Source organism: Macrotis lagotis, chromosome 2, assembly GCF_037893015.1.
Source record: "Macrotis lagotis isolate mMagLag1 chromosome 2, bilby.v1.9.chrom.fasta, whole genome shotgun sequence".
In the NCBI taxonomy this organism is placed as follows: domain Eukaryota; kingdom Metazoa; phylum Chordata; class Mammalia; order Peramelemorphia; family Peramelidae; genus Macrotis; species Macrotis lagotis.
This window is the reverse complement of record NC_133659.1, coordinates 139462983-139751340: the sequence shown is the minus strand read 5'-3', so window position 1 is coordinate 139751340 and position 288358 is coordinate 139462983. Positions and strand designations below refer to the sequence as shown.

The window sequence follows — 288358 nt, the reverse complement described above, 5'->3', positions numbered from 1 at the left end:
TGTAGATAAAATCTTAGCATTTTTGTTAATGCATAGCTAAATCTCTAGACTATTTACTTTGGAAAACCATCTTTGATAATTATTAGTTAAAGGCAATAAATAAATTCCTTAATCTCACAGAGTCCCAATTTCCTCTGCTATAAAAATGAGAATAATATCTGTTTTGTCTGTCTCAAACAGGATCATTGTAAGGATTAAATAATGTCATGGGTTCAAAGCATTTTAGAACCTTAAAATGCTATGCCTTTTTTTATTTGTATTATCTAAAAAGTAATTATAAGAAATCATTTCCATAAGAAAATATGACAAATATCAGAAACAGTGAATTCAAAGCAATTTCCACAGTGAAGTCTGATTATAATGTGTAGTATTAAGAATATTGTAGCCTCAGATATGTTAATGAAATCAATAATCTATGCTATCAAGGGAAGTTGAGGTTGATGGGTTGCTTGAGATTGGGAGTTCTCAGTTACAATGAGTCATGGAGAACAAAGGAAGACACCAGGAGGAATGAGCCATTCCTGGTCAGAAATGGAGCAGGTCAAAGGCATTGCACTTCCAGGTTGGATGAAATAGGGAGAAGTAGTCTCAAAAAAATGCTACAACAAAATAATATAATTATTGACTGAATGGCTAGAATAGCATTATGAGGATCATGTCCATTTTAAAGTCATATCAACAACCTAGACTAAGAGAAGGGTACAATTCAATTCTCAGAGAGGTATATCTAGATAAGATCCTTTCATCAATCATTAATAATAAAATGGTTATTAATCCTTCTCAAGGAACCAGAGATCAATTTGTATATTGGCAAGGATGGATGGATGCTGGAAAAACCCTATAATCAGCAAATTTCTCTTTCTTGCTCCCATTGTCATGGCTAATTTTAGTTAGGACTATTTTCCTTGATATTGTTATCAATAAGAAAGCTTCCTAAATGTTTTTTTATTTATCAATTTGTAGTACACTTTGGAACTGATTTTAATTTCTTACTTGTGTATATATCTAGTTTCTTATTTGTTTGTACCATATATTCCTTCCTGTTTGAATACTATATCCCAAGTTTTTTTTCCACTTTCATTTTTTAGATGAGATTGTAAATTTGATTACTGAATTCTTTGTCATTAATATTAAATGGTTACTTGATTCTTCATCATTAATATTATGACCATAAGTAGCATAAAAGATGACAAAACTGAAAATATATTATAGAAGAGTTTATTGAAAGAACTGAGTTTATTTAATTTGGAGAAAATTTGAAGGGAAAATGAGAGCTGTCTTCAAGAGAATATTTGAAGGTTGTCATGCTGAAGATAGATTAGATTTGTTTGAACTTGTCACTGATGGAAGAGCTAGGAATGACAGGAAGTTAGAAAAGGTCATGTTTTGACTTAATGATGGTTAGAACATCAGTAGCTATATATATAAAAAAGTTACCTTGTCTAACAGTATTTAAAGGTATTTAATAATACTAAAGGTATTTAAACTGAAGCTCTGACCATCTTTTAGGGATACTATAGAGGAAATGTCTCTACTGATTAGACATTGGGCTCAAGTGAATTTATAACCCTTTCCGATTCTAAGATTCCATAAAAATACTATCATGCTTAGGTGTATTTGGTCAAGCATTTAGTTCACCTCTGTAGATATCCAAATGGCCCTTGGCAGAAAAAGGGTTCCCCACCCTTGGTCTAGGGGAAAGAAATGAGTGATATTTCAAGGATCCATAAGGTTTTTCCTTATCTTAAAGAAAAATGAGAGATGAGGAATCTTATTTGCTTTTGTCATCTCTTTCAGTGTACACTATTTTATTTGTTCCCTATTCCTTTCATCTAAAACTTTTTCAACTTACTTCTCCCATTATTTCTTGATTCTAAAAATCCTAAGCCAGAACTGACATGGTGGAGTTTTTTAATTACTATAGGATCCTCTTTACCTGTCCCCACTCTCTTAGTTTTTTTAAATTATATTTTAATACTGAAAGACCTACAATAAAATTTTCCTCCCCCTTTTACGATGTCTGAAATGCCTATCATTTATTTTATCTACATAAACATTATCTATACATATAAAATATATAGTTATATAACTATATATACATTATACCTGTGTGTAGATGTAATAACATGTATACATTGGTATATGTTTGCACACAGACTAAATCTATTTATGCATAGAATAAAGATTTGAAATAATAATTCTGTTTATAAGTTAAAAATCAACCATAAAAATTGCCCTAGAAATAAGCTCTAACTAATTAATTTTTCTTTTTTTAGATTTTCCTTTTGGTTTCCTTTCCTAAAATGATAAAAAGAAAATCTCCTGCCTTATCAAGGTATCTCAGAATGCTGGATCTCAGAGACCAGCTTGTTCAATGTATTCAACAGAATAAGTGAAAAAGATTCCCCTCTCTCATATCCTGCAAAAATTATCCTTCAACTTTTATTTGAAGAACTCTAATAAAAGAACACTCACTACCTCATAAACATCCACTTTCAGATAGTTCTAATTGCTGGAAATTTCCCTAAAAATGTTTCCATAAGACATAAATCCCCCCATTACTCAACTGAATCAAGTGAAATCCCTTTTCCATATGGCAGCCCTTAAAGCTAATAAAATTTAAAACCACTGAGTCTTTTGGGACACCTGTTATGTGATCATTTAAGAAAGTAGATTCTTTTCATTATTTTCTATAAAGTTGAACTTTGAAAAATATTTTTAAACAATCAGAAATTGAAAGAACACAAATCTAAAGAAACCAATGATTTCTAACTAACAATTAGAACTAACAGTTCTTCAAAGTCAGGTTGGGGCACATGTTAAGCATTCGAGGAAATGATTCTTGTAAGAATTGCTCCTAAGCTGATTTTAGAAGGAAGATAAAAACTCTTAAGAAAGGGAAGTGAGAAAGGTTGGTATACAAACCATGAGGGATGACCTGTGCAAAACTACCTCAAATCCATTACAATCCTTTCCATGTGGCCCTTCACCATTCTTAGTGCCTTTTTCTGGATTCTGTGCAGCTTAAAAGTGATCTTTCTAAAATGTGTCACGTAGAACTAAATATAATATTCCAATGTATTCTCATCAACATCACCAACTTCTTATTTATAGAGATTATACCTCTTTTAACGCAGTTCTGATTTTCATTATTTTTTCTGCTGTTGTTTCACATTACTGACTCACTCTGAGTTTACAGTATACTGACATTCCTGATCACTCTTCCCCTATTTTGTAGTTAAAATGTTATTTTTATTTTAAAACATGTATTTTAGATATTTTAACATAAATATTTTATATATTTATATACTTGATAAAATAACTAATAAATATTTTTAAAATAAAAATTAAATATAATAATATCAAATATTTATTAAATTACATCTTATGAGATAAAATCTTACAACATAAATTTTAGTCAATTAAGATCATTTTTGAATTGCTTATTTCTATAATTCAACAGACCTATAAACATGCCAATGAAAACTTAACCAAGTCATTAACAAATATATTAAACATTTGAAGACCAAAAATGGAATGCTGGGACATTGTACTAGAGAATTCCTTCCAAGTTGACATTGAATTACTGTCTACTTTTTGAGTACTTCAAACAGTACTGAATTTGTGCAGCTCTATCACCTGGCCCATAAATCTCCATTTTATCCACAAACATAACCTGAAAGACTTGGTCAAATCCTTTGATAAAGTCTAGAGAAGTATAACAACAGCATTATTCTGACCTACTGATCCAATAAACCTGCCCCCATCCTCAAAAGAGAAAACAAGATGTAGTCTCTTCTTGTGATCATTGCTTCATTTCTAGGTGTTCACTGACAAATACCTTTGATAATAAGATATTCTACAATTTTGCCAAGGATTGAAGTCAAGGTCACTTAAATACTCTACTCTTTTTCACCAATTTTGAAAACTCGTACATTTTCTCCTCACCACCAGAACATGAAATAAAGAAGTGGCACAGAACTAAAGGAGATGAATGTAGGCAATTATTGGTGAGTCTCCAGGACTTCCTTATGATCTATGCTCATTTAAAATGCAGTATTCCCTTACTATAGTATCTGTATGTCTTAAAGTTGGGAAACAAATTAGGTGTGGCAGGGGCTACCAATGACACAAATAAAATTACTAAATAATTAAGTAGAACAGTGGGCCTAGAATCAAGAAGACCTGAGTTCAAATCTAGTCTCAGTGACATACTCTCTGTGTGACCCTGGGTCAAGTCACTTGACCACTGCCTGTCTCAGTTTCACCAACCATAAAACGAGGATAATAACCACCTGCATTCTGGGTTGTTAAATATTTAGCAGAGTGTGTGGACATAGTTACTAATAAATGTTTGCCTTTCTTTTTTCTTCTAATAAGAAAGTAATATCTGTAATTTTTAGAAGGGTTGTTAAAACTTTAATTTAGAGGGTCAAGAGATCACAATTATGGTACTTAAAGAGTGCATGAGGGACAATAGTTAGAGAACCAGTTCTGGAATCAGGAGGACCTGAGTTCAAATCTAGACTTAGAAACTAGCTGTGTGATCTTGGGCAAGTCCATTACCTCACAAAAAATTTTTTAAAAAAGAATGCAACAACCACACTAGATTAGCTCATGGTCTCAGAGGAATTATATATGACATCTTCCATATGACTCTGAAGAGATGAAGCATAGAAACTAGTAAAAGGGACTATTGCACCACAGAGACCATAATATCAACAACTGTATTAAATCAAGTGGAAAGTAGAGAGGTCCAGTGTGGAGGACAAGAGATTGGAAGAACTAAGAACACCATTCAGTGGAAAGCAGATGAGATATGATACAAGAGCCACATCTGGCAGCACCTAGAACAGAACAGCCCATGGAGAAAAGTGTGATGACATCACCGAGAGATATAGACAGCTCTAAAGCATTGAATAAATAATCCTTATTTGGGTCGATGAGTCCAAATGATAATATAGGTGTGCCCCAAGTTTATTGGTAGGGACAGACTGGCTATTGCTACTTTTATTACTTTTACTTCATTAAATAATAGCTAACAATAATAATAATAATAATAATAATAATAATAATAGGTAACATTAATATAGTGCTTTCTTAATATGTGCAAAGCATACTACATACATTGTCTCATCAGATCTTCAAAATGCCTTTGCTTTGAACTAATTGAGTCTTCCTGCTGCTAGCAAAAGTAAACATATCTATGGGGACTCATGAGATATGGTGTTTAATGAAGATGGATTCACATAATACCTTGAAGGTAACTTGGGTGACTTTTTATACAGCTGCAAAAGGGATAGGAAGTTAGTTCAGATGCTCCAAATAAATAAATAAATAGAAAGATCCCACCTCCCTGGCTAAACTTCAAAATTTGAAGTACTCTTTAAATTTTTCTGATAAGATGTGTGCTGTAAACAAACATACATTTCTGAAAAATTATCTTGTAGTTTCATTCCTTCTCAAAAGTAAGTGGAGAGGGGGCGGAGCCAAGATGGCGACAAGAAGGGATCTAGTCTTAGGAGCTCTCTGATAAAACTCATAAGCTAAGGACTAAACTTTTGAGAGACAGAACCCACAAAGAGACCCAGTGAGGCAGTTCTCCTACTCAAGGTAACCTGGAAAAGAGCAGAAAGGCTCTGCTCCCCCGGGGTTGGAGGGGTGGCCCGCCGGAGGAGTGGCCCGCCAGAGCGAAAGAACTTCAGCCTCCTGGAGGCAGCCCCAGGGTGCTGGAAGCCGCAGCTCACAGAAGCGGGGGAGTCTCCTGAGCTGCACCCTGGGGAGCACCGGGAACAAAGTGGGGGAACAGCGGGGGGGCCTCTGCCAGAGAGAGCATGTGGAGACCAGCCCTCAGGGCACACAGTGAACAGCTTGGTCTTTCAGCAGCCCAGACCTGGAAATAGAAGCAGTTGGAGCCAGTAAGCAGGAGGTGAGGGAGGGGAGTGGAGAGAGAGAGAGACTGTGGAGCTCTGTCCTCTGCCCCTGGAACAGGACTCTGGGGCTCTGACCACATTCAGATCCTGATCCCAGTCTAGGCCCCCCCATAGAACAACAGGGCCCCCCCACCTCGGCCCCGTGGCAGAGGGGGGGCGCTTATGGTCATTCACAGACCAGGAGGGAGGACAGAGCCTCACACACTGAGACCCTTGTGAAAGTGTCCCAAAAGCTCAGGAAGCACCCCAAAACCAGGCCCAGGCTGGGAAAATAAGCAAACAGAGAAATAAGAGGAAGACTATTGAGAAATATTTTGCAAATGAGCCCAAGAAGGATCAACATATTCAGTCTGAAGATGAGGAAGCACAAGCTCCTGCATCTAAAGACTCCAAGAAAAACAGAAATTGGGCTCAGGCTATGACAGAGTTCAAAAAAGACTTTGAAAATCAAATGAGGGAGTTGGAAGAAAAACTGGGAAAAGAAAGGAGAGAGAGATGCAGGAAAAAAACATGAAAATGAAGTCAGCAGCTTGGTCAAGGAAATCCCTAAAAATGCTGAAGAAAATAGCATGCTAAAAACCAGCTTAGGTCAAATGGATAAAACAGTTCAAAAAGTTATTGAGAAGAATGCTTTAAAAAGCAAAATTGGCCAGATGGAAAAAGAGATAAGAAAACTCTCTGAGGAGACTAAATCCTTCAGACAAAGAATAGAACTCAGGGAGATTGATGAATTTACCATAAATCAGGAATCAATACTTCAAAAGCAAAAAAAAATGAAAAATTAGAAGAAAATGTGAAATATCTCATTGAAAAAACAACTGATCTGGAAAACAGACTTAGGAATGATAATTTGAAAATTATTGGAATACCTGAAAGTCATGATCAGGAAAAGAGCCTTGACATCATTTTCAAAGAATTACTACAGGAAAATTTCCCTGATATTCTAGAAACAGAGGGCAAAATAGAAATGGAGAGAATCCACTGATCCCCCCTGAGAAAGAGATCCCAAAAAACCAACCCCCAGGAATATTATAGCCAAGTTCCAGAACTCCCAAGTCAAAGAGAAAAAGACAAGCAGCCAGAAGGACACAGTTCAAATATCATGGAGCTGCAGTCAGGATCACACAGGACTTAGCAGCAACTACATTGGAAGCTCATAGGGCTTGGAATACATTATACCGGAAGGCAAAAGAGCTTAGAATGCAGCCAAGAATGAACTACCCAGCAAGGCTGAATGTCCTCTTCCAGGGAAAAAGATGGACTTTCAGTGAACCAGGAGAATTTCAAATGTTCCTTTTGGAATGACCAGAGCTGAACAGAAAGTTTGATCTTCAGATACAGGACTCAGGTGAAGCATGGAGATTGGAGGACATGGGGGAAATATGAGGGACTTACTGAGGATGAACTGCATGTATAGAAAAATGATACTTATAATATTCATATGAACCTTCTCAGTTAATAGAGCAGGTAGAGGGAGCTTTTATAGTTGAAGCACAGGAGAAAGCTGAATTCGAAGATAAAATATGGTGTAAAAATGGAGTCAATAGAAAAAAAGGGAAATGGAATGGGAGAAAGAAAAAGGAGAGGGGGAATAGTCCAAGATAGTTCACATAATAAGATTTTTTTATTACAATGAGCTATTGCAATGATATGGAAGTGGGGAGGCAAGGGGGAATGAGGGAACCTTTGCTCTCATCAGAAATGGCTAGGAGAGGAAACAGCAAATATACTCAATGGGGTATAGATATCTGGAGTAAGAAGGAGGGGGGATCAGGGGGAAGGGGTGGGGATGTGAATAAAGGAGGAGAGGATGGACCATGGGGGGAGAGTGGTCAGATATAACACATTTTCTTTTTTACTTCTTGCAAGGGGCTGGGATTGGAAGGCCTGTCCAGGACCATAGGGCCAGGTAGATTCTGGGCCTAAGGGGTGGTATGGGGGCTCAGGGCCTCTTGGCCCCAGGACCAGGGATCTGTCTGCTGCACTACTCAGCATCCCTTCAGCAGAGTCAGAGTGAAAGGAGAGAGAAAATATAGTACATGGTAGTGGAGAAATAAGAAAGGAGGGAGTTGTGATCAGCAATGGCAACGTTGGAAAAATATGGAAGTAACTTTTGTGATGGACTTATCATAAAGAATGTGATCCACCCATGACAGAGTTGTTGGTGTTGGAACAAAGACTGAAGCACATTTTTTTGTTATTATTATTTGGGGGCGGGTGCAGGGCAAGTGGGGCTGGGTGGCCTGCCTGGGGCCACATAGCAGGGTGATCTTTGGGTGTCTGGGGCCAGATTTGGACCCAGGTGCTCCTGGCTCAAGGGCCAATGCTCTGTCTGCCACCCAGCCACCCCTACTATTATTACTATTTTATTTTATTTTGGGTCTTTTTTTTTCTTCTTTTTGGTTTTTGCAGGGCAGGGGGATCAGGCGGCTTTCATGTCACATGGCTGGGTGATTGTTGGGTTTATGAGGCTGGATATGGACTCGGGTGCTCGTGGCTCCAGGGCTGGTGCTCCATTCATTGTGCCACCTGGCCATACCTACAGTTATTACTATTACTTTTTTTAATTTTAATTTTTTTCTCTCCCCTTTACTTTTTTCACCCAAGCAAGTCTATCTATATTCATGGGGGGGGGGGGTATTTTGTTTACTTGTAAAAAAGAATATTTTATTAATGTAAAAAACATTTGTACAAAATGAAAATAAAAAAAATTTTTAAAAAGAAAAAAAAGAATTTCCAGAGAAAGATAAAAAAAAAGTAAGTGGACCAGTATTTTGTATCAAAGCAGAACTTCTCTAAATAATCTTTAAAAATTTCCTTAAAACAGTAATTTTGAAATGTCAATTTCCCTAAATGAAAATTTAGGGAAAAGTTCCAATGCAAACATCATTTATCTTTTAAAATGTGCATTATCAGTTTTTGTATAGAAAATATTATAACTGAAAACAGTTTATTAGGAGTGCCAAGGTCAGAGTTATTATCATTTACATATATATATATATATATATATATATATGCAAAATTTCTTGCTGACAATACCTCCAGATTATCACAAAGGAAATTATACTACTCTGGTCCCTTCCACCATCCAGACATTTCTGCCAAAATATCTATTTCATTATTTCAGGATCATTAAATATAATTTTATGCCTATACACAAACCTCTTCTTAAGCACTCACTTATTCAAAATAGAAAGGCAAGTGATTCTTGATGTTTTGTTGATTATTTTTTTAAAAAATTACTAGCCCATCTATAGTACATGTTATAAGTATATTTGAATAATTTTTACTAATATATTTTCTTTTTCCTCACTTTAATTCCTCAATATATTCCTCCCTTATCCCCTACTCAGAGAACCATCTCTAGAAAAAAAGACTAAATAGAAAAAAGGATAGAGGAAATTTGTATATCATTAAAATTAAATGGTATGTTCTATGTTCAATGTCTATAGTACCCTGCCTCTGCAAAAAAAAAGTGAGGGAGGCACAATCTTATTTCTCTTCTTTTTTATTTCCAACTTAATCATTTCAATTACACAGCATTCAATTTTGTTTTTCTTTCCACTTAAATTGTTCTAATAATTTTTAAATTATTTTCCTGGTTCTATATGCATAAATACATATAAATCTTTCAATATTTCAGAACCTCCTAGTATTCTTTTTTTTTTATCAAGAGAATGGGATTAAGTAACTTGCCCAAGATCACACAGCTAGGTAATTATTAAGTGTCTGAGGTCAGATTTGAACCAGTGCTCTATTCCACTGTGCCATTTAGCGACCTGACCTCCCAGTATTTTTTATATACGTTGTTTCTTATAGTCTAGTAATATTTCATTACATCCATGTATCACAGTTTGTGTAACCATTACCCAATTGTTGGAAATATATTTTGTTTTTAGTTCTTTGCTGAAACAAAATATTCAAGTATTTTAGCATATGTGGTACCTTTCTTTCCATACTTAACATACTTGGAATATATGATTAACAATAGGAATTCTGTGTCAAAGGTACATACATTTCAATTATTTTCTTAGTATAATTACAAACTGATTTTCAGAGTGATTAAACCAATGTACAGCTTTCCCAACAGTGCCTGTCTTGTCAAACATTCAGCACTTACTATCCCCATATTTTATCATCTTTATCAAGGAGTTGCTTGGTATAAAGTGAAGCCCCAAAATTGTTATTAACATTTCCCTTTTATATGGTGAATAGTTTGAAATTTTTTGAGAACTTGATAAAAAGATGAGTTATCTTTTGATAATTTATGTGTTAAGGAATAATGTTTGGTTATATGTGTGTGTGTGTATGTGGACTTGTGTTAGTTCCCTATATAACTTCTACATCAGATCCTAATCAGTGATATTTGCTGCAATTATTTTTTTCTTATTCAACTTTTTCCTTATATTAGATGAATTGATTCTGCTAGTCCAAAAGTTGTTTACCTTTTGTAAACATTTCTATCATTTGGTATACAGTATAATCTAAACCTAGATTTTTACCAAACACTTTGCAATTTTCACAGCTATATTTGTCAAAAAAGAGAATTCTTCCTTAAGTTATTTGCATATTTAAATTCATTGAACATCAAACTATTAATTTCAATTATTTCTGAACTATCCTTATCTATTCTGATGATTACTACTTTATAATTTAATCAGAGATATGGAAGGATTGCATTGTATAGAAGAATAATACTATACTTGGTTTGAATCCTGATTCTGACAAATGACCCTAGGTATTATTTTATTCCTTTGAACCTTAATTCTTCCATCCGAAAAAATGAGAATTTTGCATATTCCAAAAGTAGATCCAAATTAACCACTAAAGCTTCTGGAGCAAAGAGAGATTTTTACCCCTTTCTCTCATTTCTTAAAAGCTCTTGGGGGCAGCTAGGTGGCGCAGTGGATAAAGCACTGGCCCTGGAGTCAGGAGTACCTGGGTTCAAATCCGGTCTCAGACACTTAATAATTACCTAGCTGTGTGACCTTGGGCAAGCCACTTAACCCCATTTGCCTTGCAAAAAAAAAAAAAAAACCTTAAATAAAAGCTCTTAACAGACTTTTACAAAATTATTATGGCATTTATGTCATAAATGAGCAATTGCTCTTGTTGATCACAGAGGTGATATTTTTGCTAGGAAAGAGAATTTGTTCCAAAGACCCATTCCATTGTCAGAAATGTCACTCTCACAGAGAAAATGGTATATGGAAAATAGTTTGGTACAGACTTTAACCTTTACTATGTATTTGTACTTACTGCATGTTACTTTACCCTTGGACCCAGTTTCTTCATCTGCAAAATAAGGAACTTGGCCTGGGATTCTATCTAGTTAAAAAATCTATGATCCTATTATATAGATTTAAGAACATATCTTGGGGGATGGATGTGACTTTGAGAGACTGTACCATTCATAAATAAGTGGCTCAGTAGATAGAACTTCAGTCTTGGAGTCAGGTGGACTTGAGTTCAAAACTTGCTTCAGACACTTGACAATGGCTGAGTGACCATGGATAAATTACTTAACTCTGATTGCCTCATATCCAGGGCTATCTCCACTTGTCCTAATCCATATCTGGCCACTGGACCCAGATGATTCTGGAGAAGAAAGTGAGGCTGGTGACAGCACAGCACTTCCTCACTCCAATCCAATTCTTGTGCTTGTCATGGCATCACCTTCCTGATGTCATGGTCTTCTTTGAGAACAAAGGACAAACAACAACAGAAGGAAGAGCCATCTTCTGGAGTTTTCACTACACAATTTTAAATGAAATCTCTACACAGGCATTAAAGCTTTTCAACTCTTGGCATTATGGACTCTCAGTGAAGGTCTGTCTCTTCAGGGATAAAGAAGTATAGCCAGTTGGGTGGTAAGGGGTGGGGAGAGGGTGTAAGAAAGTCAACAGGAGACTTCTAGCCACAGCACAATCCAGGCCCCAACTAGATAGCAGCCCAGTTCTTGGCAACTAGATAATAAGCCAGCATGGAAGGTCCCAACCTCAGACAAAATCTGAGCCCTGGGAACTCTGAGGCAACAGACAAGACTGGGTAGGGAACAAACCACTGCATAGGCAAAGCCTGGGACATAAAGGAAAAAAACAAATCTCTGCATGGGCAATGCCTGAGCTACACAGGCAACACCTGGGCAAGTAATAAGTCAGGGATAAAACTCCAACCCCAGCACAAAAACTTGGGATTATACTCCATCTACTCCAGGAGCAGTACTCAACTATCAAAATGAGCAAAACAACTAAAAGAATATTAAACATAGAAAGCTACTATTCAGATAGAGATGATAAAAATGCCATCTCAGAAGAAATCTACTTGGAAAATCCAAAAATATTTATAAAGTGGGTTCAAATTCAAAGTCTCATGGAAGAGTTTAAAAAAGACTTTAAAACTAAAAGAGAGGAAAAGGAAAAATGGAAAAAAGAAATTAAAGCCATGCAAGAGAATTATGAAAAATTGACTGAAAAAATCAACTCCTTTGAAAAGTAAAAACAATGGAAAAAGAACTTAACTCATCAGAAAAAATTGTCTGATTGGAAAAGGAAAATAATTTATTTAAAAGTAAAATTAACCAACTGGAAAAGGAAACACAAAAACTAACTAAAGACAATAGAAGCCTAAAAATTAGTATTGAAAAAAGAGGCTAGTAACTCCATGAGACACCAAAATCCCATCACACAAAATCAAAAGTTTGAAAAAATAGAAGAAAATATAAAAGTACTTTTTAGGAAAAACAATGACCTGGAAAATAGATCCAGCACAGATAATTTGTTATTTATTTATTTATCATTTAGAGCATTATTAATTTATTTATTTGTTATTAGATCAGAGGGGCTGCAATATGACATTCCAGAAGGCAAAAGACCCTGGATTACACCCAAGAATTAAGTAGCCTGAAAAATTTAGCAGTCTGTCAGTGGAAATGATGAATTTTCAATGAAATAGAGGACTTCCAAAATTTTCTGATAAAAAGACCAGAACTGAACCAAAATTTCAATCTTCAAATATAAGACATAAGAGATGCATAAAAAGTTAATCAGAAAGGATGAAAAAAATAGTCAAGAACATTAAAGTCTATCACTACAAGGGAAGATACTTGTACTTCTTGAGAATTGTCTTTCTTAGGATAGTTAAAGGATTGAATATAGTTAAAGGGATTGTACTTAGAGGATATGAGTATCAATGAGACATGAAGTGATGTTGATTACTAGAGTGTTATTTCCTTTTGAGACAGAAGGAAGGAAAGTACTTAGAGGATCTATACATAATTAAATCATGAAGTAACCTAACTTCACTAGATACTTTAGTTAAGGAGAGTTGTAGTATAATAGGGACAGAGGGTGGGAATGTAGTTAGAAGGGTTGTACATAAATAGATCAGGAAATGATCTTGCCTTATTCCAAACTTTAGTTAACAAGGATTATAGTGCTAGTACTATAGGGACAGAAGGAGAGAGTGTGTACAATATTTTAGTTAAGAAGGGTTGTCATGCTAAAAAGACAAAGGAAGAAACTCTATCCAACACTTTGGTTCAGGAGGGCAGAATTATTAGGGTTAGAAAGCTTTAGGGAGAGAGGAAGAAAATGCATCCAATTCTTTGGTTGGGGAGGGTTGTAGAGCTAGGCTTGGAGTGAGACAGAGAGTGAGAGAGAGAGAGAGAGAGAGAGAGAGAGAGAGAGAGAGAGAGAGAGAGTCTACTTAGACTCTTAGACTCTCTGAACATGAAAAGATCATGAAGCAATTTGCTTTGCTTGATAATTTGGTTATAATTGGAGGGAATATGCTTGGGATGGGAGTGGGGATCCGTGAAATGATTTTTCTTTACATGACTCTTTGGTTCATGAGGATTGTGAGTCCATTGAAGATATTTGAAAATAGGGGCGGTGGTATAAATTTACTGTTATTTGATTTATGACTCTTGAGAATTGTATTTCTAATGAATCAGAAGAGGGGAGTATAAGGAAATGCTGCTTATCAATCAAGCAAGGAAGTAAACAATAAAACAACCTTTGAAAAAGGTTTTCTATTAGTACAGATAAAAGGAGTATATTTTGACAGAGGGATTGTAAGTACAAGGAAGGATTAAAGCAAGACATAAAAAGGATTATATTGGAAGGCTAGGCATTAGGGGACAAATGATATCACATGAAAAGGCACAAAGATCTAGTATAGTAGAGGGAAAGAAGGGAGAGTGTGAACAATGAGTAAATTCTACTCTCAACAGATTTGGCCCAAAGGGGAATAACATCCATTCTCAATTGGGTTTAAAAATCTATCCTATCCTACATGGAAGCAGGAGAAAAAAGGGAAGAAAGGGGAAGAAGGGATTGATAAGAGGGAAAGTAAAAATAAAAGTAAAGTTTAAGATAAAATTTAAAATAAAAGTTAACGGTGAAAGGGAGGAAAGTATTGGTGGAGAGGGAGAAGGGGAAAGGAAAGAGAAAAGTGTAAATGAGGGAAAATATCATGGAGGAAAATGTAGAATTACTAATTTCAACTGTAAATGTAAATGGGATGAACTGTTCCCTAAAGAGGAAACAGATAGTAGAATGGATTTAAAAAAAAAGAATTCTACAATAAATTATTTATGAGAAATACATTTGAAGCAGAGAGAATGTGTAAAGTTAAAAGGCTAGAGCAAAATATATTATACTTCAGCAGAAGTAAAAAAATCAGGGATAGCAATCCTCATCTCAGACAAAATAAAAGCAAAAATGGATCTCATTAAAAGGAATAAGGAAGGAAACTAAATCTTCTTAAAAGGCACCAGAGGCAATGAAGTTTTATCATTATTAAACATATACGTACTAAGACGTATAGCATCCACATTCTTAGAGGACAAGCTGAACAAATTACAAGGAGGTATAGACAGAAAAACTAAAATGGTGGGGACCTCAACTTCCTTCTCTCAAAGTTAGTTCTAACATATAATTATAAATATGCAAGTGGATGAATGATTTAAGAATTCCATCACATGTTATTGGAAAAATAAAATAAAATATCAATTAAAGAAATCAGAACTGGACAAGTGAAAGCTAATGACTCTATAAGACATCAAGTATCCATCAAACAAAATCTGTAAAAATAGACTGCAAAAATGGGGAGGGGGGAATATAAAATACCTCACAGGAAAAACAATTGACCTGGAAAATAGATCCAAAAGAGTTAATTTAAGATTATTGGATTTCCTGAAAGCCATGATCAGAAATAGAACTCGAACAAAAATCTTTCAAGAAATCAAGGAAAACTAACCTAATATTGTAGAACCTGAGTGTAAAATAGTCCTTGAAAGAATCTACTGATTCATTGTTGAAATGCTAAAAAAAGATCCTGTTGAGGCTTGCTTCACTTTGGGGCCCATTCAGTGATGACCTCACTCCTGGAGGGGAGCTGAGAATAAGGAGTCAAGCCACACTGCCTTATGCCTCAAGCTCAAATTTATTTACTGCTTAGCTTCTAACATATATACTGTTAGGTCTTTAGGGGTGGAACAAAGAAAAATGAGGAAATGGGGGATTTGACAAGTGGGGTCTACATGCAGCACTTGTGTTACAGGATAAGGGGGTATGTTGTTGGGGGGGGAGGTGGTTAAACACAGCTGTGCTTCGTGCCCTTGGGCTGTGGGACTGAAAGACCAGCTCCTGAGAAGTGTGTCTAGGTGGCAGCTATTTAGAAATGACCTGGGTTATGGCCGTTAGAATAGCCTGTGTTCCCACAAGATCCCAACATTAAAACTTCAAGGAATATTGTAACCAAATTCTAGAATTATCAGTTCAAAGAGAAAATACTTTAGGAATCCAGAAACAATTCAAAGATGAAGGAGCCACAGTCAGAATTCAACAGGACTTAGCAGTTTCAACAGCAGAGAATCAGAAGAGATTGAATATCATATTAAGGAAGGCAAAGGAGTTTGTATTTCCACTGAAAAAAAAACTACCCAGCATAATTTAGCTTAATCTTTTGGGGGAAAAGATTAATCTTTGATGAAATAAGGAACTTCCAAATTTTCCTGATAAAAAAAAGAGAGCTGAATAGAAAATTAAATTTTCAAATATTAGACTCTAGAGATACATAAAAAGGTAAAATGGAAAGAAAAGAAAATAAGTTTTTCAATACAATTAAGCTGCTTAAATCCCTACATGGGAAGGTAATGCTTGTAACTTAAGAACTGTATTTCTGCTAGGACAGTAAGAAGGAGTATACTAAGACAGAGGGTGTGAATATAAATTGATTTTAATGTAATGGTATTTTTAAAAATTAAGGCATGTAAAAAAGAACTGTACAGAAAAAAGAAGGGTGAGACCATAGGGCAAACCATGAAAAAAGCACTAAGGACCTATTATAGTAAAAAAGGACCTATTATAGTAAAAAAGGGATGGATGAGAACTGATTGAATCTTACTCTCATGAATATGGTTCAAAGAGGGAATAATATACACTCCAAACTGGTTTTAGAATTTTTTCTTACCCTACAGGGAAATAGGAAGAAAAAGGGAAGGAAGGACTGATAGAAGAGGGGAAGAAGGGAAGACAAAATGGGTAAAGAGAGGAATTGATAGGAGAGAGTAGACTGAGGGAGGTGGTGATCAAAAGCAAAATACTGTGAGGAGGGTTGGGTAAAAGGAGAGAGAGAAAAGTGCATCTATGAGGGGATTAGATAGATGGAAATACAGAGTTAGAAATCAAACTGTGTGTGAATGAGATGAACCCCCCCCATAAAATGGAAGCGGATAGCAGAGTGGTTTGAAAACAAAAATCCTAAAATAGGTTACTTACAAGAAACACATTTGAAGCAGTGAAATATACACAGTAAAGATAAAAGGCTGGAACAGACTACATTATGCTTCCAGCTGAGGTAAAAAAAGCAGGGGTAGCAAACCTTATCTCAGACAAAGCAAAAGTAAAAATAGATAGAATTAAAAGAGACAAGGAAAGAAACTGCATCTTGCTAAAAGGTACCATACATAATGAAATAATATCAATATTAAACATATATGCAACAAATGGTTTAACAACCAAATTCTTAGAGAAGTTAAGTGACTTACACGAAGAAATAGCAAAACTATATTTTAGAGGTCCTCAATCTCCCTATCTAAATCTAACCACAAAAATAAACAAGAAAGAAGTTAGGGTAGTGAATAGAATTTTAGAAAAGTTAGCTATGATAGACTTCTGGAGAAAACTTAATAAGGATAGAAATGAATATCTTTTCCTCAGTGTCACATGACATCTACATAAAAATTGACCATATTTTAAGGAATAAAAACTTCACAATAAAAAACAGAAAGACAGAAATATTAAACATGTTTCTCAGATCATAATGCAAAAAGCTTATAATTAATAAAGGTCATGGAATGATAAACTAAAATTAATTGAAAAATAAGTATCTATCTAAAACCGTCAGCAAGCATTATTTGTAAGAGAGATAAGCTAAAAGGTAGGGATGAAACAAGGTTGCTCATTGTCACCATTATAATTCAGTATTGTACAAGAAATTCTACCTTTAGCAATGGAATCATAATAGGCACTGAGGAAACAAAACCCTCATTCTTGGTGGATGATATGATGGTATACTTAGAGAATCCTCAAGAATCAATTAAAAACCCTTTGGAACAATTAATGACTTCAGCAAAGTTGTAAAGCCCAAATAAATCATCAGCATTTCTGTTACCATTAAAGCCCAACACAAGAGATAGAAAAAGAAATTTCAATCACAATAATTATAGACAATGTAAAATATTTTGGAGTCTACCTACCAAGACAAACCCAGGATCTATATGAATACAATTATAAAACACTTTCACACAAGTCAAAATGTCAATTGCTCATGGGTAGGCCAAGGTAATATAATGTAAAATGACAATTCTACCTAAATTAAATTACTTATTCAGTGCCATAACAATCAAACTACCAAAAAATTATCTTATATAGCTAGAAACAATAATGACAAATCAATCTGGAAGAACAAAAGATCAAGAATATCAGAGGAATTAATGAAAAAATGCAAATGAAAGTGGCCTAACCACACCAAATCCAAAAACTATAAAGTGGAAATTAGCAAAACAATTTGATATTGGCTAAGAAATACAGTGGCGGATCAGCGAATAGATTAGCTATATAAGATAAAATAGTAAATCACTTTAATATTTTTATTTTTATTTTTTTTTGTTTTTTTAACTTTTTTTAGGTTTGTGCAAGGCAAATGGGGTTAAGTGGCTTGCCCAAGGCCACACAGCTAGGCTGGATTTGAACTCAGGTACTCCTGACTCCAGAGTCAGTACTCTATCCACTGAGCCACCTAGCCACCCCTGTTTTTGTTTTCTTTTTAAAGAAAGATTTTATTTATTTTGAGTTTTACAATTTTTCCCCTATTCTTGCTTCCCTCCCCCCACGCCCCCCACAGAAGGCATTCTGTTAGTGTTTACATTGGTTCCATGTTGAATGTGATGACAGAGAAATCATATCCTTAAGGAAGCAAAATAAAGTATGAGATAGCAAAATTACATAATAATATGCTTTTTTTCTAATTTGATGGTAATAGTCTTTGGTCTTTGTTCAAAGTCCATAATTCTTTCTCTGGATACAGATGGTATTCTCCATTGCAGATAGCTCAAAATTGTCCCTGGTTATTTCACTGAAGGGATGAGCAAGTCCATCACGGTTGATCATCACCCTCATGTTGCTGTTAGGGTATACAATGTTTTTCTGGTTCTGCTCATCTTGCTCAGCATCAGTTCATGCAAATCTTTCTAGGCTTCCCTGAATTCCCATTCCTCCTGGTTTCTAATAGAACAATAGTGTTCCATGACATACATATACAGTTTGCTAAGCCATTCCCCAATTGAAGGACATTCACTTAATTTCCAATCCTTTGCCACCACAAACAGGGCTGCTATAAATATTTTTATACAGGTGATGTTTTTACCCTTTTTTAAATCATCTGTTCAAGTTATAGACCCAGTAGTGGTATTGCTGGGTCCAAGGGTATGCACATTTTTTGTTGCCATTTGGGCATAATCCCAAATTACTCTCCAGAAAGGTTGAATGAGTTCACAGATCCATCAATAATGTATTAGTATCCCAGATTTCCCACAACCTTTCCAAAAATGATCATTGTCCTTTCTTGTCATATTGGTCAGTCTGAAATGTGTGAGGTGGTATCTCAGACATGCTTTAATTTGCATTTCTCTAATAAGTAATGAGTAAATCACTTTAATAATCCACTGTTTGATAAACTCAAAGACTCTATCTTCTGGAATGGGAATTCACTGTTTGACCAAAACTGCTGGAAAATTTGGAAAATAGTATAGCAGAAACTAGGAACAGACCACCATCTTACATGCTTTCTCAAGGTAAGCTGAAAAGGTACATAATTTAAGCATAAAGGAGGATACCATAAGCCAATTAAAAGAGAAGACCAAATGAAATAAAGAATATTATGAAATGCAAAATGAATATTTTTGATTTAATTAAATTGAAAAGTTTTGCACAAACTAAAGCAACCAAGATTAGAAGGAAAGAAGAAAGCTAAGAAACTATTTTTATAACTAGTGTTTCTGATAAAGACCTCAGTTTTCAAATAAATAGAGAACTGAATCAAAATTATAAGAATACAAGTCATTACCCAAATGAAAAAAATTGTCAAAGAATATGAATAAGCAGTTTTCAGATGAAAAAATTAGTTATCTATAAAAAATACTCTAAATTATTATTGATTAAAGAAATGCAAATTAAAACAACTCTGAGTTACCACCTTACATATATCATATTGACTATGACAGAAAAAGAAAATGATCAATGTTGAAGGTGATGTAGGAAAACTAGAACACTAATATACTGTTGGTGGAATTGTGAACTGATCCAACCATTCTGGACAGCAATTTGGAACTATGCCTAAAGGGCCTTAAGAGGGAAAAGGGGAAGAAAGGGGAAGAAAGAACTGATAAAAGTGAAAATGAAAGTAAAAGTAAAGTAAAAGTTCTATTTTAAAAGAAAAGTTAAAGGGGCGGCTAGGTGGTGTAGTGGATAAAGCACCGGCCCTGGAGTCAGGAGTACCTGGGTTCAAATCTGGTCTCAGACACTTAACAGTTACTAGCTGTGTGGCCTTGGGCAAGCCACTTAACCCCATCTGCCTTGCAAAAAAAAAACCTAAAACAAAAAACCTAAAACAAAAAAAAAAGAAAAGTTAAAGGGAAAGGGGAGCAAAACATTGGTGAGAAAAGATAAAGGGAAAGGAAAGAGGAAAGTATATAGGGGGAAGATGGCATGGAGGGAAATATAAAGTTAGTAATCTTAACTGTAATTGTAAATGATATAAACTCTTCCATATAATGGAAACAGATAGCAAAATGATTAATAACCAGAATTCTACAATATGTTGGTTATGAGAACACATTTGAAGCAGAGAAATACAAACAGGGTAAAGATAAAGTTGTTGTAAAATATTTTAATCTTCAGTGGAAGTAAAAAGCACAAGTCAGGGGCTGCCAATCCTTATCTCAGACAAAGTGAAAGCAAAATAGATCTCATTAAAAGGTATAAAGGCACCAGAGGCAATGAAGTTTTACAATTACTAAACATATATGTGCTGAGTGGTATAGCATCTAAAAGCTTAGAGGAAAAGTTAAACTACAGGGAGATATATATGTGTGTGTGTATATATATAGACAGAACAACTATTATAGTGGGGGGCCAAAACCTCCCTCTCTCAGAATTAGATAAATCTAATCACAAAATAAAAAATGAAGGATGTTAAGAAGGTGAACATAACTTTAGAAAATTTAGATATGATATATCTCTGGGGAAAACTGAATGAGAATAGAAAGAAATATACTTTTTCTTTGCTGTACATGATACCTAAACCAAAACTGACCATGTACTAGGACATAAAAAACCTTACAATCAAATGCAGAAAGGCAGAAATACTAAATAAATGCAAGCTTTTTCAGATCATGATGCAGTAAAATTACATATAATAAAGGGTCATGGAAAGCTAAATCAAAAATTAATTGGAAACTAAATAACCAAATTTTAAAGAATGAGCAGATCAAACAGCAAATCATAGAAATAATCGACTATTTCGTCCAAGAAAATGACAAGGTAACACAATACCAAATTTTATGGAATGCAGTCAAAACAGTTGTTAGGGGAAATTTGCAAGGGCTCAAAATTTTTTTATAGCATTTCTTTATGTGGTGAAAAGGAATTGGGAATTGATGGTATGCCTATGAACAAGTTAGGGTATATGAATGTTATGAAATACTGTTCTATAAGAATCCATGAATAGTCAAATTTTAGAGAAGCATGGAAAAAATACATGAATTCTTGCTGAGTAAATGGAGTGGAATCAAAAGAATATTATTCACATTAACAATAGCATTGTGAATTGATCAATTATGATAGATGCTGCTCCTCTTAGTAGTTCAGAGAATAAGGACAGCCCAGTAGACCTGATATGGACAAGGTCATCCACATCCAGAAAAAAAATCAATAAAGCCACAGAATCTGAATGTATACTGTGTTCATGGTTTTTAGGCATGGTTTTCCTTCCAATCTCATGACTTTCTTTCCTTTCTCTTAGTGTGCAAATGGATGAATGGTGAAAAACTACCAAAGCATGAAATTTAAAAAATAAAATATATTTTTATTTTTAAATAAATAAAAAATAAAAATAAAAATTATAAGTGATCTCTATTTCTAATTACTTTAATCAAATTGCTTAAAATCCAACAGATCTAGGAATAAGAGTTTTAGATTAAAGTAAAGGAAGCACCAGAGAAAGCATGAAGCAGGGAATTTTGATCTAAAATATTCATTTGCACTAATTCATGTATGCATTCTTATTGATTGTATTGCCAATCTGCCTCCTCTCTTTCCTGATTTCCTTCAAGACGTAGTTCAAAGTCTGTGTTCTGCTAGAGGCCTTTGCTTGGACTTCTTGTCTGTGAGTGTCTTCCCTCTGTGATTCAATTTATTTTCTTATATCCTATGTATACAAAGATATTTGCATCTTGTATCCCCTCATTAGGATGTGAGTTCCTTGAGGGTGGGGTCAAGCTGGGGATTTTTTAGTCTTTTTTTTTAGATCTCTATTATTTAACACAGTGAGCATTTTTAAATTGGTTATACCTGAATGTACAATCTCTTCTGAATAGACAAAGTTGAAATATTTCATCCTTATCTATCACTGCCAATAAAGATAGCTAGGTGACACAATGGATAAAATTCTGGGACTATACATAAAAATACCCAAGTTCAAATCCATTCTCAGTTACTTATTAGCTGTGTAACTTTGAGCAAGTCACTTAACCTCTGTTTGACTTACCTTTTTTCAACAATAGAAAATAAAATAAAAATAGTACCTACTTCCCAGGGTTGTTATGAGGATCAAATGAAATAATATTTATAAAACCCTTAGCACAGTACCTGAGTCATAATGAGCATGATATAAATGCTAGCTATTAATTATTAGTATTATTATTATTTTATTACCATCAGTATCATCATCTTAAATATGTTCCAGGAATTTTTGCACCAAAAATAATTTCTATGACTCATGCTAAGCTCATTAAATGTGACCAAAGAGCATTTTTGCTATTTTGAAAATTTTATTATTGAAAGTTACTTTTAAAAAGCTTTTGCATGAAATGTTGCTCCCTAATTTATCTATTTTGTTCCTTTTAAGAGACATGGTCAAATACTTTACTGAAGGACAAACATGCTATGCCTACCTCCTCCTGTTCTAACAGTTGGGCTGTCCCATTTAAAAAAAAAGTAAATGAGATTATCTTGGAATAACATTGTCTTTTACCACTTTAGACTGTTATATATCAGAGTAGTTTTAAGAACAGCTGGTTCTGAGGATCTGAATTCAAATCTAGACTATTCTACTTACCTTTTTTGTGAACTAAGACAAGATACAAAAAAAATCCCAGGCTTAAGTTTCTTCATTAGTATAATAAGAGGGCAGAACTGTACCACTTCTAAGGTCTTAACTAGTTCAAACCATAAATTTATGATTATTCAGCCTATGGGAAACAGCTATCTAATGAAGATGATAGTATCTGAGGATGGGTTTTGGATTTCCACATATAGCTTAAATTATAGACAGTTGGCCAGAGATAAAATAAAATGTACAGAATACTGTTAAGGATGTCTTTTCTTGAGGCATTGCATATCCAATTGTGATGGGTACCTGTTGCACACAAGACCTGATCAGCTTACTAAAATTTCTTCCACACAGAGAACACAATGACAGTTTTTGGGAAAATTGTGATTATGTATGAGTAAAATGAATGTTTGAATATTCTGGAACTGACTCTAATTAACCTACAATATGGTTGGGTGGAGCCTTTTTTGACTGCTATATAGACATTAGCATCTTCAAAAAACTTTAAGTCATCTCTTCACTGCATTTGTATTTGGGGGATGAGATGATTCCTTCACTCATAGAATCTAATAAAAGAATCATGCTAAAAGAACCAATGAAAAAAAAATTTCTCCCAACCAGATGGGAGGCTAACTGTAACAAGTTATAGGGTATCCAAGCATATACTTCCCTCACATATCATAACTATCTGAGAGGATCTGAATATGCACCAGACTCTTGCTATAATTCTGCCAGCAATTCTCCAGGCAAGGAGAAAATGATGACTATTTGCACAACTATAAAATTCTCATTACATAATCAAAAGGGCTTACAAATGAAAAGGAAGGAAGAAGAAAACTATAAACTATCTGTGTACATCCACCAAACTATAGGAGGAGAAATAACAGCTGAGACACCCAAAAGTCCAAAGAAAACAAAAATTCAGGATGAGAGTAATAAAATGGACTTAGACTTACATAAGTACAGAATATAGCTAACAAGTTAGGTGAATTAGAGATACTAATGGTAGAAAGCAAATTTGACAACATAAGTGTAGTAGCCTTTATGGTAAGAGAACTATTATTGTAATATAACCTTGGAAGATAATATTTTGTTCAAAAAAAAGAAAATAATTAAAAAGAAAAATGGTATTAATATCATATATATTAGAATACTATCTATTTTTTAATTTTTATGAACATATTTTGTTTTTATATTATAGACACATATAGATTATACCCACTTTATAAGTGGTTTTCTCTATTAAAGTAGGTTAAATAAAAACTGATGAGAGTGACATCATATGACAATCTATGCCACTTTTTACATTTGTAACACTTCCTACATACTTTTCAAAAGAGAAGATAAATTTATTTTCTCTCTCTTGCACTTCATTAGTTTTCTGGAATATAAAAGGTCATCATATCGATCTTAATTTTTACAATAATTTTTGGGTTTTTTAAATCATGTGATTATATAAATTGTTCTCTGACTCATTTCATTTTTCATCACTTTTAAAAGTCTTTAAACTTGTTCATTTTTATAATATTAATGCTATGACTTAAATTGTTCTTCTAGTTCTTCTTATTTCAGTCCACATCAGTTCATATAAGTATTTTCATGTTTTTTGAGGACCCACTATTTCCTCATTTTTATAGAATGTTAGTATTTAACCATATACTCATAGAACTTATTTGGCTGTTCCTCAATTGATGGGCATACCCTTAGTTTTTATTTTCATCCTTACCACCACAATAAAGAGCTGTTAAAATATTTTTATACATAAATGAAAATCAGAATGGAATAAATTATATCACAAGAAAAGGTACAAAAGAGTTATTACAGTGGAAGGGGGAAAGGTTGTGAGATAAGCATCTCTTGAACCATCCTCTCAACAGATTTGGCTCAAAGAGGGAATAACATTCACACTTAGATGGGTATAGAAGTCTATATTACTATATAAGGAAGTAGGAGGACAAGAAAAAGTAGGAAGGACTAATAGAAGGGAGGGCAGATTGAAGGAGGTAGTGATCCAAAGCAAAACACTGTTGAGGAAGGATAGGAGGAAGGGAGAGCAAGAGAAAAGGGTAAATGGAAGAAACTAGGATAGAGGGAAATATACAGTTAGTAATCATAACTGTGAATGTTAATTGGATAATTCATCCATAAAATGAAGCAGATAGAAGAGTGGATTAAAAAAACAGTATACTAAAATATCATATCTTCGAGATGTTAGAATAAAGGTAAATGACTGGAGCAATTTATATTATGCTTCAGCTTAAGTTAAAAAAACAGGAGTATGGGGAAGCTAGGTGGTATCAACTCCTCCAGTAAACTTCACTTAAACTATTAAAATACAACTGGAGCAGCTAGGTGGCACAGTGGATAGAGCACTGGCCCTGGAGTCAGGAGTACCTGAATTCAAATCAGGCCTCAGACACTTAATACTTAGCTGTGTGGCCTTGGGCAAGTCACTTAACCCCATTGCCTTGCAAAAACTGAAAAGAAAAACAGAGGAATAGAATAAAGATTGCCAGTGTAGCAGAATTCTTGGTATATCATAAGTACTTCATAAATGCTTTTTTTTCATTCCATTCCAAGGGAAACATACATGGCAGATGTGTTTAACAATGTAAAAGGGAAGTTCAACACAAAGTTTAAATATAAAAGGAATTTTATGCAGATGACAAAGCTGTCTCTTTAGTTGCTCCTAAATTTGGGTATCATTGTGCTGACTGCATCCATTACCAGAATGCTCCAAGACTTCCTAAGTTAGATTCTTAGTCACTCAAAAGAGTCCAACCTAACTACTTACATAAGAATAATTCAGTCTTAGTTGACACTGAACAGAAAATCCAGGACCACATAATTATTTTTCATTCAGAATTATCCATTAGGTTCATCATGAATCTGGATGTGAAGGCCATGATACTATGTTGAGGAGGAGGAGGAGATAGAACTATATAATACCTTTTCCTAATGATAATACAGTCACATCTAACCAATGATGCTCTACAAACCAGAGCATTCAGTGTTGAGAGTCCAGTATAATGTGATCCTATGTGGTTTTTGACCTGTCTCTAAATAGTAGAATGATTAAATTAGTTTTTGTCCTTTATCTGAAGACAAGATGTTTGCTTACTGCAGATTATATCTGCATGGGGTATGGGACTGCAGGGTCAGCTAACACTAGTACTGCTGCAGCCACTAACAAGGCCCTTACAGAGCACATCCTTTTTCTGTCTGGATTCCTTCAGCTATTGTCTCTAATGATACCATTTTACTGCAAAGCAAGTTCAAAATTGTGCCCAATAATACTGAATTCACTGTGTTTTTCCATCTCCCTTGGAGGTTGATATCCTGAAATGATGGAATAAACCCTAAAAGAAACAACTTCATCATCAAATTCCATATTATCAAGGATGAGGGTTTGTTTTTTAATAGGCTTAAATAAACTAAATGAAAACTACCCTCTAAAGAGTATATATCAAAACACTGCCCCCCCCAGGAATGGAGAGTACTCTCCACAATAATTATTTTTCAAATCTAACCTTCAGGAAGACTTGAATAACCAGGATGAACTACAATTTTAAAATTTTAACTTTTTTATTGATTTAGAATTTGGCACTAAAATCCAGACTACAGTCTCTTAAATTAGCTAATAGCATAGCACTAATTTTAAGCTGAAATTCAAGTATCTATCCCTATATGTGCATATGTTCTTTAATAATGCATTAAGAAAAGCAAATATTTGTACTTTTAAATTAATTCACTAAAATAATATTGAGTATTAACAAAAAAAGCTCAGTAAATGGTTAGAGAAAACAAGCAAAGAATTCTTTAACTGTACTGTTAGGACAGCATATCTTTTTAATTCAAAGAGAAGGTTTTGGATATCTACTTTTAGATATAATCACAATTGACATTCTTTCCCAATTCCTTCATTTGTTCAGGATTACTCCAGGTCTCACGAAACCTGCCTCTTTAGAAGGATCTAGGAAAAGCAGGGAAATGTTTTTAGTACCCACAATTTGACAGATTTCCTTTTCCCTGGGGAAGGTTTAGAAAGTTCTTTGCCAGGAAATTAAGATCGGGGAATGAAATATTTTGGGAGGAATTTTCTCTATAATCATAAAAGAAAAGCAAAATTCTATTTTTATAATCATGGTAATCTGGAATTTACTTGAATAAATGGTTGTCTTAAAAAATAGTGGTCAACTTAAATCCCTGGATGAATGAGAAAGGAAGTCATTATTCAACTCAATGAGAGAAGTCTTTTTTTTTTTTTTAGTTTTTTGTTATGTGTGTTTTTCTTTTGCCAGGCAATGGGGTTAAGTGGCTTGCCCAAGGCCACACAGCTAGGTAATTATTAAGTGTCTGAGGCCGGATTTGAACTCAGGTACTCCTGACTCCAGGGCTAGTGTTCTATCCACTGTGCCACCTAGCTGCCCCATAGAAGCCTTTTAAAGAGCAAAATATGATATCATTACCCTAATTCATGCTCCTAGAAAGAAGATTTTGTCGGGTAGACTAGGAAAATTCATTGAGTGAGTGAATCCCAGTATCAACTATATTAAAATCAACATGACTGAATTTGATTTATAACAAAATTACAAAAATGGTTCTTTGGATCATAGATTTAAAATTATAAAGTAACTCAGTGTAAATCTAGTCTAATGCCCTCCTTTTTACAAATGAAGAAAATGAATGAAGTTCTGGAAATTTTAATGTCTTGTCAAAGATCACAGGGGGAATAAATAGTCGTGGAGTAATTTGAACCTGATAAAATAACAAGATGATATCAATAGATAACAAAAAAATTAGAAAAAAAAATATTTCATTACATTTTGGCTAAAAATTCTTCAACAAGATAATAATAAAAGGAAATTTAAAGATATACTCCAATGTAGCAAAAACTAAGCATTAGCATAATGAGTAATGTAGAAATGTTAGAAGCTTTCTCAGTAAGAAATGGGGCAGAGCAAAGATGTCCACCTTCTTCATCTACTATTATTTGACAATCCTAGAAATGTTAGCTTGTGCAAGAAGACAAGAAAACAAATTAAGAGGATAACTGTGAAGCAAATTTATCTATGAGTAGATTGCATAATGGTTTACTTAAGACAACTCATTAAAATTAATGGAGACAATTATGCATCATCTCGAGAAAATCAGCATGATCCAAAATAAACAGCAAAATCATCACTATTCCTGTGTATTATTAACAAAACCCAATATGAAAATGTAGGGATAACAACTATTTAAAGTAGCCACAAAATTTAATTTAAATAACAGAATACATTAAGTATATGGAAGTTAACCTACCAGCACAAATAAAAGGCTTATACAAATACATTAAATAAAGATTTTATGGAAATAATCAGAAACCTAAAAATGGAAAAAGGCTTCATTTTTATAGTTCAAAATCATAAATAACTAAAATTATTATTTTATTATTTATTTATTATTATAATTAAAATCATCAATAATAAAACTATTCAGTTCAATATCAATATTATTCTAAATTAGTTCTAAACCAAATAACCAAAGGCAATGTTTTGATAGGGGAAATAAGGGTCACTTCATTCTGGGAGAAAATTTCATTGTGGAAATTCCCTTGAGTATCAAGAGATTAAATGAATTGCTCTGAGACTCCCAAAAAGTATATATCAGAGACTAGACTTGAACTTAAGTCTTCCTGACTTCAAAACTGGTCCTTTATTCACCATTCTATTCTGCCTTTCACCAAAGATTTGCTTTGTAGGATTAAACAAAACTCATTTTGAGGAATAAAAAGTGATGGATAGCCATGAAAAGAAGTAGGAAAAAGTGTATAGCACTACCATTTTTCAAACTATTTTTGATTCTACCTAATATTGGATAAAAAATAGAAAAATTGATTAATAGAATAGGATAAATGAGAAAGACTTAGAAAAAATGCAAACATCAGTTTAGTGTTTAATAGACCGAAGCACATATAACTAGGGAAGGAATTTCTTATTCAGTGATTTGTGAAATTTGGAATTTAGTTGTGAAAACTGGAAATTAATCTAGGGAAATATAAAATTATGTGAGCAACTTAAGCCACACTCTATAATAAATTCCAAATGGATAAGCAATCTAGGCATTAAGTTATGTGTATTTACACATACACACACACACACATATATATATATATATGCAAATCTAGGGGAGAGGGTACTTTGCAACTGTGGAAAGACTTAAGGAGGTGGTGATTTGCTAATTGAAAGTGGCCAGATGATCCCAGTCTATTTCAATATTCATGATATTCATGAACAATGATTGGTATAATGGTAATGGGAAAAGTTTAAAGATTTGTTTGGGGGATTTTTTCCACTCTAAGTCAAATAAAAGTTTAGACCAAAAAATTCTGAGCAACAGCAGAAGAGCAGTTCACGTGGTAAAAAAATACCTAAGAGGTTTTAATGGCAAACTGGCTAAGTTTAGGTCACTAGCATCAGCATCTCAGAAGAGATGACCACTTTGCTAGATTCTGATATCTTTATCCTGGAAGCAAAAAGGCACGTCACAACTAGAGGCCAGTAGGTGGTAGTACAGAGCAGCATCTCAGTTTCACAAAGTTGAGAATGGATGCCAGAGAACAAGACCATCACCATATCATTAGAGTGTATCAATAGCTCTGCAGCATCGCATCTGTGAGAATGTAAATTATGTTCATTTGTGTCTCTTGGTCATAAGAGGTCTTTGGTTTTCATTCGTTGTGTGTGTGTGTGTGTGTGTGTGTGTGTGTGTGTATTTTAGATGGATCTATTTTGCAGCTTATGCTATTTTAAATCTTTTCCCTTGAACTGATTTTTCCTTTGATTAGATTAATAAAGGAAAATATATTCCTAAGGACTCTGAGTGGATAATGTTGAAGAGATTCTAACCCTCAAAATCCCTTTAACCTGAAGTATCCTTCTTGGACAGGGAAGGAAAGAAGAAAGGAATTAGTCAGGAGAAAATAATAGAGAGAAATACAAAAGTCAAATGGACTTTTTCATTAAACAATATTTAAAAACAACAAAATTAGAAACACAAGAAAATATATGTGATGAAAAAACTCTCTATGTAAATATTTCTGCTTAAAGACTGAAATCTACAATCTATAAGAAATAAATACAAATGCAGAAAAGTAAGAAGCATCCCACAAAACAGTCAAAGGTTCTATTCAGTTTTCGAAAGGAGAAATGCAAACCATTAGCAACTACATGAAAACTTGTTTAGAGTTACAGAATTTGAAGACTAAAAGGATTCTCAGTACCCATCTAGTCCAACAATATTTGAAAGGAATTTCCACTATAATATAGATAGACAGATAGACAGATAGATGATAGATAAATAGATAGATAGATAGATAGATAGATAGATAGATAGATAGAACAATTAGTATGTTCCAGACACCATACTAAGCATTTGCAGTTAAAATACAAGCAAAAAAAAAGGTAGTCCATACCCTTGATGAATTCAGACTCCTAATTTCAAGGTGAAAAGTAGTGGAGAGGAGAACTTCATCTGGGCAAGCCTCCTGACAAGGACATAGAGAAGTCCAGAGAATAAGGAATGAAAATTGGAGTGAAACAAGCATGGGTTGTGGCTCTTCATGAAATGGTGACCCAGATCAGGGACTCTCCAATTAAAGGAGAAGGCCATAGGGCAGGAATATTGTCAGCTTGAGAAAATTTTTATTATAAAGGTGGAGAAGACGTATCTGATGAGCTATTGTCAAAATTCTGCGTGAAAACCTCCAAGGAAGAGGAACCCACCACCTATTCAGAAACTTCATTTCACTTTTGGGCAGTTGTCATTATTAGGAAGCTTTTTCTTAAAATCATAGTAAATTGTTCTCTTTTCATCTTTCATTGTTCCTGTTCAGCAAGGAAACCTTTTCTGGGATAATCTTAATCATCATTAACTCTGTTTTCAACTGAGGTTGTTCTTTTTTCAGGTAGTGGTGTTGGTGGTGGTACTTCTAACTTATAAGAATAATATTCCATGTATATAGTTCAGTTAATAGCCATTTTTTGGTAGGAATCAGGTCACCAGGCAAATAAGTTTAACCCTTGTTTGACATGATAGCCCTTTTAAATATTTGGAGATAAGCTGTTTTTCTTTATCACAAGGGTAGGTTCAATCTGTGAGGGATAACTGTGATGCAGACAAAAGGCATCAATAAAATAAACATTTTTAAATAATTAGGAATGAGTAAGATGCTTTTTTTCTTTATATTTTTAAAACTTTGTTATAAGAAATTACTTCCTTTATCTTGATGGAGGAAGGATATATCCAATATTTGAATTTACTACAAAAATGAAATAAATCAATAAAAAGAATACCAAGGAATTAAAACACTTAGACAATTATAAAACTCAGAACATCTATATCTTTCAGAGTCTCGACTTTTTTCCTTATTACTCAACCTAAGGTAACAGCTGGATCATAATATTGGGTCCTTATACTTCCTACCATCAGTATAATTGGGTCTCTCCTACTACTCATTTTATATATACATACATATATATATACATACATATATATATATATATAATGACTCTACTATCAATTCAGACATCCATTCAGAACATGGCCTTTTACATAAACTCTGACACTTATAGAGAGCTTTCATCAATATTAACCCCTACAAGCTATAGTCTTAAGACACAATGAATGATGCTGTTTTAGTTCCTTCATTTCAATGAGTCAGGAACCTAGTCTCTGACCATGCCAGCAATTCATTGCCAACATGGTATATTTCTGGAAGTGTATCTCTGGAACCCGTAGAACCCTTACTACCTCAAAATCTCTTCTCTGGATCCCAGCTTTCCTGTTTGAAGCCCTGGCTCCTAGCCCCCTGGTTTATGCTTTCTTAGGTCCCAGTTTGGATCCCAATTACCTCAGGAATAGGAATTTTTTTATCAGCTCCATTGTGGTTGCCCTGATCACTAGCATATGTTGGCCCCTGACAAGGAATATCAAATAACACAGTTGTCCTTCATTTCTTTATTAAAGAAAGAGGCCATATAATTTTCAGGATATGAAAAAGAGGAAGTCCTTCAGGCTCTGAAAATGGCATTCACAAAAATCTTGCTTTTACAATACACAGAAACAATCTGGGCTTTTTTTTGTCATTGACACCTGCTGCATCACAATTGTCATAGTATTAATATATACTTCAACATCAACAACAAAAAAAGACCTGGCAATCTGATTCCTACAAAAACAAGATTATTGACTGATATATATCCACAGAATATTATTCTCATAAATTGGAAGTACCAACAACCACCACTGCCTAAAAAAATAACAACACTATGTTGAAAACAGAGTTAGCGATGATTAAGATTATTCTAGGAAAGGTTTCATTGTATAAAGTATAAAAAAAAAAATCAGTTGCAAAACCTCGAAACTTGATTCAAGGTCAGACTCTGATAAGACACTGGTTGTGCAAAACTGAGTGGGTGCTTTATCCTTTCAAAGCCCCAAACAGCTCTCTGAGATTATGGATTTCAAAGCTATTCCTGATAAACATTGGTAAAGGGAGTTTCCTCATTCTACAACCTAATTAAAATTAGATTGAGATAAAGAGACAGAGACAGAGAGAGAGAGAGAGAGAGAGAGAGAGAGAGAGAGAGAGAGGTAAACACCCAGTTGCAACTTAGAGGAATACAATATCCAATTAAGCTTTAGAAGAAAAGTATTTGAAAAGGAGAACAAAATAACTAAAGGAACATTTTATATAAAAAAGAGTTTTTCTATGAAGAAATATATGACTTTAGGAAGAGATCACTTCTGGTGAAAATAAAGAGAAAAGACCTAAAAAGTCACTATAATGAGAAATGGTGCTGTACATCCATTAGTTGATAGATCAGTTAGAATCAGATCTTTAGTTTCTCATACTGATCAAAAATGTACCAAGAAGGGAAGATATGATAATGATAAAGAACTTTGGCTCTGCATACCTCTCCTAAGGCTTATGTTAAAAGTAGAGCAGCAGATACACTTAATAAGTTAAACATTCTGAAAGTGGAGAGAAAGCAATAAAGAGTTCAGTAGATCAGATGATCAATAAAGAAAAACTGGTTGCTGGGATAGAAGTGTCAGAACTATGGGAAGAAGGATCACATCATGCTAGAATTTGTCTTTGACAAGAAGGAGCATTCTGGTCATTATCTGCCTACTAATTTGGGAGTATAGATTTCAAAAAGGTCATAAAAAGGGTAATTACACTTGCATGACACAAGATTCTGAGCAGGAAGCAGCTGCAGAGGGAAGGGCAACTTAAGAATGAAATGATGTTAATACAAATACAAATGGATGATACTTCCAAGGGAGAAAATTAACTGAAATGTCTATTGATGTGTAGAATCCTTGTAAAACCCTCTTTGATTCAGCATCTCTTCTAGGTAAGACATTAAGCTGACCTCTGGCACTTCTGCTTTTTTCTTGAATCCATAGTCAACATTTTTCTGCTCTTTGAAGTTGCTTCCCTCCTGCAATTGGAGGAACAAAATAAAACACTTCTCCCTCCCCAAGTCCTATCCCTATATTCCTGCTTCCTAGTACATACATAAAAATCTTCTAAAACTGTTTCCAACACTCGACTCAAACCCCTTAGCTGATGGATGCTTTGTTGTTTTCTTTTTTAGTAGATAGGTCCAATGGCTATGACTGATTATCAAAGCCAATAAAACAATGATACAAAGGTCAGTTGCCAATAATACAAGCATCAGTTGCCTTTACTCGATTCTTTTTTTTTTAGGTTTTTTTGCAAGGCAAATGGTTAAGTGGCTTGCCCAAGGCCACACAGCTAGGTAATTATTAAGTGTCTGAGACCAGATTTGAACCCAGGTACTCCTGACTCCAGGGCCAGTGCTTTATCCACTACACCACCTAGCCACCCCTTTACTCAGTTCTTAAATCCATAAAATCACAAGCTGATTTTTAAAAATTTGCTTCAAAAATTGTTCTGAGGTTGCAGGTAAACTCCTGTTCTCCTTCTTTATGCTTTCTGATTACATTCCAGGACTTCTATAAATAAGTTAACTAAGAGGGAAAAGAAATGCCTCTTTCACATTTAGATATGGTTAGAGACAGAAAAAGAGCAGAGAGGAATCTAATTTGGGGGGGATAGGTGAAAAATGTTAATAGACTATAAAATAAAAGAATATCAGAGATGGAAGAAACCTGTTAATTTAACCAATTTAGAACAGGAATCCCCTCTATGACATCTTTGACAAGTAATCATCAGGGCTTTGATGATCTCCAGTGTGGGGCGGGGGGATGCATTCTTTAGGCAGTCAAATTAATTTTTTAGATAGCTTTTCTTTATATCAAGCTTAAATCTACCTCTCTTCATCATTCACTTGGAGGTCCTAATTATTCTATCTTCATCTTACAAAGCAAGCTGAATTTCTGTCCTTCGTGATATCCCTTCAAATACTAGGCTGTCATGGTTCCTGATCTTCAAATCTTTTCTTCTCTAGGCTAAATATCCCAATTCCAACAATTCAGTATGGTATTCATTCCTCTCATCTGAATCACTTTTCTCTGGATGTATTACAGCCTGTCACTGTCTCTTTCTTTACTAGGTGATGGTGGATAGAGCACTGGCCCTGGAGTCAGGAGGACCTGAGTTCAAAGTGCCCAGGATTATAGCATACATAAAATGATCAGGTCAGAGTATAGAAATATGATTTCCTCCATCAACTGAGAAATTGTTTCTCTTAATGAAGTCTAAGCTCATTCTGACTTTATTTTGGTTGCCATGTACTTAAATAAAATTTCTAGGCTTTTTTTAATTCCTGTCCTAAACATTGAATTTTTTAACCCAGGTGTAGAACTTTAAATTTAATTGGTCTAGGAATAATTTCAGATTTAGCCTTCTGTAGTAACCTATTGATATCTCTTTGGGTGCTGACTCTATAATCCAAGATGGCAGCTATGCTTCCTAGCCTTGGCATTTGCAATTTTCATAAGAATTCCATCATTCTTGTCATTGATTTTAAAAAAATGTTAAATATCATGTAGAACAAATTCATGATACATTCCACTATTGCTCTCGCTCTATGTTAGCATCATCCTGTAGTGATTACTTTGTGGATCTGATTATTCAGAATGTGAAAATTCATTGAAATATGTTAAATAAAGAAAGGTACAGAAGCAAATGAACATAATACCATAGTATTTGATGAACTAAATCACCCGAATTAATGCAGTAAAGATTCAACATTCAAAAAAACTCCTGGGAAAACTGGAAAGTAATCTGGCAGAATTGATGCTTAGACTAAAATCTTATCCAAATTAAGTGGAGATATATGTGTGTGTGTGTGTGTGTGTGTGTGTGTGTGTGTGTGTGTGTGTATGCCAACATGAGCCTTAAATGGATATATAACTTAGATATAAAAGACCACATAATAAACAATTTAGAAGAATGAGGAAGGAAATAAGTTTTGTCACTGACCTTAGATAAACAGTTCATAGCCAAACAAAAAGATGGGAAAGATTACAATAGATAAAATGAACTATTTTGATATTGTCAAAGTATATGAATTTTTTCTTTGAAAAATAAATTCAATCTGTTATCAGCTATTTGAAAAAATGATCCAATTAACAAAGAGAAATGCAATTTAAAGAAAATTTGAGATTCCAAATCATACTTCATAAGATTACTGATGATCAAAAAAAAGAAAATTAAAAATGATTGACAAGTGAGAAAACAGGTATATCAGTGCATTATTAGTGAAGCTATGAATTGATCTAATCATTCTGGAAAATAATTTAGAATTATGCCTAAAAAGTCATCACTTTGATCCCACTGAAAGCACTAGTATGTCTATAAACCCAAAAGTGAAGGAGGAAAAAAAAAGAACATTATAAATACAAAAATATTTATGGCAGCAATTTTTTATAATGACAAAGAACTGGAAACTAAATGTGTGCATAAATTAAGAAATTACTAAGTAAATTATGATAAGAATGCAATGGAATATTATTATGCCTTAAGTATAATATTGTATGAATTGATAAGATATTGTATAAACTGATAAGAATGAAATATATAGAATCAAGAGAACAAGTTATTATAACAACTTGTAAAACAAAAACTACTATGAAAGTTTTAAAAACTCATAAATATAATGGTCAATCAAAATTACAAAAGACTAATGATGAAGCATGCTACCCATATCTTCAAAAAGAGAGAGAAATGATGGTTTCATAAAACAGAAGTGAAACATAACTATTTTTGGATTTGATCAATGTAAGAATCTGTTTTGCTTAGCTACACATGTTTATTACAAAAATATCTGTTTTTTTTTTCCCAGTAGTGGGGGGGGGAGGTAGAAAGAGTGGTTAGAGACAGTATTCACAGTTTTTTTTAATAAAAGAAAAATAGAGGCCATTGATGAAATTAATTAAACACCCAGAAGAAAAGTGAAAAGGAATAATAAATATGAAAGTTATATGTTAAATTTACTGAATACTATAAAATAAAAACAAGTTTTATATGAAGAGAAACTTACCCTCTTCTTTTCTATTATGTTAATAGAAATCCTCATTTTATTTGGAATTTATTCAGAATTAGAAAAATTCTGAATTAAAGAAAAAATATTCAGAATTGGAAAACACTTTAAAATCTAGAAAATTTATTAAATGGTTGTGAGTTAAGTTTCCCAGGTACACTCACAATCTGTATAAATATAAGCTACCAAGAACTCTTGTAGAAATAAGGAAATAAATTATTAGAAATATTGGTTATAGAAGATATAATAAAAACTGATGTTATCTAAATTAATATACAGACTTCATATTAAAACAAAAATAACTAAATGAATACTTTATAGCAGTAAAAATTATAAATCAGAAAATAGAGAAAGTAAAGGATTCTTAGGGTAATAATGAAAAAATTACAGAGTGATGGAGACCTAGCCTTACCTGATGTCAAACTATTCTATAGGTTTATAATAATCAAAATGATTTATTACTGTTCAAAAAAAGTTGGAAAATTAAATTAGTAGAATAGACTAAAGAAGCAAAATATAAATATAAATGGACAGAGGGCTCTATAAGAGCACAAACTACTGAGGAAAGATTGCCCTTATTTGATTGTACCTACTATGAAAACTAGAAGGCAACAGGGGAAAAAAAAGTTGGAAGAACATCTTAAACCATATACCATAACAAACTATAAAAGATTATATGATATAAATATTAAAAAATGTGATGAAACATCTGATAAGGGGTAGCTAGGTGGCATGGTGGATAGAGAACTGGACCTGGAGTCAGGAGGACCTGAGTTCAAATCCGACCTCAGACACTTAATAATTACCTGGCTGTGTGATCTTGAGCAAGTTACTTAACACCATTGCCTTGCAAGAATCAAAAAAAAGAAACATCCAATGAAAATCTCAGTTTCATATACAGGATTTATATATATATTTGAAATAATTACACACCTGGAGAAATAAGTAAGTGGGTAGTTACAATGAATAATTTTTGAAAGAAAAATGCAATCAGCAACTATATATATAAGAAAATGCTACAAATCAATGAAAAGAAAATTTTTAATTTAAATAATTCTGAAATTTTACTTTCCACACAAAATATTAAGCAAGTATGATAAAACAGGTTAACATTGCATCTGAAATGGACATCAAGTTTTCTAATATACTATTTGCAAAGTTTTGGTAGAAAACAATTTTTAATTATTCAAAAAAGTTTAAATTATTCAAAACTTTTGACCTAGTAATCTCATTTTAATATTTGTACCCACAAAAATAATCAAAGGGGAAAAGGTTATACTTCAATGTATTTTAGAAGCACTTTTGTGTTATTCAATATTTGTGTTATTCAAATATTTTTGTGGTTTCCCATTGGACTATAAATTCCATGAGCTTAGGTACAGTTTCATTTCTTTTAGTATTCTTAGTGTATAGTACAGTTTCTGGGACACAGGTGTTTAGTAAATTCTTTTTTTTTTTTAGTTTTTTGCAAGGCAAATGGGGTTAAGTGGCTTATCCAAGGCCACACAGCTAGGTAATTATTAAGTGTCTGAGGTCAGATTTGAACTCGGGTACTACTGACTCCAGGGCCGGTGTTCTATCCACTACACCACTTAGCCACCCCATTTAGCAAATTCTTATTGACTAGAGAAGATCAATGAATTAGGTATGTGACTAAAAATGTTAGAAAAAGAACAAATTAAATGCCAAATTAGAAATTCTGAAAAATCAAGGGAGAGATTAATAAAACTGAAAGCAAGGAAAACATTGATCTCATAAATAAAACTAACAGTTGGTTTTATGAAAAAAGCCAATAAAAGATATAAACCTCTGGTTAATCTTGGTAAAAAAAAAAAGAAGATAACCAAATTACCAATATCAAAAGTGAAAAGGGTGAACTAACCACCAATGAGGAAGAAATTAAAGAGATAATTTGGATCTACTTTGCTGAACTGTGGGCTAATAAATTGGATTATCTGAGTGAAATGGATGAATATTTACAAAAATAAAAGTGTCCAGGTTAACAGAAGAGGAAGCAAATTATTTAAATAACCCCATTTCAGAAAAAAGAAATTGAAGAAACCGTTAATAAATTCCCTAAGAAAAAGTCTCCAAGCTCAGATGGATTTACAAGTAATTTCTACCAAACATTTAAGGAACAATTAATTCCTAGTCTACATAAATTATTTTTGAAAAATAGGAGAAGAAAGAGTTCTGTCAAACTCCTTTTATGACACCAACATGGTGCTGATACCTAAACCAGGAAGAAACTAAACAAAGAAAAGTATAGACCAATCTCCCTAATGAATATTAATGCAAAAAATGTTAAATAAAATTTTAGCAACGAGACTACAGCAAGTCATTACTAGAATAATACACCATGATTTATATATTTAGATTTAGATTTATATAAGGTATATAGAGATTGTTCAATATTAGGAAAATAGTAAACATAATTGAACATATCAATAGCAAAACCAATAGCAATAATATGATTATCTCAATAGATTCTGAAAAAGTCTTTGATAAAATACAACATCCAATCCTATTTAAAAAACACTAGAAGGTTTAGGAATAAATGGAGTTTTCCTTAAAATAATAAACTATCTAAAACATCAACAAATATTATATGTAATAGGAATAAACTCCAAGTATTTCCAATAAATTCAGAGGTGAAACAAGGATGCCTATCACCATTACTATTCAATAAAGTATTTGCTAACTGTAGCAATATGAGAAGAAAAAGAAATTGAAGGAATCAGAATTGACAATGAGAAAGCAAAGCTTTCACTCTTTGCAGATGATATGATGGTATATCTAGAAAACCCAAGAAAATTATCTAAAAAAACTTCTTGAAACAATTAACAAATTCAGCAAAGTAGCAGGATATAAAATACACACAAATCATCAATATTTCTATATATGAACCAAAAAACCCAAGAGCAAGAGACAGAAAGAGAAATTCCATTAAAAGTAACTATCTAAACTATCTAAAAGTAACTTGGGATCTATCTTATAAGACAAAGCCAGAAACTGTATGAACACAATTATAAACACTTCTCACCCAAATAAAGTCAGATCTAAATAATTGGGGAAAAGTGTCAATTGCTCATGTTTAGGTCAAGCTAATATAATCAAAATGACAATTCTACCCAAATTAAATTACTTATTCAGTGCCATACCAAACTATCAAATAACTACTTTATTGAGCTAGAAAAAAACAGTAACAAAATTCATCTGAAGCAACAAAGGGGCAAGAATAGCAAGGGAACTGATGAAAAAAAAATGTAAAGGAAGGTGGTCTAGCTCTACCAGACCTAAAACTAAACTATAAAGCAGCAATCATCAAAACTGCCTTGTACTGGTTGAGAAATAGAGTAATGGATCAGTGGATTATGATAGATTCAAAAGAAACCTCAAAAAATGACTACAGCAATCTTCTAATTAACAAACCCAAAGACATCAACTTCTGACATAAGAACATACTATTTGACAAAAATTTGGGGGGAAACTGGAAACTAGTATGGCAAAAGCTAGGTATTGATTCACATCTCACACCCTATACCAAAATAAGGTCAAAATGGGGACAGGATTTAGACATAAAGGGGAACACCATAGATAGACTGAGAAATACTCTATCAGATCTTTGGAAAGGAGATAAATATATGACCAAACAAGAATTAGAGAACATTATAAAATGGAAAATGAATGATTTTGACTATATTAAATTTAAAAATTTTTGCAATAATAAAATCAGTGCTGCCAAAATTATAAGAAAAACAGAAAGCTTGGAAACAATCTTCACAGTTAAGAATTCTGATATAGTTCTAAAATATATAGAGAATTGCATCAGATTTATAAGGTTACAAGTCATTCCTCAATTGATAAATAGTCAAAGGATATGCATAGACAGCTTTCAAATGAAATTAAAGATATACATAATTATATGAAAAAATGCTCCAAATCATTATTGATGACAGAAATGTAAAGTAAAACAACAATGAGATATCACCTCACACCTATCAGATTGTTCAAGATGAGAAAAGGGGGAAGATGATAAATGTTGGAGAGTTTGTGAGAGGATTGGGACATTTATGCATTGCTATTGGAGTTGTAAATGGATCCAACCATTCTGGAGAGCAATATGGAACTATGCTCAAAGAGCAATAAAACTGTTCCTATCCTTTGATCCAGCAATTCCAATTCTAGGTCTACATCCAGAAGAAATTATAAAAAATGGGAAAAGTTCTACATGTTCCAAAATATTCATAGCAGCTCTTTTTGTGGTGGAAAAGAATTGGAAATTGAGGAGATGCCCATCAATTGGGGAATGGCTAAACAAGTTATGGTACATGAATACTATTGAATATTATTGTTCCATAAGAAACTTATGTAAAGGATCAGACTTTAGAGAAGCATGGAATGAGCTACAGGATCTGATGCTATATGAAGGGAGTAGAACCAAGAGAACAATGTACATATTAACAACAACATTGTGAGATGAACAACCTTGATGGATGCAGCTCCTCCCAGTAGTTCAGAGAACTAGGACAGCTATATTAGACCAGCTATGGACAATGTTTTCCCCATCTAAAGGAAGAAAGACAAAGCAAAACAAAACAAAAAACAAACACTTCAGAATCTGATGAACACTTTATGAAAAATATCTCTATATATATATATATATATATATATATATATATATATATCTTTCCCTTAATCCTAATTCTACATACCAAAAATGACTAAACTGTAAATATTTTTATCAAAAATATGTATGTACAATGCTAACCTGATTGTTCACTGATGAGGGGAGGGGGGTAGGAAGGGAATGTGGAAGGAAATTTTGTAACTTAAAAATATACATGTGCATTTGGATGAAAATAAATAAATTTTTAAAAATTCTTATTGACTGACTAGTAACAATGAGCTGGAAACAAAGTAGATATTTATCAGTTGGATAATGGTTAAACCAATTATGGTATATGAATGTAATGGAATAGTAATATGTCATAAGTGACAAAGTAATCGTCAGAGAAATAAGGAAAGAAATCAGTGAAATGATGCAAAGAGAAGAAAATAGATCCAATTTAATGATAAAATATCAATGTACAACTGAACTCAAATTACATTGAATAATCAAAATTGATTGCATTGAATAATCAATATTGATTCCAAAGGACAGATGATTTAATATTCCTTTTTTTCTTAGGAAAAAAGCACGAATGGATGCAATTGGCATTTACTTCCTCTATTTTCCATAATTGGAAAAAGAAAAAAGAAAACTCTTAGAAATATGCAGAGTCAAGGAAAACAACTTCCTACATTGGGTATGTCCACTCTTCTTTGATATAGTTCCCCTGTCACTGTCATAGGAAGAAGGGAATTGATTCATCCTCCTTAAGCAAAAATCCTTTAGTTACACAGATGTATCACTAGAAGTGCAAGAGAGCTCGGAACAATTCCCCATATGCTCCATGGAATGATCCCTGAAAGTTTATGACCTCACATGGAACATGAGGTGTACTGAAAAACAGTCCCTAACAGATCATAGAATGAGAGATGGAAGAGACTTTCTAAATTAGATCTAATCCAACCCACTCATGTTTACATTTGTAGATTCTGAGTCTCTTGCCTAGGATAAAACAGGTTATATACGATAGAACGACAATTTGAACTCTGATTCTCTGACTTCAAATGTAGCACGTTGTACTGCAGCAATCTGCTTCCATTTCAACTGTCTTTGTTGCTTGCTGGTTGAGGCAGCCAGATGTTTTTGTTTTTTCTGTTTTTTGGGGGTTTTTTGCAAGGCAAATGGGGTTAAGTGGCTTGCCCAAGGCCACACAGCTAGGTAATTATTAAGTGTCTGAGGGTGCATTTGAACCCAGGTACTCCTGATTCCAGGGCCCGGACTTTATCCATTGCACCATCTAGCCGCCCCAATGTTTTTGTTTTTAAATAGAACTTGAATAATTTTTATCCTTATTTTTCATGCTATTTTAAGTCTTTTGTCTTAGGTTCTTTTCTAAAATCTTGGCAACCAAACTGAAAGAGTAAAATTTGAGTGTTAGAGTCTCTGAATATGTATTAGAAGAAATTCATATATCTACTAACATGCTCAATGACATGGAAAGACCTATATTATACTACAAAGTATTTTTCCTTTCACTTACATTTTTATCACATGACTTACTTATGACTGAATAATAATGGAACCGCCTTATGCAATATGACACATTCCTTCCCTTGGTATCTTCACATCACAGCTGTTTATTTTCATGAGTTAAAAACAACTCTTAGGACTGTTTTGAGCCAACCTTGCTATAGAAGAGTGAACTAGAATGGGATCTCTTCTACTTTATGTCATCTCAATAAAATTCTCTGGCTGTCTAATTTTTATCACCCTTGGGTAAGAATATGAGAATGTATTTTCAGCTCTCCCAAACATGCTTTGGCTAACTGCCCAAAATCCACATTTATAAATGGAAATCTTTAATAGAAGGGATGGGAGAGAGAGAGAGAGAGAGAGAGAGAGAGAGAGAGAGAGAGAGAGAGAGAGAGAGAGAGAGAGAAACAGAAAAGGGTTGATATCTGAGCTGAAACTGAATTTCCTAAGTCAGGGAAGAGAATTTTCTCTTCATCCACCTGTGGTGCCCGAAGACCTCAACCACTACTTTAATTCTGAATTTGGCTCAAAGTGAACTCTTACTACTGGCTTTCTTCTTCCCACAGATTTTTTTTAAACAGTCTAGTCTAAGATTTTTGCCTGTCTAAAGATACAAACAGTAGTAGTTTTATAAGCAAAACATTTCATATCATTTTAGTGTGATGGGAAGAGATGGATTATGTGCAACTCAAATTAAATACCTGTGACTCTGAAATAAGACACTGAAAAGAGATTTCTCAAAAGCTAACAAAGATTACACAGATAAATAAGGGATATACCTGCATGAAATATTTTTCTACCTATCTCTAATTTTCTATATACAATTATACGTTGGGGTTTGATGAAATGTTAGGAGGCAATTCACTATACGCACTCAACTTGATTTTCATCCAGATTGCCCTATAAGTGATCTTTATTTTAAAATGCTTTTACTCCATTTTAGAAGTAGAGGGTCAGTTTGAGAAGAGATGGGAATGAGTAGGAAAAAGATTTCCTATCTTTTGTAATCACATTCATATTTCATGTTTGAGGGTGTTCAAAATATTTGAAAAAAAACAATAAAGATGAAAATGACTAGAAATAGATTATATTCTAACCAATTCTCTGTTTTCCGTATTTACGATGTAGTCAAGAAGTAAATAAATGAGAACCTTAATATTTGTTGAATACCCCTAAAACTGCACTAAGGTACATATACTATGACATTATTTCAGCACATCCAAAAAAGCTATCCTCTAATCTTTGGGATACTGGTCTCAATTCTCCTTAGGTAATTATTCTACTTTTGAAACTCTTTTGGTAAATAAAAATAGTCAAAAAATCTCTTGCTTTCTTAAATTTTGGAATGGGGAGAGAACTTAATATATATATATATATATATATGTATACATATATATATACACACACACACACACACACACACACACACACACACACACACATGTGTGTGTTTAGTCAAGCAAAACCAATTCCAAAAATGTATGCCTCATTCATCATCTTGAGTCCACTTCCTCTCTGTCAGGAGGTTGATAGCATGATTCATCATAGAATCGTGATTGGTCATTGAACTGATCAAAATTATAAAGTCATTCAAAATATTTTATCTTTCATGTTCTTTTCATTCTCCTAATTCTACTTACCTCATTTTATAACACTTCATATAAGTCTTCTCATATTTCTCTAAAATTGTCTATCAATTTATTATGGCTCAAAAAGATTCCACTTTTTATTTATATTTACATATGCTTTATATATTTATATATAATATATTTATGATATTTATATATCATAATTTGATCAGCTTTTCTTCAGTTGATGGGCATCCCTTTAGTTTCCAAGTTTTTACATCTATAAAAAAGAACTTCCATAAATCTTTTGTATACATAGATCCTTTATATCTTTTAGTCAAAGATATAATATATAGCTTTTAATAGTAATATCTTTATTTCAAACTATATGCATATTTTAGTAACTTTGGAGGGAGGGAAGGGACAAAGTTCCAAATGATTTTCCAGAATGACTGGACCAATTCATAGCTCTGCCAACAGGGAGTTAATGTTCCTATTTTCCCAATGATAATTTCTCATTTTCCTTCTTTGGTCATTTTTTTCATATAATGATATTTTAGTTGAAATTTTAGAGTTGATTTCATTTATATTTCTCTACTTATTAATGTTTTGGGAACATTTTTTTCACATGGCTATTGATAGCTTGGATTCCATCTTTTGAAAACTGTTCATATCCTTTGACTGTTTATGGATTGGGAAAAAACTTTTACAAATTTAAATAAATTTCTTACATATCCTAGAAGTTACCTACTTCTTTTCTAATTTTAGCTATGTTGATTTTGATTGTGAAAAAAAGACTTAAATTTTATATAATCAAAATTGTCCATTTTGTTTTCTGTTTTCCTTTTTATGTTTTATTTAGTCATGAAATTTTTATGAAAAGTATTTTCTTGATTGCTCTTATGATTGGTTTATAATGTGACCTTCTAAATCTAACTCATATCAATTTTAAGTTTATTTTTTAGTATATCATGTGAGATTTTAGTCTAAACCTAAATGCTGCCAACCTTTTTTCCTATATTCCCAGCAGTTTTTGTCTAATAATACCCCAGATGTAGTCCTTGAATTTGCTAAATTCTATTCTACTTGACTCATTTGTGTTTGTATTTTGTGCATCTAATTGTTTTGTTGAAAAATAATTTTTAACTAGTAACAAGTAGTTCTAATGATTTTATAGAGATCTGGTATTGCTCAGACTTCTTCCTACATTAGTTATGATTTTCCTTGAGAATCTTAATGTTTTATTTCTAGAAATTAATTTCATTAGTTTTCTAGCTCTATAAAGAAATCCTTTGGTAAAGATTAAGTAAATGCATTTAGGTAATGTTATCATTTTATTTTATTGGCTTTGCCTACCCAGTAGTAATAAATATTTCTCTGATTATTTAGATACATATTTATCTAAAGAATGTTTTTTAGGTTTAGTTATGTATTTTGTATGTGTTTTCACAGGTATTTGTTTCTTCAATCTTAAGCATGAATATGATGTCATCTGTACTTTAAGTTTCATTGTTGTCCCGTTACAAGTTATTGTTCAAGATCTTTTGAGATATATTACTTAATCTAATCAAGTTTTTAGCTTGAATAAAAGACTGTGAATCAGCTTTTTAAGGATAGGAATTATTTTGCTTCAGTTTTCCCTGCCAAGAAAATTATATTTAGGGTGGAAACTATAAAACAACAACAAAAAATTAGCATGAAGTTAAAACCCAGAATAACTGAGGCAGAATGTATTTAATTGCCCTTAATGAAATCAAATTGCCTGTTCCTAATATGAGATATATATAGCCTTGGAGACTGAAAGAACTGACAATATGGCTGGTGAACGTTTTCAGTAACTTTGGCAAAACTATGAAGAATAAATGTGCCATGAGATAAAAGAAAGAAAAGTGTCCTGATTTTCAAAAAAAAAAAAGGTAAGAGAATGAGGCCTGAAAATTAATCATTCAGCAAGCATCCATTAAATGTTTACTATGTATCAGGCACCATTCTAGGTACCAGGAATAGAAAAATGGTAGTGAAACATTCCTTACACTCAGGGAGCTCACATTCTATCTGGAGAGATAACGGGCACATATGTGGTTGTCATGGAGGAAGGGGCTAGTCAAAGAGGAAATGTATAGGTATTCTCTGCCTGGCTTTAGTTCTTATAGCATAGAGAGATAGTCTCTATCTGCTTCTAATCCAAGCATGTAAAAACTTTGGGAAGCTAATTTCAAGTCATGATTACTTTTGAATTGGAACTGTGCTGACCAAACCCCCCCCAAAAAAACTTTCTAATTGACTGCAGAGCCAGAAGAACTAATGATTCAGGAGTTCCTGAGCTGAGACTGACTGTGAATACAAAAATTGTAATTTCTCCTATATCTCAGTTGCTTTCCTTGGAAGTTTCAAGTGAATAGGAGTGCTTTGAGCTACCAGGAAGGGGCAGTCAATTATATTTCCTGATCCATCCACCATGTATGCATTGCAGTGTGTTTCTCTTGTGTTTATTTTTTACTGACCACAAATTAATGAATATTTTGAGAAGGGACTGCCTCGATGACTCAATAAATTCAAGACACTGAGGATTCATAATATTCCCAATAAACAATGAGAATGAGTAGCTGAATCCATCAGAAGTGGGAGCCATATTTACAGAGATCTGGAGATAATTGAATAGCAACGTTGATATAAAGTTCCCAGGTAGTAACTTTGTGGGAATTACAAAATCTAAAGATACTGCAGCATAATAGTGAACTACAGCTAAGAGAGCTTCATGAGAACTCTGCAGAAAGAAAAATACTTTCAGGAAGTACCCTAAGCTACACATATGCTTTACTACCATTGTATATTATATTTGAGCTCACTCTTCCCATTTGTGTTCAATGGAATAATTCACCCTCATGGGGGTTTAGGGGAAGGGTGTTTTATACTAACTGTTCTTCCTAAACTGTCTCAATAAATCTCTTTTCTAAAACCAATGGAGTTAATTGACTGAAAATAGGGGGCAAACAGGTGAAGTTTCATAACTAACAATACTAGAAACCATAGCCATTTCCATTTCTCCCTTAGAATTCTGAGATTAGAAGTATTTAACAGCCCTTTAAGGATCCAGTTGCCAATATAAGTTGGAACTGGGGGAGTGACCCCTGAAGGGGTGCTTTATATATATACAAACAAAAAAAGATGATTTGAGTTGAAGAGGGCACTAGCTGATGGGAACGTCAAGAAAGACTTAATGCATAAGGTAATATTTGTACTTGGTTTTGAAATAAAAAAGATTTTAGGAGGGCAAAAAAGTGACTTTATTCCAGACACAATGGTCAGCAATGTACAAAGAATGGAGTTATTGGAGGGCTATACATGAGAAGCACTAATAAGGCCAGTTTGATTAGACCATGAGAAATGTGGAAAGAAATCATGGGGCATTAAAGCTGTAAATATTGTTTGGAGGCAGTTTGTAAAAGGACTTAAATGTCAAACAGAAGAAGCTATATTTATTCCTGTGGGTAATAGGGAGCCAATAGAGGTTATTGAAGAAGTGATATGGTTAGACCTATGCTTTAAGAAAATCAATCTATCATCTGTGTAAATAATTGATTGGAGAGAGTGAGACTTGAGGCAAGGAGGCCAATCAAGAAGATACCAGATATTCCAGGCCTCCTTATTCCTTGAGACACAATAATTCCCTGAAATTAATAGTCCTATGATTACCTTTAATTGTTTGATTGAAAGGAGGAGTAAATTGAGATAGCAAACTTCATTGCTGCCTTATTTTAAGAAAGGGTACAGACTCTCCTGGTAGAAAGAATGGAACAGTGTCATATGCTGAAGGTAAAAGTAAAGTAAAAATATGGAACTGAATATGTAGAGTGAATAAGAGTGAAGAGGCAATTATAAGTGCTTAGGTTGAGAACTGAAATGGTTGGAAGGTTAGGCTAAGCCAGGAGTCTTCCAAAGGACTAAAACTTAAAAATTAGTGTCCTATATTTGGTCAAATATTTAATAAATTTGTCCCTAAAGAGCTCCTAGATGTATTGAATTTTGAGTCCCATCTATTGCTGCTTTGGCAGTGCCGGACCATATGATTTTTCTTAAAAAGATTTTATTTATTTTGAGTTTTACAATTTTTCCCCCTAATCTTACTTCCCTCCCCCCACCCCCCACAGAAGGCAATTTTTCCAGTCTTTACATTGTTTCCGTGGTATACATTGATCCAAATCGAATGTGATGAGAGAGAAATCATATCCTTAAGGAAGAAACATAAAGTATAAGAGATAGCAAGATCAGACTATAAGATATCAGGTTTTTTTTTTCCTAAATTAAAGGTAATAGTCCTTGGTCTTTGTTCAAGCTCCACAGTTGTTTCTCTGGATACAGATGGTATTCTCCATTGCAGACAGCCCCAAATTGTACCTGATTGTTGCACTGATAGAATGAGCAAGTCCATCAAGGTTGATCATCATCCCCATGTTGCTGTTAGGGTGTACATTGTTTTTCTGGTTCTTTTCATCTTAGCATCAGTTCATGCAAATCCCTCCAGATTTCCCTGAATTCCCATCCCTCCTGGTTTCTAGTAGAACAATAGTGTTCCATGATATACATATACCACACTTTGCTAAGCCATTCCTCAATTGAAGGACATTTACTTGATTTCCAATTCTTCGCCACCCCAAACAGGGCCTCTATGAAATTTTTGTACAAATGATGTTTTTTACCCTTTTTCATCATCTCTTCAGGGTGTAGACCCAATAGCGGTATTGCTGGAACAAAGAGTATGCACATTTTTGTAGCCATTTGTGCATAATCCCAAAATTGCTCTCCAGAAAGGTTGGATGAGTTCATAGCTCCACCAACAATGTAATAGTCAGACCATATGATTTTGTGGGTCTTGTACAGCCCATGGGCTAGACATTCCCTGCCCCTGGTAAAGCTACCTTCAACAAAATTAAGAAGTGGGTAAAGTGGTGGGTTTTAGAGTGAAGGGGGAGATAATTTTGAATACAATGAGTTTGATGTCCAATGAGAAGTTGGTGACAAAGGATCAGAGCCCAGAAGAGAGATTAGAATTGAATATATGGATCTGAAAGTGAACAGCAGAGAAAAGATAACTAAACATATGGAAATTGTTAAAGTCATAAAGTGAGAATAGAAAGAAAAGAGAAGGGCATTGGGAACAAATCTTGGGCACACCCTGTTCAGTGAAAAAAACCTGGATGACAGACTTGAAAAGTGGGATGTGAAGGAACAATGAATTTGACACATTTCCCTAAGATTTAGAGGGTACTGTTCAAGGGAAATTTACTAAGCTGGTAGACTAGGAGGACACCAAGCATAGCTTCATTAAAAACCTCCTAAATTGGGGTGGCTAGGTAATGCAGTGGATAAAACACGTGCCCGGAATCAAGAGTACCTGAGTTCAAATCTGGCCTCAGACACTTCATAACTACCTAGCTGTGTGGCCTTGGGCAAGCCACTTAACCCCATTGCCTTGCAAAAACCTAAAAAAAAACAAACCCTAAATTAAACTACTTTTTGTAAAGAATTATTTGACTAGTAAATCATAAGAATGCTATAATTTTATCAATTAGCTTGCACAGAGATCTGAGGTCAAGTAGACCTGAGTTCAAATCTGACCTTAGACACCTATGAACTGTGTAATCTTAAGAAAGTCATTTAATCAACATTTGGGTCAGTTTCCTCATTTGTAAAATAATGATTAAAATAGCATCTACCTCTCAAGATTGTCATTAGGATTAAATGAGAGCATAGGCAAAGCATTTAGCCAGTCCTTATGCTAAGCCTATAACATAAGTACTTTATCAATGTATACAGTAATTGTAGTATAGGGCAGATAGTATGGCATGCCTCACAGATATTATAGATTAAGTTCCAGACTGTTACAATGAAGCAAATATTGCAATAAAGTAAGCCACAGACATTTTTGGTTCCCTGGGGCATATAGAAGTTATGCTTATACTTAACTGTTTTTTATTAAATGTGTAACAGTTTAGTCTAAAAATGTACATACTAAAATTTAAAAATAATTTATTGCTTTAAAAAAAGATGCTAGCCATCATCTGAATCTTCAGTGAGTCATAATCATTTTTACTACCAGAAGCTCTTGCCTCATTGTTAATAGAGTTAGTAGGGTAGCAGTTGCTATTTCTTAAAATAAGACAACAATGAAGTTTGCTATCTCAGTGGACTCCTTTCACTCAAACATTAAAGGTAATTGTAGGGTTATTAATTTCAATACTTTTGTGTCTCAGGGAATAAGAAATCTGAGGAGAAAGAGAGAAACTGAGAAATGATAGATGGCTGGTACAGGCAGAACAAACATAATATTTATCAACTGAATTTGTTATCTTATACGGAGTTCTAAAGAAATTATAATAGTAACATTAAAAATCACTGATCACAGGGGCAGCTAGGTGGCATAGTGGATAGAGCACCAGCCCTGGAGTCAGGAGTACCTGAGTTCAAATTCAACCTCAGACACTTAATAATTGCTTAGCTGTGTGAAATCACTTAACCCCATTGCCTTAAATAAAAAATCACTGATCACAAGATCACCATAAGAGATATAACAATAGTAATAATGATAAAGTTTGAAATACTGTGAGATTAACAAAATATGACACAGAGACACAATGTAAGCACAGGCTATTGGAAAAAAATGGTGCCTATAGATTTGTTTAATTTGGAGTTGCCACAAATCTTCAATTTATATTTTTAAAAAATGCAATATTAAGGACACTGAAGCCAAATAAGGTTTGTTTTGCTTAAGAACACAAAGCTGATGAAGGCAGAACCAGATTTGAAGCTGCATCCTCCAATTCCATATCAATACTCCCTCTATTACATAAGGATTCTTAGTCTAAAGCAAATAGTACATAAAGGGGAAGAGAACATACTAGAAGTCTTCAATTTTTCTTTTCTTTTTATTTGACTCTATAGGACAGAGCTAATAAATAGCATTGGGTGCAAATTACAAAGTTGTGAATTTTGTCCAAGTAAAAGAAAAAACTGTCAAACAATTAAAGTAAATGAAAGATGGAAGTCAGAAAGAAGGAAGGAGTGAGTTTTCCCTCCCTAAAGATTATTAGGCAATCTGGGATGTCCAACCCATGGTAGTTTTGATTCTTCATGAAAGGCAATGTAATTTTGCGGAAAGAGAACTTGGCGTTAAGAGATACCTGGCTTTGATCTTCCATGTCAATATTGTGAACAAATCACTTTAGTTTCTGAGCCTCAAGTTCTTCAAGTATACAATGAGAAAGGAAAAAATTCCTATAGTCATTGTATCATAAAATTTTTGTGAGACTTGTGAGATAATACATACAGGATATCTTAGGATAATTTTAATCTTTAATAGCTTAAAATTGAAAATGTAAGCTTTAATAGCTTAAAACCTATATAAATCCTACATAAATATCAGCTATCATTATTTGACAAGCATTTTTTAATTCTTTATCAAGTTTCAGGAAATGTCCTATGTGCTAGTATTATGAGGATAAAATGGGATGATATCTTATATAAGATATGCAAATCTTAAAGTGCTGCATAAATGCTAACTATTAGCTATTATTATTTTGTCTAATGCACACAATGGCTGACCTTTGATAGATCATCAGTGATCTTAATGGTAATGAGAGCAGTTCTACAAAATGGATTATCAAGCTTCTTTGCTTGATGTCCTTGAACCAAAATCCCAACTATGCAAGACTTTTTTCTTTAAAAGGATTTGTGGGGGGGCATGTAAGTGGCACAGTGGATAGAGCACTGGCCCTGGAGTCAGGAGTACCTGAGTTCAAATCTGACCTCAGATACTTAATAATTACCTAGCTGTGTGGCCTTGGGCAAGCCACTTAACCCCATTTACCTTGCAAAAACCTAAAAAAGAAAGGATTTGTGGCAAAATATTTATTGCTAATATTTAGGATGTGAATTTGAAATGCTATCTAGTGGCTGCTAGGATCAAAAGTTGCCCAATCAACAGAACAAAACTGAAAATGGGAAAAGGGCATAGCAGAAGTATTACAGAACTGAATATCTAAATTTTTAAGCTAGTTCAAATAATAGAAACTGAGTGAAAAGAGAGAAAGTTGGGACAGCCAAGGAATAAAGGTACAAGAAGAATAAATTCATGAACACCTAAATCTGACTGGGACTTGTAGCAAGGGGGTAAATTGAACAGGAAAGAATTTAGAATTACTTCAACATTTTACATGGGTTTATCAGTAACCAATTATGTTCATATAATTACATATGTTCAAAAACTTTCTAAAATATTAAAATATCATTTCTCAGTCATAAATTAGAATATTGTCATAGAGAAATTAACCATAGTAATCACATTTTGATAAATGATAACTGATGCAGAATTGGGTAAATGGTGTGAGAACAGTAGATATTGGTGATCATCCATCTCACACACTTCAGAAAGTGTCAAATGTAAGTTAGCACTAATCTGAAGTTACTGTCTACCAAAAGCTCCAGTTTTAGCAAGTCTCTCCTCTCCTTCAAAGCCTGTGGAAAGATTCTTAAAATAGACACCTAGTGAAATTGAGTTCTCTTTTCCATGGGTTTTTTCATCATTTTCATCATTTTTCATCATAATTATAATTTCTTTAGGGCTCCATGAATTGTGCCATGTACATACATACATACACACACACACACATATGCCATTTCATCATTTTTTCATCATCTGATCAACTTCATTTCAGCAACCTTTATTCTAGAACACTAAGCTCAGGTTAATTCAATCAATCAATATTTACAAAGTATATTTTCTAGGCACTTTGCTAAGGACTGTTCTGGCAGTTAGGGTGAATTTACTTAATTTTTTAATTGTTAATAAATTCTCAATAATGTTTATAAAGATGTAGCCTTCAAGTACAATTGAGTAACTTTAGTATTCCAAGAAACTACCTTTTCTGGAGAGACAGCTTTTTATGTATTATGATTTAAAAGTTTGGATGTCAAGCAAAAGAAGACTACTTCTTGGATTCTTGAAATATTTTAATGACCCCATGAGTCTACAAATTCATTCACTTTTTTTCCTGAGGAAAAATGTATTTATTTTTCCCCTACTCACTCCCCACCAACATTTCAGGATTATAAATTTTTTCTGACAATTATTAGAGTTCCCTTCCCTATAAGTGGTTGAAACTCTTAAGGAAATTTTTTAGAAGAATATGGGCAAAAGTCATACATGATAAACAGACACAAATGGGTTTCAAGATTTATTTGAGGGTGGTGGGGGAAGCTAGGTGGCATAGTGGATACAGCACCATCCCTGGAGTCAGAAGGACTTGAGTTCAAATCTGATTAGCTGTGTGACCTTGGCCAAGTCATGCAATCCCATTTCCTTACCAAAACAAAAAAAATGGTTTGAGGGAACCCCTGAATCTGTGAGATCATAGATTGATTTGAGCATTGAATATTAGAGTTAACTGTTTTATTGTTTGTTGACAAGGGTTACTGTGGTATAATGAATTGAAGTGTAAGTTTCACTTCATCTCAAAAGACCTACATAGATAAAAGTAACAAAAAGAAAAAGAAAAAAACTGAATTAGCTTCATTAATTCTGTGTTGATTTTTCTTTTTTATACATAGGTTTATACTCAGCCCCTCAGTATGCAGTTGCCTAAAGAGCTGCTATTTTAATTCCACTCACAGCATAAGCCACAGTGTACCAAGTTTATTAAAAACTGTCATTCTAAGAAATGAACAATCTAGAATGGGCTTTATATTACTACTCACATTTAATTATTTCTAAGATGCTGATCTACTTTCTAATCGCAATAAAATGCCTACCTTTGAAGGAAAGAGAAGGGGAAGGTTTTAGAGTAGTTATTCCAGGTCTTGTTTAGCTTAGGTTTCAAATCTAAGTATACAAGGTCTCAACTAATGTAGAACAGAATTGGAAGACACCTCAGAGATCCTTAAATCCAACTTCTTCCCAAAGCATGAATCATCTACATGTGTTAGTTAGCCTTGAACACTTCTAATGACCAACAGCTTGCTCTCTCTCAAGCTAATTTATACCATTTTATGACAGCTTAAATTATTAGGAAGTCGGGGTGGCTAGGTGGCGCAGTGGATAGTGCACCAGCCCTCAGGAGTTCCTGAGGTCAAATTCGACCTCAGACACTTAATGATTACTAGCTGTGCGGGCTTGGACAAGCCACTTAACCCCACTGCCTTGCAAAAACCTAAAAAAAAAATTATTAGGAAGTCTCCTCCTATACAGAACTGTAATTTCCACCCATTGGTCCTCGTTCTGCCAGCCAAGTCCAAGCAGAACCAAGTCTAAACTCTCTTCCATGAGACAACCTCAATAATTGATATCCTAAGTCCTATCTTCTTCAGGTTATAGAATTCAGTTCCTTTAAGAAAGCTTCAAATAACGTGGCTTTCATCTTATTATTCCTCTGTATTTGTATTTCTCTGGACATCAATCCATAACTAGCATGGGAAAGTAAAGTTTTGCCTCAGATGAAAAAATTTCTGGTTATATTTCTATTAGAGACATTCCCATTTGTTAATAACATTCTTAAAATGTTGGTACCTGAGAAGGAATATAATGCTTCCAGTAAGGTCTGAGTAAACAGTTCTTATGACTTCTGTGTTTGATTCATTCCAACTGGTTGCTACTTCCCTAAAAGGAATTGATCTGACAGTGATCTTTGAGTTCAATGTTTAGTGGCATTCAATATCTGTTTGTAAGAAACTAGAAAAATCATTTTTCCCCTAAAAAAAGAATTTTTTCCACTAATACCAGGAAAAAAAAGAGAATCCATTTAGATTTTTTTTTGTCATCAACGTTAAATGTCTGGCTCAGGCCTCCCTGCCAACAGGCTTGCTAATAAGGCAAACTCTTGAAACAGAAGCCAAATGCCCAGAAGGCATAGTGGGAATGAACTGTAGGTGGCAAAAATATCAACTCGAAAATGGAAAATCCTTTTTAAAATGGATGAAAAACATGAGGTAAAGAGATCTGATTTCTTGGCTGTCTTTCTTTGTAATAGAAACCCACAAAATTTTAAAAATACAGCTTTCAAGGAGCCTTATGTCTTAGCAACAGGAATGGTGGTACCCCAGCATGACATGACTTTTCATGTTCTCATTTCCCTATTATTGGAAATGCCTCTGTTATCCCTTTAATGACTCTGACTAATCATTAACCTTTCTACCCTCAGGGATCATCCGTAGGATGTCCTACAACATATGTAACAGAGTGTGGATCCCCAGGGTTGAAAGTGAAATACATTTTTCAAGCCACAGGTGAACTCAGTGATCCAACTTAATCCAGGTTCCTGAAGGATACAAAACCTTTTGACCTGAAACACTGAGTGATGACTCAGTGGGCAGCAATGTCTGTCTGAGCCAGTATTCTTCATTATTTACACAATCTCACCCGCCCTGTCCTGTAAGGTATTTGCTTTCCTGCAACCTTTCCTGCTCATGTGAATTAAGGTTTAATTATTTTTTTAACAAGGGAAGTGTCTATTTTAGCTTATTTTATTATAATACTGTGTCAGTCAACTGAGAAGAATTTCCATAGGAAACATATTGATAATTGCCTATTCAGACATTACTAATGTTGAGGGATAAAGAGAAGGACATAGATCCTTTATTAATGTTTCTCAACAAATAAGAGTCTCCCATTTCTCATGAGGATATTGTCCCTGCCATTACTGACTAACTGGAAAGTAAGTAGCACAGTGCTTGGCAAATATTGGGAACTCAATAAATGTTTGCCAATTGATTGCTTGGCAGAGGGTATGTACACTAAAAATAAGATATAAAAGGGGTTTAGCAGTAGGTTCAAGGGTCATGAGGAAAGAAAGAACTTATTAGAAAATGCAAATCTTCTTTACTGCTGAGTATGGAATCACCACCTCTGGAATTTTTCTATCAGATATAATATCTTTGTTCACCACAAAGAAGTCATTTAATGAAGCTCTTACCAAAGGAAAGAAAAGGGGAGGAGAAAGAACAATTACAAGGTCCTGATCCCCCCTGCTCTAACTCAAGTTTGTCCTTTACCCTTTTGTACTTTTCTTAGATCCAATCCTTAGAGATAGCTCCTATTCAATAAACTGAATCATTTGTTCCTTACAAACTTAAAAAGTTTCCCTAATTAGTTATCTTATGGAAATGTTGCTCATTACCATTGGACATTTTTTTGCTCATTACCATTTAACTAGGCATCTGGGGGGGGGGAGTATTGTGTAATAGAGAGATGACATTAATGATGTTGAGGAGGAAAAGAGGAAAAATGATAAGTAACAACTTCTAGGTTTACTCATTTAATAAAAATTTCTTGATGTATCTAGAAACTGGCAACTATATAAAGTAAATACTGAGGAAGACACCAAGAGGTCTTTGCCCTCAATAACAATATAATTTAATAGACAAAAATAAATGCAATAAAATATAGTACACTGTAATGAAAAGGGGGGAGCAGAATATAATGAAAGATTTCATAGGTATAAATTATATCATGGTTTTAATGCACTTATTTAGGGTGGCAAGAAATTTGTAAGGTTACTTAGAGATCAGTTTAGAGGGTATTTGGAATAGAAAATACCAAATGCTTGGGAAAATCTCAGTCCTAATTGATACCAAAAAAAAGTGACAGAGAAAGAACATCAACAACTATTGACAAAGTTTGTGCTTGTCATATATAGGACTTTTTAAAGAGGTAACCTACACAAACATTGAGGGCATCTTTGGATAAGGTAATAGTAGCAAACAGACAGACATTAAAAAGAGATATCCCATAGTAAAACAAAATTTTATCACACAGTCAACCAAAAGATATTTTGGTTATTGAATATTGAAGGACTAAATGATGGCTGTAAACTTGAAACATAAGAATTAAGAAGCTATGATGAATACAAGTAGTAATAATAATAGTTAATATTTATAGAGATCTCTAGGATTTAGAAAAGCACACACAGTATCTCATTTGATCTCACATGAAGTAGGTGCTATTTTTGTACATTTTTGCAGAAGAGCAAAGAGTAAGGCTAAGAGAGTTTAAATGACTTGCACAGTTGGAAAATGTCTGTAATCAAATTTGGACTCATCATCCTGACTCCAAATCTAAGTGCTCTATCATACCAGCTAGCATTTGGGAAATATAACATTGATAATTCACATTTCATATGGTGAGAATAAGAAATAAATGAGCAGCAAATAGCATCATAGATCTAGAGGTGGAAGGAAGCTTATAAAACATCTAGTCCAATATTTTACACATAAGGAAACTGAGGCCCAGAGAGATTAAGTATCTTTACTACTGTCCAGCTGGATTTTATACTTTTGGTTTTTAAAGTCTATTATAGAGAAAATTTCTAGCAACTGAAGGATTTAAGGGGATTAGCACAGCAAGTGGTCAATTGGGAGAATTGAATGAACTACACATAGACTGTTTTGTGACAGTTCTGGAACTAGCTTTGTTTCTATTCATTTATTGGCATTATCCAATTTCTGTCTTGTGAGAAAAGTTTATTCTAATGTGAGAAATGGAAGAAAACTTTATTGCATTGTTTGAAGCTAGTCCTGCATGGTTGGGAAATTGGACTTCTCACCTAAATTATGCTGAACAGAAATTCAGTCAGATCCAAAGATCAGTGCAAGGAATTTCATCACAATCATACATCTAAAGTAACCCAGATGTCTTATCTGAAAACTGGCTCTGCCCTCATCAATGAGTTATTGTATCCATGTCCCTTGATTGTTTATAGACACCAGGGGAATGGGATTTCTTTTCTGAAATCAGGGAATTGTACCTGTCTGTTCTCCTTCCAATTTGGAAAGTCCCTAATCTTTCATTCAAATAGAAATCAAAATACCTAATATTATATCATTACCTTTAAATCAATTGACCTTATTTGATTTATAGTTTTTATGTGTAAAAGTCTGTTTCTCACTGCATTCAGGGTCCAGGTCTAAACTGAGGAGGTGTAGTCCTTCATTGTTGGACAACAGGCATATATATTGCTTAATAAATCAATAAATTCAGACGATTGAACCTTTGTTGTCTAAAATCTCTACCTACCACTCAAATGCATCATAAATATTGTTCTGTGATAAAATCTGATAAACTTTAAATGCTTCACAAAATACTCCCTTCCAAAGAGTATGGGGAAAACCATTCCCAAAATACAGGAAGTGCTTACTTATAGAGATCAGTTTGTTTAATTGATTGACCATTTAGTTAATTGAGGGTTAATCACTCAAACTGCTCTGGTCTTTACAGGGAAAATGCAGAATCAAAGAGTGTTAAACTAGCAATAGAACAAGTCAAGGAACTTCACAGTTAATCTATTTTTCTTCCCTATTTGGGTGTAAAATATCATCAAATAAAATAAGCCTTATTGCATTTTCTGAACTGGTCTTAGCTAGCTTGGGGGAATACAAAAAAGAACCTTTCTGTTAGGGATTTTTTAATTTTGAAACTGACAAAATGTAAGAAGGAGCTCCCTTCCAGAGTTTTGTTTCTTTTTTAGTACCAGAAATGGCCAGAAGAGGGTAATTTAAAATAACACCTATCATATTTCCCCATGTATAAGACACTCCCATGTATAATATGTACCTTAATTTGCGGGCCCAAAATTTGAAAAAAATGTATTACATAAAATTATTGAACTCATTTTATTCATCATAAAATTCATGCAACTCCTCATCACTGTCAAAACTCCCATCCATTAACTTGTCCTCATCTGTGTTTGATGATGAATCATTGTCTCAGAAGAGGCTGTGATTGCTCTCCTGCCTGTGCTTTGGTCTATGTGACCACAAACACTCCCTGAACATGCCTGGTGCATGGACGCATGCTTAGTCCATTCCATTTCATGAACCTGAAGCACCATTTGTGTCCTCCTTTGAAATCAGTCCTTTTTCATCAGCAATTCTTCCTACCTCCTGCTGAACCATCTTTGTGAACACAAGAATTCCAAAGGCCCTTTGCTTTTCAATCCAGGTCTTCATTCCCTCTCTAACTCAGGTCATTTGGCTGACTTGCCTCTCATGGCCTTCATCATCATAATAATAATAATAAATAACAATAATAATAAATGTATGTACATATACATATATATATATATATATATATATATATATATATATATTAAGTAAATGGGGTTAAAATGCCTAGGTCACACAGCTAGGTGTCTGAGGTCATATTTAAACTCAGGTCCTCCTGACTCCAGGGTTGGTGCTCTAGCCACTGCTTCACCTAAATGCCCCTCGTGGCCTTCTTCTGTCTGGGTGTTTTCAGTCAGGATTCTTTTTCCTGGAGCCAGTCTCAGATTGTTTTCTCAGTTGGAGGAGGATCAAACTGATGCTCAACAGCATGATTTCCGTTCACTTTTGCAAACTGGATTGCTTTGAAATTGAATTCAGCACTGTATGAAAAACTTTCTGAGCCATTTCTGGGCAGATAGTGGCAAAATATAATCTAATATGCTGGTAACAAATGTGAAACAATGAGTGCAAAGACAACAAGAAGCACAAAAAAAGTGGAAAACGCCAGTAAAAAAATCTACAACCACTGTATAAGATGTTCCCAGTTTTTAGACCCAAAATATTTAGAGCCCAAAATATTTAGACACCAAATGTTTAGACACCAAATACTGAAAAATGGTATGTTTCCATTGAAATATTATGTAAGTAACCAAGAATACAGAGACAGTATCCAGAATAAATTATTAAAGACTGAAGAAGAAAAATATCTACCTAAATAAAAAATGTATAAATCTATCTGTAACAAGTCCTAGTCATGGTGATTTATGGTTGAAACCAAGGTTCTACAAAGCTACCTAAAACAGGAATTTGTGGTTGGTAAAAGAAGCTATCATTGTCACAGTTGACACAATTCAAATGTCATTAACCCAATCTTTGGACCCCAGACTAAAAATTCCTCCCAAAACAAATATATTATTATAATTGAGTTAGTTCTTCATTATTGGTGACTGGGGAGGTACAAAAGAGGAAAGAAAAGTTACTGACAGGATGAAGAGAGGCAGAGAAGTGGAGAAAGATGAAGAGAAAGAAAGGAGAAACTGTACACATAAAAAAATTATTTGCTCTCAGAATTTTCAAAGTGGACAGAATTTTTTCTCCTTCATATTTGCCTAAGTGCTAGGTAGACTAGTCAAATGAGATGGAACCTTGGTTTGCTTTTTGTTTTCTTTGGTTTTTTCCCAAGGTTAAATGACTTGGCCAAGGTAACACAGCTAGGTAATTATTAAGTATCTGATGTTGGATTTGAACTCAGGTCCTCCTGACTCCAGAGCCAGTGCTCTATCCACCTTGCCACCTAGCTGCCCCTAGAGATGGAATCTTAATGATATTCATTACATAGTTTTATAAACCTCTCAAATTGGCTCTGGGAGTTAAAACTATCAATGGCTTTCTGATAGGGAGGGGGGTACAGATTTCACAGATTGCCTTCCCCATTGTTTCTCACTTACCCCACTGCTCCACTCCACCCAAGCAGGGGCAGAGAAAGCAGTCTTCATACCTGGTAAGAGGGAAGTTTTGACAAAGCTGGTGATCCCAACATTTCAAGGGGAGGTAGTGAGTATCTGTTCCTTCTTGTAGTGGATCAGCAGGTGAATTTCTTTCACATTAAACAAATAACCTTTACAGAATACCTGCTGTGGAGGTGGTCATGGTACTGGTGATGCTGGTGCTGGTGATACTGATGATGCTGGTGCTGATGCTGGCAGTAATAAAGAACTTTACATAGCAATATTAAAGTTTCTTTTTTATTGTGAACTTAACAATCATCAACAAATATAAACATTGCATTATTTAAAGGATGAATAAGGATTATATAAGAAGCTGGAATTCGGATTCATACAGTTTTTAAGCTATGAATAATCTAACGGACAATAACAAGATTGCTATTTTCTACACTTCCTTTTGTTTTCTTCTGTACACTTAAAATTCTTTACTGATGATCTTTTTTATACAAGTATATCCCCTCCCCAAGTAGAAGTCCTCCATTGTAAATAAGGATGCATTGTAGAAAAGAAAGTTTAAATTAAAAAATGACCCAGTGAATATGCCTGAAGAATACATGTCTCATTCTCTACCAGTGGCTAGTTATCACTTCTCTGTCAAGAGGTAGGAGATTATGCCTGATTATCACTACTCTAGTCAGACTTATGAGATCTTTTAAAGTTGTTCCCCCTTAAATTTTTATGGTAGTGATTGCATGAATTGTTCTCCTGGTGTCTAGCACAGAGAAGGCACTTAAATGTTTATTGATTGACTCTCTGATTTTCCTTATTTCATTTACATCAATTCCTACAAGTCTATTCATATTTTTCTAATTCTCTCATATATATTATTTCATAGTATACCCTAATATTCATATATGATGATTTTTTTTCTGCCATTTCCCAAATGATCATGACCTATTTTGTTTCCATTTCATTACTATAATTAAAATTTCTATTATAGGTAATCTTATACGTATGGGTACTTTTTACCTGTTTTCCATTTCTGGTCAAAAGATCACTTTGTCAAAGGATTTGTACAAGAATTTGGTGACATGGGGGTAAGTAAGGGGTGGTCCTATAATTCATTTTTTCTCTTTCATCATCTTTCCTAATCACATGAGTATAAGGTACAACTTCAGATTTGTCTTGCTTAAATTTGCATTTGTTGCATCATTAGTGATAAGACTTTTCATATGGTTGTTCACAGCATGCATTTCTTCATTTGAGAACAATCTTTTTAATATTCTTTCATATATTGATATATATATATATAATCTCATTTGCTCATCCTTACAGTCTTGTAAAGTACAAACCACAGATATCATTAGCCCTATAAATGACAAATGAGGAAACTAACATTCTAAAGAGGTTATGGGATTTTCTAGGAAGTGCCAGAGATGTGATTTAAAGTCAAGTCACTGTGTATTTTTTTCATCCATATAGTATGTATTATTTATTTTTTCAATTATCAAGAATTTATATTTTTCTTCCTCCTACTCCACTTCCCTCTCTTGAAAAGAAAAAGAAAAACAAAACTCTTATGACAAATATGCTTAGTCAAGTAAGTCAAATTTCTCTAATATTACCTGTATCCATCACCTCTCTATTAGAAGGTAATAAGTAGTACATTTCAACATCATAATTCCTCTGAAATCATAAACCCAGGTCACTGATAATGTCATATTTTTATGTTTTCTGTTACCAAACACATCATCTCTCCTGCTTCAGAGTTCTGGCCCTTTCCTTCACTCACTGGTAAGCCTCTCTGATCAATCAATCCTGGACTTTGTAGGAAGTTGTTAAATGACTTTTGGTGCCTCCTATTCTTTTGTCAGAAGGTGATAGTAAAATGAATAACTCTTAGAAATAAATGTGACCATAAAAAAGAATATGGTACAATTTGGGAAACTCCAGATTAGTAAAGCACCACAACCAGATGGCACTTTGCTGAGGGATATGAAAGAAATCAAGTGAAATAAGGGAAGGGCTGACAAAGATGCATAATATTTCAATAGAAATAACAACTGTTTCCAGAGTTTAAAAAATCATCCACATAGTAACTATCTTTATGGATTGAGATTCTAGGAATTGGAAATTCCTGACCAGGGCACAATTATGAAATTAATAAAAATCTGTCTTCAATTGCACTGAAAGTGCCCCTAACCCCCTTTCCCATCTTCATGGTGGTTTCATGCTGTTGTAATCCTCCTTGCTTCATTCTTTGTTCATCCATTTAACTAGTGTTTACTATCTACTAACTAACTATCCAAAACTATAGTTTACTAACTATCCGTGAGAGGTTCTGAGGTCAATACTTCAAATACTGCAAGTCAAAACTTCAGTTAGGCCATGGAGTTAAGACAGACACCACTAATATAGATTGCACAATAAACATGGAACAACTATTGCATCTCAGGGAGAGTGTGCTGAGTTGCCCTTAATACTTGCAGGGAAACATCCTTACCTCTGAAGGATGTAGTATTTCTTACACATTCACTAGATCTTTGCAAAACTACACATTTTATAAGGTTCAAGGATGGAGTTCATCACCCACAGGAGAAGAGATTAGGATAGTCTCCATGGATAAGGTGGAATTTGCACTGAGCTTTAAAGAATGAGTAGGACAGAGAGTGGTGATCATCCTCTATAATCTATATTACTAAAGGAAGCTGAACAGAGAAAGAGACAAAGAGAGACAGAGATACAGAGAGAGAAAAATTGAGATAAAGGCACAAAAACAGAGAGAGAGAGAGAGAGAGAGAGAGAGAGAGAGAAATAGAGTCAGAGACAAAGAATCACACATCACATACAGGGACTGAGAGAGAACTAGGCGACAGGTCCTGTCTCTAGCTGCCTACTCAGCTCATCCTCCCCTCAGGTGTTGTTCCTAAAGAACAAATTTGACCATCTTCTATTAAATAAATTCCAGGGACTCTCCCTTGCCTCAAATAGAAAATCCTCTGTTGGAATTTAAAGACTTTCAGAATCTAATCTTTTTCCCCCTTCCCAATTCTCTTTTCCCCACTTTACAATCCAGTAATGCTAGTCTTTGACAAGACACCCCTAACTCTAGGCATCTTCACTGACTGTGCTTTCCCTCCTTACCTCTGCCTCCTGACTTCCCTGGCTTTCTTCATATCTCAGCTCAAATCATGCTTTCTGCAAGAGGCAATTGATTATATTGTCTTCCCTCCGAGATTGCCTCCAATTTGGCCTTACATCTTGTATATTTGTAATTTGCATCATCTCCCCCATTAGACCATGAGCTTTTTGAAGGTTATAGGACAATGCTTTTGCCTTCCTCTATTTCCCCATTGTTTGGCAAAGTTTCTGGCTCATAGAAAATACTTAAATATTTATCAGCTTGACTTGAAAAAGTTAAACCTCTCATTTTACATAGAAAGAAACTGAGGGAAGTGGACTCAGGGACCAGACCTCAAATACCTAGGCAACCCCTTCTAGTGATTTCTTTAGACCTACTATCTGACACAGTTTTTTTGTCTATGAAAATTCACCTTTTCTGCATGACATTTCACAAAATCTTGATAGATTGATTAATTTTATAAATCAGTCATGTCAAAATGTCAAAGTCTGATGCTAGCATAATGCATTACTTTTTTCAGATTATATTTCTTCATTATAAAAGGAGTTTTTAAGGACCTAATTGATAGGAGTGAATGAATGACAATAATTTCAGATAGCAACATTTCCTCTGTGGGGGCAAGGAGCATTTTGAATTCCTTCAAATTTATCTTGTGAATGGCCTATTAAACAGTTTTTAACCAATAGCTGAACCTTCACATCTGGTTTCTAATAAATTATGAAGTTTCTTCATAATTTCTTATGATATTTCAGTCCAGTTCCACATTCATTCTTTAGCTCCCTAGCTCTTGGTCAGAATATTGCCAATTTTGAGGGATTTTTTCCCTTCCTTGGTGAGGTAGAGGCAAGAGAGGAATTCTGGAAGTAGGTTATTTGATAAGTATTTCCATATTCTACTTTCTGAATATTCTACCTTTTATCTGGCAGACTGTACTCATTAAATGTTCTAATTTGGAAGGGGGTAATCAAGAATCTCCATAACCAAAAAAGAACAATTTTCTAAATGTGCAGAAGACTAAAAAGCCTGCATTCTGATTACAAAAGTAATTTTACAAAACTGTATCAAGTTTCCCTTGAGGAGAATATTTTACAAAGTCCACTGGTCATTCTACTATGCTTTTGAATTGTAATGCCTTTAATCAGGGTTATCAGAAAGAATTGTAAAATTTTCTGCTAAAAGAAATAGAATACTAATTAAAACTCCTAAAGCATACAGCAAACTTCACTGAATCTTTCACAATCTTCACTTAAATCTTTACTGCCCGATGGTGCTTCCTCCAATCTCTTGACACTGATATTCCAGAATTCTAGTGCTTCTTAGGGTTTAGTTACCTCTCCCTGTCCCTGCTTTGTCTCCTCTCTTATCCATTACTTTAACTTAAAATGCTTTATCCTTTTTTTGTTTTTATACCATTGTCTTCAGTACTCCATTCCCCAACTCTATCTGTAAAATGTCCTTTTTTAATTAACCAAGTAAAACTGATAAACATAACAAACCCATATAGAGATGGTGTCAGACAACATATGAAACCATGGTCTACCAGTGAGTACTGCTGAGAAGAGAGAAGACTGGGGGCGGGGGGAGGAGCAACTGGGGCTTGTTTGTTTTTTCCATGGGTTCACTCTCCCAGCTCAAACTCAGACTAGCAGGTAGGAGCCCCAGAGTTCAGCTACCACTTCTTCTCTCAGATCTAGGAATAATCCTAAGAGTTTTAGGGATTCTAATACTATTGCTCACAAGCTCCCACCAAGTCTGTGCTCCCCTACCATTTAACCAACTAATAGCTCCAATATCGATGAACATCAATTCACAAAGGGATGTTTACCAAGAAGTTATGAAAAAAGATTACATCTTCACAATCTAAGAAGCACATCTTTCCACTTGGTTCCTAGAGATAATATACTCAAACTTAAAATGATTGCTACAGACATCCTTAAGTTTCCCCAGAGTGTACTAACTGACCTGGAAAATCCTGTTCTCCCTGCCAAATTCACTTCTGGGTGTGGCATAGCTAATAGATAAGTCATTCTCTTACTCATTTGGGTTGTCTCTTTCCCCTGAACTGTAAAATAAGGGTAAAAATAGCACCTGCCTTCCAGGATTATTGTAATCGTACAAAGAGAAAAATATTTTTAAAATATTTAGCACAGTGTCTGACCCATAAAGGGAATCATATAAATAAATAGAAGAGGTAAGGCTACGTGGTGCAGTGAATAGATAGTCTCAAATATTTGTTATCTTGCCATTTCTGCCCCTACTCTATGGCCATTAGATTTATACTCAATTATTTTGGAGAAATTATTCATTATTGTAAAGCTTTAACTTTTAATGTCTGGAAGAGCATAGTCACAGCTTTCCTCTCCTTTATAATTGTAACTTCAAAGTCTTGTGTGATCTTAACTATGGTTCCTCAATATGAACCTGAATACATTTGAACTGCTTACAGTATTTTTTTTAAATCTGGAAGCTCTGAAATTGGACTTGACATCTTTAAATTTTCATTTAGTAGTTTCTACTAGAAGGTGACTAGTGGATTCTTTCAATCTTCACTTTGCCCTCTGGTTCCAATAAGTCTCAACAGCTTTCATATATAACTTCTTGAAATATATTATCAAGGCTTTTGAGCAGGCATAGGAGGAGGGGGAAGGTTTAAGTCATAGTTTCCATGTAACTCAATCATTCTAATATTGGATATCCCAAAAATCTTAGTAAAATTTTAAGCACAGTTTAGAATACATTGTATTATTTCTACTAAACTTGTTTTCTAGGTAAGTTATTTCTAGGTAAGATACCTCATATTTTCTTTTATTTTTTCCAGTCTTTCAATTTTGTTCTAATTTTTCTTATTGTCTGATGGAGTCATTGATTTCTGTTTGTTCAATTGAATTCTCAAATAGCCAGATACTTGGGTAACATTTTATATCTTTTGTAGTAAGGTAGTTTTTCCCCCTAACTCTTCCACAATTTTCATTTGATTTATGATACAATTTTTAAACTCAGTCACTTATATATAAAGCTATATTTTGTTTGAATTTTGACATGAAATTATTATTATTCTGAACTCATGTTTTGGGTGTCTCTGGATCCATAGTGTTACTTTATCCTTCTTTTCTCTTTGTTTTCTAGAGCTGTTTCATATTTTAGACCTTTTTATCAGGGTCAAGCTCCATGGAGCTAAAAGGAATTCTAAGACTTTGTTTAGTCCTAATCAGTATTGCATGGAATTCTTTCACTGTTTCTTCTATTTCCTGAGTGTGGTGCCCTTCAAGGATCTCAGAGGTGGCTCAAACCAGTAAACTAAGCTGTTATCTGATACCAGAAATTCCTGGTTCCACTCCTAGTCTGATCCCTGAAAACTTCTGACCTCCCAGTCTTAGTCAAGTTGGCACAACTGCAGGCCCTACACCTTACAGTTCCTATCTCCCTACCCAGTTACAGACTCCAGGTTTTCCAACTCATCTGGGTTCCTTCACTCAGAAGATTACTGCGTTCCAACCATCTTGGGCTAGGTTTTTCTAGCTGAACTTCTTTCCTAGTGCCCACAGGCTTCTTTCTATCTCTCAGCATGAAGCAAAACTAGAAAAATAAACTAGTTATGATTTTTCCTTAGATTTAATCAATAATTGAGCCTTTTTCATCCTTGCAGGGTCAGTTGTATGAGAAATCTGGTCTGTTCTCATTCACTCTGCCATCTTGGGGAGGTTGATCAGAAAAGATATTTCATCAACACAAGAAGTCTGAACTATTAGCAATCAAATGAAAGAAAACTCTCCAGATAACTCCAAATTAGAGAAATGAAAATTAAAACAATTATGAAGTTCCAACTCACAACTGATCAGATTGTCAAATATGACAAAAAGAAATAACAATTGATAAAAAGGCCACAGGAAAACAGACACATTCATGTATTGTTGCAGAGTTGTGAATGGTCCAGCTATTCAAGAAATCAGTTGGAAAATGCTCCCCAAAGTCACTAAAATGATGTGATTATCTTTGATTCACTACTAGAGTATACCCTCAAAGAAATCCAAGAAAGAGGAAAAGGACACATTTTATTCACAAATATTCTCAGAAGATCTTTCTATTATAGTAAAGAACTGGAAATTAAGGAGATGTCTATAAATTGGGAAATAGTTAAACATATAGTATATGAATGTAAGTGAATACAGAATAAGAAGTGGTGAAAGGAATAATTTATGAGAAAGGTGAGAAAGACTGAATAATGCAGAGTGAAATGAGCAAAAGGAGGAGAAAAATATATAACAACATTGTAAAAAATATTAAAAGACTTAAGAAAGCTAGTCAATGTACAATGACTATTCCATACTTTATAATAAAGTATGCTTTCCTCTCTTGTATAGAAGTAATGAATTAAAGGTATATAATGAGATATATTTTTCAAATTACCCTTGTAGGAATTGGTTTGGCTTGATAATATAGTTTTATTACAAGGGTTTTTGTTTTTGTTTTTCAGTCTTGGAAATGTGGAATTAGGAAGAATAAAAAGATGGCCAATGGGGGGATAAAACATGAAAAAGGTGACATTGAAGTATTTTTAATGGACAAAAAAGGACAGAAAGAAGGCCAGAAGGAAAAATAAACTGAACAGCTTTGTAAGTTATATGTGGAATTTATTATATATATATATATATATATGGGAAATAGCTGTGTAATATTCTACAGTTTCTTGCAAAAATCCTATTTATTATATTTTGTGTTTAAGTTCAGAATATATCAGAAAACTTACCTATAGTAAGGGGAAACCTGCTAGTTCATAAAGAAGTTTATTTCATTTTGTGATAGCTCAAGGGGGCAAGTATTTTGTCTTATATCATCCTAATTTCTGCATTTCCCAATTTCAATTCAAGTTTCCTGAGTCTGCCCTCTGAAACCAAGTGAAACAAATAGAATTTTTCTTCAAGTTTACCTTTCAAATACTAAAAGATAACTATCATTACCTTCCTAAGCCTAATCTTCCCCAAATGGAACATCCTCAACTTCTTCAGCTAGTCCTCATATAGCATGATCTCAAGGATCTACATTATCCTGTTTCTCCTCATCTGAGAGATGAAGGAAAACTCATGTCTGAATTGATAAGGATATATCTGGATTGATTTTCCATGTATTCTGAATTGAATGTCCAAAAAAATGGTAATGGACATATACTAACTAGGCCACACTCTAACTCAATCCTCCTGGTGACAAATGGTACATATTTATTAAATGGGCTCTTGGATTATTGAGGCAGATAGTGATCAAAGTACTGAAATATTGAGAAAGAGATTGACAAGTGTGGAAAGTAAAGTCACCATCATATACCTTAATATAGAAACACACATTTTTAAAACCTACAGTTTTAAATCATTCTAGTTATAGGTATACTATATGTCCCTTAGGTGCCATGAAACATCTAAGCCATCTATACTTCTTTTACATTGACATGAATAAAATATGAAAGGCAAAATAGATTTCCTTCCTCTTTATCTTTACTCACTCTACATCCTCCCCCTATTTTCCATCTTTGCTGGTTGAAATCTTCATCATCTTTTGAGGTCCAATTCAAAATCCAAGAAACTTTCCCTGGTCACCTTAGCCAGAAATTGTTTCTTTCTCTCACCTCCCCTTACCTTTACATACTTTTTTGGTCATTCTTACTACACTACCAATATGCTGCTTATATTATAATATTTTCTGCATCCATTTCTACTTCCCCTATTATATAATATACACATTGAGAACAGAGACCATCTTAACTATTCATTTCCTCCTCACATTACCTAGTCCATAATGGAAACACAATTAAGAGGGAGGGAAGAAAGGGGGAGGGATATGTGATAGCCATTACTAATATAGTTAACGCTTTCATCTGAATAGCTGGTAGATGAAAGTTTCCTTGTCAATTTGCTGAGGAGTAGAAATGTAAAAAATCACCAGTACTATAAATGCTTGTTAAATTCTATTGAATTAAATTCAAACTGGAAAAACTTTCACCTTGATACATAAGTATTTTGAGCTTCTAAAAAGGTAAATTGGTCACTCCCTTAGCTGTCTATCTGTAACAGTACCCACAGAAGTAATCATAATGCTTGTATAACTGTTTTCAAGTATTCTTGACAGGGGTCTGTAACTTGATCAAACTACCAGTTTTCCCTAGATCAGACAATCCACTCTAGACAAAAAAGCCTGGGTGCCTTTCACCATATATTTGTCTCTTTTAGACTCCTACATAGTGTTAGTTCATTATTGAACTGGACATATTAAATGACAAACCCAAAACCAAAACCAAAAACCTCCCTGATGATAGCACAATTGACAATAATAGTTTATATTTAGCTAGCATTTTTTATTTGATTTTTAAAGATTTTATTTATTTGAGTTTTACAATTTTTCCCCTAATCTTACTTCCCTCCCCCCCCAAAGAAAGCAATTTGACAGTCTTTACATTGTTTCCATGGTATACATTGATCCAAATTGAATGTGATGAGAGAGAAATCATCTCCTTAAGGAAAAAATATAAAGTATAAGAGATAGCAGGATCTGACAATAAGATATCAGGTTTTTTTTTCCTAAATTAAAGGTAATAGTACTTGGTCTTTGTTCAAACTCCACAGTTCTTTCCCTGGATACAGATGGTATTCTCCAATGCAGACAGTCGCAAATTGTCCCTTATTGTTGCACTGATGGAATGAGCAAGTTCATCAAGGTTAATCATCACTACCATGTTGCTGTTAGGGTGTACATTGTTTTTCTGGTTCTGCTCAATTCACTCAGCATAAGTTCATGCAAATCCCTCCGGGCTTCCCTGAATTCCCATCCTTCCTGTTTTCTAATAGAACAATAGTGTTCCATGACATACATATACCATGGTTTGCTAAGCCATTCCCCAATTGATGGAAATTTACTTGATTTCAAACTTTTGCCACCACAAACAGGGCTGCTATGAATATTTTTGTACAAGTGATGTTTTTACTCTTTTTCATCATCTCCTCAGGGTATAGACCCAGTAGTGGTATTGCTGGATCAAAGAGGATGCACATTTTTGTTGTCCTTTGGAGATAGTTCCAAATTTCTCTCCAGAAAGGTTGGATGAGTTCACAATTCTACCAACAATGTAATAGTGTCCCAGATTTCCCACAACCCTTCCAACAATGATCATTATCCTTTCTGGTCATATTGGCCAGTCTGAGAGGTGTGAGGTGGTACCTTAGAGAAGCTTTAATTTGCATTTCTCTAATAAGTAATGATTTAGAGCAATTTTTCATATGACTATGGATTGCTTTGGTCTCCTCAACTGTAAATTGTCTTTGCATATCCTTTGACCATTTGTCAATTGGGGAATGGCTTTTTTTAAAAAAAAATTGACTCAGTTCTCTGTGTATTTTAGAAATGAGACCTTTGTCAGAAACATTAGTTGTAAAGATTGTTTTCCAGTTTACTACACTTCTTTTTATCTTGGTTACAGTGGTTGTGTCTGTGTAAAAGCTTTTTAATTTAATGTAATCGAAATCATCTAGTTTGTTTTTAGTGATGTTCTCCATCTCTTCCTTAGTCATAAACTGCTTCCCTTCCCATAGATCTGACAGGTAAACTACTCCTTGATCTTCTAGTTTGCTTATTGTATTGTTTTTAATGCCTAAATCCTGTATCCATTTGGCTCTTATCTTGGTATAGGGTGTGAGGTGTTGGTCTAATCTAAGTTTCTTCCATGCTAATGTCCAGTTTTCCCATTTAGCTAGCATTTGAAGACTTATTTGATCCTTACAACAATCCTGCAGAGATAAGAAGTTCAAATATTAAGACTCCCATTTTACAGATGAATAAACAAGATTCATGATTGTCCATGAACAAATTTTACCAGATTTCCACCTTGGGAGGGGGTGGAGAAGGAAGGGTGGTAGAAAAATTGAGGAACTCATAAACTTGCAAATGGATGAATATTGAAAACTACCTTTGGATATAATTGAAAAAGTAAAATAAAATTTCAATTAAAAAGAAAAAAAAGAAAAACATGTTTCAAGGATAATAATGACTTACTCACAGTCAAGACTGGTTAATATTGGAGTCAGGTTTCCTAATTTCAATTCCAGGATTTGTTCTGTTTCACCATGCTTTCTCTATTTAAATTAAATCTGTAAATTTTCAAATGATTAAAGACCTTTTTATAAAATGTATTTCATATATTAACACTAGCTCGTAGAATCACTGGAAGTTAACAAGAATCACTCTGGAATAGGGTTGATTAAATTATTCAATTTAAAGATGAATATGGTTTAAAAAAATAGAGTAGAATCAAACACAACATCTGTTAATAAAAAACTTCACCATGCAGATTAAACAGGTCCATAGGAAGTCACTGATTGATGAGAAAGGTTGGCAATTTCCAAAACATTCCAGGTGATACAGGCAATTAAAATTAGTAATCAGGCATGAAGTTTTTTTAAAAAATTAATTATCTAAGAACTGCAGAGTACCCTAGCCTTGTTAAGAACTTCTAAATACTATTAAGCACTATTAAATTCTGTGACAGTTTCCTCTAGATCTCAGTTTGCAATTTGTTTTGCAACCATCTAAGAGAGGAAGAATAAGAAACTGCATGGCCCTGTAGTTTGGAAAATCCAGTCAAGTCCTGGCTTGTTTATATAATAGTAATGTGATGATAGGCAAATCACTTTACTTCCCAGTGCTCCAGAACTCTCTTGAGACTAAGTTAAAAAAGGAGGTGAGCTGCATTAATATAACAAATTTCCACACTAGAAACTCCCTCTATAGAAGAATTCACAGTTCTTTACAATAATAATAATAATAGTAATAAAATGTACACTTAGGAAAGTGGCTGGCACATACATAGTAGGTACTTAATAAATTTTAATGACTGTTTATGTCTTATCTCTATGTTAGGCAAAAACTGAGACTTGTCCAAGCCTTATATCTCTCTCTGGATGGACCTAACCTGAGCTTTTGACAATTACAGGAAGTTTTGTTGAATGAATAAATGGATAAAGGGATAAATGAATAATAATAATAAATGGATAAAAGGATACTTTGAAAACCTTAACTCACTATATACATATGATATACATGCAATATACAATTTTGAGGCTGCTGGTGTTGATGTTTTTTTCCCTTTTTTTTGATTTTTGCAAGTCATTGGGGCTAAGGGACTTGCTCAAAGTCACATAGCTAAGAAAGTAGCATGTGTCTGAGGCTGGATTTGAACTCAGGTCCTCCTGATTCCAAGGCTGGTACTCTATTCACTACACCACCCAGCTGTCCCTGGTGCTGATGTTCTTATTTTCTGTTGTTGTGACTACAAATGGTGACAGACTGGACCTAGGGTCCCAGACTGTTCCATATCAAGCTTCTATGTTGCACATAGGAAAGTTTGTCCAGTTGTTGCTTTTGCTTAGAGTTCTCTGTAGAGCCTGTCACTGACCACCTCTCTGATTTTTAAGCTATGTCTGTCCAACTGCCATACATTGAATGAAAAAGAAAACATTCAGGCAGGGATCCATTCTTTCTACTACATACTGTCATCTTGCTGATCAGTCATCTTCAGTGATATCAGATCCCATTTGGGAGTTTTCTTGGCAAAGAGTCTGGATTGGTTTGCCATTTCCTTCCATCAGTTCATTTTATAGAGGAGGACACTGAGGCAAAGAGGCTTACGTGACTTGTATAAGGTCACGTGACTAGTATGTATCTGAGACCAGATTTGAACTGAGGAGTCTTCTTGATTCCTGACACTCTATCCACTATACCCCACCTAGCTGCAAGTTGTCACCTTGATGTGTTGTCAATACATTGGCTCATTTATTGTCTGGGCTTCATATGTCTGGTCTGAAGTCTTTAACTAAAAAAGAACTTCTCTAGCCTGTGCTGGTTATATGTGTATACATATATGCATACATATGTCTATGCATTGTATCTTGCACGTACATTCTTAGGTAAGTCACTCAACCTCTTTTATTTGTTTCCTCATCTGTCAAATGGACAACAGTTCCTACCATATAGTGTCATTGTGAAGATTAAATGATATATGTAAAGTGCTTTGCAGTTCTTAAGGCACTATACAATTGCTAGCTAATATACCAAAGAATACACAGCTAATAAGTGTATGAGGCAGGTTTTGAATTCAGTTCTTCATTACTTCAAGAATCATTAACTATATGTCTTGGAGAAAAATGTATCCTTATTATACTCATTTAAGCCCATTTATATTTTTATCCTCGTGTACCTCCTCCTAGGGAGCCTTTACAGTCAGTGTACAGAGGACAGCTAGATGGCACAGTGATAGAGGACCAACCCTGGAGGCAGGAGGATCTGAGTTCAAATCTGTCCTCAAATACCTGATATTGACTAGCTATGTGAACTTTGGCAAGTCATTTAGCCCCATTGCCCAACAAAAAAGAAATAGTTTACAGAATCAGTTGATAAGCATTTATTAAGCCAACTTATGTATAAATATAAAAAAATATAAAAAGAAGAAAAAGATAGTCCCTGCCCTCAAAAAGTTCACATTCTAATGGACATTATTTATTTACAAGGCACCTAGTCCATGAATAGGACTTTTTCTACAAAATAACATTTCATTTTTGCTTGAAGATTTCCAGTGAAGTAGAAAGGCAAGAAGTCAACTCCTTTAGAAGCAGCCTACTTCACTTGTAGATAATTTGAATTATTCCTTACTTTAAGCCTCAACCTGCCTATCCATCATTCCTGTCTATTGTTACTTTTCTGGCTATCTCAAAACTGAGTAGGATTTAGATAATAGAGGCTAGAGGAAGGAGGAATTCTAGGACAGGGAAACAAGATGAATCAGCCTGTGGCTGGAATAAATATGTGGCCTAATACTTGTCTCTGAAATGGCAAAAATTAAAGTATTAGGGCAGCCTGGAATCAGGAAGGCCTGGATTCAATTCAGGGCTCCTTTCTTACTAACTTTGTGACCCTGGGAAGACCACAATCCTATTTGCCTCACTTTCCTCATTTGTAAGATAAGCTGCAAAAGGAAATGGCAAACCATTCCAGTATCTTTGCCAAGAAAATCTCAAATGGGGTCACAAAGAGTCAGACATGACTGAAATGAATGAGCAACAACAATCAATTAGGGAAATTCATTGTACTCATATCATAATTAATCATAGACTTCTTCAGCAATTTAATTCAACTCACTTTATTAAATAAACATCTGTGTTAGGCATTGAACATTTTTCTATTATTGTTTTGTAGTTTTTTCCTTTTTAAAAAAATTTCTACACTTAATATTTTAATATTTAAACCTCACATTAGATTTTATGAGCTGGTGAACAATGGCAAATTATGTCTCTCACAGAGCTATAATCACATAATTACCAAGAGAGTATAAATAATACACCATAATTTTATCAATTATGTAATAAAACAAATTATCACATATCCAAATATTACAAGTCACATAGCTCAAAAAGCATACAAAATACTGAAGTCTGCTCAATTCATATCAGTAACCCATTTATTTCCCCTTGAAGAGGGGAAGAAGAGAGTAAAAAGAAAATTCATTTTTGACAAAAACAATCTTGACAAAAGCAATAGCTACATTAAAACAATGTAATTGTGAATTTCTTAGCTATAAACAACAAAACATCTCTAACTTTTAAAAAATTACTTAAGTAACAAAATTGATTATGCACATACCAAGTAATGGCTACATGGGCCTTTTCTGCTAAGCTGTTGGTAAAGTACTGGAGATCTGGACAAATAGAACCTCACCCTCATAGAATGCACCATGTATTTTTACCTATGGCCAGTCCATGTGGAAGAAGTTGGGGAATTTGTTTCTGGGAAAACCTAGAAAATGTATAATGGAAAGAAAATAAGCATTTATTAATGTTACCACTATGCTCTGTATGCTCTGTGAATAAAGCTACCATATATCAGTCACTGTTAAAAGTATTTGCAAATTATGCTATTTGATACAATTCTGGGAGGTAGACACTATTAAAACTCCCCTGTTACAGTTGAGGAAACTGAAATAAGTTGAGGTTAAATGACTTCTCCAGGGTCACAGAGCTAGGTAGTATGAGATTGAATTTGAATGCTGGTCTTCTTGACTCCAGGACCAGTCACCCAACAAGTTGTCCTGATTCCCTGTTTAGAGTGTGAACAGATATTTTGTACCTTTTTACTTTTCCTGATCCCTAGTAAGAGCAGTGATGTGGTGTAGTGCTCCTAACAGATAGCCCAGAGTTCAAAAATCAAGCTTCAGACACTTCCTAGCTGTCTGTCCCTAGACAAGTCCCTTATATTCTGTCTTAGTTTCCTCATCTGTAAAATGGGAGCCCTATTTTACAGATGAGGAAACTGAGATGGACCTCCCAAATGTTATGAAGATCAAATGAGATAATAACTGTAGTGTCTGAACCACAATTAGCCTTATATAATGTTGATACCCATGTGATGAAGAAATGAATTATATTGACTGACTGCCAAGCTGCAACTGGATTGCAATCAAAAAGGTGCTTACTGGCCAAGGAAAGGCTTTCATTTATTTTTTTCAAGGCTGAGTTCAAATGAGGAAGTAACAACTGCCAAAAGTCCTCAAATGGGGTTAAGTGTCAGACCTTTAATTTCCTTCTTGGGCTGCTTTCATGTGACGTGTGAGCACATAATCCTGTAACTGTTTGTCTTTGTTTTGTCTTTTTTCCCCCCTGCTTTTAATTGAAGTACTGAAGATGACTATGACCTTGTGAGCTTCCAAAGGTTGAAATGATGAATCACCAGAGGCTGGGGAACCAGACTCCATTCCAGATTTTATGGCCATCCCTGAAAATAAAAGTGCCAAGCAACTTGTTTGAGTCAGCATGGACTGAAGGCAGCCAAGAGGATTGTGATTCATCCTGCATTTAGGCTTTATTTAGAAGTGAACTCAGTGGGATGAATGTTTGTAGCAGCTGGGTTAAGTTTAAGACACAGGTGTTAAAAGAGAAGAACATGCCCCACAGGTGTTGGGGAGGAAATCTTTGTACTCTGTTCTTGCTGTATCTTCACAGTAAATATCCCTTCATAAAAAAAAATCTCATTGATTTTAACTGGTTAAATGAAACTGAAGTACTAATCATTGGTAGTTTACATCTTTGGAGAACACACCAAAATACAGGGTTGAATCAAAAGCATTAAAAAAAAGATACACCTATATTCCCCCATTCTACAGGAAGGCCTCCAGAATCATAAGGGGAAAATGTATTCTTTGGGGGGTAATTTTACTAATAAGTAAGAACAGGGAGTAGGGAAGAGGAACCTCAGATTCCTACAGAAATAGATGTGTGCTCTCCTCCTGGGTTGGTCACTACAGTAATCAACATCCACACTGTCATACTTCTCACTTAAATCTGCTCAAAAACAAACAAACAAACAAAAAAACACCTCTCTGTTTTGGCTTGCATTTCACTCCTTTCTCACACTTGAAGATCTAGGAACTCAGACACAGGTACCCAAATCACTACCACAATGTTACTAAAGCTCCCTAGAGTCCTAAGGGTTCTCTTTGATGGGAAATAGAGTTCTATATACCATGGTAGCACTTGAGTCCTTATAAAATGCATTTTGATCTAAATAACCAGACACTTGCAAGATAAGACAACCATGCAGTGAATAGTTCTTGTTCAGTAATTTCAGTCATGTCCAACTCTTTGTGACACCATTTGGGTTCCTCTTAGCAAAGATACTGGAGTGATTTGCCATTTCCTTCTCAAGTTCATTTGACAGATGAGAAAAGTGAGGCAAACAGGGTTAAGAGACTTGTACAGGGTCACACAACTGGAGTAGAGGAATGTTGGGCAGAGAAATATATTCAAAATTGATCTGTTCCCTCTGCACTGACCATATATCTTACATTAAAGCTGACCCCAGTCCATTGTCTACCAGGTCTATGAAGTCTATGAATTTTTTAATAGTCCCTTGCAGGGACTAGGTAAATCCCTAAATAAGCCCCTAACAACACAACAATGCAATCTTGCCCTAACCTGAAGGAATTAAGTCTATGAGCTACTGTCCCTCATCTACATGCCTTTAAATACCTTATCTTTACTCCATGAGCTACACTCTTCATCTATACATCCCTCATTACCTCATTTCTGTTCTCTGAACTACTGCCCTCCCATCTACATGTATCTAATTCCCTCATCTTTCTGTCCTTTAAAAACTCATCCACTCAGTTGAATGTCTTCTTTTAGGAAACCAGCCTGCTCTTGGGGAGCTTCTATATCATTCCTTTCTGCTTATCCTCTCAAGACAACTGCTCTTGATGTTGCTGCTAATCATTCTTTCCTTTAGCTAGCCACAGCAATACCTTAATAAACTTTTTTGTGCCTAAATTCTTTTGGATCAGAGTCAATCTTTTAAGTGAATGCTTTCACATTTGCTTCAACCCCTGAAACTTCTAGCTGGACACATTTTCCAGCATCACAACTAGTAAGTGTCTGAAACTAGATTTGAATTGAGGAAGATAAGTCTTCTGATTCCAAGCTGCCAGTGAATAATTCAGTATGTTTCAAAAGTCTTAGTGTAGCTTTAAGCTATAAAATTATCCAGTTATTAAAGCTTAAGGTTGTACAAGAATTTTAGGGACACCCTTTATTTATATATCAACTTCTCACAATAACGACACTTTGGTGTCTTAAACATAGTCATTTACAAAGCACAAAAAATAAAATTACAAATACTAATATAATAAAGCAAATGTGAAAAATGAAAATGCATAAAAATACACATACAAAACCAGATGCCATTCTCCAGCAACTTTATCCACTATCTATATAAATCAATAGTGGGCATACATTTACAGGAATCTGTCCAGGAGCCTGGGAGGGAAACATATGTGGAAAGAAAGTTTACAAACTTAAGAGTAGCTCACTTATCTGGACTGCAGGGTTCAATACTATTGTTCCATTCTAGAATATCTGTACCACACTGCTCTCTGCTTGATTGTTAATCCTCAGAATTCTTCAATCTGCTTTGATATTGTTCTGAGTGACATAAAGAATAATTCTGAATCGATAAATAGAAATATATAGAGAATAATTTTCCACACATACCTTCACATATATACCTATTTGTATCTAATGGTATCCAAGCTAAGATAGCATGAGGAAATGATAGGAAAAATAGAAATTTATGTGATAATTTTTTGTATATTTGAAAAGATTAGTGAGGTGTGCATAGTAGATTTGCAGTTTCATGTGCATCATCATTTTTATTGTACTAGGTTATGAAATGCTTGTTTTAGACTATAAATATGTATTCAAGTATTTTAAAATGGGAAAAAAAGAATCAACTTGAGTATTCTATGAGATTTGTTCTGATTGGACAGCAATGTTTGTGGTTTTTGTCCTTCATTCTGGAAGATCATGCTAAGTTGCCAACCTCTTATTCTTCTCCAGAGCCATCTGGGTCCAGTAGCTAGATATGGATCAGAATGACTGGAGATGACTCTGGATCTGAGGCAATCAAGGTCCAGTGACTTGCCCAAGGTCACACAGCTAGTGTCAAGTGTCTGAGGCTGGATTCAAACTCCTGTCCACCTTTCTCCAAGGCCAGTGCTCTTTTCCATCTGCACCCAGGTGACTGAATAATTGTGCTAATTGAAAATAATATTTACAAGCTAATTTGTTAATTATCACCCTTAAATTTTGAAAGTATTACTTTTTAGAATGAATAATGCTTCTTTTTAATTTATAAAACTACAAAACTCACCAAAACATCTATCTCTGGACTATCCAAAATAACCTATCCAATTATTCATTCACCTGAATATTGTGCAGTACAATCAGAATGAAACTCAAAGAATTTTTGTCAGGTTGATTCTTTAAACTGCCTCACCAGGATACCAGAGCAGTTTCAGAGCCCCTTCCGCTTTTCCCTCTCCAGCAAATGTGGTAAAGCAACAAGTCATTAAGTAAAGCTTTAACCTTCCTCCAAATTTAGGTAGTGCTGAAAGGCAATACCTGCCATAGGTTCTCTTGACTTATGGGGTCTAATCCCTCACTGACCAATCAAAAGTCAATACACTGAAGCTTTCCATGGGCTACCTGTTTCTAACAGATAGCAACTTTGAAAAAGCATCTTTTCAACTCCCTTGCTGTTTCTTCCAGTTAGAGGTGGAGATGCTCCTCTATTCCTGGTTATCATCTTGTTTTTGTCTATTCTACCTCAATGACTCTTTATCTGTGATTTACCTTTCCCCTAAAAAGTCTTCAAATTTCTCCTTTGGAATCAATGATCCTTTAAAAATTATTCAGCAGTCTCTAAATGTTTATATTATTGTTTTAAAAAAAGTTTTACCCTTTTTTATATAAAACATCCCATGCTAATTAGCTAAGGTACCCATCATATTTACAACTCTGAAGTCTTCATTATGATCTTCTGTGTCTTTGGTCTCATTTAAACTGTTTCTCTATGCTCATATTTCTCTAGTTTTTAATAAATAAAAAAATCTTTTGCTGCTTCTTTATAAAATTAGACTGTTCTCACATGAACAAAACATCATTTGCAAAGATTCACAAAGAATCTTTATGTTTAACACCACAGGCCTTTTCCTCTCCAAAACTGTCTAAAACCCATTTGAAAGCTGTTTCTTCAAACATAAATATTAGCAGTGCATATTAAGAGGATATTATTTTTCTGATCCTACTGGGCATCAAAATGTTCACTGACAACAGTGGCAATTTCTCACATCCTCTGATGATATAAATCCCTTCCTTTCCAAAAAAAAATCTGTCTCATAACTACACTGCTCCATTTATTTAAAAAAAGACAGAGTACCTTTATACTATGAAACCTTCAATAGATTTGCTCATCAAGCCTACACATTGGTTAGTAAGAATAATTTTGTCCTAGATTCTTTCTTTAATTTCTGTTTCCAAGGCAATAATTTAGACAGTCCAGCTTTATTGAATGCAGCATGTCTTTCTGTGTCCTTGTGAATCTTAGAAGTATAGCAATATTTTATTAGGATACTTTTCCCAAATAAATAAATTGCTTGCTGGTAAAGGCTCTCAGATATTTTTGTCCTATGCCTTATACATTACATCTTTATACTCCATACTTCCTTTAATTAACACAAGGGCAATGACCCCTGAGTTGCCCAGGATCTTCAATATGATGAACAACAATGAAAAACTAGCTCCTTTTTAACATTTATTTTCCACTGTTTAACAAGTAATGAACTGACTGATTGGATTGTGGTGCTCCATCATCAAAAGGCCACTTTAGAACCTAGATGTTTTCTTTCTCCACAGAGGCTGTGTCCTAAGTAGCTTAACATAACTTTATCCTTTTTTTCTCTAAATTTGTTTAAGGTTGTACTGGTTGGACTATATATATTAAGGAAAAGTAGATAATTTCCACAGGAGTTGAGCAGTTCATTTAAGTGATGTCAATTCAAGTTTTTTCAAACCTTCAATATGGTTATTAAGGGCTTTAAAATTTTAATATAGAAATAACATTAAGAAATTGATTGTCTCTTTATTCAACTTGAAATTCTCAGTGCTTTAAGTATAAATGATAATAGGAAATATAATGAACTTCCTAACAAGCAGAAATTTTTCAATCCAGTAATACTGAGTCAAAAAAAGAAAGTCAGCTCATGAAAATTTACTCCCATCTAGTAAGACTTTTGTAAAATGTTTTTCCAGTTTCAGTTCAATATTACATGATTAGGTTAATGGGGGGGCTGTCGAATAGTAAGGGGTGGGGGTGGATAGGGAAGGAATGCCACGGGCATTTTGTCTTTTTTCATCTTTATCTACTCCAGGGCACAGATTATATCCTTATTCTTGATTCTGTCTCTACAGGACCTGGCAGAGTGCCTTATAAGCATTAGGTACTCAATAAGTATTTATTGGCAAAGCTAGACATTGAGTCAGAAAGATTAATTTTCCTGAATTCAAATCTGCCCTAAAACTTACTAGCTGTGTGATCCTAGATAAGTCACTTAACTATGTTTGCCTCAGTTTCCTCATCTGTAAAATAAACTGGTAAGTCACTCTAGTATCTTTGCCAAGAAAATCCTAAATGGGATCACAGAGTCAGACATGACTGAACAACAATGTAGTTTTTGAAAGTCTTTTAAGCAAATGTGAAAAAAGTGAGATTATTTTAGACCTTAATTTTGATACTTTTATCAACTTCATGATTTTCAACATCTGATACTTATGTAACATTAAAGGAACTGACAAACCTTTCAAAAGACTCATATGAAAATATTTTGTCATGATTCCACATGCATAAGCTGTGTCAAATTACTTACCATGTCAGGAAGGGGTAAGGAGATCGAAAGAGGAAAAGAAATTGGAACTTGAAAAGTAAAAGAGAATGGTAAAATTGTTTTCAAAATTAAAATTAAATATAAAGTCATGAGCCTAAAGGGATGTGGTTTTATATATAATTTTATATATAATTTTTTGCTTTGTTAATATGTTAAAATGTTAGTTTTATTTGGTGTTTGTTAAATTCAGGAATAAAAATAATTAATTCAAAAAAGTATTCCCATTCTTTAAATATCACTATCTCTTGTGAAAAACTAGGATACCTGTTGAAGAATATTTGCACTGGTACCACTTGGAATTATAAAAACAGCACAAGGGTAGGGTTGGCTGGGTGGCGCAGTGGATAGAGCACCGGCCTTGGAATCAGGAGTACCTGGGTTCAAATTCGACCTCAGACACTTAATAATTACCTAGCCATGTGGCCTTGGGCAAGCCACTTAATCCCATTGCCTTGAAAAATCTAAAAAAAAAACCAAACAAACAAAAAGACACAGCACAAGGTAGTACATAGGAATAAAAAAAACACTTTAGGATACAAAAGATTTATGACTTTAATAAGGCCTTCTGAATCCCAAGATTTAGAGCCAAACTGAGTTTTAGCAAACAGGGCCAGCTCCCAAAGCAAATTATTTAAAAGGGAGAAAATATCAAAACTTAATTCTTCAAAGAGTTTCCAGTTTTCTTGGGGGATACTAAATGATTTCTAGGTAAAATCAATTTCTCCTTTTGCCCCACTAGTATTATTAGATCATACTATTTGACAATGCCCAAGAAAAACATATGAATATTTTCTTCTACTTCTCTGATTTTCCCCATTCAAATAAGTTCTAAACTCCTTTACATCCTAGGATTCAGAGAATCAATTAACAAGCATTTATTAATTATTTATTCTGTGCTAGGAACTGTGTATAATGAATATACAAAGAAAATGCAAAAACAAAAACCAGTCTCTGCCCTAAAGGAGTTTCCATTCCATTAGAAGAAACAATAATAAGTCAGAGCAAAGAAGATGAGTAACCTTTATAGGGGATAACAGTAGCAGCTGAAGGGACAAGGGAAAGACTTCCTGAAAAAAAGCAACTATTAAACTGAATTTGAAAGAAAGTTAAGGACTCTAAGTTTAGAAATTGGTGGGGGAGAGCATTCAATGCATTGGGAATAGTTGGTGAAGTTCAGTGATAGGAGATAAACAGGAGGATGATGCTGAAGTCAGCTCAAACCAAAGTTCAATAATAAAATTTTCAGTGTAATTACCCCCTTAAAGTGCATCTCAGAAATCAGAAAAAGTTGTAAATCAAGGCTGGACATATTGTTTTGTTGTTTGTCCGGACTTAAGAAAGTGATGGAGAAAATATTAATAATGCAAATTAAATTTTAAAATGTGCTATGTATCCTTTTTTTCTTCTTCTTCAAAAGAGCCAGCTGTTAAATATTTGTCAGGGTATACTAGACAGAATGACAAAAAAAATTTCAAATATAATACCAAATGTTTTATGGACAACTTCCTTAAATGATCCTTAATGTCCTTACATTCCTACTTTTGAGATATTTATTCTTGATGCAGTTGAGCTGAACTATAGTTTAAGGTCCCCCCACCCAGAGATTTTTACCTTGTAAAAGAACCTACCTTCCTTGCCCCCTTCCATTGGAATTCATTACATGAAGGGTAAAACATTCAGAATGAAGTGCTTTCCCTTGTCCAGATTGCCAAGGGCCACTGGGGTTTCATGACCAGGCATTCATCCCTCTATACTATCTCCTCAAGGTATAAATAAGAAGCTTTTGAATGTGCCTTTTAATGAATTGGTAAATCCATTTTGCTCTGGACTCATAGGGCAGGCCTCAGGGTGGCAGGTTTGCTACTGTTATATCTCAATTAAAGATGCTTTCTTTCTCAGCTCATGACTTTTGATTCATTTCAGGACTTGACATTGTCATGAACAAAAAAAAATTAATGAAAGGGAGTAGAATATGAAAAAGAATAGAAAAGTAGGAAGAGCCTAGTGAAGTGTTTGAGAGAGAGAGAGAGAGAGAGAGAGAGAAAGGGAGACAGATATAGAGAGAAACACAGAGAGAGAGCCAGAGAGAAAAACAGAGAAATAGAGATAAAAATAGATAAAGACAAAGAGAGAAACAGAGATAGACACAGAGACAGAGACAGAGAAGACACAAAGATATGGAGACAGAGAGATAGAGGAGATAGTCAGAGAGAAATAGAGACAAGGAGATTGAGAGAGAGAGAGGAAGACAGAAGAAAGAAGGGAGAGAGAGAGAGAGAGAGAGAGAGAGAGAGAGACAGACAGACAGAGACAGACAGAGAGAGACAGAGAGACAGAGTGACAGACAGAGAGAGAGAGAGAGAGAGAGAGTTGACAAAGGTTTTCAAACTCCTGTGAACTATAGAGTAGTTTGGAATTTCCCAATGGTTTTATTGGCATAGGAGGATCATGTTGTTGCTCTATGGGAGTGGGGTAAAATGAATTAATCCATCGAGCTTTCATTAGAACTACAATGTAACTGAAATAAAAATGCAGGGACTCTCTCAGAACTGGACATGACCTTAGAGATCATTGTATATGGTTAACAACTGATCTTGGGGGGGGGCAGGGAATGTACCTATAACATACTTTTAAACTGAATCTGCATTATTAATATTTTCTCTGTAATGTTCTTAAGTCTAGACAATCAACAAAATGATAACACAAGTCCAAATTTGTAGTGTTTGCTATTTCTGAGATGAAAATTTAATAATCTGTACTCCACTTTGAGCTGGCTCCAACAGACCCTGACTGCAACATCCCAGACAAGTAGGCAGCTCTCCTGGTCAGGGTCATTTTCATGATATAGGATAGTGTCCATGGAAGAAACAATTATATACTCTTTATATTATTCACTCATTTACATTTCTGGTGTCCACTTCTGTTAGTATTGCCACTCAGTTCACCACTAAAAACTAGCTCAAGTAATGAGAAATCTAGAAGGTAGAGACTTGGGAAGGACTTCTACATATAAATGTTTAGGTCCTCTATCCCCACCACAAGGGGAAGAAAGTTCCAATAAAGAGAAGGCTAGAGCTTCAACCTTAGGTACTTCTGTGACCTTGAGGGAGGTCACACATTTGGGACTTTTTCTTTTTCTATAAAATAAATTGGTTTGATTAGATGACTCCTGATATCCTTTTTAATTTTAAATCTGGGCCCTTACTGTGTAGCAGTAAATTTTTATGTCCAAGAAAGGAATTTTGGCCAGGAAGGAAAACAATGACATTGCCCTCTTGGCTTAGTTTTTGGCCGTGTTCTTTAAGTTGTTTACCACTCCTGAGAGGATCTTGGAAACAAACTGGATTTCATTGCTTAGCTTTCACACAGCTCCTGTGGGTTAAATTTGTCTGAACTGCCTAAAATGGGTTTTGGAAGCATGGAATCTTCATGAGGAGTTAAATGGGAATGAAAAAAAATGTCTAATGCTAGGGCAGATAGTTGCCTGTGCCTAGACAAAGGCAGCTATAAGAATAGATTTAACATTAGACACTTTGCCTGTCTTTTGTTCTACATCCTTTGTTTATGATGGCTTATAGCCTCAGATATCATCAAAATAGTATCAGCCCAGGGCAGCTAGGTGGTGCAGTGGATACAGCACAGGCCCTGGAGTCAGAAGGACCTGAGTTCAATCCAACCTCAGGCACTTAATAATTGCCTAGCTGTGTGTCCTTGGGCGAGTCACTTAATCCCATTGTCTTAAATAAAAAATAAAATAAAATAGTATCAGTCCAACCTTGTCATTCAGAGACCTTTTAGTCACTATGTGAATCAAGATGATGAGCAAGTATCACAGAAACTAGTTGTTGAGAGAATAGTGAGGAACAGAGGGACAGAAGAGGAACAAAAAATGCAATTCTTAGGAAAGACAGAGGAGGATAATACCCAGCAAGAGGCAGGAATGATGGGGAAAGGGCCTGTGTGAGAAGAAAATGCTCTCCCCAGAAGATATCTGTGGCTGTCCAACACTAGATACAATTTGTCCTTCCGTGTGTATTCCGAGGACCTATAATCCCTGTTTGTCACCCCTATGTTAGTACCCTGACCACAAACATTAAATGTGAACCTTTAGGCACATGTGTCTTGATCTTTCTATGTATGTCCTTCCATGTATGTGTTGGCTTAACACAACCCATACATTTATCCTCCCTAGACCTGTCTATTCTTCCCTTCAGTATATGTATATTTGTGATAAAGAGTGCATTACATTTATGAGAAAGTGATTTATTGCTCCTTTCTTACTTATTTTTACTAAACCTTTGCTTTGAACTAATAATGTTCTCTGGATTATTAGTAAAAATAAGACTACCTATTATTAGATGGTATCCCAAGAGTTTTGTTTGTTTTGTTTCTGCTTGAATTTTTTAAGCTATGTGAAATTTCCCAGAGTCCTGCAGATATGGATTCATATCTGAGACAAATGAAGACAAGTACCTCAGTCATAATGAATTAAAGCTTACTTTAAAAGTAGCTGTGTTTTAAGGAAGAAGGCCAAATCAAGAGTCCTCCTTTGTTATTTTTAGACATAAGAAAGCTAGAGCCATCGTAGAGGTCCTACTAGACATATTTATCCTTGATGCTGTCACATCCATCCTCCCTGAGCCACCTTTTATCTGAGCCTGAGAAACCTTGTGGATTCTCTTTTCCTTGTTTGTCATTTGGTCCATGAATTGTGATACTCTGACATACTTTATGATTGCCCTTGATGATCCTGTGCTATTGAGACAGGTAAGAGGCACTTAGGTAGAATATTGAACCAAGATATTTAAAGGCCAGTGTTCAAATCCTGCTTCAAATACTTACTGTGTGACCTAGGCCAAAGCATTTAATCTCTCTCAATCTCAGTTTACTCATCTGTAAAATAAAGAAAACAACAGTACCTACTTCATGGGGCTGTTGGGAGGATTAAATGAAAAACCATATGCAAAATGCTTTCTAAACCTTAAAGTGCCAAATAAATGCCAGCTAATTAATAATAATAATAATAATAATAACAATAATAAACCTTGCTGACACTAACATTTACTACTATTTTAATCTGAATGCATTCAAACTTTCTGAATGCTATTGTATGTTCTTTAACACCACACCTGCTTCTAAGGCTCCTATTTGATCCATATGATATAAACAGGATGGGAATGGGGAAAGGGCTTTATTTCATCAGTGCTCCATTCCACACAGGCCCTTTTCTCATCATTCCTACCTCTTGCTGGGTATTATCCTCCTCTGTCCTTCCTAGGAATTGCACTTTTGTTCCTCTTTTGTTCCTCTGTTCCTCACTATTCTCTCAACAACTAGTTTCTGTGATATTTGCTCATCATCTTGATTCACATAGTGACTAAAAGGTCTCTGCATGAGAAGGTTGGGACAATACTAATTTTTTTATTTTTTATAAGGCAATGGGATTAAGTGACTTGCCCAAGGACACACAGCTAGACAATTATTAAGTGCCTGAGGATGGATTTGAACTCAGGTCCTTCTGACTCCAGGGCCTGTGCTATATCCACTGCACCACCTAGCTGCCCTGGCTGATACTATTTTGATGATATCTGAGTCTATAAGCCATCATACTCAACCAAAGGATATAAAACAAAAGGAAAACTGGAATCTCCACTCATACCCCCAGACATGTACACACACACACACACACACACACACACACACACACATTGTTACATCGGGTACACATGGATGTATACACACCTATATTACACAATGAACTGAAAGGAAAAACAAAATTATCATTCCTAAGCCTTGAAAAGAAGATTTTTCTATTACTTTTTTGACTGAAATATTTTAAAATTACAAAATTCCTTTTTTGATACAGTCTTCTGGGAGCTAAAATATGGAGTAAGCAGTAAAACACTCTCATATATTCACCTCCAAAAGACACAAAACAGTGTCTTTTTTTTATTTAGGTTTCTGCAAGGCAAATGGCGTTAAGTGGCTTACCCAAGGCCACACAGCTAGGTAATTATTAAGTGTCTGAGACCGGATTTGAACCCAGGTACTCCTGACTCCAAGGCCGGTGCTTTATCCACTATGCCACCTAGCCGCCCCAAAAAATATGGAACACTTCACGAATTTGCATGTCATCCCTGCACAGGGGCCATGCTAATCTTCTCTGTATCATTCCAATTTTAGTATAAGTGCTGCCAAAGCAAGCACCACAAAACAGTGTCTTGACAAAAATCTTGGAGCAGCAGAACCAGCAAAATGATGTGGTAGAACAATCCTTGAGACCAAAAAAAATTGCCAAGAAAATTCTGTCTCTCTCAGGTAAAAGGAGAATACAGTGTAGGACAGTAAGCATCCAATTAAGTGATAACAAATCCCACTTCAGCAAACCAAAGGAGATCCTGAGCCCCAGTGCAGTGGAGCAGACAAATGCCATCAACAGGACTGCACTCTTGTGCCTCAGCGGAGTGAGGAGAATAGTCAAACTCCAGCTCCAAGAACTGCCGTGTATTTCAGCAAAGTCCTGGGAAACACAGAAACTCCCCATCTACTTCAGCACCCAGAAGACATACACCCTAGGACCCTAGCTCAGGCCTTGGTAATGTTCCAGACCACCATGGCCTCTATCAGCACCAATTACCCTTGACCCTATAACCTCAGTTATAGGTGTCCCCCAGATACAAGCAACCCCATGAATCTAAGGGCAATATCAGCATAGTACCTAGTGAACAGCCAGGGTTTGCAATCCCTGGCACAAGAAGCTTGAGACAGTGCCCTGTCTACCCTGGGAGCAAGTTCAAATTTAAAAGAAAAGAAAAAGACCAAAAAAGGATGAGTAAAAAACTACAATAGAAGGCATCTCACTAGGGATGATCAAGACATAAATTCAGAAGAAGACAATAATGTCAAAACACCTATGGGCAAAATCCCAAAGAAAAATGAAAAGTGTTCTCAAGTCCAGAAAGACCTCATGGAAGAGCTCAAAAAGGAGCTTAAAATTTATATTTCAAAAAGGTAGAAGAAAAATTGGAAAAAGAAATGAGTGATTCAAGAAAATCAAAAATCAGCAGCTTGAAAAAGAAAACAAAGGTTTAAAAGTAAAATTGATAAAATGGGAAAAAGAAATACAAAAATCCAATGAAGAAAAACAATTCATTGAAAAGTACAATTAGTCAAATGGAAAAAGTACAAAAGCTAAGTGAGGAAAACAACTCCTAAAAGTTAGAAGTGTAAGCTAATGAATCCATGAGACATCAAAAATCAATCAAAATAATTCAAAATAATGAAAAATTCAGGACAAAATGTAAAATACCTCACAGAAAAACAACTGAACTTTTTTCAGGAGAGAAAATATCAGAATTATGGACTACTTGAAAGCTAAATTCAAAAGGAGAACCTGGGCAGCATCTTTCAACTGTCAAGGCAAAATGCCCTGATATCCTAGAATTAGATGAAAAAAATAATTGAAAGAATCCACTGATCACCTAAGGAATGAGATCCCAAAATAAAAATTTCAAGGAACTTTTTAATCGAATTATAGAACTATCAGGTCAAGGAAAAAATACTGCAAGTGTCCAGAAAGAAACAATTCAAATATCAGGGAGCTATAACCAGGATTACACAGGATTTAGCAGCTGCAATATTAAAGAAACTAGAGATCATGGAACATGATATTCTGGAAGGCAAAGGAATTGAGATTACAGTAAAGAATCATCACAAAATTAATCACAAAATTAAGCATAATACTTCAAGGGAAAAAAATAGTCATTCAGCGAAATAGAAAGATTTCAAGTTTTCATAAGTAAAAGGCAAAATTGAACAAAAAATTGGTCTCCAATATCAAGACTCAAAAGAAGCTTAAAAAATTAAAAATGGAAATGAAAACATAAGGTATCAGACTCATTTTCTCCTCTGAAGTCATTTGGGTCCAGTGGCCAGATGTGAATCAGGATGACTGGAGATGGCCTCAGATGTGAGACAATCAGAGTTAAGTGACTTGCCCAAGGTCACACAGCTAGTAAGTATCAAGTGTTTGAGGCTGGATTTGAACTCAGGTTCAAGAAGAGCACTGCACTGCCTAGTTGCCCTTCCACTAATAGCACAGATATGTACAACATACATAGACAAAGGGTACAAGTATAAGATGAATTTGAGGGAATGACATAAAAAATAATTAAGGGAAAAGAAAGAAGAGTTTACAAGGTGCAGAAAGAGAGAGGTAGAATGATGTAAATATATTTCACATGAGGAGGCAAAAAAATCTATTACAGATGGGAGTGTGGGCAAGGCACATAACCTGAATGTTACTTTCATCGGTATTGGTTCAAAGAGGGAATAATATTCGCAATAGATTGAATATAGAAATCTATTTTTACCTGACAGTGAAGTAGGAAGGGAAGAAATTAATTAAATGGTGGAAGCAGGCACAGGATGGGAAGGAAACTAACAGAAGGGAGGTGGTAGACAGAAACAAAAAACTAGCGAGTAGGGAAAGGATGAAAGAGAGGACAAGAAGGAAGAAAAATAGGATGGGGGGGGGGAACATCGTAATTGTGAATGTGAATGGGGTGAACTCTCCCATAAAAACAGAAGCATATAGCAGAGTGGTTCAAAAACCAGAATCCTACAATGCATTGTTTCACTTGGAGCAAAGAGTAAAAGTTAAGGAGCTGGAGAAGAATCTATTATGCTTTCAGTTGAAGTTTAAAAAAGAGCAGTGGTAGTACTACTGATCTCAAAAAAAAAGCAAAAATAGATCTAATTAAAAGATATAAGAAAGGAAAATCTATCTTGCTAAAAAGAGTCATAGAAAATGAAGTAACATAAATACAAACATATATATGCACCAAGTGGCACAGCATAGCATCCAAATTCTTTCTTTTTCTACCCTCTCCTCTATCACCCACATTCCCTCCCCTCCCCCCTTCACCTTCTCTCCTTTTTCCCTCTAGATTTCTATACCCTATTGAGTGTGTATGCTGTTTCCTCTCTGAACCATTTCCCATGAAAATGAAGGTCCCTCATTCCCCCTTGCCTTACCCCCTTCCATACCATTGCAAAAGCTACATGAAATATATTTTATATGAAATATCTTAGCCTATTCTACCTCCTTTCTCCTACTCCCAGTACATTTCCCTTTCACCCATTAACTCCATTTTTACAATATATTATATCTTCAAATTCAGCTCCCTCCTGTGCCTTGTCTACATAAGCTCCTTCTAACTGCTCTATTAAATGAGAAGGTTCATATAAGTATTGTCAGTATCATCTTTCCATGCAGGAATACATGCAGTTCATCATCAATAAGTCCCTCATAATTTACCCTTTCCATCCACCCTCTCTATGCTTCACCTGAGTCCTGTACTTGAAGATCAAACTTTTGGTTCAGCTCTGGTTGTTTCAACAGGAACATTTGAAATTCCAGAAAGTCAATCTTTTTTCCTGGAAGATGTTCAGTTTTGCTGGGTAGTTGATTCTCAGTTGTAAACCAAGATCTTTTGCTTTCTGGAATATCATATTCCAAGCCCTAGAAGCCCTTAATGTAGATGCTGCCAGATCCTATGCAATCCTGACTATAGAGCCATGGTAGTTGAATTGTTTGTTTCTGTCTGCTTATAATATTTTCTCTTTGACTTGGGAGTTCTGGAACGTGGCTATAATATTTCTGGGGATTGTTTTTTTTTGGATCTCTTTCCAGAGAAGACCAGTGATTCTCTCAATTTCTATTTTACTTCTGCTTCCAGGATATCAGGGCAATTTTCCTGTAGAAATTTTTTAAAAATGAGATCAAGGATCTTTTCCTGATCATGACTTTCAGGTAGCCCAATAATTTTTAAATTATCTTTTCTGGATCTGTTTTCCAGATCAGTTGTTTTTTTTTTTTTTTGATGAGATATTTCACATTTTCTTCTAGTTTTTCATTCTTTTGGTATTGAATTGTTATATCTTGATTTCTTGCAAAGTTATCAGCTTCCTTTAACTCCATTCTACATCTGAAGGATTTGTTTTCCTCAGAAAGATTTCTTATCTCCTTTTCCATCTGTCCAGTTCTGCTTTTTAAAGCATTCTTCTCCTCATTAAGTTTTGAACTGCTTTATCCATTTTACCTAAACTGATTTTTAACGTGTTATTTTCTTCAACATTTTTTTTTTGGATTTCCTTGACTAAGCTGCTGACTTTGTTTTCATGCTTTTTCCTGTATCTCTCTCATTTCTTTTCCAAATTTTTCTTTTACCTCCCTTACTTGATTTTTAAAATCTTTTTGAGCTCTGTCCTAGCCTGAGTCAAACTTCTATATTTCTTGGAATCTTTAGAGGCAAAAGTTTGGACTTTCTCATCTTCAGATTATGTGGTTTGGTCCTCCATGGGACCAAAGTAATTGTCTATGGTCAGGTTCTTTTTTAACTGTTTACTCATTTCCCCAGTCTGTGACTGGTTTTGTGGTGCTTCTTGAGCTTTTGAGCATTTTTGGGACCCCTCCTCCCCTCCAGGACCTCAGTATGTGTGGTTCTGTCTTCTTTCCTGGTCTGTTGAATGACCACAAGTTCACCCCTCTGGGACCCCAGACTGCAACCAGGGTCTGAATGTGGTAAACTCCCCAGAGTCCTGGCCCAGAGACAGAGGACAGACCTCAGCCATCTCCCTCCACTCCCTTACCTTCCAGGGGCTGAACGCTCAGGGAGCAGCTGCTGGGTGACTCCTGCTGGGTGGCTTCACAGGCCTGCTTCCATTTCCTGGGATCTGGGTTGTACTGAGGGTTGCAGCCACACTGAGGAGGGCCACTCTGGCCTGGACTTTGTGCTCGCTCTGGCAGAGGTCTCCCTGCTGATCTCCCAAGTTGTGCTTGGTGCTCCCTGGGGTACAGCTCAGGAAACTGCTTCTGCTGCTAGGGCCCCCCAGGCATCCTGGTGTTGGTCCCAGAAGGCTGAAGCTACTTTGCTCTGGCACACTGCCAAACCCTGTGGAACAGAGCCTTCCCACTATTTTCCAGGTTACCTTGGGCTGGAGAATTTCCTCACTGGATTTTTCTGTGAGTTTTGTCTCTTGAAAATTTAGTTAAAGTCATAATTTTAAGGTTATTGAAATATTTTGGAGAGAATACCTTAGAGAGGCTATACTCCTGACGCCATCTTAGCTCCACCATCAAGATTCTTAAGGAGAATTTAAGAGAGTTTCAGGTTCATGACCAAGCAAGAGATAGAGAGTATTACAAAATGTAAAATAGATAACTTAATTATATTAAATTAAAAACCAATGCAACCAATATTAGAAGGGAAGCAGAAAGCTAGGAAATAATCTTACAGTAAATGTCTCTGATAAAGACCTCATTCAGCTACCCTACAGCAGAGTCAGAGTAAAAGGAGAGAGAAAATATAGTACATGGTAGTGGAGAAATACGAAAGGAGGGAGGGAGTTGTGATCAGCAATGGCAATGGTGGAAAAATATGGAAGTAACTTTTGTGATGGACTTACCATAAAGAATGTGATCCACCCATGACAGAGTTGTTGGTGTTGGAACAAAGACTCAAGTACATTTATTATTATTATTTTTTTGGGGGGGGATGCAGGGCAAATGGGGTTGGGTGTCCTGCCTGGGGCCGCATAGCAGGGTGATCATGGGGTGTCTGAGGACAGATTTGGACCCAGGTGCTCCTGGCTCAAGGGCTAATGCTCTGTCTGCCACCCAGCCACCCCTACTATTATTACTATTTTATTTTATTTTGGGTCTTTTTTTTCCTATTTTTGGTTTTTGCTGGGCAGTGGGGTTTGGGTGGCTTGCATGTCACATGGCTGGGTGATTGTTGGGTGTATGGGGCTGGATGTGGGCTCAGGTGCTCATGGCTCCAGGGCTGGTGCTCCATCCATTGCACAACCTGGCCATACCTACAATTATTACTATTATTTTTTTAATTTTAATTTTTTTATCTTTTCTTTACTTTATCGCTCAAGCAAGTCTATATTTATGGGGGAAGGGGGTATTTCATTTATTCTTAAACAAGAATATTTTATTAATGTATATAAAAACATTATTTGTACAAAATGAGAATATTAAATAAAAAAGGGAAAAAAAGAAAAAGATAAAGACTTCATTTCTCAAATATAGAGAGAACTGAATTTATAAGAATATATGCCATTTCCTAACTGATAAATGATCAAAAAGATATGATTAGACAGTTTTCAGAAGAAGAAATCAAAACTATCTATGGCTTTCATATATCTATAGATATATGAAGTGCTCCAAATCAATTTTGATTAGAGAAATGCAAATTAAAATAATTCTGAGGTGTCCCCTCATACCTATCAGATTGGCTAGTATGATACAAAAGGAAGATTATAAATGTTGGAGAGGAGTGGGAAAATTGGGACACTAATAACTGTTGGGATTGTGAATGGCTACAACCATTCTGGAGAGTAATTTAGAACTCTACTCAAAAAAGCAAACAAATTGTGCACCCTTTGGTCCACTACTAGGTCTGTATCTCAAAGAGATCATAAAAAAGGAATGTTTTTGTATTTCCTTTTGTACATGTATAAAAATACTTACAGCAGCCCTTTGCATGGTGGCAAAATATTGGAAATTGAAAGGAATGCCCATCAACTAGGAAATGGCTGAATAATCTATGGTGTATGAAGGTAATGGAATACAACTGCTCAATAAGAAATGAACAGATTTCAGAAAAAAACCTGAAAAGATTTGTACAAACTGATGTAAAGCAAAATAACAAAACCAGGGAAACACTGTATACAGTATCAGCAACATTATCTGATAATTAACTATAATGACTCAACTCTTCTCAGAAACACAATGATCTATGAGAAGTACAAAGGATTTAACAAGGGAAAATTTGTCCCCATCCCCGCCCCATTAAAGAACTGATGGACTCTGAATGCAAATAGAAGAGTACTTTTTTTTTTACTTATTTTAATTCCTTTTCGTTTTTCCCTCTTCTTGATCTGTTTCTTCTTTCACAACTGTAACTGATATGAAAATGTTTTACATGATAGCACACATATATCAAATTGCCTACTATTTTCTGAAGAGAAGAGGGGAGAGAGACAATTTTGGAATTCAAAATCTTGTAAAAATGAATGCTAAAAATTGTATGTAATTAGGGAAAAAATAAAATTCTATGCAAATTATTTTCTTATAGTATCCCAGGTAAGTGAGTCCATAGATAAAAATGATTTTAATTTGTTACCCTCAATTTTCCTATTTGGATCTTTACATTCCTTATCCTCATTCCATGCAGGATTGTAGCATTTGTACAACGATGAATCTCAAAAATAATAATCAGCTGGGAAGTTTCTCTGAGTACTAATAGATGCAAGTAGCTCTAGCTATTTGAATAATACAATGTAGAACCTAAATGCCTTTGAAAGAACAATGATAGTTTTATTGAAACATTTTACAGCTAGAAATCATTATTATGTAAAACCGAATAACAATGTCCTTGAAGAAACATCTACAGCAAGTTAACAGTCCCTCTAGACAAGTGAAATTTTTCAGCAATCACAGCTGTCAGAATCATGAAACTAACAATGTGAAAACAATATCAAAATGCAATGCATTGGTTTATGAAAATAACTGTGATTTTAAGGTTGGTTGTATTCATTACATTTACATAAGGAGTTATTTAGATGAATGGTCTAATGATCTTAAGATCATGGCCCATGAGCTAATTTTGTAGAAAATAAACTTGAAAGAAAAAAATGCCACTAAGGGAAAGTTTAGAAAAAGGAGATAAGTGATATGTTCATATCTCCATGATCTGACCTGACCTATTAACATTATAGAAGCATGTAGAGTTGGACAGTAGGAGTTGGGGAGCTATATGAATGAGTAAGCAGATGGAGGATGTCAGAGCCTTTGCTAGTTTTCTCTCACCTCTAAGTATAATTCAAAAGCACACAAGTGAAATATTGAAATCAAGGTATCTTTAATTATGCTATTGTGAAATTTCCAAGTTGTGCCAGTGAATTAATTCCACCTTTTATTCCCTCTTCCATAGAAATATATACATGAGGGAAACTGGTCAGGATAGAAACCTTTAATTTGTTTTAATATACTGACTCATTTAATATACTGACCCTTGTCCTGGAAGAAAGACTGCATTTAGAGATGAGAGATGCCCAATGCAGAGAATCTGTCCTCAATAGATTGAAATGGGCAGAGGCAAGGATTGGAGTGGGTGTTCAAGCTAAGTCATGGCCACTACCCATTCCACTCCTATGGCTGAGTAGCTTGAAGCTTTCTGGTCAGACCAGTTAAGGCTTATTTTTTTTCATACAGGAGAAATAATATCAGACAATAATTTTTTTTGCCTCCCTTTTCAGGAGTTTATGTTATATCCAAAGGTTTCCTGTTCTTTTAAATTGTTTTGATTTCTGTTCAGTATCAGTATCAAAATCTAGCATAAGATAAAACTATGGTCTACTAAAGCAATTTCTGATTTATATTTCATTACTGGTAATGGAATATGAAGTAGTGGGTGCTGGCCAGCAGGTTACACAGAATGAAACAAAGAAAATAGGCTCAAGCAGAAATTGTCAAGATCTTATGTTTTATAATTTCACAAGTGAAGATTTAATGAATATAGTCCTATGGCATGAGGCAAAACAAGCCAAATAAGTAATCAATTTTTAATTGGGTGGAGGAAGTTTGTTGGATTTGGGGAAGCAAATTCTCTCAGATAGTGTTCTTAGACAAATTTTCTCTGCTCTCTTTATTCAAGTTGCTCATCTTTTGTTTTAAAGAGAACTGATGACATCATGGTGTGATATCTTGATTTCAGCATGAATTGGATTTAAGTGAGTAATTGCACAAGGTCATCAGTCTCACTCTCTTCCGGAGTCATCAAAGTCCAGTGGTATGAAGTATGTCTAGATGACTGATAATGACTCAAGATGCAGTGCATGACCTTGTGAAGCAGAGTGACTTTTCCAGGATCACATAACTAGAAGGATCTATTGCTGTTTGTCCTTTCTCAAAAGGATGAATTACATTAGAACCTACTTCATCACTACTAAACTGTGAATATTTGCAATGTCTGACCGAAGCACCCATTTCAGCCACCTTTGGAGCTGTTAACAACAATTTTTCTCATCTGCCCATTCATTCATCTGGGAGAAGTCTTCACATGCTTGTGGCTCCAAAGAGTTGTAGTAGGCACAGCAACCACACCCTGGTAAAACAACTGACAGATGGGTTAAACCATATGGAGGGCAACCAATAGGCTTCAAACTTATAGGTGAGTTAGGGGAATGACTACCCTAAGCATATGAAGGCTTCCCTTTATCCAGGTATATGCTCAAAGGAGCAAATTTGGATTAAAGCTGAGGACAGTTATTAGAAAGTCTCTTCCACAGGAGAGTTGGGACCTTGCTAGAGGGAGTTTCTAGTTTTCTTCTTCAGTTAACCATGTCTAATTATATCCTATGTAATCACCAAAGGATTGGAGAACCAAATCTTCTCTTACATCCCTCTCCCCTGCTACACTAGCAAAATAGTAAACCTGAGCTAATTTTCTTCCTAAATGGAGAAAAAACTGATCAAGATGTTTAAATGGAAGCTTGGGAGCCCTCGGCCTTGCTCCTTAGTCAAAGGGTCCAATCAGAGGAACAAAGGATACTGATGAGATGTGAGGATCAGGCAGACTCAATCTCTCAGGATAATGAAATTTCTCAATGATGAATTTCCTGGGGAAGGAAGATATTACTAGAGATGATCAAAGAAATCTAAAAGCAGAGTAGGTAATTGGTGGGGATGGGGGGTTAAAGGGGGGGGGAAGGTTAACTCAAATCTATCTTTTTGGCTTCATTCCACAATCACCATCACAAAATTCGATCTTCCAGACACCTGTATAATTACTTGTTCTCCAAAAATATCCTTATTCTCTCACAATTCATATAAAAAATGCCAATAATAAGTATAGTTGGGGAATCTGACCCTCTGGAAGGGTTACTAATATAAGTTCTCAAAGACAATCATTATGACAGTTTCCTATCAGTACTTTCATCAATTTAATTCTTAAGATGCTCAGGAGAAATTCAGAATCAGGGACAAGAAAGGAGTAGAGTTCACAAGGGACTACAAGTTATGAGAATTTCCAGTGTTACTAAGATCTAATCAAGAAGTGAGGAACTCAAAAGACAAAGAAGTGCTTAAAGAGGCAGCTAGGTGACAAGGAATAAGAAACCAGACCTAGTTAGGAAGTTATGACCAATATGGACCTCAGATTCTGAAGGAGGGTGAAGTTGATGACTGACAGCACTGCATCACTTAAATATTCACTTGTACAAGTCAAGGCATCATCATCATCATGTCATCAGTCCTTTTAAGAATGAAGGGCAAACAATAGATTCTTACTAGTTGTGTGACCCTTGGCATGTTGCTTACTGTGTTTTCACATCTGTAAAATGAGGATAACAGTACCTGCCTTACCACAATTATTGGGAGGATCAAATAAGGTAATCTTTATAAAGTACTTTGCAAATTTTAAAGCACTATATGAATACAAACTAGCATGATTGTTGTTAATAATAATAGATTTAGCCTTTTTCCTTTAACAAGGATCAATCACCAATACAATGTCATAAGGTGACTCCAGTGTATTTATCACGAAGCTACAATATGCTGAGTTTTAAGATCAAGCCACCTACAACCCTTGACAATTAACTGTCATTGTTAGTGTTGTAGGAACTAGCATGGCTGTTTAGAGTTCCTGAAAATTCTTTAACAACTATTTTACAACCCATGATGAATCTAAGTCATCCAGGGATCACACTGAGGAATTACACATGAGGAAAGGAAAGCTACCTCCCTTACACTTATACAGTAAAATTGTTTGGTGCTTATGCCAGATATCATTACTTAATTTTCGTTGTGCTAGCTCACTTCCTCTCATTTAATATGGTATTTTAAGAAAGTGAGTTAAAAAACCCACCTTAGCTAATAAGCAATTATAAATTAAAAAAACAAACTTTGCTTTGAAAAATGATAATGCTGAGATTTAATGGATTTGGAAAAGGGAGTGAGTATAAAGTCTCTGGAAGCAACTACAAATGACTGGAAACAATTTATTTTTAAAATGACTTTAATATCTAATTGGTGATTCAGTATTTAGGATTCAGATGAATTTTTCTCTCCTTTCCCTAAACCCTATGGAAGTTGGTTTTATGACTAAGTGTGATGTCATTATAATATTCTTAGGACAGAATCTTAATCTAGTGACTCAGAAGTTGCAAGGGGAAGAATTCCAAAAAAAATAAGACCAGTGGTATTTGAAATATTTTAATACTGAGAATTCCTCCTAAAAATAAGGACAAATGAATAAATTCACTGACTGATGAAATCCTTAGATCAAAACTACTATGGCATAGTACAGAACAAATTAGAATAATCTAACAAATCATCATGATTACTCATAATAATCTCAGCTTTTGCCAACCAATTCTTGTCAAAATACGTTGTTTCTTATGGGGTTCACACCCTCAATTTGTAAAATTACTTTCCAGAAATGCTCTAATATTGGCTAGGAAACAATAGATTTGGAGGCAAGAGAGAATTGAATTCAAATCCTGCCTCTAAACTTTTTCTTATGAAAAATTTTATTTATTTTTAGTTTTACAATTCCCCCCCATCCTTGCTCCCCTCCCCCCACTCCCCAAAGAAGGCAGTCTGTTAAGTCTTTACATTGTTTCCATGGTATACATTGATCTCAATTGAATATGATGAGAGAGAAATCATATCCTTAAAGAAGAAAAGTTAAGTATTAAGAGATAGCAAAATTACATAAGATAACGGGGTTCAAACTCCACAATTCTTTCTCTGGATACAGATGGCATTCTCCATTGCAGAGAGTCCCAAATTGTCCCTGATTGTTGCATTGATGGAATGAACAAGTCCATTAAGATTGATCATCACCCCCATGTTGCTGTTAGGGTATACAATGTGTTTTTGGTTCTGCTCATCTCACTCAGCATCAGTTCATGCAAATCCTTCCAGGCTTCCCTAAATTCACATCCCTTCTGGTTTCTGATAGAACAATTCTAATAGAATATTGTTCCATGACATACATATACCACAGTTTGTTAAGCCATTCCCCAACTAAAGGACATTCACTTAATTTCCAATTCTTTGCTACCACAAACAGGGCTGCTATGAATATTTTTTTACCTTTTTTCATAATCTCTTTGGAGTCAAGACCTAGTAGTGGTATTGCTGGATCAAAGGGTATGCACATTTTTGTTGCCCTTTGGGCATAATTCCAAATTGTTCTCCAGAAAGGTTGGATGAGTTCACAGGTCCACCAACAATGAATTAGTGTCTCAGATTTCCCACATCCCTTCCAACATTAATCGTTGTCCTTTCTGCTCATATTGGCCAATCTGCTGCCTCTAAGCACTTAACAAATCTGGGATCACAGGGGAAAAAAAAATCACATACGTCCTCAAATCTTCAGTTTCCTTATGTGAAGAAGGGACAATAATTTCTAAAATACTAAATTCAGAGGATTATTGTGAAGATCAAAGGAGACATGTATGCAAACCTCAAGACTAATAAATGTCACTTACCCAAAAGATTACTTTATGGAGAACTTGCACATGGTAAATGCTCACATGATGAGGAGAAGCAATATAAGCACAGCCTCAAGATATCTCTTTCTTTAGTTCTGACTGTGAGACATGAGAAATGTTGGCATAGGACTAGTCCAGCATGGCATGCTCATATCAAAGAACGTTCTGTACTCCACAAACAAAACAGAATTATAGAAACACAAAGGAAACATAAGCTGAGCAAAAGTAGCTATTACTATGCTAAATGTTCTAATGGACCACTATGTAGTACCTTCCAAACTCTTATTGGTCTTATCCATCCTAGCTGAACACACTGTACCTTGATTCCAACATTATGATGCCATTGGTCTTCTTCAAAAATAAAGGATTAACAGCTATATCCAGTCACTACAGCTAGAAGTCCTAGAGATAGGTCTCCAATCAAAATCCACAGAAGATAAACTTGGGTGTTTTAAACTTTGTAGAGGGGATTCTGTCACATTGTGAAATAAAGTATGGTTATTCATCTTTGTTTCTGGTGCATAATTCTTTTTTTTTTTAATTATTGCTATTTTTTTAGGTTTCCACTTGAATAGATTTATACAAAGGAACTATTCTACCACTTTTCTGGACTCAGGTCTACATTCCCCCTTTTCTGATGTCCATGTGTTTCTGGCTAATTGTGTATTTCTGGGGTGGAGAAGTCATTCAATTTTTCACTGGTTTTCTAGATAACTATTTGGCATGCTGTGAATTTCAGGTTTGTGCTCAACAGCTCTGTGGGAACTAGGCTGCCTATCTCCATTCATGCAGATATCATGGCTGGAAGTCTTAAGTCTCCAAGGTAGCAGATAGGCAGAAGAAAAGATTGTATATAAACAATGCTGTACTAAACTCCTTTTGAAAGTAGTGAAATTTGGCCAATTCAAATTGGCAAAAATCTGATCTGCCTTCCTAATTAAAAAAAAAAAGGAATCTTCAACACAGAAGCTACTGACATCTTAAAGCCTTAAGTCCTATTTCCTAAATTCAACATAATACAAAAATTCTCTTAATAAATCTCCTGGAAGGAAAAAAGACCACTATAGATAAACAACCACTACCAGGATATTGACAGATATTCAAAGGGGTGGGGCTTGGGGGAGAGGAAAGAGAAGAGAGAATATGTGTGCTGAGTAATGGTGACAGAAGGAAGGTCTGAAAGTGGCAAAAGGAAGGAAATAACATGTTTACTCAACTTTATGGTACAGTGTGTAGGAAAAGAATGAAAAGGATACATCTAGTCCTGGAGGAAGTAAGCAGGGATCCAATATTTTGTGGAATAAATGGTGATTTACAACTTTTTAAAGGGCTGCATATATTTTTTAAGGTCCCATAGTTATACAATTATAACTAGATATAAAGACAAATAATGGTCACAACAAGGAAAAGAGATTGCTAGAATTCTTTTTAAAATTCAACAGTTTATTTTTTTAACAAATGCTTATTTAATTAAATATATTACTTAGGGCCCAACATGTCCTTGGGTTTCACCCACTCATCAAACTGTTCTGCTGTGAGATAGCCAAGTTCAATGGCTGTTTCTTTCAACGTTGATCCATTTTTGTGTGCTGTCTTGGCAATCTTTGCAGCCTTGTCATATCCTGAAGGAAAAAATAAAGAGGTGTTTCCATAAATAAAATGCAGCTACAAGACATCATAAAAAAGGTCTATTTAAGAATGCAGCAAAATAAATCTAAAAGATGAACAAATTTAGGTTCATGGAAGTTTAATATACAGAGGATAAAAAATGGACTCAGGACTCAAATCCATACCTTCTTGGATAAGTAGTATCAAAAATCTGTTTTAAATTTGTTTCTGACTAAACTTCACAAGTTCCACCAGGGCTTTCACAAATAACATTAAAAGTCTCTTTAAACAATTCTTATCTTTTCAGTTTCTTGTAGTGACTGAGGAAGAAATAATACCTATACTATACAAATGATTCTCAAAACAGAAGAAAATAAGCACTATAATAAACTTTTTTTTTTCCAGGTTTTTGCAAGGAAAATGGGGTTAAGTGGCTTGCCCAAGGCCACACAGCTAGGTAATTATTAAGTGTCTGAGGCCAGATTTGAACTCAGGTACTCCTGATTCCAGGGCCAGTACTTTATCCACTGCACCACCTAGATGCCCCCCAAACTCTTTTAAAAGACAAATATAGTCCTCATACTCTAATTGAGGAAGGGCAAAGAAAACAAACACCAGTAGACATCTAATGAATAACCACTGGAAATTTTCAAAGAAAATCCAAGCAAAAAAGAATATAGCAACATTCTTCAGAGTAGCAAAAGTCATAAAATTGTAGAATGAAAAATACTGGGAAGTATGCAGGAGAACTGGCACTCTAGTGTACTATTGTGGCGAAGCAGTGAATTGGTCTGGCCATTCCAGAAAACAATTTGGAACTACACCTCAAAAGTTGTTAAACTGTGTATACCCTTTCATCTAACTATATTGCTACTAGGACTATACCTCCAAAGAAATCAAAAAAAGAGGAAAAGGACATAAATATGGAAAAAGATATTTGTAAGAACTCTTTTCTCCAAAAGAAGGGAATGTCTACCTATTGGGAAAGGCCGAATTTGGAACATGAATATAATGGAATATTTGCCACAAGAAATGACAAAATGGAAAATTACAGAAGACAATTATGAACTGATGAAGAATAAAGCAGAACTAGAAGTACAATTTATATAACAACACTGTAGTGAAAAACAACTTTTTTTTTAGGTTTTTGCAAGGCAAACGGGGTTAAGTGGCTTGCCCAAGGCCACACAGCTAGGTAATTATTAAGTGTCTGAGACCGGATTTGAACCCAGGTACTCCTGACTCCAGGGCTGGTGCTTTATCCACTTCGCAACCTAGCTGCCCCAAAAAACAACTTTAAGAGAATATAACCGATGTAATGATAAACCATGAGTCCAGCATGTAACTAAAAATTGAAGTATGCTACTCATTTCCTTTCATAATCGATGAATTTAAGCTTTAGAATTATATATCCACACAGTGGGGATAGCCACTGTGGGAATTTGTTTTGCTGTAGTATATACATTTATTACGAGGGTTTTATTTTTCATTCTAAAAATTGTTTAATTGGAGGGAACAGTGCAAGGGAGAGATAAACGCTAGTTAAAAAATCAGAGTACCTTTTAAAAAAAAACAAAGCAAAAACAACAAAAATTGCACTATGACTGTTAGATTATACCAAGGATGAAAGGATGGTTCGTTAGAAAATACAATTAGCATAATAAATCATTAAAATTTTTTAAAACCATCACATCACATGATTATATCAATAGATGTAGAAAGGTCTTTAATAAATTATTACATTTATTTATGCTAATCTCCCTAAAAACAAGTTAGCACTAGAAGTAAATACTAGAAGCCTTCCCAGTAAAATCAGAAGTCAAGGCCAACTCTTGACAGTCTTAGAAATGCTAATAAGAGGAAATATAACAAAAGAAAATACTTTGTAATTAGGCAAATTTAGGCACTCTGGATGAGAGCTGCTATATTCTTTTTTGCCAAGATTTTCTTTGAAAATTTCTAATGGATATTCATTTGTAAATAGGCAAAGGGAGACAAATCTCTTATTTGTTAAAGACTTAAGTTTATTTAGAAAATTCGAGGGATCAGCAAAGAAACTAAGGCAATCAATATAGCTTCAGAAAAGCTGGTGATTAGGAAATAAACTAACAAAATTAAAAGTATTATTATAAAATAGCAAAATTCACAGAGTGATAATAGAAAAATCAAATTCAAAATAACTACAAATTCAATAAAATATACGAAGTCAGTCTACCAAAGACTATTCAATCCCTATCTATTTTTTTAAAGGAATATTTTGTTGTATAAAGAATAAACTAAGTAAAAGGAAATTTAGTTATCTGGAAATAAAAAATCAACACCAAAATAATGAGAGGGTTATTTAATTGAGTCAGTGTTAAACCAATACAAATAAAAAAAGAATATTTTACAGAGCTATGCAAAACAAAATAAAAACCTATTTGAAGGTATCATTTCTAGAATATTAAAGGAAAACAGAGAGGAGAAATGATAACAAAGGAGGTAAGAATAACATTTCTGATCCTATTTGATAAAGCAGTAGTTATTAAAAATGCTTGGTATTTTGTAATAAATCAATAAAACAGGCAACAATGAAGAATTAAAAATAATTAAACTCAATAATTAAAGTGTTTGATAAACTTCAAAATTTAACTAGGAAAAAATTTAATTTGACAAGAAATGTTGCAAAAGTTGAAAAAGTTAAGATTAAAAAGTAGGTTTATATTAACACCATACCTGAGATACTCTACAATAAATTCAAAATGGATTCATACAGTAAAAATTATAACATGAACAAAATGAATTCAACTAGGTTGAGTTCAACTAGGGAAAAAAAATCTTTGAATCCAATCTCTCTCATAAGGATAGGCTATCTAAGATATATAGACAACTAATATAAATATATAAGACCAAAAGTCATTCCCCTAGTAGATGTGAAGATAGTTTTCATCCCTGGAGAACCTTTCTTTTATTGGCTGATTCCTTCTAGAACCCTTATTTTTAGGTTAAATGTTTTCATTCCTCTCTGGACTTTACTTCTGACTCTCTTTGGACTTTTCCTGCCAGGAGAAGATAATGGATTGAATCTTTTATATTTTGAGTTTGAAAATTCTAAGAGACATTCAAGAGATATTCAGCAGGAGGTAATCAAAGTGGGAATGGAGTGATCAGGAGATTAGGGCTACATTTGGGAATCACTTAAAAATTTGAAACCCTTGGATTCTAAAAGTCAAATGTGTAAAACAAACTAGGTTTTTGAAGAAACAAATGTTGAGACTTATAAAAATACAAAGTAGCTTCCAAAATGTCAAATTTTACAGATGATTGTGAGATCAAGAACATAATATTAATTGTTTGAGAATGTTAAAACTGACAAATCTCATTACTGTAACAGTGTTTAAATAATGGACAAGATTAGGTTGAGAAGCCTAACCCTAACCTATTTCTGCAAATTAGTTTTAAGTTGACATCAAATGAATATATAATCAGCTTAAGTTAATTCAATATTATAAAGATGAGAATATTTACAAGTAATCTAGATACAAATATTCAGAACAAAATGCTACAATTAGGTTCATTATTATGAAAAAAACTTCTAAATTCCCCCAGTCACAACACATCAGGGAGAAAACATTCTTTCTAGATACACAAAATTCATGAAAGTCAAAAATAGAAGTATCTGGTAAGACTTATATGGCTTGTCCATATATCATGTTTTACATATTTTATTACAGATAAGAAAAGAAGAAAGTATTTTAAAATTCAATTTCTGAAGAAATGACTGTAGACAAAAGCTAATATATTTTTAAAAAATCAAAATAAATATCAAACAAAAATACACATCGCCAATCATCTAGTTATTAATTAATGGAGAACAAGTGCCACCTAGTGACATTTCCAACCAGGCATTATTTGGAATTATCCTTCCACAAATGTTAGCCAAGTGAATTCCTCTATGATAAAATTAACATAAAAAGTTTATAACCAAGTTCAGTAAGCTGTTTCATTAAAAAAAAAATCTGATTGAAGTCTTAATAGAATTTTGACCAATAAATTTAGCATTTTCAAAATACCAGATTTAACTTAACAATCACTAGTTAAACACAAAATTTTGAGTGTTTAGTGAAGTATAATGTTCAAAAGTCATTTGCTATTTTGTTTCCTTTCTTTTTAAAATCATGACCTAAGAGTTATAATTGTACATTTTTTCCCCTCAATACTTACCTATATGAGGATTAAGAGCTGTCACCAACATCAAAGATTCTTTCATTAGTTTGTTGATCCTTTCTATGTTAGCCTGAATTCCAACCACACAGTTATCCGTGAAGGAAACTGATACATCCCCCAGAAGCCTTGCTGAATTCAAGACATTTTTAATCTGCAAAAATGAAAAAAAAATTAAATATCTAGGCCATATGCTTCATAAATAATATCTTATACATAAATTTTTTACAAATTTATATATAGGCATTATACATAATTTCCTACCAAGTGGACAAACTTATAGGAAGATGTGAAGAATGGATGGGTAAGACAGGGGTAGGTTGCAATCTGAACTGGGATCACAGATCTATTGCAGCAAAATGAATTAAAGCTCATCTTGGTCCATTTCCTCATAACTTCAGGCAAACAAAATAAACAGCAAACACATCAGGAGAAAGGAATCAAAGAAAAAATTTACTCTGGATTATTTGGGGGGGTGCACTTGATTGAATTATTGGGGGAGGAAGGGAACAAAAAGGTAAAAATCTTTTCTTTTCAATTATGTCTGGATGCTGCTAGTCCAAGTGTCAAGCTGTTAAACTTGACAGAATCTTTTGGGAATAATCAGGTTAAATACATCCAAGCCAGATATTCAAAACAGACCTACAACTCCGCTTACACAATGGTATCTTTCATGAATCTCTAGAGTTCTACTACAATCCCAGTTCATAGTATCAAAATAGCTCCAGCTTCTCAAATGCCATATCAGTGAAACATAAACCCTGGCAAGTACACCTAAGCTTTGGTCTTACTATATGTCCTATGATAGATTTATATTTATTGTTTAAGGCCCAAGGTGATAGTTTTGATTTCAAAAATTCAAGAAAATTGTCTGCTACATATGGAAGGATTGCAATGCATAATGGTAGAAGGAAAATGCAGAAGGATGAAACCAAAAATCCTTAAAATACTGAATTTCACAAAATATCTTGTTATGTTTTACAGAATAAAAGTAAACAGGTGAGGCATATCAATTATGGTCCTAAATAATCAAATATGGTCCTCAAACAAGATTTGAGATTTTGTCACCAGATTAAACTTAAAACTTACTATCAATGGTTTGAAAACATTCAATTCAAAATGTCCATTGCTGCCTCCAACTGTAACAGCAACATGATTTCCCATTACTTGTGCTGCAACCATGGTAACAGCCTCACATTGGGTAGGATTCACCTTTCCTTTGAAAAGAAAAGGAAAAATGCTATCAATGAAAGAGTAATTTTTAACATGACAATAATTATATTACTTGTTATCTTCTTTGCTATTCCCATTCTTATGCCTTTGCTCATGTTACATTCCTCCTTTATGTTTCAAAGAGGTTCCTTAACCTTTCTGTTGAAATCCCCTTCTTCATTCATAACTCAACTCAGATGCTACTACAACAGGAAAAGCCTTCCCTGAACCTTTTCCCTTAATATTTATTTTTAGGGGCAGTTAGGTGGCACAGTGGATAAAGCACCGGCCCAGGAGTCAAGAGTACCTGGGTTCAAATCTGATCTCAGACACTTACTAATTACCTAGCTGTGTGGCCTTAGGCAAGCCACTTAACCCCATTTGCCTTGCAAAAAACCTAAAAAAAATTTTTATTTTTAGCAACTTACCTAGTTCTACCTTCACACACAGATGAGGAAAGTGAGGCAAACAGGGTTAAATGACTTTCCCAGGGTCACATGGCTAATAAGTGTCTATGGTTAGATTTAAATTCAGGTCTTTCAGTCTCCACTTCTTGATGTGCATAGAACAACAATATCTTTCACCAGACAGGTTATCTGAAATTGGTTGTGAGAATTTTTTTTTCCAAGTCAAATAATTTAAAATGAAAAAAATTTAGATGTAATTCTAAAAGCTTCCAAATATATAATCAAGGGTCAGCTAGGTGGCACAGTGATAAGACATCAACCCTGGAGTCAGGAGGACCTGAGTTCAAATCTGGCCTCAGACACTTAATACTAACTTAGCTGTGTGACCTTGGGCAGGTCACTTAACCCCATTGCCTTGCAAAACTCCCAGGGGGGTGGGGGGTGGGGAGAAGAAATAAAATAAAATATATAATCAAGATGAGAGCTCATGTTAGTGTAGAATCAGTAACACAATCAAACATGGTCAGTGGCTTCAAACAGTATTTCCCCAAGGCAAAGGGCACAAGAGTGCTAGATTAAGGTGTTACTCAATGGCTAAGGGTCATAGTAGCTTATACATTTATTTACAAGGCAGTTTCCTGGCTTCCACAAATGTATGAAGATTGTTTCATTTTTGGTGTTGTAGAAATTTCAATAAATAATTTATATGGCATTTTGCTAAGTTTCACCATGATTCATTAGAAACTTTCAGCACTTTTAGGTCTTTCCCTAATATAATTAAGTAAATGAATAAAATGCTTTGAACAGTCTTTCTTCAAAGTGTCAAATCCTAACAATGGTCTAATAGAAACTTTAAGCATCTCTTCCCTCATCATATTTTGAATTACATGGTTACCACTTTAAATAATCTAAATCACTAAAAAGACAAATTAAAAAGCCAAACTACAATTTTGCCACTCATTTGTTACCTGGCATGATACTGCTTCCTGGTTCATTCTCAGGCAAGATCAATTCGCCTAGTCCTGAACGAGGACCAGAACCCAGAAAACGAATATCATTTGCTATCTTCATTAGGCTACAAGCAACAGTGTTCATGGCTCCACTGAGTTCAACAAGAGCATCATGAGCAGCCAATGCTTCAAATTTATTTGGAGCAGTAACAAAAGGCAAACCTAAGAAGGAAAAAAATAATGATTTAAGATGGAATATCCTTTTCATCAGCATGGACAAGATAAATCAAGATGTGATTTTTCTTTAAAAAGTCAAAAACTGACCAGAACAAAGATCTCAAAATTATTAGATAATCATCTCATTTCAAGCAGCTAAAGAAGTGATAGATGTTTCGGGGCAGCTAGTTGGCTAGCTCTAGAGTCAGGAGTACCTGGGTCCAAATCCGACCTCAGACATTTAGTAATTATCTAGCTGTGTGACTTTGGGCAAGCCACTTAACCCTATCACCTTAATAAAATAATAATAATAAAAAAAAAAGAATGCTTTGCTAGATGTTTCAACAAAACTGGTTATAGGCATTTTTCGGGTACTTGGTGACATCCAGGGTCCAGGGTTCACCTTGGAATTAATCCCTGTCAGTTAACCTGCTCTTCCCTCAAAACTGAACTGAAATAAATGTCCTTCCCTCAGAACACTACTAATATGATAAATGAATCTGTTATAAATAATAATAGGTTCATGAGTTATCATGCCCCACAGCTTCCCCAACCCATCAAATACTTCTTGCATTTTAAAACAAAATTTCTCTGGAGCTGCTTGGATGGACAAGCTAAGAAGAAGGGGCGTAAATATTATCTATAAAGTGGATTTTTCTACATTCCTAAAAATATATCATAAGGTTACTATTTATTCCTTTCATTTATGAGACTGGCTTTGATTTTAATGTTGCCTGTCACAGAATAGCATAGTAATAACAACAGAACACATAATTTTAAAGCGTAAATTCACAGAGTTCTTTGTTCTTTGATGGAAGATATAACACTCTAAAGGAAATTTAAAATATGAGATGAGAAAAGAGAAGAAACTAAGCAATTACTAACTAGTGTCTAAAACATTTGCAAAACAAATGGAACTCCAAATTACTCTATCAACGTGCCATTCTTTGAAACTTGGACAAAAAAAATCTGTATAAGAAATATAAATGAATCTTTCTAAGAGTTAATGTAGTTTCCACAAGTAGATGTTAATTAAATTTTCTAAATACTCATAAAAAGAAGAAAAAAAATTGAAGAGAATTCTCATTAATATTTTTCAGAGATGGTTAAAATATATCTTTAATATGTTAACAGTACTTGAAATTAGGAAGCAGTCAAGAAAAATGTTAAACATTGATAATACTCTAAGCAAAAACAATAACCACCCAGAATAATATAATATAAGCCAATATTCATTCCCACATTCATTCCCTCACCTGTAAGTGTGGCCACCTTTGCAGCCACCTTTTCTGCAAAGCCAATTCTAGTGTTTAGTCCTGTGCCAACTGCAGTGCCTCCAGCAGCTAACTCATATACTCTCGGCAAGGCTGCTTTGATTCTTGCCATTCCATATTTCACTTGTTGAACATAAGCACTAAATTCCTTTGAAGACAGAGAAATCAAGGCAAAAACAATATAATATAAATACCAAATATGCTTTGTGGTCAACCATAACAGGTGTGTGTGTGTGTGTGTGTGTGTGTGTGTGTGTGCATGTGTGTGGCGTGGGGGGGGGGGTGGTCAAACAAACTTTGTTGAATTTACCTACCCAAATACCCAAATCTTATTTAGTGTATTCTGGTTATTTCAATCAGTAAAGAATTTTTTCTTAATGAAGAAGAGAGCGAAGTCTAAGACTTCTTACATTGTGGAACAAATTCACTGCTAAAATTATTTTAAAATGTCATGGTACAGACAACAAAAATAAACTTGGCATAGGAAACTGAAAACAAAACAAATAACCTGATTGTCTGCAGGATTTTGAGCAGGAAAAAGGTTTTAGAAATCCTCTATTTAAACTCTTTCACTTTATAGATTAGGAAATTGAAGCACTGAAAACAAACTGAGGTCAACTAACTGCAAATCTAATATTCTTTCCACTAAATCATGATCATCTTCTTTATATCTACAAAATTAATTTTAATTTTAATTCAACTCTAAGTTAAACAAATCAATCAATAAGTAGCCAGCATTTAAGCACTTAGAATGTGTCAGGCTCTCTGCTAGACACAGGATAAATTAAAATCTTTAACTTCAAGGAGATTATACTTTCTTGGGGGAAACATACAAATATAAATACATATATAATAAGTTATCTGGGGCCAGAGAGTAGTATTAGCAGTTGGGGGGAGAGGGAAAGTAGGGAAATCAGGGAGGGTCTTATATTTGAGGAGGCCTTGAACTAAGCTTTAAATAAACTAGATTCTAAGCAGAGTACAGAGATATGGCCAGTGTCAATTTATTAAATATATATTAGTAAAAAGTAAGTGATGAGTCTGGACACATTTTTATAGTTGAAAGAGGCTTTAAAAATTAGGCCAAAGTCATAAACTGGTATTATAGGAAAAATATTTAGTTTGAATCTGCAATCTTTTTCTCTAACTACTAAAAGTTACCCCCATCATATTCCTTTCAAATATTTTGATCTTTGAACTAACACAGACAAGCATGAATACTCAATAAGTATTATAATTAACATATAAAATTTGACAAGGTTGTAGAATGAAGTTCCACATCTGTATGGAGATAGAAGCCATTTTAAACTCTCTCATCTTTGGTGCATATCTGCTAAATTCACTACAGTATTTCAAAAAATGCATATTGTTTTCACAAGCAATCATCTATAAAAAGACTGTTGAGAATAAGAATTCCAGCAAAGAAGACAGTAGTGGCAACCTTTAAACATGGATAATGATTATTGATAAAAAAGCATAATGGTCTAACAGACTAGGAGTTTTTAATGCAGGCATTTTCAATATCTGACACATAAGAAAAACATATTCTTCACAAGCCACTTGAATTAGATCTCACTTTAATCAAATTAAAGACAACTTCAAAATTTAAGGGATCCATAATTTCACTGGCATGGGTACATACTCTAACAATGTAGATTATAACCCTTTTAGAACTTAGAAGAAAATTTTTATAAGACCCTGCAGCTAAAACTTCACTACCTGGTGACCCACCTTCAGGTAATGAGCCTCTGTACAGTTAGCTAAGCTAGTCTTGGAGAGTAACAAACCTACCTACATTCAAAATCCTTCTGGTAGGTAGGACCTATCAGAACTTCTGTTCTGCTGGTGCACCAGTCAACAAGTATTCATTAAGTGATTACTATTTGCCATGCACATACCATGATTAAGAAAGAACTGGAATAACACCTTAGAGGTCTCTCTCTCATATATTACTGCTTAGCAGCATCTTGTTGGTGGGAAAAAGTCCTTTAAGAAACTTTCACAATTAATATGTATTCCTTTCATCCTATGAACTTCTGAAAGGTAGGTTATAATCCAGTTATTCATCTGATATATGCTATTATATGGTGAATTATATCTGTACATATCTAAATTTGTGTTCTCTCCCTAATTAGATTATAAGCCTTTTGAGAGTAGCAATTCAGAATCATAGAATCATGGAATATAGAGCAAGAAGACATCTTAGAGAGGTCATCTTATCAAGGCTTTTTATTTTACTGATGAGGAAACACAGGGGTAAAGCAGTTAAGTATCTTGTCCATCCAAATCAGGATTCTAACCTCTAAATTATTTTAAGCTTAAAAACTCATGCTTTATACTTTCGTATTGCTCACATTCAGCAGATATTCAAGTAAATATTTGAAGTTAAATGAAAATAACTGGCAAATCAGAAAGTAATTATACTTTCACAATTGGCCAGAATAGTACACAAACTAATTTACCTAGAGTAATCAAAATAAAATGTGTGCTTATTTTAAACTTATTCAGTGAAGGAAGAGATCATGGAAATGCATCAAATAGCAAATGGATTAATAGCTAAGAACTTCGTAAGAACAAGAATCAATTGTATAAAAACCAAGTCTCTGAAATAGTGTTAACTTAAATACAGTGATAACTTAGTAGTACAAAATAACTTAGTAATGCAATGCATTTGCAAATCTTAAGTTGTAAACATTTTTCGTTGTTGATAACTTCTTACCTGCCCAAGAGTAAGTGGAACAGCATCCTGTGTATGGGTACGGCCAATTTTAATTATTTGGGCAAATTCTTTAGACTTGGCATCTAAAGCATCATGAAGCTTTTGAAGTCCAGGTAATAAAACTTGGTGGACTTCTGTTGCAGCAGCAATATGCATTGCTGTGGGGAAACTGTCATTTGAGCTCTGTTTAAAAAAAAAATACATAAAGTATTGAGCTACTGAGGAAATACAATGTATAACTTTATAAATCTAAGCTGACCTAAAATTTTATCCACATTTAACATTAATCAGTGGTGGAAGTTCAACACATAAAGAATAATCTGGTGTTCCTCCTATTGTACTACTCACTAGTTATCAACTTTTTGAGTCACATGTTTCGATTTCTTTTAAAGTCTTTATCTAATTCAATTTAAGATTCATCTGTTCTACAATAAAGTCTAGAAACAAAAAGATCTGAAATGAGTTAACATTTAAGTATTTAACAGACCATATCAAAGAAACAAAGAGCAGTTGAAGTCTATGTATTAGTTTTATTTAAAAAGTACTAGATAAAAATCTTAAATTTTAAAAATTAGAGCTAATGTTTAATTTAAAAAAAGCTTCTTTTAAATATCCTAAGTTTATACAAACTAAATAATTTTTTTAAAAAAGATGTCTTTCTAGACCCACTCAATGCAAAACTGAGAAAAAGAGTGGGCTTTTCAATTTAATATACTTGATGTGCCCATTTTCATTCATCAAAAAATATGATAACTACAATTCATTCATCACTAAAGAAAAATCTTTCCAATCTGTATTGAAGTCTGTTTTTGAGCCAAAAAAACTTGTGCTGTTTAATATGCATGTATGGGTGAGGATGAGTAGTATATAAATGACTTAGTCATTTTATAACATTTCCATTTTAACTGGTATTCTATTTTAAAATCCCAGTAAATAATTTATCAATTTTATATCAGTAACAATAACACATAAAAGAAAAAAAATATACTCTGCTCCTAAAACATACTCAATTTACCAAAAATTGTGATTTCCTAGCCCATCAAAGCAAATGACAAGAGGAAGAGAGAAAATATTGAAATGGAAAGGGAAGGGAGAAGTATAGTATAACTTCTTCCTGTCCTCCCTCCATCTCTCCCACATCTCTTTCTAAATCTGTTCCAAAAGAAACACAGCAGCTTCCTTTGTAAAGTTCTAAAAAGTAAGGTATTTGAAAATAGTAACTAAATGACAACTGGAGCTATGATTGGATCTATGATTTCACTGACAAAGGAAACTCCTTCTTGCAATAGAGATTAGCACCTTTTCTTACAAAAGCAAAAAATACTAATTGATTAATAGAATCATATTAAAAGCAGGGGGAAAAGGCTAACTTCAATTAAAACCTTTCAGGTTTTTCTATCATCTTGACTGCCTCTGACTTAAAAAACATTATTTTTCAATGTTTTTAGAACTCCTTCAAGAAGTGGAATTTCTTAGCAAAATGTTTTATCTCCTCTCCCAAAAAAAAATGATTTCCAGGAAATCTGAGAAAAATACAATCAAGACTAATTTTTTAAAAGGTACTGATGAAATGTGTTCTTATTAAAAGAAATGAGTAATAAAACTTACTTGTTTTTAAAAAAGTTTAATTTTTATTTTCCAAGGAATTTGTCCCATTCTCTTCATTTTACAATAAAGGAAAAGAGTTAAACTATATACTAACCTGGCTTTTATTGACATGATCATTAGGATGCACGGGATCCTTGCTCCCCAGTTTTCCTCCTAATATTTCAATTGCTCTATTGCTAATAACTTCATTGACATTCATATTTGTCTGGGTTCCAGACCCAGTCTGCCATACCACAAGAGGAAAATGGTCATTTAATTTACCTTCTATGACCTGTTAAAAGATTTAAAAAAATTTTTAAAACAATATTAAATACAAAATATCATACTTATTTTTCATTCTAGGGTAGTTAACTACTATGTTTAATACTTTTTCTTATTTACTGTAGTCTTCCACCCAATCTACACAGATTAAAAAAAATCATTCAGAGTCTAGTATAGGTCTGATTATCAAAAGAAACATATTTAGCACCTCCTACCTCATCTGCTGCTTTTATAATTGCACCAGCAATCTTTGGATCAAGACCATAATCTTGATTTACTTCAGCAGCTGCCCGCTTAAAGATGCCAAAGGCTTTTATGACTGGGATCTGTAATTAAAGTTAGAATGTTTCTCAAAATACACATTATGTTTATTGGTTATGCAGGTTTAAAAACTGAGCTGGTAATAAAATTGATAGTAAAATAATCTCAAATGTATTTAGAAAATAAAGATTAAGTTAGTATAAAATCAGTGACAGGTCATCATAATGAGCTTATTTCCAGATTATGCAAAATATGATTGCCTTTTTAAAAAGATTTTAATATAAGAAAATTTCCTTCAAAAAGTTGTTCGTATACCTTAATAACTGATTTTATTAAAGTAATTATTCCCCACAAAAGTACAAAACTCAAGTCATCCTCATGATTCTTTTTTATGTCCTTCCAGAAATCCTTCAGAGAGCATATTCAACATACTGTAGGCCTTCTATTAGATCTTTTAATATTTTGAACATTTTAAGCTATCCATCTGTTACCCCTCTCTTATGACTTGACCCATTTCATTTCCTGATCATACATTTCCCAGATGACATCTTCTATGCAACTTTTTATGAACAAGTTCTTATTAGAAATATCCTATATCTTTTTGTGCCCACTGTGCATCTATCTCTATCGACCCACAGTTTTGATTTTGAAAATGGTGTTTTATTATTCCCTTGCACTATGATCCTTATCTCACCTCCCTTTTCATAGAAAGACTCCTTTAAAAAGCCATCTACATGTATTGTCTCTACTCTTGCATTTCCTATATAACTCAACAGTTTAAAATCTGGATTTTGATTTCACCTCTAATCTGGAACAGTTCTTTCTTAATTTTCTTAATTTCTAAATTTCTTAATTTTTAAATTTTCTGGTCTTCTCTTTAACCTTATCTTTCTTAATTTCTTGATAACTTCTGATGTTCTTGGCCTTAATCTTTTCTGGAGACTCTCTCCTTTTCAAGTTTTCATATATCACTTCCAGGAAGATTGATATTTAAAAGAGGAAGTTTATTTTGAGAAGACAATGGAAGAAACAGAGTAATGTTCCAAATGTAAGATTCCATTTCTTTTTCTCTTATTCAGTTCAGCCAAGTCAGTATTCATTTGCAATGCTTATCTGAGACAAAGATATTGATAAGCAAATTCAATAGACTCTGCTTCTTAATTCAATGTCATAGTATAGGTAATAGGTTTTCTTTATAACTCTACCAAGTTTGAATAGTAGTTAATTATTTGTGAGGTTCTATCAATTCTTGATATATTTGATGCATCAACCATAAGAGCAACTGAATGACCACCATTTATAGATCCTTTTTCCATTTAGCCTCCATTTAAGACAGTAATTTTAGAGTTAAACATCTCAAAAAATATATTTGTAGTATTTTATAATTTGATGATAGTCCAAAGGTCTTTGAACTGAGTTTCCTCTTTTCATCCCTATAATGGATTATTGATACTATTAAACATAAGCAAGAGATATTTTGCTGGAGAAGAGATACATTTTTCGTTGCTATTATTGATCAAGAAAAGTATCACATAGTAGGATTTTGTAACTTCTATTATATTTGCTAAATTTTGTGACTCAAGCAAGATTCAGTCTACCACAAAAAATTATTTATGAAGCCTGACTGTTCTCTTTCCACATGCTTTTCTTGATATGTCCGTGGTCATTCTCATAAAGATGTTATCAAGATAGGAAAACAGATATATGGGACAGAAGCCATTTTCTTGTTCACTGGGTTTTTTGAGTGGGGTGGTGTAAATCTGATTTTTCTTCACTTGTCCATTTATCAAGAATGTTGAAAATCATGTTTTCCACAGACTGTTGTTGTCAGAAGACATGTCTTCTAGCTAACTGGGGATATACCTTGTTCAGTCCAGGTGATCTTTATAATTTTTTTTCTAAATGTCATTTCTATTTCCTCATATCTGCCTTAGTTTCCTCATCTGTGAGATGTAGTTGATACTAGCTCTTAACTCTCAGGATTTTTGTGAGGAATTAGATAATATTTGTAAAGCACTTTGCAAACTCTACAGTGTTATATAAATATTAAGTATCATCATTATCATTATTACATGATATAACATGATTCAGGGCCTTGATAGGTCACCTTGTTTTGCTGAGTTTCCAGGTGGTTCTGGACAGCTCTCTATGGGGCTGCAGGCCTGGATGAGGATGCTATGCAGCTGCTACCTGTGCAAATGTCCAGAGACCCAGAACTACCTGAGAAAGAGTCTCTGTTCAGTGGTAACAATCTTTACTCATCTTCTGCAGCAACTTTAATATGAGATGATGAAAAGAATTTATGGGATACCTCATGATGCATCCCACACAGAAGCGGATGATGGCAGGATACTATATAATTTGATTGTCATTTGAAATTAGAAGCCAAAATATTCAGAGTTGCTAAAAACAAATCCAGAAGGAAAGAGGAAGTTGCTGCTTAAATGGATGGATGGCTCACTGGTATTTCTTGGCAAGGGGAAGAAAGGAATTGCCTGAACAGTTTTTAATCACTTGTCAGAAAGTAATAAGAAACATTATTTCATGGGACATTTGATCATCGCAAATTGGGAGTAGTAATGATGAGTACTAACAAAAAGATCACTATGACAATAATTATAATCTATACACCAATTCTGTTTATTGAGGATGAAGGGGGTAGAATTTCTCTAAGAAGAATTTGATACAATGCTACGAGTTAAATCAACATATATTCTTTGCAAGCTGACTTGTATGCAAAAGTGGAAAAAGTTGAGTCTGGGCAGAAATATAAAGTTAAGTATAGTTCAGGAAGAAAGAAATATAAATTCCAAGGGATTTTAGTTTGCAAATAAGTCTCATGGCTCTATTTCGGAAGGTTGTGGACACGACAAGCAGCAAATACCATAAAGTACCATAAAGAATAAAACAGATTATACAACAAAAGACAGGAAAACGAATGATAAAGTTTATTTTAAAAGATAACCAGGTGAGCATTCTTAAAACAAATGAAATCCTTGTGAATTTTAAGTATATACTAGCACAAATTAAATGCTGTGTGAATTGGGGGTGATAGACTGCATTTTTTCATTTTATTTTGGTTTTTTTGTTTGAATTTTTTCATTTTTTAGGTTTTTTGCAAGGCAAATGGGAAATAAATGTGCTATTTTACACGGAAAATGAATGAATGAATGGATGTATGAGTAAACAAATAAATAAATAAACAGAACTGCTGCTCCCTTGGCTGCTATATGTTTCTTCTCAAAGAAACTATTTGCTAGGGCAACTTGTTAGCTGCTTTATGCTCCCTGTTGTGATGATTGCTTTCTATCAGTTAAATTTCTGTAGGAAACAGTGATAAGCAGTGGCAAGCAATGTCTTTTCTTTATCTTCTTTCTCACTTTTTGATACTAATAGTTTTTTATTTAATAGATTGGATGAATAAATTTAAAAGCATTTACTAAGAGCTCGCTGTGTACCAGCCATCATAGTAAATGCTGGGATTAAAAGACAGAAAGGCAAGGTTATCTCTGACTTTAAGGAACTTGGACTTTAATAAGAAAGCCAGAATCTCTAGGGCATTGGTGGGCAGGGGAAAGAGATTCTGGTGGATAGGGATATAACAACAGTGAAGTAATCCATGGGAATCAATGAGCACAATCTTACATGACGCAAGGCTCAAAGTTGGAGATGTAAAGAAGGGGAGATGGAGACAAGGAGCACAGCAAGCCAGTCTGGGGACAGCTCAAAGGCCTGGTGCCACTGTATCTGTCCAGGTGTCTCTTTTCCTGTTTCAGCTTTCTCCTTATGCAGAGAGATGCTGATGTTTACTTTAATTAGTCATGGTTTGGCTTCATATTGACAAACATCAGAAACCAATTTCACTTTTAGTGGCTCTGTCATTTCATGGGCCAATTTCACTTTTAGTGGCTCTGTTTGGTGCTCACCCTGTCCAATGTTTTCCATTTCTATTCTAAAAGAGGGTAGTCATCATATATAGATTCAAGGCAACTGTAATATAATCTATTAGTTTTTAGTTTTTTTAAATTTCTTAATAATGAATATAACCTTCCAACATATTTTTCATGAATCTCTCCTAAAACCATCAAAATACACACTGAATATTAATATATATATTGACATGTTTGGGGCTTTTCTGAACCTCTCATCCCCTGCAAGAGACGTTCATACAAGCTTTGGGGTGGTCTTGTTATTTATGCTTATGATAAGTTTAAGTACCTCAGGAAATATTTTGCTAGGACACATGATGAGGCCAAATCTTCTAACTCTTTTACAGCCCTCTGCAAAGAGCAACTATAAGACATTCTTCCATTCAGCTGTAACTTCATTGTCTCCTTATTTCATTTATAATGTAGTTCACCATTTAAATTTTATATTAACTTCTTCACTTGGGTGAATTTTTTCTAGGGTTATAGAATTAGAGCTGGAAGGAACTGTGGAGGACATCTAGTTCAATGTTTATTTTAGAGAGATGAAGAAACTGAGGCCCAGAGCAGTTATCTTTCCAGACAGTTAAAGAGCAAACCTGAAATTTAAGCCCAATTTCTCTGACTCCAGAGCCAATGCTCCATCCATAGCACTTTGATGTCCCATGACAAAGAACTGATACCTTCCTCTAAATCTATCCCTTGTCTCAATTTTCCCTTTCCTGTGGAAGATGAGCTGATCCTTTCAGTGAAGTTTGCAACTTAGTTATTCTGATTTTTTTTTGCTTTTCTCAAATCAACTGTAAAGTCTCATCAATTTCATCTCCAAAGTAACTCTTACACCCATTCCCTCACACAGCTGCCAATCAAGGTCAAGACTTCAAAAAATTTCTCATAATATTCATTACTCCTTTAAATAATATTTTAGCCTCCTAATGGGTTCCCAGGCTTCCAGTTTCTTTCCTTCAATCCACTCTTCACAGTGCTAATAAAATTATATATTTATATTTCTGATTTCACCCCATCCCTTTCTTTAATCAAGTCTTTATATTGGTTACTTACTGTCTCTAGTATAAAATAAAATCTCCATTCACTTGATTCAGTTCTCATCTATTTATCCAGTCTTATTTTAACTTAATCTCCTCCTCCAATCATCTTCCATTTTATTTGTATCACCCTGGCAAGACTTTACTGTTGGGGCGGCTAGGTGGCGTAGTGGATAAAGCACCAGCCTTGGAGTCAGGAGTACTTGGGTTCAAATCCGGTCTCAGACACTTAATAATTACCTAGCTGTGTGGTCTTGGGCAAACCACTTAACCCCATTTGCCTTGCAAAAACCTAAAAAAAAAAAAAAAACTTTACTGTATACATTTCATTTTCTGACAACGTGCTTTTGCATAGATATGTCCAATGCTATGATGCATTCCCATCTCTAAGGGCCTGAGATTTCAATTCTGAAATTCTCTAATTCTTGACAACATTATGTATACGTAAAAAAAATCAAATTAATCCTTTTTTAATTACATATTTTATATACTTTCCAATTACATATAATGGTAGTTTCTACCAATCATTTATTTCAAAGTTTTAAGTTTTTACAATTTTTTTCTTCCTCCTTTGCCCCAAAAGAAGGTAATCTGATAGTCTTTACATCTGCATCCATGATATGCATATCAAAATTGAATATACATTGAAAGAAGAAACAGTTCCAAAAGGAAAAAAGAAAACATTAGAGATAGCAAAATTATGTAATACATAAGATGACTTTTAAAAATTGAAAATAAGTTTTTATTTTCATGTAAACTCCACAGTTCCTTCTCTGGATACAGATAATATTCTCCTTCACAAATCACCTAATGATTTCTTATAGAATAATGTTCCATCACATACATATACCACAATTTGTTCAGCCATCATAGTAATCTTTATAAAACTCCAAATTCTTTTATTTGAATGGGGAGAAGCAGATCTTAATCATCTTAAGTTTATTAATGCTAATAATTAGCATTATTAGCTTTATTATCTTTCAAATGATAAATTATGATAATAATCTTTCAAAAGTTACTTACTGGCATCCTTTCGGTTACACCTCCAATCTTAAAATTTAATGTAGATCTCACTGTCTGGGCACCATAATATTTATCACTTGGGACTTTGAGTTCACCAAAGGTGTCATATTCAATCCGGAATGAGTCCTGGCTTGCCTGAGGAACAAGATTATCAGATAAAGGGCTAAAACAAAATATCATATATAACAAAATCAACTGTTAAGAGTAAAGACATTACTTTTATAAGTCAGAAAAGGCTCACTGAAGTTACATTTAAATTCTGTAATGTTCTTTCTTACCTCTAGCCCACTATTTTGAGAATAATTTTGGAAGCATTTCTTATATTTTAAAGTTCAGATTAAAATAAAAGAAACAGGATGCATAAGCACATGAAAAAGATAAAAAAAATCAACTTTCTTTAAGCAGCTTGCCTATCAATTGTCCTTTGACCAATTAATGTTAGGAAGAAAATTGTCTCTCAATTTTTTTCAAAGAAACCTAAACAGGAAAAATTTCTAAGAATTTAAAGAAATTATACTTGTGGCCCATACCTGAAAGAGAAGTGTCATTATTATCCTCATTTGGAAGAAAGGAAGAAGGGAACAGACAACACTATCTCCCAGAGTAGGGAAAGGGATGTAATTTTCAAACATGGAGGAAAAAGAAGGGGGGGGGGGGGGGTGAGAGCAATGAGTATACCATGAACTAAACTTTTATCAGAACTGGATAAAAGAAGGTTGAATACCACCCCCCCCTCCTCTTCCCCATGTATAGACTGTGGTATAGATACAATAAACAGCAAGAAAATAAACAGGAAAGTGGGGTTAGGGAGGATAAAGAGAAAGGGAAGAATAGACAAGATAATAAGCAACACAAATTCCAAAGGAGTAAGGTGTGTGCATTAAAAGGAAAGGAAGAAAGAATATTCTCATTCCCATTTTACAAATGAAGTGACTGATGATGAGATCAATTAAGTAATTTGCCCAGAGTCACAAATGCATTAAGCATCTGAGATAGAATTTGAACTCAAGTCTTCCTGACTCCAAGTCCAGTACTATCTACTATGCTACCTCTCTTACTCCAGTTGCAAAATAAAAATCTACAATCTAGATATGATACTGATTTCCCTTCTAGGTAGGAGAGTTCAAAAAGCTATGTGAAACTCAGCAGCCAAAATGGTATTTCTAAAGCTCATTTTTTACCATGTATGGTCTATTGATCTACATGGCCTATTGACCATACAAGCAAACATAAAATCTTGTTTGGCTTTTAAAGCCCATAAATATTTGACTTGACAATACATGTCTAGAATTAATGTTTATAATCTGATATGATTCAGTGCTATATTAAAATAACTTTTACTATGAAAAAAATTTCACTCCTAGTCTTAAAATTTATGACATATTAAGACAGCAAATGAAGTCTGAAGTTATAAAATTATGAATTCAAATTTGACCCCAGATACTTACCAGTTATGTGACCCTGGGCACTTAACCCTGCTTGCCTTAGTTTTCTCATCTGTAAGGAGAGTTGGAGAAGGAAATAGAAAACCATTCCAATTTCTTTGCCATGAAAACCTCAAGTGAAGTCAAGAAGAGTCCACTATGACTAAAAAAACAACTGAACCATAACAACTCTTTTCCAACTATTTATCTAAGTCCAATTATTCATGGAGACTTCAAACAAAATAATATATTGCAGGGACTTCTGGGAGCAAGATGGCAAAGCTGTAGCACACCAAAACAAATCCTGGAATAGCAGAACCAGTAAAAATGATGGGATGAAGCAATCTTTTGTCCCAAGAAATTTCCCAAGAGCATCAGGAAATGTCTGTCTCATTCAAGTAAAAGGGGGAACAAAGTACAAAATAGTTAAGTGTCCCAGCAGAATACCCCACATGCCTCAGGAAAGGGCAGCTGAAACATCATGTGCTTTAGCATAACTCCAAGCAAACTTAAAAGAAAAAGAAAATGAAGAAATTAGAAGAGTCTGAGGGGGGGAAAAACTATCACTCTTTGCAGATGATATATAATAGTTTAGAGAACTTTAGAGTATCAACTAAAAAATGATATGAAAAGTTTTAAGATGTAAGATAAATCCACACAAACCATCAGCATTTTTTTATATGACCAACAAAGCCCAGCAGCAAGAGAGAGGGGAGAAACTCCATTTCAAATAACAGTTAACCATATAAAATTGTTGGGAATCTATCCACCAAGACAAACCCAAGAACTAGATGAACACAATTACAAAACGCTTTTCATATAAAGTCAGATTTAAACAACTGAAAAAGTATTCATTGCTCATGGGTCGGCCAAGCTAATATAATAAAAAGGATAATTCTACTAAATTAATTTATTTTTTAGTGTCATACTAATTAAACAACTGAAGAAAGTATTTTATACAACTAGAAATAATAATGACAAAATTCATTTGGAAGAATATCAAAGGAGTTAATTAAAAAAATACAAAGTAAGGTCACCTAAGCAATATCAGATCTCAAAAGATATTATAAAGTAGTAATCACCAAAACTTGCTGGTACTGGCTAAGAAATATAGTAGTGGGGGCAGCTAGGTGGCGTAGTGGATAAAGCACCAGCCTTGGAGTCAGGAGTACCTGGGTTCAAATCCAGTCTCAGACAATAATTAACTAGCTGTGTGGCCTTGGGCAAGCTACTTAACTCCATTTGACTTGCAAAAACCTAAAAACCTAAAAAATATATATAGTAGTGGAATAGACCAGGAACACAAGTAGCAAATGACCATACTAACCTGTGGTTTGATAAACCCAAAGACCTCAGTAAGAACTCACTTTGACTTATTTGTTAAGAATTTATTTGATAAAAAATTTCTAGGAAAACTGGAAAACAGGACAAAAACTAGGTATAGAGTAACATCTCTGGGCAGCTAGGTGGCGCAGCGCATAAAGAATTGGCCCTGGAGTCCGGAGGATCTGAGTTCAAATGAGTTGTCAGAAAGCTGGGAAACAATCTTTGTAGCAAGTATCTCTGATAAAGGCCTCATTTCTCAAAAAGTTGAAATCTATCTATCTATCTATCTATCTATCTATCTATCTATCTATATGAATCAAATATATAAGAATATAACCACTCCCAATTGATAAATGGTCAAAAGATATGAATAGGCACCTTTCAGATGAAGAAATCAAAGCCATTTACAGGCATATGAAGAAGTGCTACAAATCACTTGATTAGAGAAAAGCAAATTGGTATTATCTCACAACCATCAGATTAGCTAATATGACAAAAAAAGGAAAATGATAAGTATTAGAGAGATGATGGGAATACTGAGACACTAATGCACCTGTTGGTGGAATTATGAACTGATGTAACCATTCTGGAGAGCAATCTGGAACTATGTCCAAAAGGCAATAACTGTGTATAGCCTCTGATCTACTACTACTAGACTTGTGCTCAAAGAAATCATAAAAAAAGGGGAAAGGATCTAATATGTGCAAACATTTATAGAAGCCCTTTGAATGATGGCAAAATATTGGAAACTGAATGGATGCCCATCAATTAGGGAATGGTTGAAAAAGTTGTGGTATATGAATGCAAATATAATATTCCTCTGCAGTAAGAAATAAGGAACAGGCAGATTTCAGAAAAACCTGGAAAGACTTGTATGAATTAATGCAAAGTGAAATGAGGAGAATCAGGAAAACACTGTAAATAGTATTAGTAACATTGTGTGACTGATGATCAACTGACTCAGCTCTTCTCAGTAACACAAATATCCTGTCAGGATGGAAAAATCTATCTATATCCAGTAAAAGACTGATGGACTCTGAATGCAGATCGAAGCACACTTTTTCACTTCCTTTATTTTGTGTGTGTGTGTGTGTGTGTGTGTGTGTGTGTGTGTGTGTTTTCCCCTTTTGATCTGTTCTTTCTTTCACAATTGTGACTATTATGGAAATATGTTTTACATGGTAGCATATGTTGAACTTTTATCAAATTCCCTACTATTTTAGGAAGAAGGAGGGGAGAGAGGGAGAAATATCTGGATCTCAAAAATCTCGTAAAAATGCTAAAAATTGTCTTAATGTGTAATTAGAGGAAAAAATAAAATACTATTTATAACATTTTGCAACAGATTGAATGCTGAAATAGATATGAGAATCCAGCTGTTTTATATTAAGCTAGACAATTTGCAAAAATATATAAAACAACAGTCTTCTCATTAAATTTATCTGAAATACTTATTTTCCATAAATATATTTTATGTTAACATATGTTATATATATAATATAAAAATAAAGGGTTTATTATTTTAATGAATAAAATTTTAAATGATAGGTTTTATTTTCTATTAGAAAATATCAGTAGATATAAACCATACAAACAAAAGCTCTTTGGGTTCCTCAACAATTTTTAAAGTATAAAAGGGTCCTGAGATCAAAAGGTCTGACAATTGCTAGATTGGAATGTTGTTTTATTTGTAGTTTTGTATTGGTCCAAATTGAGTACTTTGGAGTTCAACAATATTCACAAATTTTATTGCAAAACAGGAAGTGGATAGATAGCACAATTCAAATACATCTATACATAAATATTCACATACATTTCTCAAATTCAAAATTAGGGAAATTTAGTGTTCTTTTAATACTTGAATACTCATAAAAATCCTAGATATATAAAATGTAATGAAGAAAGACATCAACTAAACAATTTCTAAGGTCCTTTCCAGCTCTATAAACTTCTGTTTCATAATGTCACTGTTACCAGAATTATTAGACATGGCCTTTCTGTAAAAAGAAATCTGTAAAAAAAGAATCTCAAAAAAATATGGCTGTGAATCCTAACAAAGGGAACCCTAGTAATGATAATTCATCTTTATGACAAGTAATGCTTTATAGTTTACAAAGTTCAAGTAATATCCTCATTTAACTAATGAAGAAACAAGAGTTCAGAGGTGAAAAAGGCTTATCTATGGGGACAGCTTCTAAGTGTAGTCATTAATAAATACAAGTAACACTTCTGTGCCTTAGGCATCATTGGTTTACCAAATAGTTAAACTCTTTATAAATTAGTACACAGAAAGGCAATGGGGTTTTTTCAAGGACAGTTATTAATAATACCACTCTTGATGATGATAATGATATCTGTCCTTCATTCTTAAAGAAGGTGATGCCATGACAAGTACATGAATTAGATGGGTCTCACTTGCTCCTCCAGAGTCATCTGGATTCAGACAGGGCCAGATATGAATCAGGGTGACTGGAAATGGCCCTGAAAGTGATTTGCCCAAAGTCACACAGCTACTAAGTGTCAAGTGTCAAGTATCAAGTGTCTAGTATCAAGTGTCTGAGGCTGTATTTGAACTCCTGTCCTCCTCTGAGTTGAGTCCAAGGCCAGTGCTCTATTCACTGCCATCCCTAGCTGCCCACTTAGGGAATAGTGAAGTCCTTAAATCTTTGCCTATGCCTTGCAAGGCAGATTCAAGTATTTAGCCAGGGAATCACCCTCTGGTACTACTCAAAATTAATAAGAAATGGGTCAAGAAGGATATTAAGAATATTAATTCTTAAGTCAGATATGTTGGGTTTGAATTGATTTCTATCAGTTATTAGCTGTGTGACTGGAAAAGTTGCAATCTTTCTGGGTTTCAGCCCCCCCCCCTTTTGTTTGCATTTTTTGTAAGGCAAATGGGGTTAAGTGGCTTGCCCAAGGCCACACAGCTAGGTAATTATTAAGTGTCTGAGGCCAGAATTGAACTCAGGTACTCCTGACTCCAGGGCCAGTGCTCTGAGATATCTACTGCACCATCTAGCCACCCCTTTCCTCAATTATTTAAAAAAAAAAGAGGATTAAACCATACAGATCAAGGTCTCTTCTTGCTTTAATTGTTCTAATCAAAAAATAGGTTTGAAAATCAAGCAAAAATGAAACTGTTAAGGATAGTTAGAAACAGCAGTCTAATACTTTGTATCACAAAGTGATGCCCACCAAGTTACAAAAAAAAAGCAATTTCAAAATAAAGTTTCTCACACAAATTTCTTGAATGAAACACCAGAGAAGACACAGAAACTGTTAATCAATAAGCACTTACCAAACCTCAAAGTTCCAAGAACTTTGCTATGTTTTGATACCAAGAAAGGTAAAATACAGTCCTTGCTCTCAGGGAGTAAATAAAATAAATTCTTTATGTACAATGATGATACAATCTTTCAATATTCTTTTGATAAATATTTTCTTTTTTAAAGGCTCTATCACCAAAATTTTAAACACATAAATGGAGAAATTAAAAATAAAAAGAAGTCATTCAAACAAATCAATCTGAGGTTGGAATTTTCCTCCAAATAGTAACAGCTTTGACATTTATATGAAACTTTATAATTATAAAACATTTGATATGATCTTATTTATCACTATCATGACATGACTACTATAAATTACAGTGTTTTTACAAGCAAGGAATCAAAACTAGGGTATTCAAGTCCCTTTAAATTCAATAATACAGTGAAAGTCTGAGAAAAACATACTGAGTAAAATAAAACTCATGATAAGTAATAGCTGGTATAGTATCAATAGGAACTAGCATTTAGATTGTACTTTACTAATATTCTACAAGTTAAGTTTCACAACAACCTTGGAAGGTAAGTGCTATTGTACCTAGTTTACAGATAAAGAGAACAAGGCGCAGAAATTAAGTGATTTGCCCGGGATCACACAGTTAATTAGTATCCAAATTTGAACTTAAGTCTTCCTGACTCCAAGTTCAGTGCTCTGGGTCACAAAATACTTTTTTTTATCCTATATATCCTGGGGTCTAAATCTAGATCCCAACATGATGGGATGGTGAAGCCCTTAGGTTTTAGTTTTAATTTTTTTAACCTCCTCCCTCAGATCAAAAAAAAAAGAGGGCACCAAACAGTATAAAATCATCACACACTTGCTCCTTTAGTTTTAGTTTTTTTAACCTCCTCCCTCAGATCAGAAAATAATAGGGCACCAAAACAGTTTAATAAAATCATCAAACACTTGTTCCTTTAGTTTTAGTTTTTTAACCTCCTCCCTCAGATCAGAAAAAAAAGAGGGCACCAAACAGTATAAAATCATCACACACTTGCTCCTTTAGTTTTAGTTTTTTTTAACCTCCTCCCTCAGATCAGAAAATAATAGGGCACCATAACAGTATAATAAAATCATCAAACACTTGTTCCTTTAGTTTTAGTTTTTTAACCTCCTCCCTCAAATCAGAAAAAAAAAAGAGGGTACCAAACAGCATAATAAAATCATTACACATTTGCTCCTTGAAGGACTCTTGTTACAATCCTCTCAGGCTCCCAGGTCTAGGATTTGGAAAGACACTTCCTGGCAGGTCACTTGGCAATCCTGGGCTGCACAAACCAGAACTCTAAGCACCATCACAATTTGCTGTGCATCTTCGAAACAGAACTTCCAAGTTTTTTAAGGAGAATGATAGGACGGGAAAGAGGAGAAAACCCAAGAGATATAAACGTCTAATATTTACATAGGAATGCAAAGGACTTTACAAATACATTATCTTATTTGATTCTCAGTATTATCATTATTATCATCATAATCATCATCGTCATTATTATTATCATTATAACAACATCCTCGTTTTACAGATGAGGAAATTAGGAAGGACAGAGCAGAGCAAGCCAGTCTGCGCAGACGCGCCCTATAAGCAGGGCCCGAAAAGGGCGCTATACGCCGGCGCATGCGCAGATACTCCTCCCTCCGAAGGCCTCTGGAATTATGGACCGGAAGGAGTCTGGGAAAATAATGACCCCTCACCCCAAGTCCGGGTCACAGCATGCAGAGAGAGCACCCTAACAACCTCCCCGAGCTCGCAGCCTCTATCCGGGGCCTCCGATATGCCCCGATCCGGCCGAGCCTAGCCTGGCTCGGCTCGGCTCGGCTCGGCTCGGCTCGGCTCGGCTCGGCTCGGCTCAGTCCACGGGTCTGGGGATGGGGTGAAGGTCATCGCGGCCTGACCCCAAGGGCGGCGGCAGACGAGCCTCACCATTCGAGCGGCGATCCGAGGCCTCTGCCGGGCGCAGGCGGCGCAAGCGGGGCCCAGAGGAGAGGGCTGCAGCAAGCGGCTCGGGAGGAAGAAGATTCCGAAGGAACGATACATGGTGCTCGCGCGTCGGGGGCAGATTTCGGGAGCCAGGACCACGCCTCTCTGGGGGCCGCCTGACCCCGCCCACGCCGCCTCTCTTTGTCTCCTCCAATAGGAAGTCCCCGTCCCACTGCTGTGAGGCGGGACTCATTCTTCTCGACCAATTACAAGACAGGAGGGCGTCTATTTCATTATTCTAATTTGCCAATGTTAGGAATTGTGGGAGTTGTAAAATGTAGCATTGGAAAAGGGAGGGGAGGGGCAGACTGAGGAACTTTCTAACCAGTGGTGGGTTCTAGAAGTGGTTCCTGTCAGGAAATTTGTTCAGCTGATTCTTTTTCTTATTGTATTTTATCTAAGCCTTCCCCCGCCCTTCTTAATTTTTCTCTTAAGAAAAAGACTTTTTTTTGTTTTTGGCAGGGGTGGGGGAGGGGCGGTGGGGTGGAAGACTGTCTTGACCTTTGTATCCTCTTAATGAAGGCTGATTGACAGGGAAGCTGATGAAAATACGTTCTTGTACTGAAAAATTTAAATGCTTATGGTGGTGGTTGGGGATGTTGGGAAACAGAAAGTCACCTACCTAAAATCTCCCTGTTGAAGAAAACTTTTTTGTCCTGACTCCTGATCATGCCTGACCTCTCTGAGGTCACTGGAGAAACCTCTTTTTATCTTCATAGTGTTTAAATGAGGCAGATGCTAAAAACAAACTCTCGGGGTACAGCACAGCTAAAATTCCAACTACTTCCAGAAGTACAGAGACTTTCCTTCCAACCCAGAAACCTCAGAATCATGTCTTTTGCCAATCCCACTCCCCAAAGCCCATTCAACAAGGATTCTTGGCTTACTCTCATACTCTCATTAACCTTTTAATGTTCTAGATAAGTCAGCAGAGAAGTGTGTAAGTGTGAAGTGAAGAGAGGGAGAGAGAGAATATATGGTTAAGACTAGGGTTATTTGTACACACACACACACACACACACACACACACACACACACACACACACACACACACTCTGTCTCTCTCTCTCTCTCTCTCTCTCTCTCTCTCTCTCTCTCTCTCTCTCCCTCCCTCCCTCCCTCCCTCCCTCTCTCCCTCTCCTACTTTTTTTGCCCCCTTTCTGGTCTTGCCTTTCTCCAAGTTATCTTAACTGGTTTAAATCTTGACCATTTCTATTACTTTGATGTTTCTGTAAGCTTCTTGGGCATAATTCCCTTTTGTTGATGTTCATTAGGTCTTGTTTATGTCTCAGCTCTAACAATTTTTCTCAGCAACATCTATTTCTTGACCAAAAGATGCTTGGAAAAAAAAAAAGACAAGGCTAGAAAATTTTAAAGAAAAGTCACATCTACCAAGATTGAATTCCAAAACTAACCTTGGGTCTGAGTCAATTGTTAATACTCCACTTTAACAACCTTTTTCCCCCCTGTTACTGACTTAAGATTGTTGAATTTAAAAGTTAGAAGGAATTTTAGAGTTGTGATCTCCCAAACTTTTTCAATCATATACCCCTAAGTTGTTTTTGAGTACATGACCCAGTGTATATACTACTCTACTAATAATTATTTACAATATGAAGCACATAAAAATGGAATTTAAAAGTATAAGAAATACTTTGAAAAGAATTTTTATTAGTGATTCAAAAACATTGCTTTCACTAAAATATTGTTTATGATATTAGTTAGTGAATACAGTGTGATAGAAAATGCTTTCCTTCTGCACTCTGACCCTTTAATCTACTCTTCCCTATACTTCCAGTGGTAGTGGGTCACTCCTGGGGGACAGACATCCTCCTGATGCCTAAACTCCTATGCTTTGTGAGTGGTCCAGTAGCTGCATCCATAAGACATTGTATCCTTTCCATCCTCCCTGCAGATGAACTCTCTTCCATGTGTGGTCTTCCCAAATAATTGTATGAGTTCCTTGAGAGCAGGAACTGCCTTTTTAAATTTGTAACCCTAATGCTTAGCAAAGTCCTTGATCCATAGTAAACACTTAATATATGCTTTTTAATCATTTTTTAAAATTTTGATTTAATGTTTTATGTTATAGCAATCCAAAGGTCTGATTAGAAGTTCAGTTTATTTTTATTTTTGATCAATAATATACCTTTATAAAGATACATAGATCTTTGGAATAAATGCACTTAGCAAATCATGATTTCATTTTCCATTCCATTATGTAAAGGTTTTTTGTATAAATTTGTGGTAAATTTCCTTCTTCCCTGATATCTATCAATTGTTCCTATAAAGTAAGTAGGTACTGCATTTTTATATTTTTAACAATAGGTTAAAATTCTTCATTTGGAAGATTATTAAATAGATTAAAATGTATATAAGTTCTATAAATGTGCAAATATGCATTATTACCTGTGACAAACTTAATATTGTTTTAAAGATTAAGAATCCAGGAAGAGAAGGTAGTAAATTGTCAGATGCTACCAAGAGGTCAAGAAGAATTAGGAGGAGAAAAGGCCTTGAGATTTGACAAGTAAGATGTCACTGTTAATTTGATGACTAGACACATCTACATATGTTTTGTAGGCTGAGGGAAGGAGCCAATAGACAGGAAAGACTGAAGATGCATGACGAGAGAGGATGCTTAATGGAGCAAGATCTTGGAAGCAGGAGGATCAAGAGTAATGTAAAAAGATTATCTTTGGCAAATAGTAGCAATAGAGTAGTAGAAAGAGTAGAAAATAGACTTTAAGACATTTTAAAATAATTAGGCAGAAACTGAAGGAACTTGACAAGATAGTCTCAAACTTCTCTGAATTAAGAAGCAAGATCATTTGCTGAAACCTGGGAGTGATGATCAACCTTAATGGACTTGCTTATTCCTTCAGTGCAACAACCAGGGACAATTTTGGACTATCTGAAATGGAGAATACCATCCGTTTCCAGAGAAAGAATTGTGGAGTTTGAACAAAAACCAAAGACTATTACCCTCAATTTAGGGGGAAAAAACTGTTATTATGTAAGTTTGTGGTCTCTTATACTTTATTTTTCTTCCATAAGGACATGATTTCTCTCTCATCACATTCAACTGAGATCAATGTATGCCATGGAAAATAATGTAAACACTAACAGAATACCTTCTGTGGGGGATGGGGCAGGGAAGCAAGACTGGGGGAAAATCTGTAAAACTCAAAATTAAAAAAGGCTTTTTAAAGGAAAAAAAGAAATTAAAAACAACTTAAAGATCATTTGCTGAGAGTATTCAAGGCAGGACTGTGATTGGAAGCATGAGGAAAGAAGAAAAGTTTAGAATGGTTGTTATCAGAAATGGAATTTTTTCAGCAAGTATTGCAAGTGGTCTGTAGTTTCTTCTTGTGCTTAGCATGTTTGTGGTGCTTGTTGTGGGGTAAAAGAAGGAGATTGTTTCAAAACTTATATTTTTCCACATTCAGACGAGGTAGTGCCCAATCATTTATCATAACTTAGAAAGAAAGAGGGAACACCACAATCTTAGCTGTGGAGATAAGACAGGATTGTTCGTGCTTTAGGGCCAAGCAAATGATCCTGGACATTGGACTGGTCAAGTGATATGAAGAGATAAATGAAAGCAGAAAATAGATTATTTTGGAATATGCTGTTTTAATGTCTATGCATGGACTGGCACCCTACTTTAAATATTTCAAATTAATGTAGTAACTATGCTTACTTTGATTGTCAGGTTGTTTTTTGCCCACAGAAGTGGATGAACTCCAGAGAACTTCAGAAATCTTGGTTGAAATAACTAGTACCATGGCCTTCTAGGAAGTTAGGAATTAGCTTACTACATTACAATATTGAGTCTTTTGACTTCACTAGTTGGCGTCATTCTTTAATGTTTAACAATTCTCTTGGAATGTTTTGAATCTAGTCAGACACAGCTCTCTTTTATTGACACGCAATATTGATTTTATCGACTCTTGCGGTTACTCCCCCACCTTTTTTTTTTTAAAGAAGCAAGACATTTTTTAAGATGATATATTGAAATGATCAATTGCATAAAAGATTTTGATGAATACATAAAGAATCTCATCCTATTTTAATTATAATGTAGGTATGGAATTTATAGCTCACTATTAACTCCTCTAGCTATCCTTTGCAGTAATCCTCTGGGACTCCAGTATTCATGTTGATATTACCTCTCTTGAAATTCCTTTATTTCAACTTGACTTCAATTCTTCTTTAATCTACTTGAGCCACATACTAGCATGGTCACACTTCATGTTTCACCCTCTCTTGGAACTGCATTACTTATAAAATCTATTCTTCAAAAAATAAAGGACCAACAACTTTGAAATTCTTATCTTTGCACCTTTTTTTACTACCTCACATTAAACTTGCTCTTTGCCAGTATTTTAACCTCTGATATAGTGAACTATCCCTGTTCTCCTAATCTTCTCTCCCACTCTGATTTTCTCCACATTTTCACTTGTCTTCATGATAAGTCATTTTAATATTTCAGTTGTGACTCCCCTAAAATTTGGAGAATCCTATTTGTTGAGAAACTTTTAACTCTCCACTTTACTGTTTTACACCCTCCATTCTTACCACAAAGCTACTAAACATTGCTGGAGAAAGTTATAAAATCAAAAGGAATTCATGTACTATAAATTTGTCTTTCCTTACCATATTTGAGCCATCATAATAATTAGCATTTATTTTTATAGCATATATTTATATATGTGTCAGACCTTGCATTATGCACTTTACTAATATGATCTCATTTGGTTCTTACAACCAGCAAGATAGGTTCTATTATCCCCTCCATTTTTCAGATGAAGAAGCTGAAGCAAATTTAAACGACTTGCCAGTATCTCAAAGCTATAATTATCTAAGGCCACATTTGAACTCACGTCTTCTGACTCTTTATACTGTATAATCTCATGTAGTTGCCTCCAAGATGCCTCTGTGACGATTGTTTCCTTATTGTTTACCTTATTGGCTTCTTATCTCAGTCACCACAATGACAGTTCCAAAACTTTTCTTTTCTCCTTTCACTGACACATGAATCACTCCCTCTTAAATATCATGCTAAAAGAACACTAGATTTGCCATCAGAAAATCTGTGTTAGATCCAGCTCTGAGGCTAGTTATTTCCTTCAGTTTTATTTTTCTTTTCTGTATGATGAGTAAACTAGATGGCCTCTAAATGCAATGTTAAATCTTTGACCCTATGATCTTTTGCTAATAGTTAATGCCCTATCCTAAAAAGAATAAGGACATCTCATGAATTTCCTTAGGCTCCTTTCTTCCAGTCTTTTATTATTTTTGTAAGGCAATAGGGTTAAGTGACTTGCCCAGGGTCACACTGCTAAGTAATTATTAAATGTCTGAGGTATGATTTGAACTCAGGTCCTCCTGAATCTAGGGTGCCACCTAGGTACCCCTCCTCCACTCTTTTTTTTTAGGTTTTTGCAAGGCAAACAGGGTTAAGTGGCTTGCCAAGGCCACACAGCTAGGTTAATTATTAAGTGTCTGAGGCTGGATTTGAACCCAGGTACTCCTGACTCCAGGGCCGGTGCTTTATCCACTACGCCATCTAGCTGCCCCATATACCACCTAGCCGCCCCCTCCATTCTTTAAAGTACAAAATCCCTCAATCAAGCACAGTCAGACTTTCATTCCCTGATTCCTGGAAAATACAGCTCTTATTGCATCCCAATATCACATTTGCTTTTTTAAAACGCATACTAAATTATATTATTCAATATGCTATGATATGTGCATTATGATATATAGCAAATATAATTTAGAATATTCTATGATTGTAAATTAAAATAAGATTCTATTCTATAATGATTAGAAAATATTCAAAATTATATTCTATAATAAAATTTATAGCTAGTATCTGTATAGTACTTTAATACTTCCAAAGGATTACATATATATATATATATACTCATTAAATTATCATAGCAGCCTTATAAAGTAAGAGCTTTTACTATCTCTATTTTATAGATGAGTAAACTGAAGAACTGAAGAACTTGCCCAGAATTTTATACCTAGTCAATGTCTGAGACAAAGTTTGAACTTAGTCTTCTTGACTCCAATTTCAGTTGTAGCAATTTTGTCACCAAAAAGTCTGTAGACTCATTGTGTTTGAAACCTATTAAATGTTCCTCTCCTTTTTCAGACAAATTTTTATGTAACCATTCCTTCTTCATCTTGTATTTGTAAATTGTAAAGCTTTACATTTATACCTAAATTGGATTCAATTCAATATTATCAACTTCAGAGCTCTTTTGGGATTCTGATATCAACCAGTGTGTTCCTTATCCTTCCTAGCTGTGTGTCATCTGACGGTTTAATAAGGAAGCTATCTCTGAATTTATCCAGATTATTGAATGTTTGATGGGATCAATTTAATTTCTATTATGTTGGCCCTACAAATTTATTGAATTTTCCAAGGTTATGCCAATGGTATGCAAGACAATGAGGAAAGGTGAGGGTATTCCAAGTTGGAAAAACTTTACATAAATTGTTTTTTGTTTGTTATTTTGTCTGTGGGGTGGAGAAGGAAACGAACATTTCAGGGCTGACTTTGTGACAAGTATTATCTCATTTGATCCTCACAACAACTCTAGGAGCTATTTTACAGTTTAGAAAATTAAAATGAATGACAGTTAAGTGACTCACCCATCTATTAAGCATCTGAGCTTGATTTGAACTGAGGCCTCCTGACTTCAGATCCAATACTTCCTACTGAGCCAGCTAGCTGCCTCTAAATAGAGTTTCTTGCTGAGGTATAGTGTGAACTAGATGGCTTCTGAGCTTCCTTCCAACTCCCAGATTTTGTGATTCTGCAACAGAGACTGCATGCCTGTCATTTTGAAGACCCTCTTATTTGATTTCATAAAGACTCATCCTGGGTTGGTAAGTGATTACTTATTTGTTTATTTATCTTTTTTAGCAACAGGAACTCTTGAAAAATGGTGCCTGAGTTTTAGAAGGGTGTGGTCGAGGGAGTACCTGCCCCAATTAAATTGGGATTCCTTCTCACTTTAGAATATCCCTCTACCAAGTTGGTACCCTTCTTCCATTGGTGAATTTCTCTTGGATACTCCTTTCTCTGGGTACTTGGAGAACCCAGGTCAGCAATCCTTCATTCCCTGTCCTTGTTACTATGCTCCTAACTCCTGAACTTCACACCATGGCCTCTGTACCAGGCACCTTCACCCTTCCCTGCGCTCTCCATCCTGAAGTACTGAAGAAGAAACTTTGGTATTTATTTTTTGGTCGAGGGTGGAAAGGATGTTGGGAAGTGGTTGTTAAGAGTGCTTCTTGCAGGAACTTGAAGAATGTTGGAATTAGTTAATCAATATGTGTTAAATATCCTCCATCCAGCTTCTTTTAGTATTGTCCCCCATTAGAATGTAAATTCTTTGAGAGCAGGAACTGTCTTTCTTCTTGCTTGTATTTATCTCCCCAGCTCTTACCACAATGCTTGGCATTTAATAGTAAGTGCTTAATATATATATTTTCTTTCTTGCTTCCTTCTTCCTCATTCTTCCTTTTTTTCCCCTCTTCCTTCTTCCTTTCTTTTCCTCTTTCCTCCCTCTCTTTATCCCTCCCATCCTGAAGTACTGAAGAAGCTTAGATATTTATTTTTTGTTGGGAAGAAGAAAGAATGCTGAAAGATGATGGTGGAGAATGTTTCTTATGGGAATTCTTAAGAATTTTTGCTAATCAATGAAACATGTCTTAAGTACTTAAAATCTGTAAGGTAATGTTGGGTAGAGAAAGATGTACAAGATGTTCGTCAATGAGTATATGATGTTAGCAGACAAGACTGTACTTTATATAATTAAATGCCAAATAAAGGATATGGACAGAAAGTACCAAAAGAGTTCAGAGACAAAACTGCCACTGAATTGAAGTGACCAAGAAAAAGCTTTATGAAAGAAATGAGACTCTAACTGGATATAGAAGGATAGTAGGATTTGAATTGGCAAATTAAAGGAAAGTATTCCAGGCTACTGAAACAATGTGATATGAAGGCATGAATGAGCTCCTATCATGAATGAGTAGTATAAGAGCTCAAATTAAGGCATATTAAAAGCTAAAATGGAAATGAAGGGTCTTAATTGACATGATAAATCCTACAGTGAGCTAAATCCTAATATAAAGACTCACACATAGTCTTAAAAAATTCAGGGCAAACTAAAGAACCAATGCAATATTTGGAAAACTAATTCTATCAAAAGTTCAAAGAGCAATTTTAGTATTATACAGTGTGTTGCTATAATAGGGAAAGAAAGCACCTTTCCAGTATCTTTCAGGTTTTTTTTTTTTTTTGGCAAGGCAAACGGGGTTAAGTGGCTTGCCCAAGGCCACACAGCTAAGTAATTATTAAATGTCTGAGACTGGATTTGAACCCAGGTACTCCTGACTCCAAGGCCTGTGCTTTATCCACTATGCCACCTAGCCGCCCCCTCCAATATCTTTCTATGATACAAAATTACCTATACCAGAAAGATATAAAACAGAGAATATAAATCAATGTCCTAATGAATATTGATGCAAAAAATTAAATATAGATTTGAAAATAAGCTATAAGAACATATTAAAAATAACAGAGGGAGATCCTATAGTTAGGAACATCAGTTCATCTCCCTAATCAAATCAGTTATAAAGTTCAGTAGTATGGTAAAGGAAGAACATTAGATTTAAAGTCAAAGGACAGGGGACAACTAGGTGATTGAGCACATTTTAGCTTTAATAGCAAGGTGGCATAGTAGAGCACCAGTCCTGGAGTCAAGAGGACCTGAGTTCAAATATGGCCTCAGACACTTAATGATTGTCTAGTTGTGTGACCTTAGACAAGTCACATAACCCCATTGCCTTAAATAAATAAAAACTTTTAAAAAAGTAAAGTCAAAGGACTTTGGTTAAAGCCTGACTTTACTAATGTAATCATAGGCAAGACACTTATCTCCTCTGGTAATCAATTTCTTTGTCAGAAGTTTCTCTGATCAGTATGAGCATAATTTCTTTCTGAGAAACTATTGAAATGTGGTTCAGTATCTTAAGGAAGTAATTGATAATTCCTGGTGGTTTCCAGTGATTGTTACTTCCCCCAAGGTCTAACTGAGACCCAGAAGCAGAGACTCTTTTTATAGGAACCACCCTTTGCACCTGCTTACATGGAAGAGCAGTATTCTGTTCAAGAATTTTCTCTTGCCCCCTCTCACAAGAACAACTGATGTTAACTTATGACCTAATCTATAGGATAGGTAGAAATATTCTTATATGTGATTTTCCCAGCTTAAGTGATGGCATCAATAGAAGCACATAGCAGAAAGAGTCAAATATTTCCATTCAGCCTACAAAGAAAGCTTATAGACAATATCCCTGATCAGGAACTTCTGTAGAGGGAGCATTTTGATGTCTTTGTTAGTGTCAACCTGGCATCTGGGTTCTTAGCCTGTATACAGAGAATTCCTGAGTAGTATGTTTTATTTTTCTTTTATTTTTTGGATAGGGGAAAGTTACAAGATAGTTTTATGACTCAAACTCCAAATTAGTAGGTCTAAATCCTGACCTCCTTGAGAGAGAAGAGGCTTTGTGCAGAAAAAAGAATACCCAGGAAGCACTTGGTAGTGAAGAGTACCCATAATTTGAAGAAGCAGAGGCCTTGGCCCTGGCTTTTGTTATCCCCTTCCCCATACTCCCCTTAAATAGTAAGGGATTTTGGACATACAAGTCTACTATGAAAGGGCATTTCTTCTTCAAGGCTCCAAATATGATGATTGCCTTGAGGCATTTATATATTTACAGGCTACTTGAGTGGTCTGTGTTTTCTGTATCTGCTCATGAGCTCCAGTGAGTCCTTTGTGTCTTTTGCATTTCTGCAGGAGGAGAGACTGTCCTATTCAATTTATCACCTTAAATGCCAGAAACTGTTTTTGCTCACATTGGGGAAAGCCTTAGCCCCACCTAAGCTATATCCAGAGATTTTCTCATGAAAATAAAACAAGACAAAAAGAGGAAATTACCTTTTTGAGTCAAACTCTATGTTTGCCCAGAGCTTTGGGGGGTGAAAATGACCTTTAGCCATGAATAACTATAAAAAAGAAAAATGAAGGCTCTATGACCTTTAAGATTAATTCTCAATAGATGATCCAATATATTTATTTCTTACTAAACATCCATTATCACTGTACCTACCCTACTTCAGGTCCTCATCCCATCATTCTAAGAATGCTGAGACAACTTTCTAACAGTTTCTTGGATTCTGATCACGCCTCCAAATTATCATATAACTTATATTTGTTCAGAGTTTTAAAACATATATATATAATATATGAATTTTTATGTATATAATATATATACACATATTCCTTATTTTATAATTCAATCTTCAAAACAACCATACGAGTTAGGTTTTAATTGGATAATTAACACCCTCCCTACTTCAGGCTTTCCAAGAACAATTCTGGGTTTTGGTCTAGTCAGAGGGTTCTCTGCAGCAAGGGGATATTTTAAAACTGGGACTCAACACACAAACATGAATCAGGTCTGGGACAGGTCTTTTCATTCCTGAACAGAAAAGGGAATGCTGAGTAAGGATCATGGAATGATTAGAACAGAAGCTAGTAACTTATCGCTATGTGAACCATTAGTTGAGAAGTTAATATTTAAGCTACATTGAGGCATTTGCAAGCAGGTTTTTTTAGGGTTACTAATTTACTTATTAACCTTTTCCATTTTATCTCCACTGAGCTTAATTCAGTTAGTGACAATCATGTATTTTCCACTAGTCTCTTTCTCTTCCTCTCTGAGACATTTTCCTTTTGACCAATTTGCTTCTGATGCTATTGCTCCAGAAGCCTTGAGCCTGCTGCTTGGGTAGGAAAGAGATGTCAGGTATTTTTTGCAATCACAGCAGGCTCTGTACCAAAGGAGAGAAGACAAACAGGAGGCAGCCTCATTCCAAGAACAGGCTTGCTGAGGAAGCTATAAGCTCACAACTTGCAGATGAGTGTGAGAAGAATGATGTCATCCAGTCTGACCCCCCCCCCCAAGACAACTCAGAATTATTCTTAAATTTTGAGACTGGGTTTAGCTTGGTGGCACACTGAATAGAGTATTAGTCTTGGAGTCAGGAGGACCTGAGTCCAAATTTGGTCTCAGACACTTAATATTTAGCTTTGTGACCTTGAGCAAGTCACTTAACATCTTTGCCTTGAAAAAATTAAAAATAAATTTGAGACTGATAAAAAAGGCTCTCCCTCCATCATAAATGCCCAAAAGCAGCACACCCCAAATCTCCATGTATGGGACTTGTAATCTTGCCTGAGCCTGCTCCAAGGGAATCCTAATCTAACAATTTGAAAGGCTGCTCACTACAGTAGAAAGCAGCTTGGATTTGGACTTGGTAGACCTGGGTTTGAAAAATGATTTTTACTTCTTGTGTGACTGTGGAATGAAAGGGAAGAAGGAAAGAAAGAATGAAAAAGGATGTGCCATGCATTGTGCTAGGGGCTTCACAAATGTTATTTGTTTGTCCTCACAACAGCCTTATGAAGTTGGTGCTCTTATTGCTCCAATTTTCCAGATGAAGAAACCGAGATAGACAGAGAGTACCTGGGGGTCACACAACTGGTAAGTATCCAAAACCAGACATACATATATATATATATGTATGTATGTATGTACATATATGTATTCTGAGCCTCAGTTTCCTCATCTGTAAAGTGTGGCTATAAAAACTGTGATATTTCCTTCACTATATTATTGATATCAAACATGATAATGTATGTAAAGTGCTTTACAAACTTGAAGGCTTTTTATAATTGTCAGCTACTATTAAGGTCATCCTAAAGTGGAACAAGTTGCCTGGGGAAAAATGATTTTCCCTTCTTCACTAGAGGTCTTCAAGTAAGGAAAACCAGAAGATGACTTTGATGTAGAGGAGATTCTCATTCAGGTAGAGAATGGACTGTGATTCCTTTTAACTCTTTGATTTTTTAAAAGTCACATCACATTTCCTTTCACTCCCACTGCCACTACCATAGTTCAATCCCTCATCAGCTTCTTGTTGAAGTCCTCCTAATGTAACCATCTACACTGAATATAATCCTTCCATAGAAACAAGCTGATTGTGGTATCTTATTGCCTACTAAGCCTGACCTTTAAGACAATCTACAATCTATCTGACTGTATCCAGGCTGATCTCATACTAATCTCATCCCTATACTCCTAATTATAGCCAAATTATATGGCTTGCCACCCCTCCAACTCTGATCTCCTTTGACCGGATGCTTTAGCTCATGCCATCATCTAGCCCTTGCACTTCCTTGACTACTCCCTTTCCTTGGCCATTCCCTTCTTCATCTTTATGTTTCTCTTTTTTTTAGACTCAATTCACATGACACTTCCTTCATAATGGTTTCTCTGATCTTCCCAGGTGAAAGTAGCTTCTCCTTCCTTGTTTCTTATATCCTTTATATTACACCCTTCCCATTTTTATGCAAGGTAGCTAAGTGGTAGAGTAGATAGAACACCAGACCTGGAGTCAGGAGAAGCTGAGTTTAAATTGGGCCTCAGACACTTATTTGCTCTGTGATCACGGGCAAGTCACTTGGCCCTATTTGCCTTAGTTTCCTTATCTGTAAAATGAACTGGAAAAGAAAAGGACAAACCACTTCAGTATCTCGGCCAAGAAAACCCCAAATGGGGTCACAAAGTGAGAAATGACTGAACAGCAAATACCATATAGTATAATTATTTCTGTGTAACTCCTTCACCCCAACAAGATTATAAGTTCCTTGAAAGCAAGATTTGCTTCATTTTATTTTAATATTCTCCAGGCACAAGCATAATTATTTGCTTAATATTGCCAAAAAAGGTACTTAATAAAAATCTGTTTACTTGAAGTAACATCTGAGCAGGTATTTTGAAATAGAATTCTTGGTGAGCTGGATGACCAAGCAGCCACAAGAGGGCACTATTGAATGACTTTCGGCTCAATCCTGAAAGTAAAAACAAGCTATTTTATATTCTCATTAAATCATTAATAATAGAAATAGTAATTTTAAAAATTAAACTACAGAACTTATCACTAAAGTCTCACTCTGAATGAATGTCTCATTGTGTCATGGCAGAGGCTGATAATTTTTTTAGCCACAGCAACTCTTTATCCATTTAGATATGGAGAAATTGAGGGCAGACTCAAAGTACAGCTTCTTCTTGAAGTACTGATTTCAAGAATGTCTTTTGCTTTTTGACTCTGGAATTCCCTTTTGATCTCCTTTTCACCAAATTGATGTCACGTTCATATGAATAATCTTGTCTCCCTAACTGAATTATGAAATTCCTAAGTGAAAAAGCTTTGAGTGATTATATTGTTTTTGCCAGCAATATCACTATTATCAATAATTACAGTAAGAGGTTAATTTCTATAATGAACCAGATAGTGGGTCAGGTGGTAGATATCCCTAATTTACAAGTGGAAAAAGTAAGGCTCAGAGAGGTAGCTGGATTTTATTAGGATCATAAAGTTAGTAACCTGGACTCTACCCCAAATTTTCTACTTCCAAAACAAGTATTCAAGAACACCTAGCACACCTGATAAAAATAGATTTAGGGTTTCTGGGAAAAAAGTAAATGTTTAATAAATACTTGCTCAGTTGATGATTGAGTGAAAGTACCTAGGATTCCATGATAGAAATGTTCTAAATCATGATTGATTAGAGAAATACAAATTATAAAACAACTCTGATATACCACCTCATACCTATCAGATTGGTTATAACATGATAGAAAAGGAAAATAACAAATGTTGGAAGGGATGTAGAAAAATTGGGACACTAATTTTTTGTGGAATTGCAAACTGATCCAAATATTTTGGAAAATAATTTGGGAACTTGTGCCCAAAGGGGGTATAAAATTGCCCATATTCTTTGACCTAGCAAAACTACTACTGGACCTATATCCCAAAGAGATCAAAGAAAAAGGAAAAAGGACCTATTTGCACAAGATAAATTTTAGAGAAACTCTTTTTGGTGGCAAAGAATTAAGGAGATGCCCATTAATTGGGAAATGACTAAACAAGCTGTGGAATATGATTGTGATGAAATGCTATTGTGTGTAATAGCAATATTGCATCAGAGATCAACTTGAAAGATTTAGGCATTTTCAGCAATAAAAGATCTGACAATTCTGAAAGACTTATGATAAAAAATGCTATCTACTTCCTTTGAGAGATTTGATGAGCTCTGAGTGAAGACTAAAACATACATTTTTTAACTTTCTTATTTTTCTTGTTTTTGCATATATATATGTTATCTTTTGCAACGTGGCTAATATGGAAATACACTTTGCATGACTCCATATGTATAATTGATAATTGCTTGTCTTAAAGATGGAACAGGGGTGGGAGGGAGAGAAAAAAATCTGGAGCTCAAAATTTTAAAAACTGAATGATAAATATAGTTTTTACATTTAATTGGAAACATTTCATTAAATAATATATATATGGAAGTAGAATATATATATATATATAATTTCTAGGATTCCTAGATACACTTACTTAGAGTTATAGAAGTACCTAAGGGGGCAGCTAGGTGGCACAGTGGATAGAACACTGGCTCTGGGGTCAGAAGTACCTGAGTTCAAATCTGGCTTCAGACACTTAATTACCTAGCTGTGTTGCCTATGACTCCTAAATATTCTATTTAGAGTTATAGAATTTTGAACTAGGAGACAGAGATGATATAGTCTAATACTCTTCAGTTTGCAAGTTAAGAATCTAAGACATTGAGAAGTTTGATGGCTTTCCAAAGATTATTTAACCAGCTGCCATCAGAAGTAGAATCTTTGCACTACTTTTTCTTTACCATTCTACTATAATTTCTTAATGTAAACCTTTTTTTGAAAAAGTCAGGGGCACAGGTAGGTGGCACAGTGAAAGAGCACTGGCCCTGGAATCAGGAGGATCTGAGTTCAAATGTGACCACAGATAACTTAATACTTACTTAACTGGGTGACCTTCTGATCTAAAGGAATAGTGATAACTTTTTTATACTGTCTGTTAATATATCAATTTTTTTTAGTATTATTCACCTTCAGATTCACTGATGCATTTGCCTTTGTGATTTATATTTTGTCTGTCTTTGTAGTTCTAAGATATTGGAGAGGATTATAATAATATCTAACATTTATATAGAATTTTAATATTTGAGAAGCAATTTATATGTCTTATCTCATTTAATCCTCACTATAAACCTGTGAGGCAGGTAATGTTGTTTTCATTTACTGGAAAAAAAAAAACAAGCCAACAGGTTAATAGGATCTAAATCCATACATATGAAGTAGAAAAAGTATTTTCAGCAATTTTTATTTACCTAAATCCTTATTTAAAAAGGATAGTACATGAAAATTTAATGAAGAAGAATACCACCATGTTGGACCCCCAGTGGAAGAAAATTGATTCACTGTTTAAATTTTTGCATGTTAAGCCTCATTTGAAAGTTCCTCAGTAAGTTAGAATGAGTAATCATGAATAAAAATGAAACTAAGACAGTTTACTTTTAGAAAAAACACTCATATGGTTCTATGTTGAAAGTATGTACATTTGAGATTTGTAAAGGAAGTCAAAATTTCATATAAGTCTGAAAATTTTGAGCTGTTGAGTTAGTAAAGCATTTCCTTGTCTCCTGAACTTGAGTGATTCTGGATGGGGAAATTATAGAGTTAAACACTATCAGATTAGTTCAAGGGACATTAGTGCCTGACAGGAAGCCAATTTAACCTGAGTTTAGAATTGCTGGTAAATGCTTCAAGGCTCTCATTAATATAAAGGCTTAAGAAACAAGTGACTAGGAAAACCAGTATCCCTGCTGAATGAAAAAGAGATTCTAGAAGAGCCACTATGAAAAATACATCTGAGATTATGGATTCAACTAACAGCAAAAAGAAAAAAGTAGTTGTCATTGGTGGTGGATTGGTAAGATTTTAAGTCTATTAATATATATATATATATATATATATATATATTACTTTTTATTGTCATCATCATCCTTATTAAACATTTATAGAAATTAATATTTTTCTGTGAGATGGTTTTATTTTATAGGTTTAAGTGATACTAGCTTTGATTTTGACCTACTAGGAAATAATATATTATTGTATAAAACTTTAATTTAAAGATGAACTCATTTTTTCCTTTATCTTTTTGACATTTTGGTTTAGAATTCCCTTAAGTCTTAAGCTCTGTTTCCTTTTGTTTTTGGCAGTTAATACTATAGGACATTTGATTTTTACTTTAAATTTTGTTTTCCATGTAGATTTAAGTTCTATGCATGTGTAGTCAATTTAAAACTAGAACTAACACCATAATAGTATCAATGCAAAGTTGTCAAATTGACCAGACTCAATCAACTAATAAATCATAACAGCTTTATTTTTAAAAATATAAAATTGGATGATTGTAAGACAGTTGTAAGACAATTAGCATATTCATTCCAAACACTTGAACTTCTTGTGTGTAAGAGATAGCCTATATGTTCTAAATTAATAAATTGACTCAAGCAACTCAGAATATTCAGTGGGAGCCAAAAAAGGGGGAAAAAAAAACTTTGGAAGTTTTTTTTTTAATTTGAAATAAGCTCTTGTGAAATAAGTTCATCCTCCTCTGAAGTCCTACTCTGATGCCTCATTGTGGCATGGAGGTGACCCTGGGTTCTCGAAGGCTATGCCAATGGAGCATAAGATCTGGTAGGTCCAACCAAGCTGGAAAGGCTTCAAGCGTGGGCTTGGCAGCAGACCATGTCTGTTGTCCAAGGACCAGCCTACCTAAATTCGGAGAGGCTTATCTCCAGATTGGCTGCAGGGTGATCTTTCAGCCATTGTAACTCTCATAGATCATCTGATAGATTGTAGAGAGATTGTAATCTGTATTTGTGGATGGAGTATGGGGTACCCCCACTGATGAAATTACAGATTCTCTAAGTATTTCTTACTCATTTCTCCCCAGGCAACTTGTTCCACTTTAGAATGGCCTTAATAGTAGCTGACAATTACAAAGCACTTTACATACATTATCATGTTTGATCTCAATAATATAGTGAAGGAAATATCACACTTTTTATATCCACACTTTACAGATGAGGAAACTGAGGCTCAGCCAGGCATCATTGGAAAGGAGTGGTCATGTGTGTGTGTGCGTGTGTGTGTGTGTGTGTGTGTGTGTGTGTGAGAGAGAGAGAGAGAGAGAGAGAGAGAGAGAGAGAGAGAGAGAATGATTGTGTGTGGAGATGAAAGTATGGTGCACAGTAAGAGTGAATAGCATTGTGAGAGCCAACCCTCAAAGCCAGGGAGACTTCAGACACGTATTAGCTAGGTGCCCCTGAACAAATCAATTAACTTCTGTGTTTGCTAGGTGGTTCTTTAAGACAATTTCTGAGAAAGTGTGAAATTGCTTTGGTAGCTGGAATTTTCTCACCCTTGAGTTTCTTTTTTTCTTTTCTTACGAGGCAATGGGGTTAAGTGACTTGCCCAGGTCACATGGCTAGGTAAATATTGAATGTCTGAGGTCAAATTTGAACTCAGGTCCTCCTGACTCCAGGGCTGGTGCTCTATCCACTGCCACACCTAGCTGCCCCTCACCCTTGAGTTTTTGAGAAACTGTATATGAATACTTCAGTAACAGAAACTGAAATATAAAATGAATATCACTTGAGGGAATGACTGAACAACTTGTGAGTGCAAATATGAATAAGAAACAATATGAAGAACTCAGGGGAACAAATGGACTAATGCAGAATGAAGGAAGCAGGACTGGGAAAATGATAGCTATGATACTGTAATGAACATTGAAACACCAGTTGGAAAAGTAGCCTGACTGTATAAGTGTAATGACATGAATACAAGATGCCCCTGGAGCTGTCAGACTCAGTCCCTCAGTATTGTTTGATTTTACTTACTTTGTTCTGTTAAAAGGGAGAAGATTAAATGAAGTGAGAATGGGGAATAGCTGTAAAAGGAAATGTAGCCAGAAAAGTGTTTTTTTACAAAGGAATTTATTAGGGCAGATTGAGTATTGGCATGAATCTGACAAAATAGGACAAGTTTTTACCCTAGGACAATGGTTCTACGCATTACTAACAGAAATTTTTCTGAGGACTTTGTTCAGCAGTGGATCTACTACTTTGTAGATCCATGGTTTGTTTTGTAGACCAACAAGCAGCTTGATATCTTTGAGTGCCATGGTCCTTGAGCTGTTAGCTGCTTGGCTACAATTCAGGAAGGTGCACAAAGACTGCTGGTGGTGGGATCCTATGATATCAGCGATTGAGACACTTGAAATGGCCTGCTCCTCCGAACACTGGAGGGCCATAGCAAAACCATTCTCTGCATGAAAGTGGTGAATGACCTTGTGTTCAGTGGCTCCAGTGATCAGTTTGTCTATGCCCACAATATTCATACTGGTGAGCTGGTACGAATCTATAAAGGTCATAACCATGCAGTGACTGTAATAAACATTCTGGGGAAGGTCATGGGTGACTGCCTGACTGGATAAGTTTGTTCGTGTCTATGAATTACAGTCTCACGACTGTTTGCAAGTTTATGGAGGACTGAAGGATATGATAATGCATATGATTATTCATAAGAGTATGATTTATACTGGCTGTTATGATGGTAGCATCCAGGCTGTAAAGCTCAATCTGATGCAGAATTTTCCCTGTTGGTGGCATGGTTACTCATTGATATTTGGGGTTTTTGATCACCTCAAACAACACTTGCTAACTGCCCACACCAACCCAAACTTTCAGACTTCGAAATGTCATTGGAAGAATTGTGATGTGTTCTTTACTGCTAGAAAAGGATCCAAGCAGGATGCAGCAGGCCATATTGAATGACATGCTGAAGATGACAGCAAAATTGATTCGTGAAGTTTTTGCCTCCCATTGGGAAGTTGTTTAAACTTATTATTGCCCATATCAACCCTCTATATGTACCACTCCTTCCAGCCTTCTCTTTTCCTTTTCCCTTTCCCCTCTCCTCTTTTCCCTCTTTTAAAAAAAAAAAGGCAGGAAGGGTAAAATAATTATTCTGCCAGGTTATAGATGCCATGAGCTTATAGAACTCTGTGGATATGTGGGTTAACCCTTTGAAGTCAAGCTGGAGGCTTGTTATTTAATAAGTGTTACAAATATTAAGAACATGCCCCTGGGAATGGTGCAGCGCAGATTCACAATGCCTTTCTGTAAGAGCTAGGTGGTCTGTGTACATTAATGTGCTTCAAGTATTTTAATAGATTCAGAATGTGTATCAGTCACACTCTTGGCAGACAATTTTTTTAAGTTATTGAAGTGATTTAAATACCAACCAAGATACCTGAGTGTTATATGCAGTCAGATTCTGCATTTCCAGGATTGAGTTTTAATTTCCTTTCTGCAAGTTACTGCCAGCTATTTTCATGTTAAATTGGAAGTAAATCATTTGCTTTATTTTTAAAAAAAGAAATAGGTTCATTCAACTAACATGTACACTGGAACTTCTCTTTCCAATATTAGTCAGAATTCCTATCACTGTGCTTTCCTCATAGTAGGTATTTACTAAATATTTTTGAATGAATCAGATTCTAGTTCTTAACAATTATCTCTTCTCTGGGTCTTTATCTCTAGTGCAGCTATCAAGTTTGAGGATTATAGTTATCAGAATTTGTCATGTATTCCTACTAGACTGTGGTATTTATATTTTACTTCATTTTTGTATTTGATGCCCCCCTTCCCCTACCTCATCTCCCAAAACAGGCCATTTTATACTATTGCTGTTATTCATTTGTGTCCTATACTGAATGACCCCCAAATGGAGTTTTCTTGGCAGAGATATTGCAGTGATTTGCCACTTACTTCTCCAGCAGATTAAGGCAAATGGTGGTTAATCGAGGGTCACACCATTAGTATGTGTCTGCAACCAGATTTTTAATTCAAGTCTTCCTGACTCCCACCCCAGCACTCTATCCACTGAGTCACCTAAATCTTTATTGAATGAGTGAATGAATAAATTATAGATGAAGGAAATATTATACTGTTATAATTATAAACTATTGAAGTTATAACAACTGTCAGGGTTCATAGTATGATTTATTGGGAGGCTCTTAGGAATACCTAGTAAAAATCTCTACCCTTTCCAAGTTTATATTTCACTCATGAATCAGTCTGTCTCATTTGCTTATTATAGTACTAGTTGGTTTCCCTGCCTCAAGTCTTTCCCCACTTCAGTCCAGATTCCACCGAGCTATCAAAGTTATCCTTCTAAAACACAAGCCTGACTGTGTTACCTGCTCTCCACCCCACACCATTCAGTCCACTCAAGTGTTTCTGTGGTCTCCAGGATGACTAAAAAAATCCTCTATTTGGTTTTAAAGTCTTTCCTCACCTAGGTCCTTTCTACCTTTCCTGTCTAATTATACCCTCCCATTTCCAGCTCCCCACTTTCCACTGTCCTCACGGTCCAGTGGTGCTGCCTCCTGGCTGTCCTTTGCACAGGATACTCCTTCTCTGGGCATTTTTCACTTATTGTTCCCATGCCTGGTACTCTTCCTCTCCTCATCTCCAATTCTTAGCTTTCTTGACTTCCTTTAAATCTCAGTTAATGTTCTATCTTCTGCAGATAGCCCTTTTAATTCTGGTGTTTCCCTGGTTATCGCCATCTGATTCTGATATCTTGTTGACATGTTGTCTGTTAGAGCGTATTAGACCATCACAGTGACTGGCACCTGGAAAGTGCTCAACCAATGTCAGCTGACTGACTGAACCAGGAGACAGAAAGATGGGAAAGGCCTTAATAGAAGTGGTAGCATGGTGGTAGATCAAATCATTAACTCGATGATCATAAATAATTGAAAAGAAATTAACATTGTTTGATGAAAAACAAAATCTATGAGAATAACACTAGACCTCAGAGAGAAATAGAAAGTTTCTGCTACTACAAATGATTATTGTCAGTATGAGAATCTGCTGAAAATATTGATCCATGATCAAGATCCAAAGTTTGACCTTTGAATCACAGTTATTTTGATGACTGTCTCATATCTGCAGGAAGCCCAACTCCGCTCAAAAATCCTTAGCACTCCCTTATCAGATGGACAGATCCACTTCTGCTTTTGTCTTTTGGAACAGTTTTTTTTTATTTTTATTTTTTACTTTTGCATTTTTCTCTCTCTGCTAGTTAAATATTATGCTCACTTCACTTTATCATCCTAGAGCTGCATGAAGTATCTTCCATTTCTCCAAACTTATTAAACTCAGCAGAATTGTTTCATAAGGAATATCACTTTATTACTTTATCTTGATCATGGATCGAACTTTTCAGCAGATTCTCATACTGGGAAGCTAACCCCCACCCTGATTTATGTTTCCCATATCAGAAAAATTGCAGAGTTTGCATGGTTCACAGTAATTAGTTCTCATTAACAGTATGATGTTAATGAGCATTATAATTAGATAAATACAGACCATGAATAATCACTACTCACTGCTCATGCTATTTTTTCCATATAATTAGCATACAATCTATGTTGCCAGCTATTGACATAAATGCTGCAAGTAAGTGTGCACACAGTTTTGTGGGGGGGCGGAATATTGTATGAACATTTGAATTAATGAATGAGAAAACAATTATTAAGTTCTTACTATGTGCTAGTTATATGCTGTGTTGAACACTAAGGGTTCAAATGCAAAATGAGACTGCCCTTGCCCTCAAAAAGCTAGCATTCTAACAGTATGATCATAGTAACTGTGTAAGGGTTGTTTTAGTCTGGGGAAGCTGGAATGTTGAATGGATGGATGGATGGATGGATGGATGGATGGATGGATGGATGGACAGATGGATGGATGGATGGATGGAGAATTTATTATGTGTTGATTTGAATATAACTTTTTGGATAAAAGGTAGAAAGGAATAGGAGTTGGGGGAGAGAAGGATGTTCATGGCCACAGCTATTTCAAAGCTGAGACTCTGGCCCTCAGAGACTTGGTCTCTGGGGGTCCAGTTTGGAAGTTTTTAGCAGCAGCAGTGGCAGGTTAGAAAATGGGCAGGACAAAATGGCATATAGTCCCAAGGAGATAAGGACTGGAGATATTAGCTGCTCCAAAGGCATAGATGATCCTTGAAGGTCTTGGAAGGAGAAGGAGCAGATGCTGCAGCAGTGCTCTTTTCTCCATCATTTGTAGTTCTCAATCTTGAGTGCCTCAGGTATATTTTTTATTTTTTTCCAGGAGTTAGTAGTGGTGGTGACAGTAATATATGACATTTATTTTATAGGCAGTAGTTCTTTAAGGTTTGTAAAGTGCTTTGCATTTTTTATCTCATTTGATCTCCACAAAAATCCTGTAGAGGAGAGGTAACAGATTTTTTACAGATGAGGAAACTGAGACTCAGAGAGGCTAAGTGACTTGCTGGTTGTTACATAATAAGTTTTTGAAGTGGGGTCAGTATTAACCTTACTATTTCTTTCCTTCAATTTACTTTCTCCACCTCCTTTTTTTTTTTAAAGCTAGCTGTGCTTTAAGCAAAAGTCTTGTGGGTTAATCTTTTAACCCACATAGTATATCCTTTACCATAAGAGATATTTCATAAGCTAAATTGAAATCTCTATGTTTTTAATAGAAAGTGAAAAGAGTAAATATTTAGCAACTTTTTAGACTTCTTGTGATGCTTCACCTTATCTTTCTTCCCACTCACCATCTCCCAACTTTGACAACTAAACCTATGAGCGTGGACTCCTTCATACTTTACCCTAAACTCTGGGAGGAATCCTAGTCCTAGAATGAGAGGATATAAGGAACAACATGGAAGTAGTTTTCTAACTTAGCATTTTGTAAGATTTGCTGCTTCCCCTTTTCTGATTTTGGTTCCCCAGTAATTGTATTCTTTCTTTGAATTGTACTTGTAAGATATGTATATGTCCTTGTAAAAGAAGTATCCATTTGAGTTGTCTAGATATAGCTCAGAGGTGATAGGTATAAATCTATGAAATGTGACCTATCCCTCTCTGAGAGAGACTATGGTTTCTGCCTTAAATGGGAAATGGGAGAAGGCTGTGGCTGACACTTGTGACTTTTCTCACCTATCTCCAAGAAGAGGAACTGAACTAGTCGTGTCTATTTGTGTGCCTAAGACATTTCTGGTCTGGGAGTACAGTAGGTTCAAAGAAAAGCCACTTCTATGATCACTCCTATGGTCACTTGAAAGGTAGAGTACTTATTAGCTTGGCTTCTTTCTACCCAATGCTAGTTGCATTCACAGTACCTAGTCCAAGAGGTAAATAGTGGGTGAGTCGATTTAACCAAACAAAAAACAAATAGAAATTGGAAAAATCATACCGACATAAATATACTAGAAGACAAACAAGAGTGAATTCTTTTTATGGAAGTAATATAAGATCTCATAAGATCTCAGCTCCAACCAAGAAATAGGGCCTATTCTTACCTAAGGGAAAGTTATCTTTCCATAGATTCAAAGAAGGCAAGTTGGATATCAGGGATATGCTGAGGAGTCACCTTTCCCCACATGTCTTCAGCTTTCAGAGTTTTTCCTTCTCTTCTCCTCTGTCCAAATGTATCCATCCTCAAGAGTCTTTGGAGCCACACATTTCTCCTCAAAGGTTTTAGAATTCCATACATACTTGGCATACTTTCTACCACATCAGAATCATTTCCCCTGGAAATGCAGCTGCATGCAAAATTCTCCAGGCTTGGTTGAAAGCCTAGTTACACACGTACACAAGACCTCCCTTTCCCTAAATTCTTGTGACTCACCTTGTTTTGACTATGACTGTTTTCTTGATATATGCATCTGGACTTCCCCAATATTGCCCATGCTGGACTTCCACTAGTTGGTTAAACTTCTCATCCATCCATTTCCTGCCCCTTCTTAGAATTTCTAATCTTTTTTGATCTTGGTGATCAGCTTTCCTTTAAAATAGTCTGGCATTCCCATGCATAGAATCTGAGAGTTAGAAGAGATCCTTGACATGATCTTTTTTTTCTCTTTTTTTTAAAGGTTTTTGCAAGGCAAATGGGGTTAAGTGGCTTGCCCAAGGCCACACAGCTAGGTAATTATTAAGTGTCTGAGGCTGGACTTGAACTCAGGTACTCCTGACTCCAGGGCCGGTGCTCCATCCACTGCGCCACCTAGCCACCCCCATCCTCGACATCATCAAAACAAATTGCCGCTTATTTTCAAAAACACTCAAATATCTCAAGGGATAGAGAACTCATTTTTATTTTAAAAATTATTGCTCCTTTGCATTCTTATAACTTCTAATTATTACTAACTCTGCCTTCTGAGGCCAAAAAGTGTTAAGCTAACCCTTCATCCATGAGAACACTCTTTGTATGTTTATAAGTGGTAATCATGGCATCTCTAAGTCTTCTCTAGGCTAGACATCTCCATTTCTTCTCATTTCCTCTCATAGAATATTGTTTCAAATTTCTTTATGATACTGGTCATCCTCTTCTAAATTAATTCTAGTGTCTAAGTGTCCTCCCTATAATATGTGAAAGCAAGCCCTGAATAAAATATTTAGGCCAGAATACAGAGAATACAGAGAAACTATCACCTCCCTTGTTCTCAGTGACAAATTAAGTTCCTTAGGACCCATTGTTTGCCACTTTTCAAAAATTATTAATACTATTTTATTTTTTACATAAAAAGAATATGTAAATTTATAAAGTCAAAATTGGATTTTAAAATTCCAAAGTTAAAGAGACATGAACTAGACCTTTGATTTAATTAACATAAGGAATTCTCCAGGGGTGGGGCAAACTTTCACTAAAGTAAGCCATCACCCCTTTTACAATTTATTATTCTAGAAAGTTACTTTTAGCTTTGAGAGGATAAAGGATCTGAGCAGAATAACACAACTGGCATATGTTAGAGGTAGAACTTGAACCCTAACCTTAACTTTGAGATCAGCTTTCTTTCCACTGGGCTATACTGCCTCTGACACAGTAAGGCAATATTGATTAGAGATTTAATGAAATGCATAATAAAGTAATGAGGGACTGGAAAGCTCCCTTAGAAGGGGTGACGGTAATAAAAAAAGCATTTATTAATAACCCATTATGTGTTTAGCACTAAACTAAATACCTTATATTCTATTATGTTATTTGATCCTCACGACACACTGTGAAGTAGATACTATTGTTATTATCTCCATTTTATAGTTGGGGTAACTGAGGCAGACAAATTAAGGAACTTGCCCAGAGTCACACATCTAGTTAGTTGTATGAGGCTAGATTTGAACTCAGGTCGTCCTGAATCCAGACTCAATACTCTATCCACTGTAGCACCTTTCAGCGTTCTAGTTAACCTTTCTAAAAAGCAAGTACAGAGTGATGCAACCCTCATCAATAATGTTCAATGAGTCGGTTTCCAAGCATGTGTAATATAGAGCCTTGTTCTCCCCTTTGGAAAGAGGTTCTATGACTATCTCATGCCTGTATACTTTTTGTAAAATGGGGTTTTTTGATTGGCTATAGTGCCAGAGTATGAATTAAAAAGGCTCCAGTGACTTTTGAGTAAGGAGTTTGAATTACTGTTCGTCTTCGGTTGGGAAAGGGACTTTGGACCCTTATTAGAACTGTACTTGTTGATAGTGAGCATATACTCTCCTGTGTAAAATCTGGTATGAATTTCTAATCTTTCAAGATCTCATAAGACCCTGTACCAGAAGAAAGAAGGTACAAAGAACTCAGAAAAAAGAAATTTGGAAGAGAGTAAATAGACATTGGATGAAATAAAAAATGTTTACAAAATAATATATTTTTTCAAATGAAATTAGAATAATATTCTCATAAATACATTCTCATAAAATATATGAATATATTTTCATAAAACTAGAAGAGAGAAAAAATAAGAAAGAAAGGAAAAGGAAAGGCAAATGTGGTATATAAATTACAACTCCCCTTAGCATTTTATAAAGTCATAACAAATCTGACTCCATTCATTTGTCATTATATAATGGCTGGTTCACATGAAATCATGATATTGAGCAATTTTTAAAAAAGCAACACTTTTTTTTGGTTTAGGATCTCTTTAATTATCAGAGACTAAAGAACACCTGGTGAAACACCAAAGTCTACAGAAATTAAATAATTGGTCAGAGTGGGTACTATCATTAGTAAGGAGGGGACACCAAAATAAATTGTAGTTGACATACAATATTAGGTACAGCAACCCAGATGACTTTAAGGTCCCTTTCAATTCTATGATTCAAAACTATTGTAAACATAGATCATTACAGAAATTTCTTGAAGTGAGTATGCTGATCTCAGATCAATAAATGGGATCAAGATCAGTGACACAAGGAATTTTCCAAGGAGGCTCAGGAAAAGAACAAAGAGTTTATATCATATATTTGACATACTTCAGACTTTTCCATGGCCTTCATCTGCTCTCACCATGTCCTGGACAATCTTTGAATTCATTCAGTGGGGTAGGATGACTGCAGCATATAAAATGATAATTTAAAATCTCCTCTGTACAGTAAGACTAACTAATTTTCATTTCTTCACAATCCCTTCTGAACTGTGTTAATCTATCTTGAGAATCCCTACGGTAAGTACTATATTACATAGCAATTGAATAATATCTCATTATATTTTTTAGTCATGTAGTATAAGATCACATTAAATTTTCTGATTAATTCATATTGAATTTGGGCTGACCATGTCATTGCTTTACTCTACCTAGGCAGCTAGGTAGTACAGTGGATGGAGTGTTGGGCCAGGAGTCAGGAAGCCATGTCTTCACATCTCAGACACTTACTGTGTATCCCTGGACAAATCACTTAAACTCAGTTTCATCAACTGTAAGATGGGGATAATAATAGCCTCCATCTCACAAGGCTGTTGTGAAGATCAAATGAGAGAATATCTTTAAAGTACTAAGCAGAGAATCTGGCCCATTGATGCTAAATCCCTCCCCCTCTCCCTAATCAAAAATTTTCAGTGGCTTCCAGTATTCCTTTAGAAGATCTAAATGCCTCGATTTGGCCTTCATAGTTTGGGTTCTTCATGCCTTGTCTGGTTCTTCATGACAACTTTTGGGATTTTCTTGGCAAGCATGCTGGGGAAAACTGAGTCAAACAGGGTTAAATGATTTTCACACACTAATAAGTGTCTAGGGCCAGATTTGTACTCTGAAAGATGAGTCTTCCAGACACCAGACCCATCTACCTGCTTTACAATTTGATTTAGTTCTACACCTTAGTGGAACAGTAGATGGAATGCCAGCCTTCGAGTCTAGAAGTTCAAATCTTGCCTTAGGTGCTTACTAGCTTTATAACCTTGAGCCTCTTCCTTAGTTTCCTTTTTCTATAAATTGGGGATAATAATAACACTTCCTTCATAGGTCTGTAAGAACCAAACAATATCCGTTATTTAAAGTACTTTGCAAACTTGAAAGCCCTATGTTAATGCTAGCTATTATTAGTTTTGGAGCTTTATGTTTCAGTCAAACTGGACTACTAATTGGTCTCTGGATCCATTTCTCCATTTCCTGCCTCCATGCATTCACAAAGGCAAATCTCTCCTATGATGCACCCTTTTCCTAACATCCAGCTCTTAGAATACTTGTCTTCTTTTAAGTGTCAGTTAAAGGGACATTTCAGGCAGCTAGGTGGCTCACTGGCCATGGAATCAGGAGGACAGGAGTTTGAATTCAGCCTCAGACACTTGCCACTTATTAGCTATGTGACCTTGGGGCAAGTCATTTAATCCTGATTGCCTCTTTGCATCCAGGGTCATCTCCATCTGGTTATTGGATCCAGATGGTTCTGGAGGAGCAAGTGAGGCTGGTGACCTAGCACAGCCTCCCCTGCCCCACTCAAATCCAATTCATGTGCTTGTCATGGCATCACATCTCTGATGTCATGATCTTCTTCAAGAATGAAGGACAAACAACAAAGGGACTCTTCCACTGGAAAGTCTCCTCTTCTATTACCTGTCATATTATTCATGTCTTTTTTCTCCTCAAATCATTTTCTTATATAATATATTTATCCCTTCTACACCATGGGAATTAGGGGTGCAGCAAATCCATAGAAAATTTTGAGTCTGACTTTTTTCTTTTGTGGAATGTTTGTTGTACCTTATTGTAAAATTTGGGTTAAGTGTTCGGTGACAGACTTCATGTTGTCTGTTGGTCTTTGAGTATTGTCTTTAGCTTTAGCAAAACTCCCCAAAATTCTCATTTAATTTCTTATGTTGACCTGTGATAATCAAAAGTCATGTTGTGAAAGGGCTAACTATATTCATTTTTGTACATGACTGTATCCTATCTTTCCCTTATTGCCCTGGGCTTTGCACAGAGAAATTCTTCCTTGACTTATGATCAGTGGTGAAGGTAATATCAATGTCCATAAGGTACAGGGCACTGACTTTGGAGTCAGGAAATAGGAGTTCAAATGTGGCCTCAGACATTTAGCTGTGTGAGCCTGGCCAAGTCACTTAATTTTGATTGCCTCATCCAGGATCATCTCTAGTTGTCCTAATTCATATGTCCCAATGCATAACCTCTAGGCCCAGATGGCATAGCACCCCTCACTGAAAACTAATTCATGTGCTTGTCATGGCATCACCTCCCCAATGTCATGGTCTTTGTCATCATCATTATAATTAATAATCTTAGAGAGTTGCCTAGGGCATTAAGGGCTTAAATGGCTTGTCCAGAGCCCCAAGGTCTATGTTTGAAAGAAGCAGGACTTCAGTCTAGGTCTTCTTAATTCCATGATCACCCTTGTATTCAGTACATCATAGTGACTCTCAGGCTATGTGCTTTGCACATACGATGCACTAAATAAATATTTGCTGAATTTGTTTATATTAAAATCCTCTTTAAAAACCTCTATCATTTTTGTATGAAATGTTCTCCAACTTATTCCTGTACAAATTTTTAATCCAAGAGCATACCTTTTTTAATTTTTCCTATTCCTTTCCTCTTATTAATTTATTTATATTAATTTTATATATTTATTTATCAGCAGATACATTATCTTTTCCATCTATAAATTAGGAATGGTGGCTTACATATATTCATATGTCATTGATGAAAATATAAAACAGAATCCAGTCAAGGACAGAGTCTTGTGCAAACCATTAGAGATCTCTTTCCAGGTCAACATCACATTTCTCACCTTTAATATATATATATATATATATATATATATATATATATATATATATATATATAATAATGTTTATACAACTTATCTCACAGGGTTCTTTTGAAATTCCTCCTTTTAAAAATGTTTACCTCCATTCTCGTGGCACATCTCTTGCATACCACAGTTCCTCAAATATCATGACAATAGTAATCGTCCCTGTAAATTCTTTCATTGACCTATTTCTCATTAAATATTCAGTATGAATATTTAATCTATTACAAATGGTTTGAATTCAAGCTATTACTGATTGTGTGTATCCTTGCACAAACAACATCTCTGGGCCTCAATTTCCTCATCTATATAAAAGGACTGAAGCTTTAAAATTCTTTACAACACTAAATCATATGATCTAATTTAATTTCTTTTTATCTTGTCCACATTTCTTCATCTCATTCACAAGTTGATTTCTAAGGTCAAAAAGATCAAAATTTGTGATCTGAAACAAGATGATTTAGTCAAATTCTTTTTTTTTAAATTTAGGATTTCTGTTATTCTGAGGTTGGACTTCATAACTAGTAAGACCCTTTTTTACTTCCCCTGATTTTGTGATTCTACTTTTGTTTATTATCTTCTGCAAGTCATTTGTGTTTATTGAGGTTTTTTTGTGGAGTAAAATAAAAGCTATGAGGACACTGATAGACTGGAGAGTGTCCAAAGGTAGGTAAACAGGATGATGAAAGACTGACCATAACTTCATGTCATATGAGGAAGAACTGGGAATATTTAACCTGGAACAAAAGACTCACAGTAAACATGGTATTATTTTTTCAAGTATTTGAAGCTGGATTAGACTTGTTTGACCCTAGGGTTCAGAAACAGGTGCAATGGGTGAAAGCTACACATAGACAAATTTAGGGTTTTTTTGTCAAACTTTTTTAAAGAATTTGAGCCATACACAGTGGACAGGTGGTCTTAAGAGATGTGGGAGGAGTTTCCCTATCCTTGGATGTCTGCACACAGAGGCAGGATGATCACTAGTCAAGTGGAGATTCTTTTCAAACATTTGTTGGACTAGATGAACTAAATGGGTCAACCTAGCATAAATTATTCCTGAAGAACCTACAGAGAGGCAAAGTTACATTTAGTAAGGATTGTGATGTGCCAGACCCTGTGCTTTACAACTATGACCTCATTTGATTTTCACAGCAACCCTGGGAGACAGGCACCATGTTTATACCCATTTTGCAGTTGAAGAAATTGAGATAGAAAGAGGTAAAGTGATTTACTCAGGGTCATACAGTTCATAAGTGTGAAACCAGATTTGAACCCAGGTCTTGCTAACATCAGACCTAACACTTAATCCTCTGTACCATGTAGCTGTCTGATGTAAAGAGTACTGGACCTTGAGGCAAGGAGGACATTTAGCTATGTCTCACATTTCTCACCTATAACATATAGATAATAATGTTTATACAATTTATTTCACAGGGTGGTTGTGAAAATGCTCCTTTAAAACATGTTTGCTCCTGTTCTTGTGGCACATCTCTTACTTTCCACTGTTTCTCAAATATCATAGCAGTGGTTTAGTGATCACCCCTATAAATTCTTTCATTGCCCTACTTCCCTGCCCTACTCTTTTATCATATCTCAGTTGCTATCATCTTTATGGAGGTAACTTCTGACTCTTTCCTCTGAGCTTCAGCCCCTCAATACCTGTTGGATATTTCAAACTCATTGTCCTAGGCATCTCAAAATATCCCAAACTGAGCTCATCTTCACAACCTCTGCCAATATTCTTTATTTCTTTGAAGGCCCAATTCCCCACTCCAAAGAAGAAGAAATGCAAGATGGTGGAACAGGAGGCCCTTTGTTTGAGTCAGATAAATTACACAAGCAATGAATGCTCCAAGGGCTTTTTGCTTATCATAGGGAAAAACAGTAGGAAGCAACTCAATAAAAACCCAGAATAAATACTGGAAAATCTTAATTCTACCTCTGACACCCCCCCTCCAGAGGTTTATTCCCCACTTGCAAAAGGAGGATAGTCATTGTATTCTCTACCTCACAAAGTTTCAACTGATAAAATAATATGTAAATATGATCTAACAATATGATAGCTTGGTGAGGGTAGGCAAAGTAGTCTTACAATAGGGAAAGAGGAAGTCAATGTACAATTAACTGAGCTGTTTGTATAAGAAGATCATCATAAGTCATATAGTTGTTTAGAAAAGTAATTAAATGTGAAAATTAAAGTTTACAAAAACCAAAATTGGTGGAGACTTATTTGCTTTGTAAACATACAGTGTTAACCACATTATTACATTAGTAATAATAATAATAATAATAATAATAATAGCAGCAAGACCTTACTCCTGGGGCAGGCCAACAGGAAAGCCTTGCACCCCCACTATAAGTCATCAAGGAATCTCCCCCTCCCTGTATTACTTCCTACTACCAATGCAAGCTAGCAGCAACTGAAAACTATCAGCAAGTCCCTAAGAAGCTTGGAATAGTACAGGAGCAGAGCCCAACTCTCAATAAAGTACAAAGTCACAGAAAATTGAGCAAAAAAAAGTAAACATATAGAACTTTGCTACAGAAAGTTATTATGGTGACAGGAAGGATCAAGGCACAAACTTAGGAAAGGACAGCAGTATCAAAATGATTATATGTAAAACCACAAAGAGACGTATAAATTGGTCTCAGGCTCCAAAAGAACTCTTGGAAAAGCCTAAAAAAGAATTTTAAAAAGCTATCTATAGTCATATAAAAATGCTCGAAATCAATATTGATTAGAGAAATACAAATTGAAACAACTCTGAGGTACTACCTCATACCTCTCAGGTTGGCTAATGTGACAAAAACGGAAAATGAAGGAGGGGATGTGGGGAAAACCAGAATAGTAATGCATTGTTGGTGGAGTTGTGAACTATCCAACCATTCTGGAAAGCAATTTAGAACTATGTCCAAAGGGCTAAAAACTACATGAACTTTGATCCTGTAATATCATTGTTAGATCTGTAGCCCAGAGAAGTTTTGTTTTGTTTTGTTTTTCCAAGAAGGGAAAAGAACATATTTGTACAAAAAAATATTTTAGGCACTCTTTTTTTTAGTGCCAAAGAATTGGAATTTGAGGGGATGCCTATCACTTGGGGAATGACCAAAAAGTTGTGATATGGAATATTATTATGCTGTAAGAAATGATGAGGTGATTTTAAAAAAAAACCTGTAAAGACTTACATGAACTGATTCAGTGAAGTGAGCAGAACTAGGAGAACATTTTACACACAGTAACAGCAATATTGTATAATAAAGAATTGTGAACAACATAGCTATTCTTAGCAATACAATTATCCAAAACAATCCCATGCTGACAAATGCTATTTACCTCCAGAGGAAATAAACTCATGTTCTTTGAATACAGACTGAAGAAGGGGGAAAGGAAGAAGGGAGACATAGAATTTTAAACTCAAAACTTAAAAAATGCCCAAGAGAAATGTTATAATTGCTTTTATAAATAATTGGGGGAAGATAATAATACATATACACATATATATGTGCCTCTGTGTGTATATACATATATATTTTGTAATTTGGAAATATTAAAAAAGATAACAATACAGAACATAATGTTAGTATATAGTTTACCAATTCAATATGTGACCCATGTCTATTTGAATTTGACATCATTAGCTTAAATATCACTAAATATCAGTATATGGATACAGATCTAGCAAAATCCCTACTATACAGTCAGAAGCTTTAGGAAAAAGAGTGTGCCTTTAATGTCTTTGTATACCTTGCAGAGGGATCAAAACTTACACTCTTTGAGGCAGAGCACCCATAGGTTATGGTATCATACCCTATGTATGGGGATGCTGATCAGATTGTTTGCTTAAGGAGCTTGCCTTAAACTCACATTACTCTAACTCTCATTGATTAGCCAACAGTAAGACCCAGACCAAGCCCCATTTGGCCATTTTTCAGTTCCTTATTGGCTAAGTGAATGTAAATAGCAGTTGTTCTGTTTTAGCCAGAAGCCCTGAGAGTCTTCCCCTCCTAGATTGTTGGTTTTTTGTTTGTTTTTGTTTTGGACTACGTAAATGAGTCTAATTTTTGATATATTTCTTACCTTTTCTTAATGAGAACCAGAATGATTTGGGACTTGTAAACCCCAGGTCTTTGGGTCAAGCACCAGCAGCTAAGAGAAGAAAAGGAAGAAGGAAAGGAAAGAAGGAAGGAAAGAATGGAAAGAATGGAAAGAAAGGAAAGAAGGAAGGAAGGAAGGAAGGAAGGAAGGAAGGAAGGAAGGAAGGAAGGAAGGAAGGAAGGGAGAGAGAGGAAGGGAGGGAGGGCTGGGAGGGAGGGAAGGAAATCTGAAGCTATTGGCCTCCCAGTTTGTTTTTGGACTAGGTAAAAGTGGTTATTCTTTACCTCTTTGTCCCATCTCTTTCTCATCTAGCCTTAATCTCTGAATTTGCCTTAAACTGAGATCTGTTAAAGACCTAGCTTAAAAAGACCAGGTCTCCTAGTGCATCCAGGTGCATTTCCAGTCCTCCTGATCTATATCTTGCCACTAGACCCAGAAGGCTCCAGAGGAGAAAGTGAGGTTGGTGATTTGTGCAGCATGTCGTGGCGTCACCTTCCTGATGTCATGGTCCTCTTCCACAACTAAGGACAAAACAACAGTAGCTTGTAGGACCTAGCACCATGCCTCACATATAAAGCTCAATAAATAATTGTTGAATGATCATTTTTCTATGTCTTATGAATATTTTAAACTCCAATTCTGAGGGAACTCATGCTATATAGTGACAGTGTTTAATTATGAATGTTATGATAATTAGAAAATTCTGCCAATGTATTTCTGTTAAACTGAGGTTGTCAATTGAGGGAGCTGAATGAGATGGCTCTGAGAAGGTAGAATAACTTAAACTCTGATCCATGTGTAAATTATTATGTCTCATGGATGATGAATAAGGCAATTTCAGTGATAAATACAGGTCACAAGATTGTCAAAATGGATCAGATACTCAACCAACAGACAATTTGGTCTTCACTATTTGGCAGACACTAACTATACTAAGTTCTGTGGATATAAAAAAAAAGGAAAAAATACAGTGCGAGCTCTGTGTGTATATATATATATATATGAGGAGGGTTTGGAATGAGTCTTGAAAAAAGCAGGATAAGGTGAAGAGGGAGTGCACCTCATACATAGGGGGTCAGCCAAGGAAAAGGTACTGAGTCAGGAAATGGAATGCCTTATGTAAAGACAAAGAAGACTAACCAGTATCAGTACTTTCTTCATTATATGCAGATGAGTGAAATGTGAGATAACTGGCAAAGGGAAAAAAGGTCCAGATTGTACAGGGTTTTAAAAGCCAATTGATGTGACTGATTAATTTTTATGATGTAAAATTCTTTTTCATGTCAAAAACCCATAGAATATGAAAAAATGTCTCTTTATTTTTAGGTGGGTTCATTAAATGCTTGCTTCCTTGCCAAGAGAGGTTTCCAAGTTGATGTCTATGAAGCCAGGGAAGGTAAACAAAAAAACCTTGACTCTGTGGTTTTGATTCTTGTTCTTGCTTATTTTCTTAAACTTCCTGAATGAAAGAAAAAAGAAACTATTTGGTGGACTTTTAAATTCCAAAAGTCTGCACAAAATTTATCATAGTAATTTCTTATTTAGAGAAATTATTGCTTTCAAAAATTTAGATGTGAGTTTTAAAGCTTTCCAAAAGACTTTTATACAGGGGCGGCTAGGTGGCATAGTGGATAAAGCTCCAGCCTTGGAATCAGGAGTACCTGGGTTCAAATCCGGTCTCAGACACTTAATAATTACCTAGCTGTGTGGCCTTGGGCAAGCCACTTAACCCCATTTGCCTTGCCAAAAACCTAAAAAAAAAAAAGACTTTTACATAACCTGAAATTGGCTTCTTGTATCTTAGATATTCGAGTTGCCAGATTTGCCCGTGGAAGAAGTATTAATTTGGCCCTTTCTCATAGAGGACGTCAGGCTCTTAAAGCTGTTGGTCTAGAAGATCAGGTTGGTTGTATTCTATTCTCTTGTCATTCTGGGGCAAATAGAGTATAATCCTCTACCAAAGGCCTCCCCTTTTGCCTCCTCCTGGAGTGGGAATGATCCCTGGATTCATTCTTATACCTACACCAGGCCAACACAGTATAAGATTTGCTGACTTCCGCTGACTAATTAATAATAATAAATAATAATAATAATAATAATAATAATAATAATAGACAACCTAGTATATAGCACTTTGAGAGCTACAAGATACTTTATGTGTGTTATGTCTTGGGAAAAAGCTGGAAAGACTTTGAGTACAGGACCAGTGGTGAACATTATGTCTATTGTCCAATGGGTAGCCTAACTAAATTGGCTCATCACCAGGATGGCCACTGGATGATTAATTTTTCAGCTGTAATTCTTGATGCATGTCATCTAAGTCCTGTAGAAGTTGCCATGGTTCCTGGGAGTAAGTAAAAAGTAGAATATAACAATTGGTTATCTTTCAATATCCCTGAATCCTATCTTCATAATGGTTTAGAAAACTGTATCTCACTCTTAGATGCCAAGTACTTCTTGCTTCAGTAGCTTAAAGAACTATGATTTGATTGATATACAATTGCATTTTTCTGATGGAGCCCTTAGCCTCAATATGTGGTCTTCATAAGTAACTGTCACAAAAAGAATTCATCTGCTCCCAGTCTACTTAAACAACTACTTTTCACATTACTCCATTTCCTGCACTCTGAAGCCCAGTCAAACTGACCTCCTTCCTGCACCTACGCCTTTGACTAATCCAGAAATCTCTTCTTTGCCTTTTAGGATCTCTAGCTTCCTGTCAGCTCAGCTGAGGTGCCAACTCCAAAGACAAGTTTTTCTTTTGTTCCCCTACTTGTTCATGCTTTCCTCCTTCAAATTATGTGTTCATTTTGATTGCCCCAGTAGAAGGTGAATTTCTTGAGGACAGAGAGTATCTTTAATTTTATCTTTGTATCCATAGTACCTAGCACTCTGCCTTACAAAAGTCACCATTTTATCAGTGATGAGTGAGTGAATAAACAGGTTTTGTTGACGTCATAGTCAAACATACAATCAATTGCTGTACCCATATTTAGTAACCTCTTTACTTTTTAGAACTTAACCAAACTCACATTCATTGACCTAGCATTTCAAAATACCTGTATACCTCAATGAATTATCATTGTGAAGCAATATCTAGGACCTCTCAGTAATAGCACAACAGAAGCATAGAGTAGCACAATCTCTGAGGTGGAAGAGATCTCAGAAGCCATTTAGTCTTACTTGCACAGAAAAGGAATCTTCTCTAAAATATCCCCAAGTAATAGAACTTGATGATTTCAGTTTTACTTACTGCCCTCTCTTACTATTATAAGATCTTGATATCAAAATGAGGTAATTTTATGACTAGGAGAAATATAATTGGTCTTAGACTCACATGGTTCCCTTCGACCACTATTACAATAACTAAACCCTAGTCAGAAAAATAACATTAAGGTAGATTCTCTCTGGCTTAATTTATATTTATATTTTTCTCTAGCTAATTCCTAGTTTGTTTATACCAGAAAACATTGGGTAAAAAATCATCAGGGTATGCTAATAAATAGGCATTAAGAAGGGAGGTTTGGGGAAAGAGTAGACCTTTCTTGGAACTTCTCTTGATCTGAGAGAAGATATATACAACTGGTAACCTCAGTTCAAGTCTTCTGTTCTTAGTTGCCTATGGGGTCCGTGGCTTCTTTCTTTTATTGGGTTACCCCTGAATTTTCCATTCTTTCTGGTCCTCTTTTTGATTTCCTCATTGCTTCTGTTTTGCTATCAAACTATCAAAATCCCTTTCTGGTTCTGAAATAGTTCCTGCTTTTCATATAAGCTCCTTCAGGCAAGACTGTTTTCTACCCATTCATTAAATAAGTTACCACTACTGTGCTATAAATCAATCAATCCTTTAAATTAGTTTTGTGAAAGAGATTTGAAAACTGTGATTTGAAATGTTTATTTGATAAATTTTATGATTTGAAGAATAATTTAGTCATTTCTGATTTTATAGATTGTATCCCAGGGAATTCCTATGAGAGCAAGAATGATTCATTCTCTTTCAGGAAAAAAATCTGCAATTCCTTATGGCACAAAAAATCAAGTAAGTTTTCCCTTCAGATACCTTCTTGCATGAGAGTTATAAAACCTAGAACTTATTAACTTTGACTTTTATCCTTCTAACTTTAGTATTGCCCAAAATATGACACTTATCTGAAAAACCATAGTTGTTCACAATAATAATAATAATAATCACAATAATAGTGATAATTAACAATAATAGTTTATTACAATAGTTCAAGGATTGTAAAATATATATATGTGTATATGTATATGTATTACTTTATTTGATACATATAACAAACTTATGAAGTAAATACTGCATGGCTGTTATTATAATACTCACTTTAAAAATGGAAAGGCTGAGGCTCAGAAAGATTGAATAACCTTCCCATGGTAAACAGCTAGTGTCAGAGCCATGATTTTAGTAAAAGATTTTCTTCAAAGCACTCACTTTGGGATAATGTATGCTTATTCCAAAAGTGTTGTCATTGTTCAAAATATTTTTGAAGTTGCTTTAAAGAATAAATCTAACTCTTTGTTTCTGTCTTATCTGTTTCTCTTTCATACACCCCCCACACACACACACAAAGGAGTCTCAAATTATAGCCACATATTTCCTTTTTTTAACTTCAAATGACATAGCCCTATTGAATTATCCACTTTATTCCTTAAATATCATTCTGAATGAATTTTAGCAATTTCCAAATATCATTTACACACAAAAAGAAAAAAAGATTTCTACCTCTCAGGATAATATATTATCATCTTTTAAAGATAATCCCAAAAGAGAAGTTAAAAATTCATTTGGGAAACAGCAACACCTTTGTAATAAGTTCAAAACAGTCATTTTGAAGGAGACACAATTCATTTTACCATATCCGTTTTGTTATTCCAAACTTATTTAAAAATCACTTACATTAGTTTATCTGCCTTGCATAATATAGACATACTTATATGTACATATATCCATATGTATGCTTATAGTTAGTTATATACATTAATATCTCTATTGAGTGCTATTTGTATAAGGTAAATACATTTTTCTGGGCTAAGATTCTCACTCCCTTTCTGTCTGGAATTCCCCTTTGGAATGTGGGCATCACCAATATTTTGAAACCATTACCCTTTTCCTCCTCCAATCTAAGTGTAACTTTCTATTCAGTCCTCTCAGCTGCATTTGGAGGAGGGAATTTCTTTGAATCCCAGATGGGAAGATCCCTGCAATCTCTAACATCAGAAAATGCATTTCCTAGTTCTCGAGCTTGCTCTCTGTTTCTCTCTGTCTCTGTTTCTGTCTGTCTCTCTGTCTCTCTGTCTCTGTCTCTCCCTCCCTCTCTCCTTCCCTCACATCTGAGACCCACTAAGAAACATGTATAAATTGGATATTGTTGTGGTTGACTTCTCCTTTATCTAATGCTTGCTTTCAACATTAATTGAACAGACATGTAACCAAGCTATAAAGAACTGATAAGGTTTGGAATTAACATGTTGTAGGAAAAGGGTAGGAAAACAAGCGCTAGTAAATCACTCTCTGGTGTCAGTCCTAAATGGAAAGCAAATTCAACAGCAATGATTGAACTTGACAGTGACATCCAGAAATGGCTGGCCCCAGTCTCGGGCCACTCTCCAGGTTGTGCTGAGCAGTTAGCAGTGGTGGCGGTGGATGAGTTCCAGGTGTATCAAAACCCCATCATCCTATCTGATTTCATGACCACTCCATACTCTCTCCAAAATACTCAAGTAGAAAGTGTTCCAGCTCATTTCATTGTCTGCACACATCTTTATTTCTCACCTCTCAGGACACTTCTCTTCTAGAGCAAGAGGAAGGCAAGGCTGTCTTTTTAAGTCATGATATCTCTTCAGTGGGTTAAAAATTAGGAAAAAGAAACCTGAATAATTCTGTGCCATCCTGCAAGTTTTAAATCAATTTCTTTAAATACTTTAGTACTTTGGCATAAATATGTTTTGTAGAGAAAAGTAGAAAAGGTAAGAAGCACCTTACACATTCAATGCTGATGAGCAAAAGCACTTCTAGTGAGCTAGTTTTTTTTCATGTTCCTTCAAAAATAAATTGGTTAGAATTGATTTGCATTTCAACTTTGAGAAATGGAGAAGAACCATTTCCCTCTTGTCTGCTACAGTTTCTAAAAGAGAAAACAACATCTGGATGTTACTATATAGTATTTAAAAAGAAAAATCAGATTTCTGATTTATATTTCTCCCTTTTTTGCTTGACTTTCATTTGGTTTTCTTCTTTTACTTCTTAATTTTAATGCAGTAGCATATTGAGCTCAACAGAAGGGTTTCCTTATCTAATAACACTTTATGAATTTGCTTCTTTGGGAAAGAAGGTATGTAAAATATCTTTCAGAAAATTAGAAATCCCAGTCATCATCTTGATTTTCCTGAACAGCTAAGTTCTTTTTTATTTTTCTAAGGACAACAGCAAAAGTTGGACCACCCTGCTTTCCCTCTGGTTCTGACTTTGTTAGACAGAGTTCTCTTATTTTTCCTTATTTTAGTCAACAGCTGTACCCTCAAGGAAGCAATATCTTTGGTTACATGTGATAATGAAATCCCCCCATAAAAATGAAACAAATTCAGATATTTAATATGATTCCCTCCCCCCAAATTCTCTATTATTCAATTGTATGTTTTTCCTCTATAGAATTCAATATTCATTTTGGCATCATATTGACACCTTCAAAGTAATAGGATATGGAGAGAGGAAGATCAACTAGTCTAGGTTTCAGATACTATATTTTAATCAATGATTTCTAATATTGGACTAATTGGATGTTTATTAGAAAGATAAAATATCTTTGTCTTTAGGGAACTCACTATCATATTCTGTGGAGTTATATGATTTCCACATATGAAATGATTTGAAAATGGACTCAAATATAATAAAACTTTCAATTAGGAAGTCCCAATGAGGATTACTATATTAAGGAAAATAAGAAAGCTGAAGCTGCCAGGGAAGGCTCTACAGAGGGCTTAGCCTCAAAAGTCCCATCTTGCTCTAAATCTATGATCCTTTAATACTGAGTTCTAGGTCTTTAATACAGGGTAGGAGTCAACTTGAGAGAGGAAAGTACATATTTCATACTGCAATGAGAAAAGTACTTAAAGGAATATATTTAGGTATATGTGGAGAGGGTGGAGGGTGGCTTGCAGGGCAGAATTAGAGGAAGTAACTGCTAAGTGCAGAAAGTGGGTTTCAGATTAAAAAAAGAATCCTCCCCTCAATATGGGTATTTTTAAATTATCTAAATTAGCTGAAATGGGGGCTCTAGGCAGGATTGTTAATTTTGTTTCATTATTCAATCTAGAATTGCTTGAAATCTTACCATTTTTTTCCATTGTTCCTTTCTGAATCTTGCACTATGTTTAGAAGTTGCTCCAATATAAATAACTTGAAAGCCAGAGTTAAACTTTGACTCTTGAAGTGATCCCATAGTAGATATTTTCTCTTGGATGATTAAAAAAAATCTTCAGATTAATCTATTGTTACTTTTTATTCATGGTACCACCATTATTTTATATTAGCATTAAGGAAATGAAACTTGAAGAATTTTATTTTATCTTTGGTTAATTTTAGTAAGGAAAGAATGAACCAACTTCTTTTACTTTTAGTTATATATAAAAGGTGGGGGAATGATCAATATAATCTGTTGGGATTCCTGAAAAACTTATGATTAATGAATATGAGAAGGTACCCAGCTGGATGTAAAAATCATCTGTATGTTCTCTGAACAGGAAGAAATATTTAAATTCTTTCCATTCATTAAAATTCTGTCTGATTGACTAAAATAACATTTCTGGGTTCTGTTATATTACAAAGATAAACAATTAGCATAGCAAAAATCTACGTACAATGCAGGGCAATAAAAATTGCCTTGATTTTATGAATTTTAGCAAGGTGATAAGAAATTTCTTTTTTATTTTATTCCCAGTGCAGCGGGACCAAGCTATTTGCAGACTAAGTTGTTAATTCAGATTTTTGCTTTATGATATTTCATGGACTTACTGATTAGTTATATTGGTATCTTTTAAAAGGTGTCAGATTCCTCTTAATTTGACATATTATGTACTTAGTGTAATCATTTTTGTTGAAATTTCTGATTCTGTCCTTCCAGTCTAGTGTAATCTCTCCAGTGAGTTGGTCAATGACCTGTGTAAATGTCTGTGTAGAAAACCACATCTCCCCACATTCACTTTCTATGCCCTGTTATTACTCAAAATGCTCAGTGCTCTCATTTTGCTCCCCAACTCTCCTGGATGCCCCACTTCATTCCCTAACCAGTATATCCCTATTCACATGAGGGGTGTCTTATACTCCTCCCACATGAAAATTATGACTCCCTTGGGATCTTAGCTCTCAGCTAGCTGTTTCAAAGGAGTGAGGATGGAAAGGGAAAGGAGTATTGGAGACATGAATCTAATCTTTAAGAAAGCCTTGTAATCTCTCCAGGGCTTAATATTTTGTAAAGTGAGGTAGTTAGATTAAGATGATCTCTAGAATGAATTCTAGCTCTAATTCTATGACATAATAATAAACAAGATCAGTTCAAAGTAAAAATGAAAAGGTTAACTATTTTAAAGATGGTACCTTGCACTAAATATATCTCAATCTAAATGAATTATTCTCTAATCATAGAATTGCAGGTATCTTTTTTTTGTCAGGCAGATGAAGAAGGGGTTGGGAGGACAGGATTGTAGTTGTTCTTTTTTTTTTTTTTACAATTCCTTTAATTCTGAATTCTACCTGTTCTATTTGTTTTGTATCAGTGCTACAAAATATGTCTGTGTTGGGGGTAGGAGGGTGGTCAGAAATTTTCTTAGCCCTTGTCTCAAGTTAATCACTTCTAAAATATTCTTTCTTCCTATTATCCAATTTTCACCTAATATTTTTAAAATTAACATATTCTAGGTGTAACATACATATGACCTATTCTATTTGAAGTATAACAATAAACTAATGTGACTTTTTGCTTTTAAAGTGTGTATTTGTGTGTGTGTGTGAATGTTGTCCCATTGAGAAGTTCTTGTGTTATATTTAATGCTGGCAAATTTTTGGCCTTTGAAGACAGATGCCACTTTTGGAAATAGGCAAAAGGCATTCCAAGATGAATCTGGTTTGATTGGGTTAGTGATCAAATTGGACTTTACCATTTTTGACTACAAACAAGCATGAGTATAAAAGAAAAATAGTACTAATTTTCTTACCTTGTTATCTCTGTTGCTGGAAGTGGAGTCAATGACAAAGAGGAGTTCCAAAGTTGTTTTTGAATAATAATGGTATGTTTGGAATGAGTAGAGGGAATCTCATTATCTGGTAGTTCCTTATACCAGTGCAATCACAGTTCCAGACCTGCTCCCCAAGTAGAATTGCATAGGGGGTATGTGGGAATTTGACAGATTTCCAAAGCAACTGAATAGGAGGATCTGATTTGGTTGAGTGCAGTAAACATTTATTGATTAGATCTACTTTGTGCAAGGAAAGACACCAGGCACTAAGTGAACCAGCACTAATTTTATGATCTTCTTATAGCCCCCATTTTTGTGGAAACACTGCTAAAATTTAAAAGAAAAGGGTTTGATTTTTTCAATCATAAATCTTAATAAAAATCACAAATAAGATAATAATAAAAACAATAAATTCGGTTGATATTTGAAAAAGAAATGATTCTATGCTTATTGATTATTGAACTACCTATGTAGTAGAAAAATTATCCTATAGTTCAGGTATATATTTGTGCATTTTGCCTAAATGAAGTTTTTGAATTCCATTTTTTTTCCCAGTATATTCTTTCTATAAGTAGAGAACATCTAAATAAGGACCTACTGACTGGTAAGTCTAACATCTTTATTTAACTAAACTCTAACTTTATTCACCTTTTTTACATTGTTGTGCTACTATGATGCTTGGAATTAATGGAGCAAACTTAATGTTTTCTTTGGTGTCTGTCTGGTTGCCTGATTCTTTGTAACTACAGCACTTATCACATTGTCTATCTGGTACATAGTGCTGGATAAATGCTTGGTGAATTAATTTTCTACTATATGCTGATTACCCAAATCAAAGAATATCTAAAAGATCAAGTTATATTACCTTGAATTTAAAGCCTTCCTAGCAATAGAGCTGTTCAAACAGATAGATGGACATATTAGTATTTGAGTAGTTACCATTGACTCACAAATGACTTAGTAACATGATCTAGCTGATCTTAATTTCCTAGTGTTCTGGTTATTTTAGTATATGAGATCTAAATGGGATTAGATTAAAAAAAATTTTAATATGGAAATAATCAGAAAGAAGACTAGTTTATACTTATTTAAAGTTGTAATGCAAGAATGATACTGGGAAATGATGTCAAATAGGAACAATGTTAAATCAATTAATTTGAATGTTGTCAATAAATCATTGTACCAGATTAAACCATAAATGGAACTTCAAATTCTCTTGAATTCAGTATAAAAGAGATTCTAAATTACATCTCCATGTGTTGTTTTTCTGTTTGTTCTCCAGCTGTTGAAAAATACCCCACTGCAAAGGTGCACTTTGGCCACAAGTTGTTGAATTGTAAACCTGAAGAAGGCATAATCACTCTCCTTGGGTAATTAATCACAGGCATCAGTCCTCAAAGAGACTAGAAAGAAAGGATTGGGAGGTGGAGAATTATTCTTTGATTAATAATTTTTAAAAGGTGTAAATAATTATTTTGGGAAATGTTCTTTGAAAATGTGTTTCCTTTTTTTGAGGTGAAATTTTAGAACTTAGAGGAATCATAGAGACTTTGGATGTACCTTTGAATCAGATGAAGTTTTCAGTCTCTGTCTTAATGTTCAATGTCATGTTTACACAATCTGAAATATATAATTGATTTAGCATGCACTTGAGATCCTCTGAGATAGGAACTAACTTTTTAAAAATAGCAATTGGGAAAAATATGTAAGGAGATTGGACACATTCGGCAATCTTTTTCTCCATCCATCATCTTCCTTGATCTTTCCATAGTGATCACCCAATCTTTCTTAAAATATTAATTGCCTCTGCCATGAAAATTTTGGACTCTGACAACAGAAACAACAACAATACTGAAGTGCTTTACACATATAACTTCATTTAACCTTGACAACAAACAAATATAGTAAGTAGGTACCATAAGTGGTATTGTCTGTATTTTACAATGAGGAAACTGGAGCTAAGTGAAATTGAGTAACCAATTAACTAAGTGCCGAAGCCTGAATCTGAACTCAGATTTTCTTTTTTCCAAATCCAACACTTTCTTTATTAGACAGTTTGGTTTTTCTTCCTTCTTGAGCAATTCTGTATCTTTTCTTCCCTGGTTCAATTTTTTTCCTCATCCTATCCTTTATGTGTAGTCTCATCCTTTACTCTGTCCTCTCTCCTCATAGTTAGTCAGTTAACAAATATGACCCAATCTTTCTTCTTTATATTTCTCCTTTTTGTCCCTTCATTTTTATTTCCACTGTCATTTTTCTAGTGCATATCCTTATAATTTCATATCTGGACTATAAAGTAAATCTCTTAATTGTTCTCCTAACCTCCAGTTTATCCCTTTTCCTATCCATCCTTTTTGATTTTGCCAGATTCATCTTCATAAAATCCATTTTGTCCATATACTGTTCACACCTACACTTTGATCAGGTGGATTTTCACTACATATAGTGTAAAGACCAAAGCCTATAGATTGGTATCTAAAGTTCTCCATGATCTAGCCCATACCTACCTCATCAACTTTATTTTCTACAATTTTGCTACATGATCTTTATCCTTTAGTCACATTGATCTAGTCATTGTTCCTTGACTTTATACAGTCCTACTTCCAAGTCTTTTTTTCTGTTGCCTTGACTGCTATCCCTGTAATTTTCCTTTATTATAAATTCTACCCGATTTAAAGACTTAACTTAAACCCCATCTCCTCCATGAAACTTCCAAACATCTTAGAGCCTCATCAGTTCTTCTGTCTTCTAAACTCCTGAATCTCAATGCAGTGCCTTGCACATAGTGGGCAGTCAGTAAATGTTGGTTGAGTATGAGGTGATCACTGGAGCATATCCAATGCTAGAGGTCTAGAGATTAAGGTGAGCTTGAGATCAGTAAGGTTGTTCTTACTTGAATTTAGATCCCTTCACTTCAAATGCATCATTCTTTCCAGTGAACAGCAATACAAATTACTTTTTTTATTTAAAAAATAATTATTGACATTTTTTGCATCACTTACATTCCTAATGTATTCTTTCCCCTCACCCCCTAAAGACATCTCTTATAACAAAGAATAAGAAAGAAAATAACTGCTAAGCAAAACTAAATGATGATATTATATGCAAAATTCCATATTCATTACCCATCTACCTCCCCTACAAAAATGAAAAGACCTTTGCATGTCTTTTCTTTGGGATCAAGCTTGGTCCTTCTAATTTTACATTGTTCTTTTTCATTTGTTTTAGGGTATCATTTCTTTTCATTTTTGTTATTGTAGTCATTTTGCATATTGTTTTCCTTGATCTGCTTATTTCACTTTGCATTGATTCACATACCCTCTCACACTTCTTCCTGTTCACCATATCTAACATTTCTTACAGGACCAGAATGTTTCCTTATATTCATGTACCATAATCATTTACTGATTCATCAGTTGGTATCTACTTTGTTCCCAGTTCTTTACTGCTACAAAAATGCTACCATCAATATTTGTGTGTATTGGAGGCCATTTTATTCAGCTTGACCTCACTAGGGTTTGTGCCCAGCATATAGTGTATATACCATGGTAAGAGTATTGACATTTATTCACCTTCTTTAGTGTAATTTCAAAATTCCACATGGCTTTCCAAAATAGTTTTACTAATTCACAACTCTATCAGCAATGCATTAGTGTCACTCCTAAGAATAATAAAAACAACAATAGCCTGCACTTATTTTAAGGTTTGAAAAGTGCTTTGCATAGTAATATACAATTTCATTTGATCCTCACAATAGAGGTGCTGTTATTATTCCAGTTTTAGAGTTGAAGAAACTAAATCAAAGAGAAGTCTCACACAGCTAGTATATGAGGCAGAATGTGACCTTTTCTTCCATACTCCAAGTTCAACACTCATGTCCTGTACCACATAGCTCTTTCACAATCTTTGAAGTAAGTCAGGATGTTTGTTTTGACAATATAAAATACAAAGAGATGAAAATCCATCACATAAAGATACTAGTACTAAATCTACTAGGGTAAATCCCAGTTACATTAAAGTGGTAAATGTCTCTGTTGTTACTATTGATGCTTACAAATTAACTCTTTATTTGATTTCATAGATCTAATCAGGTGCCTGTAGATGTTGCTTGTGACCTGATTGTAGGATGTGATGGAGCCTATTCAACAGTCAGAACACAATTTATGAAGCGGGCTCGCTTTAACTACAGTCAACAATATATTCCTCATGGGTACATGGAACTAACTATTCCACCTAAAAATGGAGAGGTAAGGAAATCTCCATTTTCCCCCCTCATTAAAATTTCTCATCTATCTTTTTTTAGTTACTTTTCATTAATTGTAGAGTGGTATCCATTACTTTAAGGAAATAATTGACACTCCTCATGAAAGAATGCCAGGTCAAAGTCCTTAACGTGACCCAGGCTGGTTTAAGCATTAAGTTAAAAAAGTAAGTAGCATGTTTGTGTTTCAAGGAATCTTCTCTTCCCTTCCTCCTCTTGGCTTAAGAAAATATTTTTAGCGTACAGGACTTATGTTGTCATAAGCAAAGGAAACCAGAAAGTTATAATGAAATAAATTCTAACAGATACTACAATAATGTTGTTTCCTAATTGAAAACAAGTAAATAGCATTGAAAAAAATAATGCATTTTACTAGAAATTTACAGGATGATTTACTAGAAATCACTCTTAACTATCTTCCAGTCAGATATTTGTTAGATCACAGTATCTTAGTTTTGAAACCAGATGGAACTTTGGAGTTCATCTAGTCTAATATTCTTATTTTACAGAGTAGGAAACTGATTCTTGTTTAAAATAAAACAAATTGCCCAAGATCTTATGAATAATAAATGTCATAGTCTTAGGATTCAAATCTAAGGCTTTTGACTAGATTTATTGATATTTCTTCCATGCTTTGAAGAGATGATATTACTATATATTAGTCAACAACCTTAGATAGTTATATCCAGAGCAGGACAAATTATCCACACATTCTGAACAACTTTGGAAAATTGTGAACTATTGTGCTCATGATATTGTCCAATCAGTGGCTTTCAGTCTTCACTGTGGTACATGCTTTTATCTATCAAGAGCTCATCATCTTCCTTGATGGTCTTCAAACAGAGACTGGATGTCCATCTGTTAAGATGTTATATTAAGAATTCCCTTTTTGCACCTCCCATCAACTGTGAACCAGAAAACATAATTAGCTTAAAGTGAAAGCATTTACTAAAATGGTAGAATAAGAACAGTAACTTTGAAACACTCCTCCTCATAACAAACACACATTAGTGAGAAGAATTCCTACAAATTTAGAGTACAATTGGAGTGAAGGTTGCACAACATCAGTGAGAAGAGTTCATTCAAATTTAGAGAACAATTAGAGTGAATATTGTACAAAAGAAAGATGCATGCCAAGAAACACATCATTCCGGTACTACAGAGACAACATACTTTAGGTTCTTTTGGAAACTGTAAGAAGTTTTCTGATGGGCCCAGTGGGTACCTGGGTACACTACCATAGTTATGTTATCAGGGAAATATTCATGCTATATGGAGAATTGATTTAATAGAGATGTTTTATTAATGTTTTAGTAAACATCTGTGCATTTTCCCTTACAGTATGCTATGGAACCCAATTATCTACACATTTGGCCAAGAAACACTTTCATGATGATTGCACTTCCTAACCAGGTAGGGGATACCCTGCCATTAATCATATCTGTGTATGTATTGTTCATTTATTTCTACATTTACTTTTGTATATTGTTTATTTTTTTAAAGCTTTTACTTATTTAATGAATGACTATTTTTTCCCCAAAAATGGAGTCTAGGAGAGAAAATTTGAAAGAATAAGAATTGGTTCATATGGAAGATTTTTTAAAAATATTCTTTTTAGTCTTTTATAGTAGAGGAGTCTTTTTAAAATTTTTTTCCTTTAGCTTTGGGTTGAGTGACACAGGTGACCAAGGTCACACAGCTAGGTAATTATTAAGTGTCTGAAGTTGGATTTGAACTCAGCCCTCCTTACTCTAGGGCTTGTTGTCTACCCACTGTGCCACATAACTGTTCCTAGAGAAGTCTTTTAAAGGAGGTCAGGAAAGCTAAGAGATGGTAGATAAGAGGAAGAACATACAAACATCAAGGATTGCCAGTACAAATATTTGTCCTTTTTATTTGTCCTTGCTCTATTTAGTCAAAGTATTCTTCAGGCCTATTACAATGTTTGAATATAATATTTTCTTAATAAATGTTTGTAAAAGTGAATTGAACACTTATGAGGATATTAAACTTTATGTAATAAATGAAAATGAAATGACATTATGGTCTTGAATGGTTTTTTTGTGGCATTACCAAAAAAAGACTGGGGAATTTCTTCCATTTGTCAATACTTTTCCTTTCTTCTACCTAAACTCAGGTAGTTAGACAGTTAACTCAGCAGTTAGACAAAGCATTCTTAAGCATTTACTATGTTCAAGGAAAAATAAAGCATAATAACTGATATTTATTATATAAATTATAAATTATATTTCATTGAGTTTATAAAATTATTCTCTGAATTAATTGCATCATTAAAATTTTACAGAGGAAGAAACAGGCTCATAGCGATTAAATGACTTGTACAAAGTTACATAAGAAATATTAGGGAGAAGTTTTAAACCTAGGTCTCTACTGATTCCAAATATAAGTCTTCACTATACCAACTCCCTCCCCTGCTGTTTTTTTTTATTGGCTTGTTAATTCCTTCCTAGATCACTGCCTTGTTAAGGTGGAGAGACTAGTACAGAGTTATCCAAGATGAACAGGTTATAGTGGAGAGTTCTGATAAAAGGTGATCCACTGGAGAAGGAAATGGATAATGACTCCAATATCTCTGCCAAGAAAACCTCCTGGACAGTGCTAAAATGATAAAAGAGATATTGGATAGAACACTACTGAAATCAGAAGGACTTGATTTCAAATCCAGCCTCAGCCACACCTACTAGATGTGTGACCTTGAGCAAGTAATTTAACCCCATTGCCCCACCAAAAAAAAAACAACAAAAAAGAAAAAATATTGGAAGATGAACCCCTCATGTTGGAAGGTATCTAATATGCTACTGGGGAAGACAACTACAAATAGACCCAGTACTAATCAAGTAACTTGGTGAAAACTGAGAGGAAACTCATCTCTAGATACATCTTGTGATAAAAGGAAAGTCCAATGTTATAAAGATCAGTATTATATAGGAACCTGGAATGTGAGATCTGTGAACCAGGTAAGCTGGATATTGTCAAACAGGAGATGGAAAGATTAAACATCAACTCTTTGGATGTCAGTGGACAAATTTGATTCAGGTAATCAATATATATATATATATATATGCTATTGTGGTCAAGAATCTCTTAGAAGAAATTGAGTAGCCTTCAATTAAATAAATAAAATAAGAATGATAAATGCAGTACTGGACTATAATCTCAAAAATAATAGAAGGAAATCTATTTTAGTCCAAGGCAAACTATTCAATAACACAGTAATACAAGCCTATGCTCCAACAACTGGTATCAGAGAAGTCAAAACTGATCATATCTTTGAAGACTACAACATCTTGTGGGATTCATCATAGGAGATTAGAATGCTAAAGTAGAAAATCAAAATATAATTGGAATAACAGGCAAATTTGACCTTGGAGTAAAAAAGATAAGCAGTTTAGAAACTAAATATAAGAATTTTATCAAGAAAACTTATTGATCAAAACTTATTGTTCAAAAACACCAGCTAGGGGCGGCTAGGGGGCGTAGTGGATAAAGCACCAGCCTTGGAGTCAGGAGTACCTGGGTTCAAATCTAATCTCAGACACTTAATAATTACCTAGCTGTGTGGCCTTGGGCAAGCCACTTAACCCCATTTGCCTTGCAAAACAAAAAACCTAAAAAAAAAAAAACAACAGCTAGTCAATATAGAAATCAAATTGATTATAGCTCTATAGAATAGGACCTAAACTGTCTGTGACTCAGATCATGTGCTTATTGCATATTCAGACTTAAATTGAAGGAAGTATAGAAAACCACCAGTCTATATTAAATGTATGAGCTAAATATGAATATGACTATGAAGTGGAAGTGAATGGATATCAGGGATTAAATCTGGGAGCTGATAAAACTATGGACAGAGGTTTGTAATATTTATAGGAGGCAGTAACAAAAAAAATTCCAAAGAAAAAGAAGAACAAGAAAGGAAAATAAGTATCTGATAAGACTTTAGAAATTGTTGAGGAAAGAAGGAAAGCAAAAGGGAAAGAAAAAAAAGGGAAAGATATTCATTCCCTGAATACAGAATTCCAAAGAATAGCAAGGAGAGATAATAAGATTTTCTTAAACAACAATGTGGAGAAATAGAAGAAAACAATAGAATGGAAAACAAGAGATCTCTTAAAGAAAATTAGAACTATCAAGGAAATATTCCATGCAAAAATAGGCATTATAAAAAAACAAAAAATAGTTGCTTGGTTCTTGTCCTTTTGTAATGAGAAAGAACAAAATGACAAGACTATGTTTGAGACAAATTACAGTATGTCCCAACTGTGTCTGGTCATCCCAACATGAACTCCAAATGCTCTATCACAAGTCAGGCTCAAATAGTCCAAATGAACACTGAAGTGGGTATTCTAAACTTATGTATGCCACATTTCCTTTGAGCTGCTTCAAATCTGCCCTTCTCCTAGAGCACAGCCCCCTCACTTATAAGGCCATGCCATGCTCTATGGTCCTGTACCAGTGTCTCTCATGCTGCACAATAAATTCCAAAGTTCTTAAGAGAGACCTTCAGGGTCCCAATATTGCTTCTTCTGACCCCCTTTTAAGGGCCTGTCCTGTATAAGTTCTCCATAGAATAGTCTTTTGGCAAGCATACGTCTGGCATTCTAACAACATGACCAACTCATCATAGTTGCATTCTCTAGTAATGTTGGAATGCTAGGCACTTTATCTCAAGAAAGTACCCCAGTATCTGGTGTCTTCTCCTGCCAGGTGATCTTCAGAATCTTCCTAAGATAATTTAAATGGAAGTGATTCAGTTTCCTGACATGGCACTGGTTGAATGTCCAGGTTTCACAGGCATATAGCAATGAGTTCAGCACAACAGCTCTGTAGACCTTCCGTTTTGTAGTCAGTCTAATACCTCTTCTCTCCCACACTTTCTTTCAGAGCCTCCCAAATACTGAGTTAGCTCTGGCAATGTGTGTATCAATCTCCAAAATAAATGAACTTATCTATAGTATTCAAAGCTCCCCCATTTGCTGTAATTGATGGTTCCACATATAGATGGTGTGGTGCTGACTGATGGAGCACCTGTATTTTCTTGGCATTAATTGTTAGGCCAAAATTAGCATAAGCAGCAGAGAATCAATCTATAATTTATTCCATCTCAGCTTTAGAGGCTACATTAAGTGCACAATCATCTACAAACAGAAGATCATGCACCAACATTCCTTCTACTTTGGTCTTGGCTTGAAGCCTTTTCAAGTTGAAGAATTTGCCATCAGTAGTATCTGACTTGTGTTCATCCTCAGGGAAGGCAGTTGATAACATGACTGAAAACATCATACTAAAAAGCAGGGGGAGCAAGGATACATCCTTGTTTCCATTTGTGACTGGGAAATCTCCAGAGCCTTGTCCACTCCCAGAATCCAGGCAAGCATGCCATCATGGAACTGACATACAATACTGATGAACTTCTCTGAGAGACCAAATTTTGACATAATTTTTCATAAATCCTCACGACTGATGGTACCAAAGGCCTTGATCAGATCTACAAATGTTGTATACAGACCTCTGTTCTATTCCTGTCATTTTTCCTGGAGTTGTTGGGCAGCAAATACCATATGGACTATTCCTCCACCCTTTCTGAAGCCACACTGGCTTTCAGGTAAAGGATCAACCTATCATGAAGGACTCTGACAAGAAACTTACCAGCAATAACTAAAAGAGAAATACCCCTGTGATTGTCACAGGATTCCCGTTACCTTTTTTAGAGATGGACAATAGAAGGATCCATGAATTCTTTGGTGACCACCTCTTCATGCCATATAACCTGGAAAATTTCAGTCAATTTTTTAATGAGCAATGTAAATCTGAGCTGGCACCAGGTGCTTTGCCACTTGAAAGGAGCCTAATGGCATTCAAAATCTCTTCTTGTTGAAGTTGGAACTTCAGCCGGGACTGATTGACTTTAACTTTAACAACTTCTACATTGATTAATGACACTATGTTAACACTATGGAAGTGTTCAACCCATCTCTCTAGGATCATTTCCCTATCATTGATCTATGTGGATCTATCAGCACTGAGTAGTTGAGATGTATGGTACATCTCTGGTCTATAATAGCCTTCCAGACATCATAAAAGGATTTTGGTTTATTACTGTCTGCATATAATTGAATTTCATCTGCCTTCTTACTAAGCCAGGAGCACTGCATCTCTCTAACTTTCACTTGTACTTTACTTTTGATGGAATTAATGCTGCTTTCTTAGAAATTAAAGAACTCTCCTGCTGGTAAACCTGATGGAGTTCTCATTTTTCCTTTAGCAGCTTCTGTATTTCTCCATCATTTTTATCAACTTGTCTAGGTGTTTGCAATTTTTCTGGCCTAGACAAGCAAATGCAGTGCTGTACACCAGATCTCTGAAAGCTTCCCACTCTTTTTCTGCTCCCCTATTGCCAACTGTGGTTTGGTTCAATTTTCCCTCTAAGTTAGCAACAAATATTCTGCTCAGAGAAACACACTAATCTCTTGACAATTTTTCTAGTAGTCATTTTGCCTTGGGGATGCTGCTTTGGCTGAACATAATTATTTAGCTTAGAGAGGATGAGTTTGATCAGTCCATCATTCTGCACCACACATTGCCTTTTTCACTCTTACATCCTGTCTGTCTCTTCTCCTTACAATCACATAGTCTAATAGATGCCAATGTTTTCTACAAGGGTGCATTCAGAAAGTTTTATAGCATTTAGGTAAACAGAAGACAGTGTTTATGATGAGATACATGAGTCTTCAGTAGAGGTTATCATTGCTGTTACTGCTTTCAATTCCATTCCTCCCAAGGACTCCCTTCCATTTCTAGTAATCTGAATATACTCTAGCATAATAAATTCAATCAGAATTATGAAGTTATCCTCTTTTGGTTCATTGATGAGAAGGTCTTCATAAAATTTTTCTTTAACTTCATAAGTGTTCATCATGGTGGGAGCAAAAGCAGTGATAATGTCATGAGCTTGCCATTCACTCCTTTTGGTAGGCATTCAAGAATGTTGACTCGATTAGTTTTGATTGTAAAACTTTCCCCAGCTTCACAGTATTCCCTTTTACTAAGACCACACCAGAAAAACGTGTATCCAACTCTGACTTCAGTAAGCTGGCCTTCATTTGCCAGCCTTGTTTCACTCAGGGCTTCTATTTAGATATGATACTTGCTGAGTTCTCTCACAACTAGAGCTGCTAATCTTTCAGGTCTATTGGATCTTGTGTTGTCTATGAATGTGCTCATGCTCTATGCACCGATGGTGAGACTTTCTTAAATGACAATGTGTAGAAATAAAAGAAAACAATAGAATAGAAAATGCAAGAGATAGCTTAAAGAGAATTAGAGATATCAAGGGAATGTTTCATGCAAAAATAAGCATGATAAAAGACAAAAATAATATGGATTTTACAGAAGCAGAAGAGATTAAGAATACACAAAAGAACCATGCAGGAAAGATTTTAACATCATTAATAAACATAATGGGTATAGTTACAGATCTTGAGTCAAACATCCCAGAAAATTAAGTCAAGTGGATATTAGGAATATTGCTAAACAGTAAGGTTAGCAGAAGTGATGGAATTCTAGTCAAGCTATTTAAAATCCTAAAAGATGATGCTGTTAAAGAAAGGGCTTTTCTAAATATGCTAGCAAGTTTGGAAAACTCAACAGTGACTTTTGGATTGGAAAAGATTAGTTTACATTCCAATCCTAAAGGAGAGCAATGCCAAGAAACATTCAAATTGTCAAAAAAAATTGCAATTATTTCCTACTCTAGCAAGCTACACTTAAGATTCTGCCAGCTAAGCTTTTAGCAATATATGAACTGACAATTACCAGGACAGTCTTGCTTTCAAAGAGGCAGAGGAGCTAGAGATCAAATCACCAACATTTGGTGGATTATGGAGAAAGTAAGGAAGTTCCAGAATAACATCACTTCAGCTTCATTGATTACATTAAAGTCTTTGACTGTGTGAATCACAACAAACTGTACCAAGTCCTCAAAGAGATGGGACTACAAGATTATTTTATTTGTCTCCTGAGGAACCTGTATGAGGGCAAAGAAAGAAGAATTAGAACCAAACATAGAGCAGCTGATTCTTTTAAGATTGGAAAAGGACAACAAGGCTGTATATCATCTTATTTATTTAACTAATGTGCACAGAACATCAAACAAAATAACAGGTTAGATGAATCAAAAGTCAAGATAAAGTTGGCCAGAGAAATATCAACAATCTCAGATATGCAGATGATACTATCCTGTTGATTGAAAATGAAAAGGAATTGTGAAACCTCCTGATGAGGGTGAAAGAGATAAGTATAAAAGTTGACTTAAAGCTTAACATTAAAAAAAAGCTTGGCAACTGGTCCCATCAATTCCTGGAAAAAGAGGGAGAAGAAATGGAAACAGTGTTATATTTTATCTTCTTGGGCTCAAAGCTCACTGCAGATGATGATTGCAGCCATGAAATTAAAACTTGCTCCATGAAAGGAGACTATGATAAATTTGGACAGCAAAATGAAAAGCAGAAACATCATCTTGCCAATAAAGATCCATAACATCAAAACTAAGTTATTTTTACCTATTAGTAATGTATGACTGTGGGAGCTGAGTTATAGAAAACCCAAACACTGCAGAACTGATGCTTTTTGAATTGTGGTGCTTTTGAGAGTCCCTTGGACATTGAAAAAGACCCTAATGTTTGACAAGATTGAAGGCAAAAGAAAATGGAAACAGCAGAAAATAGGGTCACGAAAACAATGAACATGCACAGACTTCAAGAGATAGTAGAGGATAGAATTACCTGGCATGCTAATGTATATTCTATGGGGTCATGAAGAGTAGTATAAGACTGAACAACTGAATATATGTGTATATATATATATATATATATATATATATATATATACATATATACATATGTATGTATGCATTTATTTCTTGTTAATATTCTCAGGAAAGAGAAGGGAGAAAGGATAAAGCACAAAGATGAGGAGATTCAAGTCAGCCCATGACTGTTACTTAGCATTCTGAGTAATCAGGTGCATATCTGGAATAAAATTACTGAGCATTCAGTTTTAAGAGACAGATCCCAACCTGTGGGAACAGTCCTGGGGTTTCCTATATACTTTTGGTATAGGAGGGACAATAAAGGGATGAGATTTCAGTTATCTGTCTATCTATGTATGTATGTATCTATCTATCCACTTATCATTTTCATTCATATGCACATTTATATTTTTAAGTTACAAAATTTCCTTCCACCCTTCCTTCCCAACCCCTTCCCTTCAGCAGCAAACACTCATGTACTTACATATTTTTGATAAACATGGTTACAGATTAGTTATTTTCAGTATGAGGAATTAGGATCTGAAGGGTTCGGTTTTTGTGTGTCTGTATATGTGTGTTTTGTTTTGTTTTGTTTTGGGGATAGCATTGTCCATAGCCAGTCTAATTCAGTTGTCCTAGCTTTCTGAACTGTTGAGATGAGTTGCTTCCATCAAGGATGTTCATCTTACAATGTTGTTGATGTGTACATTGTTCTCTTGGCTTTATTCCCTTCACTCATTCCATACTTCTCTAGAGTCCAACCATTTATGGTTTCTTATGATACAATAATATTTCGTAGTATTCATGTACCATAACTTGTTTATCCATTCCCCATTTGTTGGGTATCCCCTCAATTTCCCAATTCCTTGCCACTACCAAAGGAGAATGGAACATGTAGGACTTTCCCCCCTTTTTTTATATCTTCTGGATATAGACCTAGAATTGGAATTGCTGGGTCAAAGGGTATGATCAGTTTTATTGCTCTTTGGGCATAGTTCCAAACTGCTTTCCAGAATGGATCCATTCACAACTCCACCAGAAATGCATAAGTGTCTCAGTGATGGGTTTTTTTTAAGACAAATTATAAATATTAAGCTTTAAACAATATAACTTGAATTCTTCTCTGACATTAAGGTATTTAGCCAAGAGCACTGTGACTTGGTGCTTTCTCTTCAGTGATGATAATTTCCAGATCCCTGATTCCTTTGATAAGTGAGGTACCATTTTTCTTTTCACAGAACAGATCCTTTACCTGTACTCTGTTTATGCCCTTTGAAGATTTTGAAAAGCTCACCACAGGTAGTGATGTGCTGAATTTCTTCCAGAAGTACTTCCCAGATTCCATACCCCTAATGGGAGAGTAAGTTCATTATTCACAGTTTGTACATTCTGGTTCATGAACTTGAGTTGTATAAAATCAAGCAATTTTTAACTCTTTTATCTTTTGCTTTAGATCAGTTATACAGTCACATTAGAACATAAAATCTGATCAGATCTTTTCTTTTGATGAGAAATTTTATATAATTCCTAGATTCTTCTCTCAATCCCCAATCCACTCCCCAAAAAATTCTCTAGGAAAAATGTTCATTATGTTTTTTTTTAATTTGTCGATGATGAAGTTTAAATCCTAGTAGCACTAATTTAGAACTGGAAACATTCAGAGAAGCTGTCTAATTCAAACTTGTCATTTTACAAATGAGAAAACTGATGCCCAGAAGGATATACTATATTGCCCAAGGTTACATAGGTAATAAAAAGCAGAATCAGAATTTGAATCCAAATCCTCTGACTCTTAATTCAGTGCTTCTTCCATGATACCACACTATGTTTAGAAGGACTAGAAAGAAACTTAAACATCATCTAATCCAGTACCCTAATTTTATAAATGAGGAAACTCCTCATTTATAACTAACTCCCTTATAACTCATTTATTGCTCACTCCCTTAGTTCCAGGGAGATCAAAGGATTTTCCCAAAGTATTTTCTGCATCTTATTAGTGGCAAAGTTTACTGTAGATTTATTAATCTGATTCTAGGTCTGGTTACCATTCTACTATGAACTCATTTTTCTTCAGCTTTGATCCAAGAACTGTGTGCTGTGTGTGTGTTTGTCCAAGAGTGTGCATTTAGGCTTATATGTGTGGCACAGAAAGAGACAGAGATTGAGACAGCAACAGAGAGAGAAAAGAGAGCAGTGGAGAGTTTTACCTCTGAGATTGAAATAATATTTGATTGAAATTTAAGAAATTTTTTAACCTTGACTTTGAGGGCTTAAAAGTAATTATTTCTTATTGTCTATTATTCTTATTGTCAACTGAGTCCTGGGTACATAGGAAGTATGTATTTCTTGTTAACATTCTCAGGAAAGAGAAGGGAGAAAGGAGAAAGGTGAGGAGACTCAAGTCAGCCTGAGACTGTTACTTAGCATTCTGAATAATCAGATGCATACCTGGATAAAAATTACTGAATTTTCAGTTTTAAGAGACAGATCTGAGCCTGTGAGAATAGTCCTGGGATTTCCTACACACTTATTGATTGAATAGAATCAGTTCTGTTGATTAAATAGAATGTATATCAAATTCCTGAGGAATTGGAAATTTCTGCTAATGTTTAGGGTATTTTGTTTGAAATTGTTGCAAATGAACTGAATCATAGACATCTCTGGAGAAGCATTGGGGTAAAATGAGAAAATCACTACACTTGCAATCAAGGTGTCTGAATTTGAGCTAGGCTATTTAGGCAAATCACTTAACTTCTCTGAATCTCAGTTTCTTTATTTGTAAAATGTGAATAACAACATGTTCTCTATGACCTTGATGGACTTGTTATATTATTTGTAAACATCAAAGCTCTCTAAAAATGTAAGTTAATATTCTTCTTTCATAGAAATACCTAGATTGAATTTTTCCAAAAATATTAATGAATTTGAAAATTACATAAGAGGGAAATAGCTAGAACTTAATTTAATTTCTCAACATTAGCCTGAATAGTATTTGCATTGTAACCTACTTATTGTAGGTATTTAGGAACATAGACGCCAAGGATACCAGAATTGTACAGAACTTTAGTTGTTTGCCTTACCTATTTCTTCATTAACATACCTAAATATAGTTTAATGTGACAAAGTCTTTGGGCTTATAGTTATATGTTGAAGAAAGCTTCCCAAGGTTATATGTTGTAATTTTTGTTCTCTGGAAGGGAAGCACTGAAGCGAGATTACTTTCTGCTACCAGCCCAGCCTATGATAGCTGTCAAGTGCTCTACATTTCACATTGGTTCCCAGTGTGTACTCATGGGAGATGCAGCACATGCAATCGTGCCTTTTTTTGGTCAAGGAATGAATGCGGTAAGTTCCCTTTGCCAAACAAGTAACTTGAAGGCATCGTCTCAAATAAAATATCCCAAATACCCAATGTCAAAGACTGTGTTCACATAATCCCCCAAAACTAGTTAATTGATAAAAGAATCACTCAATCCAGTCATTTTACAGATCAGGCTAGACAAGTAAGTGAAGAGTTGAACTGATAGCCCCATGTAGACAAGGCTAAGAAGGTTAAGGTAGGGGGGATCACATCACAATTTTTGCTTTAATCAGAAAAAATGATGCACATATTAGAATTTTTAAATTGATCTTTTTAGAAACTCAAGGTCATTATGAATATGTATGTATATATACTCACCAATATAATATATATATTCACATATATTAGATTAGATCCATGTCTTGTATGACAACCCTAAGGAAAAAAGTGACTTCCTAAATGTCAGGGCTAAAACTTGAATTCTGAGTAATCAGGTGCATATCTGGAATAAAATTACATGCCTCCTATGAAAATTCAGTATTCTTGTTGGGAATGGTTTTCTGGAAATCTATATATTTCTAGAAAACCATATGTGTTTGTGAATATTATACATACATACATACATGAATGCATGCATACATACATACATGCACAGATATATATATATGTATATATATGTATCAGTTAAAATCTGAGAATGAATGAAATTTCTAAGAAAGAGCATAAAGAGAAGAACAGGAGCAAAGATATAACTTAGCGGAACATATGCTTTAAAGGTTGAGGTTAGGAAAAGAAACCTATGAAGGACACAGGGCTTTGCATTGTTTCTGTAGCCAAGGGAGGAGAGAATATTCAGAAAGAGAGAATAGCCCCAATGTATCACAGACTACAGAAAAGACCAAGGTGAAGGCTGAAAAAAAGGCTAAAGAATTTAGTGGTTACTAATGATCCTTGAAAGAGGAATTTCTGTTCTGTGGTAGAAAATAGATTGCAAGGAACTGAGAAAAGGTGAGTGCTGAGGAAGTAAAGACAACTTTTTCCAAGAAAATGAATAGTAAGAGGAAAAATGGAAGGTTAATTGTATGGCATAGAAAGATAGGTGGGATTTTTGTTTTATTTTTTATTTTTTAGGGATAACTTGATATAGTTGAAGGAAATACAGAAGGAAAGACCAAAGGGGCATGAGAGAGACAATATGGAGGCTGGAACAAGGGCCTAGAGGAGATGAATGGGAATGAAGTCAAGAACATAGAAGTCTTAGTAAGGAAGAATAGGAATATCCCTTCTTTTATGACTAGACGGAAAGAGGAATGAATGACTGCTGAGAAATTTGTAAATAGGTAAAGAAGATGGAAGATTACTTTAGTCTTCACAGTGGTGTAGGAGACTAAGAAGTAAAAAAAATGCTTAGTAATTGCTTAAAGATTAACACATATACGACTGGAATTTGCACATGAAAATATTCCAGATCTCTTGAAGTATACCAGGGGTATTTGGCTCATAGGTGAGAGCTATATTACATTAATTATACATTACATACAAAATGCAATTTATAATATAATTTAATAATTAATTATTAAAAGATATGGTAGATTAATAACTCTTTAACCCAACTCTATTTTTAATAGGAATTAGAACAGAAAGTACAGTAATTACAATGGTTTAGGATTTCTTTTCAAATTTTGACCTTATTTTAATAATTTTATGAGATATGTAAGAGATTGCTCTATGCAGTTTAATATTTAATTCATTTGTTTTAGTCGTATCTGACTCTTCATGACTTCATTTGAGGTTTTCATGGCAAAGATGCTAGAATGGTTTGCATTTCTTCTCCAGCTTATTTTCCAGATAAGGAAACTGCAGCAAAGATAGTTAAACTTACCCCAGGTTCACAAAGCCAATGGCTGAGGTCAGATTTGCATTCAGGAAGCTGAGAATTCTGTGCCTTCTAAAAGCCCCTAGCTAAAGATATGATTCATCAATCTAGATCATGTTTTCAAACTGGAAGAAGTTTCAGAAGTCATCTAGTCCTATCCTCTTTGGATGAAACTCAGAGAAGCTACATGGCTTACCCAAGGTTATAAATTAGTAGAGATAGGAACTGAATCAGGATCCTCAGATTTAGGGCTCTTTTCTAGGCAGTTGGTTAGCTTATCATAGGATCACTTGGAAGGGACCTTACCGGTCTAAATCCTTTATTTTGCATAGAAAAATACTGAAATAAAGAGAAAATGAAGCAACTTGTCAAGGGTCATATAATATTAAACAGAGGGAACACTGGAGGCATTTCTAATCACCTTCTGATAGCCAATTGTTAAATTTTCAGTGTAGCATTTACATATCAGACAGAAAGCTAGACTTGAGAAATAAGGGAGAAAATGTTAATAAGGCAACTTAAACTATAATTTTTTTCCTGGAAATCTAATTAAGCATTTGCCAGTACATTTTAGCTAAGTGTAATAGATTTCTTGACCTGGAATCAAGAAGACTTATCTTCTGAGTTCAAATCTAGTCTCAGACACCTGCTAGCTGTGTGACCATGGGCAAGTCACAATCCTATTTGCTTCAAATTTCTCATCTGGAAAAATGAGCTGGAAAAGGAAATTGTAAAACACTCCAATATTTTTTTTTGGAGGAAAACCTCAAAAGGGATCATGAAGTGTCAAACACAATTGAACAACAAACCAGCAATTAAATGTCTGGGGCCAAATTTGATTTCCCTTTCCAAATCCAGAGCCATACCTACTATATCCATCATTTAGTGTTTGAATAGTCTGCATTTTAAAAAAAAACCCAGCAGAGCAAGATGAAAAGGGGCATAATTATTCTTCCTTGACTAAGAAAATTTTTCTGTAATTTAAATTCATTTGTTAAAGAGGGTATGCATATTTAAGCATCTGTAGACTGATTATTGTCAGTTTACTATCTTGAATTTATCTCTTTCCAGGGCTTTGAAGACTGCTTGGTATTTGATGAGTTAATGAATAAATTCCATAATGATTTAAGTAAGTAATTCCTTTTTTTTTACAGGTTAGTGAGAGGGTAATCAAAACCCAAAACAATGTGGATGACTTTAGTGTGACTGGTTTCCTTCTGTGGCATCTCTTTCCCACAAAATTCAGCTAGCTGCTCAATTAACAAAGCATTAAGACATCTGAATAAGTATAATTTGTAGGAAAAAAGTCAGTAGAACCCATAGCTTTGTTTTTCTTTATTTAGATCTCTCATATTCTGACTTTGTGTACCACTGTGGATGTTCTTGGTTGGCAAAATTTAAAGATGGTGTGTTTCTTGGGTCTGCTAAGCATACCATTTTACTTCTTTTCCTAGTAGATTGATAATTAGATTTGAATTTTAGAATGTAGATATGGTACACACATAAAGAAATCTGACCATTTTAATTCAGTGATACCTACTAAAAGTGTATTAAAAAGTTTTAGATAAGTAACATTCATGGGTGACCTCCAACTTCATTTAGCTATCCATTTTCTCTTCCTCTATCAACAAATTTTTATAAATAGAAATTCTAAAAAAAAAAAGCAATTAATATGGACTACTACTCTTCCTATCCCTAAATGGTAAAACACTGTCCCCGAGAGAAATGATCAAGAAATTAGATTTTTTTCCCTGTGTAGCACCAGTATACAGAACCAGAATTATTGGATAGAAATTTCATCTGTGGCTCAATATGAAAGAGCTTTCTAGCAATTAGTTTTTTGTTGTTAATAGAATAGGCTATACTATAAAAATGAATTCCTCATTACCAGATGTATTCAAACAGAAACTAGAAGACTAACTGACAAGTGTGTCAAGGGGTTTTGATTGGTGGAGGCTGGGCTGAATGACCTTCAAAGTTTCTTCCTAGTATTTTATGATCCTGTGGAAAAATATGAGGTGAAAATAATCTGTTTCATGGATATAAAAACAAATAACTAGTCTCCCACTACATAACTATACTGGGCAGGAAACTCAGTGAGCAAAAGGATTAGTTACAGAATTCTGTAAGAATGACTAAAGAAATTCTAGGCACTAACATACTTAAATACTAAAGACCTGAATTGACAAGTTTAGAACCTGAAATCTCTGGAAACTTTTCTTTCTATAATCAAATGAAACACCAAAGGAAAGAAGAGGGAGACAGCATTTGGTTCAATATAAGGAAAATGGAATAAATATGAAGAGTTTTCTGAAAAGGTCCAGTTCATCCAAAGTATCTCCTACTACTCAGAATTTCAGTTTTATAGATTATAGTAGATTCACACCTTTGTTTCCCTTAAACCTTTCCATAAGTGAAATCTTGCATGAAACTTTTTTCTGATACTCTCAGCTGCTGGTCCCCCACCACCATTACCATTATCTTGTATTTATTTTGTAAAAGAGACAGCATGCCATCTACTCCCTGAGTTAGGAAGACCAGGGTTCAAGAGCTATCTCTAACACAATTGGCTTTGTGACCCTGGACAAATTACTTAACGTTTTAATTCTGTGGGGCAACTCTTTTAGAATGAGACACTCAAAAACTCTTTAAGACTTCTTGCAGAGAAGGCACTGACCTGAATTTGGTAAATGAACTTCCTCACATCGGAGGCCCCTAGCCCAGGGATATCACAGCTCCAGTCATTATCCCTTGTATTTTGTATGTACTTACTTAGGTTCATGTTGCCTCCCTATAGAATTCAGCCTCCATGAGGGCAGGTATTATTTCCTTTTTGTATTTGTATTTCAACCTCTTAGTATAAGATCTGAGCAATTTTTAAATTAGACTCTATGCTAAGCAAGGGTTGGGATTCAAAGAAAGGCAACAATCCAAACCCTGCTTTCTCACAGTCTAACAGAAGGAATGAACTCTTTGTAGGCAAGACCAACCATTGAAGAGTAAGACCCCCAACTTTTGTGGAGTAAGAAAGAGGGTGATAATTAAATTATAATTTAGGGAAATTCAGGGAAAAAATGGTCAATGAATGATATTTATAGATGCAGAATAACAAAGAGGGAATAGGGAAAAACAGAAAAGTCTGATTGAAAATTAATGTCAATTTATAGTCATGTCATATATATATATATATACACACACACACACACACACACATACACAGATATGTAGCATTAAAATTACACTAGATAACTGAGTTAAGTCTGATTTCAGGAGATTTGTATTCATACACTCAATCTTCCTAGTTCTTTATTTATGAAACATGTTCATCTGATTATGATCCTATGATCTAATATTTAGAACATTGATTCTGAAATGCTCCAAATAGTAGTACTGTTAACTTGCAGTATGCAGAGCCTTACATATTATAGGGGCTCATTTGGATAATATAATCGAATCATTTTACTTATTTTCTAGGTGCCTGTCTTCCAGAATTCTCAAGACTTAGAATCCCAGATGATCATGCTATTTCAGATTTGTCCATGTACAATTACATAGAGGTAAATGAGGAGGTTTGACTCCATCTTAACAGACTTGTAAATCTAGTTTCTAAGAAAAGTCTATCTTTAATTCTTCCTTTTTCTCCAAGTTCCTTTTTTTGACAAAACCACAAGTGTGTAAAAAGCACCTAGTAGTAGAGCACATATAGACAAAGGAGAAAAAAACTTCATTCCTCTGAGCATTCCTTAGACAATTGTAATAATAATTGCAAATATTTATACAAATTTAAAATTTGCTAAGAGCTTCACATATTTTCTCTCATTTAAGCCCCACAATCACTTCAAAAAAGTATTACAGGTATTATTATCCTCCTTTTCTAAAAGAGAAAAGTGAATATCAGACTGAGTGACCAGCGCCAGGATTTGAGCTCACGTCTTCCTATCTTCAAGTCAGGAACTTGAGCTTCTGTTACATATGCCAAATTTCTTTAGCTACTCTGTTACTTTGTGGACTCTGATCTAAGATCAGAATGGACAACATAGTACTTTGGTCCTGCTTCAAAAAATAGAAACAACCCTGAGATTTTGTCACAGATATATAGTATGTAAAAAACATGTCTAACATTTTCACTGTTTGTAACCTAAGATAATACTTACTCTTGTTTATGGCTCCAAAGATTTAGAATTGACAAGAATTAAAGTAATTAAATGATTTGAAAATTGATACTATAATGAAAAGTTTAAAAAATTCATTTTAAAAGGATGGTGATGGAGTTTTTCCCCTCCCCCATCTTTTCTGGAAAAAAAAAGACAAAATGAATTTAAAATGTAACAAAATAGATTTAAATAACATAGATTTCCCAAATTCTTGCTTCATGTTCAAGTCATCATATTAGCTATTATGCATACAAAGAAAGATTACAATGAACATCCTGTATTCAAGGAACTTAGAATTAATTTACAATTAATTTGGGGGGGTAGGTCAAATAAAATTAATCAATAATTATTTCTAAACATGCATTGTGCATGTCATGCATTGTGTTAGTCCTGGTAATATAAAGACAAAAAAAATTTTCACTTGGTAGAAATTTGCATTCTAATCAGGCAGTTATCAAGTGCATGTATAAGTGTATAAAGACTAAAAGAGAATAAATGCAAATTCATACAAAGTAATTAACTGCAAAGTAGTTTGGGACTGGCATTTGGGGGATCAGGAAAGGTTTCATGAAGATGATCCTGGAGGTAGAAGTGCATGGAAATGGGAGATGAAATGCTGGGTGTGAAGAAATGAGAAAGCCAATTTGGCTTCATTGTAGAGTTTAGGAAGGAGATTAAAGTGCAATGAAGATAGATTGGAGCTTGGTCATGAAGGAATTTACAATTTTCAAAAATTGTATAAAATAAACAAATACATTTACATTTTATTATAGAAGCAAAAGAGAGCTATTGGAATCTATTGCATAGAAGAATGACATGATTGGATCAGTAAATGAGGAAAGCCACTTTAGCAGCAGCTTATAGATAAATTAGGGTCAGAAGAGGTCTGAGACAGAGGACCACTTGGGATGTTGTTTTAATACTTTAGGTAAAAGGAGATGAGGGTCTGAAGTAAGATGACATTTGGGTGTGTAAAAAGGAAGGGCCTCATATAAAAGACTTTGTGGAGATAACAATAATGAGATTTAGCCACTGATTGGATATATGGAGAAGAGTGTCAATTAGCTTGATGTACTAGCCAATCAAAGACAGCTAGGTAGTTCAGTAGGCTAAAACATTGAGCCTGGTGTCAGATGCAGTGTCAGACTGTTTTCTGTGTGATGCTGGGCAAGTCACTTAATTTCTCTCTGCCTAATTACACTGGAAAAGGTAATCACAAACCACTCCAGTATCTTTACCAAGAAAATCCAATGGACAATATAGTTTACAAAGAATTGCAAACAAGAACAAACTCATCTAATTGGTGTTTAGAATCACAAGGTTGGAGGAGACAAACAAAAGACTTCCAAAACTAGAGGTATTTTTTGAAGTATAGAGAGGATCAGATGAGAAGCAGCAGCCCTCTGTTCCCACCAGTCTTGAAGTGATAAACCTCATTCATTATAACTGACTCTAAGCCTCAGCTTCCTCTAATATGAATTATGCTCCAGACCCCCAGTAGTGTAAGATATTTATGACAATAAGTCAAATGTTTTCAGGGGGTTGATCTGGCCCACTGCTTCTCTCAAAGATTTTCATACTCTTATTGGATGTCTGGATGGACAAATACAGTTTTGAGAGGTTTGACAAGGAATGAAAAAGGTTTAAGAAAATGACTGTAATAAGTGGGAAAGTAAATAGATAAAGGTATTGTAAAATGCCTGCCTTGCTGCAGTGAGAGCTTAATTGAGATTATGTAACATTAGCTTGCAGAGGACCCAGTCAGTAGGTATTACAATATTAATACATAGAAGTCTATGTGCCTAGCAGATAATAGGCTCTTAATAAATGCTTGTTGATTAACAGAAATATTTTACTGAAGGAAGTTACACGATATTTTATTTGTATTTTTTCAAGAACAGGACAAACATAGCACAAAAAACATAAAGAACACCTTGGACTATTCTCTGAACTGCCTCTTAACTCTTTGTGATGAATGGTTGCTTCAAGCAAACTGTGTAATACCATAAGCACTGATTTCCCTATCCTGTTTTCCTAACCTAAAGAATGCCTCAAGAAACAAGAAGAATGACTGAAGCCTTCTTGACACTCATATTCTTGCTGGTTAAGGTTCAGTTAATCCTATATGAAGGGGGTCATCTATTTTGATCCTTCAAAGGACCAAACATTGAATAATGAATGTTCATTCACTATTTTTGTGTTATCTTCATGGTATCATGGAAAACACTCTGGACCTAAAGTTTGGAGTCAAAATTAGTCCCAACTCTTTCTTCTGACTAATTAGCTATGTGACCTTGGGTAAATCAGATAAATTCTTCAAATTTTAGTTTTCTCTACTACTAACATAGGAATACTTGTATTATCTGTGTAAGATTGTTGTTGTAGACCATAGAGCAATCAGTGGTGTAGTGGATAGAGAGAAGACTGTTGTCAGGAAGACTCCTTCTTAAGTTCAAATCCAGCCTTAGACACCTACTAGCTCACTTAATCATGTTTACCTTAGATTCCTCATCTGTAAATGAAGTCGAGAAGGAAATGGAGAACCACTCCAGTATCTTTGTCTAGAATACCCCAAATGGGGTCAGATAGAGTTGGATATAACTGCAAAAGACTGAGCAATAGCAATAAAGAAACACACTTTACAAAGTGTGATGATATATGAATGTTGGCTCTTAGAGAGTACCGGAAGGCACACTGAAGAAAGGAAGATCTCAGTTCAAATTCTAAATTAGATACTTACTACTTATGAGAGCCTGAGCAAGTCATTTGATCTCTGTCTTAGCCTCAGTTTCTGTGAAATGGGGATTATTCATTTAATTGTTCATTTCTCCATGGACAATAAAAGCATGTCATTTCTGTCTGTTGGGGGTTTTTTTTGGCAAAGATATTGGAGTGGTTTGCCATTTCCTTCCCCAATGGATTAAGGCAAACAGAAGTTTGAGTGTCTGAGGCTGGATTTGAATTCAGTTCTTCCTGACTTTATGCTCATCACTTTATCTACTGAGCCTCTTAGCCCCTAGAGTTGTTGTAAGGATTAGTGAGATAGGATATGTACATCAATTTGCAAACATTAAAGTGCCATGTAAATGCTAGCTACAATTATTATGATTATCTATTTTGTTGAGAGCTGTGTAGGATAGGAGCACAGACCTACCTCTGGCCTGAGGGTCATATATGACAAGGCAACCTTAGGCAGGACTTGAAATTCAATAAATCTACTAGTTTTTAGGAGTGAATTAATTAAATGTTTGGCCAACTATAGCCAAGAATGTTTTAATATCTAAATGACACTTGGCAAAAAAAAGGTTCCCCACCCACTGTGTAGTACATTCCTGAATTTCTTTTCCATTATGATCAAAGGAAAAGGACATCTAAACTGATGAATGAAGGATCCAATAGGCAAATGAATGGGATTCTCAGCAGTGGTCAGAGGAAGAGAGATGAGATCCTGATTTGTGTCCCTTCTCTTCCACAGATTTCTGAAACCACTCCTGCTCCTTAGGGCCTCATCTTTTTCTTTTAAAAAAGTCATTTTGTCTTCAGATTACAAGGATTTGGAGCTGCAAGGTGGATCATCTACTAAAATCCCCTCATTTTAGACATGAGGAAACAGAAGCCCAGACAGATGAAATAACTGGCCTAAGTTTGCACAGGGGGTCAGTGGCCAAGCCAGAATTCCTCTCCAGGTCTCTTACTTCCAAACCCAGTGTTCTTTGGCAACAATATTGCTTTTGAAGCTCAAGTTAGCTTTACATCCAAGTTTGTCAAATTATTGAAACAAAGTATTTCCTAATGTTGGCAGTAATATCATCAATCTATCAATATTTAAGTGAGAAAGACATGCCCAATGTCATGTTATTTAGTGATAATGGCTTGAAACAATTACTTTAGAACCAAGAGTAAGAAAAAACAGGTTGTGGTAGTAACAAGAAGCAGTGTCACAGAAGGATTCTCACATTTGTTTCAGATGCGAGCACATGTCAATTCAAGGTGGTTTATCTTCCAAAAGAACATTGAAAAATGTCTTCATACAGTTATGCCATCTACTTTTATTCCACTCTACACCATGGTAAGAGCTGATCTAGAGAACATTAGTTTGTTTATATTTTTAAGGGAGAAAAATACCTTAAGACATTCTTAATATTTGCTTACAGGTCACTTTTTCCAGAATACGATACCATGAAGCAGTTCTGCGGTGGAATTGGCAGAAAAAGGTCAGAACAACTTCCTATTTTCACTGTTCCAAACTAGCTTTATTGTTTCAGAGAGGTGCTATGGCATGATGAAATGCTAGACTGTGAATCAAGAAAACATAGATTCAATTCCCACCTCTGACAAACTCAGAATGGTGTGACCCATGAGCAAGCCACTTAACTACATAGTTTTAGTGAAGCTCTTCACCAATATATTATTATTGCTTGAAAAATGCCTTTAGTAATGTCATTTTCAAAAGAAAGAAATAAAAGCATTTAAATTCTGATTATTGGCCATTCCCTCTTAAAATTGAATTGTGTGTGTCTTGTAAATTGAAATGATCTTGGCTATGAAGGCACCTTGATTAATGGGACAAATAAAAGAGGAAAGATGATGAGAGTTTGAAGCAAGAAGTAATAAAAGACAAAAGCGCACTGAATTATACCTCTTTATTTTTGTAAGTTGAGCCAGACCTGTGATTAGTATCATATAAGTATTTTTATTGGCATAATGAGCTTATAGTTCAAATCACTATACTCCAGGGTTAAAAAGTATCCAAACTCTTTTGTAATGTCATTAAAAGAAAGCATTTTCCCCCTAAATATATATGGTGTGCCAGAAGTCTTGTTGGAATTTTAAATTTTAGTAGCTTAAATAGAAATCCTATTCACCCATCTAGTTTTGGAGGCAATGAAGGTGTCTAAAGCATCAGTGTTTTATTTTTCCTGATTTGATTTTTTTTTATAATTTCAAATTCAATTCAGTAAATCTTGAAGTATCAACTTTAAAAAGTACTAAAACAAACAAAAACATCTCTAACAATTCTGTATCACTTTAACACTGAGTTACAACCATATCCTGGAGGTAGATAGATAGATAAATGTATGATTGTATATATATATATATATATGTGTGGCAATTAGCAGCTAGTGTTCAGACCTAAAGTCAGGAAGACTCCTTTTCTTATGTTCAAATATGGCCTTGAATACTTATTAGCTAGTCACTTAACCTTGCATCAGTTTCCTCATCCATAAAATGAGCTGGAGAAGAAAATGGCAAACCACTCCAGGATCTTTGCCTAGAAAACCCCAAATGAGGTCATTAAGAGTCAGACTTGACTAACAACAACACATAAATCTATGTATCTCCATTTCTATAACTCTTATTTGTCTCTCTCTAGAAAGGTATGTCTAAAATGTCAAGACACCTTTTTCTATTACTCTGTTTCCAAACCAATACAATGTACCAGAATCACTCAAAAAGAGCTTTGGGAATGGATGTGCAAAATTGTGTTTCCCAACTTTCCCAGTCATACGAATCTGATAGGAATAATCAGTCTTTGTCATCCATCCAATTTGGGATACAAATTAAACATTAATACCATATTAGGGCTGCAGTAAATCTTTCCAATCTACTTTCAACTTTATTTGGTCAAAAGAAAATGCTCAGCCTTTAAAAAACTTGGTTTGAATGACTATCAAGAACTATCATGAGCTGCTAACCTTGTGACTTCAAGGAAATGAAAGGCTTGACTTGAAATTTTGTTGTATCTTTACTTCAAAAGATCTGTGATTTCATTGCCATGAGTACCTTCTGCTAATGAAGCTCCTTGCACTTACCTAGATTGATTCTCAGAGGACATAGGTATAGTCCATTGCTGGGTAGGGCCAGTTTAGTTAGGATCTGCCAGCCTTGGAGAAATCAAGGCAAGCTGATTGTTACAATGAGACACTAAAGGTGTACCTTAGTGTAAATTCAGATTTAAATCAGTTAGGAAATTCAGGATTCAATATCATTATATTGAATTACTTGGTGAAAGTACACAGATAAAAAAAACTGTTTGGGTTGTTGAGTGTTTTTTTTTAATAAAGGCCTTTGAGGGGCGGCTAGGTGGCATAGTAGATAAAGCACTGGCCCTGGAGTCAGGAGTACCTGGGTTCAAATCCGGTCTCAGACACTTAATAATTACCTAGCTGTGTGGCCTTGGGCAAGCCACTTAACCCCATTTACCTTGCAAAAAAACAAAAACAAAAAAAAAAAGGCCTTTGATAAGGGTCCTTTTGTTGAGAGTGAGTTTGTCATGTTAACCCAGAATTGGAATTCAGAATAGTTAATGTTTAAGCAGCCACAGAATATTCCTTCAATATTTTACTACTTCTCTACAGGCCTAGGAAGTAAGTTAATTTACCTTTCTCACAATATGGTCTTTGATACTGATTAAGCCCCAGTTTTTACTTAGGTGACATGATAATTTCTTTTTGATTCTTGAACATCAGCAAAATAAGTATACTTAATTGTATATGAGCCTGTATCCACATCCATGCTGGCCCAGTTAAATCAGTAGGGGTCATGTCAGACCAGGTCTGACCATACTGATACAAGAACACAATGCTAGGGGCAAAAGTGATACTTGCTCGCTTGAATACCACTGTAATGAACAATCCTATGCTTGCTTCTGGGTCAGGACAATACTACAGATTGTAGGGTGGCTAGGTGGCACAGTGGATAAAGCACCAGCCTTGGAGTCAGGAGTACCTGGGTTCAAATCCGGTCTCAGACACTTAATAATTGCCTAGCTGTGTGGCCTTGGGCAAGCCGCTTAACCCCATTTGCTTTGCAAAAACCTAAAAAACAAGAAACAAAAAAAAATACTAGATTGTAGACTTTCTTTACTCTTTATGCTCAAATAATCTATGTATCTTATTTTTCAAAGTCATGCTTTCTACTACTCAGCAAGTGTAGTCAATTGTATAAAATTATCCTATTAAAGTGTTAAACAGATAACATACTGATTTTCCAGCCAGCATATTTTCTTAATCCTTGGCAGTATTGCATAGTGGCAAGAGTCCTAGACTTGGCTGAAAGAGCTGTTAATTAATGATGTGATCTTGGGGAAATCACTTCATTCCTGAAACTTCCATTTACTCTTTACCAAAGGGGTCTGAATTGGATGATCTCTGTTATCTCTGTGAATGAATCTCTGTTTATAGAAAAGGCCTATGTGGAGTGAATCTATTGGTAGGATTATCAGACAACCAGAGCAGTCCAGTTAGGGGGAGAATTATTGTTTCAAGTAGATATTTTGAAATCCTTCAAATAATGTTCCACACCTGTTGGGTTGACTTTACATTTCCTCTCTTTTTCCCTTGAGATTTTTCTTATCAGAACTCACCATTCACCTTTAGCCCCAGGCCCTTAGATCTCCCAAACATGATTATAAAGCTCAAGGGGAAAAAAGGCCATCAATTCAGATTTTGCCTGAATTTCCCAAACCATTATCAGGATTCAATCTTTCTGAGTCATTAGCAGCTCTGATCAGAAGTTACAGTTACTCATAGAGTAACTAATATGGGATATATACCTAGTAAAGACCAAGGGAAGCTAAATGACTGAACACTGGGCCTTGAGTCAGGAAGACTCCTCTTCCTGAGTTCAAATTTGGTGTCAGACACTTAGTAACTATGTGACCCTACACAAGTCTATTTGCATCAATTTTCTCATCTGTAAAATGAACGTAGAAGAAAAGGACAATTCACTCTGGGATTTCTGCAAATAAAACCCTAAATGGGGTCACAGAGTTAGCTATGACTTACTCAAAAGTAAAAGTTATAACTTGATTAGGTCATAGGTCCAAATGATTAAAATGCAACTGTCTGAGAATTGGAAAAATTCAGCCAATTGGTTAAATATTCCATAATCCTCTCCCTCTTCCACCCCATGACAAGTTTGAACAATTTTTCTGCTGTAGTGATTCTTATTTCTAATAAGGCATATTGAATTGACAATGGACCATTTTGTACCTGAGAACACTATTTTACCAGCATAAGACAATGTGTTTATTTGCAAAACTCTAGTTTGGGGAATGGAATGCATCCTATGTTACAATGAAGTTCTAGGTCTTTCTGTCTTGTCCTGCAATTTTCTACAACCAGGAATAGCTGTCAATAAATTAATGTAGGCGTATATCTTTAGTCTCCCCAAGGGCAGAGCTAAAATTCCATTTTCTAATTTCTGTTTGTGGTTGAGTTGGTTGTATATAAAAAGAAGTTGGTTCCTAACCAAGCCTTCTGGAGATTGTGTGGTTGCTTTGAGTTAGTGATACTTCCTCACTTGAATACCACTGTAATGAACAGATGGGAATTGCTCATGTAAAATGCACGCAAAGTATCTATACAAAACTGTTTACATGCTAGGCCTTAGAATTTTACCAATTTACATTAAAAAAAATTTGCCATGCATCTGTAAGGCAGTGGCTAAGCCCTGGAGAAAGCCCAAACTAAATGTTCTCCACCATTCCTTCCAACTTTAATATTGTACGATTTTATGAATCAAAGATATGATCTCAGATCTTTGGTAGGAAGTGAAAAGGCAAATACAAAGAAAAATTTAATGACTATTAGAGATGTGTCTGAGAAGTAAAGCTTGGCAGATTGTGGGAAATCTTGAACCAAAATACTGTACTTCAATGCCTCATATACAGAGCTTAATACATGTTTGAGGATTTGAATTCTTTAAAGAAACCGTACAAGCAAAAGCCTTAGGAACATTGTCTTCTCATCAGATTTCCCATCAACTGAAACCATAACAACAAATTCTTTCCTTCCAGGTTATAAACAAAGGACTCTTTTTCTTTGGAATAGCAACAGCTCTAAGTGGTACCTTCTTATTTATAACTTACATGTCACCAATGGTCCAACTAAAGATGCTATGGAACTGGATCACTTCCTTCAGGGGAACTGAAAACCTCTCTTTGAAACTTCCATGGAATTAAAAGAAAAAATTCTAGATTGTGATATTGACTGTTGTGAGTGAAAGTTATCTAATGGTAAATTATTGGATTCTTGGAAAAGACATCAGACATTCACAAACATATGTTGATCTTCATATTCCAATTCACTATTAGAAGATGGTCTTCAAATGGTAATGCCATTTTGAATTATTCTTTAGGGTTATTAAAATTTTTTGAACATATTCTACTTTTTTAAATTGAGAACATTGGAATGAGGGTTCAAAATCCTTCAGGAATTTCAGAATTTAAAATTTTGATTGAATTTCAATAGATATCATATGAAAGCACTAAATTAGATCATATGTCTAAATGATTAAGATGAAATTGCCAGTGAATTGTAAAAATTCAGTCAATTGGCTAGCTATCCCATAATCCTCTTCCTCCTCCACCCCATGACAAGTTTGAACAATTTTCCTGTTATAATGATTCTTTTTTTTCTTCTTAAGGCACACTGAATTAACACTGGACCATTTTTACCTGAGAACACTATTTTATCAGCATAAGACAATGTGTTTATTTGCAAAAATCTAGTTTGCCCTGGTGTATTGCCATCCTCATATGGGAAGTATGGTCTATAATATTTTCTGTTAGCCTCAATATTAAATACAGCATTTCCCCCCATTAATACTATTTCTGGATTACTGTTATGTAAATTAAAAGGCAATAGTGCAAATGCCCGATTCCTTCTGAAATGTAGAAAGTCCTTTTCTCAGCTGCTTTTATGAGTACCTATCTCTTTGTTAAATGAATTGGAATATCTTATATATTACTTGAATAGCTATGTTCACATTGTGAACAAAAAGGTGAAAAGTTAATATTATTTTGCGTCAGTACCATAATTTTTAAAAAGGTCACTTGTGTTGTCCCATATGAAGTTAGTTAAGGGACAGATTCACATTTTGCTCAGTGTTAATAGAGCTTTCTGATATCTCATAATTTGTTCTAAGGCTAGGGCTCAGATATAAAAAGAAGCCATCTGATTTAATGGAAAGAACCTCTAACAACCATAAGATCTTGGGCAAGTGATTTTAGCTCTCTCTAGTTTCCTTTTAGACAAATGGACTAAGTAGTCTCAGAGATAGTTTTCAGATTTATCAGAAAAAAATCTATCATTCTGAGTCTCCAGTAATCACAGAGAACTCTAAGGATATGGAAAATGGAAATACTATTTTTCCCAATTTTAGGAAGGCCATGACATGACATGGCTCAGTGAATAATTTTATTTAAAATTTTAAACAATTAAATTTCTGTACAAAAATAGAAAAATGCTATTTTCAAATATAGGCAGAGATCCTTTATTAGAAATATGAAACAATGTTTTATTTCATTTTAGACCTTCAATGGCAATTTAACCAACTAGATTTTTTAGCTTTAAGCTGTGCTTGGGTTAAACTATGACTTTCAAAAGCACTTTTTGTGAAAACTTTTTCTTTGGTTCTTCTCTCCTCAATATACCAAGATAGTCACTCTGAAATTCATGAAACAAACAAAATGTTATCCAAGCAGGTCAAACAATTATCCCAATAATAAAAATTAAGCAATAAAAATTAAATAATGACAGACAGAACAAATATTTTTTCCTTCTAAGTTCAGGAAAGAAGCTGGTATAGTAGAAAGACCAGGATCTTCAACTCATAAGGCTAGGGTTGAAGTTCTGACTTTAATATTAATTGGTGTGAACTTGGAAAAATCACTTAATCTCTCTGAGCATATATTAAATGAAAAGCTCAGAGTAGATGAACTCTAAGGTTTATTGTAATTCTAACATTCTTAAATTCTCTGTAGCACTCTCGAAGCTGTGTCAAGTCATGATTTCAAAACAATCTTTTTTCAGTTGTATACTTATCTGGAGAGAATAGCCTTTTCTCCAAGTTCTTACCTTTGTCTAATACACTGTTGGTGCTTAGTTGATATGATCTTTCTCCATATGTTCAGCTAGCACATATGCTTGACAGATGCATATAAAAAATATTAAATTATTAACAAATCCCATATCATATTTTCATCACATGTATGTGATGACTCTCTCCAGGTTAATACCCTCTACACCATATACATTTTCTGGTGATGCAGAATTCTATATTTTAGGCACCAGAAAATATATTTATTAGTATCATCTTAGAGTACAAGATTATTTTTTTTCAAAATGATCTTCTTTCCTCCAGCACTAACATGTTCTAGATTGTGCTCAGCAGCACATCTGTATTACTCTGGTATTTGGTTATCATTGGTACATGTCATATTAAAATCCTCTGACAACATTAAATTTCCATTTATTGCAAACTGGAGCGATGCCTATAATTTTCATTTTAGAACTGGCTAGTCATGATATTACATTAGAAGTAAAAAAGTTGAACAAAGGACAACACTAGTTACAATTGGTAACAGTTTTCCTATCCATTTTATGCATATATATTTATATATATATATATATATATATATATATATATATATATATATGATGTAGATATTTTGAAAGCCATATTCAAAACGGAAGGAGAAAACATCACAAGCACTAGAAAGTACAGCATTAGAAACATTTGGAATGAAGATATTCATCATATTTGGAAATTGATGATTCCTGACTCTCTAACAAGTTGTTGTATAACAAGCTTATTGGGCCCTAGTTTAATCACCTGTAAAAATAAAGAGATGGAACCAGGAGGTCTTTAAGATCCCTTCCAGCCCAAAATAATCCTCTAATCTTCTTATGTTATAAAGTTATATTTTAGTAAATGGAGCACCCAGCTACCAAAATCATTACTCAGATTATTTTCTGAAGCCAGTGAACATGACTGGAGTTCAACTGTGTCAACTCGATTTTATCATATCACAATGGAACAGAAATCCTTTGGGGAATTCCATCACAGACTTCAAAATTAAAGATTAGAAGCTGTGGAGCAGAATCTTGTCTATTACTGTCCCCCTCCTTCTCTAGAGAGGTCGAACTTGAATCACATTCACTTTTGTCCCATTGTTTTTGTCATCATCAACACTCATTTGTGTCTCATCACTAGTAATAATGAAGATGATAGAGGAGGAGCTAAAAGTCACTTTCTTCTTTGGTCTGTCTCCAGCTTTCTGGGACACCACTATAGGTCTTATCTGCTTTTCAGTCCTGATGACAGGTCTGTCTTTCTTGGGCTGCTGGAATTTCAACTGTCTGAAACACAGGAGTTGTAAAAGACATCTTCGAAACTGCAGAGAAAAAGAATTATGACAGTATAATGCCAAGTTAAAGGTCTTACATCTGAAATGCCATTCAAGAAAATGATATGAAGATTATTCTGAGACTTGAGCATGTCTTGGGGGAAGGGGAAGTAAATTCCCTAAATGTGAATATTACCCTGAGCCCTGTGTCTTCTATCTGAATAACTCACAACACTAAACTTTGGGTTGAAGCCAGAATCACATGTTCAGTCCCTTTACAGATCCCATTAACTTTGCAAAAGTGGGGCAAAACAGAGACTTATGTTCAGCCAGTCACATAAGCATAAAGGAGACTGAGAAAAGATATGAATGATGTGTTCATCAGTCACAACCTCTCTAAAAACATATTCATGTTACAAAGGACATTTGTCATGATGAGGATGTCTTTATTTCCATATTAGCTAGGTGATCCTGGACAAAGTCACTTCAAACTCTCAGTGTTCTAGGAAAATCTCAAAGACTATAAATTGTGGAGATTCTAACCTGCCTCAGCAAAGGGGATTTCCTCCTTTGGAAAAAAACAGGTTTTCTCTTTACAACTCATGTTTTCTAAGTGATTTTTCCTCTCTGGAGAATGTAAGCTAATTAAAATCTCTTTGAATCCTCAGTACCATAATGTCTCACAGACAATGTACATTTGAGTTGAATGAAATTATCCTACATGTTATAATCAGCAACGTGTTAATCACTGAAAAATACTTATTAAATTATGGTCAGAAGCAGATAAAACATCCTCTTTCTGTACTTGTACCCTCACTTCTACTCTACATTTTACAGATAGAAAATTAAATTGGAGGAAAGGTTAAAAGCTTTTCTTAGATTTTGGTTTACATCTGGGATAAAATGATAATAAAGGTCAGATTAAAAATATTCTTTTTTGTTTTGATGTATAATATTTAAATTTTAGCATTGGTTGTAGTCATAGATGAATCAAATCAAGGAAAAAATTGTTTGAAATGAATAGGAAGATTGTTGGGCTGCTTAAAATTGCTCAAAGAATATAAATAATCATGCAATTCTAAACCACATGATTCTATTTTACAATTAGACCCACTTGTTTTATATTTTATAAAGCATATTTCAGATATACACACAGACACACACACACACACACATATATACATATACATATTTGTCTATATCAATTATATATATGTATATCTATCTATCTATATAAAATCTTTAAGAGGCCAGCTACATATTTTACTGAATCTGATGCTATGTTCTTTCACATTTCAGATTGGGAAACTTTTTTTTCTATCCCTATCAAGGGTTATTGAACCACTGGGTTTAATTTGAGACCACACAATCTCAGAATGAATAGTGATCTCAGAGGAATATGATATCCAAATAGGAATCCCTCATGGAGGAGTTTGATTCCCACCTGAAAAGCAATTTCTATATTTGGAGCTACAAAAAAAAGTTTTACTAGTTTTCAAATTCAAAACAGGGAATATAAATTCTATTTTTAAAAAGATAAAAAATTGGAGGCAGATCATTTTGTCTAGATAGCTCAAGGGTGGTTTGAGTATAGAGATAGTTTCTCTGCCCAAGGGTGACCTGATGTCACTCTCATTCCCTCATTTTAATATAGCTCACCTCCTATTGTATTAATCAATAAGAGTTGAAAGCCCTTCCTCTTCCAAAAGAACATATAAGCTGAGTCCATCCCCATGATTATCTTTGGTCTAAGAGAACAAACCAAATGACCATGATTAAATTTTCCAGAAACTTTGTATCATAGAACCTTTTTTTAATTGTCACACCTTTTATCCTAATATTCCCCCCCCCCTCAAATATTTCCTCCTCAATGACTCCCTATTTTCTATGGGATAAGATACAAAATCTTTAGCCTGCATTCAAGAACTTTTCTAATCTTATTCAATTTATCACTTCAGCCTTATCTCCTGCTACTCCTTGCCTTTAGCCAAACAGTCTTCTTATTGTTCCCAAAACAAACATTCCCTACAATTTCTTTTCTAGGATCTGTACTCTCCAATCATCTCTGTTCATCTTAATCCTATATTTCCTTTGAGTTGCACTCAAACTAAGAACACCATTTTTCTTTCCCTAAAAACTAGCTCATATTTTTCTTTTCTGAACTCTTTTAGCCCTTCAATGCAATTTATTAACCTTGCATTCATGGTTAATCTTTTCATCTGTATGTGTTGTGTTGCCTTACCTACACAGTAGGGGCAGAAACTGGTTTGGTTTCTTATCTCTATATTCTTTGTTGTTTCTAACTCCTGACCCTTACACATGGCAAACATGCAATTTAGCTGACTGAGTAAACAAATTTAAAATTGACCTATTGGGTCTATAGTCAAAGTCAGTAAAGTTAAAAGTTTCACAGAAAATTTATACATATCCTGAATTTATTTCATGGTCTATCTTCCTCCAGTTAATCTTTAGTTTAAAGAATTATCCCTATTGTTGCTGAAATACCCCCCCCAAACTGAAGAATAAAAGCATTGTTTGTTGTCTAGCATACCTTTCTGCTCATGAAGATGTAGATAATTGGATTATAGACAGTACTGGATTTGGCAAAAAGAGATGGTATGATAGCCACAGTTGGTGTGACCAGGCTGCCATAGCCATTTGCTACCAACAGACAGACCACTGCATAAGGCATCCAACAGAACAAGAATGTTGCTATCATTATAAAACACATTTTTGCCACTTTCTTTTCATATCTCAGGATTTTGATCACTTGGATGGTTTGAAGTTCTTCAACACAGCGAAGCTAGACAGAAACAAAAGAGAGAAAGTTGTAATAAAAATGAAAGATAATTGAAAGAAAATAATAACTTTCATTGGTATAGCATTAATTTATGTCTTACAAAGTCTCAGCACATCCATTATCTGATTTCATCTTTATAACAGTCATATAGAGGTGTTAAAAAAAAACTTTCTAAGTGATGCAATGGATAGAGTAATAAACCTGGAGTGAGAAAGATCTGAATTCAAATCCAGCCCCAGACACTAACTTGCTGTGTGACACTGAGCAAGTAACTTAACCTCTATCAACTTCAATTGCCCTTACTGTAAAATGCAAATAATAATAGTCCCCACTTCCCAGGGTTGTTGAAAGGATCAAATGAAATAATATTAGCAAAGCACTTTGCAAAACTTAAAGTGCTGTCTAAATGCTAGTTATTATTATAAGGCAAGTATTATGATCAATATTTTACAAAGGAATGAGGTAAGTTCAGAGAAGTTGAGCAGCTTGCCCATTGTCAAAAAGTTAGTAAGAGAGTTGAAATGCTAAAAGTGGTTTATTTTTAAAACTTATTTGTGCTTTTTCCTAATTGAAAAAAGGGTGATGAGGTAGTTTTCTCCTATATCAGAAAGATTATAGACTTTAAGTGGGAGAGAAGACTCTTGTTTTCTCATAAGGGAATTTTTCTAACTCCTTAGATGGGAATAATAAGAGTTATTTTTCAATTTCTTTGTTCATCTGAAAGGTTTTGAGATCTAGTGGTAAACTATACTGATAAATAAGGCAACTAGGTGGCACAGGGGATAGAGTGCCAGGCCTAGAATTAGGAAGACTCATCTTCCTGAGTTAAAATCTAGTTATCAGCTCTGTGACCTTAGGAAAGTCCTTTAACAATTTTTATTTTAGCTTCCTCATCTGTAAAATAAGCTGGAAAAGGAAATGACCAACCACTTCAGTATCCTTGCCGAGAAAATTCCAAATAAGGTCATGAAAGAGTCAGATACTGTTGCCAGAATATGTATCCAAATAAAGGTTTCAGAGGTTTGAGGAAAAGTGAAAGAATTCACCTAAAAGATTGACTCTTGGGGCAGCTAGGATAGAAATCGTCCCTGGAGACAAGAAGCTATGAATTCAAATCCAGCCTCAGACACTTGATATTTATTAGCTATGTGATGTCAGACAAGTTACTTAAACCCACTGCCTTGCAAAAGCTAAAAAAAAAAAAAAAAAAAAAAGGAAAAAGAAAAGGAGTAACTCCTTACTCAGAAGAATTTGGGAAAAAAGAAAAAAAATTTATGCATTTCTGTGGATAAGTAACAAGGAAATTGAACAGTATCATGGACTAATATTTCATAGGTGAGCCATTACAGTTCCCTAAGAAAGTTGCAATGCTAACAGAGAAATTAAGGACATTATTGCAATTGGGCTGATAACAGCATCTAGCAGTGATAAGACAAGAATATAGGTTGAATTTTGAGAAAGGGGTAAGGGAGGTGATAGTGATGCAGAGAATTATGAATATAGGAAATTTATAACTAGAAACAAATTCTGAAATCTTTTATGTTGTTAAATTTTGTTAGTTGTGGGAGACTGTTTGCTCCTGAGAGCCAACTGACCCCTATTGTTTCCTGTTAAATGTAAAATTTGTACCCTTTCCTTATTCCCCCTTCACCCAGCTTCTGGTTTAGCTTAGAGGGGCACCTTAGGACAGGAAGAACCAGTACATTGCTTGCCATTGGAGGATACCTGGTCCAGGTTTTAGACCACTACTGAAGCACCAACCCACTACAGAAGTGCATTTAAGAAGTGCAGCCCCTTCTGAGCAATCTGACTCGCTTGGATACTATCTGCAAGGATGTTTTCTCTCTTTCTGCCCTAGGTCATGTGCTCCCAAATGGGCCAGCCCCCATTGCTATGTGACCAGGGCTCGCTCTCTCTCTCTCTCTCTCTCCTCCTCCTCTCTCAGACTTCACCTAGCCTATCCTCAAGGTGCTTACTGCTTTTCTAAGAGTTTTAACCTGTCTATTTTATAATAATTTGTAATAAATCCTGAGCAGTTTTAAAAATCCCAGGGAGCATAAAAATTCCTTCATTTTTCAGTAACCTTAGATCTTCTATCTTTAATTGGTGACCCTCAAATCTCATTGATAATAATAGAAACTAATAAAGGAGTGTTTAACATAGATTGTGTTGCATGTCCTATACTCACATGTCCTAACTGGCATGTTCTAGTCAATTTAATGTCTTCATGTGGTATCTCTAGGGAGTAGGTGTTCGAAGACTGAGTTCCATTAGGCTATGGAAGAAACTTGCTTAATCTTTGCCAAGGGACAAAGTACTTCACTGAAGTTCATTTACCTCATCAGCAAGGTACTTTACTGAAGTTCATTCACCTCATCAATATGACTGAAAAATAACTGAATTAGTAAACCAGTAGAGTTTAAAGGAAAGTAGAACAGGGGAACTCTGGGCAGACAGATTTTGTCATCTTTTTTTTTTCTTTCTATATTAGAGACAAAAATTGTAATTCAGACATGTTATAATCTTTTTTTTTTCCTTCCAAACAAAACTCAATAAGCAAGGAATGTACTAGCAAACAGATAGTTAAAATAGTTAATCTTTTGAAACTGTTAAACCTTCTCTATTCTTTGTAATGACGCTCTACTTAATCTTCCATCTAAATTTGTTTCTCCACATAATTTCACCAGGTCCTCCTAGTAATCCATCATAAATTCTTTGAGGCTACCTTGTGTTAAAGTCTAACTCCCAGTCAAATTGATACTTTCGGTAAACATGTTATAAATTCTTAACCTTAATTTAAGAACATATGTTCTTAATCTATATTTCTATCTTAATCTTAATCCATATTAGTCTATAATTCTTTTTCAGACATGAGCAGGAACACAATCTTATATCATGCATCATCACTCCTTAGATCCTCCTGATAACTTCTTAACCCCTCCCCTAACTCTTCCCTACACAGGAGGTAGGCTACATTCTCTTTACTCTCTTTAAAAGTTCTGTTTCCTCTCCAAACCACTAAATTCAGTTGATCCAACTGACTGATCCAGCTGTTTACTTACAGCTGTATTCCTTTTCTTTATGTCACTTCGCTTCTCTTCTGCTACTCATGACTGCTGTTACTGCTGTTCCTTCTGTTCTTTAATTCCATTATTTCCATTAAAGCTCATTTTTTTTGCTGCCTTCTTAAAGAACTGTGAATTAACTTGTAATTTTGTTTTGCAGTAGTTTGTGAATTAAAATTTATGAATTTTTCTTACACTCTCTTAAGTCACAGAGCCTTGTGATTTCTAAACTGATAAAGAAACCTCCACCCATCCTTACAAGCCCCCTCCCTCTAGCAATTCTCCCTGCTACAAAAGAATTGGAGAAAAGAAACCAGTAATCATTGTTTATAATCTCTAACTGTTCCCTTGACTCTCAGAATGGTGGTATGATATTAAATAATCAGTATCTTTACTATGCCAATGCCAAAGATGAGTGATAGAAGCTCCCTGTAATGGGAACTAAGTTACCATTTCCCTAGACTTCAGTTTCCTTATCAGAAAAATAAAGGGTTTGGATTAGATGGTTACTTAAGTCTTTTTCCATATCTTTATAATTCCAAAGATTCTCACACAAAAGGAGTTTCAGGGGCACTTCATATTATTGATCCTACCAACATTTTACTTTTGTAAAACCAAAGATTTACATTTATATAGCAGTTGGAAGCTTGCTAATTATTTTACTTACTATAGTTATGTGAAATAAGCATTGCAAATATTATCTAAATTTGACAAAGAAGATTAGGATTCTAAGAGTTAAGTGACTTGTCCAGGATCACACATTTACTAAATATCTGATGGAGGATTTGAAAGCAGATTTCATGATTCTACATCTGGTATACCATAACACCATAATTCCAGAACCATATAGAATATATTATTTCATTGATTGGGGTAATTGTGCCTAATTGTAGAAACAAACACCTTACCAAGAACTCAGAACTGCCATTAGTGAAGCAAAGAGGATCCTTTATTGAAACTTCTTAAGAATGGGTGTCCCAAACAGAAAAGGGCACACCTTAGGGCATGAAATCATAGCCTTTTGTCTTCTTTCTAGAAACACAAGTCCCTCTTGAGTGGAATATTCCATCTTAAGAGTTAATATTCCTATTGAAGTCCTCTCAGGGTTGAAAATCATTAAAACAAAGACAGACTATTACCCTTGGACTATTCTTAGAAGGGGGAGAGAGGCCTTGCATCCCCTTCTGATTCTGTTAGGGAGTGAAACAGTGGAATACTTCCAGAAAAGAGACCTTGCAGTCTTAGTTAGCCACCTGTTTGATACTGGACTGTGAGAACAGTAGCCTGTCTTTTCTTATTTGATAGGTGCTAGTAGAGTCCCTTAGAAGACCTTGCATATTCAGACATTAACAGAAGGTCATTAGAAATCTTTTGATACCTTTGCCATCTGGATGGTGAGGTGATATTTTGATTCTTCTCTTTGTTGCTGGGTAGATTTTTCACGTAAAGATTGTAACTCTGAAAACCTTACCCAATCAGGTTGGAGGAAAGGGGGTATCATGCTAGGCAATATAATCTTGCTTAACTGTCACCTCGGGGCAGCTCCTTAATGTACACTACCTTTCCAAGACTTGGGGGTCCCCTTTTCTTGAGAAAAGCCAAAATAAACTTTCTTTTTGCTAAGACGAGTCTCTATATTTGTCAAAGGCCTATCCAAAGTACCCAATACTTTCCCCATGTGGGTCCTAAATCCTCATAACCTCCTCTTTCCCACAATTTGGGAATCAGGCCCTTAAGAGGTATAACACAGACATGTGAATCGGATACTTAGACTGGTGCCAGTTTATTTACTAATTCACTCATCATTCTAATTCTATTATCTCTTGCTTTCCTTTTGCAAGTTTATCTTTTTTCTCTATAGAGTTCCCAGCACTGTTCCCAGTAATATGCAAATTAACTTGATTTACATCCTGTAAGCCTACATTCCTCATATATGGCCTCTGATTCTACATTGCTCCACTTTACTTTTTTTTTCTTCTCCCTAGTAGTTTTTCTATAAGACATAGACTCTTTCCCTCAGTTTTCAAAACTAATGTAGAAATGAAACTAATCACTTATTACACTAACATCATGAAAAATCCAGCAGTTTGTGATCCTACTTCTGTTGATTTGCCTCTCTAATTCAAAAATGTATTTCAAGAACAGAAGTTCTGGTGGGAATGGGAGGTAGATTAGCATTGAAGGGGATCATCAGAAGGAAGATGGAGTTTGAAGAAAAGCAAATATCAGTTTGCCTGGATTGTAGTAAAGCAGAGGTGTCAAACACAACCTGCAGGAAGCAGTGAACCTTCAACGTTCCTGAGAGTATCCAAACCAGATTAAAATGATTTAGAAACTATTTAACAAAAAAAATAAAAATATAGTCAAATTAAACATTTTAAAATGAAGTCAACCTGTGACCTAAATGGTAGTTGTCCTTGAAGAAGACCATAACATCAAGAAGATGCTTGAGTTCTAATGAATCCTATTTTTAATTGAGTTTGGCAATAAATCATTAAAGGGAATGATGAATAATCTGCCTAGAATGCTTGACCTGAATTCTCTTTTCGACTCTGCTATTTACTAGCCATGTGAACCTGGGAAAGTCATTTAATCTTGGTGAGTCTCAATTTCTTCTGCTAAATGGGGAGATATTTGGTTTTCAGATGAAAAATACTTTTAATGATTGCATATTTTTACCTATAATAAATTGCTTATGGTCTTAGGGAGAGAGAAAGGGAGAAAGGAAGTGAGAAAATTTGGAACTCAAAATTAAAAAAAAATTAATGTTAAAAATTGTCTTTACCTATAATTTAATAAAAAACAAAATACTATTTAAATAAGAAAGAAAAGATATAAGATAACAATACACAAGTTTATGTTTATACTAAAATAAATAAATACAATTAGAACACTACCTAAAAAAATGTAAGTTTTTAAGTTTTGGAAATTGCCAATTATCATCAATTGGGTGAATGGGGAAGTGAATGAAGAAGTTGGAGCCCTGCTTTTCAGCTCTTAACTATTATCTTCAATTCTAAGAACCTGTACCATCATTAATATTGTACATTATAACTCTGCTTTCCAAATGCAACCTTTTCTTTTGACTAATCTAATAAATAATTCACCTGGGGGGCAGCTAGTGGCACAATGGGTAGAGCATGAGCTCTGGAGTCAGGAGCATGTGAGTTCAAATCCTGCCTTAGACACTTAATATTTACTTAGTTGTGTGCCCTTGGACAAATCACTTAACCTCCTTGCCTTGCAAAAAAAAATCCCTAATAATCCATCTAAAGATGGAGTATCAGTATTTCTTATACCTCAAAGCATAGAAGGAAAATTAATGCAACCTAGTCTCATTTTGTTATCTGGCCTTTATCCATCTAAGCTTCTTGTTTATTCTTTGTTGTTCAAACTACTTTACAGGAGAGATGTCCAATCTTATCAGCAAGTTTATTATCCTGGAATTATGTACACACTTTGGAAATGTCATCTTTACCACCCTGTAGGTTGAGCTTCTCCAGTATTTTTATTAAAAGAATATCCAAATAAAAAGTCACTTGATTCTTCCTCCATATGTAAAGGTGCTAACCCACAGGTATGGCTACCACCTTATAGCTGCTAAGTATCCTGGGAGCCTGAAGAGATCCCAGCCATATAGATGAACTGGCAACTCCTTATCTATTATCTATTACCTATCTGTGTTATCTATCCACTTATCTGTGGTTAACAATGAATGAGGAAATCCATTTGAAAAGGTTTTCCTGGGAGGAGTGTTCCCCAAATTTATAGTTATGCTTCTAGAGGCCAAGATATAAAATGGAACTCAAAAGAAGATAGAGTCGGGGAAGGGATAGTGTTTACATGATACTTCTAATGAGAATTTTCATGGAAAGTCTTTCTCTTCTACATAGATATCACTATTGCACAGAATTTCTATAGTAAACACTTTATAGTATATTTATTTAGGAAATGTGGGAAATTCCCAGCACCATTTCCAAATGATGTTCAGAACATTAAATTTTACTAGTTATCTAAAAATGTCAGTCCAAAAGCATTTATTAAGAATTTTCAATGTCAAAAATTATAAAAAAGATTCATGCCCTCAAGGAGCTTTCATACTTTTTTTCCAGGTTTTTTACAAGGCAATGGGGTTAAGTGGCTTATCCAAGGCCACACAGATAGGTAATTATTAAGTATCTGAGGCCGGATTTGAGCTCAGGTACCCCTGACTCCAGGGCTGGTGCTCTATCCACTGTACCACCTAGTCACCCCAGGAGCTTTCATTCTAACAGGGGAGAAAACATGCAAATAATTGCATCCATTAAAAAAATGCTACTTATACAGTGAAAATGGAAAGTAATTTCAGAGGGAAGGCACTAGTTTTAGGGGAAATGGAAAGGACTTCTTACAGAACCTGAGATTAAAGCTGAATCTTAAAGGAAGCCAAAAGTAAGGAGGGAAAACATTCGAGATTGAAGAGATAAGAAATGAAGAGCTTGTGTGTGAGACCTAGCAAAGCAGGCCAGTGTAGCTAGCCAGATGACGAGAATATGGGGAGGAGAAATGTGAAGGTAGAAAGAGTAAAACCTGGCAGCTAATTGGATATGTGTGGTGAGGAGTGAGGATGAAACTGGGCTGGTGTCTGGCCGACTAGAGGTAACCTAGACATAAACAAGAAAGTCAGGATGAGAGAAGGCTTAGTGGGGGAATGAGAACAAGCTCTGTTTTGAACATTTTGAATTTGAAATTCCTGAGACATCTCAATAGTACATGTGAACTGATGAAACCAATTAAGTCGAAGTTTGAGAACCAGCTCTGACACTAGCCTTGTACTCACAGATAAATAGCAACTTTTTGTAGCTACAGTTTTTACTTCTTTAAAACAGGGTTAACAATACTTTCATTACCTTCTCTATGGAGTTGTGAGAAAATTACATTGTAAACCAGAGAGTGCTATAATCATTGCTATTGATACTAATTATCTTCTAAAACTCTATCACAATATTTCATCATGGCATGAAAATGGCTAGGATAAGTTAGGAGACTGTAAACTGTTGGCCATCTAGTGACAGGATTTTTTTTTGTCATTGCTTCATGAAAAATTAAGTTTATATTTATATAGACATAGCTATATATTATCCTATGTACTTAAACATAGGATAATATATCTATATCCTCATATTATCTTCACAATAATGCTATGAGATATTTAGTACAAATATCATTTTCTCCATTTTACAGATAAAAAACTGAATTTCAAATAGCTTATTAAGTGACTGAGTCAGCACCTAAAGTTAGGTCTTCTAACAAATGCATCTTATATTATACTGTCAAGTTTTATTTAAAATACTCATGATACAAATATAAGGTCCATTTATCTCATAATCCCTTAATAGATATTTGGGAAGTATCAATTAGAATTTTTTAAATCAAGAAAATATAAGATTTTTAAATATACTTAGTATGATTAAATCTTTGTTGTCTGAATTTCTCTCTTTCTCTCTTCCTGTCTCTCTCTCTCTCTCACCCATATTCTAGACCCTTACTTTAGAGTAAGGTTTCTTCTAGGAGAAAATTCCCTAGATTCCCTGTATGATAAGACATTGCAATAATTATGTACCATAATAATAATTTTGGTAATGATAGGTTTGGGAATTTAGAGGTTCCAACTTTCCAACTCACCATTCGGATGGCATACAAAATGTGTCCATAGCAATAGGCCATGACACCAACAGGCAACACCAAGCAGCCAAGGAATAAAAAAAGCACAAAGGAAGAATCATTGGGGTCTTTGGATTTCCAGTCCACCGAGCAGCCTAGTCCATGGATTTCCAGAGTGTATCTATTCCAGCCTAGAAGAGGAGCTCCAGTCCATACCAATGAGTAAAGCCAGATGTAGGTTATAGCCCTCCAGGCCCAGGAAAAATTAATCACTTTGGCATGGACAATGCGATTGTAGCGTTCATAGGCAAGGACAGTGAGGGTCATGATAGAAACAATCCCTGAAAAAAAAGAGGAAATGGGAAAAACACAAAGAGGCCCAAGTTAATAATGGAAATTACATAGTCTTCAAAGAGAAATTCTTAGAGTATACAGAATAAATAGAAGTAAAAAAGAAAATGTGTTATATCTGACCACTCTCCCCTACTGTCCACCCTCTCCTCCATCACTCACATCCCCTCCTTCCCCCATCCCTCTTCTCTCCTTCTTATTCTAGATGTCTATACCCCATTGAGTAGATATGCTGTTTCCTCTCCTAGCCACCTCTGATGACAGCGAAGATTCCCTCATTCCCCCTTGCCTTGCCCCCATTCCATATCATTGAAATAGGTCATTGTAATAAAAAAATCTTATTATAGGAAATATCTTAGCCTATCCCACCTCTCCTCTTATTCCCATTGCATTTCACTTTTAGCCATTGACTCCATTTTTACAATATTATATCTTCAAATTCAGCTCCCTCCTGTGTTTCATCTACAAAAGCTCCGTCCATTTGCTCTATTAAATGAGAAGTTTCTTATGAGTGTTATCAGTATCATTTTTCTATGCAGGAATACATGTAGCTCATCATCATTAAATCCCTCATATTTTACCCTTCTCCTCCACTCTTTTTTTTTGGGGGGGGGTTGGATCTGATAAGTTTATTTTTTAAATTTAAAAAATTTTTAATTTAATATTTTTTCTCATTTTATACAAATGTTTTTTATACATTAATAAAATATTCTTGTTTAAAAGTAAATGAAATACCCCTCCCCCCCATAAATATAGACTTGTTTGAGCAATAAAGTAAAGGGGAGAGAAAAAATTAAAATTAAAAAAAATAATAGTAATAATTGCAGGTATGGCCAGGTGGCACAATGGACAGAGCACCAGTCCTGAATCCATGAGCACCTGAGCCCACACCTGGCCCCATACACTCAACAATCACCCAGTTGTGTGGCATGCAAGCCACCTGAACCCCACTGCCCTGCAAAAACAAAAAGGAAAAAAGACCCAAAATAAAATAAAATAGTAATAATAGTAGGGGTGGCTGGGTGGCTGACAGAGCATCAGCCCCTGAGTCAGGAGCACCCCAGTCCAAATATGGCCTCAAGACAACCAACGATCACCCCGCTATGCGGCCCTAGGCAGGCCACCCAGCCCCATTTGCCCTGCACCACCCCAAAATAATAATAATAAAAAATGTGCTTCAGTCTGTGTTCCAACACCACCAACTCTGTCACAGTTGGATCACATTCTTTATGATAAGTCCATCATATAAGTTACTTTCATATTTTTTCCACAGTTGTAATTGCTGATCGCAACTCCCTCCTTTTGTATTTCTCCACTACCATGTACTATATTTTCTTTCTCCTTTCACTCTGATTCTGCTGTAGGGTAGCTGAGTGGCAAAGCAGACAGATCCTTAGCTCTGGGGCCAAGAGGCCCTGAGCACCCATACCACCCCTTAGGCTCAGCATCCACCTGGCCCTATGGTCCCGGACAGGCCATCCAATCCCAGCCCCTTGAAAGAAGTAGAAAAGAAAATGTTATATCTGACCACTCTCCCCCTGGTCCATCCTCTCCTTCTTCATTCACATCCCCACCCCTTCCCCTTGTCTCCCCCCCCTCCTTTTTACTCCAGATGTCTATACCCCATTGAGTATATATGCTGTTTCCTTTCCTAGCCACCTCTGATGACAGCGAAGATTCCCTCATTCCCCCTATTCCATATCATTGCAATAGCTCATTGTAATAAAGAAAAATCTTATTATATGAAATATCTTGGCCTATTCCCCCTCTCCCTTTTCTTTCTCCCATTACATTTCCCTTTTTTTTATTGACTCCATTTTTACACCATATTTTATCTTCAAATTCGGCTTTCTCCTGTGCTTCAACTATAAAAGCTCCCTCTACCTGCTCTATTAACTGAGAAGGTTCATATGAGTATTATCAGTGTCATTTTTCTATACAGGAATACATGCAGTTCATCATCAAGTCCTTCATATTTTCCTCCCTCTCCTCCAATCTCCATGCTTCACCTGAGTCCTGTATCTGATGATCAAACCTTCTGTTCAGCTCTGGCCATTCCAACAGGAACATTTGAAATTCCCCTGATTCATTGAAAGTCCATCTTTTTCCCTGGAAGAGGACATTCAGCCTTGCTAGGTAGTTAATCCTTGGCTGCTTCTAAGCTCTTTTGCCTTACGGTATATTATATTCCAAGCCCTATGAGCTTCCAATGTAATTGCTGCTAAGTCCTGTGTGATCCTGACTGCAGTTCCACCATATTTGAACTGTGTCCTTCTGGCTGCTTGTAATATTTTCTCTTTGACCTGGTAGTTCTGGAATTTGGTTATAATATTCTTTTGGGATGGTTTTTTGGGATTTCTTTCTTGGAGGGACTGGTGGATTCTGTCAATTTCTATTTTGCCCTCTGCTTCTAGAATATCAGGGCAATTTTCCTGTAGTAATTCTTTGAAAATGATGTCAAGGCTCTTTTCCTGATCATGACTTTCAGGTATTCCAATAATTTTTAAATTATCTTTCCTAAGTATGTTTTCCATATCAGTTGTTTTTTCAATGAGATGTTTCACATTTTCTTCTAATTTTTCATTTTTTTGGTTTTGAAGTATTGATTCCTGGTTTCTCTTAAATTCATCAATCTCCCTGAGTTCTATTCTTTGTCTGAATCCTCAGAGTTTTCTTATCTCTTTTTTCCATCTGGCCAATTTTGCTTTTTAAAGCATTCTTCTCCTCAATAACTTTTTGAACTGTTTTATCCATTTGACCTAAGCTGGTTTTTAGCATGCTATTTTCTTCAGCATTTTTTTGGATTTCCTTGACTAAGCTGCTGACTTCATTTTCATGTTTTTTCTGCATCTCTCTCCTTTCTTTTCCCAGTTTTTCTTCCAACTCCCTCAATTGATTTTCAAAGTCTTTTTTGAGCTCTGTCATAGCCTGATCCCAATTTCTGTTTTTCTTGGAGTCTTTAGATGTAGGAGCTTGTGCTTCCTCATCTTCAGACTGAGTATTTTGATCCTTCTTGGGCTTATATGCAAAATATTTCTCAATGGTGTTCCTCTTTTATCTCTGCTTGCTCATTTTCCCAGCCTGAACCTATTTTGGGGGTTCTTCCTGAGCTTTTGGGACACTCCCACAAGGGTCTCAGTGTGTGAGGCTCTGTCGTCCCTCCTGGTCTATGAATGACCATATGCGCCCCACTCTGCCATGGGACTGAGGTGGAGGGGCCCCCTGCTGTTCTATGGGGGCCCTAGACTGCGATCAGGATCTGAATGTGGTCAGAGCCCCAGATTCCTGTTCCAGGGGCAGAGGATAGAGCTCTGCAATCTCTCTTCACTCCCCTCCCTAGGTTCAATGGGCTCATGCCCTGGGGGCTCCTGCTTAAGGGCTCAGCCTGCTTCTGTTCTGGGATCTAGGCTGCTGAAAGACCACTTGCTCTCTGTGTGCCCTGAGGGCTGGGTTTTTCTTCTATCTCCCTCACTTGATTTTCAAAATCTTTTTTGAGCTCTGTCATAGTCTGAACCCAATTTCCATTTTTCTTGCAGTCTTTAAATGCAGGAGCTTGTACTTCCTCATCTTCTGATTGAGTATTTTAATCCTTTTTGGGATCATAGACAATGTATTTCTCAATGGTGTTCCTCTTTTTTTCTCTATTTACACATTTCTCCAGCCTGCACCTGGTTTTGAGGTGCTTCCTGAGCTTTTGAGTATTATTGGGACACAACCCCCCACAAGGATCTCTGTGTGTGAGACTCTGTCTTCCCCCTTGGTCTGTGAATAATCACAAGAACATCTCTCTGCTACAGGGCTGAGGTGGGGGGGGGGGCGCTGCTGTTCTATGAGGCTCCTAGACTGTGATAAGGATCTGAATTGATCAGAGCCCAAGAATCCTGTTCTAAGTACAGAGGACAGACCTCTGAAGTCTCTTTCCATTCCCCTACCTTCAGTGGCCTTAACACTCAAGACTCAGTTGTCTAGGGGCTCCTCCTTACTGGTTCTTGCCTGCTTCTGTTTCCTGGATCTGGGTTGCTGCCCCTAACCCCATGGAGTGGGACCTTTCCATGATTTTCCAGGTTACCTTGGGCTGGAGAACTGCCTTACTGGATCCCTCTGTGGATTCTGTCTCTTGAAAATTTAGAGTCCTTATTTTATGAGTTTTGAAATATTAGAGAGCACCAAAGAGAGGCTCTTCTTCTGTCACCATCTTGGCTATGCCCTGGGAAAACACTTCTAAAAGGCTTTTATACTTATAATAATTATGGACATATATGCAGGTTAATTGTGGAAATGATATAGAAGGATTTACATGAAGAAATCCTAGTTCCAGAATTTCTCATTATCACCTCATATGAAGACTCAGGATGTTATCCTTCTGAGACTTATCTAACCCAGATTCTCACCTTCAAGGCTTATTTTTGTAGGTCAATAGGTATATAAATTATTATATATGTTTATATAATTTCCTATTTAGGAAACTTGTTTTTGCATAGAGGATGTGAATATAGAACATCTTTCTTTTCTGAGGAACATTTAAACAGGAGACTATCTCAGCTTTCACTGAAATAGGGGCTGATAGCAGGTGTTTCAGTTTTAAGACATCATCTAGAAGCCTCATCATATCTGGATGAAGGGCAGAGACTGGGGAACCAATACTATGAGGTTAGATGCATCTGTTTGATCCCATCTTCCTTCCTTTTTCCTTTCTCACTAATGGCTTTCCTTTCCCCAAAAATTCCGATCCCAATTCAAAAAGAAATCACCAAACTGATGATCCCTAGGGCCTAGTCTTTTTGGCCAAATGTGGAGTTTAAAATGTCCTTGGAAATGCTCTTCTGGTAGAGCTGAAAAGTCAAGGAGTTATAGTATGTTAATTGTTGGTATGAAACTATGAAATAAGTTAAGGAATCAGGTAAGAAGTCATTTCCACAGATAAAATTAAAGAGGCTTCAAGAAATCTAAACTAAGAGAGGAGTTCAAATATATATAAATGTGTGTGTGTGTGTGTGTGTGTGTTTGTGTGTGTGTGTGTGTACAGGTTGATCTTTTAAAATATTTTTGAATGAATGAACCAGTGTGGGCTTCCTTCTAGTCCAACCATTAAAGCTATGCAGCAATGTGACAAACCCAGTGAACAAAGGGACAACCATCCCTACATCCTGCCAATCAACTGGTACCCTCAAGGAAGACCAGCCAGGCTAACTGAAGCAGTAGGGCTCCCTGAAGGAGAGACGGGAGACGGGAGACAGAGCGTACCAAGAGAGTAACACCACCACCACATTGACTGCCATCTCTCTTTATATCCTAATGGAAACAAACCAAGAGCCTTAGAAACAGAGCTCTCCTCCCCTCCCTGAGCCCTTCCTACTGCATATCTTCTCTGGATCTGTTTCCAACCTGGCCCTCTCATTCATCATTGAGAGGAAAAATGATTGTGGAAAAGGAATCCGTCTATTACCTCCATTTACAAATGCTGGCCAACTACCACCATTACTACTGAAAATGCAGATCATAGTAAATAATTACTAGGTCTATGTCTGAGACAAACTGATGTGCCCAGGATCATTCAACTAGTAACCTCATTATTGAGTATAGTTGAGTATTCAGTGGTATAATTGCAAGAAAATTTGTTAAAACATTGTCTGTAGCTTATTAGTTTAATTTCATTTACATTTATCAACATTAAGTTTTCCATCCGAGAACAAAAAATTAGTGTGATTGAACACACCTGCCTTACAAATTAGCATTTATTTCTCATGTGTAGGAAGTTAAGGAAAAAGGCTCTTAAGATTAGAGGAAAGAGAAAATGCAGTTTCACCTTTAGTGTTTTATTCTTGTTTTTCTTTTTTAATAAAAAAATAGAATTTTGAAAAGCAGAAGGTATCAAACTATTGAAAATGGTGACAAAATTATCCATTATGGTTAGTTACCATAAGTCTATTAAGATGAGTCTGTTTTTCATTCCTTATGCTATTATAGATAAACTCTTTTGAACCAACCTCATTTTGTCATACTCACATATATGGATTTGGTCTGTATTACCTTAGCCAAAGTACATGTCAGCCCCTACCAAAATATTTTCTAGGTCTAAATAACCTGAGATAATTTTATTTTTAAAATTACAATATGAAATATGTGGCACACTTTAATTATTTTCTTCCTTTTTTCCTTCCTTCCTTTCTACCATTCATACCCACATAATCTTGGGCAATGAGGATGGGCTAGATTAGGTAGGTTGTTTCCAGCTCTAGTCTTAAGATCCTATGATTTTAGGGCTAAATCAATTGCATGTTTTTGTATTATTTTAAAATAAATCCTTGAGCTAATATTGAACCTACTCCTTCAGGTATGGGCTGATATATACATATATCTTGTATGTATACTGGTTGAGCCATATCTTTTTACCATTCCCATAGGTTTCAAAGATGTTTATCCATATCCTTAAATATTTTTAAGGGACAAGTTGATGCCCTTGGCATTTCTGATAATATTTATTATGTCAATCAACAGCATAGTAGTTTGAATGCCCATATGTCTAGATCTTGGTTATGTACAATGGGAGTTACAGGAGGCACAGGACATGGTCTTTGTCTTCAAGGGAGCTTCCACTCAGAAATAAATGGCTAGTACACAAGGTACAAATAAAAAATAATACGTGAAAGAATATAACAACACTGTGTGGGGTGAGGTACTTTAGGGTAGAAATACACTTTGAAGGATATATCCTAGAGGAAGGGGGACCTGGGATGAACCTTGGAGATTGTTTATGATTTTGATAGGTAGAAAGGAAAACTGAGAACATGCAAAATTTGAGTTGCAAGAAAGCAAAAGCTAAAAAACAGAACTTGAAACCTAGGGTTAACCTGTAGCTTTGAAGAGTGCCACTGGCCCTGGAAAGGAGTAGCCTTTCTGCCCTCCTAGTTGAAGGACTCTCCAAAATTGAACATACTATGAATAAAGTGAATTTGGATGTTTGAGAAGCATAATGACCATACTGAAAAAAGATAATAGTTGCATTGTACTCTGCCTTACTCAATCACAGCTGGACTTAGCTCTAGGTACCCCATTAGGGAAGATACTAAAATTCAGAGAACATTCCAGGGGAGGATAACTATTGTTATTGAGGGACTGAAGATGACACCATATAAGGATCAATTGAAGAAATTGTGAATGTTTAGTTTGAAGAAGATCAGCCATATAGAAAAGGGACTAGATTTCTTCTGCTTAATTCAATGTTGAAAAACTCAAGGAGAGTGGTAAAAGTTGCAGGAAGAAAGATATTAGCTCCAAGAGAGGAAAACATTTGAAACAAAGCTGGGCAAAAGTGCTATGGACTGCTTCAGGAAGGAGTGAGATCTCGCAATATTGTGGATGGAAATCTCTGTCAGGTATGAATCGGACTAGATGGTCCATGATGTTCCTTCCCATCCTAAGATTTCATGCACAAATTTCTTGATTTTTATCTCCCATTTTTTAAAAGATTTATCAAGTCAGTCATATTAGGCACTATATATATATATATATATATATATATATATATATATATATATATATATATATATATATATATGGAGAGAGAGATGCATATATATATCACTGCAAGAATAAGGAAGACCTACACTGCTACAGGGAGTTCTCAATACTAATGAAATTACAGGTCTATTCCCTCCTATCCCTCATCACATCAGCTGGATAAAGACTGTAGCAACAACAGAGGTCAAAGAATAATTGATAATAACATTAATTGATAAGAGATCTGTTGAAGGGATTCTTGTTTTGGTATGGGTTGAACAACCAACAAATTTGGGAATTGGAAGGAACCACAATGTCCTTTCAATATAGTACATATTAAAAAATAATCCCAAATCTAGAAAAATCTAACATGAGATCATCCAATCTCTATTTGAAGATCTCTAAGAGGAGGAACACATCACCTCTTGAGAATTCCATTCCACTTTTGAACATCTCTAATTTTTAGAAAGTTCTTCCTTACATCAAATCTAAATTTGTCTCTTTGTAACTTTTGTTCATTGCTAATGATTCTTTCCTGTGAGGTCAAAAAGAAAAAATTAAATCCTTCTTCCATTTGACAATCTTTCAAAAATTTAAATATAAGCTACTTTCTGCTCTACCTCATCATCTTTACTTCTGTTCTCTAGGATAAATAACTTCAGTTTCATAAAGTCATCTTCATAGGACATGGAGCACTGGATACTGGGTCAAGAATGCTTCCTCAGAAACTTACTAGCTGTGGTCACCTCATGCAAATAATTTAATCTTTCTGAATTTCAGTTTTCTCATCTGCAAAATAGAATTTATGGCCTCTCAGGTCTCTTTCAGCTCTAAATTCATCCTCTTATGACCCTATGGTTGCTTCATGTTCATTGTCCCCCAGGACACTTTTACTGATGACATTCTATGAACAAGTAAGTATTTTACAATCCTTGGACTGTTAGACACTTGGTTATTTATAAAATTAATTTGTTCATAAATTATCACTTGGAATATATTCAAAGTTAAAAATTCTGTAATTCCCATTTTTACTGTGAAGCACTTAGCACTGAAAATTAAGATTATAACAACCTAGTAATTCTAGACCATTTTTAGTTCAATATAGAATCAGAAATGCACATAGTAATCACCTTAATTAAAATTACACACTCATTTTATAATTTACACAGAGGAGGGTCATAAGAATTATCCCATATATTTTCCACTAAGCATTTTGTCCAGGAAGATAATGAATGCAAATGCTTATCTTCACATGATTATTGGGGGATTGTATGTGCTTTTGATTTAACTTGCTGATAATTATGGCCACAGTACTATTCCAGTGTACTAAATATGAAATTTCCTATATCATTATGTTTATTCTTATGGAATGTATGAATTACAGATTTGAATTTGAAGAAACTTCAGAGATCATATAGTCTAGTCTCCTTATGTAACAGGTAAAGAAACTGAGACTCAGGGAAGATATTTTACTTGCATCAAAACAAACCATTATATGATAGAGGTAGGATTGAATCCTGATCTGCTGACTCCAGAGTCAATGCTCTTTCCATTATACTACTCATACCATTGAGGGGTATTTGGTGAAAGAAAGCATAATGTAGTGAAAAGATCCCTATACTTGGGACTTAGAAAACCTGGGTTCAAGTCCTGATTCTAACATTTACTAGCCATATGTCCTTGAACAAGATAGTTGATCCTCATCAGTAAAGGAAAGAAAGAAATAAACATTTATTAATCATCTGTGACATGCTAGGTATCCATTTTATAAGTAATATGACATTTAAACTTTATAACAACCCTGAGAAATAATGCTATTATTTTCTCATTTACAGTTGGGAGAAGTGAAGCAGATAGAGATTAATTGACCTGCCCAGGTGATACAACTAATACATATCCAAACTTGATTTGAACTCACACTTTTCTGATTCCAATTCTAGCACTCAATTCACTTCTTCACCTAACTGTAAAATGAAGATAACCAATAACCATGCCTTCTTCATAACTCAATTGTAAAGATTAAATGAGATGATGTGCTTTACAAATAGAATTTAGAGCATCATATAAATATAAGTAATAATTATAAGGACAGTGATCTGAAACAGAATTGCCTTGGTTAGTATTTGGGATTAAAGGGACATGGGCTGAAGAAAAAATTGGTAATAGAGTCTTACATATTCATAATAAGGCAACCAAAAATAAACTAGACTTTATTTTGCTCTTTTCTCAAGGAATATTCATTTCCCCTTCATCCCGCTAGATGGCAATATTGAATAATTTACCTTCAATAAAATGATACCGTGGTCTCAGCAGCATATCCAAAAGAATTTGACCACAGAACATTTATTTATAGGTTGAAAATACACAGATGCAACTAAAAAAATGTTGGCCTTGTGGGGTTAGAGTGTGCAAATATTTTCATTATATAGGAAATTCCATATTTAGTATTCTAAAGATGAAGATGCCATTTATGCTTTCTCATGAAATCCCAAATCACATTGTACAGAATATACCAGGATTCTATAGAACATAGCTTGGATTAGAGTTAATAGGGAAGATTTCTAGTAATCCTTGGATGATCAGGCTCTTGGGAAATATGAAGAGAAATTATCCTGAGGACAATAGAAACATTTCATTTGAAACTTTTGGGTTTAACCATTGAATGGGAAGTAGGAAAATAGATTAGGAAACCCACTTGACACCTGCACTTCCCATCCATACCAGCGAGCACCAAGTTATGTTCACACAGGCCTTTGAGAACTGCCAAATAGTTTTACCTTTAGCAAACATACATCTGATTAAAGGGCCTAGATACTTAAATTTCTCCCTGTAGTGGTGCCACCAAGGCAACGATTTGTTAATTTTTAATTTTTATGAATTCAAAATTTAAAGAATAAGAAACCTGAATTGAAAAAGTAGTGTGGATTTTATAATTTGCTTCATCTCTGAAAAGTCAGGTCATTTTGCAGTTTCTGAGTAAATAATAAACTTGCTTGACTTGCTTATAGAGCAAAAACATACTTCCTTAGACTAGATTGGAGAAACTCTTAAATAATTGAAAAAATCTTCACATATTTTTCATATCTATAATGTATTTTAAGAAATGCAGATGTATTATACTTAGGTATATGCTGTCATTGGAGTTAGGCTAAATTAAGTGAGATCAAATCAGTTCTGAATATGATGGGGAAGGAAGCATAGCATGGTGGATGGGGGCTAATAAAGTATCTGACAAGTGTCTCGCAAATCTAATCAAAAGAACTTCAGTGAATGATGGGGGAAGAGAAATACTACTTACATATATCTCCAAAGTTAGATATCATAGAGAATTGCTAAATTAAGAAAGAATAGCAAGTACTACATTCCAAACTTATCAGGAAATCAACTCCAAGAAAGCAGTCATTAATAAAATAGTTCATGTCAAATATTTATACATAAATATCCAAAATTTTACCACAAAAGAGGGACTTAAGATCATAATACAAGGAGGGAAATTTTACCTCAAAGTAAATCACTGAATCATGATGATTACTGCATCATAAGATTATACACAGAAAACAGAAGAAAGACCACAAGATTAGAGAAATGAAGATTAAACCCATACCTTATTCAAAAGGAATGCGGGGGGAAGGTAAAAGATAAATTTTGGTAGTATTGTATATTAAGAAAGCATATTCACAAAAAAAAAACAGGAACTAGAAGAGGAAAACATTTGATTATAGTTAGGGGAGAGAGAAATAAAAGACATTTCTCCCCCCACTCCATGCCATTGGAATATACTTTAAACCACTCAGACAGAAAGATGACATAGATGAAGAGTTTGGGAAGAATATCACAAGCCTGGCACAGAGACATAATATAGTAATAATGACAATTTTAAATATACAGACATCTGCTGGAATGCATTTCTAAAAACAGAGAAGCAAATAACTTTTTGACATGCCTTAATGATAATTCCATCCTTCATAATTTGGAGGAATCAACAATTCTAGCACAGGGCCTTACACATAATAAACTTACTTTTATTAACTTACTAGTCTGAATCTGATTCTAAAAACAGGGTTTTTAGGACTAGAAATAATGAGAACATTGCAGTAAAGTGTCTATTATTTCTTAGAGTTTGTGATACAGAAAAAAGGAAATTTGGGCATACTCTGACAACCACACTAGATTTGGGGGAAATAAATTTCAAAGAGTTCAAAAGAAAGATGGAAATGTATAGAAGATGCAAACAAGACCAGATTAAAAAAAAGTACGTCACAATCCTGGAAATTAGTATCAGGTTTGATAAGTGTATAGTAGAGGTTGTTGAGGGAGGTTAGCAGCAATTTAAAAACTATATTGGGCAAAGTGGGAATCAAAAAAGGGATAGGCTTTTTGTTTGATGTGATTGGGATAATGATAGCTAAGAATAGAGAGCAGACAAAACAAAATTCTTATTTTGCTTCTGTTTTCTCTGATAAGGAGAATGATATTTTCACTAAAAGTGAAAAAAAACAATAAAAAAGTTAATACGATGCTGATAACTAATATAAATAAGGAGAGACCATAAGAGGGAAGCTAATTATTTTTATTAGGCACCTAAGCCTAATATAATACATCCTCAAGTATAGATGATTGCAGGAATATTTGAAAGATTATACATGGAAAACATAAGAGAAGCCACAAGATTAATGTCCTAAAGGTAAGTGTGATTGACTTCAATTCCTACAAAAATTCTAAAAACAGATATTTAACGAGATGGTTGGTGATCTAGAAATTGCCAGGAAATGACGATTACAAAGAACCAGAATGGTTTCATCAAGAATAAGTCATGCTAGACTAAGCCTCATTTCCTTTTTCAAAAGGATTACTGATAGATGAAGGGAATGCTATAGAATTCCTAATATTTAGGTTGCTAATGATTTTGTGTCAACTTGGCAAGAGATCTCCAATCTCTTACCAAGGATTTGTATTTGGCTCTGTGCTCCTGTGTGAACTTATCAATCATTAAAGTAGTGACTGATTGAAAGAAGGTTCATTCATCAAATCTGCAAAGGATTTTAAAGTGGGTGGGATAACTAACATTACCTGGATAACCAAGTTAGGATCCAAAATGATCTTGAGGGTAGAGCACTGTGCTGAATCTACTGAGATGAAATGAAATCTGGATAAATTTAGTCTTACAAATAAGTAATAAAAAAGTATTCAACTTAACTATACAAGATGATAGAGCCATGACTTAGATAACAGTTTGAAAAAAGAACTGAGAATTAGGGCATTAAGCCAATCTTATCTTGTCCTACATTGAGATAAGCATAACTTCTTGGAATGAGGAGATGATTTGTCTCACTATAATACATTCAGTTCTGGATCTCCACAGTTTAAGAAAGTCATTAATAAGTTGGAGAGTGTCCAAAGGAAACCAACTAGAATCATGAAGGGCCTTAAGATCATACTATAAGATTCCTTGAAGGAAATGAGATATTTAGCCTTGCTAAGAGAAGCCTTTGGGGTGGAAGGGAATTGGGGGAAGGAAACTTGATGGTTATCCTCAAGTATTTTAGGGTTTTTGAATAGTGGTGAGATTAGACTTGTTCAAGATGGCCCCAGAGGGCAGAATCAGATGCAATGTGTACAAATTTCAGAGGCATATTTAACTTTGATATCATGAAAAACTTCCTAACATTTTAGAATGTAATGCCTTGAAAGGTATTGGGTTTCTCCTCCTTGAAAGTGATACCATCAGAGGCTGGATTAATACATACATATAGATATATATATATATATATATATATATTATATATATGAAATAGTGGGGATTGCTTTTATCTCCATAATTAGCTCATTTTTCTTCCTGTATTTCTTTTCAAACAACCTAGTAATTCATTTAAAGGTAGAGATAAAAATATCATCTGTAAAATCTTTGTTTTAATTTGTTTTGTTTTGGCAGGGCAATGGGATTAAGTGATTTGCTCAAGGTCATTCAATTAAGTAATTATTAAGTGTCTGAGACTGGATTTGAACTCAGGTCCTTCTAACTCCAGGGCTGGTGCTCTATTCACTGAGTTATCTGGCTGCCCTTATTCATACAGTCTTTAACCTGGGTCTGCAGTGTCTCTAAAAAGATACCTCAGATTTCTTCTAATAATAATAATAATCATTTGTATTTAGATAAAAATTTAAGGTGTATAAAACATCCTCCAATAAGTTTGAAAAGTATTACAAATATTATCATTTTTGTCTTACAAAAGAGAAAAACTGAAACTTATAAAAGTTTTGACTTGCTCAAGTTCATACTAATTGCTTCAAGAAAGATTTAAATTCATTTCCTGATTCTAGATCCAAAACTCTTAAAAATATTAATTAAATATATATGCACATATATAATATATATTATATATTATATATATATTAGACATTTGTTTGTTATTCCATTAATAGATGTTCAGTTCAAGTTAAGTGTACTTTCAGAACTTTATCTTCTTTATCTTCCCTGCCCTGGTACATAATTCTCCTTGACACTGGCCAGGCCTCTAGCAACTTGTTTTTTGGGAACTCCCCCTACAGAAGCAAGATGAACTTGGTATTCTTCTATACCTCATTTTCTTTTGGGTCTTCTTTGCAGGTCTAATACTCTTTCAGTAAGGAATATAAGAGTTAATACTGGACTTACAGTCAGGAGAATCAGGGTTTGAATCCTACATCTTACATAAATTTGCTATGTGGCTTTCTACAAGTCATTTAACTTCTCTGGGCCTCAGTTTTCTCATCTGCAAAACGGTATTGATGATAGATAGATAGATAGATAGATAGATAGATAGATAGATAGATAGATAGATAGAGAGAGAGAGAGAGAGAGAGATAGATGGATAGATAGATAGATAGATCTAAAGAATCCGATAGGCTAAGAAGAAAATGAGATAGTATATGCAAAGCATTTACATACATTAAAGTGTTATATAATGTTAACTATCATTATTGTTGTTGTTGTTGTTGAGAAATAGTTGGTGGAGAGATGGCCGTAGAGCCAGAAAGACCTGTGTTGCAGGTAAGTCCCCTCTGAGTACTTGAGACAAGATTTTAAGTTTATGAGAAAGTTGTTGAGGCATTTCAGTTGTGCCTAACTTGTTATGACCAAAAACTAAGACAAATAGGGTATGTGATTTGTCTAGGGTCACCAAGTTAGTAACAACTAAGGTCAGATTTGAATTCAGGAAGATGAGTCTTTCTTAATCCAGGTTCAGTACTCTTCCACTGTGCTACCTAGCTGTCCCACAATGAAAAGTTATGGACTTGTATAGATAGGCATATCCCCCATCCTCTATATTTATCAAAATAATCTATTCTTTTTATTGTTGTTATAATACCATTACAACAAAGTAGGCAATAGATAATAGTGGTCAGGCTTTTATATCACGTTGAACACATATAATTTAGGAGGATAGTTTTTTATGTATAATTAGATACCTCTAATATTCTTGAAGAGAATTCTAGTGGATTAATATTGTCCTATAAAGTTTGTACACCATTTCTTTGCTTAGTAGATTTCTTAATTCTAATTATACTAGGGAAGATAAATTTTACATTAGCCTGTATATAAATTATAGGAATTTCCAAGGTAATGAAGGTGAATTAATAAGATTTTCCTCTGCATAAAAATATTATGATGTTCATTTTTCTTTCTGAAATAATCTTCTTTATGAGTTTATTCTCCCACCCCCCCAAAAAAACACTTGATTGACCCCTTCTTGTATATAGAATCAATCCTCTAATTGGAAAATGCCAACTAAGTCATTTTTCAATACAGCATTTTTCATTGGATTTGATTTATCAAAATTTTATCCAAGTAATAGCTTCCATTTCCAGTTCATGATGTGTCCTTATGCCTTTTTCTCCTTCTTTCTTAGCTATTTCCTCTAGAAATCATCTTAATTTCTTGGATATTTAATACATAAGGGAATTCATCATAGCCTGAAAATTAAAACTCTTTGCATGGAATCAAAAATGTACTTTCAGGTAAGAAACTTAAAGAGAGAGAGAGATCTATTTTTGGAAACCAGGTGGAAATGCAGCCAACTTCATTTCTACAGCAGTCTTTATGTTTCAATAACTAAAAGCTCCTGACATATCAGGGAAAATATATTCCAAATCAGAATGATTCAGTAAGGTCATAAATCACAGGGAATAACCGTAAGAATTCTTAGGTACCATCTACATTTTACAAATGAAGAGGCTAAAATCTAGAGATGTTAGATGACACAGTGGATAGGCCTGAAGTCAGGAAGATTCATTTCCTGAGTTTAAATCTGGCCTCAGACCTTAATAGTTGGGTGACCCTGCACAACTCACTTAACCCTGCTTGCCTCAATTCCTCATCTGTACAATAAGCTGGAGAAAAAAACCGCTCCAGTTTCTTTACCATGAAAAACTTCAAATGGAGTCACAAAGAGTTAGGTACTACTGAAAAAAAATGACTGAATAAGTTTACATAAGAAGTAAGTGGCAAAGCTTCGAGCAGATTGCCTCAGACCAAAGAAAACAGACAAAATTTTCATTGTCTAATCTTAGAAGATGGTAGGTAGCATTACTTGGAATCAAGAAGACTAAAATCTGATTCCCACCTCAGACAATTCCTGGTTTTGTCACCCTGAGCAAGATATGAAACTAGTCAGCTATGGTTTGTATTTTAATCAATAAAATGAAGATAATAGTGTCATGTAGCTCATAGGTTTGTTGTGAGGCTCAAATGAGAGATATAATGCACATAGCAAACCTTGAAATATTATGTAAGTGTAAGCTGTTATTAATAACTATTAAACTTCACCTTATTCAATTTATCCCAATATTTTTAATCTGTAGAGATTCTTTCGGATCCTGACTTTGTTATACAATATGTTAGCTATCTTTCCTTACTCTGAAAATTTGAAAAGTATTGAAAAGTATGTCTCTGTCCTGGTGATTGATAAAAATGGTAATACTGGACCAAGCACCAGATCTATCAAACTGATATTAACCCATTAAAAAGATTGGGTCTGGCTATTTAACCAGCTGAGTTTACATCTATTGTCCACATCTCTCTACAATTTTTACAGGAAGAGCAATGCAATCTTTTCCCATTTTTGTTGTTAGTTAAAATCTAGATAAACTATGCCTACAGCAGATTTAGCAGTTTAGCAAATCTGCCCTCCCAAAAACAAATGAGTCAGGCATGACTTGCTTTTGATGTTGTGATGAGTTCTTTGTTGTCACTATTTCATTTCCTAAATGTTCCCCGTCTCTTTTTTAATAATGTTATAGAATTATTCCAGAATGGAAATTAAGCTCAGAGGATCTATAATTTGCCATTTTCATTATCTTCTCAACTTTTGAAAATTAGTTGTCCTCCTATCCCATGGAAGTATTTCCAGAGTAATTCATATTAGCATAGCAATACTAAAGTCCATAACCAATATCTACAATAAATATATCTTTATTTTTTTATTTCACTCTGAAAGACAGATTGGTATAAAGGAAATGATTTTTAAAGATCCACGGAACTCAATTTAATTTGCTTTAAAACTAGGATGCAGACTTTTGTTTGAAGTGTCTCCATATCCATTCTTTCTCCAAAGGCAGGGTGTCATAATGACCAGTGACCTGGATTTGGAATCAGGAGACTTTTGGGATCAGACTGTTTAATGATTCCAATTCAATTCTTATTAGTTGTGTGTCTGAAGACAAATTCACTTAACTTGAGCTTCTTCATTTATAAGATGGGAATAATGATGCTTGTTACTATCTACTCTACAGAATTATGAGCAAAATATATACTCTACAGAATTGTGAACAAAATGTTCTTTTTAAATATTACATTGCTCTCTAAATAAGAACTATTAATTCCTCTGGGTTAGACTCTCTTTGATTTTTCCTTGTATTATGATGATTATGTCTAATCCACCTCCTTCTAGTCTCTCCCTAACAGAAACCATGCTGTATAAAGATGTGAAATTAATTAGAAAGAGGATAGGTCAAGAATATCAAGGGAATAAATGAAAAAAATGCAAGGGAAGGTGGTCTAGCCATACCCCATCTAAAATTATATTATAAAATATCAGTCATCAAAACTGTTTGGGGGGCGGCTAGGTGATGCAGTGGATAGAACACCAGCCCTGGAGTCAGGAGTACCTGAGTTCAAATCTGGCCTCAAACAATTAATAATTACCTAGCTGTGTGGTCTTGGGCAAACCACTTAACCCCAATGCCTTGCAAAAAGAAAAAAAAAGTTTGATACTAGCTAAGAAATAGAATGGTGGATCAATGGAATAGACTGGGTGCAAAAGAAACAGTAGTAAATGACTATAGTAATCTGCTGTTTGATAAACTCAAAGATTCCTGCTTCTAGAATAAGAACTCATTCTTTGATAAAAACTTCTGGGAAAACTGGAAGATAATATGGCAGAAACTAGGTATAGACCATCTCACACCCTATGCCAAGATAAGGTTGAAATGGGCACAGGATTTAGACATAAAAGGTCATTATCATAAATCAGTTAGGAGAATAAGAAATAGTTTATTTGTCAGCTCTATGGAAAGGAAAGCATTTGTGACTAAAGAAGAGATACAGAATTTTATAAAAGACAAAATGGATAATTTGATTACATTAAATGAAATAAAACCAATGCAACCAAGATTAAAAGTAATGCAATAAGTTGGGAAATAATTTTTACAACTAGTGTTTCTGATAAAGGACTAATTTCTAAAATATATAGAGAGCTGAGTCAAATTTATAAGAATAAAAGTCATTCCCCAATTGATAAATGGTCAAAGGATATGAAAAAACAATTCTTGGATGAAGAAATTAAGGCTATCTATAATCAAATGAAATTATGCTCTAAATCATTATTAATTAGAGAAATGTGCATTAAAATAACTATCTCACACCTATCAGTTTGGCCAATATGATTAAAATGGAAAATGATTAATGTTAAAAGACATGTGAGAAAACTGGGACACTAATATATTGTTGGTGGAGCTGTGAACTGATTCAACCTTTCTGGAGAGCAATTTGGAATTATGCCCAAAAGGCAATAAAACTGTATATACCCTTTGATCCAGCAATACCACTACTAGGTCTGAATCCCAAAGAGATCACAAAAAAGGGAAAAAACCTACATGAACAAAAATTTTATAGCAGCTCTTTTTTTATAGTGTCAAAGAATTGGAAATTGAGGGGATGCCCATCAATTAGAGAATGGTTGAACAAATTATGGTATAAGGTTGTGATGGAACACTCCTGTTTATATTGTATTATAAGAAATTATGAAAGACAGGACTCCAAAATAGACTAGAAAGACTTGCATGAACTGATGTGTAGTGAAGTGAATAGAACCAGAAAAACATTATACACAGTAATAGCAACATTGGGTGATGAGCAACTATGATGAACTTGTTCATGTCAGCAGTACAAAAATCAAAGATGATTCAAAAAGATATAATGAAAAATACCATCCACATGCAGAGAAGGAACTTTGTAGTTTAAATGGAGATCAAAGTTTACTATCTTTAATTTTAAAAAAAGTTTTATGATGATATTTTTTTTCTCTCAAATATTCTTTTCCATTTGGAATTGATTTTTTTTCACAATATGGATCTATGTTTAGCATGGTTATACATGTAGAGCTATATAGATTTCTTTCTGTCAATGGGAGGGGGAAGTGAAGAGAGAGAGAAATGTAACACTCAAAACCTCACAAAAATGATTTTTGAAAACTACTATTGCACGTAGTTGGAAAAGTAAATAAAATATTTAAATTAAAAAAAAAAGAAAAGAGGGAGTGGGGACTGGATCTGTGATTTCATTAATGCTGAGAATTTCTGAATGAGGAAACTTCCTGTACTAATGCATATTGGAATTTTCTATGCAACTTCTAATTTTAGAGAGTTGCCTAAGAGCTCTAAGTAAGTAATATGCCCAGGATCACATGGCAAGTCTGTCTGGGATGGAACTTGAATCAGGTCTTCCTAGTTTCAAGCTCAACTCTCTATGTGCTATGTCATATTGCTTCTCATTAATTATTCTGCTAAAATATTGTTCAGGCATTTTGCCTGATTTCATACCTAGTCTGTTATCCCAAGTCTTGTTAAAGAAGGTCCAACCTCCTCTTCTAGTCTATCATACTTCTATCAATTAACTCCAGCACCAGGAATTCAGTCTTTTCTCTCCTTACCTTTTAACTCTAATCCTCAAGCAAGCTAACCTCATTACTAACCTCATTGTTTTATTGTTCTGACCTTGTTCATATTGTTCACTGCTCATATTTATTTTGGGTTTGTAGCTTGGCATAGCATATAGTGTGTTGAAGTACCATTCAAATTTCATGACTAATACTTTAATAATTCTTTGACCATGGACTAATCATCACACTTTTCTGACATTTGGGTAACTCCCTAAAACTTATTTCCAAAATGCTAGATAGTTGCCTCCTATGTTGATAGAGAGAATTCCTACAGCTACAAATCATACATTGAGATTTGTCTCCTCTCCCCAACAGATTATAAGCTGAGGGTGAAGACCATATCTGGTCCTGTTTTGTGTTCCTCTTCTCCCCTCTCCATAAGATCTAAAATGGAAGATGTCTGTTTAATAGGTGTTGATGATGAAAGTTTATTACACAGTTATCATACATTTTCTATTTCCAAAAGGAAAATGAATATTATGAAATGAGGGGAATAGTCCACTTTTGTGGTTAGCACAGTGGTTTCCCATTAAGGAGACTGTAGAATAAATACACATTCAAATCATTAGAAAAATTAAGTCCCTATAATTGGACTCATTTAGATTCAGTATTAAAAGTTCATTTCCAGTCTTTGATCCAATTTAGATCTGCAAATTACCCCTTTAGTTGATTAACAGTTTTTGCCCTTGACTCTGATTCTGAATTTAGATCACACTGCTATTTTGCTAACAAAAGTTTCACTATGGCCTATAGATATCTTTTTTTGCTTTGACCCTTTTGCACTCTGCTTTGACTGCCCCCATTGCTGCTCTCTTCACTAAAATCAAGATTCTGCCTTTGTCTTAATCACTGCTGATGGAATGGCCCCATATCCCAAGGTATCTTGTGCCATTATGCCCCAGATAGCATCTTGGATATCTCATACCTCACCTTGAAAGCCCTGACTCTAGCAGGTATGCATTTCATTTTGAAATTAATATATATTCTAATTTGTGTAAATTATTTATTCCTCAATGAATAAATCAACAAGCATTTAATAAGAGCTTACCATGTGCATGTACAAGGTATTGGGAATGAGAGAAAGAGAGAGTCCTTGCATGGGCTATTTGGAAAAGAAGTTTATTTAAGGGACTCTTTTCCTGGATGTATTGCTTTCCTCTTTAATAAGCTGACTGAATCATCCCTGGAGTAATCTTGCAAAACTGGCAAGTTGAGAACCAAAGATGAGTTAGTTTCCCTTCCTTAACTCTACTCCATATCAGGAATGGGTTGAGTCTTCTATAGTTCTAGGATATTTTCATTCTCCAAGTGTTTTATTCATTTCTTTCATCATAGGCTTATAAAATCTTTGCACTGCAGAGGAAAAGGAAAGGCATGATACACTATTTCCCTTCAAACAAACTCTTTTGTTTTGTCCTCTCTCACTTTTGTTCATGCCATTCCAAATTTCTGGAATAGACAGTCATCTTCCCATCTTTTGTTATTGTTCAGTTTTTCAGTTATGTCCAGCTCTTCATAACCCCATTTGTAGTTTTCCTGACAAAGGTACTGGGATAGTTTGCCATTTTCTTTTTCCAGTTAGAGAAATATGAGGCTAACACAGTTAAGTGACTTGCCCAGGGTCAGAGAGTTAGTAAGTATTAGAAGCCAAATTTGAACTCAGGAAAATGAGTCTTCCTAACTAGGGGCTTGGCATTTTCATTGTACCAACTATGTACTCCTCTAAATCTCTTTATTTTGAAATACTTCCCTTCCTTCTATACCCAACTCAGTGACAGCTTGACTTCTTCCTAGGTCTATTCTCCAAGCTGAAAGTGGAGAATTTTTCACTCAGATTTCTCATAGCAGTTTTCCTGGAACTTCTATCCATTCCAATTACTTTCTCTCTGATATCACAGTTATTTGTATGTTTTCTTTTTTTTCCTCCTTCTCTGTTTTCCCCATACATTAGACCATAATGAGGATCTATCTATCTTTGTAGACATAATATCAAGAACTATAAACAATAGATTGTGAGCCCTTTGGGGGTAGAAACCATTTTATTTTTATTTTATAACCCCAGTACCTAGCACAGTGATTGGCATATAACAAATCCTTAATAAATGCTTTTTTGATCGATTAATAAATGATTTTGAATTAAATGTTTTAAAAATCTAAGGCAATCCAGAGGCTCTAAATTGTCTTCATCATTACAGTAAAGACCTCTTCGGAGTTTATGGTTTCAGATTACCTTTCTGTTTTATCCAACGCAGCACTTGTCTATCCTTTGAATATTTTACAGCACTCTCATCAGAAACGGCCCCTTGGAAGTTAGATCACATGGCAGTTAGTAACTTTCTTGTTGAATTTTCGATAATTTTCTATTATTGTGTTGCTGACTCAACCCAAGAGTATCAAAACACAGCCAGAAGGTTTGGTGTCAGTTTTCTCTGAGGGCAGAGTACAACTCTCAGCTAAATAATTCTTTAAAAGTAACTAGTCAGCTGGAAAGTGAACTACAATGACTCCAAGCCATAGAAGGAAAACTGTGAGAACAGAGTAAGCAACTTCTCTAAGACGGTGGTAAACAGAAAGGGCAAAGCTTTAGAAAGGAGCAAATGTGCCAAGATTTGAGCAGTAAAACCTGAATTGGTTATTGTTGGAGGATGCATAGGGTAAAGCAGAAATTGACATTTTCTTGAAACTTTTACATATTCCAAATCAGTGATGTTAAATTCAAATAAATACTGAAATCACTTAACAGTATATAAGGATCTCTGCCAACTGCATATTGACTTGATTTTAAAATGCAGTATTATTCATGCCTAGTTGTATTTTTATTTATTTTGTTAAATATTTCCCAGTTACATTTCAGTATGATTTGGGCCACATTCAGGAGCATGGTGGGTCACATACAGCCCATGTGTTTGAACCTTTTGTTCCAAATCTCCAACAATAAAATTATTACAGTTCTAAGGTTTTACACTTCATTCTGGGAAAATCTATGAAAATTTAATTCTGTGAAAAAGGTCAAAAAGGTATGTCAATAATTGATGCTAGAGGGGCTATGAAAAGACAGGCTCCCTGATGGATTTTGGTGGACTTGTGAAGCAGTACTGATGCTCTGGATTTCAACTGGGATTTATGCAAGAAAATGGCTACTCAGATTTTTCTGACTCCTAGTCCTTTGCTATTCCATTGGATCATCTAATTGCACATTTATGTCAGGAACAACTAAATCAGAGGTCCAAAATAAACCAAAATATTCAAAGCAATACTCTTTTTGGTAGCTGAGAACTGGAAACAAAATGGATTCAAATTGCTTGGGGAATGGTTGAAAAACCTGTGGTAATTAGTATAATGAAGTATCATTGTATGGTTAGAAAGGACAAATATAGGGATTTAGAGAAAAATGGAAAGGTTTATAAGATATGACACCACTTAATAAACAGAACCAAGAGAACAATACACACAAAATACACACACACACACACACACACACACACACAAAATGACAACAATGAAATAAATAAATGAAAAGATAACTAAAAAGAAAGTGCTCTATCCCTACCCCAGTTCTAAACCTTGTGAGCTTTCTAAGCCATGATACCTGCTGATGTTAACACATCTCTTCCCCACTTAAGAGCCTTCAGTGACTTCTGTCTCTTACACTGGATGCATCCTCTTTTTTTTTAAGTTCCATTTTATGTGCTGTATTTCACAGAAGAAAAAGAAGGAAGAGATTTCAAATGACAAAATTAAAACCATGCACCAGGAATATATATGAGAGGAAAGAGATATTTGAACAAAGTACATATTTGAATCATCCTTCTTTTTCCCAATGCAGTTGAACTGAGGAGGACAGAGCCTCAAACAAGATTTCTTATAAGCCCAGCACAGCTGGTACTTTATACTCAATATTTGTTAATCAGATTATCTTTATGAGACATTTTATGCTATGGAATATAAGTGGCTATTTTCTCTTTACATATAAAGAAAAAGTTGTTTCTATTTGGTAAGCTGCAGCTCAAGGCTGTATTGACACAAAAATCATGTTTTTGAACTAATGGTCAAAATTTCAGGCCCAAAAAGAGATCTTCTGTGGTTTGAATTATCTAAATAGTTCAGGTTTTGCTAGCATAGTAGAAAGTACATTTGATTTGAAGTCAGGAAATAAGGATTTTTCTGCAAGTTCTGACAGTGACTAGATGTATAATCAAAGAACAAGTCACAATACCACTGCAAATCTCGATTTCATAAACTGCAAATTAATAGTAAATTTAATAGAATTATCCTGAGAGATGTGTTTTATAAACTTTCAATCCCTATAGATATATAATTAATAATGAATTATTAACAATAATTAATATTACTAGTAACAAGTCTATGTATTGACTTTGCAGCGTAGACACCATCAGCACATTCTACCTGAAGTACTTCATTTTGTCATGGGGGATATTTAACTAATAAATAAAATAAATAAAATAAGACCATTTGTCTAAGCATGATTTTGTTTATTAATAGGGGTATGTGGGGCAGCTAGATGATAGAGAGAATTGGTCCTGGAGTCAGGAGGGCCTGAGTCCAAATCCAACTTCAGACTCTTGATATTTACTAGATGTGTGACCTTGGGCAAGTCACTTAACCCACTGCTTTGCAAAAACAAACAAACAAATAAATAAACAAAAATAGGTGCAAGCAATCTTTTAATAAAGAACATGTCAGTAATGTGTCTCCATTTGTATCAAAGACCCAGAATGAGTTTTTCTGACATCAGGCCAGTACTCTATCCATTTGTCACTTGGTTGCCCAGAAGCTCTGAGTTCAAATCCAGCCTCCAACTTTTATTAGCTGTATAATCCTGGGCAAAGCCATTTAACCACTGACTGTCTCAGTTTTTCCATCTGTAAAACAGGAATAGTAATAGTATCTACCTTGAAAAATTGCTATGAGGATAAAAATGAGATCATATTATGTTCTGTGAAAATTTTAAAATGCTGCATAAATGCTAGGTGTTGTTCCAAAGTTATATTTTGAGTCCATGCAATTAGAAGACATTGAGGAAGTGAACACAATGAAAATAACTATACCATTGCCTATGTCAATAATATATTTTAATATATTTTCCAAATTATTTACATAGCAATTTAGTCTAATTGCATATAGTCTTAGTTATATCAACAAAATTATACCCCATCTGCCCATAGACAAGTCAATACAGAATTAGATAAACCATCTATAATTGGATAGTATCCACAATTACATTTGTTGGTAGTTCACACATCAGTGAGAGAGGCCAGCTGCACATTTTTTTTTGCATGAGATATTGTACAGATGGATGTTAATTGAAGAAACTATCTAATAAAAATTGACCAAAAAAAATTCTCAATGTAGTTGAGGGAAATTAATATTATACTATTATATTAATAACCAGTAATTTATTTGTGATCCATTTTTTTCATCCCAATTTCCCGAAAAAGGCAAGGCAGTCACTGAAGAACTGACCAATTAATGTCATCACTCCTAGAACCTAAGGTATCTCTTTCTTAGCTAGTTTGTGCCAGGCTGGGGGTGGCATGGTCTACAAAGAGGAGAATGAGTGAGTGAAAACCTGATTGAGATGGCTAATGATTTTTTGGTTAAGATTGCTAGCAACTTGGAGAGAGAGGCTTGATCAGTCACAACTGATGCCCAGCCCACTTTTTCCAACTCTTTTCCATACCCCTCCTCTCAAAGATGAAATAATAGGAAGGAGCTGAGACCTCTTAGTCCATCTTCTCATTAAAATGTTCATCAGTTGGGAATTGCTGGGGTAGCTCTTGATGATGTATCATCAGATTAATTGGGTAGCTAGGTGACACTGGCCTTGGACTCAGGAGGACAGGAGTTCAAATCCAGCCTCAAACACTTGCCACTTACTAGCTGTGTGACCTTGGGCAAGTCTCTAAACCCTGGCTATCTCACATTCAGGGTCCTCTTCAGTCAATGTAATTCATATTTGGCCACTGGACTCTGATGGCTCTGGAGAAGGTGAGGCTGCTGACAGCACAGCATCCCCTCACTCAAATCCAATTCATGTGCTCATCATGGCATCACTTTCCCTGATATCATGGTCTTCTTCAAGAATGAAGAATAAACATCATCAGGCCAATCAAAATGAAAAAAAATAGTAGGTATAAAAGAAGACCCTCCAGAGCTCACTCTGTGTCTTTCATCCAAATGGAAGCACATCATTGACGTGTCCTTTATTAATAGATTGCATGCACCTTTTAAAATTTTTTTGGCTTTTGCAAAACAATGCAGTTAAGTGACTTGCCCAAGGTCACACAAAGAGTAAATATAAAGTGTCTGATGCTGGATTTGAACTCAAGTCCTCCTGACTCCAGGACCAGTGTTCTGTCAACTAGCTGCCTCATATGCCCCTATTAATAAACAATATCATGCTTAGATAAATGCATTTGAGTTCAAACTTAATCTCAGACACTTACTAGATATCACTTTGGGTAAGTCACTAAATTCTATTTGCCTTAGTTTCCCCATCTGGAAAATGAACTGGACAAGGAAATGGCAAATCACTCTGGTGTCTTTACCAGGAAAATCCAAATTGATCACAAAAAGTTGGAGGTGACTGAAACTAGTTAGCAAAAAGAAAAAGAAAAATTTCTAACTCTAGGTCAGTCAAGCACCCTGGTCATAGGATCCTCTAGCTGCTTATTAAAAGAAACTCATAGAACTATAAATCGGCATCTGATGATTAGATCAAGCAAAAATAATCTATTTAATTATTTTTTGGGGATCTTGAGGGGATTCAATTCAATATTGCATAGAACTATGGAATCTGAAAGGGACTTCAGACATAATTTAATAAAATGCATTCCTTCATTTTACAATGAAGAAAATATGGCTGATCAAAGTAAATGGAGTTACATAAAACCACACAGCTTTCCCTTCTACACTGCTTCCTGTATGAGTTCTTTTCATGTGAAACAAGTTCAGTTCTCAGAATTATATTAAACCATAAAGAAATTCAAACTTCACAACCATATATAAACACCTACTATGTACCAAATATTGGAGATATAAAAATAATGTAAGAATCCTTGAAGAGTAAAGACTGAAAGCCTCATATCTATCACCTATCTATCTACCTATCTATATCTATATATCATTAAAGCTTTTAAAAAATTGGAAGGAACTGATCATTTTAAATAGCATCATATACACATAAAAATAAATTTATTACAGTTGAATAGACAGGAAATAAACTCATATGGGAATATGAAAATAATTCTTGAATCTACAGTATGTCTATAGACAGCCCAACAATTTAGAATCAAGATACAAATTTATGCAAAGTTAGAAGACTAAAAAATTAATAAAAATATCCCAAGTAATTTAAATAACTTTCACTTGACATACTTGAATAAATTATAGATGGAAGAAAAGAAAACAACTAGAGCAGGATTCTAAATATAACATGTAACATCATAAATAAGCACAAGATAAATTCTAAAGAGCAAATACTAATAATTAGTTGAAGTTTAGTGAGGTCTAATGCAGAAATGAAAACTGAACTATTCTTTGAAGGAAGCAAGGGCTTTTATGAGGCAGGAATGATAAGGAGATACATTTCTGGCATGAGGAAACCACTGTTTCAAAGAATTTTAGCCCAGAAATAAATTATAAACTATATTAAATTTGGCCATCTGCAAAATTAAAGTCTTCTTTTACTAACAAAATGATATAGTTTTACCCATCCTTCTAATTTAAAAAATTGGGGAATGTTACCTCAAATTCTAATAGACAAAAGATCAAAGGAGAGAAAAGTGGAATGAAAAAATCTTCACCTAAGTCTGTTGATATATTATTGATTCAAGATTTACTCTCATATTCCCATGAGTTTATTTCCTGTCTATTCAACTGTAATAAAATTCTTTTCATGTGTGTATGATATTATTTAAGATGATCAGTTCCTTCCAATTTTTAAAATGTTTTAATGATATATAGATATGAGACATTCATTCCTTACTCTTCAACTATATTTTCCACTTTGTTTCCCCCCATCCTCACTTAGTTCCAGTTTTAAATTGAAGTCACCAATTCTCAAAGCTATGTCAATTTAATTTGGAGAGTCTTATTTTCAAAGGATCTCTCTCTCTCTCTCTCTCTCTCTCTCTCTCTCTCTCTCTCTGTGTGTGTGTGTGTGTGATTCTGTCTCTAAATAACAACAATAATTTTATATTATGGTATTGAGTTACCCAAGACTCCACCATCTAGGAAAGAACAGAGTTCGTATCTAGAACTTTGTCTCCAGATCCAGTATTCTATTATACTTTCTGTCTTTGTCTCTGTCTCTGTCTCTCTGTCTCTCTCTGTATATATTGTCTAATTACATGAGTTGCAATTATTTTTGTAGTGATCTTCTTGCAAATATTTTTCATGAGCTCTATAAAATGAGCTGAATAAACATCTCATGAAATGATTATCTCTTTGTCTTTGGGTATACAATAAAGCCAACTCTTACCCATTCCTATGTTTGCTTCTCTAAAGAGAATCTGATGTATTTTTTTTCCATTTAAATGCAACTTCCTTTTGTCTTTCTGGTTTTGTTTATAGAAAGAATATCATGACTTATGTCCACCAGGAGTGTGACTATTCATCAGACAAAAATCTCAAATGTAAAGTACCATCAGCTAAATATTTAGGAAGTCTAAAAAGTGATTCTTAGTACCCTCTGTCCTCCTTTTTTTGCCACTCTTAACATAAACAATGTAATTATGGAAAAGGGGGAGGAGTGGTACAAAAGAATAAAGCTTTTGCATTTTTCTTTGCTTCCTGTATTGCAATATATTTTTTATATTAGAATTTTTTAAAAAAAGAATAATACTAAATATGAGAGGTGTAATCAAGGGTCAAATAAATTAAAAAGTCAAGCATAAACAGAAATGTAACTCCCAAGAACAATTGTCTATTTTTAAAAGTCTCTATTGAAATATCTATCAATGTCTTCTCTGCATTCATGTGTCTTTTCAAACATCTAAAAGTTTATCCTCTTTCTTCCTACAAAGAGGCAAGACTACTTTATCATGCTACAGTTCTAAATAATTTTCCAGCAAAGAGATTCAGTCTCAAAGTCCGCCTTTGACATATGCTTATTTTTAATTTTTGCTACTAGGTATTTAGTGTGCAGTTAATGGCTAAATAATATTTAGTGGCTGAAAAATGCCAGACATTTATGACCTTGGGAAGCTAAATCACAGACAGTGGAAACTAATATGAAGAATGACTAATCAGTCATTTTTTTTAAAATAACTAAGCACACAAACATATGAGGCATACACATATATGTAAATATTACATATATAAAGGTTATAGAAATGTTTCTATTCAGATATGAAAATAAGCAAAAATGAGATATCAATTGAAAATGTTTCCACTTAATATCTCTCCTTATTGGCATTTTCATTTTTTCATAATGCCTTATATACTATTTAAGATTTTATTTACACAATAAAATTTTAGGTTATTTTCTTAATATATATTTCATTGTTTCAGAAGATAAGACTCCTTAAATGTTTATATCATAAGGTACTTGTAGTAGAATGGAAAGAATATGGGACTTAGAGTCAGAGTTAAAGTATTAGCTCTATTCTTTACTAGTTGTTGGTCCCTAAGTAACTAATAAATAATAATAATAATAATAATAATAATAATAATAATAATATTTATGTAGCACTTTAAGTTTTACAAGTCTTTTTATGTATTATCTCATTTCACCTTCACAACAATCATGAGAGATAGGTTCTATTATTATCCCCAGACACCAAGAGAGGCTAAGTGACTTGCTCAGAGTTACACCTCTTATTATCTGAAGCAGGATTCTAACTCAGGTCTTTTTGAATCCAAGTCCAATACTCAATCTGTCACCTTTCCTGAACCACAGAATACTATTTATTATGAAGAATGATACACATTAAATGCAATGCTTAGTGGCAAATTTATGGGAGGTAAAGGATCTATGTTCAAGGCTCAAATTCTGCCAGTTCTGGCTGTGTGACTGGGCTAGGCATTTAACTTCTCTCAATATCATTTTCCTCACCTGTAAAATGAAGGTGTCAGACTAAATGACCTGTAAGTTTCCTTCCCTATGGCATGGACAAAAGTTGCAAAAAAATGGACAAGCATGGATAGATTTCAATCTTTTCTACTGGATCTACATTAATAAAACCATGGATCAATTTGAGAATTAGTTATGAGGTTTCCATAAGGGATATAAATCCCTTAAAATATTGCCAAACTTTAGTAAGCTTACTATGATAACCATGGAAAACTTTCAGCTGAATCCATTAGATGCAGTTCTGCCGCATGACAGTCCAAGCTGGGAACCTTGTAAGTAGAGATGCCATCAATCAATCATGTCCCGCAAAAGAGAAATTACTTCTATGTGTGTAGGCAGAAAAAAAGGGATAAAAGTGAAAAATAAAGTGATACCCTCAATTAACATACCATCTGGGAAATAATCTGTTGCATAATAGAACAGCTTTCTCTATCATACATAACTTTGTAATAAAATAGCAACACCGAAACAAACAAAAGATTTGTTTGTCTTCGTTTACTCTCAAGTATTGAACATGACTGACTTTATTAACATGACAGAAAACACTTTGAAAGGTAGCTTCTATTTGTCTCTGGTAAATAGTGCTGACCCTGAACAAAATTATAAAGCTCTGAAGCTTATCTTCACTGTTTACTGACATTTTCTTTGCTGTTCCTCCTTCCCTCCTCCCTCCCCCCCCATTCTTCTCCTTGCTTCAGACAGTGCCTACAACTTTGTCATGGCTCCTTCATTCCCATCAAGAGTAGGATTTGATTTAATTTGATTTGATTTACATTCGTTGATTGATTGTCTGATAACATTCTAGTGTGAATGAATATCAAATATCCATCCTTGTATTAATTTAACCAACATTTCCCACTAACAAGGAACTGGTAATACTTAGTTTGAAGAAAATAAGATTGGGTGCCCTCCCTATCCTTTATCTATCATTAAATATTTGAAAAACTATTTGAAGGAAGAAGGATCAGATTAACTCTCTTTAATCCCAAAGATGGGGACTAATGGTCATAAATTACACAGAAAACAGATTTTGACTTAATAGAAAGAACTTTGAACCATTAGACAGAAACTGGATTCCAATGGCTGACCCTTTGTTGGAGATGCTATATGACTAAAACATGCTTCAGGCAAGGGCCAGACTAGATTACTTTTAAGGACCCTTTCAACCTTTCTTGAATTTTTGCAATTTAAGTCTCATCTCTAATTATTTAATGAAAAGCATCAACTCCAATTCAAGGAGTTTCAGGTACTAGGAATCCAAGAGGCAATATGCAATAGTGGATAAAAAACTAAGATAAGCTTGGAGTTAAGAACACCACAGGTTTGAATTGTACCTCAAACACTTGCTAGCTATGTGATTTGCAAAGTAAATCATTTGACTTCTCTGAAATTCAATTTCACATCTGTAAAATGGGTATCTAGGTCAATTGTGAGGATAAAATGAGATAATACATGTAAAGATCGTAAAAAAATTGTAAATATGAAGGAGTCATCTAAATGTGAGCTAAAGAAAAATATTTGGTTGACAGATGGTCAAATTTAATGGATTGACATGTATATTTAGAACTCAGTTCCTAAAAATACAAATAAATAAATAAATAAACATTTGACCACTTAAACCCAAACTAAGGAGGCAAACCTATTTAGAGACTCATAGAATGCCCACTTTGAAATGTCTTGACATTGTCTTTAGAATGATGAAGGCAGGGGCAAGATGTCACTCATATGCCTTTTTAGCCTCCATATACCTCAGATCCTTCTGAGTACCAGACCCCTGGGTAAGCCACCTCCCTCTAAACTTTTCCTTTCTTCTATGATCCTCATTTCTATCCACCCTGCTTGACCACCAGTTGGGCTACTATGTGCATTTCTCCTAAAACCATACATTCTATCCCCTTCCATTTACCTCATTGCTTCCACATCATACAAATTATACATTTTCTGATATCATTTGGTTAATAGCTACTGATAATTTTCTATGATAGCCCCTCCATCATCTGAGATTTTTGAAACATTTCTATTTTCTCTATAGTATTCCTACCACTGTTAGTTGGACATTAAACTTGGAATGAGAAGAAATGAGTTCCAGTTTCAACCAAGTCATTAATTAGCTATGCGATTCTGGGCAAATCATTTAACTACTCTGGACTTTAGTTTCTTCATCAGCAAAATGGAAATCATTGATCTTCAGAGTTGGAAAGAGTCTAACTATTGTCCAGTCTAACAAGTACCTGAATAGGAATCCTTTTTAAAATATCCCTAACAATTGTTCATCTGAACTCAGTTTCAAGATATCCAGTGATGAATCTCACTTCACAAAATTAGGAGGATCTCTTTCCTCTGTGTGGAATGGTCACTCTGAAACAGCTCTCCTTTAAAGGGAAACATTTATTTTGATTCCATGTTACAGTTCTGAACTCTGTAGTGACATTATCTCACTTCTGCTCTTCCTCCTCTTCTGAACTTTTCTTTAGAGAAAATTTCTGCAGTAAATGGCTAGATGTCAAGCACCCTTCCGAGTTTTCCTTTCAAATGAATTTCTAAATTAGCATATTTTTTGAGCTGCTTAAGGTAACTGACCTTTTTTATAATGGAAACCATTCTTTTTTTTAAGTTTTTCAAGGCAATGGGGTTAAGTGGCTTGCCCAAAGCCACACAGCTAGATAATTATTAAGTGTCTGTGGCCGGATTTGAACTCAGGTACTCCTGAGTCCAGGACCGGTGCTCTATCCACTGTGCCACCTAGCTGCCCCTAATGGAAACCACTCTTAACAAGTTCAACTCATTTCATTTAACTCCTACCTTTCAAGTGATGAATAATTTTGTATAGTTCCAGGCTTAATATGACACAGAATAAGATGTATATATGAAATCATTTGAACAATCATATTTATTATATTTTTAAATTTCCTATTTTTCACTATTTAGATTTTATTTCTTATTTTAACAATAAGATTTCTTATTTTTATAAATACATTTCTTCACTTAGACTTCACTGCATCTACATGAATCCAAAAAAAGTCAATCAATAAAGTCATTTGATGAAAAAGTTATTATAAGGGGGGTCGGAGCCAAGATGGCGATAAGAAGGGATCCCATCTTAGGCGTTCTCTGATAAAACTCATCAGCTAAGGACTCTAACTAAACTTTCGAGAGACAGAACCCACAGAGGAACCCAGTGAGGCAGTTCTCCTGCTCAAGGTAACCTGGAAAAGAGCAGAAAGGCTCTGCTCCCCGGGGTTGGAGGGGAAGCCCGAAGAGGGGTGGCCCACCAGAGCGAAAGAACTTCAGCCTCCCAGAGGCAGCCCCAGGGCGCTGGGAGCCACAGCAACAGGGGAGTCTTCTGAGCTGCACCCCAGGGAGCACCGAGCACAAATTGGGGGGAACAACAGGGACCTCTGCCAGAGCGAGCACTTGGAGCCCAGCCCTCAGAGCACACAGCGAGCAGCATGGTCTTTCGGCAGCCTAGACCCGGAAACAGAAGCGACCCGGTAAGCAGGAGCCCCCAAGGGCATGAGCCCATTGAGCTGAGGGAGGGGAGTGAAGAGAGAGAGAGAGACTGCCCAGCTCTGTCCTCTGGCCCTGGAACAGGAATCTAGGGCTCTGACAACATTCAGATCCTGATCGCAGTCTAGGCCCCCCCATAGAACAGCAGGGGCCCCCCCCACCTGAGCCCCGTGGCAGAGGGAGGCGCTTATGGTCATTCACAGACCAGGAGGGAGGACAGAGCCTCACACACTGAGACCCTTGTGGGAGTGTCCCAAAAGCTCAGGAAGCACCCCCAAAACAGGCTCAGGCTGGGAAAATGAGCAAGCAGAGAAACAAGAGGAACACCATTGAGAAATATTTTGCAAATGAGCTCAAGAAGGATCAAAATACTCAGTCTGAAGATGAGGAAGCACAAGATCCTGCATCTAAAGACTCCAAGAAAAACAGAAATTGGGCTCAGGCTATGACAGAGCTCAAAAAAGACTTTGAAAATCAAATGAGGGAGTTAGAAGAAAAACTGGGAAAAGAAAGAAGAGAGATGCAGGAAAAACATGAAAATGAAGTCAGCAGCCTAGTCAAGGAAATACAAAAAAATGCTGAAGAAAATAGCATGCTAAAACCAGCTTAGGTCAAATGGATAAAACAGTGCAAAAAGTTATTGAGGAGAAGAATGCTTTAAAAAGCAAAATTGGCCAGATGGAAAAAGAGATAAGAAAACTCTCTAAGGAGAACAAATCCTTCAGACAAAGAATATAATTCAGGGAGATTGATGAATTTACCAGAAATCAGGAATCAATACTTCAAAACAAAAAAAATGAAAAATTAGAAGAAAACGTGAAATATCTCATTGAAAAAAACAATTGATATGGAAAACAGACTTAGGAAAGATAATTTAAAAATTATTGGAATACCTGAAAGTCATGATCATCATTCTAAAATTCAAAGAATTACTACAGAAAAATTGCCCTGATATTCTAGAAGCAGAGGGCAGAATAGAAATGGAGAGAATCCACTGATCCCTCCAAGAAAGAGATCCCAAAAAAACAACCCCTAGGAATATTACAGCCAAGTTCCAGAACTCCCAAGTCAACAAGAAAATATTACAAGCAGCCAAAAGGACACAGTTCAAATAGGATGTAGCAGCAACTACACTGGAAGCTCGTAGGGCTTGGAATATAATATACCGGAAGGCAAAAGAGCTTAGAATGCAGCCAAGAATCAACTACCCAGCAAGGTTGAATGTCCTCTTCCAGGGAAAAAGATGGACTTTCAATGAACTAGGGGAATTTCAAATGTTCCTGTTGGAATGGCCAGAGCTGAACAGAAGGTTTGATCATCAGATACAGGACTCAGGTGAAGCATAGAGATTGGAGGAGAGGGGGGAAATATGAGGGACTTAATGAGGATGAACGGCATGTATTCCTGTATAGAAAAATGACATTGATAATACTCATATGAACCTACTCAGTTAATAGAGCAGGTAGAGGGAGCTTTTATAGTTGAAGCACAGGAGAAAGTGGAATTCGAAGATAAAATATGGTATAAAAATGGAGTCAATAGAAAAAAAGGGAAATGTAATGGGAAAAAGAAAAAGGAGAGGGGGGAATAGGCCAAGATATTTCATATAATAAGATTTTTCTTTATTACAATGAGCTATTGCAATGATATAGAAGGAGGGAAGGCAAGGGGGAATGAGGGAATCTTCATTCTCATCAGAGGTGGCTAGGAGAGGAAACAGCATATATACTCAATGGGGTATAGGCATCTGGAGTAAGAAGGAGGGGGGGGACAGGGGGAAGGGGGAGATATGAATGATGGAGGAGAGGATGGACCATGGGGGAGAGCGGCCAGTTATAACACATTTTCTTTTTTTACTTCTTGCAAGGGGCTGGGATTGGATGGCCTGTCCAGGTCCATAGGGCCAGGTGGATGCTAGGCCTAGGGGGTGGTATGGGGGCTTGGGGCCTCTTGGCCCCAGAGCTGGGGATCTGTCTGCTGCACCACTCAGCTACCCTACAGCAGAGTCAGAGTGAAAGGAGAGAGAAAATATAGTACATGGCAGTGGAGAAATACAAAAGGAGGGAGTTGCAATCAGCAATGGCAATGGTGGAAAAATATGGAAGTAACTTTTGCAATGGATTTATCATAAAGAATGTGATCCACCCGCAACAGAGTTGTTGGTGTTGGAACAAAGCTTGAAGTACATTTTTTTATTATTATTATTGGGGGGGGGGGTGCAGGGCAAATGGGGCTGGGTGGCCTGCCTGGGGCTGCATAGCAGGGTGATCATTGGGTGTCTGAGGCAGGATTTGGACCCGGGTGCTCCTGGCTCAAGGGCCAATGCTCTGTCTGCCACCCAGCGACCCCTGCTATTATTACTATTTTATTTTATTTTGGGTCTTTTTTTTCTTTTTTTTTTGGTTTTTTTCAGGGCAGTGGGATTCGGGTGGCTTGCATGTCACATGGCTGGGTGATTGTTGGGTGTACAGGGCCAGATATGGACTCGGGTGCTCATGGCACCAGGGCTGGTGCTCTGTCCATTGCACCACCTGGCCATACCTACAATTATTACTATTATTTTTTTATTTTAATTTTTTTTCTCTCCCCTTTACTTTATTGCTCAAGCAAGTCTATATTTATGGGAGGGAGGGGGGTATTTCATTTATTCTTAAACAAGAATATTTTATTAATGTAAAAAAACATTATTTGTACAAAATGAGAATATTAAATAAAATAAATAAATTTTAAAAAGTTATTATATTAGTTATATTATAAAACAAAAAGAGATGATCTACTGATTTCCTTTCCCCTTCCATTTTTTTAATTCATATTTTCATCAATTTGGGGGGCAAAGGTGAATGGTTCATATAGATCCAGTCTCAAAGAATCCAGAAAATTTAAGAAGGCATTATTGCTAATCATAGGTATAAAGGTCTAGAAAATAATCTTAGCTTTTTATCAAGTTCTTAATAGCCTCTGAGCAAAATCAGTACTAAATTCATAAATCATTATCTTTTTGTGATCTGAGATCCTAATTATAGGGCCTTCATTCAATTTCATTTCAATCAACAAGGAAGCTAAGAATTTTAAAAGAGAGAAGAGCGAAAGAGAGAATATTTCAAGCATAGGGTACATACAATCTGTACAAAGATAAGGAGGGAGGAGATGAATGTTATATATGGTGAAAAAAAAGTAGGTCAGTTTAGTTAGAACACCAGTAGCATGGGGGAAGGGGGAAGAGTAATGTGAAATCAGACTAGAAAGATAGGTTGGAACAAGATTATGAAGGGCAATAAATGTCAAATATAAGACTATGTATTTGACTCCTGAGTTCCCGGGAGTCTACTAAGGCTTCTTGAGAAAGGAATAATTAAATATGCAACAATAAAATTAAACTCATGGAATCAAGAAAAATGGGTCATGTTTAATGTTATTTTTTGTAACAGATTGTGTGTCCATTTTCAACAAAGTTTCAACATAGTAAATGGACATCCTAAAGAGAATAATAAAATCTAATTAATTAGATAAGTGTTAAAACTACAAAATGTTTCTCTTCCCTTTGTAGAGAATATTTATAATTTAAAAATAAAAAACAAAAATTAGTCAACAGTTTCCAAAAGGAACTGAAGATCCTACAATGCTCCTAAGGTGAAAGGAGGAGATAGGTGGGATGAATCAGAAAGTCAACAATAAATTAAGAAGATCAGTAAAGTGAAATTCAAGAATGTCAGGATGTCATTGTTCACTACAGATGGTACAAGGTATGTCAATGAAATGAAGCTTCTTTAATATGCCCCAAAACTTATGTCTGGTATTATTATGACTCCAAATGGTGCAATAGGTTCTATGGGTCACCCATATGACTTGGTGACTGATGATACCTGGGGTAGAGTTGCAAAGGATATGGTACTTTGTACAGAAAATTTGTTTTCATAAAGAGAAGAGGATGCAGGATAAATTGGAAGTTAGAGGGAAGCCCCAAAATCAAGGAGAGAGACTATGTAGCTAGGTCTTTCAATAGATTAGGTGCCTAGAACAGAAGAAAGGGGTTACTCAGGATGTTTTTTAACTGAGTCTTGGGGAGATTAAATTAAAGTAAAATGGTATTGAACTGAGATTGTGAGATTTTAATCTATAGTCCAGGAAGGAAAGAGCCTGACTGGCTTCTTCAGTGAAAAGCCAAGAGAAAAGAAGCACTAGTTGGACCTGGCTTTGGAAGCAGCATTTATTAAATGTCTACGATGTGCTAAGAATTATGCTAGGCAGGGTATACAGAGACAAAAAATGAAATAATCACTGTACTTGCAGAGCTTGCAGTCCAGCTGGGGGAGATAATATATGTAAATCAGTATGTACAAAATTGATGAAAAAGTACAAAGTAATTTTGGATGCAGTTGAGAATGGGGGGGGAGGATAAAGAGGAGCTTCTTTCAGAAAATGGCTTTTAAACTGAACCTAGAAGGAAATTAGAGATTCTGAAAGGCCGGTCTGAGAAAGGAGAACATTCCAGGTATGGAGGACTGGCAATTAATATTTCAATCAATAAACAATTTTTAAGCACCTACTATATATACCAGGCTCTGTATTAAGCACAAACGAATGGAGACGGGGATTAGAGTATTGTGTATGAGGAACAGCCAAGAAGGCCAGTTTGCTGGATAATTATGAAGTGGGCTAATGCAGAATAAGGCTAAAAAAAAAAAGTAGGTTATTGCTAGGTTGTGAGAAGTTTTAAATGTCAAAGGAGTTTTCATTTAATCTCTGAAGTCACAAGGAGCCCCTGGAATATTTTGAGTAGGGGAGTGACATCATAAGATCTATGATTTTTAGGAATGTCACTTTGAGTTGTAGATGAACTGAACTGGGGTGATACCTGAGACAAGGAAAACAATATCTTAATATTTCAACAATCCAAGAAAGCAGGAAGCTTGTATTAAAATGGTGGTTATGTGAGTGGAGAGAGGGGAACTGATGGGAGAGACATTGTATAGCTAGAAAACAAAAGATTTGGGCTATCCATTAGGTGTCAGTGAGAGTGAGGAGTCAGTTTATAAACCTGAATGACTGGAGGAAATAGAAATGGGAGAGTTCAGAAGTAGGGGGAGTTCAGAGGGAGAGACAATGAGTTCTGTTTTGGACTTGTTAAATCTGAGATTACTTGAAGTTGTTCAGTTCAAAAATGTCAAAGGGCAGCGTAAGAAAAAGGGGGGAAAGTTCTGGGTAGTACCACTGTCATTGCAAAAGAAGGAAGGTGAGAAAAAAGATTTTTTTTTCTTATTTTTAATAACAAACTAAAGTTTGAGGATCCAGCCTTGTTGTTTTTTTCACTTTCTACCTCTTCATTCTTTACTATGGCAAAGCAGTCACTGAAGGACAGGGCTGATAATGAGATTGGGTTAACAATTTCTTTAGTCTTGATGTTGGCCCCACCCAACTGGTGCATAAAGTGGCTTGGGTGGAGTCAGATCCCTTTGTCTAGACTGCCCCAGGTGGAGGTGGTCTATATAGAAATGAGTAAAAGTGACATAATCAAAGTCACCACCTCAGGCCCGAATTAAAACATGTTCTCCTTCATTATAACATTCATTCTCTCATTAATTTTTAACCAATAAGAGTTGATTTCTGTCTATTGGGAACCACCACTCTTTCCAGGGCACTTATACTCTCAGCAGACCCCTAAAGTTTGTCTTTCATTTATGAGAGAAAAAACAATGACCATTACTTTATTATTTGCTAACTATAATTAATAAATTGATATCATCCATCTGGAAAAAGGAAGGAAACATTAGATATCTATCACATGTCAGACCCTATGCTAAGTACTTCACAAATATTATTTCATTCAATCCTCATAATAATTCTGGAGCTAAGTGTTATAATATCATCCCTGTTTTATAGCAGAGAAAACAGACTAGCAGAGGTTAAGTAATTTTGCCTGGGGTTACACATCTAATAAATGACAGAGATCACATATGAACTAGTCTTCCTGATTCCAGGTTCACTGATCTATCCACTATGACACCTAGGTGCCTCTATGGCATAAAGAATACAATACCTCTCTATCATACAGAGCAGTACACTACATACTAGAGAGAGATTCAAAGTTTAAATAATAAATTTTCTAGTCCTTAAACAATTGACAGCCTAGAAATGAGAAAACACCAACCTAGATAACTTCTTCAATATTTAAGGAATCTGTAATCTCATCAGTGTAGACACTCCTGTCAATAACAGTTAGCAATTCCTTCCCACCTTGGTAGATAATCTTTGAAAATGCCTGTGATTAAAAGATATATCACAGCCGAGCACTCACTGGTGATGAGCTTATTGTCTATCACTAGGCCTTTACTTGAAAGCTTTCCAGCTTGGAACTGTCAGTATCTGAGTTTTGCTTACATAGGTTTCAAGATTTGGGAGACCCCTCTATGATTTTTGTGGATAGATAGTCTAGTTAGAGAATAAAATACCAAAACACCAACCTAGAAAGCTACTATCATTTACAATGTGAGGGAAGCACATTGGGAAGTAAGTCTGAATGGGTAAAGTCACCCCCAATTGGAGGCATAATTGGGGGGCCCTTGGAAGAGGTAAGATTTGCATTTGGCTTTAGAATCTTGGTAGGAATTTAATGGGTAAAAAAAGAGGATGAAGCTCATTTGGCTATAGGAACCAATGTCAACAAAGGAATTGTAGATAGAAAAGAAAGGACAAAAGGTTTGTTTTAAAACTAGGGAGAAAAGAACATGTTTACAGGCAAATAGAAAAGTGTCAGTGGCAAGGGAAACATCAAAGCTACATGCATGAGAGGGATGGAAACAAGGTCCCAAAGAAGGCCAAAGGAACAGGAGGAAGGAATAGTTAGAGGAATTAACCTGAGAGAGTAAGTAGATTTATCTTCTTCAGTACCTGGAGGAAAGGAAGGAACCAAGTAGAAATGAGGGGAATTCATGAAGGATGCTCTTAATCTAAGCAGTGAAGTAGCAGATTGCACAATCAATTGTAGGTAGAGCTATGAGCTACAAGTTGTAGTCAAGGCAGCAACACGATCCAAATTGAGATTGGCTTATGAAGAATGAAATCAATTTAGTTTATCACTTTCTTCAGTAACACTCAGCAACCCTGATACTAGAATGGAGAAATTGGATGGTGGGTGTTATCCAGGGACTAGAATTTATAAATTGAGAACAGAGAGAGATAAGATATTTTAGGGCACAAGCTAGTAAAATATTGAAGTCTCATGGCATTCAAGTTAAGTATACATTTAAGTTAAGCCAGTGGAGGTCATGAAGATGACCTGGGAAGGAAGAGATAGGTCAGTGGACCAAAAATACTATAAGGATGAGAAATAACTTTAGTACAAATGAGAGAGGGAAAAGGTAGAGATTGTATTTGGAAAGTAGAATTCAAAAGATCCAGATCTTGGAGGAACAAAATTTCTGAGAGCAGTCAAGTCTAATGTCCATTTCAGTGTATATCTGAAGTATGGTAGTGAGATAGAAGTCTTTGAAATTAAAAAAGGTTGAGGAATTTGTGGTTGGTTTGTCAGAGGGTTACCAAAATGACTTGAAATTGCTAAGGATGATGGGATGGGATGGAGTAGAGGAAATCAGGTATTAAAGTTATCATAAAAACTAGGAAGATGATCTGGAGGATGATGGATGGCAATCACAAAGATGAGGAGGAAGAGAGCATAAACAGAATAGACATCAAAGGAGAAAAAGATATCGAATGATAATGGTAGAAAAGAGGTCTAAAAAAACAAAATAGGAAACAAGAGTTGTGCTCAAAACTCCTCTATAATTGGTCTTTGGAGGCATCCAGTATAGAAGGGATGACCACAACTAGAAATAGATGCATATAACTATGTGATCAAATGGGAAAATCATGAAAGCAAAAAAGGTATAAAAAATATTAGTTGAAAATGTCAAAGATATACAGGAATTTGTTAACAATAATAGAATCAGCATAGGCTTACTGATAAGCAAGCATAGTTGGAATAGGGAGGAAAAGGGGTGATGCAAAATAGTGGTGAGAGATAAGGAAGAGGTTAAGTCAATAGTTGTGTCTTCATAACTGGAATTAGAGAGTCAGTATAACAGGAGGTAGATTAGTGTGACATGCCCTAGCTCATGATGACTAAGGTGGCTCAGTGGATAAAGTGCTGACCTTGGAGTGAGGAGTGCCTAAATTCAAACTCCCTTTTCTGGCTATTAATCCCCAATTTGAATTATCTCCCCCATTTAGAATATAATGGCAGCTGGTGGCAGGATAGACTAACTAGGCTAGAGTGCCTGGCCTAGAATCAGGAAGACATTTTACTGAGTTCAAATGACACTTAGAAGCTGTGTGATCCTGGGCAAGTCCCCTGTTTGCCTTTTTTTTCCTCATCTGTAAAATTATTTGGAGTGGTAAATGGCAAACCTCTTCAGTATCTTTTCCAAGAAGACTCCAAGTGGGATCACAAAGAGTCAGTTATGATCAATCAACTATGCAAAGACAATAGATGGTTCACCCCAGAGTTTAAAATAGAATTCAAGATGCTGGTGTTTTGGTATGAATCCATGAAATTTCTCCTGAGGTATACTTTTAACCTTGTCCTTCTAGTGTCAGGAAGTATGGAAATATTATATATATATATATATATATATATATATATATATATATATATACCTAGGACTTGATAGAAGTGGAGCCTGATTGTAATAAACCCTACCCTTCTGCTATTAAATCTGATCCTAACATTATCTGAGCCACAGTGTCTAGCTTACCAACCATTACCCTTTTGTAATAGGATTTTGTTTTTATGGGTCAGTAGCACAAAACATGATAGAATACCTCTAATCACATTAAGAAATACAAAAACTGGACTGTTTTTCATTTCTGTGTTTCATCATAGTAGTAAATGTAATAATGTATTATCCCTGTTTGTGACTGGAACTCCTCTCTGGAAGAAAATTCAAGAGTGAATGCAATTGCAAATAATTATAAGTGTAAGAGACAGTGATTTCATACAACAGCATTTTCTAGTTTGTTGGAACATGACTTGATCATTAGATGCAGACCTTTGCTAAAATCAGTCACTATGACTCTTTTTACATTTTTTCTAATTGCTTGGAAATAAGAGAAAACTAGATGACATAAGGGATTTAACATGTGAAGACTCCTAAGTAATAGAAAGACTGCAATCTGCAGTTGTGGAAAGAGTTCTCACATCAAATTATAGTTTCTTAGCCATGGAAATATACTCATCCACAAATACAATGACATCTGTTTTGCCTTAGGGAAAGAAGGCATGGTATCTGTATATTGAATTTTTTAAAAGAAGTTCTTAGACTGCTATACTTTTGGGTCTATCTTACCTCAGAGCAAGGTAGTAGACCAAACTATGTCTCCTGATCTTTTTCAGCTTTATGAAAACCATGAATGTGTTATTTCATATGAACAATTTAATGCGACTGGTTATTTTATTTTAAAAAAAGATCTCCCAAGGTTTACTCATTTCAACAACCAGTTCCTGCAAATATCTTGCAGCAAAAAGCTATAAAATCATAGAAGCAAATACTAAAGTGCCAGTAAGACCGAATAGCATACTCACATAGAATTCACTAGAGCATCCTTCACAGCAGTCATTATTTTTTTACTTTAACATAGGTATATTCAAGATAATAGGGAAGACCTCAGAAGGCATTGTCAGGGATTTTAACTATTGATGACTTTGTGACTCAATGTTATCACCTCTCAACTCTTTGGTGTATCCTGTGCCTTAAGGTCTTCAGAAGTTACAGTATAGCCCACTGCTTCAGTCTCCAAACAGCATCACCCAATACACAGTGGAACGTAGACAAATGTGTGAGTGAGAAGACTTCCTGGGGCCATACTGCCCTTTCAAACAAAGGACCCTGGTTCTATTACTCTACCTCCTGGCAACAAAGTGGGCTGTACCATATGTGGGGCAATTTAGAAGCAGTGGACCTGAAATCTGACAAGCTTGCATTTAGAAACTGGCTAAGGACAGCTTCAGAGAGGAAGAGAGAGAGAGAAGTGCTCTCATCAGGGATACTGGCAACAGCTGCTGCCTTCCTGCCTAGTTCTGTTGATTGCTCAAACAATTGCTTCCCACATCTGTTCATGGGCCTTGCCCTAAGTACATTAGACCCAGATAGGAGTTCCCTTTTTTGTTCACAATAAAAAAATAATATTAGAGTAGCTATCGGAGTCTCCCTTTCAATCAACATCAACATTACTGAAGTAGGTAAAAACAAGGCACTTCCATATACACTCAGACAAGTGTTCCCCAATTCAGTCAATCATTTCAACTGGGGTTTATACTGAATTGACTGGCTCTTGGGGGAAAAATTGAATAGTCAATTTAGTTAAAATGATCAATTTAATCATCTCACCTAAAACAATAATAATAAATCTCACTCATGAAGCATTTGAAACATGCCAAAAATGTATTGCTCACAACAGCCATGTAAGCATATGTATATATATGTGCGTGTTATTATTATTCAGGCTATAGGATATGTATTTTATACATGAATGAATAAATAAATAAGTGTACAAATACTGAGTCCAGACTGCTTTAGTCTAATCCAGAAAATCTAAGACCACCTTCAGGGTTCCTAAAACAAAATATTTCAATTCTGGTCTTAACTTTAAATTAGAAGCTATAGACACATACATAACATACACATATTTATGTATATTTATTTTATTCTTATTTATATTATATAATAGATATTATACATTTATGTATATAATTATATATATTATATACTCATATTATATACACATATACACATACTCTGTGTGTGTGAATGTGCACATCTTCTAGTTTGGGGTTATGACCAGAACTGAAATATTTTGGTTTGGGAACACAGAAGCTGGTAATAGATCTTCTGGATCAGAATGAAGCAGTCTGGAATTAATATTTCTGAACTTATTTATTTATTCATTCATTCATGTATTAATTGTTTATCCTTCTGCTTGAATAATATTGTATCAGCATTGCATTAAGGAATATAAATTTAATGCTGGGAGAGACTTTAGGGATCACCTAATCCAACTCCCTCATTTCATAGATAAGGAAATTCCTGACTTACCCTGACTCTCTCTTCAGTGCTTTTTGTGCTGCACCATGCTACAGAGACCAGAAAACTGACTTTTGGAGTCAAGAAGTTCTGAGTTCAAATTCAGTCTGACACTAGTTGTGTGACTCTGAGCACATCTCCTAACTTCAATTTGTTTCAGTTTCCTCAGCTGTAAAATGACTACCCAATATGGCATCTATCTTCTAAGGTTGTGAGGGTAAAATAAGATCATATTTGTAAAATACTTTGCATAAACATTAAAGCATTTTGTAAAGGCTGCTGCTGCTGTTGCACTTGTTCAATTCCACTTCTAGCTTTAGTCTTGCCTCTAACAATGATTGTACCATAGCACAAGACTGTCAATACTGTAGCTATCCCATGTTCTCCTTCCTTCCCCTACCCACTGCTCTTGGATTTTGTTCCAAAGACAGAACTCTTGAGCACCACTACCAATGACTTGTCTTTACTTCCTTGCGTCAATCTCCCTCTTCTTCACTCTTGCCCCATTTAAATTTGTACTAAGGTAACAGTGAAAAGCTCTTAAAAACAGGGTATGCTGAAGGTAAAGCTATGCCCTGCATTTTCAACCTGATTCTAATTCTGAGGTGGTCATCTGGGAGAAGGTGAGAGTAAGAAAGAAAGAAATGTGGGAGTTCTAGGAGAGATTAATAATAATGATAATGATCCTTAACATTTATGTAAATTTTTCTATGGATTAGGCATTATGCTAAATGCTTTACAATTATTGTGTCACTTGATCCTTATAGCATCCCTTGGAGTTAGGTGCTGTTACTATCCTCACTTTACAGATGAGAAAACTGAGGCAAACAGGATACGTGTTTTGTCCAGGGAATATCAACTAGTGTCTGAGTTCATATTTGAACAGATTTGCTCCAGGAGTGCCACCATGGTGCCTTAGGAAGAAAATAAAGAAGGGCAGTTGATGATGCTCAATGAAGCCCTCCAATAATGGCCCCTTGTTCACTTGATTCTAATCACAGAATTGGGGCCAGAAATGAACCAGAAATGTATATGAAACTTCCATTGCAGTTAAAAATGATGATGGCTCTGAAGCACCCATTTTGACAGCCTTCACTCTTGGTGCTCTGAAGGGGAAGCTGCATCATTATTTCCTAAAAGACTAAAGACAGCCACAAAGTTATTTTGAATTACTCTAAAGAAGAGAAAAAGACAAACATACGGGAATTTGTCTACAAACTATCAATCTCTCAAGTTCCAATTATCTGTATAAATTAAATTGCTCAGTATTTATTAAAAATTATACAGCCATTAATGATATTATAACAGTATGCTTGAAGTCAATTTTATGCTTAAAGATTCTAAGATATTTCTTCAGTTTTAAAAATAAAAGTATAACTAACAGTGGCTAAGTACTAAAATTACTGTATATATCTGAGCATTGCATGATAGTGTAATAGCATATAGTATATAAGAAAATAAGTTTTCCCTTGTTGGAAATTCCTAAATTGACAAAGGCAGTAGTGAATTATCAGCACTACTTTAGAATATTAACACCTATTCTGTAAGATAGGAAAAAGGACTATAAAACCTGGAAATGCATATTTACGCTTCTTTCATCACACAAAAATACAATTTCCTTTCCAGCATTAGAGAAATGATGCCTTCATTCATTCAAAAAGAAATTCAACGGATCTTTTTTTTCCTTTCTTTAAGGTTCAGGTGTTTAAGGAAATATTCCATTAATAGTCAAGTTTTCCTTCAAAGAAATCCACTGTTTTCACAGAACTGTTACTTGCACATCAGCTTTGGAATCTTCGCCTAATTACTTTATAATTTCACTTTAATGCAATTGATACGGAAAAAATAGAGCAAGAGAAGTCTCCGATGCAGCCAGCAACAAGAGATCTGAGTTTGTGTCTGATTCCTAAAGAACCAATTGGAGATTTTATAACTGTTCTAAAAAAAAAGGCAAAATGAATCCATCACCCGCTATTTCAGTAATTCACCTCTAATTCTATGCAAATTCACAAGTTAAAAAAAATCTCTTCCCTATTCACATGCTTCCATTTATTTTAGAGATGGAAAACTGATAACTATATTAGAGAAGAGCCTTCAGGGATTGTTTGTTATCTTTGAATCAGAGTTGGGGATGGATGGAATATTGCTGCCGAGGTTGAGGACCCTGGGTGGGGGGGGGGGGGGTATGAACAAGGTCACGGTCAACCGGAGCGTGGAAAGTGAAGACCTGGGTGGGATAAGGGCGAACCGTTTGTGGTCAGGAGGCCTGAGGGCGGATAGGTGGGAAATGCGAGGCTGAGGGACCCCGAGAGGGCTGATGTGCCGCTAGGCAGGTGAAGGAACTAGACAGGTCTGACAGGTAGGGACGAGGAGATGGTCCAGGAGGAGGGAGAGCGAAGTTTGCCACGGAAAAGCGGCGAGTGCGCCCCGCCCGCCCGGCCGCCCGGCTCACCGAAGAGGCTGTGGCTGAAGCCGTCCCAGGCGCAGCCCAGCGAGTCCCAGACCCAGCGGCTCCGGAGGCAGGACACGAAGGTGAAGGCGGCTCCGAGGAGCGAGCGCAGCAGGTCGCTGAGGCTGATGTTCAGCAGGAGGAGCTGCGTCGGGCTGCGGAGCCGCCGGAACCTGGAGTAGAGGACCAGCACCAGCACGTTGTTGCACAAGCCCAGCAGCCCGATGGCCGCCGTCCCCAGCGCCAGCAGCTCGTAGGTGCCGGGGCTGAAGAGGGGCGCGGGCCGGGGGCTCCCCTCGGGACCGGGACCCCCCGGCCCCCCGGCGCCCCAGGAGCCGCCGCCGCCGCCGCTGCTGTTGCCCGAGTACATGACCGGGAAGGGAGCGAGTGCCCGGAGCCGGAGCTCAGCGACCCGCGCCTCCAGCTGCGGCCGGAGCCCCGGCCCCGGCCCCCGCGGCGGCCGCCCAGCGCGCTGGGGCCAGGGCCAAGGAGAGCCGCCGCCGCCGCCGCTCCCACGGGAGGCGCCAATGAGAGCGGGCGCAGAGGCGGCGGCGCGCCCGGCCCGGCCCGGCCCGGCCCGGCTGCCGGCCGCCCCCCGGCCCCGCCCGGCCCCTCGCTGTGCGCGTGTCTGCGTGGCCGTGCATGCGGGGCGCGCGCCAGAAAACGGTATTCCCAAACCGTGGCAGGCACATCCCCTCGCACGCTTTCTTGCTTCCTAAGGAAGCGTGCTTGTCTCCGTCTGTCTGTCTGTCTCTTTGTCTCTCCTCTCTGTCTCTGTCTTTGTCTCCATCTCTGTCTCTCTGTTTTCGTCTCTCTCTATCTCTGTCTTTCTCTGTCTCTCATTTTTATCTCTCTGTTTCTCTTTCTGGGTCTCTTTTTCTCTCATATTTCTCTTGTCATCTATCATTTCTTTCTATCTTGATCCATCATCTATATCCTTTAATAATCATCTGTTTCCAAATCCTTATCTATCTGTCTGATCTATCTATCTATGTATCACCCTTATGCTTTCCTTTTAATGAGACTCATCTGAACTTTTGCAGGCTGCTTTAAGTAACCAGTTTTCTTCCTGCATCTTAGCCACCATTATTCAAACAAACAAATAAGGAGAAAATCGATGGTACCAATTTACCATTTACAAATACTAAGAGTAAGGGGGGAAAAGTCATGTTATAAGGACCATTGTGGCCATCTCTGATGCCATCACTAATAAAGTGAGGGTTTTCACAATTCACTTTACTCATATGTATTATCAAATAATTGGAATAGACGACTAACCTCTAAGGGGCCTTTTGGCTTAGACTGCCTAAGATCCCACATCCCCTCCCTCTCAAGTAAAAGCATATTCTGAACTCCTAAGAAAAATCATATCTTCTGAAATGCTTTAAATTCTCAGCTGTCATCTTTTATTGTTGGACTGTAATACAACACAAGGATAAGATAAATGTTTCTGGTCTGTGTGCCAAGGATTCACAGTCTCAATCTGCCAGGTATACCAGAGTTACTTACTTAATTTAGGACACATATTGTCACTGTCTGTCTTCCCCCTGCCCCCAGAAGCAATTTTGAGGGAAAAAAATAGAGTAAGAGACAAATATAGGTTGTGACAAGGCTCTGCAGGAGTTGATTCTGTCCTGTACAGAGCTGATGCAGCACAGCTATATGTTCTGTCATATTGGGTCACCCTCTACATCTCCTCAGCAGGATTCTTTTTTTCATGGCAGTAGCAACAAACAATTTGTAGGAAAGCATAATACCTTGCTTATTCCTCGCTTCCCTGCTGAAGTTCATTATAGATCTATCCTTTAAAAACAAAGGGCATTTATTAAGTTCTAAGATAGTCCAGGTCCAATGCTAGATGCTGAGAGTACAAAAACAAAAGCAAAAAAAAAATTAGTCCCTGGCCTCATGAAACATTTATTCTGGAGGAAAATGATGTAATATATAACAGATATGTACACAGATATGTAATACAAAATAATTGTGGGGAAAGATACTAGCAATTTGGAGTGTAGGGATTGGGTAAAATTATTGAATTTAGGTGATTACTTCTATAATTTATTTTACTATGCTCTCATGGTTTAACAAGATCCCTTTGTTTATTGCATATCTGCATAAAGAAATATTTATTCCTATTCTCCTCCTCAACTACATTACCTCTTTCAAGATTCAAGGAATGTCTCCTAAAATAGAATAGTATGCTAAAGGGTAGGAGATAGGAGACATGGATTAACTAATTCATTCTGTTATCCTGAGTAAGTCACATAACCTCTCTGGTCTTCTTTACCTCCAAAATGGAGAAAGGAAGGAGGCACATGATCATAGAATTGTAGATTCTTAGCTCGAAGTAGTCTTAGAGGCAATAAATCAATTTCTTTCATTTTATAGCTTAGGAAACTGAAACTCAGAGCAATCACATAGGAGGATCTGAGCCCCAGGATTCTGATTCCAAATCTATTGAACCACACAGACCTAAATGATCTCTTAGGCTTCCTCTAAAGTGAAATGATTCTATGATCTTTGCTATTATTCAATTAGTTATATTTCAGGCTCAGTATTACCAGAACTCTGAACTTGAGGCATTTTCTCTGGCTGTTCCTCATGTCAAAAACCTCCTCCACTCATCCTACAGACCTCCCTAACTTCCATTAAATCCCAACTGCTATCTCTTTCTTTATTGGAATTCTCTAATCCTTTTTAATTCAAAAGCTTTATCTCTTTAATTACTTCTTATTTGACTTTATATTTGTATATAAGTTGCTATGTATATATATTTGTTTGTAGGTTGTCTCACTCATTAGATTGTAAACTTTGGCTTGAGGGTTTCTTTTTCTTTTGCCTCTTTTTCTATCTGGCAAACAACTATGCTTAAAACAATATTTATTAATTGGTTAACTAATAATTCTATAGACTTTTTTTTAACATCACCAATGTTTAAAATCCTCAGTAGACTTCAAATAGTTTGGTATTTGTTTGCTTTTCATACTCTTATAAAATTCATTAGGATGCCACCCTATTAGTGTGTGGATGTTCTGCAGATTAACATCAATAGCCAAATGAGAAACCACTTTAACCAGATCAGACTGACAACTCTTATAATGCAGAGTCAATTAGCTTCACTTATGTCATAAAAGGAAAGATGGCAAAATCTTCATTACATAATGGTGTTTCAACATTGAAATAGTAGGAGGACTTTGTGGGATTGAGATAAATCAGTTATCTTCACTCATTCACTCATGCATTTAACAAATATCTAGAATGTTAACATCAGTAATAGATACTGGATAAGTTTTAGAATACTGCAGTAAGTATATAAACTTCAAGGATATAGTCTCATCTAAAATATAGGATGACATCAATAAATAATCAATTAATCATGAAGTATTTATTAAGTATTTACTGTTCACCAGTCAGGACAGGTTGCAGGTTTAATGGATTCAGGCTGGATTCAAATGCAGCCTCAGACAGTTACTAACTTTTTGATCGTGGACAAGTCACTTAACCTTTTTCACCTTAGTTTCCTCATCTATTAGATGACTGGAGAAGGAAATGGCAAACTACTCCAAGAAAACCCAAATGGAGTCACAAAGAGTCTATTGGGTCTGAAACTCAACAAGATGCACCAGTCAGTTTTGCTAAGGACTGGAGATATGAAGACAAAATCTGAACATCCTTCACTCTCAAGGAGTTTATAATCTGAAGGAGAGTCAATTATATATATACAGATATATAAAATGAATTCAAGGTAAACTTGCAGGGGATGGTGCTAGCAGCTAGAGGTTCAGGCAATGCCTCCTAGTGAAGGTGGTGATGGAACTGAATCTTGAAGGAATTCAGAGATTTCATGAGGCAAAGATGGGGAGATGGATTGGAGATTGGGGTGAATGAGGACTGCTGATGCAAAGACAAGAAGACAAGAGAAGCAGTATCATTTTTTTTAAAGATTTTATTTGAGTTTTACAATTTTTCTCCCAATCTTACCTCCCTCCCCCTAACCCCCCCACAGAAAGCAATCTGTCAGTCTTTATTTTGTTTCCATGTTATACATTGATCCAAATTGAGTGTGTTGAGAGAGAAATCATATTGTAGGGTTCTGGTTTTTAATCCACTCTGCTATTCACTTACGTTTTAAGGGAGAGTTCATCCCATTCACATTCAAAGTTATGATTACTAATTCTTTATTGCCCTTCATGCTATCTTCCCTCTGTTTGTATTTTCCCCCTTCCCCCCCTTTATCCATATTCCCCAATATTTTGTTACTGAATATCACCCCCCCCTCAATGTGTTTGCCTTCCTATATCACTCTGTCCCCTTTCTTTTCCCTTACCCTTTTTCCCTTTTCCCTTCCATTCCTTTTGTTAGTTCCCCCTATTTCCCCTCCCCCTCCCTTTCTCCATCCCCACTCCCCTTTTCCCCTTTTAATACTTGAAAGGTTAGATGTTTTTTAAGTTAACTCAGTATGTGTAGGTTGACTTTAAGCCAAGTCTGATGAGAAGAAGATTCAGGTGTTTCTTCTCTGCTCCCTTCTTCCCCTCTATTACCATAGGTTTTTTTGTACCTCTTAGTGTAATGAGATTTATCCCATTCAATCCCCTCCCTCCTCCAGTCTCTTTCCTGTCCCCCTTTTTAAGGAGATAGTGTTTTTGAGATCATTCTAAGTCATAGAAAATTCTGAGTGTCTGTCCCTTCTAGTTCAGTATATTCTATGGAATAGAGTCAAAATTCCTAAGAGTTATTAGAGTCTTTCTCCAAAGTGGGGTTAAAGCCAGTTACATCCCATTAGATAGCAGTCTCATGGATAGGTCAAGAATGTCCATCATTTCTGGCTAGGTGTATTCTCTCTGTTAGAGTTACAATTCTCAAGATTTATGAGAATATCCCCCCCCCCCCCATGCTGGAATATAGCCAGTTTCAACTTACTGGATTGCATTTTTTTTCCTTTTACCACACCTTTTTTTTTTTTACCTTTTCATGTGTCTCTTGAACCTCCTGTTTGATGTCCAAATTTTCTGTTTAGCTCTGGTCTTTTCATCAGAAATTTTTGGAATTCTTCCATTTCGTTAAATATCCATCTTTTTCCCTGGAAGGGAAGGTTCAACTTTGCAGGAAGATAGATTCTTGGCTGCATTCCAAGCTCCCTTGCTCTTCGAAATATCTTGTTCCAGGCCCTCCAATCCCTTAATGTTGATGCAGCCAGGTCCTGAGTGATCCTTACTGTGGCTCCTTGATATTTAAATTGTTTCTTTCTCGCTGCTTGCAGGATTTTCTCTTTTATCTGATAGTTCTGGAGTTTGGCCACAACATTCTTTGGTGTTTTCATTTTAGGATCTTTTTCTGGTGGGGATCGATGTATTCCTTCAATAACTACTTTGCCCTCTGATTCCATGATATCAAGGCAGTTTTCCATCACTAGATCCTGTAATATTAAGTACAGGCTTTTTTTTTCTCCTCTGTGTTTTCAGGAAGTCCTATAATTTTCAGGTTGCCCCTCCTCAATCTATTCTTGAGGTCAGTGTTTTTATTGATGAGGTATTTTACATTTTCTTCTATTTTTTCTATTTTTTTATTTTGTTTGACAGGCTCTTGCTGTCTCATGAAGTCATTAGTTTCTGTAGACTCCATTCTTTTTTTTTTTTAGGGAGGAGTTTTCTTCATTAACCTTTTGCAATTTCTTTTCCAATTGGTCAATTCTACTTTTGAAAGAGCTTTCCATTTGACCAATTGAGGTTTTGAGAGAATTATTTTCTTTTTGCATTTGCCCAATTGAGGATTTGGGAGATTTATTCTCATTTTGTATTTGTCCAATTGTATTTTCTAAGGATTTGTTTTCTTGTTGCAAGGTATTACTCTTCTCTTGGGTTTCTTTTGCCAAATTTTCCAAATGATTTTTAAACTCCTTTATTTCTTCAAGGGAGTCTTTCTGTACTGGAGACCAGATCATATTCTCCTCAAAGGTTCTAGGTCTCTCTGAGTTAGGGTCTTTTCCTTCCAAGAATTTTTCTATGGATCCACCTTTCTGCTGACCCTTCTTCATTCTGCTAAGACTTTGAGTTGGGGAGGGGCTGGTTCACAGGGGTTTGGTGTTGGGATTGCTAGAGGCTTTACTCACTGAGTGCAATTTCTCTGACTGGCCAGGAGGAGGTGTTGGTTGCTTTCTCTGGAATGTCTGTGACCTTGATTGAGGGCTTCTCCCTTAGCTTGAAGGGAGGGGTTGAAGCTATTGAATCCTTTTGCCTTCAATTAATGGTGGGCTTTACCCTGGGGTGAAGTCATTCCTCTCCCTTGCCAGCTAGGCTGGTGCTTCTGCTCACACACCTGTGCCTGAGGCAGAAGTAGTCCGCAATTGTTTGTTCTGGGAAGGGGCTTCAGCCGAAATGGAGGCGTGGACTCAGGGTTCCTCAGACCCGAGGAGCCCAGGGATGGTGTCTGCAGCTCTCCTGCACTGGAACTCTCCCCCACCTCCCCCAAGCCTTGTCAGCAAACTCCAGAGGGTCAGTGCCAACACCAGTGCCTCTGCTCCCTAGTTGACTCAAGCCCACTCCCCCTCCCCACAGTCTAGCCCCACAGCTGATCCAGCAGGTCCAGCTCTTGGGCCCTCAGACTCCCCGGCTCCAATTCTGGCTGATCCGGGGCTGATCTGACCTCTGCACGTGGACTTACCCGCCCTAACTCACCCAAAGCTGCAGAAGACAAATCCTGAGGTAGATGTTCTTTCTCCTGGCTTTTCTTTCTGGGTTTTGTGGATCTGATTTCTGTTAAGAGGTTTGTTTCATATGATAGATGGGGAAAGATCAGGAGACCTTAGCACTGTGCCTGTCTTCTCTCTGCCATCTTGATGAAAGTTGAGAAGCAGTATCATTAAGTAGTTGGTTTGTTATGGCTGGACCATAGATAACATTGAGGGGGATTGTTTCATAAATAGACTAGAAAGATAGAAAGGGGGTCATAAAGAGCTGTAAAAGTCAAACAAGTTTATAGTTGATTCTTCAGGTAATGGTGAATTACTAGAGTTTATAGAGCAAGGGAGCAGGGAAGGGGGTAGAAAGGAACAAGACTTGGCCAGATTTAAACTTTTAGGATAATCATTTTTGGTAATGGTGTGGAGAATGGGTTGGAATGGGAAGAGATAAAAATGGAGAGATAAATTAGAAGGTTATTGCAAAGAATGCTACCCACCTCCTGAAAGAGAGGGGATGGACTCAAATTGCAGACTGAAATGTACATTTATTTGAATATGGGCAAGGCAAAAACTTGGTTTTCTTGATTATGCATTCATTAAAAGGATTTTATTTTTCCTTTTTTTTCTTAGTGAGTGGGAGAGAAAATTTTTGTCAGTTGAAAAATTAAAAAAGAAAATTGTTGCAGTATCCCAAATGAAAGATGATGAGAACTGGATTTATGGTATTAGGTGTGTGATTGGATGAAAATGAGGAAATGAGTGGGGAAAAAAGATTAGGCAATTGTTTGGAGTGAAGGAAAATGAAGAGTTGATGAGGATGACCCCAAAATCACAAACATGAGTGATTAGAATTGCAGCATCCTCAACAATAATAAGGAAGTCTGGAAAAGGGGGGGTAGATTTGGGGAAAAAGAAAATTAAGCCTGGTTTGGACAGGTTAAGTTTGAGTTGCCTGTGGGATATCCAGTTTGAAATGTCTAATAATTTGTGATGCAGAACTAGAACATTAGAAAAACATTTGGGATAACTATCTTCATTCATCATCTAGTAATGACAAAAAATAATGGATAATATTTATATTGTGCTTTAAGATTTACAAAGTGTTTTATGAATATTATCTCATTTTTTTCTCTCTACAGACCCAGGAAGTGATGTTATTATCACTTTACATGAGGAAGCTGAGGCACAGAACTTATTAATGCCTTTCTTAGGATAAGAGTCTTAGGCTTAATTTGAAATAAGATCTTCCAGAGTTCCTTTACCTCTTGACTTTTCCTGAGCATTTGAAACTGTTGACCACCTTCTCCTCTCTAGATTTCTGTGACAGCTCTCTCTTGTTTCTCCTTCTAACATTGAGAAGTGGTATAATTGAGGATTTATGAGATGTCCTGAACTGGAGTTCAGCTGTATCTCTTACTAGTTGTGTGATTTTAGATATGTCACAACAATTTTCTATCTTCTTAACTTCTTGATGAAAATACTAATTTTAGTATCATTCAGATTATGGCATTGTTATATTAATTGAAGGAGATAAGGGACATAAATTATTTTGTAAACTTTAAAATGCTGGATACTTATACATTCCTAATTGGATTTGTCATTTCATTGATTTTGGTTTTCCCTCTAAAGATGCAGATCTGTTATAACTCTGGTCCATGTTTTTCTAAAGAATAGTCATAGAAAAGGCAAAAATGTGCTTTTCCCTCCTTTTCCCTTCTTTCCTCCCTTCCTCTCTCCCTATTTTCCTCCTTCCTTCCTTCCTTCCTTCCTTCCTTCCTTCCTGCATGATACAGCTTCTTGGAGCTACAATAAGAGCTGAGTGAAGATGGACACAAAAGGTAGATAAGCAGCCCTGAAAAGAGCTGTTAGTACACCAGAGGTATGAGTCTTCCTAAATACCCGATATACCCCACTAAGCTTTATGATCCTGGGCAAATCACTTAATCTCTTTCATTTGAAAATGGAAATAATAGCATCTTTTCATAGGGTTATTGTGAGGATTAAATGAGATTACAAACCTTAAAGCACTGAATAAATGCTATCATCATTTATTAAACAACCTACTTGGTAACCAGAAGAGAATTAAGTATTAGGGTTACACAGAAAAAACTGGAACAGTCTCTTCCCTCAAGGAGCAGTTCTTGCAAAAACTCATAGATTGTGGGAATGTTGTAGATATTGTTTACCTAGATTCTTTTTTTCCCCCCAATTGACATTTTATTTTATTTTTTAAATGCATGTTAAGAAAGTTTTTCAACATTCATCCACATACATATTTATGTTACATAATTTTCTCCTACCTTTTCTTCCTCCCCCATTGACAGTCTAGTGAAAGTATATGTAGCATATTCTACATATATATTTGTGTTTAACATGTTTACAATTATGTATGAGGAATTAAGACTAAGGGGGAAAGAAAGAAAACCATGGGATAGGAAGGAAAAACGTAAGAGAAATTTTTGAAAACTGAAGATAGCTTTTTGTTTTTTTTTTCCCTTGGATATGGGTTGCCCTAACTCTGAACTGCTGAGAGGAACTGCATCCATTAAAGTTGATCAACTAACAATGTTGTTGTTAATGTATACAATGTTTTCTTGGTTCTGCTCCATTCACTACTCAGCATCAGTTCCTGTAATTCTTACCATGCTTCTTATAGAACAATAGTATTAGATAACACTCATATACCTTGTTCAGCCATTCCCCAATTGAAGGGCATCACCTCAATTTCCAATTCTTTGCCATCACAAAATGAGCTGCTATGAATATTTTAGAACATGTGGGAATTTTCCCATTTTTTTTATGATTTCTTCTAGATATAGACCTAGTATTGGTTTTATGAGGTCAAAAGGTATGATTAGTTTTATTGCTCTTTGGCCATAGTCCTATTTTGCTCTCCAGAGTGGTTGGATTAGTTTACAACCCCACCAACAGTGCATTAATGTTACAATCCTCATACAACCTCTTCAACATTGATTGCTTTCCCTTTGTGTCATCTTAGTCAAATCTGATAGGGGTGAGGCAGAATCTCTTTATGTTTTAATTTGCATTTCTGTAATTAGTAATGATTTGGAACATTTTTTCATATGATTATGGTTTTGATTTCTTTGTCAGAAAACTGTTCATATCCTTGTATCATTTGTCAATTGGAGAATGACCAATAACCTTATAAATTTGATTTAGTTCTCTAAATATTTTAGAAATGAGGCCTTTATCAGATCCTCAACTGTGAAAATTATTTCCCAGATTTGTGTTTTCCTTATAATGTTGGAAGCATTGGTTTTATTCATGTAAAACCTTTTTAATATAATCTAAATCATCCATTTTGCAATTTATAATGTGTTCTATTTCTGGTTTGATCATAATTTTCTCCCCTTGCCACAGATCTGACAAATAGAGTATTTCTTGATCTGTTAATTAGTCTATGGTATTGCCCTTTATGTCCAAATCCTCTACCCATTTTAACCTTATTTTGGTATAGGGGTGTGAGATGTGGGTCTATGCTTAGGTTTTGCCATAGTATTTTTGTTTTTCCAACAATTTTTGTTGACTAGTGAGTTCTTATTCCAGAAGTCAATGTCTTAGGATTTGTCAAACAAATAGATTACTATAGACATTTACTACTGTCACTTTTGTATCTATCCTAATCCACTGGTCCATTACTCTATTTCTCAACCAGTATGGGGCCATTGTGATGACTGCTGCTTTATGGTACAGTTTTAGATCTGATAAAGCTAGGTTATCGTCCTTTACATTTTTTTCATCATTTCCCTTGATATTCTTGATCTTTTGTTGATCCAGAAGAATTTTATTAGTTTTGTTCTTAACTTGGTAGTTGATTGGTATGACACTGAATAAGTAATTTAATTTGGGTAGAATTGTCATTTTTTTATATTAGCTCCACCTAACCATAAGTAATTGACATTTTCCCAACTATTTAGATCTGAATTTATTTGTATGAAAAGTATTTCATAATTTGGTTCATACAGTTTCTGACTTTGTCTTGGGAGGGAGATTTCCAAGTATTTTATGCTATCTGAAGTTACTTTATTTATTTATTTATTTATCTATTTATTTATTGGTTTTTGCAAGGTAATGGAGTTAATGACTTGCGAAAGGTCACATAGCTAGGCAATTATTAAGTGTCTAAGGCTGGATTTGAACTCAGGTGCTCCTGACCCCAGGGCCGGTGCTCTATCCACTGTGCCACCTAGTCACCCCCCACACACACACTGTGCCACCTAGCCACCCCTGCAGTTACTTTAAATGGAATTTCTCTTTCCATCTCTCTTGCCTTTGAGCTTTGCTGTTCATATATAGAAATGCTGATGATTTATGTGTGTTTATTTTATATCCTGCTACTTTACTTGCATTGTTAATTATATCAAATAGTTTTTAGTTGTTTTCTTGAGTTCCCTAAGTATATCATTTTTTCATTTTTTACTTTTACTTCCCCATTGCCAATTCTGATTTCTTAAATTTCTTATCTTCTCATTGCTAAAGCTAACATTTCTAATTCTATATTGAATAGTAATGGTGATAATGGGCATATTTATTTTCCACTGATCTAATTTGAAGTACTCCTTGTTTATCCCCATTACAGCTAATATTTCTTGATGGTTTTAGATAGATACTGCTTATAATTTTATTGGAAAACTCCATTTATTCCATCTCTCTAGTGTATTGAATAAAAATGGATGTTGCATTTTGTCAAAGGTTTTTTCAGCATCTACTGAGATAATCATATGCTTTTTGTTGGTTTTGTTATTGATATGTTCAATTATGTTAATATTTTTCCTATTATTGAACCATCCCTGCCTACATGGTATAAATCCTATTTGATCATGATGTATTGTCTTAGTAATAACTTGTAACCAATTTGCTAAAATTTTATTTTAGATTTTTGCATCAATGTTTATTAGGGAGAGTGGTCTATAATTGTGTATCTGTTCTGGTACTTCCTGGTTTAGGTATCAGCATAATACTCATGCCATAAAAGGAATTTGACAGAACATTTCTTATTTTTTTTTAAAAAAATAGTTTACAGGACAGCTAAGTGGATAGAGCACCAGCCCTGGAGTCAGTAGTACCTGAGTTCTAATTCAGTCTCAGACACTTAGTAATTACCTAGCTGTGTGGCCTTGGGCCACTTAACCCCACTGCCTTGCAAAAAAAATAGATAAAAAAATAAAAAATAGTTTACATATAATAAGAATAAATGTTTGGTAGAATTCAGTTGTGAATCCATCTGAACCTGGAGACTTTTTTTTAGGGAGTTTATTGATGATTTCTTCAATCTCTTTTTCTGAAATGAGGTTATTTAATTATTTTAGTTCCTCTTCTGTAAATTTGGGAAGTATTTTTATAAATATTTATCCATTTTACTCAAGTTATCAATTTATAGACATATAGTTGGGCAAAATATCTTTCTCCTCATTGCTGAGTTCATACTTTTCATTTTTGATACTGGTAATTTGGTATTATTCTTTCTTTTTTTAAAAAATCAGATTAACCAAAAGTTGATTTATTTTATTGGCTTTTTCATAAAACCAACTCTTAGTTTTATTTATTTGATCAATGGTTTTCTTGCCTTCAATTTTATTTATTTTTTTAAATTTTTATTAAAGATATTATTTGAGTTTTACACTTTTCCCCCAATCTTGCTTCCCTCCCCCCACCCCCACCCCACAGATAGCACTCCCTCAGTCTTTACTTTGTTTCCATGTTGTACCTCGATCCAAATTGGGTGTGATGAGAGAGAAATCATATCCTTAAAGAGAACAGAATTCTCAGAGGTAACCAGATCAAACCATAAGACATCTGGGTTTTTTTTTTTTCCAAATTAAAGGGAATAGTCCTTGTACTTTGTTCAAACTCCACAGCTCCTTATCTGGATACAGATGGTACTCTCCTTTGCAGACAGCCAAAAATTGTTCCCAATTGTTGCGCTGATGGAATGAGCAAGTCCTTCAAGGTTGAACATCACTCCCATGTTGCTGTTAGGGTGTACAGTGTTTTTCTGGTTCTGCTCATCTCACTCAGCATCAGTTCATGCAAATTCCCTCCAGGTTTCCCTGAAATCCCATCCCTCCTGATTTCTAATAGAACAATAGTATTCCATGACATACATATACCACAGTTTGCTAAACCATTCCCCAATTGAAGGACATTTACTGGATTTCCAATTCTTTGCCACCACAAATAGGGCTGCTATAAATATTTTTGTACAAGTAATGTTTTTACCCTTTTTCCTCATCTCTTCAGGGTATAGACCCAGTAGTGGTATTGCTGGGTCAAAGGGTATGCACATTTTTGTTGCCCTTTGGGCATAGTTCCAAATAGCTCTCCAGAAGGGTTGGATGAGTTCACAGCTCCACCAACAGTGTAATAGTGTCCCAGATTTCCCACATCCCTTCCAACAATGATTATTATCCTTCCTGGTCATACTGGCCAATCTGAGAGGTGTGAGGTGGTACCTCAACGAAGCTTTAATTTGCATTTCTCTAATAATTAATGATTTAGAGCATTTTTTTCATGTGGCTATGGATTGCTTTGATCTCCTCATCTGTAAATTGCCTTTGCATATCCTTTGACCATTTGTCAATTGGGGAATGGCTTTTTTGTTTTAAAAATATGACTCAGTTCTCTGTATATTTTAGAAATGAGTCCTTTGTCAGAATCATTAGTTGTAAAGATTGTTTCCCAATTTACTACTTTTCTTTTGATTTTGATTACATTGGTTTTACCTGTGCAAAAACTTTTTAATTTAATGTAATCGAAATCATCTAATTGGTTTTTAGTGATGTTCTCCAACTCTTCCTTAGTCATAAACTGTTCCCCTTTCCATAGATCTGACAGGTAGACTAGTCCTTGATCTTCTAATTTGCTTATAGTATTGTTTTTTATGTCTATGTCCTGTAACCATTTGGATCTTATCTTGGTAAAGGGTGTGAGGTGTTGGTCTAATCTAAGTTTCTTCCATGCTAACTTCCAATTATCCCAGCAGTTTTTATCAAAGAGGAAATTTTTATCCTGGTGGCCTGATTCTTTGGGTTTATCAAACAACAGATTACTATAATCCTCTCTTGCTTTTACACCTAGTCTATTCCGCTGGTCCACCACTCTATTTCTTAGCCAATACCAAATAGTTTTGATGACTGATGCTTTATAATATAATTTTAGATCTGGTAGTGCTAATCCACCTTCGTTTGCATTTTTTTCATTAAGCTCCTGGCAATTCTTGACTTTTTATTTCTCCATATGAATTTACTTACAATTTTTTCTAGCTCATTAAAGTAATTTTTTTGGAATTTTGATTGGTAGGGTACTAAACAGATAGTTTAGTTTTGGTAGAATTGTCATTTTTATTATATTAGCTCTACCTATCCATGAGCAGTTGATATTTGCCCAGCTATTTAAATCTGATTTAATTTCTGTGAGAAGTGTTTTATAATTGTTTTCAAAAAGATTCTGAGTCTGTCTTGGCAAATAGACGCCCAAGTATTTTACACTGTCTGAGGTTACTTTGAATGGGATTTCTCTTTCTAGCTCTTCCTGCTGTTTCTTGCTAGTCATATATAGGAAAGTTGAGGATTTATGGGGGTTTATTTTATAACCTGCAACTTTGCTAAAATTGCTAATTGTTTCCAGTAGTTTTTTAGATGATTTCTTGGGATTCTCTAGGTAGACCATCATGTCATCTGCGAATAGTGAGAGTTTTGTCTCTTCCTTCCCAATTCTAATTCCTTTAATTTTTTTTTCTTCTCTAATTGCTGATGCTAACATTTCTAATACAATATTGAATAGTAGTGGTGCCTTCAATTTTATTAATCTCTCCTTTGATTTTCAGAATTTCTCATTTTAGGTTTTTAATTTTTTATTTATTTAAAGACATGAGGTTAAGTGATTTGCCTTAGGTCACATAATTAGGCAATTATTAAATGTCTGAGTCTGGATTTGAACTCAGGTCTTCCTGACTCCAGGGCAGGTGCTCTATCCACTGCGCCATCCATCTGCTCCCTAATTTTCAGAATTTGGTGCTTAATTGAGGATCTTTAATTTGTTCTTTTTTTAGTTGTGTACTTGATCTCTTTATTTTATTCATATAAGCAATTAAAGATATACATTTTGGTACTATGTCTCATTGTTATCATTTTCTTGAATGAAATGATTGATTATTTCTATGATTTGTTGTTTGCTCTATTCATTCTTTAAAATTAAGTTATTTGGTTATCAATTAATTTTTGGTTTATCTTTTCATGCTCTTTTATAACATGTCATTTTTGTTGCATAATGATCTGAAATTTGCATTTATTAATTCTGATTTTCTGCATTTGAATGTAAGGTTTTATGCCCTAGTGCAGGGTCAGTTTTGTTATAGGTAGCATTTACTGCAGAAAAATAAGTATATTCTTTTCTATCCCCATTCAGTTTTCTCCAGTGGTCTATCATACTTCTAAGATTTTATTCACCTTCTTAACTTCCTTCTTGTTTATTTTGTGGTTAGATTTATCTAGTTCTGAGAGAAAGAGATTGAGGTACCCCACTTTTACTGTCTATGTCTATGTCTCCTTGTAATTCAGTTTCTCCTCTAAGAATTTGGATGCTATACCATTAAATTCATATATGTTTAATAATGATATTACTTCATTGCCTATGGTGACATTTTTAAAAATGTAGTTTCCTTCCTTATCTCTTTTAATGAGATTTATTTTTGCTTTTGCTTTGTATGAGATCAGGATTGCTACCCCTAATTATTTTTTACTCCCTTTTGAAGAATAATATATTTTGCTCAAGCCTTTATACTGTATATACATATATATGTGTGTGTATGTGTGTGTGTGTGTGTGTGTGTGTGTTTCAAATGTGATTCTCATTTTTAATCCATTCTGCTATCTACTTCTGTTTTATGAGAGAGTTCATCTCATTCACTTTTACAGTTAAGATTACCAAATTTTTATTTCCCTCCATGTTATCTTTTCCTGTTTCTCTTTCCTTTCCTCTTATTCCTCTCACCAGTGTTTTACTTCTTTTCCCCTTTAATTTTTTTAAATTTTAACTTTAAATTTTCTTTCACTTATACTTTAAGTTTCTCCTTTGTCTTTTCTTCCTTTCCCTTTTCCTTTTTCTCCCTTCCACCCAACTTCCTGGGGTGGAAGAATAGATTTTTAAACCCAATTGGGAATATATGTTATTTCCTCTCTGGGCCAAATCTATTGAATGGGATTTACTCAGTGTTCACACCCTCCCTCCCTTCTTTCTCTCTACTATAAGTTTTTGTGCCTCTTCATTCACTAATGCCTAGCCTTCTCCCAGTATAATCCTTCTTTTTTATGTTTTTATTGTTTTAACCCTGTCTTGTACTTACATCTCTTTTGTCAAAATATACTCCTTTTATCTGACCTGATAGAAGTACTATCAATCAAAATAAAATCTATCAAAGGTAGATTGATTGATTGCTTGATTACTTGATGCATAGCATTGTCTCATAGTCACTAAGTACTCTCCCCTCTTCTGTCTTATTAGAAATATACCTCTCAAAGTAACTGCCATGAACACAAAATCCTCATGAACCGAAGTATCTTGCAAAGCCAAATCATTTCATGAACAATTTGTATCCCTCTACCCCAACATATTTACTCCAATTGAAGTCAAAGCTTCAAGCAAAGTACATCTCTTCATGATGTTTTCATGTCTAGTTCCTCTAAGTATACTCTCTCCCTCCATCTCTATAGTACTCTAACCACAGCCCTACAACCCTCCCCAACCAAAGCATTGAGTATGTTCTCTCCAATTATCCCTTTAGTTTCCCCAACTATAACACTAAAACCCTCTTTGGATTGAGATAAAATCTCTTCCAAATCCCTTAATGTCCATCCCTTCTAAGTATGCTCCCACCCTCTGCCCCTGTGCTATGAACCTTTCAGTATCTTGTAAAGTCTCTTCTAATTTAATTATGTATAGAGCCTCAAAGTACTCTAAGTACAGGGACATCCTGAAGGTCTTTCTTAAGAACTTTAGCATTGGTTGTAAGGCATGGGAGACATTGGCCCAGGACCAGAAGGGATTAGGGTGCCCTCATCAGAGAAAATGCTGAACTCTATGAGCAAGGCAGAATTAAAGTAGCTCAAAGAAAACATGAGATACATAAGCTTAAAGTAAACACCCCAGGAGTTCACTTGAACTATTTGTGCCTGACCTGGGGTAGAGCATTCTGAGTTCATATTGGTCTGATCAATTTATAATTTGTCTCAAACATTGTGATGTCATTTTGGTCTTCTTTGAAAACAAAGAACAAGAACCAACCATACCCATATCCTCTAAGTACAATCTCTTCACTTATATTCAACCCTTTAACTATTCTAAGAGAAATACAATTTTCAATTGTTACAAGTGTTATCTTCCCTTATAAGGTTGTATACAATTTAATATTCTTGAGTAGCATTTGATTTTTTTCCCCCTTTGTGCTTGCCTTTTTATGCATCTCTTGAGTCTTGCATTTGAAGATTGAATTCTCTGTTCAGTTCTGGTCTTTTTATCAGGAAATTTTGGAAGTCCTCTTATTTCATTGAGCATCCAAATTTTCCCCAGACAGAATATGATGAATTTTGCGGGGTAGTAAATTCTTGGTTGTAATTCAAGATCCTTTACCCTCCAAAATATCAGGCCCTTCAATCCTTTAGGGTTGAAGCTGATAAGTCATGTGTAATTCTGATTGTGCTTCCTTTGCATTTAAACTGCTTCTTTTTTTGCTGCTTGTAGTATTTTCTCCTTTATTTGAGAATTTTGGATTTTGGCTATAATAGTCCTTGGAGTTTTTATCCTGGGATCACTTTCTGGAGATGTTCTATATATTCTTTCAATGACTATTTTTGTCTTCTTGATCTAGTATATTTGGACATTTTCCCTGGTAATTTCCTGAAAGATATATTTCAGGATTTTTTTTTTTGGTCTAGGATTTCTGGTAGAGCAATAATTCGTAAATTGTCTCTTCTTTATTTTCCAGTTGTTTGCTTTTCCTAAAAGGTACTTTACATTTTCTTCAATTTTTTAGGCTTTTGATTTTGATGAAATTTTAGTGTCTCATAAATTCATTGGCTTCTCTTGTCCAAATCTAATTTTTAGGGTTTTATTTTCTTCAGTTAGCTTTTGTGTTTTCTTTTCCAGTTTTACTTTTTACTGAGTTGAATTCCCTTTCCAATTTGCCAATTTGAGTTTCAGATGAGTTTCATTCCTTTTCCAGTTGATCAATTTTATTTTTTGAAGAGTTAGTTACATTCTTTTTCCAGTTATTTATTTTTACTTTTAAAGGAGTTGATTCCTTTGGTCAATTTTTCATATTTTTCTGCATGGCTTTCATTTCTTTTTTTTCCCCCATTTTTCTTCTTCCTTTCTTCTTTGGTTTTTAAATTCTTTTTTTAAGTTCTTCTTTGAGTTTTTGTATTTGAGTTCAATTCATAAACTCCTTTGAGATTTTCAGTGTAGTTAATTTGCTACTGTTTTCTTCTTCTGAGGTAGCATTTTTGGTCATTTCTATCTGCATGGCCACTTTCTATGGTTACCACTGTTATAGGGGGTTTTTTTTGCTCATTTTGAATGTTTGAACCCTACTCTTGGGATATAGAGAATATAGACCCAAGTGTTTTTGTGCTGGGACTTGGGGCTGATCTCTGGCTTATCAAGATGTTGCCTAAACAGTCCAGACACTGCCTATACAGAGGTTCCCCCCCCCCTCTTTTATGACCAGGCTCTTCCTATTTATTGGTTTGTTTCCAACCCAGTCCTGTCTTTTGCTCCAGTGTTCTTAGAGTTCAGACTTTGTCTGGGGTTGAAACTCTCCATGTTAGCTTTCTATCTAGCTGTCAGGACCTAGACTGCACTGTAGCTAAAAGCCTCCTGCTGACTATCCTGCTCTCATGCCTACCTGGACTTTACTTTCCCTTTTCCCCAAAGAGACAGACCTTCACTGAAGATCCTCCAATCTGTAGCTTTAATGTCATGTAGAGGTTCATTTAGTGTTGTGTAGGGAAAACCTCTGGGAGCATGCTAGCTTCATGCTGGCATCTGCCCCAGAAGTCTCTGTTTACCTAAATATTAATGAGGAGTTTATAAAAGTCTTTCTTGCAATTCTTATGGGCAAGATAGAGAAATGGTAGGTCACATAAGTATATACTTACATGTATATGGAACTGGTTGAATATCCTGACCCTCTTTCCAAATTGATAGGATTCTTTAAAAGAACTCTAAGAGAATGCTGTTTAGCAATTTTATCAACAGTTTAGATAGAAGGAATGAGGATTTGTAGAAGTGCTGACAATATGCTAGGCTAGGCATCTAAGGGCTAAATGTGTTATATGCTTTTTCAAAGATTATCTCATTTAAAGCTCACAAGCAACTCTGGGAGTTTGAGACAAATAGAAATTAAATAACTTGTCCCTCATAGCAAGTAAGTATCTGAGACTGGATTGAATTTAGGACTTCCTGATACTAAGAGGCAGTGTTCTGTTCACTGAGTTACCAACTGCCTAAGACAGGTAAAGACATAGATGACACTTATCAAATTTGCAAATAAGATATATGGTTTAATTCTAGGCCTTACATTTTATGAAGGGAATTAATAATCTGGAGAATGTCCAGAGAAGAAGGACCAGAAAAATGTAAAGTACGGAGATCATGCCATTTATAGGCTTAAGAAAATGAGGATATTTAATCCGGAGAAGTACTTGCAAAACAGAAGGGGGAGAATTGACATAATTGCTGTCTTTAAATTTTTGAAGAGTTTTGGGGTACAAGAAAAATCACTTTCTAACCAGTTCCATAGGGCAAAATTAGGAAAAATAAAAAATTAGGAAAAAATAAAAAATTAGGGGAAAAAGATAAATTTAAACTTCATATATGAGGAAACTCCTAAATAATTAGAACTATCGAAATGAATGGTATTGCCTCAGGTGGTAGTGAATTTCCCTTTCCTGAAGATCTCCAAGAATTAGATCATTATACCTCAGTTATCTTAGCACAATTCCTGGTCCATGTAAGATGCTTAATGATCACTTGTTGACTTATAATTGTTTCAGGTACCAGTTTTGTATCTCCAAAGATCTTGGAATTTTTTAAATGTAAACCAGACTACTCTCTTTGTTTTTCCATTCTGGTCTCAGCTGGACTATCCCTTGAAGATAATCTCTTGGAATAATGGATAGAGACCTGGCCTTGGCATCAGGGAGACCTTGGTTCAGTTTCTGCCTCAGACTCTTCTGAGTGACCCTGGGAAACTCCTTTAACTATTAATCTTCTCATCTAAAAGATGAGGGGCTTGCATTCAGTCACCTTGAAGATTGCTTCTAGAGCGAAATCTATTATCCCATGATGAAATAATTTTAAAAAGTTGTCCATCTAACTGCTTATCATAGGCTGGACAACAGGAATTATTTCTCTATTTTGTATCTGTGTAGATGATTTGGCTAAATTTTTGAATGTGTGAATCTCATTAAGGAATATGTAAAATGCTTGATCATTGGCAAATAAATACATTATTTCACTATCTGCACTAAACTTCACTATCAACAAGGAATTTCTCTTCCATTTGGATTCTGCATTAGAACTCTTCCATGGCAGAGTGATTAGACCTATGGTAAACATAGATTTTCTCATTCTATATCTCACTTGATGCTAATAATCAGAATCTTTCTCTTTACCCATTTTCCCCTTTTTTGTGTCCAGAGTTTTTTGAAATTAAGTCAGATTGGCAGTGCTATAGTTTTAAGATGAAATTTAATAGGAAAATAAATATAAAGTCCTGCACCTGAATATAAAAAACTGTAAGTGCTCAAATATAGGATTGAGGGAAATATGTTAGGAAGACAATTCATGTGTAAAAGACCTGAAATTTTTAGCAAATTGCAAGATCAATAAAATTCTATAGCATGACATGAAAATGAAGGAAGTTAAAAGATCTTAGTCTACATTAGTAGAAATATCCTATGTAGTCTGTAGTTTGTAGACACTGTAGTCTGACCTGTTCATATTACATATGAAGGTCCAGTTCTGCATACCATAACTTTAGGAGGAATACTGATAAGTTATCTTCTATAGAGGAAGGTAAGATTGTAAAAGAAAGGGAAGGCTGTAGATAGGTAATTCAGGGAATAATTGAAGGAAAGCAGGTTGTGTACTTTGGAGAAGAGAAGTTGAGAGAATTACAAAATACTTGTCTTCTAATGTTTGAAGGATTGTAATACAAAAAGGATCATTCTTGTTTTATTTGTTTCTAGAAGACAGAACTATAGGAACAATGAGAGAAAGTTGCACAGAGATAGATTTTGGTTTACTTTGATGTAAAATATCTTAACAACTGAACACAAGTTAAATAGGCTACTATGAATGATAGAGTTTCTCATTACTGTCTCTTTACAGAGAAACAGGATTACATTTATACTGTATGCTACAGGAAGAATTCCTATTCCATTGTAGGTTGGACTTGAGCCCTTTATGTAATTTCTTTTAATGCAGAAATTCTGATTGATGTGAAACATAGGAAGAGTGAGAAAGGAAGAATAGCAACAGAAGATGTATCTATGGTTTGGAGCCTGAATAACTAGAAAAAAAGATATCATTAAAAGAATATTAATGGGCACAAAAGCCAAATGAACTGCTCTCTTTTGACTATCCTTAGGTCATCAATGTTTTATGAGAATCCAAACAATCGAATTTATAAGAATCATCTTATCATTTTCTTTTAATATGATATTATTTCATACTTTTAGTCTGCTATGAAGCAACTGCAAATGTATTTAACAAAACTGAAAAAGAAATCTATCTTTTTTATAGTCATTTCTTCAGATATCATATATGTAGAGAGTTCAGTTAGCATGGTTTAAAAACTTAAATTCATTATTTTCTCTCACATATGGAGAGCCTGGCTATCCATTTCATAAATTACCAGAGGAAAGGCGACATCCAATGTAACTGACTTCTTATTGTTCAGAATATTATAGCTGTAATGAAAGAAACCTCTCTGAACACACCTAGGAATTTTATATACCTTCTGCGATACAAAGACTATTCTTACAATATGAAATAAAACCTAAGTAAACTGACATGCTTGACAAATGAAGTGTTCTGTTTAACAAAATGTTTTGTTAATTGAGAATTAACTAGAAACTTCTTCTTCCAAATTCTATATTTAAAAATTTTTTCAAAGCTCACCTGCATACCTTTCTGCCTAAGCAAGCAGAGCCAAATGAGTATATTTAATATTAGGATAGATACAATATATATCCTCTGAAAATTGTTCCATCCCCTTAATCCATGATTTCATTTTGTCATATTATGACTAGTTTCTTTTTCCTAAAATATAATGCCAAAATGAGGGCAAAAATCTATTTAGTTGAAGGTTCTGATTAGTTTGCTTATAATGGAAGAACACTGGATCTGCATACAGAACATCTACTGTTAAAACCAGGGCATGCTCAATTTGCTCATCTGTAAAATGAGTTGGGGAAGGAAATGGCAAAACACTTCAATATCTTTGCTAAGAAAATCCCATAGGGGGTCACAAAGAGTTAGATATGACTGAAACAACTGAACAGCAAAACTTTTGGAGCTGTCCAAAAGTGAAGTTAACTACCTCAGGAAATAGTGTTTTGTATATCAATGATGGTCTTGATGCAGAAGACCACATTTTGGTTTGTTAAACATGTATTTTTTAAAAAATTGAATAGAACTTAAATTAGACATGCTCTAATTGTCTCCATGATTTTACAGTAATAAAACTTTCATTTTTTGCTTTTCTAAAGAAATAAAAAGAACCAGCACGTGATGTAAGATCAAGAAAGAGGTGCTGGAGACGTGGAAAAAGCATAAGCATGCCAGCTTTCATACTTGGAAACTTTATGAGGAGCTAAATAGGAAAGTTCTTGCCACCAGAATCCTTGGCATAATGAAATGGTTTAACATAATAAACTACTACCATTTATTAATGGAAATGACATCAAAGAAGAGGAATTAACATCTGTTTTGCTGTTGTACCCTAAGGATCATGGACTCTTCTATTTGACTTACTACATTAAACTTTTCATATATATATCTCACCTCCATTACAAGATGAGCTTCTTAGGGGCGGCTAGGTGGTGTAGTGGATAAAGCACCGGCCTTGGAGTCAGGAGTACCTGGGTTCTAATCCGGTTTCAGACATTTAATAATCACCTAGCTGTGTGGCCTTGGGCAAGCCATTTTAACCCTGTTTGCCTTGCAAAAACCTTAAAAAAAAATAATATGAGCTTCTTGAAAACAGAAATTATTTTATTTTTCTACCTGTATTCTCAGCATTTAACACAGTTTTTGTACAAGGTTAAGTTCTTAACAAATGCTTTGTGCATTCATTCCCACTTTTCCTTAAGAGTATACATATAGATACAGTCATAGCATGTTAAGTGAATGGTTGGAAATTATCTTGGAATGATATTATAGAGATCTAGTGCTTCTGGTAAGGACATTCGAGTAATGAATGGAAATGTAGAAAGGAAAAAAGGAGTGTTTTTTAGAGTATAATTGGAAAATGACCTGTGTGAAGT

At 35.1% G+C, this 288358-nt stretch overlaps 3 protein-coding genes and 1 non-coding gene across 13 annotated transcripts; 1 reads left to right on the top strand and 3 right to left on the bottom strand.

Moving 5' to 3' along the window:
* Positions 1 to 88080: 88080 nt before the first annotated feature.
* LOC141515637 (U6 spliceosomal RNA) lies at positions 88081 to 88187 on the bottom strand. The gene has a single exon (XR_012476399.1). It is a non-coding gene; the product is annotated as a U6 spliceosomal RNA (small nuclear RNA).
* An 11483-nt stretch (positions 88188 to 99670) lies between these two features.
* Positions 99671 to 129391, bottom strand: FH (fumarate hydratase). Its single transcript, XM_074222916.1, has 10 exons — positions 129263 to 129391; positions 121268 to 121402; positions 115227 to 115337; positions 114845 to 115021; positions 113143 to 113325; positions 110406 to 110571; positions 108952 to 109155; positions 107454 to 107581; positions 106365 to 106518; positions 99671 to 102175 (listed from the first exon to the last, which is right to left on the bottom strand). Exons 1-10 carry the CDS (start codon positions 129374 to 129376, stop codon positions 102033 to 102035), a joined length of 1515 nt encoding a protein of 504 aa, XP_074079017.1. The 5' UTR covers positions 129377 to 129391; the 3' UTR covers positions 99671 to 102032.
* Positions 129392 to 140084: 10693 nt separating this feature from the next.
* KMO (kynurenine 3-monooxygenase) lies at positions 140085 to 207581 on the top strand. Of its 9 annotated transcripts, none has more exons than XM_074222908.1 (15): positions 140085 to 140218; positions 140871 to 140956; positions 163951 to 164020; positions 166574 to 166663; positions 172429 to 172477; positions 173156 to 173243; positions 175955 to 176120; positions 177476 to 177547; positions 186203 to 186324; positions 188162 to 188309; positions 191213 to 191270; positions 193616 to 193698; positions 198263 to 198364; positions 198450 to 198509; positions 203096 to 207581. In XM_074222908.1, exons 3-15 carry the CDS (start codon positions 163964 to 163966, stop codon positions 203258 to 203260), a joined length of 1260 nt encoding a protein of 419 aa, XP_074079009.1. In that variant the 5' UTR covers positions 140085 to 140218; positions 140871 to 140956; positions 163951 to 163963; the 3' UTR covers positions 203261 to 207581. The 9 variants fall into 9 exon arrangements, with proteins under 9 accessions (XP_074079009.1, XP_074079008.1, XP_074079007.1 ...); XM_074222907.1 differs by having other exon boundaries at positions 140085 to 140335; XM_074222909.1 differs by having other exon boundaries at positions 140086 to 140200.
* Positions 204558 to 265575, bottom strand: OPN3 (opsin 3). Of its 2 annotated transcripts, XM_074222915.1 has the most exons (6): positions 265115 to 265575; positions 217958 to 218277; positions 208980 to 209231; positions 206228 to 206476; positions 205440 to 205445; positions 204558 to 204770 (listed from the first exon to the last, which is right to left on the bottom strand). In XM_074222915.1, exons 1-6 carry the CDS (start codon positions 265479 to 265481, stop codon positions 204666 to 204668), a joined length of 1299 nt encoding a protein of 432 aa, XP_074079016.1. In that variant the 5' UTR covers positions 265482 to 265575; the 3' UTR covers positions 204558 to 204665. The 2 variants fall into 2 exon arrangements, with proteins under 2 accessions (XP_074079016.1, XP_074079015.1); XM_074222914.1 differs by having other exon boundaries at positions 204690 to 206476; positions 265115 to 265571.
* Between the last annotated feature and the right edge of the window lie 22783 nt (positions 265576 to 288358).

Excerpts from the sequence above, each read along its gene's own strand:
- FH (XM_074222916.1), bottom strand. The coding sequence starts at position 129,376 with ATGTATCGTTCCTTCGGAATCTTCTTCCTCCCGAGCCGCTTGCTGCAG. Across the intron at positions 113,326-114,844 it reads ATCATGTCAATAAAAGCCAG|AGCTCAAATGACAGTTTCCC; the intron begins GTTAGTATATAG and ends TTTTTTAAACAG. Across the intron at positions 107,582-108,951 it reads AGGAAGCAGTATCATGCCAG|GAAAGGTGAATCCTACCCAA; the intron begins GTAACAAATGAG and ends TTCTTTTCAAAG.
- OPN3 (XM_074222915.1), bottom strand. The coding sequence starts at position 265,481 with ATGTACTCGGGCAACAGCAGCGGCGGCGGCGGCGGCTCCTGGGGCGCC. Across the intron at positions 218,278-265,114 it reads CTTCAGCCACAGCCTCTTCG|GGATTGTTTCTATCATGACC; the intron begins GTGAGCCGGGCG and ends CTTTTTTTTCAG. Across the intron at positions 206,477-208,979 it reads ACATCTTCATGAGCAGAAAG|TTTCGAAGATGTCTTTTACA; the intron begins GTATGCTAGACA and ends TTTTCTCTGCAG.
- KMO (XM_074222905.1), top strand. The coding sequence starts at position 145,227 with ATGAAAAATACATCTGAGATTATGGATTCAACTAACAGCAAAAAGAAA. Across the intron at positions 164,527-166,573 it reads CTGTTGGTCTAGAAGATCAG|ATTGTATCCCAGGGAATTCC; the intron begins GTTGGTTGTATT and ends CTGATTTTATAG. Across the intron at positions 191,271-193,615 it reads TAAATTCCATAATGATTTAA|GTGCCTGTCTTCCAGAATTC; the intron begins GTAAGTAATTCC and ends CTTATTTTCTAG.